We start from the raw sequence: 227,241 nt of genomic DNA, 5'->3' as shown, positions 1-227,241 counted from the left end.
AAAAATCAAGTCACAGGAGAAGTCAGATATACATAAAATTTTGGAAAGGTCAAATGATTTCAGAGATTTTTCTCTTAAATTATATGCTAAAACCAACCAAAACCAACCCAACCTACAGCTTTCCCGTATCCCTTTAGTGTTTGCACAAAGAATGTCTTCTTTGATCCCACACAACCCTTCCGTCTCGAGATATTTACAGTATTCACAGTCTGCTATAAAGGATCAGTAGATTTATCACCAAGTAAAACCTCATGTAATCAGGACAAGGTATCTTGCATTTATCTCAACTGAAAAATAACAAGGATAAACACAGGAAGGAGAAAGTAAAATCCTACTTTCAAATATGTAAAAGAATCCATTAAAGTGTGTAATTTTGAAATGTAAACCAGAACTTTTTAAAGACAAAAAAAACCAACCCAAAATACACTTTCTCATAGAAATAAAAACATTTGGCCTTGAATCTTCAAACTGTGATTCCTCCATCTGTCCCTCCCCACCTCCGTTTTTGACCAGACCATTCTTATTCACCACAGACAATAGCATCTATAGTAAATCCCTAAAAAGCAGTTCCTTTCTATAGTAAATCCCTAAAAAGCAGTTCCTTATCACAGAAGCCCTTAGAAACTTGACTTCCCTCCAGACACCAGAACCCTTTGCAGTCAGTCACAAACACACCCACCTCACTATCAGCAGCTTGGAATGATCCTGTTGTGTAAGGGGCCATGAGGAGGAGGGACCCTCTAATGCAGTCAGATCCCACCTTCTCCACCTGGATGTCAGCGAGCTGCAGTCACTCTGACACCCCAGTGTGCTCCCTGCTGTACCAAACACTGGTACTGCAGAAACAGGCTGAAGCCATCTCCTACAGACACAACAGCATTCAAGCACCTTTAACACTAAAGAATCCAACAGAGACAAAACAGGTCCTGGTGTGTTACATCCACCTCACTCAAGGTGCTTGGATTGTATCCCTAGTCTCTGCTGACTGGACTGTGCAGGGACCATGAGTGTAGCTACAACGTGATCCATTTTTACTGCTAAAAAGTTCTAGCTCCCAAGAAACTGCCCGAGTCTTTTCCTCCTTGGAGGGAAGAGTTGAAAAGTGCTTTTGTAGGGAATTTTTAGCACTCCCATTGAAACAAAGGTGATCTCCTTGTTCATTTCTCTATTTGCCATACTTCAAAGTTTCAATAGAATAAGATCTCTCAGAAAAAAAACCCCACAGATTTCAAGTTAAAAAGGAAATTATTGCATTTTGAAGATTGTGTGGATGTTGACATAACCTAGAATTTACAGCTAGGACAGAAATACACATAATAGGGCCTGCAAACTTGCTGATACCACCAAGAACTGGTAAATACTCGTCTCTTGTTAATTCTCTACAGTTGTCATCGATATATTTCAGTGCACAAATATTCCATGTAGTACCAGAGGTACAATTCTGGCTTACACAAGAACTCCCTGTTTCCATCAGAGAGAAGTGATGGTTACATAGGGACTGTGGTTCTTACTCTGCAATAAATCAGGCATTGGAAAGCTGTCAACAGGATTAAAAGCAAGCTGACAAGGTGCTGACAAAGAACAGGGAATGATCTCCTTCATGTAGAAAAACTAAGTTACTGCTTACAAAAGTTCATAGAAAGAGTCAGACACTGGTTTGCCATCCAAGCTAAAGGTTGCAAGGAAGTCTGGTATAGAAAAAAGACAACAAAGAGCAAGGCTGGACTGCCATAAGAGGAAGTTGGGAGATTCATGGCTCAGGTTTGTAAACGTAAACCCAAAATTGATGAGCTATGAAATATAACAATAATGTTCAAGAGTCATTACTAATAGCCCTGAATTGGCACTTCAGTCTGCAGACCAAACTCATTCAATGTCTGCACAGGTTTAGTACCAGTTTAGTACCAAAATATCTCTATAAAAAGCCTTCGACCAGTCTCAAAGGAAAGAAAAGCATCAGAAGGTAGAAAACTAGAAATATGTACAGATTCTTTTCATTTGTTTGTTTCATCAAGATTAAAAAAGCAGCTTTTGGAGCCAATGTTCCAGACTGGTGTAAGAATCTGCCCTGATGGTCCAGGCAGCACAAGGATGTGTGTCAAGGAGCAGCCCTGCATCTATTGCTCCCCAGGAGGAGCTCGAAGGCATCAAAGAGACAGGGAGCTCAGACTCCAGAGGGTGACACAGAAGGATCACCAGTGGATTCACACAGCAGCACTATGACCCTTGCCAGGATGATCTCTTTCAAACAAGACAAGTTTGAAATCAAGTGTTGGACCTTCTAGAAAGGAAAGAATGGAGTACACAGGTGGAACACAGACAACGTCTGATCTGGGGATGAAGCAACTGAACCCCATACTTGGTTTTGTTTGTAGAAGATCCCTCCGTGAAAATAAAAGTAACTTGTACGTAAGTAACTAGAACATTCTTCTGTTCTGCTGCTGAACAGCATGATAAAAAGAGGAGTCTTGAGCTGAATGGCCAATTCAGCCTTAAAAAAAGGTCTGAGGAAGATGGAGAAGAAGTGGACTAAACCTTAAAGACTGTCTGAGGAAGATGAGGCAGAAGAAAGAAGAGGGCTACTGATCAGAACTGAAATACAGCAAGCATATGGACTGAGGTGCCCTTGGCAAGGCCGAGCGCAGCTCTAGGGTCAGCTAGTGAAACAGAAGGCTATGTAGTTGCCTCTACAGAAAGACTTGGGATTTCGGTGCAAAGGGCAGCTATGAGGTTTGTGTTCTGCAGCACTCGCTTCAAGTACTTACTGAGCAGGGTGTTGAGAAACTGTGGCTGTCTCATTCACATACATAGTCATTGCAGCTGGCTGTATGTATAGCAGGTGGAAGGCAGCTTCTGCAACTGGCTAGTAAGGAAAAGAATGGTCTTTAACAATATAATCTGCCCCATCTGAGGAGGGCTCATGATTAACAGTACGTAAGTGATCATATATACCTCAAGGAACTGAGTTTTAAAAAAATATTACAGTACCAATGATTTTCTTTTTTGTTATCTACAACTATACAGCATTTTCAAGCAGTATGGAAATTTAATGAAATAATTATGATTTATTAATTTACATAAAAATACTTTTTACAGTTAAAGAATAAATCTTAAATGGTAAAAAAAATAAGATTAAGAAGCTCCAGCTATTGAGAGTCATGGGAGTTTGTCTGCTCTTCGATCACTTGTTTTACTATTTCTGCCAGTTTTAGTCGATCCACTTTGTCTGTGAATCCTCTGCCTGAAAGGAAGAAGAACAGGACATCAGCTGGTGCTGGGCACAAGGAGGAAAGCAATCGTGGATGAGTTACACATTGAGGTTCATACAAAAATCAGGAGAACATGAGTTATGATCTCTAGTTCCACTGAAAAAAATTGAGCACTTAAAAACCCGAATTCAACCCAGGCAAAACAGAATGAGGGAAAAGCACAACCAAGCCCTCATGAACCTGGCTGATGCCCCTGTTTCCTTTATATTCATCAGCATCTGCTCCTGGGGCCTACACCTTTGCCCCCCTGACTTTGTCAACACTCCCAAGGCAGCTGGCCTAGTTCAATTCCATTTCCTATCCAAAGCAAGCAGATGTGCTGACACAGATGAGGGCAGCAGCCTCCAGCAGAAAGAGGGTAATGAACAGCTGGAAGGAAACCAGCTGAAAACTGCTAACGCAGTTTCTGAAGTGATGATCCACTTACGCTGTTACGTTCCTGCTTGACTTGGTGCCTTTGAAAACTCTACCCTGAACCTCAGACACAAACGTTAAAGCAGAACTTTCTACCTCATTTCTAGAACACCTGAGCTGGCTGAAGGGCCGAAAGAGTGTCAAAACCTGCACCAGCCTGGCACAAATTCAAGGCATTTGGGGTTATTTCCATATAAAAAGGTGACTGCTTCCCCTATTTCACCTAGCATTAGCACCATTCTCCATGGAAGAGAAGCAGTTCCTCACCGTTCCAGCTGAAGCTCTGAAGAGTGTCTCGCAGTAACTTACACTCTCTATTATACTTCCATGCCTCCTGCATCACTTCATTCAGCTTCTCATCTTCATTCTCTCCTGTTCAGGAGACCAGAGATAAACAGGAGGTTTGTCATTCTGCCTGCAAACACTCCACGCAGTTATAACCCTCCTCCCCTCACACAAACTAAGGAATAGCTTGAAAGCAGACACTCCTCTTTGGAAGTTGTTTTAACAGCTCTGCATGTCACTTCTGACACTAACATTATGCATGCACCAAAATTACAGTCCATAGACAACACTTTCCCCTCCAGACTGATTAGGACAACAGGAGTTTTGTTTATCCTCCCTCACCACTGACACAAACTGATCTTGAAGCACAGTAAAATGTGTTAGGAATGTAACTTTTAAGATAAAAGTGGCAACCTTTACCAGCCTGTGGTAGAATGCACTGAGCAATCACATCTCTCAGCTTTTCCAGAGCCACGTTGGAATCGTTGCTTCCATTCTCAGGGTCATGGATATAAACACCATCCTTCGGCTTAGTGCTGCAAAAGAACAAGGAGGAAACAATTACAGTTTGAATGCAACTAAAGTCTGTTACTCACTGCATAACTGCACCAGTATAATGGTCTCTTTCACTGCCTGGAAAGCTGGGAATGGGAGCTAGATACAGTATCAATTATAATAATGTCCTTTATTATGATACCCTTTAAATATGAAGAAAAATAAATATCCCTTTAATTTAATTCAAATAAGGGTAATCCTAAATGCACTATCCTGTTTTTCGGATAGGGAACTAGAACAAAGAGAGAGACACAGATTACCTGACTTTTTCAGTAAATAAGTGTCAGGATCAGTAAAAAAATCTTGGAATTCTCTTACCTTACTCAACTTCTCATAAGGGATCTGTTTTGCTTCCTCTATAATACAATAACTCTATCCAACTCCTTCCTGCCCTCACTGGCATATCTTGGAAGACACATCACCCTGTGCAAGTAGTACCTGACTCCAACTACCCGCTTCAACATGAAGAGTGTGTCAACCACATCAGGAATTCAGGAGCATGGTTACAATTACCCCAGTAGTTTCCTTTTGCGCAGGATTGGGTTGTTGACGGAGTGAAGAGGTTTGAGACTGACTTTCAGGTCCTGGATCCTCATGTTTGCAAGCTGCTCTGCATGAGCCTGTTGTATCCCTGCTACCATTGCCTGCAATGAAGAGAGTTGCACTTGATGTTTTAATTAGCTTCTGTGTGAATGAAAGAATCCTATTGATTTCAGAGATGCACAATAACAATCAGGTTTGCATTATACAGATTTATAGCCCAAATGTCAAGTGGAACCATTTCCATTTTTTTACAAAGGTCTCAGGCTCTCCTTAAGGCAGAAAGGATGCTCCTTATCTGCATAACACCACATGAAAGGAAACACTCAAACCACCCCAAAGCTACCCAGCTTCCCTATGCAACATTCTTGACAAACTAAAATGTTGTTTAGACCTTGTCCATCATCATCTGGGCAGAGGGGAGGATGTTATCAAGTGCCTCAGTGGAGTTGAGCCAGGGATGGTCCAGCACACCTTCAATGGTCAGACGCTCCTCAGGTTTGACCTTCAGCAGCCTGGGAGATAAATCAGTCAGTCCATAAAGAGTCTTTGCTGCTTTACAATGTGCTGCTCTGTCTGGGGTCAAAGCACGGAGCCATCTCTAAGCATTAGAGGGGCTAAAACCAACTAAAACACTCAGCTGACCCAAAAGCAGGCTGACTTTCCACCCTTGCTGTGGTGATAGTTTAATGCTATAACAGCTCATTCAGTTACATTGAGCAACTCAGTATAAAAGAAAGGCACTGAGGGCCATTTCAGTAATACCCATGTACTGTTGAACTCTACATTCACATCCTCCCAGATGGGAAAACCACCTTCCAGTTGAACTGGAAATGATCCAGACGAAGACTCTCTGGAAATGCACATCTAGAGCTCATCCATGTAACAGGCTATGCTCATATCAATGACTCTGGGCACGGTGAAGTAAGGGAGAGCTTCCAAGTTAGAAACCTGTTTACTGAATTAGCAGCTTTTACCATGCAACTCCTTAGCTTTTCTCCCCCTGCAAAACCTCAAGTAATGGCCACTCTGACAGCATACAGCACCTCAGAATGAGAAGGAACTTTGAGATCTCTGAAAACACCTTGGAATTAAACTTTTCTAGAATAAAACCCTGGGCAGAGATTTTGCCAATAAACTGCTGCTCTCATGATGATCACAACTGCTTAATAAACCAGTGCCATCTCACACAGAGTGCTGACAAGTCATCCCACCAGTTTAAATTGGAGACAGAGCGACTCGATGAGCTCAGCAGCCAATATTTGAGATCAGCTTCCTGGCTGCAGAGCACAATTGTTTAATGTACCAAGAAAGTGGAAGTAACTTCCACCAAATGTCAGCAGGACCACAGGCTAGCTCAGAAAGTTCAGGAACCAGGCCAGTTTTGATACAAGACCCAAGACACATGCATTCCTTTCCTATAGGTCCTCGAAGTCCTAACCTATTACCAAGCACTCCAGCTTCTAAAGCTCAAGGTCAGAAATCAGCTCAACATGCTTGAAAGGAAGCAGCTGCTTGAATGCCAAATAGGACCTCCAGAAGCAAGACTCCATCTGAATAACAGTCTACATAAATATAATGTAAATTTATCCAGAATTATATGAAGTCTAAGCCTATTCCTGCACCATAAACACAGATTCAGACCCACTGGCTGGAAAAGACAAGCAGGAAAGGGAGTCCTGATAACATTAGTGAGAGAATTAAGTGAACTGAATCCAAACAACATCATTCTGTGAGCTGTGTTTCATGGCCATTTTAAAAGACAATGAAACCTATTGACTGTAGAGCTTCTGAGTGAGAATAAAGAGTTAACCTTGGTATAAATGTAAGTTTTTACTGCAATGTAATCTGCAGTTTATTTGGTCAAAGGCTGTTGACTCTCCTGCACTGGCAGAAACAGGTCCCAGCTCCCTTTCCAAGCAATGTCAAGTCCTTGGAGATCTTACACTATGGCAGAGGAGAAAGTGATAGTTTAAACTTATTTAACAGATTGATTTTTTCCCATTTATGTTGCTTTTATCCTTCCACTTCCTCTGCTGATCCAAGCAAAGGCAGAAAGTCCCCCCACATTTTAAAACACAAGTGAGGTTAAGACCTAATCAGTGCCACATTCTTGCTTTCAAACAGGATCATGGGATCAGTCTTTGAAACACTTGCAACCCAGAGATGTGCATTGCATGATAAACAGTGCCCAGTAGCATTTAGAGTTAAAATATCAATGCAAAACCTTATCTCACGGTCTGACACCTTGTGACAGAGCTTAACCTCCCTTTTCCATGCTTCTCTCCTAACTCCTTTCAGACTGTGCCTTACATGAACCGGGTTTTATGGGACAGATCTACCAGATCCTATTGCACCACCTAAATGCCCCCTGATTCTAACAGGAGTTTAAACATTACCATTGGAGATACGTGCCTAAGGAGTACTTGCAGATGTGGCACACAGCTGTCTATACTGCTCTGAATCAAGGCCATACACTCATTCCCTTAAAGACTAAACACACAGTGGCACTCTAGCAGCTTCAGAGACGAGAGACAGCAAAAACTGAACACAACAACTGGGGAGGAAAAAGAGAGGGAAAGAAAAATATTTACCAGGCTTCATTTATGCTGAATAGGACAGAAAGCTTTGGAGCTGTATGTGCTGCAGACAACCCCCCCGCCTTCGGAAAAACAAGCCTTTTGGGATACCTCAATTCCAAGTGATTTTCCAATTTCATATAAGAGCAATACAACATCTCCTCAACTGACTCACTTTCGCACAATGTCTTTCGCCATTTCTGAGATCTGGCTCCACTCTTCCTCTGGGAATTCAAAACTTCCTGTCATGATCTTTTTCCGCATGTCCTTTGGAATTGTCCGACTGTGGTGTTTGGAGTAAAACGGAGGGTATCCACACAGCATCACGTAAATAATGACACCCAGGGACCACAAGTCACAGCTCTGAAAGCAAGGAAATGATCACTTTGGGGCGCAGTTTGCAGCAAGCAGTGGTGTAGCTACGTTAAAAACTCTTATGTGATTCCCTAAGGAAACAGAAACACAGCTCAGCCTCCTCCTAAAGGTCCATGTGAGGACCTTTGTGGGTAAATATGGCAAATAGGTAAGCACAGGGCAACTCCATGCTGCCAAGCTAAACTACTTCCAGTACCCAAAAGTAGCTTGTTGACAGAACTGCTGTAACTCCACGCTGTGCATGGAAAATGCATGGAAACAGCCAGTGCATCAGTGGTGTGAGTAAGCTGCACATTTAGTACCTTTCTCAGGATCCTTCAATCCTACTCTCTCAATACCAGAGCATAAACCAGAATACAGTCATTTTGGAGAATGTGAGACTAAAAAAACAGATGAGCTAGCAGAGATGCCTGTAATGGAAAACACACATCCTGGAAGCCAGGACATGAAGAAGCCTCAGCAAGGCAGGAGCAGTATTTCACACTGTGCTCCCCCCTGTCCTCCAACTCCAGCCTGGAGCTCCCTCCTTTGCCCTTGCAATAGTGTTCCTGCTGGTGTGATACACACCAAGTTCATCCAGGCAATAGATCCAGCTAAATACCAGCACAGTGAAGAAGCTGAAAGCCACATCTATTCCTCATCTGGATCACATGTGGATGCTGATAACAAAAGAAACTCCAAGGAGTTACCCCCATACGGATGCTTTTCAGGAAGTTAAGCCAACCAAGTCTAATTCTCATCGTTTTTCCATTGACCAGAGATAACTTCTAATGAAATCAATGGAACTTATGGCATGTAAGTAAGAAACATGTCTAAACGCTTCATCAATAGGGTTCTCAGATTCTACGTCTCAAGATTCAACCCCTCCAGCCACGACACAGACACTCATATTCGATCCAACGCACGCACAGCTTGATAAAACCACTCAAGAATCAAAGATAATGTTTTTTTTCCCTCCAGTTTAAATCAGTGGGAGAGCAATCCTGATCATGAAGGTGGATCACAGGCATTTCCACCCAGTGCGGCTGTGGAAGGACAGTGTACCTGGAGCCTAGCACAGTCTATTTTGGGGAACCAGGGTTTGCCAGATGCTGCTTTTGCAGTGAGTCACACTTGGCATGGTAAGGATGAGGCCACTTCTTTCAGCAGCCTGTCCAGTTAGTGCCACCGTGGCTGAAAGCAGTTCGGAGCAACAGATCAGTGTCTGCCTGCAATCATCAACTGGTTTCTCCAGGGTGGAGAAGAAATGATCTTAACTATAAAGAAGGCAGATTCATGAACAGGAAACCCTAGACGATAGGTCTCCCTATAGAAGGCTACTAAAACACAATACTATATATCATACTACTCCCTCTAGCATGTGGTGGGTTAAACCACCATCCCTAAAGCTGGAAGCAGGATAGATACTTAGCTCTGCAATCAGAAACCAGCTAACTTCAATCAAAACTGACACTGCAATAACACTTCAGAGGTTCAAACACTGCTCAGCCAGAGGAGACAGGGATGATAAGAGGGAAGAAAATGTTTTGGAATGACAAAGAAGGAGCACAGCCTTTCAGGACACTTTCTGTCATAGCTCTGCCAAGATTCTGACAGCATTTGTTATTGCCCACGGCCACTGCTACAGACCACACAGCACACAAACTGGTCATTTTGCAGAAGAACCCTGATAGAGACACAGTACCACCATGACTGCCTGAACAAGATACCCCAAAGAGTGCTTTGCACACCCAGAAACTCTGCCTGGCAGCAGGGAAGAGGTTTCCCCGCAGCCAGCCTCTTGTGGAGGTGAAAGAACTTCCCACATGGTCACACTCCAGCAGAACCATTCTGCTCTCTCCCAAATCTTGTGAATATTTAGTGCTCCTTTAACAGTGCTTGTGCATTTCCCTTTAATTAAAGGATCATTAATTAAGCTGGGACCAAGTGTGCATTTCACTATTCACTCTATGAGGAGGAATGCAGAGCCAGAAGCGCTAAAGCCTGTCACTTCTAAACAGAGAAAGACAACTACCTGCACAGATCATTATCTTCTAATTTGCCCATTCAACTGAATGAAGCCTGGTCTGAACCCAACACACTGAAGGGAAGAAATACCACTGTCTGCCTGGTCACTCCTTTTAGGAAAGCCAAAGGAACCACACTTTTGAGAAATACAACCCTACAAATACTACTTTCTAACATGTGTACGCAAACCAGCAAGCAAGATGTCATCTCCCTACTGCTCCCTGCAGATCCTGCTTTTGACTCAATGCGAGGCTAGATGTATTCCTGAGGTAAGAACAAGTGTATTGCTCCTGGCCATAAGTGCAATTTCAGGGCAATGAGGTTTAATGCCTTAGGTGATAAACTGTGTCTACAGACTGCTCCTAGTGGGGTTGGGAAGACACTGTGCTGTAAAGACATTGACTTGTGGCCAGTTTCACAGCTTACCTTGTTGTAAGTGTAAGGTGTTGGAGAGGTGGGGATAATACCAGATTTTTCTTTCTGATGCCGTCTTTGTGCCTCCAATACCTGTTGCCATGAGAGAAAAAACAGACCAAAATCCAAAATCCATCTCATCTACAGGCACCACAAACAGCAGTGCCTATGCCAAAGATGCCCGATGCTTCTCCGTTTGGTGGACTTCTTCCAGCTACTGAAGACTCTGCCAAAATCAAACTGCTCTTCCTCAGAAAGACTGGAACTTTCCACGTGGGGAAAATCTCAGGTAAAATATTTTGCTGCTTTGGGTGAAAACTCCACTTTTCTGAATTAAAGCAACTGCTCACACCTTGTTTGCTTAAAACCTCTAACACCTCCCTACTTTGGGACTAGAACCTAAAGCTTGGTTGGAGGATAACCTTAGCTCTAGAGATGTCCCTTTTTGCCTCTCCCACAAACACATCACATCAAATTTGTCCCTTGCTGATCAAATCTGTGTTTCTACAGAAATCTCCCTTTAAACATGCTTGGGAAAAGTTTTCTGTGGGTTTGGTGGTTCACTTGTTCTACAAACCCTGCCTGTGGTGCACATGGCCCCTCACCAGCAGGCTCCAGCTGAGCAGGCCTTTCCAGGGCACTCAACTGTGGCCGCATGGTCTGATCCCTGCAATCTCTCTCCCCAGTCATTAAAGGCTGCTGACGTGCCCAGTATTGCAATTAAATATCTGCAGTCCCTCCATTTTCTTCAGGACCTCAACACAAAGCACAAAAGAGAGTGGGGAAAAAAGCACTACAAAACCCATCCTGCTATAATGATAGATTATGTCTCAATGCACACTGACAAAGGGGGCAAACCAAGGTGAACAGGTAACCCTCCGGCACTGCTCTCTTAAGCAACTGCCTTTACAGAACCTTTTTGTTTCACTGTAGTCTTTTTTAAGGTCATCTTGAACAAGTCTGAGCCGGAGGAAGGATTGCAAAGCAGGGACTTCTCCAAACCCACTGCCTTAATGCAGTTAAAGGCCAATTGCCCAAATCCTGGAGTAGCCTCATTGAAGGCAGTTGCGTCTGGGAAAGTCAGGAGGCACCAGCAACCAGTCAGTGCTAAGGACACAGTCTGGGAAATCTGCCTCATGATCTCCTGCTGCAATCAATGGAGCTCTGTGGCACTCCACCTTCAAAGTTGGCTACTATATAATTACTCAAGATGCCTGTGCCCAGAAGCCCTTAACAGGACAGCAAAGGCTTTTAAAATGACATGGTTATGGAGACACAAGCAATAAAGATCATGACTCCCCTTCAGCCCAGATCTGTAACTGTTTGTTACCTGAGGTGCTACATAATATGGAGTGAACTGTGGTGTCATCAAGTCACCTTGGTCTACTTTGGCAAATCCAAAGTCACACAATTTAACAGGAGCATCCTAAAACAAAGAGAAGAGGCTTCATTACAAAATCTCATTGTATCAGCTTTTCTAATACACATTTCTTCACTTTGTACTCGCCTTACCTTTGCCACATGTACTCCTCCTTTGTATTTATACCCTCACCGTTCCACAGAGCAGCCAGAAGATCATAAATTGATCTCTGAAACAATCATTTTTGTTTCTGGGTGCACTGGGCCTAAAGCAGTCCCCCTCTGATTTGGAAAGCACATTGTAGAGGTATCACTGCGTATGCGGGGTGGTTACGAGCAGAAGAATGAAAAGGGCAAGAGCTTGGGTACATCAAAGCATCCATAATGTATGTTAAAACATCCCTACAACACCAAATGTGGCAGAGTGGATCCTCTTATCATCAAAACAGGATTCTGTGTTGGGGTGGAGAACCCGAGCCATATTTAACAGCAGCAGCAGCAGCACAGGCTGTACTCCAAACAGATCAGAGTACGGAAAAGCACAAAGCCAAAAAAGCTCCTTAATTTTTGTCACCACAACATTGCATTGATGTCATGTTGCAACTATTCTGAAAACCACCATTTTACAGAATTCAGCAAGAAAAAAAGAACCCCAAGGCTTCATCTTACCAGAGAGTTATCCTTGAAGAGGAGATTCTCAGGCTTGAGGTCTCTATGTGCAATGTTTAGTGAGTGGCAATGCTGCAAAGCCAAAGCTATCTGAAAAAGGGCACAATAAATCAACCACAATTACAGAACTCCTCTTTTAGCCTGGACACTTATTTTAGCTTTAAAAAGGACACTGCAAACATAGCTTAGAGCCCAAATGTTGCTCACTCCACTTGGGTACAACTCAGAGTTAAGACAAGCCTGGCCATCCTGCACATCAGTGCAGTAGAGCCACGACTGGGAAATGAAACCCACCACTGAAAACAAACAGGAAATAAAAGCTAAGTTGTACTGAGCTTCCCAACCATCTCAATTTGACTAACTCTGGGTATTATTAACCCCCAGAAGTGACACAGATCATGACACAGATCCTTTTACATGCTATGCTAGACTTACAAGGTCACAACACTTGCTCTCACCCTCTCCAGCAATTATGTTCTGTTTGACAGTGAGCAGCAAGCTCTTGGTTCAACATTTCAGGGAGTATTTTATCACATTTGTTTCTGGCTTAAGAGTCAACGTTCAGGCAGTTTTAATCTTTAATTCCTGATGGTACTGCCTGGAATCTACTCATTTCATGGGACATTACACAGAAATGCATTACTTGATTCGTTCACTTGGCTTCTTACACTGCTGTGGTTTAGAAACCTGTAACCCAGCCATGAAAGCTCTACAGATTGTACATTTCAAAGTGCAATTCATTTAAAGACAAGGCATAAATACTTAAACAGCATTACTGAAAGTAAGGCAAAGCCACACAACCCTTATTTGAAAGTGTTCCTGTAGGACCTGACCCAAACACAGAGCTCTAAGTGAAGTGCTGACTCCTTAGGAGACTGTAAATTACCATTACATGAGAACTTCACTGTTCACTTAGAACCAAACACAAGCACCTTCCCAGAGAAAATGAGAAAGCTTTGAAACAAGATTTAACTATTACTTGGTACAAGGAATTAAACCCAGTTCAAGACAATGATGAACCACCATTAGATGAAAGAATACAACTTTAACATTGCTTTCAAACTTCACTTGTATAAACATTAAAGCAAAGAGTTACTTGAGCAGCTTGCATAACCCAAGTGCTCACACAGTCGGAATTCAGCTCAAAGTCTTGCCTTTTGGTACAGTTTGACAAGATTTTCCCAATATGTTCATCCTGGAGACTGCCTTCGTCAAACTCAAACAGCCCAAAGGACATGAAAACAAACTGTCAAGAGTAATTCTGCACTTCCACCTCATTTCTTTGTTGGATGACACCAAAAAGGGAACAGCACAATTAGCATTTCATTAGAAACCACTCAAAGCACAAGCCACAAAAGTAAGATTCAATACTTCAGCCTCAGTACCAAAGATTATCTCTCCAGCTTAGGGAGAAGCAAGCTATCAAGATATGGATATATTCATAAAGTCATGTCAATTTACAACAAACGCTGTAACATCTTGTATCACATTTTCTTTCCTTTACTCACTGCAGTGCTCACTCGTGTGGGAGTGAGACATTTCCTGGTTGCTATCTCCAGTGTAGCTTCTCACCTACAGTTCGTGTATCCTGTGTTTGGAATGCCAATGTAACCTCTGCTAGGAGCAAACAACAGCAACTCCATCCCTCAAATTCATGCTGTGGTGGCATTTTGATAGCAAGATCCTTCTGCCTTGTGGGTCCTTACACCAACTTGCTGGTCCTCTACTGTAGCTCCCTAGAAAGGCTACCACAACACACAGCCATCTTTCCCGCAACCCTCCCACTAATCCAAGCTTTCTGACTGCACATCACAAGACATCCAACAGCTTGGAAGTGAAAGGGAATGAGTTCACCCCAAAATGACACTGGGAATGCATCTCATGGAGGCCCTTCTGCTTCATCATCCTACCTACTACAGCAGGACATAAGCTAGTCACACGAGACACACTGCTAAGCAAGAAAGAGCCTGATGGACATCAAAACCTCTAACAATAAATCTCATGAAGGCTATAAAATACAACATTCAAGAGTGAATTGTGTAGAGAAATGGAGAGGGATAAACGACATCGGAACAAACAGCACAGAAAACATGCACTGCAGTGGTACATTCCTCTTGTTATCTTCCATGACACCAAATACAGAACCCAGCTTGAAAACCACTGGCCCAGGACACATGTGTGTTACTGTCTGCTGCCCAAGAGGTGAGAGAAACACCAGCTCTGTGTCATGGCCAAGAGCGATTCTCAAACTGAAGCTCAGGAGCCGCACAGGGTCTGTGAGAGCTGTTGGAGGCAACACCTTTAAAGCAACAGTGAGGAAACAGCAGGAAGGTTGTGCAAGAGAAGAGCTTTCTCAGGTGAAGGGTTCTGTAGACCAGGTCAGGAAAACCACTGCTAAAGACAGCAGAGACCCCAGGGTCCCAACCCAGAACAACCAGCCCACACCTTCAAATCCTTTGCTTCTATTCAAACTTTGGCATTGTCAGGTTATAACAAAGCAGGCAATGATCATTGGATCAGAACTGAGGATTATTTTAGCTTCCTTTTTCCCCACCACCCCTCCCCACCCAAAAATTGTTAAGTACTTTAGCCATTATCATTCATGGATTTGCTTATACATGGGGGTTGACTTGCCTGCTTTGTTACTTGGCTTGCTTGCTTCTCAGTAAAGTGCCGGTGCTGGCTGATTCTGTGAAATAGCTCTCCCCCTTCCATCATCTCCATTACAATTAGGAGCCGAGCCCTGTTCAAAAGCATTTCATTTTGTTATATTAAAAATAATCAAAAAAAAGAACAGAGTTGCTAAGCTAATAATGCATACTTCACATCTACTGATGCAGGCCGAAAGAGACACGTACGCTCGCTTCTCCTACAGTTGTTAAGGCCTATTCTGCTTCTGTAATTCTGCCTTTAAGCACATAAACTTCAGGATTTTCTAGCTCCCTGCATCATCTGACTCACTGATTGTCAGCCAGGAATCTACAGCTCCCTCTCCATGATGGGCTCCCACATCCAGCTGGAACAAACACCATGGACATGTCTACATGGATGCATTTAGACAGATGCATGCTCCAACCACACTTTCCACCAGCAAGCCAGTTTGGACCTGGAAGCCATTTAGACACAACTAAAGAATAATCCAGCAGGTAGAGTCTTGCATTAAACAGGCTGAACGGTTTCCAGGCTGGAGCTGGCTTAGAGCACAGCATATACCTGCCTGCACCCATCCTTGCAGACGTGCTGACCTGCCTCGCTGTCTGCCTGGGCGCTGGAGATGATCACGGCAACTTTGAAGCAGAATGCTGAGGAATTATCTTTAATGCTTTTGAGTCTGGATCCTCCACTGCACCTCCTGGTTTTAATTTACAGTTTTACTGCCATAATTAGGAAGAATAACGAATAGAAAGAGTGGCGATCAGGGCTGTTAGATCCTCAACAAACTAACCCCTTGCTTTTCTTGCCACACAGCAAAATCAGATACATCAGAGACCACGACAGATCTCAGCTCTTTAATCCTCCCAGCTCTGATATTTTCTTCTCAACTAACATCCAATTAGAAGACAGTACTTTTATCCCAAGTGATATTAAGGTATGAAAAATAAGCTTGCTTCATGTTTGGCTGTATTCACTTTAAGCAGAACTATGTATTGAGAGATTACAGGGCAGAACCTAGCATTTTAGAAACAAGTCTTTCTTCCATTATGTGTTTAATGAAGACTGGCACTCTTGAGTTTCCCAGTGGCTCACAGGCAACACCATCATGTAAAAGGATCTCACTTGCTCTAGGTAGCAACAGAAGTCACAGCTCTAATCCTGCTTTAACAGTGCTTTGAAAGCAGAAGGAGCTCAAAGGTTACAATCAATTCAGTTCAAGCTCCTAAAGCAATACCGAAGCAAGGCAGAAGCTAGAAGCTAATATACTGTCTCTGACAATGCACATGTCACAGACTGAACCAAACCCCTGAAAAATGAAGATGCATGCACAAGCAGCAGCGAACAATGCAAATTCATTTAAATCCTCAGAGGTCTGGGCACTGAAAGAGTGAAAAGCAAGTTTGCTTAGTCTGAAGAATAAATATATCTGGAAACCCCCACAAATGTTCATTTTGGTCACCAAAAAAAACCCCAAGCAGACTCCACTATACCTTGGCCTAAACATGGAAAGCAAGCTGTGGGGATGAATCACCCTACGTAACCTTACCTTGGGCTGGATTCATGTGGGAACTGCACACTGTTAGCATAAACTTCAATAATCTGAACAATATTGGGATGTGTTGCACACATCATGTGCAGACGTACCTTGAAGAGAAGGGAAGAAACGTTACTGTACACAGTGACATGCCCTTGACCAGTCCCTCTGCCCCCAGGACTGCAGCACACACGGGCCCATGTGCTGCTACCAGCGCTCGGCACCAGTCACACCCAGTTTAAAGCTATACACACAATAAGAAACGCCTACAAGGGTTTATAGGAATGGCCATTACGTTGCTTAGACCAAGGCACAAAGATCATACACTGCCAACCTATTTGTTACAGACCACAGGACAAACCCAGCAGAGCTCCAGAAAAAGCCCAGTCTTTGATTTCTTTGGGGTTTTTAAGCGAATTTCAAGCTAGAACTGGCTTTAAAGTAGCAACAGAGATGTGATTGAAACCAAAAATTCATTACTAAAACCTGAAATTCCATAATCTGGCTGCTTTTATGGCCCAATGACCCAGCAGCTGCAATACAAGAAGCCTCATCTCCTGTTCCAACATGCTGAAAGAGGAGCTTTCCCCACTTTAAAGCTACCTGGAACTGCTACATCAAGCTGAGGTTTGATGCTCTTTGGAAACAGAATATTTCTCCCTGTGAATTTTAAGTGAGAATTTGCTCAGTGAAAAGAAATGAAAGTTGCCTAAACCTTGAGGGCAATTAATGCTTCTTTCCTTTTCAGGACAACTTGAATGACTGTCACGCCAATGTCACGTCACATCATGTCAACTGACTGACAGTCTGGTACCTTGGCACGCCTCTTGCCAGCTACAGTAAGTCACAAAAAGCATCAATGAGCTTCTTTAGTTTCTCATACATGGATAAACCCACACCATTTAGAGCACACTATGAAGCATTCCTGGCAATTCTTAGTGACAGCCAGGAGTGAGATGTACAGAAACAGAATTCATTCTGAACTATTCAGATTACATGGAGCGCAGGGAGAACACCAGCTTTAAAATGCAGCTCTGTAAATGACACTGGTACCTATACAGCTAACACCTACATCAAACTCAGAGTTAGAAAACCCCCCTTCTTTCACCCACTACCTCATCCTACAGGAGCTGAGCTCAGCGAGGCCAGAGGAGCAAACCCAGGGAACCTTGCATAGCAAGATCTGCAAATCAGTGGGGTTTTTCCTCTCTTAAACCATGGCAACAATTCAGCAAAAGGGCAAGACTTGTGCTGTGTGAGAAGCAGACAGTATAAACAGGAACTATACCTCATTTCTAGCTTTTGGACGATCAAGAAGGATTTTCAGTGCAAAGCGTTCTTGAGAGGCTTTTTTCATGCAGACTCTGGTATTACAGCAATAAAATCATTCAGTCAGCAAGAACGTTAAAAAGACACTTCAAGCAATTGATGTGCAGTTACGAGTTTGCTCTCCACATGGGGATGAGCAGTAATGCCCGCAATCTGGAATAGACAGGGCACCTGTCACCACGTCCCAGCTTGAAAGCCTCAGTTTTCAGCCTCCCACAACAAATAGGTTACATAGAAACACCTCACACAAAGTTCTGTTTTCAGCAGTGCAGAAGGACTTCAGAGCAATGGGAACTGCAGACAAGCAGAACACACTCTGTACACCCAGCCTGAAGAGACACCCTGGATGGAAAAACCCCAAACCACACAGAGGCAGCCTGCACATCCCCAGTGGAGGGTGTAGGCTGCAGTAAATAGAGTGCTTCTGAATGGAAACCCTTGCTTTGGCAAGGCCACCAACTGTGTCACACACAGGTCTTCTCTCTCTTTCCCCCATTTAACATTAACAATTGAACTGCGTCAGAGGGAAGGGCCCACATATAACCAGGCAGCTAAAGGAAGAAAGCACAAAGGGATATTTTAGTAAAGATCAGAGGCAACACAAAATGGATGAGGAGAATGAACCAACTGCCTGGACAAGAAGACAAATGGTCACAAGACAATCGCCCTGTCAAGCACCCAGAAACAAGAGGTGCAGGCAGTTGTTTTCCAGCACAGATTCCTGCTCCCAAAAGTGCTTATCGAAAAGGGGATGTATGTTTTGCTTTATGGAAAGCATCCAGTTCCTGCAGGGTGAGAAATTCATGCTGGGCAAGCCTGGTTGGAGATGCAGAGCTCACGGCACTATCTGCTTTGGCCTCACATGAGGATCTGAATAAACAGCTGGTAAAAATAGCTAAGGGCACACAGTGCCAATGCCCCGAGTGATGATACCTTAGATGGGAGCAGCGACCTTTGCACCACACTGACATTAGTACCAAAGGGACAAAGGTGTTTGAGCAGAAGTTTCTGCTGTCTCCATTTCACCACTGACTCCTGCTCCCCCTCTGCTTCAGGAACACAGCAGAGAGATGGGATAATGCCAGAGAGAGGAAGAGAGATTTCACTTGAAACACACCCAGAAAAGACAATAGCACATCAGCTATGACCCATATGGGGTAGACACATTTATTTGTCTATAATGAGAGTCTTCCACATAACACACCTGCTGTTAGCACACTTACAATAGGTACTCACTTATTACTCACACAGCTAATGAAACAGGCTGAGATTACACACAAACCCGAGATGTATGGTCTTACCTAACAGGACCACTGATCCCAGCTCCCAGCTTCTGAGTCCAGTTAATGTTGTACTCCTCTAAAATGGAGGTTTCCTAGTCAAGAAGGAGCAGGGGGAGGGAAAAAGAGAGTAAAGAAAATAAATCAAACTAAATGAATTACTATGCCCCTTCAAAAGAACCCAGCTCACAGACCTCATCTGAAAGATCTGACTGCAGAGCGAGCCTGGTTTGGAGCTTTGCTTCACACCAGGAAAACTGAACATAAATACAAATGCTCATCTAAGAATATATCACAGTTTAAAGTTATTTCTGTGCAGCTGAGACTGCTCACTTAGCATTTGGAAAATGGATTATTAGGAACAGTAAAAGGGATCTTGTACCTTTAATACAGGAAGCATATCAAGAGCAATTCCCACTCCAGCTTTTAAATCCAGCTTCCTACCTATAAATGATCAATCACAATTGAACACAACGGCCCAATTTTAGCATTATTATGTATTTTCTTTGTCATAAGGTACAATGGAAAATTATCCTGCTGCTTTCTTTGGGTTCCAAACCCTTTGGAATCATTATCCTGTAAATTAAACCCTGCCTGACTAGTTTTAGCTTGTCTGATAATGAACCAGGCTCATGTTTGTAATCCTTTTGTCTAAATCCATACAAACCGGGTTTGGTTTCATTATGACAAGGGCTATCATGCTTAAACATGTCACCAGGCAGGATGTAAACGTAGCTTCAGTGTGGAACATTTTGATTAACGCTGCTGCCACGTGCTGTCACACAGATGGGGATCCACCAACAGAGCAGGGCTGATGCTGGAAACGTGGGCAAACTCAGCCACCAAACAAAACACACATAAGGAAACCTGATGAACTGCAAGAAACCGCCCAAGAAGCTGTGGCTGCCCCATCCCTGGCAGTGTTCAAGGCCAGGCTGGACACAGGGGCTTGAAGCAAGCTGCTCCAGTGGAAGGTGTCCCTGCCCTTGACACGGGGTTGGAACCAAATGAGCTTTACGGTCCCTTCCAACCCAAACCATTCTATATTCACTCATAGATGGTTTGCTTTGGAAGGGACCATAAAGATCAACTGCTTCCAACCCCCTGCCATGGGCAGGGACACCTTCCACTAACCTACAGAGGAGGAAACAGAACACTCCTGCTCTCGACTAATTGGGAATGGCAGTCCCTGACCTGGGATCATCCGCCTCCACTGCAATAGTTGTGGATTAACACTATTGCCAGGCTGGAGCCAGACCTCAAGCCACACAGCTTGGAAAACAAAGCAAGAGAGGAAAGCTGATATTTAAGGCGAGATTTGAAGGGATTAGAGACTGCAAAAGACAGATATGGAAGGAAAAATTGTCTGTTATTGCAGTCTGCAGTATCACACAACTCGTACGTGACTACTGTGAATGGCCTGAAGGGAAAAGTTTAAGTTAACGGGAGGTTTTATGATGGATTTTAAAGGAAAGGGGAAGAAAAGCACAGTGGATCACATGTGGTTTGTTGTTTTTAAGTAGAAACACACCGAATTTATCAATTCAACCAGTATAAATGCCACTTGTGAGAAGCTGATGGGGAAGAGCTGACTTCATTTCCCTGATGCCCAGATACAGAGAATTGAAGGCAGAGCTGGAATGAAACCACAACTGTAGAAGAGCTTTAACAAGAGGAGAAAGGGTTTCTCTGGACTGGGGAGTACATCCTCAGCACGTGCTTTCAAGGTAAGTTTTTAAGCCAAACCACTGACCTGGAGAAGCAAACGCCAAAGGACTCCAGAGCAACACTGTGATTGAGCGATAATTTCTCATTACTTTTATAGAGAGCTTTGAAGTGTGCTGCTCCTCTTCCAAAACCAAAGGCCCTGCCTGCCCCCAAACCTCCCCAGCCCTTTCAACTGCACAAGCTGGGCTAAAAGGAGATACTGTCTCTACACACAAGCCCAGTCTTGACTGTGTTTTCTGCTGCCTCATGCTGCTTCTGAGAGGGCATGGAGACTACTTGCTTCATCCCAGCTGAATAAGTGGAACAGAGAAGCTGGTTGGGAATTGGAAAGCCTGAGATCTATGGATCAAATGAAGTGAGAATAGGATCTGCTAGTTCTCAACTCCCAAAGGACAAGTGCAACCATTTTTAATAGCAATTTATTTCCCCTTTCATATTCTGCATCTTTACCATTGTTTTAAATAAAAAAGCCAACATTTGTGCTTTCTGCATTTTTATTTGGATTCCAATCTTCACTCCAAAGCAGTTTTACAACTCGAAAGCATAAAGGAACCATCTATTCATCAAGAAACACCATTCACCATTTCCTAATGATATGAAATACAGTATTCGAGACCTCTGATGCCCATCAAGGAACAGAATTCCTCGCATCGCCTAATTAAAAACAGCAGCTCCATAGCACCAACACTACCCAGCTGCAAATCAACACGAGTTCATAACACTCTGAGTGAGATACCTAAAACATGCAGATACAAAACTGCCTGTGAAAACACCACAAGCTGTTGCAACTGGTGACACTGAACATTTTGCCTCTTTATTTAGATTAATGTCCTGTGGATGCTGGCGGCACAGGGGATGGTATCCCGCACTGAACTCCACATCTGGAGAACACAAAGCCTTACAGCAGCACTGCAGCACAGCACTGAACTTGTGTTCAGACTGGCTGACAGGTCAGCTGGAACTAATCCGCCGCTGTTGGGAATGCAGGAGGCAGAACAGTGCCAGAGAGCACTTTCCAAAGGAAAATCTGCAGTGTTTCTTACAGGAAACTTTTTTCTGCCACTGTGAAAGGAACTTGAAACTTCTGATCCCTCCTCATATTAATTTCCAGTCAGCAAAGGGAATAATCTGATTCGAAATGTTTTGAATTACACAAGTTTCATGCAGAACACTCTCCAATAGCGCAATTCCCTTTCAGCAAGCTCAGGGTACCTAAACCAACAAGGTTGGAGCATCCTCCTGTGCAGAGTCAGCAGTCTGGGATGCTAACAGCCTGGAAAGGCAGGGCTTGGAGACTTCTCCCAGCCTGATCTGCTTTCCAACAGGGTTGGACACACGTCAGGAGCGCTCAGGGGAACGTGCAGGTGCTTCTCAGCCTCCACTGAATCCCAACAGGAAAAGGTCTGAAGTAAGGTGCTTCATGTGTATCCACTCCAGGCAATTACAAGTCCACAGACTGCTGCTTGGACAAGCTCCATGCATTCAACAAGTGAAATGCCAACAGCAGTGTCACTCCAGTTCCACTGCTCCAACACACAGCCTTGCAACTAACTCTGCATCCAACAGCGATCGCTATCTGGAATCACAGACCTTAAACATGCAGACGCAGGTGGAAATGAATCAAAGTGAACAATAACCAAGTATCTGAGGAGTAGGAAGATCAGCATAACTCACAAAAGTACTAAATTAGATCGAGATTCAGACAAACCCGAAGATTTGCCCAGAATCAAAACCTCAAATCTCAACCAAACCCTCCCTGCTCAGAGGGGCGGAAGGTCCGTACCCTTACACAACCACTTCACCTCATTTGGCTCGGTTTTAACCTCAAGAGCTCTGATGTAGCTCTTTACTTTCCCATGAAATACCACAGAAATACTTGAAAAACCTTGTTTTTGAAAGCCTTCAGGACAGCTGCTTCACCTGCACTGCGCCAAACTGGACAATGAGGCACAAGGAGACAGCAGATCATTTCAATAGGCTGGGATGGCTGAACACAGTGCTTGAACTTCCTTCTACTTTGGACTTTTTTAGTACAAAAGGAAAAATCCTCATATTTTAAATCAATCCAGGTTTCAAGAATAGAAGACACGTGCTGAGACATCTCCTGCACTGACTTTTATCCCAAGTGAGCTTTGCAAAGGCAAATCCCACCATGGCAGATAACAGGGCTAAGGAGTAGGAAGGTGGCAAATCCCAGCCTGCTTTGGGTTGAAGGGACCTTAAAGCTCCTCCAGCTCCAACCCCTGCCAGGGGCAGTGACCCCTTCCACTGGAGCAGCTTGCTCCAACCTGTGTCCAACCTGGCCTTGAACACTGCCAGGGATGGGGCATCCATCCAAATGCCAATCTATGGGGTCTTTTTACCTCCATCTTCCAGGAATTCATACATCCTATTAAAACAAGCATACATGAAGGCATCCAGGCAGTGACAGCGAATGCTTTGCACAAGATAAGGAGCCTGCAGAGTCTTTAAAGCACTGTTTTATTGTCACTTCATCCCAAAAGGGCTTCCCCAGCTGCTCCAGGGGCCCCGCTCAGCCGCGCGCTGATCCTCGCTGTGAACACAGAAGCCCCGGCTGCGCTCAGCTCCTCCACCCCCGCTCCAAGCACCAGCATCCCCCACACCAGGTCTGTTTTCACGGCAGCATCCCAACAGGAACTCGGAGACGCACGGAGGCGACAGCGCTGCCCCTGCACAGCCGCGGACCGCTGCGAGGCAGACACCGGGGACCCCGTTTCTGCTCCCCACAGCCTCAGCACCTCAACACCGACCCCGCAGCAGCCTCCGCCCGCAGCTCCCATCTCCTTGCCCGGTGTCTGACGCTGCGGGTGACCGCCCTGAGCGCAGCCAGGCCCCGGTAGAGCCGCAGCCCTACGAGAAGCGCGGAGCGGGACCGGTCAGGCCGGAGAAAAGCGGGGACCGGTGGAGGAGAGACCCCGAGCGCCGCTGCCTCCCGCCTACCTTGATCATCTTGTCCATGTCCTGATCCTCCGACATCCTCCCGCGCGGCTGCGGGCGGCTGCGGAGGCCGAGGGCCGGCGAGGCACAAGCACGGAGTCGGCGGCAGAGCCGGCCCGGGGGGCGCTGGGCCGCGTTAGGCAACGGGCAGCCCCGGAGGAGCCTTTGTGCCACCTCCGCAACGCCTCATCCCCGCCCGGGCAGGCCGGGGCGGGCCGGGACCTCGCGGGGAGGCGGAGGAGGGAGCCCGGAGCCGCTGCTCAGCCCGGGAGCCGCCGCCGCCGCGGAGCCGCCGCCGCCGCCCGGCAGCCAGGCATTGCCGGCACCCGGACACGGGCACTCCCGCCGGACGGCGCGCCCCGGCACAGCGCCGCCGACCCGGCCGCGCCCAGCACGGGAGCACGGCCCGCGGCCCCCGCCGCCTCCCCGTTCACACCGGGGACTTTTCGGAGCCTCCGCTACTGCGGTGTCGCGGCTTACAGGCGGCCAAGGGCACCCCTTAAACACACGACATCACCAACAAAGCCCCCCCAAGGGGCCTTCGAGGAGCGGGTGCTTTCTAATGACGTAATGACCAGAAGGGCGGACCATTGCCCTCTAAGGGGCGGGGCCTGGAGCTCGAGCTTCGCCCCGCCCCTTGCCGGGAGGGCGCGAAGTCTCGCGAGATCGCGTGAGGGAAGCCCAGCGGGGGTAATGGCTGGCCCCCACCGGCCCCCTCATAGTAACCAATACACCACAGAGGTGTTCCCCACCGCAGCTGCCTTTAACGTTACGCCAATATGGGGAAAGCAGTGCAAACAGTGAGCAAAAAGCTTTAAAATGGCTTGAGGGAGGAGGTACTTACAAGTTGTGAGAGCACTGGAGCTCCCACCCCACAAACTGCTCCGGTAAAAGCCAGGTTTACTTCACTAAGAGGTGTTTATTGGAATAACAATGAGAGCAGCAAGAACAAGGATTTAGCTCAGGTTCAGGCTCTGCTGGGTCCCACAGCTCTCAGTTCAGAACATAGATGAGTGCACAGGACAAGAGTAGAGCTGTGTAAGCCCATAAAGAGTTCCTATACAACCTACTGCAGACAAGCATTGAAATGAGTCCCGGAAAGAACATAAATCCTGATGCACCAAGAGTACCCCATGTAATGAATTAGGGCTCCAGTGGCTGTATTTGGTACTTTAAAAAGAGAAAGCCAAGTAGCATTTATAACAAAATCTCCTTCAGGCACCTTCTAAAGAGACAATTCTTAACGCAGAGTTAAAGGCTTTCCACCTATGCTTTGTGTGTGTTAAGAAGAGGTTTCCTTGTTCTGCATCCCATGGAGAAGCACAGATGCCCCCAAAACTCTCCTTCAGGAGTTCTTCTGTGGAATTTTGATTGTCACCTGGAAAGAGAACACATGCACATTATTAACCTGGAGGCAGCGTTCAGTTATATCCATCAGCCTGTGGGGATGAGATTTCCTAATACTGGGAACACTGGGATCAAGTCAACAGTGCCGTATTAAGCTCTCTAAGGTCACTGCCCAGATTCCTGCTCTCGGGTGATGAGTGCCCACTGTTCCTCTGCAGAAGCTTCTCCCCATCTCTTCCCATTCCCCACACAGTAAACTCATGGGGAGGTCCACACACATGCATTCTGTACAGTGGAAGCAGCTAAACAAGTGGTGCAGGCAGCTGGTAATGTTAGGTTACATCTCTAACATATTTAAGCTACATAGAAAATATGTATCATTTTATATTACATAGAAAATACGTATACATTAGAAAATCTATTAGGTTACCTCTAGAACCATGGTTTTCCTCTAGAATCACGGCATGGTTTGGGTTGGAAGGGACCTTACAGCTCACCCAGCTCCAACGCCTGCCATGGGCAGGGACCCCTTCCACTGGAGCAGCTTGCTCCAAGCCCCTGTGTCCAACCTGGCCTTGAGCACTGCCAGGGATGGAGCTCTCAGTTCCATGGAGCTGTGTCTGTGGTGACTTCCCAAGTGCAGCTCCAATTTTGTTCCAAGCACAAGGACAAACCGCAACTCTCAGACCAGCAGGCACAAAGCCACTTTGGAGCTATGGCTTTTCGGGGGGTCATTCCTTGGATACAGGGATACTCACGTTTTTCACCTCTACATAAGCCTCCAGGCCATATTCTCCCAGCTCTCGCCCATTCCCAGAGGCTTTGTAGCCACCAAAGGGGGCTTGGGCACCAAACACATCATAGCAGTTTACCCTGAAATGGAAACAAGATTTAAGCGCCTGCGGTTTCAGACCTGATTAATGGAAGAGCCTTCTGCAGCAAATGGGTGTTTGCAGGAGAATTTCCAGGCAGGATTTCCCTGTTTGTCCGTGCTCTCAGACAATGGAGTTACTCCATACCAACACCTTATTCCCATCAACCAGGAAACAACATCAAACCCATTCACCTCTTGCATTATCACAGCGCCCAGTGCCCAGGTTGCCACCCACACCTCCCTCAGAGCACAGGTACCAGCGACACCTCCTTTTTCCCTTCAGTACCATCACAAACCAAACAGACAGCAAGATACTGGCTCTCCAAAACCTCCTGCTGCAGCAGGAAACTGCTGTTGAAGAACTTACTCTGGCACTGCTGCATGGCCTCCGAACACACACCAACATCAACTGCAGCCATACAGATGTGCTCAGGGATCTAATCATTGCTGGCCCTCAGCCCTGCAGCTATTGCTCTCATTCCCCACTGCAGCACTGGATTTCTTCCCCTCCATTCCAATACATTAATTCCCAGTGGGAACATGGAAGCCTAACAGACCTATTTTTTACCAACAGCTGAAGTCCTGTCATTACATTCAGTGAAGTACCGGATCCAGAGACAGGCTATCAAAGAACAAGTGTATAGAGAAACGGCAGCACACAAGAAAGCTTGCAGCAGCCGAGGGAGAAGGAAGTGTGGATGCTCACCAAACTGTTCCAGCTCGCAGGCCGTGTGACACATAGTTTGCTTTGTCAAGATCCTTTGTGAAGACGGCTGCTGCTAGGCCGTACTTGGAGTCATTTGCTCTCTCGATCACTTCCTCAATGGTTTTGAATTTCAGAATCTGCATAACCGGCCCAAATATCTGCAAAATCCAAAGAGAGCTTGTGAAAATGTGTGTGCTTTGAGCACGGAGCAGGGCTGTGGTTGATGCTGGAGTTAACGTATGGATGTGGGAGTCATGGGCATCAAATTCAAAGTATCATTCCCTGTATTACAAAGAACCCTGGATGCAATCTGGAGGGAGTTTAATGTGGTCACTTTCTAAGCAGCATCGAGTTCTGTGGTTCACAAATGCCCAGGCCCAGGTTTTTGCATCAGAGGGGGCAAAATGAGCAAGAAGGGAGAAGCTGACAGACAGAATTGCAGTCTCACCTCCTCTCTGGCTATCGTCATGTTGTCCTGCACGTCACCAAAGACAGTTGGCTGGATGAAATAGCCTCTGTCTGCAGCGGCGTTGCCACCACACAGCAGTTTGGCTCCTTCCTGCTTCCCAGTATTAATGTACCCAAGGATCTTCTTAAACTGCTCTTCATCTACCTAGGAGCCACAGGACGGAGAGATCAGCTTCACTTTACTGGCAGCAAAAGACTTGACTACAGACTGCTGTGCATGTGACGGTGCTCCAGCAATTCCTCTGCTCCAGCAATTCCTCGTTTCAACAGCCTGCAGAGCCAGCTTCAAAGGAAGATGGTCATTTTTAAATGCCAGCTTCAAGTGGAGGGTTTGGAACCGTCAGAAGGGTTAATGGACTTCTCCCTCCTGCACAAGCAAGGAGATAAGGGCCACAATTCAAAGGAGATTTAATCAAGAGACCCTGGATCCCTTTCATTCCAATCTGCTGATACACAGTGACTCCGGGCTATTTCAGGAGATAACAGATGAGGACATTTCCTGCTCTTACCTGAGGCCCCTGTTCAGTTTTAAAGTCAAAGGGGTTTCCAACCACCCTGTTCTTGGCCTTCTCAACGCTCCTCTCCACAAACTCCTGATAAATATCCTCCTGGACATAGGTCCGGGATCCGGCACAGCAGCACTGCCCTTGGTTGAAGAAGAGGGCAAAATGGGCTTGATCCACGGCCCAGTCCACTAAGATTGGGGAGAGGGGAGAACACAAATCAGCAAACAAACCCAAGCAGAGTGTTGTGGACAATCACCATGCAGACTGATGGAGCCCTTTCAGCTGATGGGTGTTCCCCACGCTTTGGTAGGGCAGAAGTTACATACAGATTTAATTAGTGTGGGGGTCTATTGAAACAGCCCACACTAGAGAAAACCAATCTGATCTGAGGCAGAATACAGTTCTCATTTGACATTATGAGGTATTAAGGACAAGTTGGTTTAGATCTAACTTCCTTACTGCCATATAAAAGCACATGTGTTGGCTCCTCAAGACCAACAATAAGTCTGCATGCAGGAGATGAGTAAGAGTAGAAAAGAGTGGTACACACCAAGAGAAAAACACAAAACCAAATGGAGTAAGACTGAAGGAAGATACTGATCCAGTTCTCATTTGCTGAGAACTGAACTTCACAGCACTGGGGAAGACGTGGGAGTGAACTACACAAATACAGCAGGTACAGCAAGAGGCACTTCACTGGGTGACAACATCCAGGTGTGGTCAGAGTTGGAGACTCACACCCACAGGAGAGGTTTCCTCTCCTCCCCAGCTCTGCTTGCAGAAAGCCAATGCAAAAGGGGCAGCTCAAGCACTACACTGAAAGGTGCTTACTGTCTGCGTCAGACATGATTATGTTTGGACTCTTTCCTCCGAGCTCCAGTGTCACCCTCTTCAGGTTACTCTCTGCTGCAGCCTTCTGGACCAGGTGCCCAACCTGCGTGGTGAGGAGAGCAGGTATTAGGAATTAACTCCTACGTCTGCAGCACCGGGCAGGGCGACTGGTTTCAGGCCTCAGTCAGCACTTGAACAATAATCCCTTCGTTGTCAGGGCCCTCAGGGAACACCTGAAGCCTGCAGTTTCACCTCTTCTGAAGCAGCTCAAGGGAAGCAAGAGGAAGTACACTAAAGAAGGCACCTTAGAAGAGTCTTGTGTAAAATAAAACTAAATGTCACACCCTGAAGTCAGCTCTGTTTTCCTTTCAGAAGGCAAAGCACCTCCAGTATTTTACACAGAAAAGGTATTACAGCAATGAGACGCTCTCTGTATCCCAAGGGCTTGCAGGTTAAGGTGCTCCCTTACCTCTGTGGAGCCGGTGAAGGCCACTTTATCTACATCCATGTGGGAGGAGATGGCAGCCCCTGCAGTGGGCCCATAGCCAGGGATGATGTTCACCACTCCTGGTGGGAATCCAGCCTGCCGGTTCACCACAGGGGAGAGCAACGTTAGTCCTTTACAAACCAAGGATTTCCCCTTCCCTCCCCTGCCAGTAACATTTCAATAGGCCTTCCACAAAGAGCAGAGCCTTTTCCACCTCACTTTAGTGTTAATGTTCAGTTTGCAACCACCAGGACAACTCCGCTCCCCACCCCACACCCTAGGCATAGTTTGGAGCAATAGATGTCAACTTCCCAATCACCCTGAAGTTTGTTTTTGTAACCTAAACCTCAGAGTCCTTCCCTAATCAAGATATATGTCCTTTGCATACACATTTATAAGGACAAGAGGTTTTTTTTGCTAACCAAATGCTATGATACCCAAGACAATCCAGCCTTTCTTCAGACCAAACAGCCCCTCTCTGTTCCTGCCACACATGCTCTGCAGCTCACCAGCTTGGCTGTACCCCAGCAGCGATGGAAACCCAGCCTTTTGCTCACCTCTTTGATCAGATTAGCCACATAGAGAGCACTCAGAGGGGTTTGCTCTGCCACCTTCATCACCACCACATTCCCAGTGGCCAGGGCAGGCCCAAGTTTCCATGCTTGCATCAACAGCGGGAAGTTCCACTGAAAAACAAGGAGGAATTTGCTGCTCTGAGCTTGAGGGTTTCTAATTAATTAGTAAGTAACCAGCGAGCTCCATCCAAACCAGTGCAGTGCCTATGGGAGCAGCCTTTGACCCTTCCCTTGCTGCCCTCCAGTGCCTGCCTCCTTTTCAAGCACTGCCTTCTCCTTGTCCAGGGAAACTCTACTTTGAGGTGTCTCAGCACCACTGCAAACCCCATGTAAATTAATCTTTACTGTCAGTGCAGCCATCAAACCCTCTTTTGAGGCATTTGGAAAGCAAGCCTGTTTGCGGTGGCAGTGCATGCAGCCCGGCGAGGCGTTCACATGCAGCTCCTGCTCAGTGCAAACATGGAAACCAGGCGAATACAGCACGCAGCAATCAGAATGTGGCTGCTCCTAGAAAGAGATAACACTATCCACAGGTCACTGTGTAACGATGACTTGGTTGTTGACCAACCACCTCCTGACGCTGGCTGCTAGTTACCGCAGTCAGATCACGTACATCAAGCTGAATTTTGCAGCTATTTCCTCATCACACAGCATTTTAAACCTTAGTTTAAACTTAACCATGGTTCTGAGCCAGGTAACTCCTCTAAAAGGGTTTAAACTCTTTAAATCAGCAGATACAAAGCGAGTCTTACTCAGAGCTTATGAAATCAATAGATAGTTCTACGATGCCAGGACAAGCTAACAGCCCTCCCAGCTGGTGCAACCATAGCTTTACCACCGGAAGGAAACAGTGGTGAGCAACAGATAGTAACTTTAAGGCTTTTAAGACGACTCTTCATGATAACACCAAATCCTTGGAATGCTGCAGGAAGTAATGATGCGTTTTACTCACCGGGATTATCTGTCCACAAACTCCCACTGGCTCGTGTCTTGTGTAACAGAAGAAGTCTCCGTCTAAGGGGATGGTTTTGCCATGGAATTTATCTGACCAGCCTGCAAAGTATCTACCGACAGGAACATTTTGGTCAGTGAATTTAGAATTACAAGTGTTCCATCAGGAGAAGAGAGACTCCCTCCAGCAATTTGCTTCCTCCCTTCTTCACTTTGTAGAACAGTTACCAATACAACTATTTCCCAAACAGGGGATTTTAAGAAGGGATAATAAATAGAAACATTCCTCTCTCCTGCCTTAGCATAACATAAATCCTACCATCCTGTGCTGTAACACAGCCCACCTCCACTAGCACAAGTCCTGTATACAGCAAGAGACATACATGCAACAAAAATCCTCTGGGAAATCATAGGAATTACAGCTTCATTCTTAGCCAAAAATAGAGGAAAATGGGTGTCTTTTCTCCTGCTGTGGACCACATGGGACCAGCAGGCCAGTGCAGCCCTGCCATTGGAGGCATCTGGCCTCTGCACGTGCAGAGGTTCGGCTATCACAGGCCAGCTAAGCATGAGGAGTCACTGCAGGCTCCACACCTACCTGAGACATTTGATCACCATGTCCAGGTCCACCAGGTAGGAGATGGAGTACGGCTTGCCATTATCCAGAGTTTCCAGCGCCTACAAACCACAGTGAGATTAGCAGCAGGTGGGGACAGTCACACAAGGAGATTTCGATTCAACTCTCAGTTTGCACTTTGGATCTGCTCTGTGTTGGCTTTTTTTTGCTTCCAGCTTCCCAAAACTACTTCCCATCTCTCCCATCGCACCCAGTGGCACAAACCACCCGTCTCTGCCCCTCTCCTCCCTGCTCACAGCAGAGAGCTCAGCACTCACCGCCAGGTACGCCCGGTCCCTCTCGATCAGGTCAGCGAGACGGTTCAGCAGCTTCCCCCGGTGAGAAGCATCCATCCTCCTCCAGGGCGAGCCCAGCTGGAAAGCTGCCTTGGCTGCCTGAACGGCCTTGTCCACATCTGCCTGCAGAGGAGGGAAGGCAAGAGGGTGAGGAAGGAGCAGCCAGCCCCCACTCACTCTTTCAAAACACAGCTGAAAGCTCTCCTTGGTCTCCAGAAGAAAACAGCCCCTGGTACACACAGCTGCTCACACCAGCCTTGTTGAGGCAAGAACTTGCAGCCTTGACTTGCCTCACTGCAAGACACCTGCATCCCCTGGGCTGCTCACCCCATGAGCATCAACATGGGCACTCGTTGTTATTTCAGCTACGCACAGTGCAAATCCCATCAGGTTATCTCCACCATGTCATCTGCTGGGTTAATGTTTGCATCCCAGAACAAAGAAAAGCTCCAGAAGTGTGCTTCTCATGCTCATCACTCGGGTTTTGATTGCACCAGCACAGTCTAAAGGGGTTTTGTCCTTGATAAGACACCCCTAATCCATCATTTTGTCCTGTCAGGGCATTAACTGGTTCCTCGTTGGTTCTCTGTCCTGGCTTGCTGCAATGGTCTTGCCAGGACAAGCCAGTCTACCATGGACAAGCGAACAACAGTTTCCCTTCCCCACCCCTCCCGTGGGGAACACTAACAAGCTTCCAGGCTATAGAAAGAATCCAGAATTGCTGGGAAACACCAGCTCAGCTCTGCCACAGCCCCCATGGAGGGCCTTCCGTAAGGAATGATTACATGACTCTATTCACCACCACCTCTTGTTCTAATTTCCTTGGGATGGGGACAGTCTCAGCTCTCCGATGGAATCCTGACCTTTTATCTCCTCTGCTTCTGTGGCTCTGCCTCACGCTGCCAGCACAGCACCCACAGGACCACGGTGTTTGCCTTCATCCCTGCCTGTCCCACAAGCTCCAATCATGACTGTCCTCAGACCTCCCAACTCATCTATTCCTTTTGGCCAGTCCCAGCCTGGCACTGGTGAGAGGCAAAGCCAGAGGGTTTTGTTGAAAGCAACAGTTGAGGAAGAGCACGAGAACCTCTTGACAGGGGTACAGCTCAGACACTGCTGCAAACACAGCCCTGCATCGGTGTCTTCCCCTCTAATCCCCGTGTACCTGCTAACACTGAAGCCAACCCAATCCCAAGAGAACGTTACCTTATCCCCTTCTGCAACCTGGCAGATGACTTCCCCTGTTGCCGGGTTGATCGTCGGGAAGGTTTTCTTACTGACTGCATCGTGCCACTCGTTGTTGATGAAAATCTGCACGGAAACAAGCAAAGCCTCAGCACCAGAGCCGGGGGAAGCATCTGACAGCACCTCAGCTGCTTCGTTACAGGGGACTCGGCTTGTGCGGGCTCCAGAGCCGCACCAATACTCAGGAGATCCTTTAGCAGCAACAGACACACCCTCGAGTTCATAACAGCACTGCACCCCTCAGCAACCAGCACCTCAACGGGAAGCAGCTCCGGCCTCACGAGGTCCCTGCAAGCCGCGCAGGGGCAGACCCAGGTCCATGGGACAGGGTCAGCCCCGCGGTGCTCACCGAGACCTTCCCGAGCACCCGGCCAGGAGCCAACCACAGCCCGGCCATGGCGGCTGGGAGCGAAGGGGCGGCGGGGCCGGTGCCCCCTCGTGTAGCTCTGCCCTTAGGGAACGGGCGGCAGCGCTTTGCTTGGCCGGGACACGCTCCCCGCACCCGCTGCCGCGCCCAGCCGTGCGTTTCCCAGGAGCAGTCCCCGGAATTCCCGGTTTTGGGCCCAAACCCCCCCCCCCGGCCATGCACTGGGCTGTCCCCAGCCCGGACCCGCACCGCGCAGCCCCTCGGGCCTTGGACCCAGCTGGCCCCCGGCGCGGCCCTACCTTGTTGCAGGCGATGTCGGGGCGCGGGTTGGGCGCCGGGATGGGGGAAGCGGCGGCGGCCGAGAAGGGCGCCCGGAGCGCGGCCGGGCCGCGGCAGAGCCGGGAGACGCGCACCGCTGCCCGCAACATCCTGCGCTGCCCTGCGCTGCGCTGCGCTGCCCCGTGCGCCGGCGGTGGGGCCCGCTCCTCCGCGACCGCCCCGCTCCATAGGGACCGCCCCCGTTCCATAGGGACCGCCCGGCCCGGCTCGGGAGGGGCTTTTCATCCGGCACGGCCGGGCTGGGTTCTGTCCCCATCAGCGCGGCCCGGTGGCCTTTGCGTGGCTGTGTTCGGATAGAATGGGCTCGGTTCGTCCCGTTCAGATCAGCTGGGCATGGCTCAGTTCAGCCCCGTTCGAGTCGGGTCAGCCCGGCTCAGTTCACATCAGCACTGCTTGGTTTGGTGCTCCGGGGATGTCCAGCACAGGCTGCCCTGTCCCTGCTTAGCTCTGTGGGGAAGGTGTTGCAATGAACTGCTCAGAGACCCCTTGTTCCCTGGATGTGCCCCTACTGTGCACATGGGAGTCTAATAAAGAAACCTCTGTGTATAGGGGAAGTGGAACAAAACCAGCAGAGAGCAGAGCCCCCGACAACAGCACCATCACTGGGTGCATACAAATGAGAGGCTTTGTAAAACTGCTCCCAACAACAGCTAAAGGCCTTTTCTGCACAAGAAGCCTTGTGCAGCTTCAGTGTGTCCAAGTGCAGATGCACGTGAGGGAAAGAGAGACGTTCTCAAGGTATCATCACTGTCACCAAGGAAGGCAGAGACCAAATTCATGAAGCTTTTAACCTCCAAAATAACCCTGTGTCTGACAGCACCTCTGGCTCCCTTAGTGAAGGGTTGGTGGAGGGTAACTGGGGGTGGAGAGCTCTGATTTATTAAAGAGGCCAGAAAAAAGGTGGAATATGTCAATTCAGAAGTATCTTAATGCACTGCCTGGGAAGGCATAGATAGCAGTGGCATCTTGCTCAGGAGGGGAACACCAGCCCTGGTTTGCAGGGAGGAGCCACAAAGCCCAGAGAAGAACAAGTGCCCAAGGTTATCCAGCAGGGCTCGGATTAGGCTGCCTGTTTCAGCAAAAATAAATCCTCTTGTGTTAGATCTCTCATCCACCCATATCCCTGCAGCGTAACTGGTCCTGCTTTGTCACCCCACAGACTGGGTCCTGGGCAGCTCTTTAGGAGGTAGCCCTCCAGTGAAATACCTGTTCTAACATGGTCTCTCTCCTCTTACAGGCCTGCACGTGCTACACCACTTTCAGGTGCCAGAAAGAGCTGTTTTAGCCATTGGAGATGTGCCTGTGTGCACTGTCTGTGCCAGAGGGACCGGGTCAGGCTGCGTATCCACAGGGCACATCTCAGCAGCAAGCTCCATCAGCTGCCTGGGGCTGAGCTCCCTACGCCATCCTTCGTGTCTTCTGCTGATACCCGGATTCAACTGGTGACACTGTGTTAGCTTCACCTCTGTTAATGCTTTTGCTCCTCTTGAACAGGACTCTTCCCTTCCCTGGGGCTCAGCAGACAAACCCAGCAGCACTCAAAGGTGCAGTGGAGAAAACACCACAGCAGATCCAATGCTCAGCCCTGCGATAGCTGGCTGGAATTGAGCCTGCCTGAGATGAAAGGGTGGGAGGTGCCAAGGTCAGGTTCCTGCTTGGAAATTATCCCCGCTGTGGACAGGGCAGATCCAGGCTCAGATCCAGGCTCTCTCCCCCTTCTGAAGCAGCGCCAAGTGCCTGAAATTCTACAGAGGCAGAATTCCAGCCTGGAGCCTGGGAGAAACTGGAGTTCAGGTTACAAGGATTCCCTAGAGCCCATGGTCCTGGTGCTGGACAGCCAGGGCGGCTCCTCTGCAACACCCCTTGTGCCCCTGGGAGCTGGGATGTGCTGGGAACGCTGGGCAGATGGATGTGGCTGTGTGAAAGTGAGCAGTGAGGCTGTGCCCGTGCTGGGGAAACTGGAGAAGGATTCCAAGGAGTGTGCGCATCACTTTAATATTGAATTAATATTGAGCCCATCACTTTAATATTGAATTAATATTGAGCCCATCACTTTAATATTGAATTAATATTGAGCCCATCACTTTAAGATTGAATTAATAGCAGACTTTACATAAAGAGCCCAGGAAGTGGCACAATTGTTCTCACAGCTCTCCCCTTGCTGTTGGCCTCTGTGGAGCACTGAAAGCCCCCACTGATGCAGTCTGCATCTCATGGACCCCAGAGAAACCCAGACAGATCCTCTGCAGTCATCGCCTCATGGGGACCCCCCAGCTCCTCCCAGCTCCAGAGTCTCCCCTGAATCCAGAGTCCCTGAGGACCTGATTCAGTTCCCAGTATCCCCAAGGACTCTAACAGTGTCTGCAGGTCGCTGGAGCTGTGCTGAAGGAGTCGCCCTACTCCATTCTCTTTATTCCCACCACCAAGTCTTGCACCCCTAGCCTGGTCATTCCTGACCTGCAAGCCTCAGGATGCAAGGATGGATTTTGCTGCCTACCTCCTGAGCCTGGCAATGAAGATACAGACACGGGATAAGAGCAAACACCACTGCAATTCAGCAGCTCCCAGGCTGGTTCAGTCTCAGGTGGTGGCTCAGCCGTGGTGTGCAGGGTGCTCTGAACCACACAGGACATTCAGCCAGACGTGGAGCTCAGGCCTGAGCAAAGCACCGGGCTGGGGGCTGCACTGCTGAGATGCTCTGCTCCAGAGACCTGTGTGAGAGCAGGATCAAAGCTCATGCGGGGCACGTGTGGGGCAGCAGAATGTCCCAGCCCCTTCCAGATGCCCTGGGGAATGTGGTGCTGGGGAAATGGCCTCACCAGGGACCCCACAACAGACAGGACAAGTCATCCCTCACACTCATGGGCCTCAGACTCGTTCCCGGTGTGGAGGAGGCCCAGAAGGGACAGGGAGGTGTCCTTGTGCTGCTTTATTTGTGCCAGAGAAGGGACAAATATTAGGTGCATGTGCCTGCTCACCTGGCTATCCCGATCCATGGCCTGCAGGGTCATTGTCAGTCACTGCCTGGCTCCTGCCACTTTGTGCCTGGTGGAAGAGGATGAGACATCACATCTTCCTGCATCCCTCTGCCCTGGTGCTGGCCTTCAGTATCCAGCCCTGGCTCCCTCCCAGGCTCGATGCTGTGCCCAGTGCTTTGGCCAAACACATCTATGCTTGCTCTGAAAGAGAAACAGAGCTTTCCTGCTCCTCTCGAGAGGATCTCCTGGAAAACTGTGGGGAAGGGAGACCTCCAGGACCAAGAGGCAAAGTCTGCTGGCTCCTTGTGCAGGCTGGGGCAGGACCAGCTGAGATGCTGCCCTGTTCAGGGGAGTGAATGCGCTGGGGTGAACCTCTGCCCTGCGGTGCCAGCTGGCACGAGGAGAGCTCACCCTTCCCCTTGGCCCTTGCCCAGCTCACAGTCCCAGTCTCTTTGGCTGCTCAGCACTGAACTGTGTTATCTTTCTGCTGCAGGCAGCAAGACTCCTCCCCTGGCTTTCACAACAGGGGCAATGCCAAGGGAAAGAGCAATGGGACAGCCGGGGAGGTGGCAGGGCTTGGGGGGCTCTGTGACCCCCAGACAAGCCCAAGGTATGGAGCAGGGCGCATGGCAGTCCTGCTGCTTGGACACTTGGTGATTCCCTCCCAGCTCTGAAGAGTGTTTCTGAGGAGGATGAGATCTGCTCTGCTCAGCACTTCCAGACTCCCCAGAGCTGCTCCTTCCCCCTCCCTGTCCATCTTCTCAGTGGATCAGCTCCTAAGCACCCTCAAGTGCTGGGACTTGCTGGTTTCTTCCAGAGCACAAGGAAATGCTTCCAAAGGGCTGAACCAACAGATGGGATTCTTTCCTGGTAGCTAAAAGGTGGTTAAGGAATCCCCTAGAATGTGGTAGCGTCACTAGAGCACACCGAGTATAACCTGTATAAAGCCCAGGATGGGGAGGCTTGCTCTCATGACACACTCTGTGAGCCATTACTCATGACACAGTTCCCAACAAATCTATTTGCAACACCAGCCAACAGGGGCACGAGCTCCTGAGCCACAGTCACCAGCACTGGAAGCACAGAGAAACCAGAGCCTGGGCAGGGCACGCAGGGGTCCTGATACCCATCTATTGACCTGCCTTGCACTGGCAGAGGCAGAGAGATGATGCTGCTCCCCTCTCTGCCACTGCCCCCCCCACATGGGCAAGTACCTTTTCTAGCTGGTGTCTGCTTCCTCCCCACCACACCAGCAATGCCCCGTGTCCCTCCACTGGAGGGTTTAGGGCTGCAGCAGCAGCTGTTCTGCACAGGAGAGCCCAGGACAGTGGCAGGGCCAAAGTCTAAGCAGTGCCCCAGAGCCTGCACTGCTGATCACCCTCTGCTTATCGCCTGATGGGGTGATAAGTCCTGGGCAAGCGCCTGTTTGCTGATGGGGGTGTCTTCAGGAGCAGGTTCTATCTGCTCACCCTGGAAGGGAGCGCCAGCGCCTGAAGTGCTGTGTCACAGAACATGAACTCTGTTACTCCAGCATAGCAGCAACAGGAAGCCATTCCCCTCTAAGTCACTGGACTCTATGAATGCCACACATCTGATGTGACCAGGAAAGCAAGGGCGCTCAGAGGCATGCCACAGTCCCCTGCCCTTGTGCAGGTGATGCAAAGCAACTTTAGGAAGGAGGATGTCTCACCGTCAGTTCTAGAAGAGGATGCGGAGTCCTCCTGGGCTGTGAAATCAGCAAACCCCACTGGATGCCCATGGTCTTGTCCAGCTTGTAGTAAAGACTCTGGGCCAAACCCAAGACACTGGTGGTGGGAGTGACCAGGGGGACTCTGGGGACAGAAGCTGCCCCAGGGCATGACCAGGTACCATAGCTCCTGCTGAGGAGCGGCCCTTGCCTGGCCCAGGTGCTGTAAGGTCGTGTGCTGGGGAGGCTGTCAAACACACGGAATCCTTCTTTGATGGCAAAATCCCAAGCCAGGTCAGCCACGAACTCTACATCCTGTGGGCTGCTTCCACCTGGGGCTGGCTTCCCTGCGGAGGAGAGAAGAATCGGACACTTTTCCTTGGAAGAGCCCGTGTTTCGTAGTCACATCCCAAGCAGCACCAATGCCCTTGTCCGGGCCAGCCCATCAGGACCTGGGGAAACTCCTTGCGAAGGAATATGAAAGTAACATCTCAGTTTTCTCTGATAAAGACCCCCAGGCCAGGCCTGCTGTGTGCAGATAAAACAGCACTGAGAGCTCACAGCACCTCCCTGCCTCTGGGTCTCCGTGGTGCTCAGTTTGAAGGTCTGGGAGCTCCACCTGTGGGACACAGCCTTGAGCTCTGAACTCTGCTCAGTCCCCCCATGAAGGAGAGCACCCGGCAACCACTGTGTGAGGAGCACACAGGCATCCAGCAAGCAGCATCTGCCGGGGGATGCTCTGTGTGTGCTCCCTTTCGCCCTTCCTTCTGTTTGCGGGATGCAACGGCCACCCTGAGAGGTCAGAGCAGCCCTGCCTGTGTGCGTGCCCCATGCAGAGCTGGTGGGGTGGGCTCCTCACCTGCCCCCGGCTGCTTGCAGGGTCCCTGCAGCGCTGCAGCCAGCCGGAAAAAGGCAAAGGCCAGGTAGAAATCCCAGTTATCCGGTCGCTCCGCTCCCATGTGGCTCCAGTACATCTGGGAATACTCCTCCGCCGTGGGCACTCCCAGGTGCCCCAGGTCACACTTCCTCAAGCCTGGAAGGTGTGAAGAGGCAACAGTGAGTCAGCAGCCAGTGAGGAGCTCAGAGGTTTCCGGGGATGATGTGAAGCTGGAGGCACAGCCATGGAGCTGTGGAGACTCCCCCATCCAGCAGCTGCCCTGGCTGCAGACACACAGTGGGTTTCGCACCAGCCCAGGGAGGTGAAGTGCAGATGGGGCGGTTTTCTGACTGACAGATGCTCCCCTAATGCTGGAATCGTTTTGCTCTGGGGTTAACCTTATACTGTTAACAAGTGTGTAACTGGGGACAAACTCCTCCTGGGCTGCCCTGGCTCACAGCTCCCCAGCTCCACAGCTGAAGTGAGAGGGAAAATAACCCAAACTGAGCTTTAAATGCAGTTTTGCAAGCTGTGGAGCAAGGCCCTGACATCACCAGCACCAAAGGTCCCTGCTCAGGAGCTGGGTGATGGCACCAACCAGAACAGATGGGTGACAGACATGAAACAAACTGGGGATGGGGTGACCCATCTGCACATGCAGAAAGATGTTTCCACCCTGCAGGGTTCTTTAGGGAAGGGAAAAATGGGAGAGCAGGGAATATGGTGTAAGACCCGCAGCTCCCCCAAGCTGCAATGAGCCCAGCCATCAGCTGAGCTCTCTGGGCAGGAGTTAATCTGTTTCTGGACTCTAGTTCCTGTCTCTGTGTGTCAGATGTGGCTTTGCCCCTCTCTGTACCTCTCAGTGCACTGAAGTGAGGTGGCAGGAAGTAGGCCATACAGCTATTTGCCAAATCAGAGATGGGATCTCCTAGAGCTGCACGCTTCCAGCCAAGGACAGCGAGGACTTCTGGCCTGTCTGGATGAAAGACCAGCTTGTCCATCCTGTATCAGAGGGGAAAAAAGAGATCAGAAAGGTCTCAAGACAGGGAAGAAGATCCCAGTGCTCAGCACCAGTAGGTGATTCCAGTGCCCTTCACAAGCTGCTGAGTCCTTCAGGAGGCTGCACCAAGTGGAACACTGATTTCTGCAGGCACAGGTCAGGGAGGATGGAGATTACTCCCTGATTAATGATGAACTGAGCTGTGCTGGGAACAATGAAACCAAGCTCCTCAGAGCCTCAGAGCATCAGCAGATGTTACAGGACGGGCCAGCCAAAAAGTGAGGCAGGCAAATCACTGTCCAAGGGGATTTCCTGGTCGTTTCCAAGGCACACAATGACTCCAGGCCCTGCGCTGGAACGTGCCTGATGAGGTGTAGTAAAGCCTACTGAGCACAGCAGCCTACTGAGGAGGAAACAGAGAGGGCACCATCCTGCCAGGGTGCAGGAGTTGATCCACCAGTGTTAGAGCAGTGTTTACAGCGGCTGGGCAAAGAAACTCTGCAAGACCCATGAGGCAACAAGATTGCAGTGGCCCCCATCACCTGGGGGATGCTGAGCTTGACCCAGAGCCCAGCTTCTGGACTGCTCTGAAGCTGCTGTACCAGCCCCGCTCAGCACCTCTCTGGTGTTTACACACTGCTCTACACAATGTGTCCCTCTCTGGTGCCTGGGATGTGCTCCAGGGCAGTGCTGGCAGCCAAGCAGTACCTGAAATCCCCGTGCACAAGTGTTGTCTGCTGAGAGGCAGGCAAGTGCAGAGGCAGCCACTCGATGAGTCTCTCCATGGCTGGGATAACATGAGTTTCCATGGCTCGGTACTGCTTCGTCCAGGTCTCGACTTGCTGCTGAATGTAATTACCTGAAACAGAGGAATGAAGGCTCTGAGGGAAAGGGACCGGCACAAAGAGGCTTCAAAAGAGGTGCATAGAAGATGCATGAAGAAAACAGAAAACAGCCAAACAGATCCAGCACCCTGCTACAAGCTCCAAGGGTCCAAACTGATGTAGCTCTGCAGAGAGACCGGAGGAGCTGGGGAAGCTTGGTCAAAGGCAGCAGCAAACAAGTTACTCCTGCACCCACAGCCAGCCCTTGCTCATGGCAGGAAGCTCTGGGGACTGCTGGCAGGCAACACAGACCGGGAGGATCTAAAGCAGCTCTCCACATCCTCACACCGCTCCTGAGCATCCAGGCACCCTGCTGCCCATCTGCGCTCTCCCAGCTGCCCTCAAGCTCAGCTCAAGCCCTGTACCTGAGCTCATCCCTCAAAATGCTGATCTACAGGAGAAGAAAACAGTGACAGAGGACACACAGGCTTCTCTCACCGTGCTCCCTGAGCTCCTCCAGTTTGGCTGCTTTGAGGTCTACGCTGTGGATCTTGGACAGGACTTGGCTCATAGCAGCATAAAGAGCTCTCCGTTGGCCTGGCTGCAGCGCAGTGAAGGAGGTGTCGCTGTAGATACGGCCAGCACAGTGCTCCATCAGGTAGAAGGGTGTGCCAAGGGTGCTGGGGAGCAAGGGGAAGCAGCGGGGCTGAGGTTAATCCTGCTGCCTGCCAGCCCTCAGTCTCACCTGGGCTTAGGCTGCTGTGGGCTGCGGAGCCAGGCTGTCAGAGCGCACACAGGCACCACAGATGATGGACACACATTTAACCGCAGTGCAGAGGCTTTGCTGCTGCAGGCAGCAGGGATGTGAGCGTGGCTGTGCTGCCTGCAGGCTTGCTGCTGTCATGGATGGGGATCTTGGGGCAAGTCTGAGGGCTGGCAGTCAGAAAGATCACGTCCTTATTGGAACCCTGAGTGTACCGGGTCAGTGGGAAGCCCCAGCCACTGCTTTAGAGCTGCCTTTCAAAGACAGCACTTGCTTAACTGCTAAACAGGACACACCTCAACCAAGCCAAACAAAAGTGTTTCTGTCCTTTGAACTTCCAGAGGCTCCTCTAGCCCAAGACTGGACAAACACCAATGAGCCCAGTGCACTTGGTGAGGTCTGGCTCCTTCTCTCCTCACCTTTGCAGGAATCTGGCTGAGGTTTTCAAGCACAGAGTGGAAGGTAAGGGACAAGATTACCTTCTGTCCTCACAGAGGGCAAGTACGGAGGGAACAGGAACACCAGCTTCAGCAAGAGCCTTCAGTAACCTGCCAGGGCGAGCCAGAGAGCTGTGTCAGCACAGAAAGGCATTAGGGAGTCAGTACTAGAGCTGCAGTGTTGCCAGGCAGACACACGGTATTAGAGTCCTGTGCTCAGTTTTAAATACACTAAAGCAACATGGCTGGAGGTAGGCAAAAGAAGCACACCAAAACCTTCCTGTGGCCCTCAGACCTTATCCAACACACTCTGGAAAACCAAGGGGGGATCCCAGCTGCTCTTGCACAAGTGTCCTGCTGCTGAGATCACAGACTGGGATACAGAGTGGTGTGTCTGATGTGGAACAGGCTGGAATGGAGCACTGTCCCTAGGATGGGGTTGTCTGGGATCCACAGGAGTGGATTCGTTCCTGCTCAGCTGGAAGGAGGAGCAGACTCCTTCTCACCTGTATTCCCTTCTGACAGCAGAGCCTGAGGGATGTGGGCTGTCAGAGGGCTCCTTCTTCAGCACTAGCAAGTGATCTCCAAACCTGACAGAATAGGTGTGGGAGGAGTGTCCATGGCCAAACTGTCGTAACACCAACGGGCCTGCGGGGAGAGAGCAGGGGGTCAGCAGAGCCAGGAGCTTCTATAGGGTTTACATCCCTTCCTTGCAATCAGGACCCTGCACCTGAGTCCCAAATCCCTGGGGAGCATGGCAATAGCTCATAGATGGCTCACAGACCAGGAACACTCCCAGCATCAATTTGTTGTGCCGAACCCCTCCCAGATGAGGAAGTCCTAAAGTGTTATTTCCCATTTCTGGGATACACTGAGCGTCTGTACTGTTTGCTTGGAGGTTAGGAGCCTTCTGTTGTATGACAGAAAGAGCCAATGGCTCCAGAACAGGTGAGCTCTGAGGCTGAAGAGCAGGAAGCACTGTGATACCTGTGGTGTGGTCACCGAGGACATCCTCAAGGTACTGCTGCAGATTGTCTTTGGGGATATCCATGCTTGATCTGACTGCACGGGTATATGGAACAAACCCTTGCAAAGGGAAGCCCAGACACATTTCCAGCTCTTTGAATGCCATTCCTGGATCATCCACCTGAAAGCAGGAAGGAGAGAGTATGGGGTGATAGCAGCAGATCAAATTGCCTGGGAAAGAAAGAACTCTGCACACTTGCAATGTGATTGTCTGTGAGTTCCATAGCACCGATCCACTAAGGCACACAGGGATTCACAGGTCATTCCCTGCCAACATGGAGCACCATTGCTAATACTCACTGAGCCTCCCACCGTGGTCTCTGTTCTGGTGGCATACCTGTTATGGTGGCACGGGCACTGTGAGCTTGGCCTGGGCTAAGAGCTGGAATTCCCTGCGTGCAGTCCAGGGGAGCAGGGTCCACTCTTCCCATCAGTTCTGTGCTTCCCCCAGGGGTCCCCTCACTGCAGTAAACCCCTCCTGCTCACTGTCTCCAGAGGTGGAGGTTAACCAGCCAGTCCCAGCTGACAGATCCATGATGCCTCAGAGCTTCTAGACATCCATTAAACATGTCTCATTTTCTCCCATCTCAACCACACATTAGGGCTGTTTCTCTAATAGGGAACGGAGATCCATAAGGAAGTGACTTCTCCAAGGTTACACTGGCTGTAAGGTTTAGAGCTGTGAATGAAACAGTGCATCCTGCCAGGAATCTTCCCCTTTAACCCCACCACATCCTGCAGGAATAAGGAGAGGCTGACACAAAAGGCCTTGGGAACACGAATCTGCCACTGCCACTTGAAAATCCTGAGCCACTCAAGCCAAACACAGCTTCTGGACTTAAAAACCATCACCAAAGCCCACCCTGGTTGCTTTGCTTTGTACCTGCACCGTTTTGATGCCAAGCTGGGCTGCTGCTTTTAGGTTCTGGCTGTTGTTGTCAAGGAAGATGGATTCCTGGGGCTGAATGCCCAAGCGCTCCAAGCACAGCTTGTAGATCTGAGGGTCTGCCTTGCCCATCCCTTCCCGGTAGGATTCAACCATCTACAGCAACAACAAACGGATTATGCATGAGCCTGCTGTGACCACAGTCATCTGCAGGGCTGGAAATGGAGGATGGGAGGGTGGGAAAGAGACTGCCAGTCTGATTAGCATGCGAAATAAAGGACATGGAGGGCTGAAAGAGCTGGATAGGACAAGATTCAAGTGACAGCATGGGTGCCAAGGCTCTGGCTCTTCCAGGCCAAATCAGCTAAACAGGATGAGCCAGTTCTCAGATGGAAGAGATCCAGCAAGGACTGGATATCCCAGACTGTGCTGAACCAATTGCTCAATGCTGTCCAAGAAAGCCTTGGGTTGCACCACCTTCCAAATGATCTGGGAAAGTGATGTCCTGACCACTACACCTATCGACCACACAGCAGCAGAGATGTTGACCACAGTCACCTGCTCACACTGGGGCCAAAGTATCGAGTTAGTCTCTGAACGCTCACGCTGCCCTCCCAATCATAACCAGTTCAAGCAGTATTTCACCCTGGCACTGAGAGACACTCCAGGAATAGAAATGAATCTATTACATAGATATAAAAGCCAATGCTAATGGAAATCCACATTCAATTAATTTCTTCCCCCACTAATTACTATGCAGTGCTGTTGCCTGCTGTTACAGAAGAGCCACGCCGCATGAGTAATGACACCAGATAGGTGATGGTTAGTGAAGGGCTTTGAAACAGTCTGGGATGAAAAGAAGCACCACAGAGCATCCCAACAGAGCATCACTCTGCTATGACAACTTCACAGGCACCAGTGCCACCGCACAGAAAGCTGAGCGCATAATGATGTAATGGTGACAAGGTGACTCTTCTTTGCACATTTTATTGTCTTAAGGCTATAAAACAAACTTCACTCACGAATAAACTCCTGGAATTTGAAGGTTTGAGTTGGGGCACATAAAAAGAAGCCAATTTTCTGTCATGCAGATCTGAGTCCCCATAGATGCCTGTCAAAGCGAAGCCCCTCGAACCAGCCTGGAGGCTCACAGCTGATCTGCTTCATCTCTGCAGCAGGAAGCGTGCTGGGAGAGGGGTCTCTGCCTGCTCAGCAGCTCAGGCAGGTTGGTGTGTTGGAGATGTGGGATTCCCAGTTCTTTGGGATGAAACAGGCTTTAAAAGGACTAAATATGAAGCAGGCAGGGGCACTGGGGAATGACATTTATTGCTTGTGTAGTGTTCCAGCTCCTAAGCCCTTTATCAACCTATTATCTATATAAAGATAGATCTATATATATGTTATATCTATAACCTCTATCTCCCTATGCCTGTTACACAGATACTTGTGGTTGTGTGGGCATTCTGCAGTGAATTTTCACATGCACAAGTACCTGCCCCTCACTCAGACCCTCTCCAAGGCCCAGCCACTGCAATGAATTCTGCCAGGAAGCACCACCACAGGCAGTTACATTTACAGCTGCTAACACGTGCTGCTGGCTGCCTGTCATTTGGTACCTGCATGTAAAGAAGTCCAGTTGCTGCTTCCTAGAAACCTACAGGAACGCATTTTAGGATCCATCCAGACTTACCACATCAAAGTGCTTTTGTAGGGGCAGGAGGCTCTTCCCATTCAGCAGGCAGAAGTTGTCCATCAGAAGAGCTGTCTTAAGACCTTCTGCACGGATACACTGTACTGCTTCTGCCATTATGGGGAGCTGTTTTATCATCTCCTTTCTGATTAAGGCAGAGAGCAAAGAGTCCACTGGAACATGGACGTTTGCCTAAGAAACCAAACCCCAAGAATGGTAATTACCCATAGAGTGGTTTTAAGCAGGGAGGAAAAGCAGACTGCTTGGGTAGGTAGATTGCCCGATCATCTCATCTTGGTGTCCTGCTTCCTTTGGCAGCAGAAGGCAGGCACTGAAGCTCCCAGCTAAATTGCTTAGACCAAATAAAGCAGTGTTCTCACATTACTCATTCTGCAGGAGCAGCAGCAGACATCAAGGGCTGATTTTGGGAGAGAGAAACGCACCAGGGCTGTGTCTGCCACGAAACCAAGGCGGGTTAGAGAGAAATCCTGCAGGCAGGAAAGGAATTGGCGTTTTGGACTGAGCTGTTTTGGAAAGGCTTTATTCGAAAGAGGGTTCCTAAAGCTGTGTTGGAGGGGCTTCTACTGATCCTAAGGACCATGGTCTGTGTATGAAGTAACAGCAAAAGCCTTTCAGCTGGTTTCTGGCTCTGACTTCTCATCTCCACTGATTCTAGAGGTGTTGTGAAATGAAACCATTGTGAAACATGCAGGAAGAGGCTGGTGGAGGCAAAGGCAAATTCAGCTGAACATCCAGCCTGGGTACCAGAATGACGACAGCAAGGACAAGTATGCCCTGAGCAGACAGCAATGCTTCCTGGATGCTACATCCAGACCCTTCCAAAGGACTGCTTTTAAAAGCTGCTCTTCCCTCCCTTCTGGATCCCATTCCCCTGCAGTCAGGAAGCACAAAGAGAGGAGGGGGTTTTGGCTTACAGTCCCAAAGCACTGCCGGCCCAGTTCCTGCAGAAACTCCACAGTTGTCAGCTCTCCTCTCGTGTACTTCAGGGAGAGGCTGTTCTCCCCTCCAGAGAACACAGCTCGCTGTATGGTGCCGGCTGGAACACAGTCCTGGGCCTCCCAGTCTGCAGAGGAAGAAAGCCAGGAAAGAGCACGTTTGGCAACATCAGAACTGGGAAATCAGCTTGGAACCCCTTTGGGGTCTGATCCATCAACCAGCACCCATGAGAACTGACGTGGACCGCTGCAGTTTACCCAGACACAGACAGGAGGTTCGGACATTCTCCGAGCTGAAGCACCTCACCTCTATTTTCGGTGCGGTACCTTGGGGTGAAAACATGGAGCTGTTAAAGCATGCTGAGGGGCTGTAACATTGGGTGGTATCAGACAGCATCACTATAGAACAGGTTCAGCACCAGATGGGTTCAGGCGCTGACCTGGAGCTGTCAGCACTGCTACCGGTTGCTGTTTTGGTGCTTCTGGTGACACCAGAGGTACCATCATCATCATGGTGTACCATCATCATCATGGCAAGCTCTTGAGCATCTCACCAGAACCCCCAGCAACCCACAGGGTCACTGGGAATCTACTTTCCTTCCATGCCTGGAAGCAACAGGAGCAAATGGGAATACAGACCCGCGGCTGTCTTGTAAGGGGATGGGAGGAGCGCTCCGCCAGCGTGGAAGATCACGGCTCTGTAGTGGCACCATCTGGACTGGCTCTGATGGACTGATCCCTGCAGGTGCTGCCGCATCCCAGCACGCAGCAGGTACGGGGCGGCGCGGGTGATGCTCCATGGGTACATCCTGGGAACCACGCTGAGGGTGGTAGGAAAACTACAGCTGGCCTGTATGGAGCGAGGAGATGGGATATAGGACACAGAGCACTGAATTACAGGGGTGAGTGTTTATTCATGTGCATGAAGTGTCCCACCAAGAGTGGTTTTACACAGGGTCCTTGTGCCCTTCAAAGGCACAGCATGATTTATCACTAACACACATCATTAAAACACTACTGATTACAAATCACAGCAAACCTTTGCAAAGTGACTCTATCCTTGCTGCTTCTCTATTGATGCAGCAGTCCATGAACCCAGTGTTGCTCAAGTTAATTGTCTACGATGCCAGACAATGCTGGGTTTCAAAGATGTATTACAGAGGCTATAGGATGCTGCTGTTTTGATTACCAGGGCATCCTTCACCCTTCACAGACACCTCTATGCCATGAAGCAAAGTCCTTATTTCCATGGCTGGGATTTTAGTTTCTTTTCCTTCACCATGAACCACAGCACAGCCCTGAGCTGCAACATACCAACGTGGTGCGTGTGGGGGGCAAGGAAGGAAGAGGGGTTTTAACGTTTTAGTTAATTATGGGGGTGTTCTTTAGCCCAAGGGGATGCTGCCTGAGCCCTCCATCTTGGCTGCATTGCCATGGCAACGGGGTCCATGGCCCCTTGCCAGTAAGCCAACCGTAGCCCCCCGCTCTCGCGAGAGCTCACCTCCAAGTCTCGCGAGAAGCAGCGGGGCACCGCTCATAGCCCCCAGCTGCGCCCTCCTCCTCTTCCTGCTCCTTCCGCCGCTGTCGCCGTCTTACGTCTGATGTCACCGCGCCGGGGTCAGAGGGGAGCGGCGCGGGAGGCGGAAGCGGCGGAAGCGGCGGTGGCCCCGCGGAGCCCGGGCCCATGAGCGTGTCGCTGGTGGTGATCCGGCTGGAGCTGGCCGAGCACTCGCCGCTGCCCGCGGCCTTCGCCTACAGCGCGGCTGGTGAGTGGCTCCGGGCCGCCCCGGTGCCCCCCGCCGCGGCCCGGGGAGGAGGAAGCGGCGCCGCGGCCCGCAGGCGCCCGGGGAGGGGGTCGGGGGTCGGTCCCGGTGGGTCCCGGCCCCACCGCAGTGTCCCAAAGCCCGTTGTTTACTGCGCAGCTCCGGACATGGCGGCGGAGGGCAGCGGCGCGGCCCCGGCTGCTGTCCCGGCCTGTCTGCAGGGGAAAGGCCCCGGGGAGCGGGCGGCCATCCTGCACCAGCACCTCGGCCGCAGGGAGATGACCGACGTGATCATCGAGACCATCCAGCCGCGGGCAGGTACCGGCCTCGGGGCAGGGGGGGCGGTTCGGTTGGTGTTGCCCCTCGCTGGGGGGGGTGGAAGGGGAGGCGGTCTCGTGGGTGACCGGTGCCTGTCGGTGTGGGGGTGCTGCTGGGGGTGCAGGTCCTGAGGCACTCGTGTGGTTTGGGAAACAAGGAGAGGAGCTGGGGGATGTGAAGAGAGGGGCCGGGTACTGCTGGCAAATGCTCCTTGCTCCATAAAGGTTTATTTCTAAATGGAGCAGCTCTGGTGGGGGAGCCAGGCTGAGAGAGCTGGGCTGGGTCAGCCTGGAGAAGAGAAGGCTCCTGAAGGGGGGATCTTAGAGCAGCTCCAGTGCCTAAAGGGGCTGCAGGAAACCTGGAGAGGGGCTTGGGACAAGGGCCTGTAGGGACAGGCCAAGGGAATGGCTTGAACCTGCCCGAGGGGAGACTGAGCTGAGCTCTTAGGCAGAAGCTCTTCCCTGTGAGGGTGCTGAGGCACTGGCACAGGGTGCCCAGAGAAGCTGTGGCTGCCCCATCCCTGGCAGTGCTCAAGGCCAGGTTGGACACAGGGGCTTGGAGCAAGCTGCTCCAGTGGAAGGGGTCCCTGCCCGCGACAGGGGTTGGAGCTGGGGGAGCTTTAAGGCCCTTTCAACCCAAACCAGGCTGGGATTCTGTGCGTTTATTTTGGGCTGTGCCCCAGGCTGGTGGGTGTTTTGCTTGTCAGTGTTGCTGCTCCCTAGCAGTGAGTGCATTCAGTGCTGCAGATGTTTAAATTCCCTGACAGAGAGGAAATTTAAAGCTGGAAGCTCCAAGCCAAATGTCCAGGCTGCCATCGGAGGAGCTGCTTTCTCCAAGCCCTTGCTCAGCAAACCTGTCTTGCTTGTCCTGTGTTGACACAGGTGCCTGTTGGGGTTTGACTGGTGCAAAACTCGCTGTGCTTGATTCACAGCACTGGGTCCTGCCAGGGGCTTGTGCCGGGTGCGTGGCAGCTCTGGAGTTCCCTCTGGGACAGCAGAGATGAGCTGTGCCTCGTTCCGCTGCTTTCCAGCATTGGAATTTGCCTTCTCCGAGCTGTTGTGTACATGCAGGCTGTGCTTGGGGAGCAGGAGATGCTTCTGTGGCGCCATTAGTAATGTGGAAACCTTTGATTTGTATAAGATGAAACAAAGGCTGCTGTGGAAGGAAGAAAAGCTCCAGAGGCTGCATCTGCTGAGGACAGCAATAAACCTGATGAGCAAAGCAAAGAGCGTGAGGCTGCTCCTGACTCGCCTTCAAAACAGCTCCCAGACCAGATCTCCTTCTTCAGCGGGAACCCCTCGGTCGAAATTGTCCATGGCATCATGCACCTGTACAAAACAAAGTAAGGATGCTTGGACGATTGCAGCTCCAATGGGAATGCTGCTCCTGAGTAATGCCAGCACCCGGAAGGGCGGGTTGCTCACCCCGGGGCTGTGGCTCCTGAGCTGGAACAAACAGGAAGGTGACTCAAAGCAGGAGGGCAGAAGGGGTCTGATGGTGTTACAGCTGGAGGCTGGCCCCATCCACCAGCTGTGGGTGATGCTGCTCGCGGTGTAAGGGTGCAAGATGAATGTAGGTTCCTATAAAGTGATGTTTGGAAACAGCTTCTGAAGGGATCCCATGATTAAATTGTGGTCCCTGGGGCGCTGGCAGCAGGCCTGAGGAGCTGTCAGGGGCAGGAGGCTTCCTCCTGCATTTCAGGGATTATTACTCCATGCCATTCCCATATAATCACATGAGAAGTGCCATGTCAGTTCTTCCTGAGATGTAAAATGAGCATTTAAACTGGTAACAAATGTTGTTTATGTGTTCTAGGAATAGTTCTGAGCGTCTGTGGCTTCCCAAATTCAACAGTTTTTATAGGAAAACAGATGTCAGCTTATTCCTGACAAAACCATGGGCGTTTGGAGCTGCCCAGTTTAATCTGAGTAATAGGTCCATGTGGGTACACCAGACACTCACCACTCCCTTGCTTCTCTATATATACAAATAAGCAAAAGAGGGATAAGGCTGAGAACAGAGTTATCAGGGTCAGTTGTTGGGAATGTGTTCAGCTGTGCCTTTGCCCTCTCTGAAGGGAGCTGAGGCTGTGTCACTGTTGTCTCCTCAGCAAGATGACCTCTCTGAAGGAGGACGTGCGGCGCAGCGCCATGCTGTGCATCCTCACCGTCCCTGCCACCATGACCAGCCACGATCTCATGAAGTTTGTGGCCTCCTTCTACGAAGTGATCGAGCACATGAAAATCATCCGAGATTCCACTCCCAACCAGTACATGGTGCTGATAAAGTTTAGCTCGCAGGTAAGAGCTGGAAGTCCCTTTGCTGTAGGGACTGTTGTACATGGTTGCTCTTTAGGAGGGCTCTCTGGCTTTAACCTGCCAGAGGGGAGGCTGAGCTGAGCTCTTAGGCAGAAGCTCTTCCCTGTGAGGGTGCTGAGGCGCTGGCACAGGGTGCCCAGAGAAGCTGTGGCTGCCCCATCCCTGGCAGTGCTCAAGGCCAGGTTGGACACAGGGGCTTGGAGCAAGCTGCTCCAGTGGAAGGGGTCCCTGCCTATGGCAGGGGTTGGAGCTGGAGGAGCTTTAAGGTCCCTTCCAACCCAAACCATTCTATGTTTGCACTGTGCTGAGCAGACAGGACCCAGCCAGCTGGGCTTTGCTTGCAGTTTGGGGAAGTCTTGTTCTGCTTTTCCAAGGAGCTGGGTGGTCTCACAGCCACGGCCAGTACAGTGTGAAAAGGGCACTCACCCCACAGCTGAGCCTGGGGGGTGGATGGCTAAGCAGACAACAGTTTGCTGCTTACAGATCTTCTATGTAGCTTTAAGCATTTTCACCCCTCCCTGTTCCTCTGTGGACCCTCTCACCTGTACCTTCTCTTCTCCCACTTGAGAATGACTCATTTTGGCTTCCTGGAGGGGTTCTCCCCAGCTGTCAATTTTGTGTGAGGTCCTTGCCGTGGTGTTGTGCAGGTGCAATGCTTGTTTGTGGTTTGTGCTCTTTGCAGTCATTACCAAGGTGCATTTTGTGTATTGCTGCATCAGATGACCCTGGGCTAAAGAGCCTTGCACAAATCCATACGCTTGTACTCTGTTCACCCTGCAATTTGTGTTTCCTAGGACATTCCCTGAAGCCCTGTTCCCTGGGGACCCCTAAAAGGTGTCTCTGTAGGTGACAAAGGAAATCTCAGGGACCTTTATGCTCCTGGTTGCAGTGTCCAGGAACAGAGGAAGGTTCACTCAGCTCACTCGCCTCAATCTGGTGTGATGGTTTGTGAGAGAAAGGGTTTGGGGAGGTTTCTGTGTGTCAAACGCATCCATTTTCAGGTTTTATGTTGGTTCTGCCTGCTTGCAAGTGACTCTCAGGCTCCCAGCATACTTTAGTACATCCAGAGCATGCCTCCAGTGTGACCAGTGACATGGATTCGTGCCCACACTCGAATTGTTCCTTCCCCTGACACAAGTGTCCTGCAGCGTGGCCCTCTGAAAATTCCAGAGACCAAATCTGCTTTGCAAATGTGCTGAAACTGCTGATAAAGGGCAAAAGAGATGCTGAAGGGAAACCCGTTATCCCTGCTGAATGTTCAAGTATCAGAGTAGCTGTCACTGCTGTGAACTTCACTGCTTGTCTTCAGGTGGTAACGCTAAGCCCAATGCCAAAATGCAATGCCTGCTGGCAGGAGCTGGCTATGAAATCCCTCCCCTGGTGTTACAGGGCTTGGTGGCAGGGAGAGGAGAGGCTGCAGCAGACTGCTCTTCCTCAGTTGTATCAGCTGTGAGCTTTCTCTTTCTAACTGCCTTCCTTTGCTTTGTGCACAGGCTGATGCAGACAGCTTTTACATGGCATGCAATGGCCGGCAGTTCAACTCAATAGAGGAGGATGTTTGCCAGCTGGTGTATGTGGAAAGGGCTGAAGTCCTCAAATCAGAAGATGTAAGTTTGGTTGGGTTTGGTTTTCCTGCGCTGCAGAGAACTTTAACAGGATTATTTGGACTGGGCAGAGTGTTGCAAGAGTTGCTTCATTGCATCAGCCCAAGCCCTTTATCCCATCCCAGTGTGACTTGGGAGAGTGTTTGGTGACTTTGTGGCTTCATGCCTCATTGCTGCAGTGTCTTTAACCTAAAGCTGCCTTGGGGGTAGATCCAGTGAATCCAGAACACAGAATGGGCCTGGCTGCAAGTGCTGCAGCTGTATGGAGCCCGTGATGTGAAGAGGATCCTGGGAGTTGTAACCATTGTGTAGACTCAGGGGATACTTCTAGTGGTTTTGTACGTTGGTGCCAGCAGCAATGGGAGAGAAGTTTGATGTTTTCTTATGTGGGTGCTTCGCTTATGGTGGTTGGAAGGTGCTGAGCAATTTGTCTCCCTGCCTTCTTTTGAAGGGGGCCAGCCTGCCCGTGATGGACCTGACAGAGCTTCCAAAGTGCACAGTGTGCCTGGAGAGGATGGATGAGTCTGTGAACGGGGTCCTCACCACACTGTGTAACCACAGCTTCCACAGCCAGTGTCTGCAGCGGTGGGAGGACACCACGTAAGAGCCTTTGCTTTAGTTCCACATCTAAAGCTCCTTGTTTTGAGTGTAGTGGATGTGTGCTGACAAGACTGGTTCTGCTTATCAGAGTGTGGGGGTAGGAATTACTGCAAGTTCTAATGCTGGTTTTTTTCCCATTAAGGGACTCCCAGAGAGAAATCTTCCTGCCAAAAGTAATTGAACAATGTTTCCCATGGGCCTCGCTCCTGAGGCAGGCAGGGAGTTGTAGAGCAATGCTGATTGTTTTAAAATACCATAGGATAAAAACACAGGGGTAAACAGCATGGGAAGCACAGCCAGAATGCTTCGCTCAACCTTGGGTGTCTGTTCAGTCACTTGTTTCCTTGGTGTAGCTGAGGGTGTGCTGTAGATTTGCACATCTGGCTGCAGCTTAGGAGTCTTTTTGGGAGCCCTGCTGTCCTCCTGTCTTAGGTACTGGATGGGGATGAAGAGGAGTGGGGTAAGAGAAGGCAGGCAGGGGGACAGGACAGGAGAGTGAGGGGAAAGGAAGAAATGGCAAAATCACTGAGTAAATCAGGGAGGGAGCTGCTCTAGCCAGGCTGTATGATTCGAGGTGGGTATGGACTGAGTGATGGGAGAGGGCACAGGGAGACACCCCAGTGCGCTAGGCAGGGATGGGGCTCAGATTTGCATCTGTCTTTACAGTAGCTCTGCTTTTTGCTCTGCCAGCTCTTTCCTGTTCCTCCTCTTACATTCCTCCCCATCCCTGTACATGGGGATTTCCATGTGTCTGAGTGTCTGACTGCAGAGCTCTGACTGGTACCCGGGTGCTGCTCACAGTGGTGCATGTTTTGCATCCTCTGGACACTGTTCTATTGCACATCAGGCAGTTATAGATCCTGTAGCAGGCTGCTGCTGAGCTTCACTTTGTTCTGTATCACTAGTACCTGATTCCCTCTCATCAAGTGTGAGAAAAACATTTACCCCTCTGTATCATTTATAAGCCAAAGTAACAGAACCTCACGTAGGTTAATGCCATTCGTAGCTGTGTAAGTGTATGGGCTGCTTTGTTCCAAAATCAGCTTCAATTTGAAGCAGTGGAGCTCAGCCAGTGTAGGAGCAGGATCCAAAACAGCACTTAAATATCTAATGTACAGTTTAAGCAGAACTTACGCTCCCACTCTAGAAGGATGATAAAATCCCTGTCCACTTTGCTTCGGCGCCACGGAGGCTGGAAGTGCCTGAAGTTGTATAGGGAGCTGACTGCAATCCAGTTGTCTCCTCCCTTGGATATTTCTGTAGCTTATCCAGCAGCTAATGAAAAATGCATAAGAACAGTCCTGGCAAGAGGATGCTCAGCCTCAGTTACCCTGTTCCCTGGCTGAACTTCTAGGGCTTAGGGTCTGGACAGAAGCTGGTTGTGGGTCTCCTGTCTTTCTTTCAGCATTTTGGTATTGTTTCAAAAGAAATCGGAGTCCTTCCTACTGATTCTTTTGGGGTACACTTATGGGATGCTCTGCCTGGAAGGGCTGAGATGGGTTCAATTTGGGTTGAAATTGAAGCATCTCCTCATCGCCTTAGGGTTGTTTTGAGTACCAAGTTATGTTTGCAGAGAGGCAGTACCTCCCTTTGGTACTCTGCTGTCCTCAGCAGCGTGTAGTTACAGCCTCCTTCCACAACAACATGTACCTGCTGTGTGAAACCCTGCAGGTGGTGGAGAACTGAAGATATCAGTTGGCAGCAGCCTGGAGGAGCAGTGTTTAGAGATGTGTAACACATCTATACAAGTGCTTCTTGCAGTGTCAGTGGCTGAGCCAGGGATGTGTTTCTTGAGCTCGGCCGTGGCTCTTTTGCTTACTGGCAGCCCCACTGGTGCTCTTGGTTGCAGATGTTCTCTACAGTTGGACTGCAGCAAACCCAGATCAAGCTGAGACTGTGAAATGGCTTTGGAAGAACTGCTCTTTGTTCTTCTGTCACTCAGTGGCTTAAGAACAGCCTTGTGTGGAATGGAGGACAATGTGAGCGGGGTAAACGTGAACTAAGAGATGCACACGTATAGGGAGCATCCCACTTGCACAAGGCATTGACTTTCAGCTCTCTGGCTTTCTTTTTAATTACTGTAATATTAAAATGGAGCTGCTTGTGTCTCATCATGATGCTTATTGCCCTCTAGGTGTCCTGTCTGCAGATACTGCCAAACACCTGAGCCAGTGGAAGAGAACAAGTGTTTTGAGTGTGGAGTTCAAGAAGTAAGTAGGTGGGTGGATGGTGAGTGAGATCTAGACTAACTCTGACTGCACAGCTGCTCTAGTTGCTCTTGGGGTTGATTTTACCAGTTAGTGGTGCATCTGCTTTCCTTTTGAGTTGGAATCAGTACTGGAAGGAATCTCAGCTCCAGGTTTCCTGTTCTGACAAATCTTTCTTAGAAGGTGTTAGCATGTAAGCTGATCTGAGCGTGTGTGGTGAGTTTGATAGCAGGCTGCTAAGCTAACACTGAACTTGGGATCCCTTCTAGTCTGTGCTCCTCAGAGCTTGCTTTTGTGGTCCTGCTGAGGCACCTCATTCATTAGCCAAAGCCATTCTTCCATGCATCTTGTGATGTTAGATCAACATGTCCAGCGCCTGCAGCCTTGTAATTGCCTCGAATGAGCAGGTACCTCCTCCTCCTTAACCTTCCAGCTGAGCAAGGCTTTGAAGGAGGGGGGGAAGCAAACACTTTGCTTTCTAAGGAAGAGACTGGATGCACCCAGCATGAGGAGGCCATCAGTGCCTGACCACGCTTCCTCAGAGCCCTGACACCACCACTTGACAGCACTGTGTATACAGAGCTTTCTTCCTCTGTTGGCAGAACCTTTGGATCTGTTTAATCTGTGGGCACATCGGCTGCGGCCGGTACGTGAGCAGACACGCTTACAAGCACTTTGAGGAGACCCAGCACACCTACGCGATGCAGTTGACCAACCACAGGGTCTGGGACTATGCTGGAGGTAAGTGCTCTCTCCTCCCCCCTTGGAGGATGACCTTGTTTGTAAAGCAGCTTTTGGGACTCCTTAGGAGGAGTACTTGAGGCAGAGCTTGCTTGGAGAGTAAGGAGTTTGCATCTGTACTAATACCTGGTCTTTTGGGAACATCCATCTCCTCTCTAATAGCAGTTTTTGTGGGTCTGCAGCAGATGGAAGGGGGAGAATGTGATTCTCTAATGATCCGGGGCGGTCCTGGAGTCTCTGTGGAATGTGTTTGTTAATCCCTTTCCATCAATTTGCCCTGAGGAATGGGAATGGGCTGTTGTAATAAATATCCTGTAAGGTGTCTCTGCGAAGCCTGCTAAATAACAAATACATCTGATGTTGGCTTCCTGCCTTGCTAATGTGCTGTTGCAGCAGTCTGCATGGTTAATTGTGCTGCATAACTGGGGTCAACCTGGGTGTTCTTAAGCTAAAACTCCCTGTGGTTGGATTTTGTTTCTTCAGATAACTACGTCCATCGCCTGGTTGCAAGTAAAACTGATGGGAAGATAGTTCAGTATGAGTGTGAGGGAGATATGTGTCAGGAAGAGAAAATTGATGCCTTACAATTAGAGGTAAATATTTTTGCCTTGTTGGACTCTGCATTGTGCTGCTGGGTGGAAGCGTTTCAAATCCAGATACGACTACAGTTCAATTACATCAGCCTATGCAGCAGCCCTGCTCCCTGCGTGGAGGCAATCATCTTCAGGCACAAGCAGGATGTTTTTACTGCCTCTTTTTTTTTCCCCTTTGAAAAAAAGCCCAAGCTCTTGTTGGCTCTGCAGAGCCAATGCAGCTCGGTGGAAGCTGGCTGCAGCCTCGTCCTGTGTTCCCCACTAGACTGAAGATGAGCTGGATCCGCTGCTCCACTCGGGGCGCTGGAGGTTGAAACGGGTCCATACGTCCAGATTCACCCAGCAGAACCTTCCCAGTGTGTCTGTGACTTGGATTAAGAGCCAGGATGTGTGTGGAGCTGTCAGATTGAGTAGTTTAGCTTGTAAAATGAAGAATGGAAGAATTCCTAGCTGTGTGCTTTCTTTGGCTATCAAAGGAAGCTGACAGGCTCCGCTGATTCCAGCCCTGTTCTGCTCCCTTCTCTTGAGCAGATAATGATTTTGGGGGTGGATTTTTGTACCTGCTGACCAGCTTCTCCTCCCTAACCAGAAGGGTAAAGGAGAGAAACTCTGAATTACTGCTCCACTGAGCAGGTAATGCTGCAACATGATTTCAGCAGCATTAGACACAAGGGTATCTGAGGAGGAGCAGCCCACAGAGACCAGACTTCATAAGCCTATTGCTCAAATAAATACTTAAGTTGCCTTACCAGGAATTTTCTGAGTAACACTTAGATGCTGAACCAGGTAATTGTAACCCTTTCTATTCCTGAGAGGTTGGTGCTTAAAGTGTGGGAGACCTCTCTATTTAGCTACAGAGAACAAACTTGGCAGTGTATTTTAGCACCCAGATATTACTGAGTGTGCAAGGCTTTTTGCAAGTGTTGAATTCTATGGTGAATGCTTAATTTGGTGCTTATTAACCTGAACATAAGAAATGATCACGTTTGCCACCCTTCTCATAACTCATTTGGAGAACCAGAAGTGAAAAGAAGGGATGTAAGGCATATCCTTGTTGAGATGCCAAAATATCATTGGAATGGGCTGTACGTGTTGGAGAAGAATAGCTGTGATTTGTTACACACAGCTGAGGGTGTTTTCCCAGAGTTATTCTTAGTGAAGCCAGGTACATGCACCCTCTGCCTTGGGTTTCAGGCTGTGGATGGGGAGCTCAGCTTTTGGGATCTCAGACTCTCATGACAGGGTTGTTGATGCTTCATTTTCCTGCAGAGTGTAAAACCGGTAGAGATCTATTGTTACTGCAACAAGTTCTTGAGGTGATACTGGGTATGGTTGGGTGGAACTTGATCCTTGTTGTTGTGCTCCAAAGGCTTTGATTAAGTTAATTTGTATCTTGGAGTCCTTTGGGCTTCTCAATCAGCATAGGCACCCTTATGGGAAAGCTGACTCTTGTGTATGTATCTTCTGTGTTTGTAGTACTCCTATTTGCTAACGAGCCAGTTGGAATCACAACGGATCTATTGGGAAAACAAGATTGTCCGGATAGAAAAGGACACAGCCGAAGAGGTGAGCTCTGGGCATGTGTGAAACTGCCACAGCAGACCCCTGGCCACTGTTGTGCTCAATGGGAGATGGAGCTGCTCAGTCTCCTACAGCTCAAGAGCTGCGTGACGTGGCCTCGCACAGCCTGTTTCACTGCCAGCTGAGAAAATTGGCTCTGAGCTCTATCCCTTATCTCGATGCTCAGATCTAGCAATTTGCTGCTCAGTGGTGCAGAAGTAGGTAGATTGCCACCTCGATTGAAGGTTGATTTAAATGGGCTGCTGGGGAGACTGCAGCAGTGGTGAAAACAAGTCTGTGGTGCTGCAGGATCCCTGCTTGCCGATGCCATCCGTCTCACGCTGACGTGTGTCTCCAGGGAAGGTTAGTGTTAGGTTAACTAACCTCCAGTTAGAAGGTTAGTTAGACAGTATGACTTTAATTTGCTGGGCTGCAGAAAGTGGGAGCTGTCTTTCTGCTCCAAATGCATATTGATTTGCCCTTTAGTTTTGATCCCCTATCTCTCCTCAGCACCCTTTGGGAAAAGTTCAGAGTCTCCTCCTATAAAGCATCCTGTAAGCAGGACTGCTTCAAAATGCCATCAGCAAAAGTCCAGTGAGGATATTTGAATGCTTCTCACTCTATGTAGATCCCTTCAACTAGGTTTAAAGAGAGTCAGGGTTTAGGGTTGAGTCCTTGACTCACCTTTCTACATGACTTCTAATTAACCATTTAGTATCTGCAGATAGTGGCATCATAAACGTAGAAACTGTGAAGCTGAAGTAGTGGTCATTGACCGTGGCCTAAAGAGCAGTCCAGAAATCTTATGCAGGACCCCACAGAAGGAAAAAGGTGCAGCCAAAATCATCTTGCACATGGTGAGGAAACATGATCCACAAAGCAACTTCAAAGCAAAAGGACTATCAGATATGCCCAAATGTGATTTCATGTTTAAGGATCCTTACAGCTTTACTCATGGCACTTGCTCTGTGTAAGTCTTGTCTGGATCAGTGCCACCATGCAGTATATTCCATTATCAGTGCTCAGGCTACTTCCCCAAATCAACCATCAGCTGCATACACATCCAGGGATTAGGGCTGGAAGGGATAAAACCTGCTCTGTATTGACAGTAAAGGCACCACGTGTGCTGACACTGACGTTTGTCCAAATTGCTCCTCCAAAAAAGCATTTTGCCTTTAAATTCCTGCCTCCACCACAAGCTTTTGACCTTAATATAAGTGTTTCTGTCCATAAATATCCTGTAAGTCCTACATCAGAGGTTTCGCTGTGTTCTGTGTGGTGCAGAGAGAATGAGCTTGGTTTTCTTCAGCAGTAACAGCCTGGAGTTGTGAGGTAAAGGGGAAGAGGAAGCCAATGGACGCGTGTTTGTGTTTTGCATGAGTAAGATATTGGTGTCAGTAGGTCACTGCCTTATGACAGCGAGCTGCTGAGTCAGTGCGGAGCAAAGTAGCATGTTCATTTTCAGACTTTGGCCATGCTTCTTTGAGGTTTGGTTTAACCTGAGCAAAAGTGCAGCGTGACAAAACCTGAAGATGGGAATTTCAGTTTGCTGAGGATACAAAACCGTCTGAGGGCATGGCGAAATGAATGGGAATGGCAGCCAGGGAGAAGTTACGGATCCGAGGGAGCTTTGGTTTTGAATGGGGTGTCTGGCACAGATTTACAGCCTGAGTTGTTGCTCTGTGTGAGCAGCTCCCACGGCAACGTGGTTCCTTGTTGGGGTGCTGTGAAGTGTAATGGGGAGGGTCTGCGCTAAAATGAAGCCTTCTCTTGGCTCGAAGCTTTTTCTTCTCTGCATATAATAATTGGTCAAAGTTGAGACAGGGCTTCGGAAAGTTGAGTGTCCCAATGGAAGTGCTGAGGACTTTGATCTGTTTGAAATGCCCCTGTGTTTGTTTTTACAGATTAACAACATGAAGACCAAATTTAAAGAGACCATTGAGAAGTGTGACAGTCTGGAACAGAGGCTCAATGACTTGCTCAAAGAAAAGCAGTCTGTCGAAAGGAAGTGGGTACCGCTGCCAGGTTTAGTTCCATGCAGCCATTAAAACTCTGCACACTGACACTGAGCATGAAAAAACTCCTGCTATTCCTGGGCAGTTTTGGGCTATTTAAACTGGTAGACTGAGAACTCAGCTTATTTTAAGCCAAGCTCTCATTTCTGTAGGTGTTCACAAACTGAAAGTGCCTGTCGAGCGGAGCGCAGCGTTTGGGCTCTTGGCTCTTTTTACATGGTCTGCATATTTAGCATTCAGTAATCCCTCCCCTGCCTGCTCCGAAGGAGAAGCCAGGCTCCTTGGCAATTGGTGGGTTTATCCAAGGAGAAGAAAGGCAGCTCAGCAGAGGCAGCTCACCCAGCACAAGGGAAAATGTAGCTCTTAGGAATTGCCTCGATGAAGGATGTCAAGCTGTGTGCCAGCTCCATAGGTGGGACTGGGTGTTCCACTCCCCATCACCCACCAGGCCCTTAGTGCTGATGCCTGTCCAGCTACCCCAGCTGGAGCAGGGTGTCCAGGCTGGTGAGCTAGGGCTCCTTTCCTCCCCAGTGGAAAGGAGTCCATATATGATGCCAGCAGACTTTCAGGGCAAAAGGAATGAGTTGTTAGGAGCAGGGAAGCACTGTCTGAAACACAAGGCTATTGATACCCTTGTGGGAGCATCTCATTGCCCAGAGAGGCTGGGGCCATCCCTGGCAGTGCTCAAGGCCAGGTTGGACACTGGCTTGGAGAAAGCTGCTCTAGTGGAAGGTGTCCCTGTCCCTGGCAGGGGTTGGAGCTCGATGAGCTTTAAGGTCCCTTCAACCCAAACCAGTCCAGGATTCTGTTATTTTTTGCCAGGAAAACGAATTCCAGGTGGTGTTGGTGATGCTGGGGCTGTCCTGAGGGATTGGAAATCAAAAAGATGTGCTAGTGTTTGATCTCTGTGTGCTGTGCTGCTTTCCTGACTTGTGCTTCTCTTTGCAAGGTGTTCTCAGCTGAATAACAAAGTGGCCAAACTTTCCAACGAGCTGAAGGAGGAGCAGGAGCTGAACAAGTGCTTGCGAGCTAATCAAGCCTTGCTTCAGAACAAACTGAAGGAGGAGGAGAGGGTGTTGAAGGAAACCTGTGAACAGAAGGACCTGCAGATCTCTGAGATCAAGGAGCAGCTGCGGGATGTCATGTTCTACCTGGAGACACAGCAGCAAATCAACCACCTCCCAGCTGAGACCCGGCAGGAGATTCAGGAAGGACAGATCAACATCGCGATGGCATCTTCTGCCAGCTCCTCCACAGCGGGCACAGGCAAACCCTCCTCCAGGAGAGGCCGTGGCAGGAGGGGCAAATGAACACTGCAATGCTCTGCTCCTGTGCGGAAACTGGCCATGCTGCTGTAGGCCGGGCTCTCACCCCTTGGGACTCTGGCTGGGAATGCCCAGCTCACTAAAGCTCAGCTAGAAAATTGGTTTCAGAGCTGCTCATAAAACCTTCTGCTGGTCAGTGGAGGTGTCTGTGGTATTTAAAAGCATTTCACTGCACTATTTAGCTGTTTTTAGGCAGATCCTAATGCCCGTTTTGCCTTCCTACCTTTTCAGAAATCATGCATTCGACTTTCTTCTTGGAGAGTGGGCTGCTCTGGGGGGGATGTGTTACCTGCGCAGCACCGCATTCCCCATGGGGATGCTGTGGTCTAGGCTAGGCCCAGTGTGTGAGGCTTCTCCAGTTCTCCTGGATTAAAAGGATTCTTAGTTAAGAAGTGATTTCTATTTAATAAACAGTGTCAATTTGAGATGATGTCCATCTCCTTTGAGTATGTGCAGTCCTGACGCTGCAGAACTGCTCGTGCAGGGGTAGAGCTCTAGTCTGGAAATAAAAAGGAGTGAGGTATGGAAAACTAAACCTTCTTAGTGGTGTAAGGAACTGAATGAGTCCAAAGGGCTTCCAGGCTGGGTATTAAATGCTTTAAGGGACATTGCGACTCTTTTTATTTCAGAGATGGCCTTTGAAAGGCCCGTGCTCGCTGCCTTTGGGGCAGAAAGCATCAGGTTTGTATCCTGGGTGCTGGTTAATGTGGTTATTTTACAGGCACTTTGACAGACTGAATAAATCCTATGTGAAGATGCATTGACAGCTGCCCTGGTGTTCCCATCCTCCTGGAGCAGGCTGTGTGTTCACAAGCTCCAGTGCTGCTCTCCCAACATGAGGTGAGGAAGAGGAGTAATGCACCAGTTTAGAACCTCTTCCCTTGTCTGCACACAGACCTTGAAGGAGCTGCTACCACACGGCTGATGTGCCGGGGTCCGGATCCAGTTCCTATGATCACAGAGCACTGCCCATCCTGCTCTGAAACATGGCACTGGCCCAAAGCAACACCCGTGGTGTTTGCCCCAAAGGGATGCGCATCTCTAAGGGGATTCTAAGGACAAACCTGGGTTGGTTTTCTCTTATTGTTGCTTTTCACTTAGGGTATATCCCCGGCAAATCCTCTGGGAAGGGGCCAGGGGTGTCCTGTGTCCTTGCAGACCACAGCACCATCCTTTTTCATTGCTCACACTGCAGGAACAGCCATGATCTTAGTCCTTAACAGCAGCTCTGCCTTCCCAGCTCCAAACTGGAGCAGGGAACTGAACCAGCTGGTCCTTTATTACTAGAGGCCATTTGGTTTGGCCAACAGAAAGGAGGTGCAATAAATAGAACAACTTAGAAGGTTGCTGTGATCCACTTCCTGCCTTTATGGACCGGGAGCGTGCAACTTCCTCACTCCAGAGTACAGGGCACTGGTCAGTGCGCTCGCAGTATCCCCTGCTTGGGTTTGGAGATCTGCCCCATTCATCTTTGGTCTATTCTGACTTTGTAATAGGAATGCACTATTCTCTGGTATGTGGCTTGTATAACAGGGCCTCTGCCTGCTGTAAATGATTCCCAGGACCTAGGGATGGACAACACAGCTTGCACTCCCATAGAAACTGTTTCGTTTAAGATCTCTTTACACCGTCTAAGAGCCTTTGGCTAAAAGCTTGCTTTGGGTAGGACACAGATGCTGAACCCTGGAGTTCCACAAGCTGTGACTGAAGATGAAACCAGCATCACAGTACTGCTGTTTGCGTTCAGCTGGGAGCAGAGGGAGGAGCCTGCAGCAGGGAGAACAGAACATGCAACTTCAGACTAAGTTCTCTGCTTTAGAACTGGAAGGCAAAGCTCTTCGTCATGGTTGGGTTGGGGGAGTTCGGTTCTGCTGAGCTGCTGTGAGCAGATGAGGCAGGCAATGAATTGCCTCCTGAGAAGTGGGCAGCTCACGCAGGAGAACCCAGGCTTGCTGAGAGCTTTGGTGTTGAACTGAATCAGTCCTTGAGCTTCTCCAGGAAGCCAAGATGACCTCCAGTGTGCTCATCCAGTGCTGCTGGGGCAGGTTGAGATGTCCCTTGTGGTGGGACCAGCGGCAGCAGCGCTGACGTGGCCTGAGCCTGCTCGTGATGAAGGGAAAAGTCCTGGTAAAGGCTGATCCGTGACACTTCCAAAGCCATCATCTGGACACCCGAGTGCCTGGAAAAAGCAGTCAGGTTTTGACATCAAGCTGCAGGTCAGCTCTGTGGCTGATGACTCAGTAGCACCGCGGCAGAAGGTTGCGGCAGAGCACTGGATGGCTGAGATTGGCCAAGCTCCTGCTATGATTAAAACCCTTAAAATAGCTTGACTTTATTTTGGTTAAATCAGGAAAGCAGTGCACATTCCTCCCCCTGATGAACAGCAACGGCCTTTGAGTGCGTTGGGTGCTGGAGCAGCGTCAGAGAGCTCTGGGACACAGCCTGCCTTGGCACTTGCTGCATGGGCTACGTGGCAGTAATGGAGAGGAGATGCTCCAGCAGCATGAAAGGGGGCACCTGCTCTCCCCCAAGGGGCCTAGATCCTTCACTTCATGTTCCTGCTATTCCCTCTGTGCAAAGGGTCCCTGATTCGGAGGCTGGCAGCGAGGGAGCAGGACAGCAGTGACTCGTGATGGCACACACGTGCGCAGGACGGTGACAAACACCACCCGAGGCAGCAGCCCAGGAGCCTGTGAAGCAGCAGCTCTGCACCCACCTGCTCCAGAGGGACCACAGGGAAGGCTCCGGGATTCGAACCAACCATGGACAAACCCAGATGGAGCAGAGCGACGGCCAGAAGTCACACGAGGCTTGGCAGAGGCCCCCGAGCTTTGAGGATGCTGGAATGATTCACTCCAGCAGCTGCTCCCTGCAAGGGGAGGGGAGAGGTGGTTACATGGGGTCGGGTGGACAAAGGGATCCCCCTGCTTGGAAATGCAGTGCCAAACCCTCTGTTGATGGGCTCCAGGAGCCCTTTCTGGGCCAACGCAGCAGAACCATCCCCATGCAGCCTTGGTAGCACAGTTTGGGGATAGGTACCTGGTTGATGTTGCTCTGGTTCACACAGTTCTGGGACTCACTAATGTTTTGGTGGGCTAATTTGCCCTTTGGGGAGAACTTGGCCCTTAACATCAACTAATCCCCTCTATGACACTGGTTCTGCTCTTTGAGGTGCTGGGTGAGGTGGTATCTCTCTGGCTTTGTGCCCTAGAACAACTTTGCGGAGTGGATGGACACAGTCACCCCACAAGCAAACATCCCTGGGTATCCATCCATCCAAGCAGGTAGAACACCACATGGCCATGCTGCGTTCCCTGTGCCATGGCCCCTCCAAGGACCACACTGCCATCCCACCACCCATTCTCTGCTCCGTTTGCCCTTTCACCAGAGCCCAATTCCCTAAGGCCCAGTGGAAAATTCCTGCCTTGATCTGCACCAACCGACTTGTCTGTTCTCGTTTGAGCTCTGAGAAAATCCCATCAGGTTCTCCAAGGCTTCCCCCCCCTCCTTCCTTTTACATAAACGGGTGCTTTGATCTAATAATGGCATTTTAAAGGCAGACCCATCCAGCAGGACGGTCTGCGCTGTTCGCAGGGGAGCTCTGCAGCACAGGAGGATGTTGGTGCATCCATTCCCAGCCTGGACTCCTGGATACATCTCCCAAGGCTTCGAGCACTGGTTCACTTCATCCTCCCAGGGGCAGCAGCAAAGTAGCGGTAGGCTTGCTTGGAGCAGGAAGCAATTGGGGATGTTTGCTTTCATTCCCAGGCCCAGTTAAACCCCACACCTAACGCTTCCTGCTCTGCACCACCCCTGAGCAAACACTATTTATAGCAGCAAGCAGCGTTTATAGCTTTGCCCCTTCTTGACCTGGAAGCAATTGGTTCATCGAGAGAGACAACAAACCCCAAGACACTCGCATGGTTTCCTTCCACCTCCTTGCAGGGAGTCAAACTCCTTCCACCCCAAGCTGGTTAAACCCATCAGACACCCCAGAGGGAGCTGCGCTTCCTTCCCACCAGGAAATTGGTCCCTATTGAAGCTTCTTCAGGGCCAACAGCTCCTATAAAGCTTCTGCACCTGAGGGGTTGCTGCTTTGCTGGAGCTGGAACATGCTCTGGGGTAGGTGTGGGCTTTTCCTGATGCTGAGAAGCAGGGGGAAGCTTTGCTGCTCACTGGTGGGGCTCTGCAATGAGCAGAGGTGTCCGAGCTCAGCCGGGCACTGGGAGTTTGGTCTCTTGGCTATGTGATGATGTGGTTGTGGAGGTTATCTGGGCTTGAGGGCAGGAGGGAGGATGCACTCTTGTTTTGCTTGTGTTAAGTGTGCGCCTTGTTCCTCACCTGAGATCCCTGGGGCTGTGCTGGCCCCTGCTGCAGGGCCCTGTGTGCTCCTCCTTGTCTGAATGTGGCTCTTCAGTGGCTGCAGTGCTTGTGCTCCCCAAGGTCGAGCTGCGAAGCCTCTGTGGTTGTGCTGGGGGGTGTGGGGGCTCCCCTTAATGCTGGTGGAGACGACCAAAACCACAAACCCCCCTGGGCTGGCCCTTCAGGCTCCCTTCACCCATGTAAGGAAGTCTTTTCCTAAGGGTAGACTGCAACTTGTCTGGTTTTCTTGCCATTATCAGTGTTCTGTGTGGTGGTACCAGCCAGGACAATGTCAGTGTAGGATGTACCTTGGTTTGCTGGATGCAAAGATGATGTTCTCAACACGTTACATGCCTCTGTCTCCCTCCTGCCTCGTGTCTCTATATGTGATTCTGTGATATATATTAGTTGATGCATGATGCCCTCGGGTGAAGAACTGCATCCCATTGCCATATAAAGCCCACCTTGGTGGGCTCCTTCTCCCTGGGTGATGGGAGGCTCCCATTACAGGTATGAATGAGGCTGCAAGCCAGCTTCATGGTGTCCATGTCTGAGCTCTACAATACAACCACAGCAAATCTGTTTAGCACATAAACCGTGCCTGGATCCCCTAAACAATTCCTCTGTGCTGCTGGTAGGCTCAGTCCAAGCAGCATTAACGTAGGCTGGAGAAACTCCTCGTGCTGTTGGCCTGAATCCATGGTCTGTGCGGAGTCCCAGTTGGAAAACCTTCTGTGAGGGCTGGAGGAGCCGAGTGGGAGATGCAGCGCGGCGTGATGGGTGAGCTGCAGTTCTCCACAGGAGATGGGGATGCTGTGCTGACGCAGCAGGAGCAGCCGGTCTCTTCCAAGCACAGCCATGCTAAGAGCTTCCCTCTGCAAGTGCAGGAGTTCATGAGGAGCAAAGGGGACTTCTTCCAAGCAATTCTCCTTGGCAGCTTTCAAACGTGCTCTGGTTTCAATGAACTGAAGGAGAAATCCCAACTGGATCCTGCTTGTTCAGTGAAGGGGCACCAAGAAGTGAGCACAGCCCCGGGGAGCTCCTGGCCTTCACCCCTTGCTGACATCCCCCTGCAGCTTCATCGCAAGGAGCCAAACACCTTCTCCTCCTTCCAAGAAATCAATGGGGAGCCAATGTCCATGGGCAGCCGGGTGGGAATGCAGGCAGTGGGAATGCAGGCAGCACGCTGAATCCCCAGCTCTTCCTCTGCAGCCATGGGAGTCAAACTGCAGAAGCACTTAAGAGGACTGGATATTTCTGATCATATTTGCAGCTGTGCTACCGGTATCCAGGAGGAGAAATCCAAATGTTTCATCTTGGGAAGTGATTCTGAGCCTGGAAAGGAGCGCTCCCTCGGGATCAGCATCTGGGAATGCGCTCAGACCTGCCTGCTTTGGAGCCACGAGTTGTCCTATGGCTGTGAAGGGGTGGCACTTAGCTCCCTGGAAGACCCAGGCTCCTATGGAAAACTCACCCTGAGCCAGCCTGGATGCAGCGCTCTGAGCTGCACTAATGCCTCCAGCACATCAGCTCCATGCAGGTCTATGTCCCTTCCCTCTGATGCTCAGTCTGGTGGAGATGCTGGGGATGCGCTGATGTAGTAGGAAGCTCCCCTGCTTTTCCCATAGGACACCTCTGAGCAGCCCTTACCCCCACCATAGGCAGGATGGGTTGAGAGGGAGTATGGAATCCACAATAAAACCGTGGTCTTGTAACTAAGGAAGAAGACACCGCTCCTCTCACACGTGTGTTTGCTGGAAGCACTTGGCCCTGCTCACAGAGGCTGCCTGGGCTCCTCTGTGGAGGGGTGGCAATCCTTCCTCCATGGATGGAGCCTCCAGTGATGCTCCTGGCTGGGGCAGGCGGGTTCTTCCCAAAGCCCAACTCCCAGCCCCAGCTGTACCGTGTCAGAGGAGGGGCAGAGATCTGCGTCTCCCTTCCAATTTAACTGCTGATTTCAGCACTGATCCTTAGTGAACAAGGGGAAGAGAGCCAGAGGTAACAAATCCAACCTTATCCAAGTGTGGTCACGGGGTCATCATCTGCCAAAAACATAAACCAAGATCATAACCCTAAATGTGTCCTTTGAATGTACCTGTGCCTGTTCTGCAGGGGTTCCCTTCTAATCCCTAGGGATTAATACTGGAGTGCATTGAAACATCCGAGGTGAAGGGGCACGCTGGAAATTCCTTGTGGGCTGGTAATAATACCCGAAAGCTGCTCTGTGCAGCAGACCTGAGGCTGACTTGGTTTTTAATGGACATCTGTCTGTAGGGGGAAAAGATGCCATGGCAACTGGCTTCCTTGTTGGCATGCCTGCCTCAGCGAGGGGATGGGGAGAGGATGGGTATTGGTGGGTCTGTATGGCTGCCTGGGAAGCGTGGAGGTACCGCTCCATGAGGCAAAGGTTGTTTGTGCGCTGTGAGCACCAGATCTGGAGGGATTTAAGAGCTAAATCTTGGCATAACGACTGCTTTGTGTGGTGCTGCTGCTGCTGCTGCTGCTGAGGGCCAGGCTCCCCCCTCCCTGCTTTGGAAATGTGTGATCTAAAAGCATAAAGTGCTTGGCTGGATTGCCTGGCAGCTTGCTGGGCAGAGGTGGTGTCTCCTCTTCCAGCTCCATCCCCAAGCACTTGCTGCGGAGCTACAGCATCCTTGTACCGGCCTTGGAGCTTTGCTGTGTGAGGAAGGAAATGCCCTTGTTTAGTGGCTGGGGTCAATGGGGATTGAGAGCAAGGTTCGTGGCTGTGTTGGTTATAGGTAAAACAAGCCCTGGCACTTCTGCAGCTCCCCTCTGAGCTCTGTGGCTGCTGGCGTTTCCCTTCACCTCCTCTTGGTTGCAGGAGAAGCAGTTGGCTCAGCAGGCACATCCATCATGCATGCCCAGTCTGAACTGAGCTGGAGGGGGATGCTGGTGGGCTGCGAGGAGCTGGGATGGAATAGCTCTGAAAGCGCAAGTTGTGGATCACAAACTGGATCTGATGGGAGCTGGTGCCTGTCTGGAAGTGAGCTGTGAATTCAAGGGGCTGCCCACAATGAGGAGACACCACACAGAGCATGGGGTGGGAAGGGAAGGGAAAGGGAGGCAACAATTGTCCCATCTGGTGGGTTTGGAGCTTGGGCTTTGTTTTTGTTGTGGTGTATGTACCTGTTCCTGGTTTGGCCAGTAGTGCGTTCACCAGTTAGAACTGAAGGCAGCTTTGCTGATGAGCTAATACCATCCCTCCCTGGGAAGTGTTTCTTGTGTGTTAAGAGTACCCCATTTGCCTTCCTAATGTCCCTCCAAGAGTTTGGAGATCCTGCTGCCCATAGCACTGTTCACAGAGCTTTAGTCTATGAGAAGAGGGTTAAGGATAATGGGGCTGAACAACAAAAGTCTTCAGGGAAGGGAAAACACATGCTCAGAGCTGCTGTAACAGCTGATTTGGTTAAAATAGATGCTGCGTGCCTGAGTCAGTTGTCCCTCTGTAGGGACATGTGTGGTTTATCTTGCTGAGTGCTGTTGAGGATCACCCTGGGTAGCTCCAGGAAGAGAGCAAGCACCTAACAGACAGCAGGTTAGATCAAGGAAACATTGCATCATGCAGCACTTCCTGGTAAGTAATGGTATTATCAGACTCATCCATCTTCCCATGCAAATAGAGCCTGCACATAGAGTCACAGATCTGAATGGAAAGAGATGTCTCGGGGAAACAGAGCAGCTCTAACCTGGAACAAGGACAGAAAGAGCAAACCAGGATGTGATTCTCTGTTAGGAAGTGTTGCTTTTCTTTCTTCACCATGGAGCAGGCCACTTGGAATCCTGAATAGCTCTGAGTGCCACAGCTAGAGCACTGCATTGGCTGTTCTTTGTCACGACCTAATTTGCAACCAAATTAGTAGATATAATGGTAGGGAACAAGTGAGGGATTGAGAAAGCCATAAAATAGTGAATATGGAATATTGGGAATGATGGGCTATCAAAGCAGAGTGTATACAGGTAGAAGCAAAAGGAATTACGTGCTCTAACCGCACTGTAATCCCATTACATTGGAAATGTGGGTAGTCCACTGCAGAAGTGTGCTCAGAACACAAAGGTGAGGAGCAGTGCCTGCTGGTGAGCACAGAGGAATCCGTCTGGAAGCCAACCTGCAGGTTCCCCATTGGTCACCACTGCCGGAGCTACTTTAATTTGGTCACTTCTCTATGTACTTTTAATGTGTTTTTGACGAAGATGCTGGACAAACAGAGCAGGGAGGGTGCGATGGGAGCCAAACAGAGCTTAACAAAACAAAGAATACATTGAAGGAGAAAACAAGTCAAACGGCAACTGCGCTTGAGTCATTACTGCAGACGTGAACACCAGTCTTATTCATCCGCTGCTTTCCAAGCATGTAATAGCACCCCAAAATGCAGTTGAATGCGTTCATATCCTGCCTCAGAAGCCACCTCTGCCCATGGCACTTACTCCTCTGTCTTTGCCATCAGGACCCTGCAGCATGGCTGCTGCTTCAAAATGCTGCAGGCTCTTTAATAGTTCTTAACCTTTAGCCACATAAAGAGTGACTAATGGCTGTGCCCTGTGAACATTCTGAGCTGAAAAAGCATTGAAGTAATAGCCTTTTAAGAAAAACAAACCATGAAGCGAGCTGGATACGTTACACTCGGTCTTTTATCAGTCTTCCTTGTGCTTTTTCGTGGTCACTTGGGTTTAAAATGCAAACCCCACCAATGAAGCACACTTGTTGAGTAAGAAATCTCAGTTTCAAGGCATGTTTTGGCTCTTCAGGTTCCTTTCCTGCTGTACTTCTGGTGTGGTAGCACTTGGAGGCCCTCTGCTTGAGGGCTAGAAGACCAACAAAGTAATAGGGAAACCTTCTGAACAGTACCCTAAGGAGTTTGGTTAAATGCAGGTCATTTTTTATGCTAGTGGATTTTACATCTATATATATGTGTGTGTGTGTGTTTGTGTACTACCTCTGCGTTTGGTGTTTGTCTACATAAAAAGGGTCTTTTTTTGGCTTTTAGGTATATATTATCTGTGTGTGTATATATATGTATATAAAGGGTTTGTTTTGGCTTTTCTTAGCTATATATTGTCTGTATGTGTGTATATATGGGTATATAAGGGGTTTGTTTTGGCTTTTCTTAGGTATATAATGTCTCTGTGTTTGTATATATGGATATATAAGGGGGTTGTTTTGGCTTTTCTTAGGTATATATTGTCTGTGTGTGTATATGGGTATATAAAGGGTTTCTTTTGGCTTTTCTTAGCTATATATTGTCTGTATGTGTGTATATATGGGTATATAAGAGCTTTCTTTTGGCTTTTCTTAGCTATATATTGTCTCTGTGTGTGTATATATATATGTATAAAAGGTCTTTTTGGCTTCTCTTAGGTAATGTCACTTACCCCATCATCTGCAATGGTAAGTGACATTACCATTCTGCTTTTACAGTAAATGATGCTAAAATCCATGCCAGTGATAGCGTGAGTTGTCTTCAGCTCTGCAGGTGGTAGTGTCTCCTTCAGAATCCCTTGGACTGCAGAAATCCCTGAAATCCTCTCCTCTCTGCTCCATAGCTGTGGAATAGCAAAGTGAGCTCACTGAAGTGACTGGAAAAAGGCAGTGTCCTGAACACCTCTGGCTCTGTTTAGGGCAAGCCTTTTCAATGGGAAAAGGCTTGATGCTGAGCCCATTTGGGCCACAGCTGTCCTCTGGCTTGGGATGTGTTAACCACAACTCGGGCCCGTGAGGTGAAGCAGAACAGTTTGAGTCAAAAGTGTAGGGTGCAAACCCTGCTCATTTAAGCAAGCTGTTAAATATTTGTTATCTTTTCCCCATTGTGCATTGCCACCCACAGCAATCCCGACCGCACGGGAAAGCTGTTGCTTTACAAGCAAGGTGTATAAATAATGCTGCTCCTTTTTATTCCGTTTGAATCCTGTGGGATTTCTAGAGCATTTCTATGAATAGATTAAACTCTGAGCATTTGGAGTAACCATGGCTATAAATCAATTTAGCTCTTGGTTTTCAAGTTACATCTGCTTTTACTAATCCTGTATGTACATAAATGTGGGGGTTTTTAATAGGAGAGACCAGGCTTTATTTCTGTGTATTGAATGAGCTGGTGAAACCCGCTTCATGAAGTGGGTACCACGGGCGCAGCAGGGCTGCATAGCTGCTGGAGCTTGGATGTCTGCAAGAAGCCTGGAGCACCAGTGTGATGGGGAAGGGCTGAGAGACCTGGGGGGGTCAGTCTGGAGAAGAGAAGGCTCAGGGGGGGCCTGATCGCTGCCTCCAACTGCCTGACAGGAGGATGGAGCCAGGAGGGGCTGGGCTCTGCTCCCAAGGAACAGGGGATGGGACAAGAGGAAACAGCCTCAAGCTGCACCAGGGCAGGTTTAGATGGAGCTGAGGAACAATTCCTGCCCCAGAGGGTGCTCAGGCATTGGAACAGGCTGCCCAGGGCAGGGCTGCAGTCACCGTCCCTGCAAGTGCTTATACACGGTGGAGACGAGGCCTCAGTGCCATGGGTTAGTGGTGGCCTTGGTAGTGCTGGGGTACGAGTTGGACTTGATCTGACAGGGCTTTTCCAACCTGGTTGGTTCCCTGGTGGAGCGATGGGAGAACAGGGCTCAAACATTCAATGTTAATTTTGTAATTCCTTTGGGTTGCAGCGATTTAGGAGGGGGAAAACACCCCAAGGGTACAGGCGGGCTGTCAGCAGGGGGATGCGCTACCCCTCAGCCGGCCCCGAGCGCGATGGCTTCCAGCGCTCAGTGGCCGCAGTCGGGCTCTGTGGCTGCCGGCAGGAGCCGGTCTGCAGCTTGGCTACCGGCCGCGGGGGTGACCGGGGCGCTCCACGGCGCCTCTCGCAGCCTCGGCCATTTTTCCCCTCAGTTCGGTCTCTCCATGTCGGGTTCACCCTAACAACCGCTCCGGCTAGGGCGGGAGGGGAGGTAGCGCCAGGCCCAGAGGCCGCAGCACCGCCGGGTGCGAGGGGACGCTCCCCGCTGCGGGGTGTAAGCCCGGGGAGGGGCGGGGGATGACACCGGGTTCGGGGCTGCGGGGCTGGGGGCGGCTCCCCGGAGGCCTCACGGCCCGGCCCGGGGCTGCAGCGGGAGCTGCCGCCGTCCCGCGCCGCCGCCTCACGTGTCCCCCTCCGCTCCGCTGCCCTCCCCTCCCCGCCTCCCGCCTCCGCCCCTTCACCTTCCGCAGCACCGCCGCGGCGCCCTCCGACTTCCCGTAAAGAGTCCGCGGCTGCCGCCGCCCGCTCCGCCGCAACCGCCTCGGCTTCCCCCCTGCCCGCACCGCAGAGGTACCCGAGAGGCGGCGGAGGAGACCGCTGCCGCCCTCGGCCTCGCCGCGACCCTCACCCGCCGGCCCGGTCCGGCCTCCCCTCCCCAGCCCCCCCCCTTCCCCTCTTTCCGCGGATCCTTCCGCGCCGCGCTCCGCTCCCTCCGCCCCGCTCGCACTGTTTGGGAGCAACCGGCCGAGCCAGCGGCGCCCCGGCCCCGCCAGCGCAGCGAGGCCCCGCGGACCGGCCCTCGCCCAGCCCCGGCGCGCACCCCGGCTCTCGTCCCTCTCGTCATGTCCCTCAAGCAAGCGGCGGCGCCGCAGGCCGCCGGCAACAACCGCAAGCCCCCCGGCGGCGGCGGCGGCGGCCCCGGCCTCCCGTCAGCTGCGGGCGGCGGGAGGCAGAACATGGGCAGGTGGGTGCGCGGCAACAGCGGCTGCGGGACCGGCCCTGGCCCTGGCCTTGGCCTTGGCCCCGGCCCCGGCCCCGCTGCGGAGAGCCCGGCGCGGGTGCAGCTCCCCCCTCCCCCGCCGCCCCCCTCACCCCCCCGCTCCCGCACCGGCCTCCATGGGCGGCGGCGGCGGTGGCTGGGGGGGGGCGGGAGCGGGGCCTGCTGCACGGCGGGGGCCGCGGCCCGGCGCGGGGGGCTCCGCCCGGCGGGGCGGGAGCCGGCATGGCGGCGGGCGGGGCGCACGCAGGCCCGCCGAGCGGCCCGCCGGTTCCGCAGTGCCGCCGGGGCGAGGCCGCGAGGCCGGCCGGGGCCGGTTGCCCTTCAGGCGGCCGGGGACGGTTGGGAGGCCACGGCAGGACCTCCATTTTCCGTGCCGGGCTTAGCGGGTGAAGCCCCCCGCGGCCTGGCGGGGGCCTGCGGCGGGGGGCGCCGCTTCCCCCGGGCCAACGTGACCCGCCTGCTGAGGAGGAGGCGGCGGCGAGGATGGAGCGGGGGGGGGGTGGTGGTGGAGGATGGAGCGGGTGGCGGCGGGGCGAGGCGCCGGAGCCGGCGGCCGCACGTGTGCGGGGGGCCGGCGGCGGGAAGGGGCCGGCCGCGATGGCGGCGGCCGCTGGGCGGGGGGCCGCGGGGCCGGCCCCGGGGGGGGAATCAGTGAGTCCCGGCCGCGCCGAGCCCCATCCCCGCACTGGGGCGGCTTTTTATTGATCCCGATAGATGTATAAATGTGATTGATTTAAATCGCGATAAAACTCTCGCGGGAAGGGAGGCCGCGGCAGCGCCCGTTGGCCTCGCCGGTGGATGGCGGCTCCAAGCACGGCTTCGCTTTATTCACCACATGTGGGGGGGGGTGAGGACTATGAGGGGGGGTTCTGTCCCGTTCCTTCCCCCCCAACCCCCCCGCCCCATCGCCTCGCCTCTCGCCCTGCCCGCACAGACTGCGGAGGCCCCGCTGCCTCAGAGCGCCTTGGGAAGGGAGATCCCGCTCCTGCTCCGGGCTCTGCGGATTCACACATTGAAGGGAGAAAAGAGAAGGGAAAGAATAAACTTCCCAGCGTTCTGAGTATTCCCCGTGCTGCGGGGGTCAGGGCAAACAATCAGAGCGGGACGGTGGCGGTTCTGAAGGTCACAGGCACTCCGAGCACTTCCATCTCAAGTTTTATTCATCTTGCTCTTTAACTTGGCTTTTATTCTTCTACTCAGTTTTGTGCCGTGGCAATAAAACAGAATTTACGGTGGCCCCGTTGTTGGACATCATTGGAAATAAGGTTTTCCGTTGTTGTCCGTCCGTGGAACTGGGACCAGGAAAGCTTTGGTCGGGTTGCAAAGGACAAAATACATTTAAATAATACCAGTAACACCCCAGCAGCTCACTGCAGGGATTTACTAATCTTTACATATTGTTGTTTACATTGAACATGATCTTTACTGTGCTTCACTGAACAGTTATCCCTGCCAACACACAGTGGCACTGTAGAGGTTAACCTGAAGGGCAACAAAACCCACAGCTTTCTTTTTAGGTACAGTACAATAGTGAGCCCTTGGCCCTGCACAGGAGAGGATGTGGGCTTCAATTTTGACGTTTTTAAGGTGAAAGCCACTGGGTTTCTCTTCCCGGTGTTGCCTTTCTAGATTTGTTGTATAAATTCCACTCCAGAGCTCCTTAGGGAGTTCCAGTGGGGCTGCTCAGCAGCTGACGTGTTCCCTCTGAGGTGTTCATGCTCCCTTCTGTTTGTAGATCAATTTTCTCACTAATTTCTGAATGAAGGGTCTATAAAATCACAGCCCCCTGGGCTGCTGGAGCCCCCTGGAGCCCCTTCAGAAATCTGCTCCTGTTGCTGTCCTAAAGGAAAGTCTAGTCTGTTGAGGAGTGCAGATCCAAAGGTGGTTCATGCTGCAAATGTGTCCATGGACATGAAAAGCCAAGTGGTTCTTCTGCTTGAAGCATGCAATTGGTTTTTAGCTGGCCTGCCTTTTGGTTTCAAATTGAAGCATTGTATTATTGAATATAAACTTAAAACATCCCCAGTTCATGGCAGGCTTGCTTTCTAGCAGTTCATTTCCCTGCAGCACCAACATTCTCTTCTTGAGATGCAAAAAATGTTACTTTTCATGGCTAAGTTGCTTTTAAAGGCTTAGGTTTGGGTAGAAAACACATTAACAGTGAACTGTCCTAGACCTGATGTTCTGCTGTGTGTTTGGCACTGTAAGACTGAGGTGGGTGAAGCACCTGGGCCTTGTAGGGCTAATAGTGAGAGCAGGGTCAGCTTTGCTCACTGCATCTGCATCCATGGTTTTGTAATGATGGATACACATACTTCCTATTAGAAAAGGTGGAATCTTGTGTCAACAACTAAGATACTGCAGTATTTGTTTTCATGATACTAATTTTCTTTTACATAAGGGGTAAAACGACCAATGAAGGTCTCTTCAAAAGTGTTCAAGAAAAACAAGAAGCATTAATACCTCGTTTTATAAAGAGGCCCTAAGTGAAATACTCTGTTCAATAGCAAGTGCCTGTGCAATGTGGCAGATGGGAAATGAGGCTGTTGGGAGATGCCAATGGCACATAGAGCTGCAATTGGAGAAGTGTAGACCTCATACACAGACCTGCTCTGCTGTGTTACTCAGAACATTATCCAGTACCTACTTTTTGGGGTTTAGTTCCATTTTGCCCTTCCAGAAGCACAGGGAGGTGGAAGTGTGTCTTCCCCAGCATTCTTTCAGGCTTTTTTGTTCTCAGTTTTTCCCCCTTGTCACTTTGTCTTGAAGGCAAAGCACCTCAGAGGCCGGGTTTGGATGGTTATGTGTGTAGTTCACATTGTGGCAGAAGGTCTTTTTCCTTTTTAATTGGGTAATTCTCTTGCTGAACTGGACTTGGAAGTCTGTTAAAGGGTAGCCTCAGTTACTGTCCTTTTAGAAATGGTTCTGTCCATTAGAAAGTTAAAACTGAAACGATCCCATGTTGTGTAGCTGCTTTTGAGCCTCAGCACTTCTTGCCTACTCTTAGCTTCCTTTTCCCTTGACATCCTTTTTCACTAGCCTAACTAAAGGCTTAAGGGTAGGAAAGAAGTGTCCATTCTGCTCAGATAGAAGTTATTGGGAATATGGAGTGCCAAGGCACTCTGCTCTCATGGAAGGGACTGTTCTGGAGGTCTGATCAACACGGTTCATTCAGGTTTTCTAGTTTTTTCTGCCATCTCTGTGTGTGTGTGTGTTGGTTTTGATGCAGCAGTACTAAACTGCTGAGCAAAACGAATGGGTAACCTGCAGGTCTCTTCCTTTATTGTTGTTAATGCACTTTAGTCTGATATTATAGATGTGCTTTGGAGCAGGTTTTAATTTAACAACTGGTTCATGGTGGTGTATATGGAGAAGGTTCTTCAATGACTAAGTCCACCAGCAGGTTACAGATGAGCACTGGGTCAGACTTGAGTCAGGTTACTTACATATTCAGACGCTACAGAAGTTGTCATCTTGTAAGAAGACAGGAGTTGACATTAATAATGTCAGTATTGGGGAGAAACTACAGAAAACAGCGCTGCAGGACTTCTTCATTTGACTGCTTCGATTCATTTGGCTTGTGCAGACAAGTGCTGCACTTAAACCCTTGTGTTTCTGCTTTCTCCCTTAGAAGAAAGCTTTGCCAGCTCTGTATTTGTAAAGTCCTTTCAAGTGTCCTGTTTCAAAAGCCATAGTAATGTCCACCAGTGCTCTAGAAACATCTGTTCACTGCTGTTAAATTCAAGCCTTTGTAGCTGCACCTCTGCTCTAGACATCGCAGTGTGGTTGCATTTGTTTCTTAATCTCAAAGTGAAGATGCTGCTGGAGAGAAATCCCGAGACTTCCTTTCCCATCCTGGGAAGATCTGTGAACCTTGCATTAGTTTTCACTTAACTGGGAAAACAGAGATGTGTGACCTTGTTTTGCTTATACAAATGCTCCGTGTGGCATGTAAACATGAGGGATGCTGAGGAGCAGGATAGTAAATGCTCATAAAAATAGAAAAAGGATTGCAGGTTGCTCCTGGGGAAGAATGTTGATGGTGCAGGATTTGGGATTAAGTCCTGACAGAGGCTTTCACTCTAAAGGTGTAGCTGTTGGCTTGCAGTGAGTTGGCTGCTAAGTTTAATTGCTTGGTTGTTGCTTTGTTTGGTGCAGCATCTTTCTTACTTGGGGCTTTGCTGCCCCAAAGCAGAGGATTAACACGTTGAATTTGCCAGGCTGCTCTGCTTTCTCCCACCTCCTTTAACCACATTTCTGCAATACAAAACGTTGGGGTTTTGTTCTTATTTACCATACTTGGTGTATTCAAGATGTGGTTTTAGGTGGCAGCACCAAATTGCCACTGACCCTTCCAGTTTCTCCCACCGTTTCTTAGTGTTACCTCTGTTTTAAATTGTGGTCAACTTCTGCCAAAGACCATCTCCTTCCCACCTTGTAAAGGTCCCACTTTTTCCCCATATGATACATCAGAGGTGTGTCAAGGGGTGCTTTGAACTTGTGTCTTCACCTGTGGGAATACAAGCCTCAAGTCAATGGCCCTGATTTTAGCAGAAGAAACAGTTTTGATTGAACATAGCACTGGCAGGATTGGTGAATGCCTTTTCTCTTTTTATCTTGGTGAATGCCTTTCCTTTTGTTCTTAATGGTTTGTTCTTAACACCTGTAGCTGGAAAACAAGAGGTCAGGTTTGTAGAGACAAGAACAGCATGTAGTATTTCTTCAAGTGGCTTAACTCTTGGTCTGATGTAGAGGTTAAGACCTTTTGCCAATGTGGATGAGCACATTCTGATTGTTTCTTAAAGAAATGTGGGTAGGAACAGTGATTTTGGAGACACGGGGTAGGAGATGGAAAATCTGGAACGCTTAGGTTGATGCTTAAAGGGAATACTCCAAGCCTTCTGACCAGTCTAGCAACCCAGTTATTTAAGTTCTGAGAATACTGGTCACTAAAATTGGGAGGGCTTTTTATGTCAAAGACACCGAACTCTTTAACTTTTGGCCATTCCTATAGCTGATGTAGGAGTATCTTCCAAAATCTGTGAGAGCAACAGAGGGAGCTGGTGAAATGGCTTGACTTAAACCCCGTTCTTCCAAAGACCGTGTTGTTGGCACTTTGGCTTGTAAGAAAAGGAGAAACCAGACCTGGGCTGCCCTTCTCTCTTATTCGGGCGTTTCACATCTGGTGAAATGGCTCTCAGAAAGAAGATCATTTGTCTGAAAATGATGTTCCAGGCTCGTGCAGGGCTCACTGCAGCACCGTGCCATAGGCAGCCATTTGAGATATGGCAGCTGTAATAAATGGTGGGACTTGCCTGTCTCCAGAGCAAGCCTGAAGTTAGGAAGTTAAGGCTGATAGGTAATTAAATAAAGGCTATTTGCATTGGAGTTTTTTCTCTTTTGTGAGATGAGTGCTCTGCAAGTATCCTGAAATGTCAGCTAGGCACCCGAAATCTGCAGTTAGTGCCAATCAGCAAATGTCACCCCGGTGCCTGGTGCTCTATGAGACTATAGTGCTGTTTCAGAAGCTCCTTTTCTTAAGCAAATCAGGTGATGGTTTAGTGGGGATTCATTTTTACCACCTTATGGCCTTTCCTGATTCTCTGATGGACTTATTTCTGCACAACTTAGTGGCATATCTGTGTTCAAGGGGAGAAGTTCGTTTGATTTTTTGACTAAGCCCCGAGCCCTGTTTATAAGGGCACGTTGTTTTGAGAGCAAGGTTGCATTCAACCACTGAATTGTGTTTACAAAAGCCATTGGATGCAGTAGACATTCAGTTGGATTTAGGTTTCAGTGTTGTTTGGGTGTTATGAAATGTGAACATGACTCTTTGGTGACTTTCTTTAATTAAATGGTTCTTAATCTGTAAGATGGGTCTGTTTTTTATAGAAGACTTCATTTTGCCTCACATTATGGTGTGCATTTCTGAAGACATTGCAATAACAAATCACTATGAGAAATACTTGAAACTAGGACTTACTGGATTGGTACAAGGGGGTAACTTTGAAATAAGGCACATTGGTGAGGTTGAAGACTTGTAGCTCTTGTGGACTTGCTTGGCTGCAAGGATGCTGTTGGGACTCAGATGTCTGAGGTGGAGGGGACAATTACATCTGTTTGCAAGGAATTAAGGGCAAATAGGTTAATTTAAAAGCTTTTTGAAGTGTCCCGAGTGCTACACATTGATTTACATTAAAAGCTGTTAGTGTTTTTGAGGGGATGGGTAGACTCCATTAGCTTCCCTTGCTGGGTTGTAGTAGCTGCAAGCGAGCTCTGTAGGTAGGGCCTTACAATCAGGGCTCCTCTGTAGTGTGCATCAGGGCTCTATTGTCTTGGTGGCCCTTAATCAGATGGATCTTGACAATGTACTGAGCCTCTAGTCTTAAAGAGAGGACCCTGGGCTGTGTAGGGGTTGGGCCTGGAAGTGGATCTTGTTGCCAGTAAGTTTTGGAATTGGCTTTAGTTACAGGATTCAGCCAGCCAGGTTGGACACAGGGGCTTGGAGCAGCCTGCTCTGGTGGAAGGTGTCCCTGCCTGTGGTAGGGGGTTGGAACTGGATGAGCTTTAAGGTCCTTTCCAACCCAAACCATTCTATAATTCTATGATTCTGATTATGATATGATATATTTAGGTTTTTATAATGACCCAGGGTTAGTATTTTCTTCATTTTGTGCTTTAATTCATTGTCAGTAACCCTCTTGCCTACTAACCAGTGTCACTTGCTTGTAGGTCAGTGATTTGGAGGATAGATCAGTGGGCCCTATAGTTGCCAGGTTCTGCTTTAGGGGAGCTGTTTTTCTCTGATCCCTTTCTCCACGTTAAATTAAGATGAGGTTTTGCATTCTTAATTGTTAAGAAATTTACTGGTTTCAGCAGTTCTTTTAACCATATCCCATGTATGTATTTAATTTCAGAGGTCGCAGCAGTGGCAAAGGACCGCCTCAGCCTACTGTAAGTATATATTTTCCTCATTCTACCATTTCTAGATATCATATGGAATATATATATATAGACACACACATAAGGAAACAATTAATGTACAGTGAACCCAAGTATCAGTGTAAGAATAGCAGATATTGGGTTATCCTCTCCATTTTTTCCTTTGGATACTGTAATGAATATTTTGAACTGCTTTATGATTTTCTAAGGATGTAGCATCTTGCACTCTTTCAAGCCTCCTGGGAGGGTGAAGGGGGGAAGGCTCACTTCAACTTCTCATTGCACCAGTATAAATTATCTGCATTGTCCTGCAGTTATAGCAATATATAGCAATATATTAGCAATATACTGCAATATAACATTGAACTGAAGGCACTGCTTTTGAATTAGTTCCTCTCTGAAGATTGTAACATTGTCTTTTTCCTTAAATAGGTGACAGTAAGACAACATTTAGTCAAATAAAAATAACAGTTTTGTTTAGCTTTACTATAAAATAAGTAACCAGTAACCTAATGTGTAGCTGTAGTTGCTGTTAAGGCTGTATATTGTTGAAGTATAGGTGTGCCTTGACTTGTAGAACATAGCTTTATCAAAGCTGAAGATGTGGATCTTTGAACTGCACTAATCAAATGTTTGCTAGTTTGTTACTGGTTTTCAAGGATGACTAATTTCGGGGAATGGGGCAGAAGTAGGAAGGATTGAAAGGACTATAGTTTACTTACAGAAATGTTTATTGGATATATCACGACACCTCAGTAAAAAGAAAGAAGCTTTGAGGAAGGGTGGTGAAAAAAGTCATATGCAAACACTAATCATCACTTCCGTACCGAGTGCTGAGCATAGGAGTGTCCTTAAACATGTCTTTTCAGACTAGGAAGGTGCAGGAGGAGTAAGTGGATTAGGCAGTTGACAGTTTAAAAGATACGTTGCTGGTTAAAAAGCTCAAAACATGGTGGAGTCCTTGCATGTTTCAGCATCTCTTGTTTTACAAGCAGGAATTTGACAAGGACAGATACCAGATGTTGCCACAGAACGCAAACATCCTGACCACTTCATGTATGCCTGTGTGAGTGTGTCATCTGGCAACCCGGGTGATAGTTGTTGGTCAGCTCTCCTGGTGTAGGACCACACAACCTGGTTCTGCAGTGAATTACTTGTGACTAATTTTATGGTGGGTTTTGTAGCTCTGGTGTTCCACAACTTGATGACTTTAGCTCCTGTTTGCATGTGATCAGGTCAGGTAGATGGAAAGATGTACTTCAGCAGGCCCTGAAAGCACCTGTTTTTACTTCTACAGCAGTTGAAGTACCTTACCCTGTTGATGCCTCTTAAACCAGTGAGGGGTGTTAGCAGGGTTTTCACTTAGGAGCCTGTGCCTATGAGCTACTCAACCAGCAGGAGAATTCCCTTACTGAGTGACATTAGGGAAACTGTGCTGTTTATCTTGTTTGGAAGAGTGTTAGCTCTTTAATTGATCAGAGAAAGGGGTAAGAGTCATCTCAAAATCTCATTTGACCTAAGTTCTATGTATATTGATTTGAGTAAGATTTGGGACCAGTGTTGCTAGGGATTAGCACACACTGATGAAAACCTGCCTTATTTTGCTTTTTGAGTTGTTAAAAGTGTTTCTCCTATGTTCATGATTATATCTTTTTCTGTTTTACAGATTTCTTTTGATGGCATCTATGCAAACATGAGAATGGTTCACATACTGACATCAGTTGTTGTAAGTCTTCCTATTTAGAAGGGGGGTAAACAGTTGCCATAGAGACACAGAATTGTTAACTAGTCCACTAATTGTGATATAATGGAGTGAATATTAAAATCTAACAGTGGGTATCTTTTGCCAAGATTGATCTTTCAAGAAGCACAGTAATAGCTATTCTGTATTTGTGTCACGGAAAGGTTCAAATACAATTTGCAGAGTTCCAGCAGGTTTCTTAGGTGCACTGGTCATATTTTGGGGTTTTGTGCCTTAATAAAGGTTATGGCTAAATAAAATGAGTCTTTGTGCAAGGAATGGCAGCCCCAGATTTGAAGGGAAGTCCCAGCATGCCAAAATTAGCGAAGGCAGTCTGTCCTGCATCTGCTTGAGCCCAGGAGAAGCTTTCATCCTGGCTTGTACACACACATAGGCATAGATTTTGCTTTTGTACAAACCCCCATGTTTGTGTGCATTAACTGGTCAAGCGTCTGATGAGCACCAAATGTGCTTCTGTGAGTATCTTTAGATCCTTTCAGAACAGATGGTGCAGAACACCCAGCTGTTTGCATCTGCAGAACACAGTGGCATGTTTAGAAATGGGCAAGTGTTGAATAGATGGTTTGACTAAAAACTGAGCTGTAGTTTTGCACATTGTACTTAACATAGAAAATACATCTTTGAGAGGACCACTCAAATGCCATTTGTCAAGCTGGTAGAAAGCTGTGTTTCCATTTTTCTTGCATTCTAGGGATCCAAATGTGAAGTACAGGTGAAAAATGGTGGTATATATGAAGGAGTTTTTAAAACCTACAGTCCTAAGGTAAGTTCATCTTGACTCTTCCCTATTTTAAAAGAGCCTAATGTTTGATTAAAATACTAATATTTATTGTTATTTTGCCTATTCATGTCTGGGTTTATAGAAAAACTGTTGTTAAGTGTTTGTTTTCTGCCAGTACATGAAGCTACAGAGGAGCTTACTGTGCATTAAATTAGTGTATTCTTTTTCTGTCTCTTAACAGTGTGATTTAGTGCTTGATGCTGCTCATCGGAAAACAGCAGAGTCCAGTTTGGGGCCAAAACGTGAAGACATACTTGAGAGTATCTTGTTCAAGTCTTCAGATTTTGTGATGGTGCATTTTAAGGATATGGATACCAATTATGCAAGAAGAGGTATACTTGGGTTTAAAGTTGTCTCTATCTTAAAATGATCAGTCAGGATTTCTTAAAGTAGATGCTCTAGAATCCAAAAACTGAAGTTCACATTTAGACTGAGTGTGAAACATGCAAATATCCCATTAAAGTTGATGGATGCTCAGCACCTCCTGGGATTGGAACTTAGTAAGAATATTTCAAGTGGGTTGCAGAACCTTTGGGAGGGCATTTTGAGAGGCTGGTTTTGGTGTCTGGAAAGCAAATCCCTACTGGTGTTAGAAAACATTTTACAGATTTGGTGGGAGGTTGGGGTTTTTTTGCTAAATGTCTTTCTAAATTAATCTGTTTTATGTTCTATGAGACTCCATGAATACACATATTCTTTATAAAAATACTGCTGTTCAGACTTGATGTATATAAAGTCTATATTTAGTTAAGTAACTTTTTGTCTCTAAACATGCATTCATATGAATAATCTAAAAATACTACTGCAAATGGAGCTAAATATTCTTAGAAAATCCACTCTTTGTGGTTTTAATTCCTGCTTTACAACACGCAGATCTGTAGGTAAAGCCCTACAAACTACAGAAGAGACCAGTGAGGAAGCAGGCAAGTGGTCTTGAGATCTTGAAGATCTGTCTTGAAAATGTCAGAATGAAGCAGTTTCACAGGCAGTCTTCACACTTACTCTTCCAATGCTTGACCACAACACCCTAATGACTTTGCAGGAACCTAAAAGGCTTATAAACCTAGTTCCTTTGCACATTTTGGGAGAGGGGGTTTTACGCTTATATTCCCAGTTTGCTGGGCTAAAGACATAGCAAATGCATAGCTTGCTGTGCCATGGGGTTAAATTGCCTGTGTGTGCATTTTTGGGCTGATCAGCAACTGTCCCTGGGAGCTGAGTGGTTATTGTAACACACGTGCTTTATTCCCCTGTAGCAGTGACGTAGAGATGCGTAGGGACTGATGGACATTTAATGAGCTCTTTCTCTTTTCACCTTGTGTTTGTACATGCACGTGTTTTTTGCCTGATTTAAAGCTGAAGAATGAGAGGCTTGTTGTTTCAAGGAATTTGCTTTTCCCAGAAGAAGATGCATAATGTCAGAGTAAATGTAGCATTGAAATGCAGATAAGGCCCAGGTTCTGGATGGGACTTTGAATTTAAATGACACGAGAGTTGTTTTATAACGGGTCTGCTAAGAACATCACTTTAATGTAAATGCAAACCGGGCTCTCCGTTACCCAATATTTATAGATTTGAAGCAGATGGAATGAAGAATATACTGCTACTTCCAGGAATAATTACTCAATGCAAGTTTTCTAGAAGAAAACGTTTGCTTCAGATTGAACAGTCACTCAGTTCCCTTTATTAGGTGGAATGGCTTTGAATCTAAATCTCATAAGTAAGTAGCTGTATAGCTACAGCTGAAATAAAGCTGTAGGGACTTGGAGCAAGATAAACTGGAAGGCTGGAAAACTCATAACTGGTAGTGGGTAAATGAATCTGCTTTCCATTTTGTCTCAAAAGTGTATTGTCTTGAAATGACACTTGAAAGCGCACGTCAGTCCCTGATCACACCTGCAAATTAGAGCAATGAAAGGCTTTCTGCTTGTTGGGAAATTAAATAAGCAAGGATTCAACAGAATGCAAGTGCATGAATGTGCGTGCAAGGACTGTTTGCCTTGTGTTCTTATAAACCCAGCTCTTCATGGTAAGCCTGTGTGGTTCACAGTAAAAACTGAGGCTGAACTCCTAGGTGAGGAGGTGGTGCTCCTGACACTGTCTGGTGTCCAGAGGAGTTTGACAGTCTTGCACTTATTCAGGAACAAATGCTTCTAAATTGCCTAGCCCTCAATGGCTTTGGCTTTCACAGACAAGTTAATAGACAATTTGGACAAAGATGGTTGGAAAGGCAGCTTGCTGTCACTTCTTTAAGCATGTAGGCAAACAAAAGGGCACTTCACAAGCATTCTGTTGCCGTAAGAGAGGCTTACCTAGAGAGTAGGGCTTGTTGGGGTCCCTGTAGGTAGTTTCTTCTACCTCTTAGGAGACTACTGAGCCTTTGAGGAGGTCTTGAAGTAAACTTAATATCTGCATAAGGTCCTGATTTGGAAGTTTTAGTGCATCCTGGTTCAGGACAAGTATCTGGATTTCTGTGGAGTTTTATTCTGGCTTTTGCTTCTCTGCAGAGCTGGAGGAGTGTGGACAAATCGTGTTCCTGACTGGGTCTTGGTCTTCTGACTTGCCCTCTGACTTGAATAGCAGAGATGTTAACTCCATTGTGAGACCACTGCAGACAGTAGAGACTGGAAGAGTACTGAGAAAGAGCAGTCGGTGTGAAGAAAGGGAAGGGATGGATTCTTCTTCCAGAGTAGAAAACACAGTTGTGTCTGAAGGAACCATCTGAAATAGTCTGCCAGGGACCTTTAATTGCTATCATGCTCGTGCAGCTTTGGAGTGCTGAGCTGATAATTCATCCTGCAGCTACACCAGTGGTGCGAAGGCAGGGGAGGTAACGTCAGTATAGGCTCGGGGTGGGTGAAGACACCCTGTTTGGGAGCAGCAGTCTTAGATTTGCTTGTGCCAAGCATGACATTGCACCTTTAGGCACACCAGTGGAGAAAGTGTGGTGCCTGCCCAGATTGTAGAAACTGGAAGGCTTGGGATAAAAAATAGGTCTGTGTAGATAGGGGTGTTCCAAGTGTTTTATGTTTAAATCTGTCCCTACTTCCTGGGCCCTTATTTGCAACTCTGCCAGCCTGCACAGACCTTCCTGCTCATGTAGAGTCCTGCTAGGCTTCGGAATGAATGGAAATGAGCCACCTGAGGGTCTCTCGCTGTGGAATTAGGCCTTTCTGCAGTACAGGCAAGCTGATAAATGAAACATGCGTTGGGAAACTCAGGTGAAATTGCATTAGATTCTTCACCCCCCTTTCAGACTACTCTGTCTGCATTTAAATAGGGACAGGCTCTGTCTTCTGCATGTGGCAGTGGAAATCGACTGCTAAAAACCCTCTGATGTGGAAGCTGTACATTGGCATGTAACATCTTCCTGCTTCACCTTCTGAAGCCAAGGTGAAAGCGCCTGCATCTCTTGTTGTAGATTACTTGGGCTGGGTGATTGAAATAGGAGGTTCTGTTTCTGCCTGTGTTCAACAGAATAAGGTTGTAGCAGTGTTTCCTCTAGCCCTAACCAGTGATCAGTCAGCAGTGCTGGTCTGCATACGATTTGGATTTGAGTAAGGCTTCAGAGTTGCCTTCTGGGCTTCTCTTTAAAGACAAGGCAATTCAGCATCATAACTACTGTTAAAGTAAAAGGCTTCTACAATGTTTTTATTGGGGTTTTGGCACCATCACTGCACTCTGAGAAAAATATTACAAATCCAGTGAAAAAAGGCAGAAGAGAATTGGCTATTTAAGTTTTTCCTTGAATTAGCATTGAAAGTGGCATCTTTCCAGGGAAAGCGTTGCAAGGGGAATAGCAGTAGGCATATTATGAACAAAGGAAGGAAATGTTGGCTCTGCAGAGCTGGTGGTAACTGGTTTTAATATTTCAAATCAGTACTGAGTAGTTACAAACCAGATGAGAGTTTACAGTTGAAACCTTGAAGATGAAAGCTCAGTTTACTTTGGACCCTAAACTTGGTCAGCGCTTGCAGTGTGCAGCACGAGCACCTTTGACACGTGAGGCCTATTGCCTAAATAGCATTTGAACTGCAGAGTTGCACTTAATTACATAGTTGTGCTCTTCACCATTAGTAGCTCAGAATATGTTTGTGCAAACATGCATGTTAAACACTGAAACTGATTAAACCCAGACTCTTAATTGCTCTGTTCTGGCCATTTTAACTCATTCAATACTTGAAGACTTTGCCCAAGCAGAGTTTTTATCTCAATGTTTCTGTTTAATTTGCCTTAATGTGAATTTCTCTTGCACAGAATTGGCCTTGGGTTTTTTTTGCCCTGGTCAGCAGGCTTTAAAACAAGAAGTGAGGTCTTTGATATCACATTCCTTTGCTTAGGAGATGAAACATTAAGCAGGTACAGAGGCAGGGGGGGCTGACTGAGTATTATAGCTTGAGCTCTTTGGCCAGTTTTCATTTGCTCTTTAACTTGGGTTTTACCATATAGAAAAGGACTTGATTAAAACTTTGGCTATGTCAAGGTGTCATGTGAATTGCTCATTCAACAGCTCAGAGATAGGAGGCACCAGATAAAGGAGAGGCTGAGCCTGTGCAGTCAGTATCTTGTCTGTTATTACTCCACCAGTCAGCACTTGTAGCAGCAACTCATGGTTTAGCTTCTACTTTGCCACTGACCTTAAGAGCAGGATTTTTATCTTGGAAACCATTATTTGTGGAATTCATTTTTTCCATATGTTCTGAATTTTGTTGCTCATGGATTTTGGTAAAGCCTTGTTTGACTTCCATTATTTTTCATCTTGGTGTCCCATGTCCCTGCCTGGCTGTTTGTTCCAGGAAAACAGTGATGTGTGCCTTGAGGTACTGTTCTGCCTCACTTAAACTTTGTCTGGATGCTCCTGAGACCATATTGTCTGACTAGAAGTCTGCCTTTGTAGCTTGTATTCCTCCTACCTCTGGATTTCCTTCGAGTTGTAGAGGTTAAACTGCTGTTGCAGTCTTTTTTGTGGCTTTCATTCCAAAGTGAGAGAGAAATGAAGAACAGTGGAGCTTCTGTGCCCCATGGTACACTGGATTCTACTGGGAAACGGCACTCATTCTACACGTCTTACCCAGATCGGTAGCATTCGTTAGATAGTGGAGTTTTTGTTTTGAGTTGGGTTGGTTTTTTCCCCACAGTATCACTATGATTTTTAACAGCACTCTGCTTAATGTTTATGTGGCTTTTAAAATAAGAAAATTAGTGGGTTGAGTGGATGTGTCTTATTAAGCTGTATTTATTCACTGTATCCAGAATGGCGCAGTTTTGTGTGGAGTTTGAAGTAATTTAACAGAAGCTAAGGAAACACCCTGCTGAAATACAGATTATCTCCATCAGGTGCTCTTACCAGTCCTTCAAACTCATATTTATATCATTTCATTGAAGAGCTCCCTGTGCTCTCACTGAAGTAATGTAGAAGCAAATATCAGTTCCCTGAGTGACATAAGCAGCCTCCAACCTGCATTTGATGTAAAGTGTCCAACCTGAGCAGATCAAACACGAAACACTGGATTAATGGCATTGGGCACAGCAGCAGTTTGGTCTGTCTGGACTGTGGCGGTGTTAGCTATGGGGTATTGATAAGGTAGATGCAGAGTTTCCAAATACATGTGCCTTACCTTCCTGTTAATTATGCTCTTTAGTTACTCCTTAACTGTGGAATGAGGTAGCACTGTGTTACTGTGTAGTTTTAGAGGACATTTAAACATGATATAGAGTATTTTAAAAGCTGGTTGTGTGAAGGTAACCAAGAGATGTTTCCTTTTGACTTGGTATATCTTGGAATTCTGTAGGCTATTTGGAAGAGGGTGGTTTGTGAAGGAAAGTGGGACTGTTAGTAGATGGGAACATTTTACTGTGGAAATGATCTTTGCAGGGTGGGAGATGTATAATTGGTTTAAACATGTCTGTGAGGGACTGAAATAGCTGAGCATTGCCTGAATTCAGCAATATAATGTGAAAGAAAAAACCCCATCTGTATTTATATCTGACGTCTTCCAATTTTTTCTCTCTCCACATCTGTTTAGTTCCTTCAGAAACAGGTAACTTTCTTGGCAGTCACTCTGTGTCTCTGCATTTTGCCTTTCGTACTGCTTTTCTTACCATAATACATAACTGAAACGCACTGTTTTTGCTCGCAGATTTATGGCACTGTAAAACATGCATGTGTAACTTCCTAGAATCATTTAGAGTATCCTGCAGTTAGTTGGTGATTTCTCACCCTTGACTTTTACCTGTTGTGAGCAGTTGAAAACGCAGGGATTGTGGTTGTGCAGCAGCACAAAGGTAGCAGTATGATGATACAGTGACTGTTTCAGAGCAGTTAACAAGTGACCCCAGAACGTGCCTGCTAGAGGCATCACGTTTAGTGATGAGCTAAAATACAGTCTCAGTTAAAAGTGTTGACCTCCAGCTGTGTTGGTGCTGTCCCAGGTCACATCACACAAGGTGAGGGATGCAGGTTTATGGAATTCCATGTGAGCCCTAATAGGGTTGTGCCTTCTCGGATGTCCTTCCTCCATTTGCCTTTCTTTTCCTGTTTTACTGATTCTTTTATATTTGAAATGAATGTTTAGCTAATAACCTCCTTACTTCTCATACATCTTCTATAACATTTTGTTCCATCTGAGCTTATTAACAATGCTTAATCCCTTACCCATAGTTGGTCTTTGTGTTGAGCAAGCATTTTATGAGGCAGTGCTGAATGTCATTAGGGGGTCTGAGCACAGTTCACGTTTATGACAGGTCATACCAATATATGTGCAGAACCTCACTGTGAAATTGGGTAAAACAGGAATAAGGAGCTATGCCAGCAGTCTCCTGTGCTGATTTAAAAACTGGAACATCAGTGGCCGGCTTCATATGTTGTGAATTCTTTTCATGATGGCTTTAAAGTTCATTTTCCCTAGTAAGATCTTTATATCTTGCCAAAAGTTAATTTAAGCCACATTCTTCTATAACTGGCACTGCCTGGTGATTTGATCTCATCCTTGCTAAAGGTCTGAAATGTTTACTCCTTATTGTAGCAGTAGAATGATAATAGGAAATTGTAGATTGCAGGCTTACTTATTTTAGGCTTATTTAGTTATTTATAAGCTTATTACAAGCCTATTTTGTTTTCTGAAGTTCCTTCTCTTGAAGCGTGGCAGCTCTGAGATCTGGTTGCTTACAAATACAAAGCTTGGCTTCCTTGATGAATGGCTCTGTACGTGTTTTACAGCACTTCAACATTCTAGTGTTATTCCCTCCTAAGTCTGGTTTGAATGAAACGTGAACAAGTGAAAATCAAAGCTCATGATCTTTATTTTTTTAATATATTTTTAGTATCTTTTATAAACAGGGGCAGACCCTTTCTGCCTATTTATTTTCATACGTTATTCACAACCACTGTGAGGGTGCTGAGGCGCTGGCACACGATGCCCAGAGAAGCTGTGGTTGCTCCATCCCAAGCAGTGTTCAATGCCAGGTTGGACACGGGCTTGGAGCAACCTGCTCTAGTGGAAGGTGTGCATGCCTGTGGGTTGGAATTGAATAGGCTTTAAGGTTTCTTCCAACCCAAACCAGTCTGGGATTCTGTGAACAAGAGGTAGAGAATTTCTGAATCATGCTCTGGGATTTGGGTAAGCTGCTGCTTGAGAAAGCTCTTGCAGGCAGGAAGGCATCTCTGTTCACCTCACAGTGAATGGTGCACCAAGCTGATGGATAATTGAGTTACACTGCAAAGGGAATAGAAGTGTGTGCATGCATGCTGATGAGCTGAGGAGTTGTAGAAATAGAAGAAACTCAGATGTTTGAAGAGAAACTTGTAATTTACCCATTTAAGGGAAAGGGACTGGGTTGCACTCATGCTTTTTTGACATTTGCATAGTATGTTAGTGTGCAGTTTGGGCTGTTTGGAAAGTGCTTTCTACAAGGCTTGGGTTTTCTGGAGGAATGGGGATCCTCAGGTCATCTTTTTTGTTCTTTTTTTCCCCCAAAATCATACATGTTGTTCGTGTACTGCATTTTGAAATAACTGAAAGTAATTACTGCTATTTTTTGATATGTTAGAATTTAGTCTGTACTTTCATAGCTATTCTGAGCATTAAGTGCCTTTCTAACGTAGTCCTATTGAATACCGCAACTACAAGAGAAAGTGAATGATACTTAATGTGCTTGTGATTCAGCTGTATTTGGTTGTTCCTCAGATAAACTAATGTGTATGTTTCCTGTACATAACCAAATTAATTTCACCCCCATCCCTCCCCACTCCATTGTAGATGCTTTTACTGATTCAGCCATCAGTGCTAAAGTCAATGGTGAGCACAAGGAAAAGGATCTTGAACCATGGGATGGAGGAGAGAACACCGCTACGGAGGAGCTTGAGGCATTAGAGACAGATGTTGTAAGTAATGCTTTTTATCATGTATGGCAGTCTGTAGATCAGCTAGTTCCCTGGACATGCCTTGCAACAATTCCTTAATCTTAATCTAGTAATGAACTTTGGACGGAAATTGCTGCCTCCATTGTATGGGTTGATGTTCAGTCTTTGCTGGCAGCTGCCACAGTAGATTTTTACCATTTCAATAAGAATAGCTGGATTTCAAATGCCAGTTTTGGCAAATATTGACAAATGGCAGCAGCTGTGGTAAGGGACGTGTTTGACTCATGGGCTGGCTGAAAGAGGAGCTTTGATTAAGGACTCCAAATTCAGCAGTACACTGAAGTGATTTACGTTTAATCAGAGCATTCCTGTCTGACTATCGCTGCATTTGGAAATTATGGCGAAATTGTGCTTAGCTAACTGTCTCTGAGCTAAGATTAAGGAAATGGGTGGAAGTATGACCCGTGACTTAATAAGCACAGATACAATCTCAGTAGATTATGAATTGTTAGATGAAGAGTATGGTCTCAGATGACATTTCCTTATACACCATAGCAGTCAGCTCTTACTCAGCCATTCACTCTTCTTAGTAAGGTATTCAGACTGCAATATATTAAAGAAAGAGGATGGTATTTCTGATTAGAGGAGAATCTACTCACATTACTGTTGCGCTTATTAACTTTGGGTAGAACAGTTATCCTGTCAATTTTAGTGTACATATTGTACATCTGAGATTTATTAGAATACTTAAGGCTGTCAGTGCTTTTATAAAACATTCACAACGTTTACCATTGTGCTTTGAGTGCTGTAATAGCAATTTTACTAAAGTGGGGAAGTTGTGCAGATCAACAGGGGCGTTCTGCCTGTGGGGTGTGTGGCGTACATAATTGCATTAGTAGTGCCTTTGAAAAGCTGGAGTGTTTGCCACAGCAAAGGACACTTCTAATGTTCAGAAGAGTCGGTTTGCACTTGTGGAAAAGGCATTCATCTATGTATTCCCTGCTAGCCAGTAATCTTCTGGTACCAGAGTGAGCATGATGCTTAAAACCCATCATAAAAAGAACCCAAAACCACACAACAAACAAGAAAAACCTGGCTTTTGAAGGTAAAATGTGTGCATCTGGTGAGCAAATGTCTCTGAAATAGATTGTGGCTTTAGTAACTTTGCTATCTGGACAGTGAATTTATAGGCCCAAGGAAAAGGGCAAAAAGGTTTCATTTCTGCCATCAGCCCTCAAGTTTGAGGGAATGTATTTCCAGTGTCATTTTGAAAAACAAACATCATTTTCTTCTAGTCTAATGGATGGGATCCCAATGACATGTTTCGTTACAATGAAGAAAATTATGGTGTAGTATCAACTTATGACAGCAGTTTATCTTCTTATACGTAAGTTCCAAAATATTTTGTTATTAGATTTGTATTTCATGTTCTCCCTGCTTCAACAAACTGTGTATTCTGAAGAGAATTTTGCATACCCTCTAAAGCTGTGGAATCGAGTAACTGAAAATGCAATGAATGAATAGTGCTTAAGAAACCTCGCCAGCCTTTTGTGAACAGTTAGATGCAGTAATCATTATATGTTCCCTTAAATGGGCACAATTCTTTCCCATTGCAACATTTTCTGAAGTTAGGCATGCAATAATACTTGTTTCTCACAAAACCCTTTATGAATAAGGTGGAAAATACTGAATTGTGAAACTGTATTTGCATGGATGCTGTATCTATAGTCTGTGTTTAACCTAACAGAGCAGTTTCACTCAACGCTGATTTTATTGAGCCAGTTGATCTGGATGATGTTGGAATGCTGCTGATGACTGGGGGGGGTCGTGTGCTGTGACTTGTTTATCAGACTCGTCCAGATCTAAAGTAAAGTTTTACTTACAGTATAATAACAGCTTGAATATAGAAGTAGTATAAAGCCTGCTCTGGCTACTTTGGCTGCGTGGACCTGTTCCCAATAGTCTGCAGCTATAATGTTAACTGCAACTGCAAAACAAATCAATTGCAGATGTTCAGCAGCCATTGTGAAATGTCTTTAATGTTTTCCCAATCTTTTAACCCCCAAAGTGTAAACTTATTTTCGAATGGCAAGGAATTGCAGGGTATATTTTGATTTTTATTAGTCTGCAGGTCTCTGGTTCACCAGTTTTATCGCTACTATTTTGTTAAAATAGACCTGTGACATGGTGATCATCAAAGTGCTTTAATTGGCTTACATTTGAATCCTGGAGAAGCTGGTCTTTCATATACTTCACTGCTCTAAGTACTTTTTGTACTTTTGAACTTTAGTCTTCCATCTTTTTACTTTATGGATATTAATGGAAAGAGATTAAAACCACGAAGGTGGCTTTAAATTAATGCCATTATCAAGCAACTTGCTCTGCATCTCAGGCTGCTAAACTGGGAAGCTCTTTTCCTGGTTCTCCCAAGTATGTGATGAGCAGCAGCATAGCTAAATGAGTATATGTGCAACTGAAGGACTGTGAAGGATTTATTGTTTGTTTTCCCTTCCTAGAGCTAAGCAGGTATAGTTTGTCAAACTGCATGAAGGTGCAAGTATGTGTTCTAGCAAGTGTACTGCATTAGTATGTTCATCACCTGCTGTACATGCTTCTCTCATCACTGGGGTTCAGAACAACTTTTCCCCATTGGAAAACATAAATCCGTATGTTCCATCAGGAGTTCTTTTGTTTGGTTAGGTTGACATCACTGCTACCGTACATCCCTTCATTTTTTCAGTCACTTTAAATAAATGAGGATGTATTGGGTGTTCTTAAGCATAAGCTTAATACAGGGCAAGCGAGGCCTGTGACTTCAGGTTTGTCTGCTTTATGTTCTTGCATAGCTTGTTTGAGCCAAAGCTTTACGCTGAAGGGTAAGGGGTTTATTTCATATCCTTGAAGTTCCCATTGATAAGGCCAGAAATGACTGGGCAGAAGCATATGAGGAAAAACGTGTGATGCAGTAGCTGAGTGCTGGCTTGGATTTGGCAAAGCCACTTGTTTTCCTGGTTGAGCCACCAACACTTGAGTAATGTTGCATATGTTAGTACATACTTGGCTTGTGTCTCCACCTACTTTCTTTGTTCTTTTTTTGTATTATTCCAGGTATGTGCAGCAGTGATTCTGTAATGCCTAGCATAGCATGGTCCAAGCCTCAGCTGTATTCTTTATGTAGTTTATTCTAAAGTAAGGTTGGACAAAATGACTTCTAGAACTCAATATTAGAACTGGAGACAAAGTACAAAGTTCCTTTGTAAAACCTCATTCTTAAACACAAATTAGAAGAGGTAAAACCCAAAACCATGGGTCGACAGAAGGAGTTGCAGGGTGTGATGTCCATTGCTAGTTATCCTTCAGTATTTCATTGCTTCTGTGTTTAATACTTGGTGGCTTTCCTAAGGAGCCTACGTATGCTTTTTGCAACACGCTATTACCTAATAGAGATACGTGGAATGAAGGGGTATGATGTCCTAGGACATGGCAAGTGAGTCATGGTTTTCTGGTCCTGTGCTCTAATGTGTTGCATTCATCTTTTTTGCAGTTCCTCCTAACAGGAAAAGCTGCAGTTCTATGGCTGGAATTATCAAAGGATTAGGAATGTAACTTTAATTTCAGTAGGACTGGGGACTCTTGTGTCCACTGGGGATGTGTAAATAGCTAAAGAAATTCAAATGTGGTCTTTTAGAGCAGCTTCCTATCTAAACAACGGCCTGGGGCTTTTTGTTACTAATGTACTCAACCATGTGAAAATTTGGAGCTTTTGCATAGCTTTAAGGACTGGGGATTTTGCAAGTCCTATGGAAGAGCTCTGCACCCTGACCTCAGCTCTCCAGGCAGGTACATAGCACTGAATTTGCACCAAGTATCAAATCAGTCCAGGAATATCAACATAAAGACAGCAAGTCTGCTGGCTTAAAAGAATTTGCTTTCCTCTTGACTTGGTTAGAATTAACACAGTGTCATTTTTGTAGCTCCTTTGCGCTTTTGGATGCGTTTCAGAGGTTTTTTTCGTTGTCTTTTAGGGTGCCATTAGAAAGAGATAATTCAGAAGAGTTTTTAAAACGGGAAGCCAGAGCAACTCAATTAGCAGAGGAAATCGAATCAAGTGCCCAGTACAAAGCTCGGGTTGCCTTGGAAAACGATGAAAGAACAGAAGAAGAAAAATACACTGCTGTTCAGAGAAATGCTAACGAACGAGAAGGCCACGGTGTGAACACTAGGTACTTGCATACACTGTCGATAGTAGTTTGAGTTAAGTGATGTACATGTTTTGGTACAATTTGCTCATTGAAACTGCTTTTTCAGCAGGGCTGATGAGTTTAGGAACCTTGTGTAAACAATCCTGTGCTGGTTTTGGCACTCAACGCTAACTTGCGCACCTCTGCCTGGCCCTGTATTATCTCTGTGGTGAATTCAGACCGAATTACAGGAAAAGGCAGTGGTTATGGTATGTCATGGGGAATTTCAGGCATTAGGACTAAAGCGTTCAGTGTCTGTGAGCTCATAGAAAGTGGACTCTGTGGTCTGTGTCAAAAGCCAATTCAGGAGGTGAATGTTAGGTCAACATCTGATAGTATTTAGAATTTTCCTTTAGCTTGATTTGAGGAGGATAGAAAATGCAGCAGAGCCCTTGGTCAGGTGCTTTTCATTGTTCTGTCTTAACACTGATAGAAATTTGCTGTTTTTACAGAGAAAATAAATACATTCCACCTGGACAGAGGAACAGAGATGTCCTGTCCTGGGGAAGTGGAAGACAAAACTCACCAAGGATGGGCCAGTCTGGATCAGGCCCACCAATTTCAAGGTCTGGATCCCATTCTTCAGAATTCAGTCCTAACTCTGGAGCAGATCAAAGAGTAGTTAACGGAGGCAAGTATCTGAAGTCTAAACAAATGTGCTGTATAAAATTGCAGTCAATTACCTAATTATGTTGCAACTGCATCTGGTGTGGTCTTAGGATGTGTATTTCATAAGCTAGATTGATTAGCACTCATCATTTAACACAGAGGTTGTGATTTTGATTTGGGTTTAATTTGTAATGGAACACGAATTTGGCTGCACTGTACGAAGCTTTTCAGAGCAGAAATGTCACTTGTTTTCCCTCTCAATCCCCTTTGTCTTAGATGATGGTGCATTATCAGGTTTTAAAGGTTAAAACCTGCTTTGTGTAGTACTGCTGCTGAGCTCAACGTGGAGGAGTAGCAATGCTGACACCAAGTGAAAGGGAGGTGGCAGCCGACAAGGCATCTTCCTTTCTGGTGCATGGATCAGTTCTCTTTCCCATGAAAAAGGATAAAGCAAGAGAAGTGTTAGGGGAAGAGGAATCAAAGCCTTCTCTCCAAATAGCTATTTGAGTATTTGCTGCTGTACACATGGGTAATATTTATAAACAGACATCGCTAGGCACTGTATAGCAGGAATTGGTGTTCCATAAACCAGACACCATATATCCGAGATGGATTTCAGCAGTAGCCTATCCTAAAGGCATTATTTTTCTAAGTTAAAACTATTACAAGAGATGGCTGTGAATAAATGATAAACGTAGAGTACTCAAGTGCCTCTATCTGGAGAGGAAGTCTGAGAACCATCTAAAGGTAAGTGAGACTTCCTTTTTAAATACAGTCAGCTGGATAAAGGATGAACAACTGAGTCTTGCCCAAACAGTGCGAACCTTGACATTTGTTCATAGTAGTTGTGGTTTCTGTCATACTGTTAGTCTGCTGAATGAACATCATGTACCTAAAATATTCAGAATGGCTTGTGAATTAAATCTCTTTGATTTGGAAACAATGAGCCCTATATCCTAGATTAAAATATGACATTAATACTTCAGATAACTACTAAAAGCATTAATGGCAGGATTCAGACACTGAACACCGCTGCTTTTTGTAAAGATACAGTTCTCTAGAATTGATACTGCTCATCATTTGGTTTGAAAGTAGCAGTTTGTAGAGTCAATACTATATGTGAACCGCTGTTTGAGAACCTCTAGCAGCTATTTAAGGACCTTGTCAAGAGTGATGCGTACTGTAGAACATATATATAATAGGCTAACAGATCAAACTTTACTGTCTATTCCTTAGTAGTATTTGTAGATCCTAATTAACCCTTTGGGGAGTTTGTGACATTCAGATGTGAAATTTGACCTGAAGTGGAGGAAATAACCTTGCAGAGACCGATTTTCTCGGTTGCTGAGCTAAACTGAGCTATCCCCAAAGGGTTAAACATGAAAAATCATTTTGTCATATTTTACTTTTTTTTTCTGTTGACCTTTTTCCCCATAATTTTTCTTTAGTTTTTATACTTTCCTTCATATCATTTGTTCTGTCAGGTGTTCCCTGGCCATCGCCTTGCCCATCTCCTTCCTCTCGCCCACCTTCTCGCTACCAGTCAGGTCCCAACTCTCTTCCACCTCGGGCAGCCACCCCTACACGGCCGCCCTCCAGGCCCCCCTCGCGGCCCTCCAGGCCCCCGTCTCACCCCTCTGCTCATGGTTCTCCAGCTCCTGTCTCTACTATGCCTAAACGCATGTCTTCAGAAGGTACAATACCACGATTTGTTCATGTTTTTGTTTGTCTTTGTTTAACTCCTTTGTGAGTTTAATTACAAAATTGTTTTTCCTCTTCATTACTTAACCTATAATTTGTGTTTAACTTTAGTTTTATCAGACTATTTCTATTAACCTTTTTATTTGAAGAGCTTTACAAAAACAACATAAAGCTGTGACATTTCCCAAGTTGGTATGAAATCAACTCAGCTTTGTAAACGCTGCTCAGTGTCTTAACTTAACCAACAGCAACACTCAGGACCTGATAACTTGGAAGGGCCTTCTTAGGAATATAAATTTATATGACGTATCAAATATTTTAATACAGTTGTTCCACAAAAAGCAGTTCCAAATTTAACTAAATCGTTGAATTTCCTTTTGTTAAAAAACTATGTTTGGAGAAGTGCACTGTGGAATGGGATAGGATAAGCTGCTTTATAGGTGAATCTGTAGAAGACTTCAGATCTGTTTGCATTAGCAGGCAGGAATATGCAGGGAAAGGCTAACCCATGAGTCTCTGTAGCTGTATGCAGAAGTATCTGAGCTAAATTTGTCCTCTGAGGGTACAGGAAGGGAGCACATTCTAAAATGTTTATTCAGTTTTCTTTACGTGCACTTAAAAAGTAGCCTGCACAACACGGGCTAGGGCATTGCTGGACAAAGTGTGTATTCTTTAAAAGACTTGCCTGTAGATAAATTGGATTGAAGTGTGCTTTCGAGTTATGGTTAAAATAGAGGCTGTCATTTAAAGATTTATGTAACCAGAAGAGGTACTTGATACTTTAGAACTTCACCTAAAACCAGAAAGCCATTATCTGAACTTTTCACTGTTATTGACCTACATTAAAAGTGAACTGTAATCGGCCACGTTGTCTTCTGTTCATACACCCTTTTTTCCTTCTGAAGTATCAACATTTCAGTCTCATCTTGTAAAGAGAAATGTATTTTAGGCTGTAGGAACCGTATTGCTGCTTAGACTTGAGCATAACTGTTCTGTGGCAGTGGTGTAAGCTGTTCAGAATTACTGTATTCACTTCTGACTTTAGCTTCTGGCGTTACAACATGCATGACTTGAACCTTGGGATAACAGTAACTTGTTCGGTTGCAGTTTTGCTGACTTGTAAATGAATTGCGACGTGCTGCAGGCAATTCAGCCTCAATGCAGAATGCTCTGCTGAAATTCCCCAAGAGCATTGGTCAGCCAGTGATGACTGCACTGTAAATACATGGTTGGTATCACTGACCACCTGACAAAAGCAATGGATATTTGTTCTTTTCTGGAAAACCTTTGATAGCCTGGAGCTGTGCTTATCCAGAGGGAACTGGGCCACTCACCTTTTTGGCTTGCGTGGCAGTAAGCAATATCGGATGCTTGGGTTCAAATCTTTTACATCCAGGACTTGCATACCTGTTCTGATTCTGATAAAGCTTCTAAATATCAATGAACTTGAGCTGTCAGAGCAAGGCGATGAGTGTGTTGGTAGTCTGGCTGGACCAATGACTTGGCCTCTTTACTCTCATGGATCCCTGGTTCTAGTTGATGTCAGTGTAAATTGCTTGACTATAATACTGAGAGTTATTAGATTAAATCCAGTTTTAAAAGCGGTATGTTTGGGTACTCGTAGTGGTGGACATTAAGTACTTATTGTGTGGGGTTGTCTTCTTTTCCTCAGGGCCTCCACGGATGTCTCCTAAGGCACAACGGCACCCTCGAGGTCACAGAGTCTCTACTGGTAGGGGTACAATTTCAAGTGGCTTAGAATTTGTATCTCATAATGCACCAGGGGAAGCATCTACTACTGCAGTGGCACGAGGCAGCCCTTCAGGTGGGACGTGGTCATCAGTTGTCAGTGGGGGTAGGTAAAGCTTGGCTTATTGCAGATGGCTTGCCAGGGGCACTCTAGAGTGTGAATGCTAAGCTGCGTTTCTAGGCAATTCAGGCTCTGAATAAACACTGGTCTGTTAACTTAGCCTGTTCAGATGATGTGGGACAAGGATGTTCCCGGGTAGCTTAGTAAACTAGTTGGTGAGTTGGTCCTTCGGGTGCAGTATTGACCTAATGGCAGAGAGGTTAAGTCAGATGCTGTATGAAAGGAAGGAAAAATGTGGGAATTGGTTGTTGAAAAAAGCAGTTTTCATGGAAGTTATTGAAGGAGACGGGAAAAGTTTTTTGTGTTCTGCTGCATCACTGAATTTGGTTAATGGCAGTGTAACTGAGTTGTGGTTTACAAATGGAGGAGGCATTTGGAAAGAGGAAGGCTGGTGTTAGAAGAGATGATTAAATGATATTCAAGTTAAGTTGGATGTATTTTTCCTTCAAAACCTGGTCAGGTTTTAAGTGGCCATTTTGTGTTTGTCTCAGTGCTGTAGCAGCAGATAATAGCCAGTGTCTCTTCTTTTTTTGTTCCATTAACATGTTTCTTAAATACTTCATGACACAGGCCCTAGTCTCAAGCTTTTGTAGTTGAGGCCGTGTTCTAGTGAGTTGTCAGCAGCTGGGCACTCTCTTTGAATTGAAGGGCAAGTGAGCAGCAGATTGAAGTCTGGTACATGTTAGCAGTGCTAGAGTTCTAGAGGAGGGCAGTGGGAATGCATGTTTCAGCAAGAAGGGAGGAATTAGACCCCCTCAGACCTGTTGCCTTGTGGAAAAGATTTGACCTCTTCTGTTACGGCATTATGTCTGATTCATCTTCCCTCCCCATTTTAGATGTTATTAACGCGCAAGTAGGATTGTTAAAACACCTTAACCCGTCTTTCTCCTCGCACACTTGATGTTAATATGTGATGTAAAGCACGTAACTAGCCACGGTGGGAAGAGCAGGAGGTACAAGTTACCATTCAAAGAATATACAGCTTCCCTTGCTGCTTTAACATGGAGGCAAAACCATACATCAAACCATCTTCTTTCAATAGGATATTGTTTTCCTTCCAGCTGGCAAACCTCCAAAAGAGGACGCTGTAAAATGGATGTGGTTTTTTTCAGCCCTTTAAAAAATGTTTTACAGCTGTTTGTGTGGAGACCTGGCCACCTCTTCTGTGTTAATGTGAGCTGTTGTAGTTGTACTACTTGGGGGCTGGGGAGAATATTGCAGTTTCATGGTGGCACTACAGGGCAGTGATATGTATTAGGTGACAGTCTGCAGAATAATTGTACCATTTGTCTGCAATGCTACATTGTAAGGAACTAGGAGGTGTACCTGAAAGGTAAACAGGTTTTCCATTACTATATAATGCCCCGCTAAGTATTTTAAAGCATGTCGTTAGTGATTTATAAATAAGCAAACTGCTGAGCAGATGAGGAAACTTAATCCTATAACTGTTTTTTCCCTGTTTGTTTCTAGTTCCAAGATTATCCCCTAAAACACACAGGCCTAGGTCTCCAAGGCAAAGCAGCACCCCCATGGGACCAGCTCTGCCTTCTCCTCAGCCTGGAACTATTCCCACTGAATCTGTTGCCATGCCTGTTCCAGCTGCCTCTCCTACACCTGCCAGCCCTGCATCCAACAGAGCAGTTACCCCTTCCAGTGAAGGTAAGTTACCCTTGCTGCTTGCAAATGCTCCTGTTCCTTAATCCCTGACAAAGAATGTGCCTCTGCAAGAGCAGAGCTGCTTCCTAAATGATAGGAAAACTTCTGATGCATTCGATTTCACTGTGTAGCAAGTTCCACTTTTGTCATGATGCTAGCTCTAAACTAAGGTTGGAGAAAAGCTTTTTGGTAAGTCTATATGCTTGATTTCTGAGTTGAATCGAGGATTGTATTTTTTCTTCAAACTGAGTTCCTGGCTGTTTAAAGAAACATGGGATGCTGGTTTCAAGGAGTATTCTGAGCGTAGCAAAAGGAAGGGGAATAATCCAAACACTCAAGAACACAATCAAGATGTCTGAGAACTCTAATCATTCTAGCACTGTCTAATGGACTAGTGAAAATAGTCCACTCTCAGTTTATAGTTCATTTCCCAGCCTAGTTAAGGCTCTGTGTATGATGTGAGGGATGTGTTCGACAGGGACTTCTGCAGCTTAAAGGCAGTAGAGTGGGAAGGAGGGAAGATAACCCTCCAGACCCCAATGTTTTCTTTTGTAAGCTAAAATGGTTAAATCTCAGTTCTGTTTCTGTCTTGGTGTCTCTCTTTGGTTAGTTTGAGTTGTGTGTAAGTTAATAACTTTGGTAATTTCTTTCCTAGCTAAAGATACTAGGCTTCAAGACCAGAGGCAAAATTCAGCAACTGGAAACAAGGAGAATATAAAGCCAAGTGAGACTTCTCCTAGTTTTCCTAAACCTGAAAACAAAGGTTTGTATCTAGCTTTCAACTATACTTGTGTAATACAGGAATTCCACGCACTAAACCTGCTGTACTGACTGCTTTAGTTAGCATTTTGAGGAAGACTTGGAGGCAGTCTGGGGTGTTCTACAGCGAAAACTTGGTTGTGCAGGTGTGAAGTGTCAGGTCTGCAATTTTACATATTCTTGACTCATCAACACAGAGTATAGAGATGCTCATGTGGATGGTGGGCTTTCTTTTCTCGTGGTTGTTCTTTTTCCTGCTCAGAAAGCTGGTTTTTAGCTGTCTGGACTAAATGAGTGTTTCTGCTTAGAGCTGTACTCCTGAGCATCATGGTCAGCATAGGTTTTGTAGCTGTGCCTCTTCCTACTATGCCTTAAATTTTTCCCTTTCTGCAGCAGTTCTCCAAAACATCTTTTCATGCTGAAATTAGAATCATAAAATCATTTAGGTTGAAAAAGACTTTTAAGATCAAGTCCAGCTGTAAACCTGACCTTGATCAGCGTTTCGCCTTTACTTGCAATGATCTGAAACTCTGGTCTGTTAATGTTCTGAGGGTTTTGCTGCATGCTGCTTTGTGTTCAGCTGAGTTCTGCAGTCCCTGCACCTCAGGGCTTCTGTCTTGGTGCAACGTATTAGAACTACAGATATGCCAGTTATGTAATGCTGTGGTTTCAGCAGTGTATTTTTGTGTGCTCAGACACGTAGTTCATGGAATTACAGCAAATTACAGATGAAATGATAACCCTATTTCATTTTTAGATGTGAAACATTTTTGCAAACTCAATAATGTGTACGTGTTGTGCATCAGTCTTGTATTAGAAATGCCTGGACAATGTTGATCTTATATTTGGCAGGTGTATCTCCAATTGTTTCAGAACATAGAAAACAGATTGATGATTTAAAGAAATTTAAGAATGACTTTAGGGTAAGTCTCTCTGTGTGTTAACTTAATGATGTTAACTCGTGTGCATCCAGACTGTTTTAATGAACTGAATAAACTGCATGTGGTAACAGGAGAACAGGTCTTCACCACTTGAGCTTCATTTATGAAAATAGAAGAATTCATGCTAGATACTATAAAATCAATGCTGACTCTTGCTAGTAGAATTGACTAATACACGTGAATGTGTGTATCGACTGTCGACTGTACACTGAAAAGAGTACTTGAAGCCTGTTTGATTATTAGGTGCAAATAATTACCACATTTAAACTCTGTGTGGAAGAGCTGTTTGAAAATTAAGTGAGGGGATTTGCTGAGGCAATTTGAAGATGGTTAAACTGGTTTATTAAATCAGGTTGGCTTTTCAAGTGTTACTGTTAAATCACATGGGGATGAGTCCAGACGGTTGTCTTAAGCTTTCCTGTCACTCCCTAATCAACATATAGGTCATTTGAGTAGCTGAATAGCTTCTTTCACAGTGTAGGCTTAACACATCATCCTGCTTCATAGATTTCTTTTCTAGTAGAGATGGAAATGTATGCTTTAAAAGGTCATTTCCAGATGATTGAGGCCTGTGGGACTGTGGTTTACTCTGTGTATGTGATAGCATTAGGTTTGTCTTTCCCTAGTTCTGCATATCAATTTACTGAGTATATTCCTTGGGGTTCTTTCTTTTCAGTTACAGTCGAGTTCCTCTTCAGATGCAATGGATCAGCTGCTAAACAAAACCCGAGAAGGTGAAAAATCAAGAGATGTAGTTAAAGAAAAGACAGAATCAACCCCTAAAGAATCTATCATAGAAACTGGCAGTAATACTAACTCTAATGGTGGCAGTAGCAAACCTAATAGTCCAAGTATTTCTCCTTCAATAAGTAATAGTTCTGAGCAAAAGCGAGGGCCTGAGGTAACTTCACAAGGTGTACAGACATCTGGGCCTGGAAGTAAACAAGATAAAGAGGATAAAGAGGAGAAGAAAGATACTTCTGAGTGAGTAATTACGCCTTTTAGAATAAGCACATCTGTTATTAGCATTTAGCCATTTGTGGATAAAGCTGTGGTGAATGTGTAATATCTTACTGTTTATATACTGATACCGGTACTCTCTGTTACACAGAGAGGATAACAGGTAAAGTGACTACTAAAAGTCATCTGATGAGTCAGTGGCAGAGCTGCATGTAGAACCCTTTTGATGCCTAATTTGTATCTAAATGCTTATTTAAATGTTTTCCTGGCTCATGTGAGCTATAGTATCAACAGCAGGAAAGCTTTCTTATGGATGAGTATAGTAAGAGTGCTGTCACCAAGGGTGGCTTTTTGCATGCCATGTGTTGCTTGAGTTCTCAGAAATCCGACTCTCAGATGGAAATGATGTTTTTTAATCTAAATTTTTAACCATTAAGGATTTTTACAGATATGCTTATAACAGAATAATGCTGAATGTCATTTTTTTGTTATGTTTAGGCAAGTTAGAAAATCAACCCTTAATCCTAATGCAAAAGAGTTCAACCCTCGATCTTTTGCTCAAGTAAGTTACTTGATACTGTTTAATGTTGCTTCTGAGTAGATCTAAGTAAAACTTGTCCTTGGAGGATAATCAAACTAATCTTATGCCTTGTTGAACTCTGTTTGTAGCCGAAACCTTCTACTACACCAACCTCCCCTCGTCCACAAGCTCAACCTAGCCCTTCCATGGTGGGTCATCAGCAGCCAACCCCAGTGTACACTCAGCCCGTTTGTTTTGCACCAAATATGATGTACCCGGTTCCAGTGAGTCCAGGCGTGCAGGTAAAATGCAAACTTACACTTCTGAGATGGGTGTCAGCAAGTTGAGGACACTTAGGAGATCTAAGTTAAAACAGGGAGATGGTACAGCTTATAATACTCTTGTAAATATAGGCACAGTTGCATTGTTGTTAAGTTTTAGCTAGACTCCCTCCCCTTTCTCAGGGCTCTCTTAAATTTTAAGCAGCTGTTTCTTCCAGCTGTGTCCCACTAGTTTCTGGTTATTGTAGGGATTACTAAAATAGCGAATCTAGCTGTTATAAAGCTTACTGATTTAGTACGTTGAAGCACCAGTAGTAGCATGACTTAACTGGTTGTTGCAAACCATATGACCTTAGCTGTTTGTACATGCAGATTAATCACAGTGAGCCAAGAAAATACCTTATATAAACCATGTAACATAACAGAGTAAAATGCATCAAAGCTGAGTGGGGCCCCCACTCTGACACACATTCACTTTTTAAAGGAATATCACAGCTTTGCCTCCTTGTGTTTCAGCCTTTGTATCCAATTCCCATGACGCCCATGCCAGTGAACCAAGCCAAGACATATAGAGCAGGTAAAGGTGAGAATAATACTGCCTGTTTGGTTCTTAGTCTGCATGCAGCATGAATACATTACAGATGTTTGTGTGTTTTTTAATCTGTGTTAATTTGGTTTCAATTGCTATTTCAAATGCTATTTTTAATAAAGAGAAGTGGAAAATGTAGATAAACTAATTCAGCCAAAACATGCTAAGGTTGAGTAATGGGGAGTTGCTTGGTTTGGAATCTGATTTATCAAACAGGAAAGTGTCTCTTATTTGTAATGTTAGGGTAAGCTGATCATTTTCTGTATTTCGTAAGCATTATGGGTTTATTTAAAGGGAACCTTTCTGCGCCAATTTTCTCCACTGATTTACATCAGAGCCCTCAGTAGTGCTTTAGTAGAGGGGGTTGTCGTGGTCAACAAGCAAAATCACTGTTTTTTCAGAAAGAGTTCATACTTCAGAGTATAGAGAGAAATTCAGAGTATTCAGAGTAAGAGAGAAATGCTTCAGAAAGAGTATGTGATGCTGCTCTTCTTGAAAGAGCTTACTGCTGGTTCCAGTTTGTTCCTTTGCATTCCTTCTGCAACACTAACTGAACAGCTGGACTAACAATACCATGGTTTTAAGAAGTGACACCTGTGGCTGTGGAGGGGAGAACATGTGTGGTGAGATGCACTCTCTTCTGGGCAGTGCAGTGAAGGAGCAGAAAAATGCTGGTCTTGTTTTGATAGTCGTGTTTCACATAATGCTCTGATTCTACACAGTGCATGCTTTCTTGCAGTTTTATACAGTGGGTTGTGATGATAGGTTCCAGTGCTGCAGCTCCAGTCACTGGAGGAGGAAATTGTTTAAAAGAGCAGTTCTGCTGTGTAGAAATAAACAAGTAGCCTTTATGAATGGAGGGAAGACAAAACCCCACAATGTAATTCTGTTTTAAACCACACTAACTTCACTGTGGTCTGACCCAGGAAATCTTCTGGTTCGAGACACTGATTGTTTTAATCAGAGATATGTTGCTGGGTACCCACTTGCTGCATGAGGCTGCTCTCCTGTTCTGAATTCCTTTCTCAAGTTCCATTAGTTTTGGATATCCATCCTGTGTGCAGCACAGTCCTGACGGAGCTGCATGGGTTGAAGGTCAGGGCTTTTACGCTGTTCCAGTTGCATCCTGTATTTACTCTTCTCTGTTGTTGATTTTCAGTGTAAATACAATCATCACTGAGTGAATTTACTGACATCTTTAACATTTCCCTCCTTGCCTCTCTCTAAGGGCTCTGTCTACATTGCGCACTGCAGTGGAGTTCACAGGTGCTTAGGTTAGCATAGTTATTAGTTGCAGTCTCGCTGCAGCAAGCTGGAGCTCACCTTGAACTCTCATGCCCTATTGCTTAGTAGACTGAATTAGTTTGTGCTCAGTGCCTGGCTGCTGTGGTTTGATGGATTGTCTTACCAGGATAGCTCGGGTGGTCCCACACTACAGTGCTCTGCTCTCTTAATCTTTCTTTCCTCTAATTATTCCTACTCCTTTTCTTCTTATAGGTTGATTTGTCCCCTTCAGTGTTGACTGTGACCTAAAAGTTGCTTTCTGCTATCCTGAGGGATAGCACAGAGCTTAAAAGATGTGAATAGCTCAGATTGTGGCTGTGTGGAGACCTTTATTCTGCTCCCCTCAGCCATAAGCACAAGCAATTTTAACAGACTCAGATTTCCCATTGATGGAACAGTTGCTGAGTAGTTCCCATAGAGGGTGAATTAAGCATTTTGAAGGGGACAGGATCAAATTTAAATAATGTGGGTATGCTGCTATAACCTTTCTCTTCTGTACTTATTCTTGACGGTCCTTCTCTCCCTCCACCTTTGTTCCTTCCTTCACAAAAAGAGCAGGCCTGGGTTTGTGCCTGTGTACATGGCTCAAAGGCAGTGATGAAAATCAGATGTTTGTTGGAGGAACTCCTTTTCATGCTGTTCCTTTTTCATAGAGCTCTAATATGTGGTTAAAGCTGAGGCGAGGGTGTTCCACTTGGTCACAGTGACATTGTAATGTAAAACCTTTCAGGAAGATGGTCATTCTTTATCCTTTGTTTCTAATGTGAGGCACTGTTTGCTTTGTAGTACCAAATATGCCACAGCAACGGCAAGACCAACATCATCAGAGCACCATGATGCATCCTGCCTCAGCAGCAGGCCCTCCAATTGTAGCTACACCACCTGCTTATTCAACACAATATGTTGCATATAGTCCCCAACAGTTTCCTAATCAGCCTCTTGTGCAGCATGTGCCACACTACCAATCTCAGGTAAGAGTCCTTCCACTCTACATGATAAGTCAAACCAGAAGTAATTAAATGGCTCAGTCCTAAGTTGTCTTCTGTCATAAGAAGTCACTTAGAACAGTTCCTATGTTCTGATGGTGTCATGGTGTGCTTCAAAGCCTGTAACAGACTGTAAGGTCAGTTTAGAAGTTGGCATTTATTACTGATCCTACCTTTTTAGCTCTTTGAAGAGTTCTTTCCAGTTCAAGGCCAGGACAGCTCCTAGTTAGGTGTTCTAAAAACAAACTGGTGTACTGCTCTTACTTCAAAAGCTTTGAAATAGACATGATTGGATAAATGCAGAATTACATGCGTAACTTTAATACATAATTTGAGTAGCAAAAGTCAGATATGCCATTGGGTTTTGGTACTTTCTAGCCCACTGCAGAAAATACCCTTTAATTTTTAGGAACTGCTGGCATAATGGTGCTAGTATGAAATCTGTAGTTTGCTCTGTATTTTAGTAAGGCTAAGCTATTGCTATTACTGTTTGCAAGTGCATAATTGTTTAGATGACAGTAGTTTCTTTGTAATAGCCCTCCAATTAACTGTTTTCTTCTTTCTCTTGTCTGCAGCATCCTCATGTTTATAGCCCTGTAATACAGGGCAACGCTAGAATGATGGCACCACCAACACACGCACAGCCTGGTTTAGTATCTTCTTCTGCAACACAGTATGGTGCGCATGAACAGACGCATGCTATGTATGGTAGGAAACGTTTTGTGTTATATGTAACTTTTTAAGTTCTTAACGTTGTGCAGGGTTGTATTTAATCTCAAGCTTCACACATGGGTATCATTCAGTTTACACCAGTAGATGTGGTTTATATTTCATAAGATGATGAGCAGAGAGCATTGAAAACTGAGCCACCCGGTTAAAATGAAAACTCAAGTATGCTGATTTCAGTAGGATGCCAGTGACCAAGATGAAATTTCAACCTGGGAGCTGCTAAAGAATATCTGCCGAAAGAAGTTTGTTCAAGTTCCCTTGATGCTCTTGCCACAACATCCCTTGATTGTTTCTTGATTATAATTAGGACTTGTTTTATTGCAAGGCTATGACCTCAGTTTTAAAACTTGACTTTAGTTCTGACAACTAGTGAAATGCTGTCCTTATGCTACTAGCATTATTAACAGTATGAACACTGCTGTTTAAGCAAAATAAAACATGTGTTGCTTACCTTTCTTTTTTTGGTAAGTCAAGGATATATGAAACAGCTCATGTATTGCTCTGACTTTGACAGTTACTCTCCAGCATTATCAGATGGGCGTATTTCACATACAGTGAAGTGCTGAAAATGTGGGTTACCTTGTTACAGAGTAAAATGTGAAAGAACTTCTAAAGCATTATAAATGTATGATAAATCAATGCCCAGTTTGGAGGGAAAAAACCTCACTGCAAAACATGCTATTGAAAGAGGTAGAATCAAGGTTGCTAGAAGGCTTGGAAATTGTCATAAAATGTCAAAACAGCAGATGGTCTCTTGAAAACATGGCATTTCAATACTTGTTATAGCATCTGAAGAAGCCTTTTATTGGGTCACGTATATTATTGACTTAGATTCTAATAAAAGATTTTCTGTACCTTTAGACATCTTTGTATGTGTTCCAGTGCTTAGTTTTACACTGCTGCTTAATGGAAGTCCATGATGTGTCATGAAAACTTACAAAGGCTGAGAATCTGAAGTTTAGTGTGGAATTACTTCTGATTTTAAAAAGCCTGTGTCTTGCCCATCTGAAAACATCCTGTCAGATCTCGGCAGTGGAATGGTAATAGAGCTGAGAAGCAAAACTGAGAGAGAGAAACCTTTTCTGACACTTGGAGGAAGAACATTTCAGCTCATTTGTGCTGAAGCTGAAATGGAAGTTACTTGGTAGAGATTAAGTCTTTCACAGGTCCTTGCTAATTGTGTAACTTTGATCTTTTCTACTCTTGTGCTTGAGGTGTCCATGTAAACAGATCTTCTTTTTCATTAGATTAAATAGAGTGAATGATCAAAGGCTTTCAGACCATTATTGGTGAAAACTCTCCTCTCAAATCCTAATGAAAATAAAAACCAAACATGAGATAATCTGAGATATGGTTCAGAATGGTTGCATGTGACTTCCTAGCAATTTCTCGTTGTGCACCATCCTTTTCTTCTGTAGCCAGTGGGTTCTCCAGCATTGAAGTACAAGCCCAGTACCCTTGGTTGACTTTGATCTGTAGATGTCTGTATAGTTTTATCACTGATACTCTAATTTACAACTGTTAGATCTCATTTCTGTGTTGGTTTTGCAGCTTGTCTGTTGTAGGTATGTGACTACCTACCAGTGCAAACAACTAAGTTGGGTCAAACTCGAATTCTTTGGTATTTTCTGCCATGTAATTAAATACTACATTTCCAAGAGCACCTAATTTAACAGAAGTTGCATGTCCTCCTGTGTTCTTTCAAGTAGCTACTTGCTGACTCTTACAAATGTTCTCCAACCTTCCCCGTAAATGATCAAGTGCTTGAAATTCTTGTTATTGAAACCATTCAACACAGCTGGATCATGAGCTCCATATGAGACACTTTTAAGAGTATATTCTTGCCATGTGCAGATGTGTTTATTGCCTGGTGAACATGAATTGGCTCAAATGTGCCCTTAACCTTCAGGTTTACAGTTAGCTACACATGAGCTGACTTCTGATGTAGTGCAGCACTGTCTCAGTTCAGCCTTTTGCAAGTCTTCCATGTGCTGAGTACTTGAAGACCTTGCCTGTATGGATTGTGTTTCCTTCAAATGTGTCCATCTGTAACAGATGCACTTCAGCTTCCATTTATCAATATGTGAACTCTTGGGGAAAGCATAGAAATGCTTGAGGTGATAAATATAAGCTGCTTGTGGAGTACACTGCTAAAGAACAACGTGCTGGAATCATTCACATCTGATTGAGTGACTGTAAGAACGTATCCATAACTTATGTTCTGTATTTTGGGAATCTTAAGTTTACCCACAGTATGTTTAACCTCAGAATACCAATGCACTTTGATTCTGGTCCTCTTCTAACCGTAATCTGAGAGCATAACAACTTCCTGAGGAGCAACAACCACTGCTTTTGATTTCTGGAGCACTTGCTCAAACAAGTTCTCAGATTTCCTTCTGGCTCTTTAAAATTGGTGTTTGATTTTAAAAATATATATTGTTTATGGTTAAATTCATTTTTGCCCCCACTGATACCAGGATTCTGTGGGCTGTAACTGCCCCTTTGTCCTTCAAGGTGCTAGTGCTTTCTTTGAGATGACTCTTGGAATGTGCCCTTTTTTTTCTGCATATGTGGTAGAAGAGGTCTGCAAGGACAACATTACTGAGACCTGGGGGTTGGGGGGGCACTGCTTATGGAGTATTCTTAAAGGTGTGCAATGTTTTCTGGTGAGACCTGAAAGTCCATCTCCACTCATGGTTTGGGACAAGTTGCAAGTCTGTGGCAAGCAGTTACAGCCTGCCAGCGAAGAGAAATGCCTGTTGATCCATTGAGTGAACTGCCCTCACTGCCAGAGTTTGGGTTTTGTTTTCCTTCCTGTCCTGGCGAGAGATAGCTGAATCCAAAACACATGCTGTGACCTACACTTGTTGATAAGCACTCTTCCACTTTAAAGAAAAAGTATTTTTTTGTCTAATGCTGTTTAATGGGATATTTCTGCACTTCTGGGATTTCCTTGCCAGTCGTTACAGTGTCCTGCTTCTGTTTGACAACCCGCTGTTGACAAGAGCTCAAGAGAAGCAGAGGAGCGTGGTCACCAGTAGACCCACCTAAACCTATGATGGAGCAGTGTATAAACCATTGGGTTTTTTCCCCTCAAAACACAATTGGGAAGGACAATATTCAAGCAACTATCTTCCCATCTACCAGCCAGGTGCTAAACATGTCTAATTACACACTTCAGTTTGTAACTTTTGGAGACGTGAGCCACTTAGATGTCTTTACCAAGGAGAGCTTGAAATGCAGGCACTGCTGAAGCAGAGCAGTACACACACCTTTAACAGCCATACTCACATACCTGGCCATGGAGTTGTTCTCACCCTACCTAACTGCATGTTGGTTTCAGAATGTATTGTCTGTCTCAGAAGTGTTGGCTCTGTGTGATCTCCCTGCTACCAATGTCCTTGGGCTGGAGTCTGCTGGCCATGGTTTGCAGTTTGACTCCTTGGTCCGTGTTACACAAACACCCAAACTTGTCTTGTGCTGTTAGGAACAAAATGTGGGTATCTCAGCAGAGGGTGGATATGTGCATTCCTGTGACAATGACTTTGTGTTAGTTTACCATGTAGCTGAATTGCCTGTGTTTTCAGATAACTGGAGTCCTCTGAAAAGCTTAACTTTTGTGTTTAAAACCAAACTTGGGTAAAACCAGACCTTGGTTTTATACAGATGCATTTCCTGTTTTTTGTGCTCTCATTCCTGTCCCCATTCTCCCTTCCCCTTTCCCCTTCTGCATATGTTTTACTGGTCTGGTGTTGTCTCTAACCTTTATCTGGTTTCTGTCTCAGCAGTAGAGTAAATTCTATTACCCTGATAGTACAATGGTGGATATAATATAAACCTCAGAGGATTCTCCAGGGACTAAGAGTGAACCAGTCACCAAAGGTGTCTTGGAACTGTTAAGAATGACAGTGATCTAGCTGAAAAAGCAGGGGGCCAATTTCTGTTTTAGTGTGATGACATTTTAACCTTCTTATTACAGTGGACTGTAATAGATCATTAATTGACATAAAGTTGATTTTTGTGTGATGTAAGAACTGAAGACCTCATTGTCACAGTTAAGGAAGGCTTGCTTGAGACTTGTGTTGTTTCATCTCCACTCCTTTGTAAAACTAAATATCCACTTCTAATAGCACCTAAGTAAATAAAAATAAATGCATGGTTCTACAAGCTTAAGAAAGAAAACCTTAAAGCATTGACACTGACCTTTCCAGAAGACGGGAAGTATGCACGTGGCAAGAGGCTAATTTACCTTTCTATTTCCCAAATTCAGCATGTCCCAAAATACCATACAGCAAGGAGACAGGCCCTTCTTTCTACTTTGCCAGTGAGTTGGGTTTTTTGTACTAATTTTGATTGTACAGAAAAAGCACTTTCTAAAGAACAGATGTTAAAGGAATGGGACGTGTTGAGGGAACAAGTTTCCTTGCACCAAACCAGTGTGTGGAAAACTCAGGAAGGTTCCTTTCAATGGACAGGGGCGTGAAGCAGATTGATATAAGCACAGGAGGCTGATTTGTTGGCTTTTAAAATCAGGTTTGCATGTTGAATAATCTCTGACTTTACTACCCAGTCTTTTCATCCGCAGCCCAAAGTGAGCACTGCATGTGCATGGCCTTTCCTTAAAACGTGACTGAACTGCCTCACTCCCTTTCATGGCTCAAATGGGGTTTTTAAAACTTCACAAGTTATTTATCTTCCTAAAAGGAGGGGTATCTTGTGCCTCATCTATTTAAAAAGCTGTGGCTCAAGTTCAGAGCCCCAGGGAGGAAATAACTTGAGTTGCAGCTGAGGTGAAGGAAGGTTTCTGTAGAGTTGCTTTGGAAGGAGAGCTGTGAGCAACGTACTTTGTCTTTATTATAACAAGAGTGAGTAGATGAGGGCTTCTTGCATCGGATGCTTCCTCCTTGGCCAATGAACAGTATCTGTTACCTGGCTCCAGCACTCCTATGTGGTGTTTACTGCGTCAGTGTGAGCATGGGGAGAGGGGCTGATGTTCCCCATGCTCATGGTACACAACAGCTAACACGGCCTTCAGTTATGTACGTATACTGGGAAAGGCAGATTAACTAATACCTGCTGCCTTGTATGTTAGTGTTCATCATGGCACTTTGAGGAAGCTGGGTTTTGGGGGTGTTGTTGCAGGATGAGCTGTTGCTGTCACCCAAAACATGGGAAAGGAGGACTTGCAGTTTCAGGGTATTTTTGTGCTTGCTCCTGTCCTGCAGTGAGACTTGTTGCTGTGTGTGTCTGCAAGTCCATGGAGACACATGCACTCTCCTGGGGTTTTTTGAGTTAGCTCATGCAAGAGGGATGTGAGAAATACCACTTGTTCTCCAAAAATCTCTTCTGGAACAGACTCCCTGTGGTTCTTACACAGCCCTGGTTCTGCGTGAACTGGTGTTGAAGGATGCTGACCTGTCCTGTTTTCATGCCTCTTGGTTTGGTGCACTGAAATAACTTTACTAAGCTCGTTCCTTTCATGAGTAATCTTTTAAGTGAAGTCCACTCTACCTGTGTAAAATGACTTCTTGAAATGTTGTGTTATGAAAGAAACATTTGCTATTTCTTTGCTTCCTACCATTCAGGTCTTTTAAATGTAGTTATCCTCACCATCTTACTGGGTCTGGCAATAGTTTTGAAGTTTGTTCACTGGTCAGTTCTTGAAAATAGGCTTTTCAGTGCATCTTTGGACGATGACCAACGATGACCACCATTGGCACCATTGAAATTCCTACCAGGGCAAGCACAAACTTACAGGATATGGGTTTTTTTTTGCATCTGCCCTTGTAGCTGGGAGTTCTGCTTGATTTCTGCTGCTCTGACCTCTTTTGATTTCAGCTCCTTCTGTGGGTTTGATGGCTGACTGCTCCTTGTTTGCCTCTCGAAGAAATGGGTTGCACTTTTGTAGAGTTGAATCCAGTAATTCAATCCATCTGGTATTTCTGCTCACTTCATTACCCAATCACTTCCCTTCACTGTCTATCCCTGCCAGGTTGGTGGAGTTGAATAGTTCATGGTAGGAAACAGCTTGGTCAAAAAGATGAAGTGAAGCAGATTATTAGCCCAGGAAGTATTTTAGGGGGAGAGGGAGTTTAAGGCAGAAAGGGTGAGTAAAACTGTGTTTGTGCTGGAGTGAGCAGGGGCTACTTGCAGCAAGGAGATACACAGAGCTGTTTTGTACTTTCCTAGAGCTTTCTCAGCACTTTCTTGGATACTAGATGGCCATCTGGAAAATGTCCAAAGCACTAAGAATTGGGAGAAAATGTTGGATAATTGGTGATGTATTGTGTTTTTCTTCACTCACCTCCTGTCTTACCTTGTTTGCTCTCTGATACGTGTAGTGAGCTCGTGTGATGAACAGGCGAAAATCCTTGACATGAGTCACAGTGAAAGTGCTTTAGTTACAGCTAAGCAGGTGAATTTCTCATGGCTGTTCTGCAGGGCTTTCACAGGCTTGCTAGTCTCATAGGGTTCGTTGGGTTGTCATGAACTATTAATTGCACTAGCTCAACGTGGAAACCCTTTTACATCCCTGGAGTTGAAGTTTGCACCCTGCTTCTGAGCTAACAAAGATCTGTGCATGTATTTCAGACTTGCTGCCACTCGCCCTGAACCCTTCTTCATTTGAATGCAGTCTCAGTACAGGATTTAGATAAGTGTCCAAATAACATTTTTTGAAAGGCACTTTTAATATTACTATTAAAACATGATTTGCAGCAGCATCTGAAGTAGTTTTAACCAAACTTGTAGAGTTTATTGGAGTAATTTGTTAAGGGGAAAATGGGGGAGAGGAGAAGCTAAGCAAATAAAAATCCCTCAGTGTAAAATATCTGGTATTTCCAGTGTGAAGCTATAGATAAAAGATGTTAAAAAAGGTTATGGAAGAGCTGCTTTCTGACAAAGCCTTCATCCTCCCCCTGCTTCTGCATCTGTTCTTTAGGGTACTATTCCTAGGTTTAAGTGGTTTCTTAAGAGGGAAATTCTTCTTTGTGAAGTTTTATTGTATAATGTATCTGTTTCAGAGTAACTCAGTTTATTATTCTCAGCTATGAAGAGATGAAAGATGAATTGCATGAATGGTTGACGAGAGCACCACATTATTTCAGTGGCTCTTAACAAGGAATGTGGCAGGATGTGGGGAGCCTTGAATGTCTTACAACTTGGAATTAATTTTCATATACATTTTAAAGCATCTTGAATGGAGTCGAAGTTAATTTGTAGTAAGGCGTGCCAGCGCTGTGGCTGAGGCAGTGGGATGAGAGCTGAGGAAGTCTGCTGGTAGCAGTGCCCTTTGGCAAGCAAGTCAATCCCTCTCTGCATTTATTTCTATTACTTTGGCAGAGGTAATAACTTCTGGCCTTCTGCAGAGTGTGGATAATAACGAGGTTGAGAAATTTGACTGCTCTGGGAAGCCAAAGACTTCATGCTGTAAAAATGATCTGTGTGTCCATTGATGATCTTCACACAGTCATTGCAAGGAGCAGCGTTCAAAAGCCAGGCTGAAGCGTGGTGGGATGCTGCTGCAAAATAAGTTTTAGTAGTGATATGTATATATAAAAAAGGCCTTTTCTTGCATTTGAAAGCTTAACAAAGTGCTGTGGAAGAAAATATTGGTGGTTTTGACAATATGCACAGAAAACACTGAGATGTTTTCAAAACACTTCTCAGAGGTGCTCGTGGTGTATGAGTATGTACACTTGTGCTTAAGTACACTTACATGCTCATGCATATGTATGTTACCATCACCTCCAGACTGTAGGAGTTTAGGGATACAAATATCTACAAAGTTCATCTGCATTAATAGCCTGAAACTGCAGTGCACATTACTGTTGGACCATTTGCTCAGTGAAGACTTAATGGAGCTTTCAAGACAGCAGGGCGGGATTAAGTGAAATGTGGTAGGCAGTTATTTCCTAAAGGAGAGACTTTTATAATGGGAGAGAAATCTCAGTTAGGCAAAAAGATGCTGTCTGGATGTATTCTGGCAAGTTTGATTGTTAGGAGTAGCATTTGTATTCTTAATAGCAAGCCAAACTGGAGGAAAACATGTATTTGCACAGGGTAGTATTGTGTCAGGGCTGGTTAATGGGGCACAGTATAGGGTTGCTGTCTTTTTGAGACTTGCTTTTGCTGAACAGTATTGTGCTTTCAGATGCAGCTACATTTTGGTCCATTTTCTCCACCCATCTTGTCTTTCATCCTTTCTATGCACTCAGGCAGTTGTGTGTATTCATGAACTTGGAGGCCAGCACAGTGACACTCTTCAGAAGCTGCAGCAACCAGTTCCTTGTGAAAGGGAGATAAACCACACCTCACTAGCTGTGAATACACCAGGCAGATGGCTGCAGCATAACTCAAGGTTTCTCCCTATGCCCTGCTTGTCAGGTTTATTTACTAGGGGAAGGAAACACCACTAGAAAACCCATTGCGGCTGAAGGTATGGAACAGGCAGGCACTTCATTGTTCTCATCTAATAGACACCCTATTAAATAAGCTGTAACCCAATAGTAAGCAGTGATCAAATTCAGTCACAACTGCAAACAGAAACAAAGAAGAGTAGCAGGAGCAGGTTGATAGTTTGCTTGGACTGTTTTGTCAGTAAAACCAGCCTCTGTCTTGGCAAGCTGTAACATAGGAGAGGGTAGTGTGCATTGTCATGTGCAAAGTGTAGTTGCAAACTGCACCGGTTGTTACAGAAGATCTAAAAGCAATGAGGGGAATAGGCAAAGCATCTTCACTTCCTTAGGGCCTTGCTTTCTGGCTGCATGTTTTGTGTTTAAAGGAAGGTTTGCTATCAGTATGGCTTTTCATACTTAGATTCCCTCAAGAAGAAAACCTCTAAAGTACCCTAATGTGGCCCGTTTTGAAGCAGAACAGAGCAGGGCTCTCCAAGGAAGAACTTGTTGATGTTAGTTTGTTGTTGGAGACTGGTGTGGCTGTAGCAACAGATGTGGGTTTACTGGTGTGAACGTTCTGTGGTGTTATTCCTTTTTTAGATTTTTTTGTACTTTATTTGCTACTGTTTCAAGGAATTAAGGATTTCATGGAATGTGGAGATCCAGACCAGGCTCTGTAATTGGCCTTGAGGGGAAAAGCAAGATACGGTACTGTAGTACAAGATACTGGCTTCAGCAAAACTTTGTGATGCTCAAGCAGCCTCAGTTTTCTCAGCTGTTCTTTATATACTGTGTGTCCCTATAGCTATTTTACATGCAGTGCATATACTTTACACTGACTGTACTGTGAGCAAGTTCCAGAAGAGTAGCATGGTGAGGTTAGCCAGGTATAAGGCCAAAGAATTTTTTGGATGGTGGAAATAAAAATGGCTTGTAAGATCTTTGAAAAGTCTGCTTCAGGAAAAACTAAATTGTATGAAAACGATGAATTTGATACTTTAAACAAAACCAAAATGCTGCTTTGTTCTGTGTAGTATCTGTTACATTGTCAAACTAGGGAAGATGCACTGTCTAATTATGGTTATTTATAGACTTTCCTGCAAAACCAAACTACACAAAAGGTAAGAACTCAGCTATTTGCAAGATAAATACTTTTTATAGAAGGGGGAGGGAATATATTTACAGTATTTATAGTTTGAGCTGTAGTGCAACCTTCAAGTGCAGATGGTAGCTTGATGAGATGCATGTTGTGTATCTGTTGCTAAATGTTTTTCTCTTTCATCCTAGTTTCCACTGGCTCACTTGCTCAGCAGTATGCCCACCCTAATGCTACCCTGCATCCTCATCCTCCGCATCCTCAGCCTTCTGCCACACCAACTGGCCAGCAGCAAAGCCAACATGCTGGAAGCCACCCTGCTCCTAGCCCCGTGCAGGTAATTGAGGGAGTGAGTGTTTTTGCATTGTGTTTAACATGCTCTGCTGGAAGGTATTGCATTTGATGCTTGGCACTGATACATTGATTTATTTGAGAGGAAAAATGGTAGGAAACAAACTGCATGTGACAGATCTCATGGGGGACTTGTCTAGATTCCCCTCTATTTTCTGAAGGATGGAAGTAGAGCTGTATAATGTAATCTGTTTCTGATTGCAGTGGCAAGGTGATAGTCTTACAATGTAGTTTCTTAGGTAAGCTAGCAGGGAAACTCATGGAAGTCCTTTTCCCTTAGTAAGGACTAATATTGTGGAGTCCAAGCGTCCATTTCTCCCTGTTCACAGGTGTTGACGTATAGCTTGTTTCTGTGTTAACGATTAAGGAGGGATCAGAGTTCTGTCAGAGCTTTAATATGAGTGGAGTTAAAACTGGAAACGGCAGATCAATGCTAAGAATTGTTTGCTTGTATTTTGTCAAAGACAGGCAGCGGAAAACAAAACACTCCTTGTGATGGTGCTGCATGCCTGAGTTACCTACTGGTAGTAACTTTGGGCTGCTGAGTGCAAATCTGAAGTACACCCAGCTCCATGGTTGCAGGTTCTCCTTGGTTTTACCTGGCAGTGTAGGTTCTGTTTCCCAGACTTGTGCTTACATGGTTTCCTAGCGCAATGAGAAAGTGAGCCTGGTGGATTTGAGATGAGTTTCCTCATGTCCATAGATGTGGTGACCCTTTTGCCACTTTTGAGGGCGGTTTTGCAGACCTTTCTTACTGTAGTTTACAGAACAGATGTGTCTCGCTTCTGGAGCATCAGCTAAACCATCTCCTGTCTTTCTTTGCAGCATCATCAGCACCAGGCTGCTCAGGCACTCCACCTGGCAAACCCACAGCAGCAGTCGGCAATTTACCACGCAGGTCTAGCTCCAACCCCACCTTCCATGACGCCAGGCTCCAATACGCAGTCTCCACAAAATAGTTTTCCTACAGCACAACAAACAGTCTTCACCATTCATCCCTCCCATGTTCAACCTGCATATACCAATCCGCCACACATGGCCCATGTCCCCCAGGTAAACACAGTTTAACAACCTTCAAGACTAAATGTCTTAATGCCACAAAAGTTAGGACAGTCGGGCCTGCTGAAGTGATTTCCATTCTGTCACCTCTCAGCACAGACTACCTGTTGTGTTATTTAGGTTTTCTGTCTGTACATTGCCTTTTATTTAGAATTTTACAAGAGATTTGGACCTCAGCTTCCAACACCCAGTGCATCTACAACTGTAGTTTAATGAAGACATCTTAAGCTGGCACTGCTACTGAAAGAAATTGAGCTCTCTTCCCAGTTCTCGGCTCCCATCCCTGCCCTGACCCGCCCCACCATTCTGCTCACAGAACTGTTTGGCCATGCAGCAAAACCAGACTGGGGACATGATTCACCTGAAGTGTGCCTCCCCTGCCCCCATTTTAGGCTATTCCTCAGTCAGATCAGTTCACTACTCAGGTTCACTGCATGAGCACAGGAAGAGCTGGCATACAGAAAGGTTGGAGGTGAGAGCTTGAGTGGAGGAAGGCTGAATTGCTGCTTTTGGTAGCAGTTCTAGGCTCTGCATTGTAGTCAAACTTACACAAGTACATCCAGTAAAGGATGTAACACAGGATTTCTAGGGAATAGCAAGGCACTGCAATGGGAGATAGGTGAGATTCAGTTCAGATGACTGCAAGACAATCCTTGCTGAAAGAGAAAATAGTGTGTGCCTGTGTGTGTGTGTGTGTGTGTGTGTGTATGTACATCTGTGTGTGGTTCTAAACGACCTGCTTAAGCAGAAGATCCCTGATACTTGTTGGGCAACCTAGCGAGAGTCCTTGCTTCAGGATCAGAAACCCACTTCTCTTTAATGGCTCTCTTGTGGTCAACTCACTTAAAAAACCCCTGGATTTTGGGAAGGGAAGCACATGATTGATTAATAAAGAGCTCTGCGTAAAGCAGCCTTACAAAGATTTTCTTTGTATCTAAATCTCATGGATTTAGTGTGCTTTGTCAAGGAATGACAGTTAATTGGGAATTTGCCTGCACAGTTTCTTCTTCAGACCAAGTACTTGGTGTGTGGCTTATGCCTTCTCATACAGGTTAACAATAGTTTGGGATATTATGACTAACTGTAATTAGGGAGGTTAGTCTAATAGGTGTCCCGTCCCTTGCAGAGTTCTGACCAAGTCTTTGCTTTGGTCCTTTCATTAAGCCAAGGAACTACTAGTTATTTAGGAATTGTTTCACTGATGTTGAGTTTTGAGCTTTTTTATTCTGTAGGGCTTTTAATATCTCTGCTTCTTTACTCTGGGAGGAAAAGGAGAGGATGTCCACACTTGAATACTCTTGCCCTGTCCTCCCAGGCTCTGGTTTCTGCCAGGAACAAGATTCTTGCTCTGCTCTGGTGTGATGACACTGGTGTGAATGCCTAGATTGTAGGAGCTTCTCGGGGTGCCCTGCATGCAACCCTTGGGAACAGTATTTGCTGCAAGCTCCTGGGTTAGTGGCATGTTCAGTGCTGTGCCTTGCAACATGAAACATGTTGGTTTCAAGGTCAGCTTAGAGGTACACATCACGGCCAGGCCCGTGCCTGCGCTACGGATGCGACCATTGCCTTCCTTTCTGTGTGCCAAGCACTTGATAAGCAAACCTTGCTGAAGCGACTCAGATGCAACTTTTAGTCTGTTCAGTCAGGATTTTTAGCAATGCCTGCTAAAAGGAATGCCTGCCTTCCCCTGGGTTTTTGACTTTACGCAGTCTCTTCTGCTGTAGTTTTTGTAGGATGAAAACTACGATCTATCCTCCATGAGATTGACCCCAAACTAACTGACTCCATCAAACAAAGTGGCCTTCTCTGACATCTCTAGTGAAGGAACAACTACAGTTGTGTTAAGAAATTTTAGATGCATGTAATTACTCCATGGTGGGGAAACTAATCACTGGATTTAATAGTTCCTTAGCAACCTCATTTCCAACTTCTGAACACCACTCTGAACTACCATGTAGTAGGAATCTCAAGTTAGGCTAACACAGGGGATCGGTTGAATGTCCCTTTAAGTGAACAGATGAGTCTGGAGCTGTTAGATATCTCACTTGAAACAGTACTTTAAAATTCATTAGAGTCCTGTCAGCTGCCAATTTGCAAAGCATTTTGAGCCACAGCAGAACATTTTCCTCCAATGTGTGTATCGAATGCAGCTGCTATATGAATAGCTGCTTTATAACGATGGCTGCTATAATAGCATGTTTGTCAAAGTAAAAATGGTGCTGATCCTGAAAGGTATTTCTGTTTCACAGCCTTACCTTCTAAGCCTTTTCTAGAGCAAGAGTGAGATTTGAATTGCAGTTCCTGCCTTTAAAGGCTTCTTGAGTGCTACTAGTCCAGCGCAAGTCCGATAAAGAGTTTGAGGAATGTCTGTGATGAGTCAAGTAACCCTTTTTGTCTTGAAGAAATAAAATTGTAGCCACTACCCTGCTATCTGTCTTTACTGGCATGTGAAACTTGGGAGACTGCGATTCCTGCCCCGTGGTGCTCTGTTGATGGGATATGGTAGAAGGACAAAGCAAACCTTAGATAATAAATGCTTCCCCTGCCCACCCCCAAGAGAAAACCCCCCGAGAGCTCTAAGAGTTCCTTAATGTTTTGTGCTTTTAAGAAACTAGTGTTTACTAGCTTTTTAAACCAAAAACTTGATGACCTCTAGAGTCCTAGTCTGAGCTAAAGAAGCCAGCTGACAAGTTACTGAACTTGTTTGCCAGGAGATGATCAGCCATCCTAAAGAGTAATCTCCTTTTTCCTCTGAGACTTAACTCTGATTGCTTTAGATTACACAAGGACTTTTAACTGTGATGAGCTTAACTGGAAACAGAACAAAGCTGCCCTAACAGTATAAAGGGATTAAATCATCTTAGAACGACTGCTTCGATGAACGATAACGTGGGCACAGGTCACTGGAGAGAGTGGTTTCCAGGGCAGGGAGCCACCAAAGAATGGAGTTGTGCAATGAGGAAGGGATGCCAGGCTCCCAGCGCGTGTGAAGTTCCTGTCTGTACCCGTCGCATTCTCTGCGTAGGAAGTGCTTTGATCCAGGTTACTAACAGAAACGTTTTGAAGATTTGCTGCTGAGGTTTTGTTTGTTTGGGTGTGTTTTGGTTTTGACCCCACTGTTTAATGCTGGCACTTTCTCCCAGCGCTCACTGTCCAAATGGCTAAAATTAAGAATGTGACTCGGAGCCAGCAGTAAAGATTTAAGCCCTTTTTTTGTTGTTGTTTTGTTATTATTTTTTGTGTTAAGATCTCTGACTTAATCCCTGTCGCTAATCTAGTTAAAATGGAATAAATCTCCAGATTTACTGCTACAGCTGGAGAAAAACTTGACAGTCATGTGGCCAGGAGTGATGCCTCCTTGTGACCATTATACTAAAGAGCTCTTTGTTTCAGGCTCATGTACAGTCAGGAATGGTTCCTTCTCACCCAACTGCCCATGCTCCAATGATGCTAATGACGACACAGCCACCTGGTGGTCCCCAAGCCGCCATCGCTCAAAGTGCACTACAGCCCATTCCAGTCTCGACAACAACACATTTCCCCTATATGACGCACCCTTCAGGTGAGGAGTGTGTGCTGGGGAGACCTGCACCGTAACTGAGCCAGGTCGTAGTAGTGAAAAGAACTGTTAGAAACCAGATGTGGGGAAAAAGTAACAACAAATAAAAACCAACCTTAAAGATGTCCTGGTAGAGTGCTGAAGGCAGACTGCTGCTGCGTTTGCATTTGTGCATTGCCAACCCAAATGTGAGCCTAGGTAAAGCATTACGAGATGCAGCTAATGGAGCAAAGACTTCTCTGCTCCAGCTAGAGAGAAGCTAACTCTGCAGACGCTGTGGGATGAGTTCTTCCAGGTTTTGCCAGGGTTTGGCCGTGGGGGATGGACTGTCTGTGTAGCCTGTTTATGATGCTCTGAGCTTTTATTAAATGCAAAGGGATCGGCCGTGAGGATGCGAGTGAAAACGTTGCTTGGGGGTAGAACTGTTAGACTGAATAAAGTGACAGTGGAAGTCTAACCTTTAATTCAGAGTAACGTTCTGCAGCTTTACTTTCTGGGGGAAGAGGAGGTGCTGAATGACTTCTTTCTGCTTTAAATTTAACCTTACCTTTAGGTTTCTTTCTTACTCATTTCCAAACAGCCTCTAAACTGTCGTAGCGAAGTAGTTACCTTGCTCTTGTTTCTTGGGGGATGTGTGAGCAGAACGAAGCTGCTGTCTGCGGGGTTAGGTAGGGAAGCGAAACCATCCGAAGGACATCTTGCTATGTAGGGTTTTTGTTTGGTTCTCTAATGTAAGACAAAAAGGAGAGCAAAACCAGAAAGGAAGCAAAGGAAAAGAGACAAAGTTGAGCTCAGTCATTGTCCTGTGACCAACTTAATAGCAAACTGTTGTGTGGCTTGCCAATTTATTATTTACATTTGAACTTTTTTTTTACAGTACAAGCCCACCACCAACAGCAGTTGTAAGGCTCATCTGGAATAACTGAAAGGCTGGATACCTTTTGTAGGCCAAATACCCTCCTTCTACTGCTTCTGCCAACTGGAAGCACAGAAAACCTAGAATTTCATTTTATTTTGTTTAAAAAAAAACAAACCAAACCATCACAAAAAAAACAAAACACAAAAAGGAAATTGATTTCTTGTAACATCCACTAGGAATGCTAACAGTTCATCTTGCAGTGGGAGAGATTCGGACTGAGTAGAGGCATGTAGGAACTTGTGGGCTATTCCATAATTCCATGCACTGTATCTTTTGAGTCCTGCAAGTGCCCCAACTCTGCTTGCTGAAAACTGGAAGTTATTTATTTTTAATGACCCTTCAAAGTTACGAACTCATCAGCTAGCGAAAGAAGTAACAAGAGTGATTCTTGCTGCTATTCTCACTAAAAATCAAGACTCGGAGATCCCTTTTACTTCTCACTAAACTTGAAACAGGTTCAGTAAAAAAAAAAAAAAGAGAAAAAGAGACAAAAAACAAAACAAAACAAAACAAACCAACCCACCACCACCACCAAACCCCAGCATTCTAATCGTCAAACTGATGAGTTATTATTTATAAATCACGTTTGATGAGAGGATCACTATCGTGAGACAGTGATGTAACTTTTAAGTTAAGAAAAAAACTTTTACTTTGTAGATAATATAAAATAAAAACTTAAAAAAAAAATTAAAAAATAAAAAAAGTTTTAAAAACTGACCTCAGTGTTTGTGTGTTGTGTGGTGTTAGCACTGCTTTATCTTAACGTCTCCTGCAGCTTTCCAGCCCAAAAGGAGCGAGTGGTTTATGTAAAACCATAGAACAGTTAAGGTTGAAAAGGACCTTAAGATCATCCAGTTCCAACCCCCCTGCCATGGGCAGGGACACCTCACACTAAACCATCTCACCCAAGGCTTCATCCAACCTGGCCTTGAACACTGCCAGGGATGGAGCATTCACAACCTCCATGGGCAACCCATTCCAGTGCCTCACCACCCTAACAGGAAAGAATTTCCTCCTTATATCCAATCTAAACTTCCCCTGTTTAAGTTTTAACCCATTACCCCTTGTCCTATCACTACAGTCCCTAATGAAGAGTCCCTCCCCAGCATCCCTATAGCCCCCCTTCAGATACTGGAAGGCTGCTATGAGGTCTCCACGCAGCCTTCTCTTCTCCAGGCTGAACAGCCCCAACTTTCTCAGCCTATCTTCATACAGGAGGTGCTCCAGTCCCTGATCATCCTCGTGGCCTCCTCTGGACTTGGGTAGCATCAGGTAAGCTTGGCTGGGTGTTTCTGTTGTGTATGTCCCCCACCATGGCACCGTATCCCTTGTATTTGACTTGCAGGGTGATGGCAGGAACAAGGGGAGGGGTTTGAGGTTCTGTGCTAGTTTCTTGTACTGGGATGGAGTCCCTAAATCCTCAGCCCTGCACTGAAGATGTGCAAGCTGGGCCTTGGGGCTTAGGATGATAAAGATACGCAGGCCAGAGTTACTGCTGGAGAAGGGAAAAAAGAAATCGGGGTAAGCATTCCATAGCAAAATGGCTGGGAAAGGAGGGGGAAAGGGTTGGAGAAGGGAGCTGATTGCCACCTCCTTCAGTAATGAACAGGGTAATTACAGCTGCCTGTAAAGTGTGGTCTTTCTCACTGTTGTGCGCAGTTCCATCCTATGTTGGCGAGCCCAAAGAGAATGGAATCCCAGCCTGGTTTGGTTTGAAGGGACCTTAAAACTCGTCCAGCTCCACCCCCTGCCACGGGCAGGGACCCCTTCCACTGGAGCAGCTTGCTCCAAGCCCCTGTGTCCAACCTGGCCTTGAGCACTGCCAGGGATGGGGCAGCCACAGCTTCTCTGGGCACCCTGTGCCAGCGCCTCAGCACCCTCACAGGGAAGAGCTTCTGCCTAAGAGCTCAGCTCAGTCTCCCCTCGGGCAGGTTCAAGCCATTCCCTTGGCCTGTCCCTACAGGCCCTTGCCCAAAGCCCCTCTCCAGGTTTCCTGCAGCTCCTCTAGGCACTGGGAGGTGGTACTGGTTAAACTGGTTGATGACAGAGCTGCGCTTCGGAGGCAGGATAAACGAACTGCCCGAACTGCCATGGACAGCAGTTAACAGCACGTTGTGGCTTGGTGAAAAACATGCAGGGGAATACTATAGACACTGCTGCATCCTTGCTCCTTCCATGGCAGCAGCGCGGTGAGGTGGAATGAATTAATGCTCAGGTGGGCAGCAGGGGGCATGAGACCTTCACAGGCTTGAATGAAGCTCCTGGGAAGGAGCACAGGCTCCTAACACAGGCTGCCTCTTGCCTTTCCTAGCTAAGGGAGAGTTCTTCAGCATCCAGCATCTGTTAAAATACAGCACCCAGGCACCTCGAGACACTCAGGCTAAAAAGTGAGAAACAACGTTCTAAAAACAGTTTATTAAGAGCAGATTTCCTCATATTATGGTAAAATCGCACGACTCAAGAAATAAGTTACTTGTACAGTACATACAGAGACAATAGATAGAAAACCCTGCTATGCAAGAAGAACTTTCAAATCAATGCACTTGTCACCCACCAAACTTAGCTTTAATCATCCTGCTGCAGGCTGCGATGGAGAGCGCGCCGTGGCCTCCCCGCCTCTGCTGGCTGCTGGTGGAGGCTGGGGCTGTTCCGAGCTTCAAGATTTGGAAGAGTTAGTCAAGATTTCAAGGTTCTTCTATGCTTGTTAGAGTCAAACTGCACCGGTTGGATGGCAGCAGTGATGGGGGTCCGGAGAGTGAGCAATGGGAAGCTTTGGCCTCACCCTGGACCTCTTCTTAGAAGCTTTGCCCCAGAATAGTTGGAATGTAAAGGTGACTGGGGAGGCAATGGTGGTGGCAGTGCTGGATGACCTGCTCCTGTGCTGGTCCTTGGGGATGGGATGAGGGAGGGAGGGAGAGATCAAATAATGCTTTATCTCAGAAACTTCTTTAGAACCTGGCACTCATTAGGACCCACAAAAGCCACTGGTTGCGATGTGGCTGGTACACTGATCTGCTGGCAAACTGCAAGTGGGCCCAAGGTTAAGATGGAGATGAAGGGATGTTGTGGCTGGACCCAAGTCGTGCTATGCGCTAAGCCAGGTCCCTTCTGTCATGGAACGAAGGCACTGCCCGATTCGCATCTTTATCACCAAACACAACTGTCCTGAGCGCTGGCTGGAGCGGGGGGTCCCCTCCTCACACCCTTCGGGATGCTGTGTGAGTGGCCATGGGGTGAGGGCTCAGCCAAAGGCACCCAGAGTCGCTGCCGGCTGGGTCATGGCTTTGTTATGCTGGATCCACACTCGTGTTGTACGTGCCCATCGCAGGGCCAAGGCACTAGCTGGTGGTTGCATCCGGCTTTCGTCCAGCTCCTTGTCCTCCATGGGAGAGCAGGAAGCGGCCGTACCTGCAGCACACCCATGCAGGGGCTCTTACCTTGGCTTCCTCTCTCTAATTCGATGCTGATACTTCGTAAGTGCCAATAAAGGCCCTGTGGGCCAGGGAACTCAACCTGCCGAGCCCATGGCTGTTCCCAAGGCCCTAGAAAGACATAAAAATGCCTTCAAGTTGCTTCCATTCCGTGGAATGGAATGGCTTAATGCTCTGCGCACTGCTCATGAAGAGGCTGGATTAACGTAGCTGGCAGGAGCAGAGGTAGGGCTGCACGGCAGACTCGATCCTGGGTCACAGGCCAGATGCTTTCCAGGAGAACTGGGATTTCAAACTCCTCCAGGAGCTGGGGAAATAGTCCCAAAATCCCCTTGGGTCACAGTGCGGCTGAGATCTGACTGCAGGAGGCCTGAACTGTGCCAGAGCAGAGGTCTATGGTGGGGAGGTGGTGGCTGGACGGCCTTTGGGTGCCTCACTGGGCAGCTTTGAGGTGGAAATTAAATCACCAGAGCACCTTTCCCATTGCTCACTGGTGCGGAGAACAGGCATGCACAGCCCTGGATGTGACTGCTGGGGTGATACGGAACCCAGGCACCCAACGTGTGTTCTGCTCATCAAGCACAGCAATTGCCATTGGAACCACAGAGAACACTCTCACAATTAAACTGCAGGTTGCAAATACCTCATGCAAGTGCACGTTGCGTTGTTGGCACCGGAACAATAAGCCCCGGCGTGCCAAAACAACCCATCCCAGCAGCAGCAGCATCTGATTCCTCTTGGCAAGGGCTGTGCCGGCTGTGAATAGCATCCCCTTTGCCCAGCCCGTTCTTCCTTGCAGATGCTCTGAGCAGAGGGTGACTGGGGTGAGAGCACCTCGTCTATTGGGGAAAGACCCCCTTTGAATGCAGCTGCCTGAAGGGCAGCTCTTCAACCGCAGCCATCTGCAAGTGTTATCCCAGTGCGTGCTCCGGGATCCATGCCCCAAGCACGGCAAGGAGCTGACACCTTCCTCTCCATCCCTGGAGATGCAGGACCACGGCGGGGTCTTTATGCATGGTGCAGGGTGCTGACTTCCCTGGCACAACCCAGCCCTGGCTCTGTGCTCCTGCAGCCTTTGTGCCGGCGTGGGGAGGGGAACGGGATGCGGATACGGATGAGGAGCTCCAGCTGAGGACAGGGCCGGCTTTGTTCCTCGGGCAGCTCTCCGGGTTTGGCAGCGCTGGAGGTGCAATTGGCTCCTCGTGCTCTGGTTTCAGCTGAGAGCGGGTGACGGCTGCGCTGGTCCGCACCAGGATGCGGGGTTCATCGCCTTGCACCCATTCTCGAGTTGGTTTAAACAGAGAAAGGCTTCTCCTGCTCCAAATGCACCAAGACAACCAGGAAGGAGCAGGGGCAGGAGATGGGGAAGCACAAAGTGCCAGTCCCACAGTTGATGATGCCCTGTTCCTACCAGCCCTCAGCCTCTATTGCTACTGATAGACCCAGACTGACTCTGCCCCATCCCTCCTCCTGCCTGCACCAGCTCTGCCCTTCCCAGCCCAGACCCTGCCCTTCAGCTCCCGGCCTTGAGCAGAGCTCGGCTCCTTGGGCTTTGCCTCCCAACCAGGCTTAACAGCAAAGCCCTGCCTAGAGGCCGGGGCTCTGTAGAGCTCCCTAAACTCAGCCCCGAGAAGCTTTTCCTTCTTGTTTCCTTGCTCTCCAATGAATCCCAACCTGGGGATGCTCCTGCAGGATCCTGCTTCCGTGGCAAAGCCAAGGAAAGTAAAAATAAAGAAGCTTTCCTGTGAGGCCATTTGAAGGCGATTTTTGCATCCAAAATCCCAGGGAAACCTGGAAGTTGAAACATCCCCTCCCGTGTGTCGCAACAGCTCCAGCCCTTCCTCATTCTTAATATAACAGCAGCTTCCAAGCAGCGGTTCCTCTCTCAGCATGGCACCGGCAGGTAAAGCCTGGAAGAGCAGTGGAGGCCGGGACATGGCCACGCTCGTGGCTCTGGTGATGCTCTCCTGTGCTGGTGCCTTCACCAGGGATAGGGCACATGGAGCCGCGGGGATTCCCATTGGAGTCACGGCAGCGCCTGTGTCTTGCTTGGTGTGCAACCTGTGCAAGCAAACAGAGCTCTTCTATCAGGGGCTGCTGGGGAGATGCTCTTCCTCCAGGCAGGGAAGTGTGCACCATAGGGACCCCCCCTCGCCTGCAAGAGACGGTTGCATAGCTTTAAATACCACCAAATCTCGGCTGTGCAGTGATTTAAGGGGGAAATAAAAGGCAAATGAGAGCAGGGTGAGTGCTGCAGAGCACAGAATGTTTTGGGGGAAAACTCACTTTAGATTTGTGCCTAAAATGGTTCCATCGTGGGGATAAAATGCCTCAAACACTGGGATAAAACATCTCCATCATCGGGATACACCTCTATCACTGGGATAAAACACCTCCATCACTGGGACAGACACCTCTATCACTGGGATAAAACACCTCCATCACCAGGATACAGCTCCATCACTGGGATAGATACCTCTATCGCTGGGATAAAACACCTCCATCACTGGGACAGACACCTCTATCACTGGGATAAAACACCTCCATCACTGGGATAGATACCTCTATCGCTGGGATAAAAACACCTCCATCACTGGGAGGAGCGGTCTGCTGTCAGTCTCTGCACTAGCTCTCCCCTAGTGACATTCTTAACGATGGAGCAGTTAGTGTTCACGTCTCAATCAGCAAGGCCGTCGGTGTAAGTGTTCCTCTGGCTGGTGCAGGGAGTCGCTGCAGCTGCTCTGGGTTAGGCAGAAGGGTGAGAAGAGCCAGGTTTTTGCCTTATCTATACCCAAAGCCCTAACTCTGATTGTGACCATCACCTTCACCCGAGGTAGGAGCTCAGCTCCAGCACGATGGGCTGTGCTGGGGGCTTTGGCAGCAGCAAGTGCTGGGGCAGGAGGATGGGGCTCGTCTTCGCCGGAGCAGCAACTGGTGATGAATTACAATCCAATCCTCTCATTTCCCTCTTTCTCCTTTGCCTTAAACCAATTCAATGGGTGCAACTCAAGCCCCCGGGTGGGACGCTGAGCCCGACGGCGCGCTGCCCGGCACGCGGGGACTCAGGCACGAGAGGCGTGTGTAAACAGTGACAAAGAAAGCTTTGATTATAACAACAGGAAATACAACTAAGAGGCCCTTCAACAGGCCGAAGAGAGGGAGCACACCCGGACTGGAGTGAAAATTACCCCCTTTCCTTGCGAAAATACAACGCTCATCCCTAACCAGAAGGAAGAAACGGGGCACATTCGGGGCATGTTCTGTCCCTCCATGGGATACCCAGCAGGCCTCTGGGATTGCTCCACCCGAAAGCGCATCCTGGTGCGCGGCAGCCCCGGTCAGAGCGCTGTGTACTGGTTGTCAACAGCACGGACGTGGCCCCGGCCCGGTGCCTCCACCTCGTAGTCCGAATCGCGGGGCCGGGGCGCCGGGGCTGCCCTGCTGGGGCGCAGGCTCTGCACCAGCTCCGACGGCGGCGGCACCACGTGGAAGATCTGCTCCGATGGGGGCTCGTCGGGGCCATGAGGACAGGAGGAGGTGGCGGGGCTGAGGCTGAAGGCAGGGCTCCAGCTGGGAATGGGCAGCGGGAGAGGGACCGTGGTGCTGGAGCCGGGAGCTGCGGTGAAGGGCAGAGATGGGTGGTGAATGGGATGCTCCTGCCCTGTTGCTCCCGGGTAGCGGGTGTGGTGCTGGATGCATCCTGTGCCCACCCCCATCTGCAGTGGTTTGGGGCAGCTTCTCCTTTCTCAAAAGAGGAAGGTGGGAGCTCGGGAGTCACCTTTTGTGCTGCTGCCTCCCCAATGCTTCCGCTTCCCCTCATCCCATGTGCGGCTGCCCAGCCCCAGGGGACCAGCATCCGCCCCAGGGTCCCTCCCGCTGGGACATTCCTGCACTCCATAGAACCATGGAATGGTTTGGGTTGAAGGAACCTTAAGATCATCCAGTCCCAACCCCTGCCATTGGCAGGGACACCTTCCACCAGAGCAGGTTGCTCCAAGCCCCATCCAACCTGGCCTTGGACACTGCCAGGGATGGGACATTTACCACTTCTTTGGACAACGTGTTCCAGCACCTCAGCACCCTCACAGTAAAGAACTTCTTCCTTATATCTAACCTGAACCTCCCCTGTTCCAGTTTGAACCCATCACCCTTTGTCCTATTGCTACAGTCCCTGACGAAGAGCCCCTCTCCGGCACCCCATGGAACGTCCCCATCCTTCCGTCCCCATGTACCTTGGGGCTGGGGCAGGACGACGACATAGCTGGACAGCCGGACGTCGCAGGCTGTCCCGCACTCCAGCGGGATGGGGTAGCGATGGAAGTGCTGCAGCATCTCCACGATGGAGGAGAAGCGGAGGTGTTGGACGCGGCACTGGCCCCGCTCTGTCAGTGCCAGCCGCAGGTGCTGTGGGGAGAAACACGGACCTGTGACCCTTCCAGCAGCTCCATTGCAGGAGGAGATGATGGGGGACACAGGGATATTTGGGGTGGAGGGGGACAAACAGCCTTAACATGATGTGCTGCATCCCCAGTGCCTGTACCACTGCATGGATTTTCCCCCACAGGGATGGGTATGGGTTCACCAGCCTGCTGCAAGCATCAGGGCAAGGACCACACATTAAGAGCATCTCCATAGGGTGGGATGATGGGACATGGACCATGCTGTGGGGGGCACGCTCCCTGAGGGGCTCCTGTGAGATTCCCGCCCCCATCCCACCCCGTCTCCCGCCCGTACCTTGGCTCTGCCCTGGAAGTTGAAGGTGAGCACGTACTCGCCGCGCCGCGTCTCGCTCTGCCGCACCAGGAAGACGCCGTGGCCCTCCAGCCCCCCCACCTGCACCAGGTGAGCCGCCTTCACGCGGGAGATGGGCCCATGGAACCAGGGGCAGGAGGAGAGGAACTGCTCCATCTTCGGCCCCGCCGCCTCCCCTGGCATCGCCCCTGCTAGGGCATAGGGATGAGTACCCCTGGGAAGTGGGGCCCCCTGCCCGTCCCCCCCATCCACCTCCCCTCTGCACATGGGGATGCTCCATCAGCCCGGTGGGATGCAGAGACTCCCCCCCCAGCAAGGGATGCCCCATCCCCAGGGTGTCCCCACTGCTCACCTTGGCTCTGGGTGTCCGTGCTGGTGGTGGGGCTGGCGGCTGCAGGGTTGGGGTGCCAGCACGCCAGCAGCTCGGGGTCACTCGCATCAGACCTGCCGGGATGGGAGAAGCCAGGCTGAGCGCTGGGGGGCATGGAAGGGTCATCCCTATCCCCAGGCTTGGGGGCATCCATCGGGAGCTTACCCCCTGCGAGCACATTCCCGGATCTCGGCCGTCCAGGAGCTGAGCTGCTGCTCGTCCCCTGCCTCAAACAGGATGTCAGTGGCGTTGGTGACCTGGGGGCATCAGAGAGGGACATGAGAGGGGGCTTCAGAAAGAGAGGTACATGAGAGGATGCTGGAGAGGGGCTCTTCATCAGGGACTGTAGCAGTAGGACAAGGGGTGATGGGTTCAGACTGAAACAGGGGAGGTTCAGGTTGGATCTAAGGCAGAAGAAGCTCTTCCCTGTGAGGGTGCTGAGGTGCTGAGGCACAGGGTGCCCAGAGAAGCTGTGGCTGCCCCATCCCTGGCAATGCTCAAGGCCAGGTTGGACACAGGGGCTTGGAGCAAGCTGCTCCAGTGGAAGGGGTCCCTGCCTGTGGCAGGGGTTGGAGCTGGAGGAGCTTTAAGGTCCCTTCCAACACAAACCATTCCATGGTTCTATATTCAAATCCCTCCCACCCATGCTGGGCACCAACCCCGAGCCCAGTGGGTGCTGAGCACCCCCATGCACTCTTCCCCAGTCCAAGGCTGGGAAGAGGAACTGAAACTTGGCACGGGAGCTTCCAGCAGCCACATGAGCTCCGGAGGGTGGGAAAAGCCTCGGGATCGGGTCTGCGCCCCTCATCTGGTCCTTACCTTGAGGACGAAGGTGTGCAGGTTATCGGGCATCTCGAGGCGCGTGCACCTCCGCACCTCCTGCACGGCGGAGCAGGCAGCGTGCAGCTTCGGCTTGGAGCCCTATGGAGGGCAACACGATGGATGAGCTGAGCCCCAGCACCTGGAACCACCCCAAACATCCCGCTGCACTGCGGGGACAGGGCTGAGCCTGCCAGGAGCCACCCGGGGCACAGCAGACAGCAAGGAAGTACCCGGCTCTGCTGGGAAATACCCCACCAGCAAGGAAATACCCCTTGCGGCATGGAAATACCCCACATGGCACTGCTGGGACCCCCTGCACAGAGCAGGACCCGTCCTGGTACCTGCAGCAAATGGACGGGATGGAGGAGAGGACGGAGAAGGGGGTTCGAGCATGGCAGCATGGTTCAGGGAGACTGAATGCACCCACGATGTGGACAGTGGGATGCAGGCAGGGAGCCCCTGCAGATGGGCGCAGGGGTCAGCAGCTGCTGACACAGGCACATGACAAAGTGCTGAGCAAGGACTTCCACAGAGGTTAATAATACCCATCCCGGCAGCTTTCGGTTCCCCTCCTGCCCAGCACGCTCCATGTGCCAGCAAGTGAGGCTGCAGCACGTGGCACCCACCGGCCACCGCTGGGATCAGGGTGTATCCGGGGTGCCAGGGACCATCCTGAGTGCCAAAGGCCCTGGGAGACCCCTGCATCCCAACTCTTCCATGCTCATCCCTGTGGCCAGACCCAAGCCACATTTAAAGGGGCTGTGAATGGACAAAAGGACGGGGGGTACCATGCTCATCCAGCCTGGAGAAGAGAAGGATCCTTAAGGGGAGATCTTAGAGCAGCTCCAGTGCCTAAAGGGGCTGCAGGAAACCTGGAGAGGGGCTTGGGACAAGGGCCTGTAGGGACAGGCCAAGGGGAATGGCTTGAACCTGCCCGAGGGGAGACTGAGCTGAGCTCTTAGGCAGAAGCTCTTCCCTGTGAGGGTGCTGAGGCGCTGGCACAGGGTGCCCAGAGAAGCTGTGGCTGCCCCATCCCTGGCAGTGCTCAAGGCCAGGTTGGACACAGGGGCTTGGAGCAAGCTGCTCCAATGGAAGGTGTCCCTGGATGAACTGGATGAGCTTTCAGGTCCCTTCCAACCCACACCAGCTGGGGTTGCTATGAGGATGCCCGCCAGCATTTGCCAACCAAAGTGCCTGAATCCTGCTCCAAACTTATGATACTCCCAGCAAACCCACCCCATCGCATCCACAACCACCTGCACGACACCAAGGGGGGGGTCCCCAGCAGGGACTCAGCACTCGGACACCCAATCAAACCGTATTGAGTTGCTTTCTTTTCCTCCGTCCCCCATCCCTCCTCCCTCCCTCCACGCTCTCAACTGAGCACTCGGTGTACTTTGGGGCCGGAAACACAGCACGAGAAGGATCAGCCCTTATCAGCACTGAAAAGAAAGTTCTTAGAAGTCGCTCATGCACCGGGGTTTGGTGCTGCTGCGGTAGCACCAATACTTAATCCCAAAGGACTTCCATTTCCCTGCAATCCGTGGATAACAACCATGCCCTGTGCAAACTCCAAAAGGAGGTTGCCCATCCTGACTGCTTCCCCACCCCCGGGGTTGTGACACCCAGCACGTCCCTAGGCTTGCAGGGTTGTATTGGCACGCATCCCGACCGCGGCGCTGGGATCGGCTTCCTGCTTTCCTCGGAAGAAGGGGAATTTCCAGGAACAGGGAGTTCGGCGAAGCCCCCCCTGCGTCCCTCCCCGGGGATGGTGCGGATGGGGAGCGTGAAGGGGAGAAGGAAATGATGCAGCAGAGAGATAATGGCACCCAAAAAAAGCAGTCTGGCTTCGGAGAAGTGCCTACCACAGGCACGGTGTGCCTGCTGCCCCCCCCTCTCCTGCACCACAAGATGCCCGGCTCTGGTACCCAGAAAGGGATTTCTTGGTAAGCAAAACTGCACACTCAACACACTGCGTGCTCACCCAGCACCCACGGGCTGCTGCTCAGCAAGAAAGGTGCCACAGCAGCACCACGGGGCTGGGTGCTCCTTGCTGTCAGCTTGGGATGCTCAGGAGGGGATGCTCTTGATGTTGCCCCAGCTCAGCCCCCCCATCACCATGAGCATCACAGCATGGTTTGGATTGGGTTACGATCATCCAGTTCCAAACCCTGCCATGGGCAGGGACACTTTACACTAAACCAGGCTGCTCTGAGCCCCGTCCAACCTGGCCTTTAACACTGACAGGGATGGAGCATTCGAAGCTTCCTTGAGCAGCCTATTCCAGCCCGTCACCACCCTCACAGTAAGGAATTCCTCCCTTATATCTAACCTAAATTTCCCCCTGGTTAAGTTTAAACCCATTCCTCCCTATCACTACAAAAAAAAAACTCAGCACAAGGTTGAGCACCCCTAAAATCACCCAGGACCATGATACCCCATGAAGCAGCACCCCAGAACACAACCACACCGTACCAACGCTGCACAGTCCTGGTCCTGACTCCTGGGCCATCCTGGGATGTGACACCGGTGATCTCCAGCTCACAGGGCACCAGATCCTGCTGCCCCCTGTTCTCTGCAGGGCTGACAGCAGCCAGGCACTGCTGGGGACATTGAGCCACCGATGGGGATGGAGGAGCTCTGGGCACCTCCTTAACCACAGTGCTGAGAGTGGGTCTGCTGCCCCCAGGATCCGCATCTTTGCTCTTAGCAGGGAATTATTCCAGAGTTTAGAATCAGGAAGCCCCATCCCGGCCAGCGCCATCCCCAGTGCCAGGGGACACGGGGAAAAATGGAAGATGGATGAAACCCCCTCCTGCTCCCTACCCTGAGCACCCTACTGGGGAAGGGCACCCCACTGCACCCCTGCCACGGGGAGCACCGGCAGGGCATGGGGAGAAGCAGCGCAGTGCAGCACAGGGCATGCTGGCACAGCCCCATGCAGCGGGAACCGTGCCCGGGTTAACGCGGGGTTTGCCGGCACCTGATGACTGTAGGAAGGATCCCGCGCCGGGAGCGCGAGCTGAAGGTCAGGCCAAGGTCACAGCTGCACCGGGGCGTTGCAGGCGCAGAGGAGCCGCTGCGTTTCCGCTCGAGCAGCTCTCACCGCAGCTCCTGCCCCACCGTGCTCCCCAGTACCTGCGCTGACACCAGACCCGTGGGCACCGGGCTCCTTCCGTCATCCTCTGCAGCCTCTTCCCGCTCCCCAGTGTGGGAAACCTGCTGGGCATCCCGGCTCCCTCGCACCTCTCCAAGGACACGTCGGATCGATGCGTTCTGGGGAAGCAGAGCTCCTTCCAGCCCGCTCACATGTGCTGGGAAAGCTCCTGCCGTGATGCTCCGAGCCGCTGCAGCGAGGAGCACGGCCTGGATGCTGCCCACGGGACACAGCAGATGCGGGGCAGTCTCCGCTGGGTGCAGAGGAAGGCAGGCAGCTTTCCAAGAATGAGAGTGAAATCACACTGCCACAGTGCCCACATCCGGGAGGGCCGCAGCCCAGGTCTGAGAGCAGCACCTCCGGGTCTGACCGGCACCAGCAGGATGCTGGCACCCACCACTCAGCCGACTGCTGCCAGGTCCCCAGGTGCTGCCACCACCCATAATGCACAGGAGGGAGCTGGAGCCATCCGCCCTTCCCAAGGGATTTGGACAGTGCCCAGTTTCCTGCTGGCACAGGGATGAGAGTGGTGGCACAGCAATGACAGCGGTGGCAGGGTGATTGTGCAGAGGTGATGGTGCAGATGATGACGGTGGTAGTGCAGAGGTGATGGTGCTGGCATGGTGATGGATGATGGGAACAACCTATGGCAATAACAGTGGTGGCACAGTGATGATGACAGTGGTGGTGATGGGAATGGCAAGTGATGATGGTGGCGGCACTGCAATGATGGCAGTGGCATGGTGATGAATGACGACAGCAGTGGCACAGTGATGACGGCAGTGGCACCACGACGATGATACTGGCATGGCAATGACGGCAGCGACATGGCCCTGTGCAGAGCAGAGAGCACATCCTTCGAGAGCAGCGGGCGCTGGCGCTGGCCCCTCCACGTGCGGGGATTTCCCTGCGCTGCTCTTTCACTTCCACTCTGAGTCACACCATGGGACGTGCCACAGGCCCTTGGGCAAGGACCCGGACGGATACAGGCGAGCTCCGTCGCTCCTTGGAAATCCCAGAGCCCACCAAGCACCCCGTACACAAGGGATAAACCTCAGCTGGAGCTGCAGTGTGCCTGGTGCATGGACAGATGGAGGATGGGTGGATGGATGGATGGATGGATGGATGGATGGATGGATGGATGGATGGCCACCAAGATCCACAGCACTGCAAGCACCAGATTGTGCTGGTGCCAAACCACATCCTGCACCCACAGGCCCCAGGGAGTTTTGTGAAGTTTCCCAGGAGACGGCCTTGTCCCAGGGGAATGCCAGGTGATCTGGAGGGGAAACACATCCATTGCTCCGGTGCAGGGCAGCAGTGGGGTCCTGCTGGGGCACCAAGGGTTGTGCTGGAGGGTACAAGGTGTTTGCTGCACCGGTGATCATCCCTGTGGGGTTCCACAGTGGTAATCCCAGTGCTCATCCTCGGGAATTTTGCAGGGCACATAATCCTGGTGTTTGGCCTTGGGGGTTTTCCCCACGGTTAAACCCAATGCTCACCCTTGAGGACTTTGCACCATAGATGATCCCAGCACGTGTCCTTGGGTTGGGTGTTTGCACCATGGCTAATCCCAGTGTTCATCCTCAGGGATTTCCACCACTGCTCATCCCCGTGTTCAGCCTCGCAGCATTTATCCTCCAGTAATCCCAGGACTCCATGGGGTCCGTCATTCTAGTGCTGGGGACATGGCCTGGGATCCCACTGATTCAGGCCATTAACCTACACAGCCCCAGCCTCTCATGTGCCTCCTGCACCCCAAATCCACTGCAGGGCCCCAAGAGCTCAGCTCAGCCCCTTAAAGCTCTTGGGGAGGACCCCAGGGTGGCACATTCCCACCCCACCGCCTGCATGAACATGTTCACTCTGAAGCCTGCTGACAGCAGCAGTGAGCACCATCAGGGGGCTGTGCTCTGGGCTTGTGGAACTGGAGGTAGGAGGTTTTCTGCCTCTGTCAAGCACAGAAACACAAGAGGTGATCCCAGACCCCAGCCATTACCCCCAGCGCATCCCAACCCACCAACACCAGAGGCACAAAAGAGTTCCCAAGACACCGCATCCCCGAGCATCCCCAGAGCCCACGGCAGGGACAGAGCCATCCCCGAGGGGACCAGGCTCAGCGGTGACAAGAGGCACCGTTGTGCCAGCCTGAAGCGCTGGCTCGGGGGTGGCCAGGGCACAAAGCGCCTTCTGTTCCCATCCTGAGCGGCTGCCGAGCAGGAAAACACAGCCCAGACCCCATCAATCCTGACGGAAATAAACCTGGGACATGGCAAAACACACCCCAAGAGCCACTGGGTAAATCCTTATCCATGGGGAGGGATTTGGGGGTTCCATATAGAAACCCCCACCCCATCCTCGGGGCTCATGGCCCTGCTTTGTGCATTGATAAACATCCACTGAGAGACACAGACGTCCATGTGAGTGAGTCAACATTCCCTCTCCAAAACCTTACAAACCACCCCAAAACCAGAGAGCCCAGCGGCTCTCACTCGCAGCAGGGTTTGGGAAGACGAGGGCTATAAACAGGGTCTGTAAACAGGCAGCATTTGCCAGCCCCTTTCATTTGTGTCTTATTTTAAGCCAAACTCGCTTCCAGCGTGGGCTGCTTTAATAATTTCCTGGAATAAACAACAAGCATGGAAAGTCAACAAGGTGCCTGCATACGAGCAGAGCCGGCTGCAGCCGGGGACAGAGTCACCCCAAAACCCAGCCCCAGAGGGCTGGGGAACAGGGGTATCCAGCACGGACCCCACAGCATCCCCAGGATGTGCCAGGATTTTGCATCACCCCAAGGTTTTACATTACCCAAGGGTTTTGTATCACCCAGAGGGACATTTCCCTGCATACCCCCAGCATCTCATGCGCCTCCTGCATCCCAAATACACTGCAGGGGCTCACTGGGTGGCACATCCCCACCTCACCGGCTGTATGAATCGGTTCACTCTGAAACCTACTGACAGCAGCAGCGAGCACCATCACGGGATGACCCTTTGCTCTGCCCAAATGAATGAAATAGATCTTGCCCAAAATGCTTCATTTTTAACATCATCTCAAGCAAGACTGAGCATCATGATATCCATCATGCATCGGTTGGAGCCGGGACCAGTGGCGAGGAGCAGGGAACCCTTCCGGACCCTGCGCAGCCTCTCACCGGTATTTACCTTTGAGAGAAGCAGTGCTCAGCCTTGAAACACCCAGCAACAACCACATCCTGGGCCGTAAAAAGAACGAGAAAAAAGGTAAAAAGAGACAACCACCCAAAAAAACACCACTGGGTACCTAACACTGGGTGCCAGGGCTGAGGGGGACCCAGCACCCACCAGCACCCTGCATCCCCAGCTGCGGGAGGCTTGGGTACAGACCCTGAGCACTTTCCCAGTCCCCTTCCTTGTGATTCTCTCAATATCTCCATGTTTTGCTCCCGCAGGACAAGGGATAATGGTTTTAAATGAAAAGAAGGTAGATTTAGATGAGATACAAGGCAGGAATTTTTTACAATGGGGATGATGAGGCACTGGAATAGGTTGCCCAGAGAAGTGGTGGACATCCCATCCCCTGTAAACACTCAAGGTTAGGTTACACAGGGCCTGATCTAATTGAAGATGCCCCTGCTCATGGTAGGGGGTTGGAGCTGGATGAGCTTTAAGGTCCTTTCCAACCCAAACCATTCTGTGATTCAGTGATGCCTATGGTGCTCTCCTAGCTGAGCAGCTCTGCAGCATCCCTGTGAGACAGCCCTGACCATAAGCATCCATGTGCTGGCAGGCAGCAAAGCATCACTGCCATAAGCATGGGGGTCACAGCAGCGGGATGAACACCCCACCAACAACAGCAGGGTGGATTTTAAAGGATGGGGTTAAAGTGAAAGGAAACTCCCTGAGCCCCTCTCCTGCAAGCCCCAACAACCCCAGCACTGGGGGATGCAGCAGGTTGGGGCTGCTCCATCCTGCACCCATCCCCTCACAACCCAACCAAGCCCCATCCCAGCCACACAGTTTCCAAAATAAGAAACTCTGCTCTTCAGCAATTAGCACCAGGGCTGTGGTTAAGCTGCTAAAAGTGTTTTTTCCGTGCATGACCAAGGATGGAAAAAGTTGTGGTTAATAAATGACAAATAACCTTTTGTCTCATCGCGCTCCCACCCTGCGATACCCAAAATGTAAAAAGGGGGGGGGGGGGGAATATAGAGCAAGTCACTACCAAAATCTCACCAAAGCAGCTGAAAGGATGCCCCAGCCCTTTGCCTTTGAAGAACAGCGAGCAGCACAGCACCGAAAGCAAAGCTGGGGATGTGCTGCTCGCTCTGCTCCACAGTGAAAGTCTGCGGTGGGTTTCGGTGTGGCTCCAGGCACCTTTGGGTGATGTTCTGCCTTTCCCAAGGGAATCAGAGTACAACCAAATCCCTCCAGCTCTTACCCCATAGCAGGTTTCCTGGTTTCAGCCCTGGGGATGCCAGGAGAAGGATGCAGTCCCTTGGGGATGCAACCCAAGGGGATGCCAGGAGAGGGATGTAGCTCTCTGGCCACCCACTGTCCAGCCGCCAAGGGATGATGCAACAGGGCTGCTCTTGGATAGAGGAACAAGGCAGCAAATCCCAGCCTGGGATCAACATTTTCATGACAACAAAGAGAGAAAATAAGATGCCGTGCAGCCAGCTCGCCCCTGGGCAAACCATGGGGACAAGGGTAGGAGCACACGTGGTCCAGTCTGCTCCAGCTCACAGGATGAAGGACACCAAATGGGATCCAGATTGACACAAACATGCTCTTCTCTGGGCCAGGGCAATGATGGGACACTGAGATGCTTCCCATCACTACAAACCCTTTCTCATGGGGTACCTGTTGCGTGCAGGCAGTGGGTGCCCTGCTCGTGGTGGCCTTGGGAAGAAAAGACCATTTTGCATTGGTTGTTTTTGTGGGAATAGAGGAATGAAGGAACTGATGGTGCTGCAGCAGCAACCAGGGCATTTGTGCACCAAACTGGGCACGTCCAGTTTGTAAGCACAACTGTAGGTCACTAGTAAGAGGACACATGTTTTGGATTGGAAGCAAGGTCTTGTGCTGCAAAAGACAGGGATTGCTCAAATCCCTGCCTCGGATAGGGATGCAAACACAGCTGCTGCTGGGGTCCAGGCTTCCCATAATGTGGCCTCTCCATCCCTGAAGACATCTCCCCCTCCACCATTGCCTCTCCATACATCCTCACTGAATGAACTCCAATTGCTCCTGGAGGTACAAAGCAGCTCGAGGCAGAGCTGCAATGGGGATGGGGACCTCAGCGCCAGGATGTCCCTCACCCTGTGCCTGCTCCCGGGCACTGCGAATGGGAGCCGAGTGGTGCAGGACCTGCTTGCTCAGGAGGCGGCAGTTCTCAGAAACCAGCTTCAGGTGAAAGGAAGAGGAAAAAGAGAGCAGAGAAATGAAGAGAGGAAAAAAATAAAAGGGGAAGTCAAAGCAGTCTCACGCTGCGCAGAGATAAAAATACTGCTCCTGCGGCCGCGGCTGCAGACGAGCCGTGACACAGGCTCCGCGGGCTCTCTCCGGAAGGAGTCTTCCCGGCCTGTCTCGGCGTGCCATCCATTTACGGGATGCGCTGGATTTCATTAAAATGCTATAAAGAAAGCAGCACAAATGCAAATCCCATTTCCCTTCCCCTTTCCTGTGAAAACATCTGGTCAACAGAAACGGCTCGGGAGGCTTCCGCTGCAAATCACCATTTTCATGGAGCCCAGGGCTTGGCCATGTAAAAGGCACTTGGGGCTCAGCTGATGAGCAGGGCAGCCCCGAACCCCTGCAGGGGCCGTTTTGCCAGTTTTGGCTTACATTTGTGAAGGTGGAGAGGCCTCAGAGCTACCCAAGCCTACATGAGATATGGTAGAGCAGAAAGTCCTTAGTGCCTCCATGGAAAGCAGGTGAGCGTTGCCCTCCTACAGACACCAGAGAATCCACACATAGGACCATACCCAGGGTTTCACTGGTTTTCCTGTGCACATCTATATGTACACCCGTATGTACAAGCACTACAGATACCCCGGTGTCCAGATGCCCTGAGCCCAGTGGTGCCCGGCAGCCAGGCTGAGATGTGCTCCCAGGAGAGCTCCACATCCAGGCATCTCCAACCCCTCCTTTGCAACATCATTTTTCCAGTGCTTGAGGGAGGAAGGAACGGTGCCAAAACCAACCCAGCAGCACGGGAATGCAAGCATGGGAATGTGAGCTGCTCCCTCTGCCCAAAACCCCATCCCATCCAGCTGAAGCTCCAGTGACATGACAGGGAACGGGATGCCCACACGGGTGGCACCGGCTCGGCTCACTGACACTCACCCCTTCACCCAGCACAGCGCTGGCCACCCAAGCAGTAAATGAGATTAGGGCCCTTCTAAGCACCCTGGTCCCTTTGATGCCAGGCATGTTATGGCATTAGGCTCAGAGGCCCCATTGAAGTGCAGCAGGGAGAAAGTAGAGGGAGGGAATAAGATAAAAGCTGCCAAAATGAGGGAGCAGAGGCCAAGCCATGGCCACTTCCCGCAGGCACCCTGCCCTTCCCAGGCCATTGCAAGGTGCTAAGTATTTGGGGGCTTGGCTTGATGCTGTAAAGCCATGAGGTTGAGCCAAATCTCCATTTACATTGTACTATTTAAAGGGTCTGGAGGTCTGCGGATGGGCAGTGGAAGGTGTCGCTGCCCGTGGCAGGGGGGTGGAACTGGACAAGCTTTAAGGTCCCTTCCAGCCCAAACCACTCTGATTCTACCACCAACAGCATCATCAAATCAGGAGCAGATCCACAACACGAGCAGTGGCAAAGCCCTGTGAGTATCGTGGGGCAGAGCATGGAGGGCAGGGGGCTCCCTGCATCCTTCCCTAGTGTTTATTTGCAAGGAAAAAGGAAGCAAAAGTAGATCACCACAGAGCTGCTCTGCTCCTGCTCCTCTCTGTGCCTCTTGATGGGTTTGGGAAGTGGGGACACACCAGCACCGTGGAAAAGGGTCTGGATTGAGCGTGCTGTAAAGGAGAGAGGATCTGGCCCTGGCCCAGTTAATTAGAGAGGAAGGACCCACCCTGAGAGTACTTGCACAGGAAGCAATTTACTGCGGAGACTCGTGAAATCCAGCGAGGAACATCCCCCCTTCCGCAGGCCTGGCTGGGAAACAGGGTCCCCGGCCTCACGGGGATGGGATCTCACCAGGAAACCTCTGCGGGATGGAGATTGGGAGCGCACTGCAAGGAATAACGCTGCAGAGCGCTGGGTGAGCTTGCAAATGGCTTGTTTTAAATGCCTCCTGCCCATGGGCCAGAGGAGCCGGGAGGAAGAATGTGCTGTGTGCTGGGCTTGCTTCCCAAGCGAAGGGGATGGGGGGAAATAGAGAAACGGGGGGGGTGAAGGGAAAAAGGAAGGCAAAAAGCGGGGTTTGTAAGCACCGGGTTCTGTGGGCAGGCAGCACACAGTGGGATGCTTGTCCTCTGGGTGGTGCGGGGCATAAGTGGGTGCCCAGGAAGGCCCTGCCTGCTGAGGACCCTGTGAAGGGGAGCATCCCCTTGCTTGGCTTTAGTTTTGGCTCTTGCAAAGCCCCAAGGGCAGGTCTGGCAAAGCCACTGAGGATGTGGAGGAGCAAAGCTGGCAGCAGTGCATGAAATAACATCAGGTACCTCCTCCCCACTGGCCAGGCTGGTCCCTGCGGCATGGTCCGACATGCCCAGTGCCACCGTGGTGAGCCGGGGTATGGACCACACCAGCATCCAGTGATGCTGCCCAGGAGCATCCTCAAAGCACCCCAAAGTGATGCTGTTCAGAGCCAGACCTCCCCATGCCCGGGAATGGGGACGCACACTCCTATGGGAACAAACAATGCAACCTAACAACATGATGGAGCAAAACCAGCTCTTACTTTCAGACTGTGCAATTTTGGTGGTTTTTCCTTATTTTTTTTTTCTTTCTAATATTTAATATTGGAGCCATATGACAGAAACAGCAGGAATTCAACCGGCTGCTCCCTGGCCCCACTGCCACAGCGAGCAGCAAACACAGCCCAGAGGCAGGGACAAGGCTCCAGCCCCAGCCGAGGTTTCCTCCTTCCGAAGCACAAGTTTAGTCATCAAAACAAAAGGGGAGAAGAGGGAAAACGCAGCCCATGCTGCCTGCGTGGGACCTGCCATGGGGAGGAACTGCCTTTTTAAAGATTAAACTCCGCGGCTCCCCCCGCATCGCTCCCTGTTCACTCACATCCTGCATCATCTCCGCTCCAGCCGGCCTCTAAGCACCACGGGAGCTCCCTGGCGCAGCCAAGAGCTGAATTTTGAGCTACAGAAGTACTTACGAACCTAAAATCAACTTCCCTTACAGGTCCCATGGGGAGCAGAGGAAGACTTTTCCCCTTCCTTTCCCAGCTTGCCCAGGCGAGTCAATGCCCTGGCTGCTGAAGCCACAGCAAACCAGAGGCAGGGTGAATTTGGGGTGTGCCAAACCCCTGTTGGGATGGGTCCATGGGGCTGCGGATGAGCGGGATGGAGGCCACCAGGCTCCATCCTCATCTCACAAGGCAGATGCTCTGCTTCTAGCTGGAAACCCCAGGTTTGGGTGGGAGAAACACAACTGCATCTTGACTGACAGCGATAACCAGCGCACAAATCGCCCTCAGCACACGGTCACACAATGTCCATCCCCCAAACACAGGTTCTCCTTCTCAGAGGTCTTAAATAAACTGAGTCCAGCCTTGTGAAGCTGCAGAAGAGGGAGAGCAGCAGCAGAGCAAACCCATCTGGGTCCTGGGCTTGTGCCCAGACACTGCTCATGGTGACAAACCCTTGTGATCAGGGATGCGGCACGGCCCTGCTCCTCTCACCGGACATACTGGTATCCTGGCATCATCCCCAACCTGCAGCACTATCCCCAATCCGCAGCATCATCCCCAACCCGCAGCATCATCCCCAACCCGCAGCATCATCCCCAACCCGCAGCATCATCCCCAACCCGCAGCATCATCCCCAACCCGCAGCATCATCCCCAGCCCGCAGCATCATCCCCAACCCGCAGCATCATCCCCAACCCGCAGCATCATCCCCAACCCGCAGCACCACCCCCAACCCGCAGCATCATCCCCAGCCCGCAGCATCACCCAGCTGACAGTGGCAGGAGCCAGCAGGTCCTTACCTTGGGTGGGTCGAAGAGCTCCAGCACGTACTCCTCGCCATCAGACGTCCCTGCTCGCCGCAGCACCAGGCGGCAGCGCTGCCAGCGCGTCCCGCTGTCCAAGGAGCTCTCATCCAGCAGCCCGTACTTGAGGATCCCCTCCTTGCGCACCTCGGGGGGCTGCTCCCGCGACAGCCCCCACGGCAGGATGCGCTTCCCCAGTCCCGGCTTCAGCGCTGCCTCCGCCGCCTCCCCATCCCCATCCGCAGGGAGAGCATCCGAGGACCGGCGTCGGAAGAGGCTGCGCCAGCTCCTGCGCAGCTGGCTGAGCGAGAAAGGCCTCCGTGCCGGCCCCAACAGCTCCTCCGAGCTCCAGGACTTGCGGAGCCCTGACGGGGTGGCTTCGGGAGCTCGGCTGGGCTGCTCAGAGCCCGGATCCACCTCGGCTTTGGTGGCCACCGTGCCCAAGGAGGCATCCGTGTGGCGCCGGTGCGTCTCCCGGTAATCCCGCGCGGGGCCGGCGGGCAGGATGCGGAGCTGGTTCATGGCGAATCCCTCCTTCACCTCATGGCAGAAGTACTGCTGGAAGAGGTCGGTGAACTGCACCGAGAAGTTCTCTGCGGCCAGGAGGTCATGGTGCGGGTGCTCGGTGGCGAAGCGCAGGTAGTGCCGCGCCAGCTCCTTGGCCGTGCTGATGGCGTGCAGCTCGCAGAACTCATGCCAGCCCCGGGGATGCGCTGGCGTGCCGGCCGGCAGAGCGTGCCCATTCATTGCCGTGGCTCCAGCGAGGCGGATGCGCTGCAAGACAGAGCACACCAGCGGGGTCAGGGGAGCCCCAATGCGCTGATGCCTCCCTCCTGTCCCAGCAAACCCTGGCCAGTGTGGCCATACACCAGTCTAAACACGTACCACAGGGCAAACAGCATGGGGAGCACCATGGTAGGCTTGGTCCCCATCAAAGCCACTTCATTCACCAGGGTAGAGCATGGGATATGCTGCAGCCAGTCTGGGGACAGCCAGCTTCCCAGTGAGTGACACAGTGGAACCACTATGGCTCAGCGCCCAGCCATGCCGGACAGGACTTGGAGCACCCAGCCCTGCCACAGCACCTTCCATAGAATCATAAATCACAGAATGGTTTGGGTTGGAAAGGTCCTAAAGATTATCTGTCCTAACCCCCTGCCATGGGCAGGGACACCTTACACTAGACCACGTTACTCTGTCCAGCCTGGCCTTGAACACTGCCAGGGATGGAGCTTTCACCACTTCTCTGGGCACCCTGTGCCAGCGCCTCAGCACCCTCACAGTAAAGAACTTCTTCCTTATATCCAGCCTGAAGCTCCCCTGTTCCAGTTTGAACCCATCATCCTTGTCCTATTGCTGCAGTCCCTGATGAAGAGCCCCTCTCCAGCATCCCCACCTGGCAGGGCCGTGCCTCAGTTTCCCCACCTGCGAGGTGGGGTGCAGGCAGGTCCCGGAGCTGGGTGTCTATGGGGCTTCCTGCCAACACAGCTGCCTGCAGCGGGGACGCCCGCCCGGGCCACATCCGCTCGGCTCCTGCCAAGGCTTCGCAGCGCTGATGGGTTTCCCTCCAGGGACCTATTTCAACACAGCTGATAAAACCGGAGTGGGGGCGGGAGGGGAGGGAACGCAGGAAAAGCTGCAGGAATCCAGGGACAGAGCTAACAGATCCCTGCGGCTGGGGGGGGATACGGCCACGCCGCCGGCACTGCCAGCCATGAGCATGTGTCCCCGGGGGGGATGCTCGGCTGCCCATGGACCATCAGGCTCCGGCAAACCACGCCATATCTGTGCCCGGAGCAGATTTTGGTGCGAGGCCAATCTGACAGCACCCATGGTGGCCTTGGTGTGCGCGGCTGAGCCCGGCAGTGGCGCTCCCCATGGGCTGCTCGCTGCTGAACCTCGTGCTCAGCACCGCACTTATCGGGGCCATGCACTCTGCTCAGGCAGGAAACATCGGCCAACCCAGCCGGATCCGGCTACAGCAGCATGGGCACCACCACCACCTCCCCGAAACTGCAGGCACCCGGCAGCACCGGGCTGCTGGGAGGGGAGGAAAAGTGATTGCATTGGTCATGGGGAGGGAGAATCGAGGAGAAAACCCAAGGGTCGGGTGGAAGCGAGCGTGGCGATGGGGAGCGTGCGGCAATGGGGGAGCTTGTTTGCAGGCAGGGAGGTGATAATGCCGGGAAGCCAACCTCTATCTCTGCCCACCCGCCGCCCTTCCTAGTACGTACCGTGAGGTTTCTCAGCGAGGGGAGATGTTATCTGCCCCCCGCCAGCCCCGGCTTCCCAGAAGAGCCACCCGAGGCTCGGGGCCGGCGCTGGGCATGCGCCTGGCCGTGGCCTGGCCGAACACCCCGGCGGGGCCCCGTCTATCAGCGCCGCCAGCCTGCCCTGACTCAGCACCCTCCCGCTTCCTCCCGGCACCCGGGAATCGCCACCACAGCCGCCGGCACGGCCGGCACGCTCCGTGGGATGCTCCCTCAACGCGCTGAAGGAAGCGGGGCACCCGCATGGATGGCTCCTCAGACATGGGGGGAGATTCCCAAAGCAGGGAATTTGCTTTCCAAGGTTTGGGGCTTGCGCCACACCGGCTTTGGGGATGGTTTCCAGCATGGGAATAGCTGGGCTTCGCCCGAGCCGCGCGGTGGAAGCAGCCAAAGGCCGTCTCCGGTAGCAACATGCTTTTCCAACTGGATCGACAACGGGAACTACATCCCCAGCGCTTCCTCCTGCCAGCACAAACTGCAACACTGTCCTCCCTGCTCTTACCCAGCGCACTTCCCATGTGGAAACAGCTCTCCTGGATGAATCCATGCTTGAGCTACTGCAGCAGCATCCCATTCCTCCACCTGGCTCCATGGGACATGCCACAGGGATGTGAGTGCCTGCTGATGGGTGGGTTTCTCCCTGCTCCAGCCCACAATGCCTGAATTCTGCACCCAGTGGCTTTAAAGCAGAATACACATCCACATCCCTTATACCTGATACGCTCCTGCAAGAGGCTCCCGGCCATCCTGCAGGCCAGCTCCGAGCCAAGGGGCTTGTCACAACAGCCGATAGCTTTAATTTGCACTGAATGGGGAATCCAGCCCACCCTCAACGCACAGGGGATGGTTGGATGGAAGGCTGACATCCTTCCGAGCAGTGGAGGAGCCGTGCATCACCCAGCCCGCCCCATCTCAGGGCTGTTTTGGGGTGTTGGGCCCGGAGCTCCAGGAAGAGCGGGACAGGACAGACCGGCCACGGGCTGACTTTGATGCGGGTTGGGATGGCAAGCCCCGGCTTGTGCAGGATCCAGCCCGGCAGCAGAGCCGCCCCTGGAGATTGCATTGAACTCTTGCTCAACCTTGTGAGTGTCGCTGCGGCAGGGTCGGATCCGGCAATGGGTTATTTGTTCCTTTGCGATGCTGGGAGCCAGCCCCCATTGCTGGAAGGATGAGGGGTTCAGAGCCAGCAATGCCATGGAGGAACTGCAGGATCCACCCACCACCTTCCCATGCAGGGGGCCATGGCTGAATGGGAAGAGCACCCTCCAGCACCCAGCACTGCAAACCCAGCCTCAAAGGGAGATGTTATGGAGCAGAGTCCACGGCGCTGAGCAAACTCAGCTCCTGCTTGTGCACAGGCAGCCCTGGAGCATGTGCAGCCACAATCCGAAAATGAAAGCAGCCCCAGCCCTAGAGCCGTGGGTCTCCATGCCAGCAGCACAAGTAGGAACTGTGATTGATGTGCCGGCTCTCCCAGAAACTACTGTTCCCAATCCGGAGGAGAAACAGCCGATGGCGTTTTCAGCCCCTTTTTAGAAGCATGAGGCTATTCAGCACTCACCCCCAGCACTATTCTGAGGAGGGAGCAAAGCAAGGGGCTGGGAGACGCCCTCGCCAGCCCCATAGCTCCCTGCTTGCCGAGTGGCAGGAATACAGAGTTCCCACAATCCCAAGAGCAGGAACATTGTTCCTTCCCAGGATGTCCTCCATGAAAAGAGCTATTCTGAGCCGGCAGCAGCCTTTCTTGGCACAGCCCCGCACCCTGCTCGCGAGGCAGCTATAAAAGGCTGAGTTACAATGAACAGCACTTTTCAATGGGAGAGCATCCGGTGCTGGGGACTCACTCAGGGGGATGCAGGTCCCTGGGGGGGGTTCAGAGGGATGCAGGTCCCCAGGGGATCCAGCCTGACACGGATTGGCTCACAAGGGCTGGGTGGTGCAGAGCATCCCCCAGGAGGGTGCTGGTGGAGCCCTTCTCTGCATCCCAATCCCCTAGGGACCAGGGTGGCAGATGCTGGATGTAAAGCTGGGATGAGTGCACAAAGGGACCATTTGGGGGTGGAGATGCAGCCCCTCAACAAGGCAGGAGGGGCTGCTGCAGGGGGAGAGGTGGGAAAGGGTCTGGCTGCAGCCTCCTGATGTAGGGTGAGGGTGGGGACAGAGGGGACCACCCCATCTTCACCCTCCTCCAAGCTGGATCACAACATGACGCAGAGCAGCATGGCCATGGAAAGCCCCATGAAGTTTTATCACTGCCCTTCAGTCAAGCTGCTTCTTCCTTCCAGCAGCCCATGCACAAAGGGCATGGGGACTCCAAAGGAGGCAAGGAGGGTGACAGGGCCCTCCAAAACAGCACCTCCATATTTACAGCATCCCTATAAAGCAGCCAAGGCCAGCAGGATCCACAGCAGGAGCTGCCCAGCACTGTCCTGCTCTAGTCTCTAGGAGCAGCTCCCCGTGCTGGTGTGGATTCTCTAGGGTCTTATAGAGGGTGATGGCGCAGCACCATCACTCCCTGCAACCCAGTGGCCGTTTCCACACAACCTGGAGGACCCCAGAGTGTCTCAGGACCTTCCTCCCCTCTCTTCTATGGCTGAAGCAAGCCCACAAATCAAAGAGGAGCAGAGGAGCAGGTTAGAGAGACTCCTCCATCACATAGCCACAGGGGCTGTGTTTTCTGAGGAAATCAGGTTAAAAGCCAGGAGGAGGTGGGAGGGGGGGAGCCTGATTTGCTCTCCTGCCCCCCCTTTCTTGCAGGACATGCACACCCCTCTCATTGGACACAACTTGCTCTGCTGAAGGCCAAGGCTGGACTTAATTTACATCTCGGTGGGCTGAGCAGCACCACAGACCTCTGGGGACACAGATGGTTCAGATCCAGAGGGATTCCACCCATTTGGCTTCCCCTGATCACTCCACTGGGCAGACTGGATGGACACAGTCCATCCCAAACCCATCTTAGGTCAAATGCAAGCTCCACACTCGCTTGACCTACAGGAGCTCACCAGGATGAGCTGTTGTGGCCAGCCCTGATCCCTAGAGAGCCTCTGCCTGCCCCTGTTCACCTGAGTACCCATCACCGTGGCGTCTGGCACCCGGCGGCCTGGTTTATACCATCACACTCCCCTACACCTGCTGCCTGTGGGGTAAAGCCCAGCCATGGGGTGACCTCTTTGTATAGGGTTGGTTTTGCTGCATTAAATGAACCTCTGCGGTGCAGGCGTGGGAGAACCCGGGTGCAGGGAGCAGCTGATAGGGGTCCCCTGGGGAGCAGCTCAGCCCACCCCCCCCCAACCCCGCTCTCCCTCCCCACCACAGCAGCATCCCCAGGGCTGGATTGAGCCCTTCCTCCTCGCCAAGCCGCGGCAGGACCACAAACCCCGCCAGCGCTGAGCTCTTGCACTTTCGCTTTGTCTCACCCGCTGCGATTTATCCCCATGCCTTTGTGGTGCCCGCCAGTCCCCGGCAGCCCCAGGGGGTTTGCTCTGGGTGAATAGGATGTACGACCCCTCAATAGCCACCAGCATTTGCACCCCAGTCTCTCCAGTGCAATACATGGTGCTGGCAGACCCGCTGCCCTGTGGGCTCTGGCAAAAGCAAAGCAGATCTTTCCAGAGGCAATAAATACATAAAGGCAAAGGAGAAAATAAAAGCAGTGTCAGGGGTGGGAAGAACACTCCGGGACAAGGCTCTCCTGCACCAAAAGCAAGTTAAAAAGAAATCCAAGGCATTGATCTAGTCCCAAACAAGTCAAAGTGAAACCTGGCAGCGATGTCATTGGTCTTTAAGCTCCAATCCCTGCCAGCAAACAGGGACACGCAAGAGGCGGCAGTGCCAGGTCCCTGGCCGGCCACCTCTTCCTCCAGCTGCTTTTCCTACCTAAGCACAACCCGAAGAGTCCCTGGGCCACCAGCCCACAACTCCAGCACATCTTGAATCAATTTGCAACAACAATATCGGACTCGTCCCCGTTTCCTTGACAGTAAATCCCAGCCCAGGCAGCAATGACCCTGTTATTGCTGCTGTGGGAGCCAGCGGGTCCGGGCTCTCTGCGGGGTGACCCCACCAGGGCTTGGCATGAACAGGACTGGGCACACTGGCAAGTGCAAGGGGGGCCGTGGGGATGTTGTCCGCCGGTGCATCGGCCTCATGCTCTGAGCCCCCATGCCTGCCAAGCCAGGCAGTGCCTGTGAGCCAACAAAGTCTGCAGGAAGCAGAAAGCCAAAGAAGCCACTTGGCAGGCTCCGGTTGGCACCTCCGCTTGGTGCTGGCAGCAGGCATGGGGGCAAAGGAGAAAGGGGCAGTGGGGTGAGCAGGCAGGGCATGGCCCCCACGGGCAGGGCAGCACCCCACATGGGTGGCTGGGGCTAGTGGGCACCACCCCACATGGTCCTATGTCCTGCAAAAGGGGCCATGTCCATGGTGGGGGCTGCAAAGGGCAGGTGGAGGAGAGGGACGAGGCTGAATCAGCAAGGGACCTGGGGAGGAGAGTGATCCCAGAAGATGGGGTCTTGTGGGGTAAAGGGGTGCCAAGAAGATGGGGATCCCCAGAACTGGGAACAGGGGCCTTGGGATCGGGAGTACCTACGAGGGAGAAGGGTACTGGGAGGACAAGGGTCCCCAAGGGTAGAAGGAGGGGACCAGAGGAAGGGGACCCCAAACAAACGGGGAGCGGAGGGGCTGAAGGGGGCAGACCCGAGGGGTCGGGGCTGGCAGAGAAGAGGGAGGTCCGCACCCGGCGCAGCTCCGGACCAGCTCCCCAATCCCGGCCGCCGCCACCGCTTTCACTTTGCAGCGGCCGCTGCCCGGGGCCGCCCGTTCCGGTACGGCACGGCACGGCACGGCACGGCACGGTACGGTACGGTACGGTACAGCCCAGCCCAGCCCCGCTGCGCGCCCGCGGTTACCTGCAGGAGAAGGCGTCCGGCTGCCGGTCACCCATGGTGGAGCGCGGCGGAGCGCCCGGGGCCGGCACCGGGCGGACGGGACGGGACGGCTCAGGCAGGAAACCGGGGCAGGCGGCTCCGCATTTCCGCCGAGCGGAGCCGCGGGGCGCGGACCCCGGCCCCGGGCGCGTTATGTAAAGCGGAGCGGAGCGGCCGAGGGCGGGGGCTGTGCGGGGCGGAGCGGAGGGGCCGCGTTGTCCGCCCGGGTCCCGCCGGCAGCTCCGCGGGTGCGCACCGCTCCGCCCCTCCCAGCCGGTGCCTTTAACTTATCGCATCCGCGCCCGCGGAGGCAGCGGCATAAACAGCCCGGCTGCGCTCGTGGCGGTTGCTTTGGGTTTGGTTCGTTGGATTTGGGTTTTTTTTTTAAGTTTTTATTACTTTTTATTACTTTTTTTTTTTCCCCTCTGTGGCTTTGGGGGTGTCCGGTCATCACAGTCCCGTCCGCCCGGCCCCAGCCTGATCCCGGGGGTCGTTTGGGTGCCTGGGAGGGATGTGCAGGAAAACACCCCCTTTCCTGTTCCTGCCCGGCCGTGTCCTCCCACGGCTCCACAGGCTGGGTCCCAAGGGACCTCTGCGGTGGCAGCAGTGGGCGAGACGTTGCCTCAAACCCCATTTCTCATCGTTTTCCTCTGCCTTTCAGCTGAGGAAATCATCTTGCAGTGAAAGGCACCGCAGGGCTCTGCCTACACCCCGTGGGAGCGGGTCAGGCCACAGCGCCTGTGGCTGTCCTGCACTGTGGGCAAGGGACAGAGCAGTCTCAGTGTCCCTCCGGCCCCAAGCAGGGCTGGGGACTGGGGGGGGGGGGGGAGCTGAGGGGGGTGTACACAAACCAGGCCTGGCCATCCCGCTGCTGTCATCCCATCCCATGGGAGCAGAGCTGCAGCCGCTCATCCTGTGAGCCATGGGAAATGAGAGGGTAATAAACTTGCACCGCACCTTTTCCCAGGAAAGGGCTGGTTTCTGCTCTGTGCCATCATATCTGGCCCACTGACATCTCCCACCCATGTCACCGGGTGTCCCAAGAGATCCTCCGGGTCCTCATCCTCAGCAGCACTGGGGATGGAGGGCTCTCCTCGCCTTCAGACCCCATGGAAAGTATCCTGAGCAGCCCTGCCCAGGGCTGGCACTCACCCAGCACACACCAAGCTGGAAAACCCTAGGGAAGTGGCAGCTGGGATTTTACAGCCACCACAGATCGATCTGTGGGTGTTGGGAGGGTGGAAGCTGCATGATTTCGCCCTTGGAGAGCGGGCTGAGGCACTCTGAGCTGTGTGTGAATGGGCACCTGTGTGCCACCACCAATGGGCTTTGATGCTTTAAAATGCACTCCAGTTGCTCATCCTATCCATCCATTCCCAATCCATCCCCTTCCAATGAGAAGACTGAAAGAGGGCCTGCTGCTGTTCCCTGGGACTGGACATGCCCAGACCATGGCCCTGGGCTCCTGCTGGGGTGAACACAACCCCACTGCCCTCCTCCAGCTGCACAAACCCCTTGGGCCGGATTTGAGCTTCCCTGCAGGGCTATAACCTCACACTCTCCTTGGGCATCCAGGCTACTCTGCACCCAACCAGCCCCCCCCAACCCACACAGGGAAGTAGCTGAGAGTGGCTGAAATGATAAAATCTTACCTTAAAAGCTGGTTTTGAATTCCTCCTGCTGTCCCTTTATGCATAATTGCACCTCCTGGCTCTTTTCCTGAGCACGGATGAGCGGTCGGCAGAGCCCGGTGCCTGCCCTCCTTCCCATGGGCGGCCGTCCCAGCCCGCAGCTATTGCACACTCGATGAGCTTCATCTATTTCAAAAGCGCCCTCTCAGCGTCCTCAGTCCCCGTGGCCTGAGATTTCTCTTCTGTTTTGCTTCCTGTATGGATTTTCTACAGTCCCCAACTGCTAATTCACTGCCACCGGCTTCTGCTTTTGCTGTTTGTTTATGCAGAGCTGCGCAGATGCCTTTGTACACACACACACACACACACACACACGCTGCTGCTTCCCTTCCGCTCGGCACCGGGCTCCGCTTTTAACCACTGCTGCTTGCTTCTCCTCTAAAAGCTTCAACCAGCTTCCAAGTGTCCTTCCCACTTCCCCCTTCAGCTCCAGCCCTCCGGCCTGCTTCGGTCTCAGGGTGCATGGAGTGGTTTGGAAGAAGCACATCTGCATTTCTCAGGGTGGGATGTGATTGGATGCAGGTGACATCTGCCATCACTCAGTGAGATGTCCCCCCACCATGTCTGGGGGTGACATTTGGAGGTGCTTGTCTGTGGGAATCTGTGCTGTTTGTGAACGGGCATCTGTGTGACACCACCAATGGGCTCCATCTTCCCTGATGGTTTAAAATACACCCCAGTCATTTACCCCATCCATTCCCAATCCATCTCCTTCCAACGAGGGAAAGACTGAAACAGAACCCGCTGCCACCCCCCCAGTGCTGTGCCCCTGGATTGGCCATGCCCAGACCAATGCCCCCAAAATCTCAGCCTGGCTTTCTTGCACCCATTCAGAGCGCTGGGCGGTAGTAGGTTGGGTGGTGATGGATCGGGTCCTGATGAGCAGGGTGCTGATGGAGGGGGTGCTTCCTGGCTGGCTGCTCCCCGCAGCCCCGTCGAGCCTGGAGCTGCCGCCGCCGCTGGGCTCCATCCGCCCTCTCCCGGGCACCGGCAGCACTGCAGCCGCCCCGGTGGAGTTAAGGGTGTGGGGGGGTCCTCGGCCCCCGGGCTGCCAGGCTGGAGATCCCCGTGGGTGACTCCCTTTGAGGTCCCTGAGGACCATTCATTGGTGCTCATGATGGAGACCCGCACCTCTTCTCCATCCCCGGCTGGGGACCAGGCACGGAACAACCCCTGGGTACCCCCTCCCCAGTACCCCCAGATTCCCAGGAAACCACTGCTGAGCCAGCAGCCGCTGTGACTCAGAGCTCCCACTCACCTCATCCAGCACCCGCTGCTGCATAACTGCACCAGTCATGGCACAACAGGAACCAGAGGCCAAGGGCAGCCCACATCCAAAGTGGCAGCCCCTCACCTCCTTTCAGACCCTTTTCTTCTCCTTTTATCACCATTGTTGCTCAAGCTCAGCCTTGGGATTCATTGCCCCATCTTTCCCATCAAGACTTGGGGTAGGAAACTGAGGCACAGGCTTTGGGCTCCCTGTTGGGGGCACGCTGGAGGAACAACAGAGGGAAAATATGATGGAGCCGCTCAGAAAGGGAAGTGCTGGAGCCTGTGCAGTGACACGAGACCATCCCAAAAGGAAACCCAAAGGGAAGCAAAAACTCACAGAGGAATTTTGCTGGTGGTATTTAATGAATGGGGGTGACTTTTCAAAGGGCTTCCTGGGAAGTGGATGCAGTGGAAGAACAACCTCTGCTAACACGGCCAGTGGGGCTGCAGGAAGCAGCCAGGGTTTCAGAGTCCCAGAGCCAGGAATGTGGATCCCTTTAATCAGTTACCCCAGCAGGTCTAATAGCGATACTGCTTCTCCTATCGTCCTTCCACCTCCTAATCTTGCCATGTGAAAAGGCACCTCTCTGCAAGGGAGGGAGATAAGTGCTGCAGAGAGAGCTGAGACTTCCCACCCGCGGCCTTGAACAGAGCCTGCTCCACTCAGGAAGATAAAGCCCAGATGGTTTAAATCCCTCTTTATAGTATGAAAGAGAAAGGTGGTGGGGAAAGTCCTCAGTGATCTGAAAACCACTGCCGTGAGCAGAAGATTGCAAAGCCCTGAGCAGCTGTGTAGGGCAATGAGGAGGGGAGGTGAGGACCACAACCTGCAGCAGTGGTGGTTGTGGCAGAGGTTACCGATGTCAGGATTTCTTAGTTGGGGCCCTGCAAAATGAGCAGCAGCACCTTGTTTGCTAAAACATAACACACAACCAAGCAGGGCAACAAAGAGACTGGGGGAAAGGGACAATGATAAGGAGAGCAAATCCTTGCTGCTTGTATTTATTGGGATATGGTGTGGACAGTGATGCTGCTGAGGTAGTCCTCAAGCTGGTGATGCTTTCAGCAAGAAAGGACAACCAAGAGCAGAAGTCAGCCTGAAGGCTACTCCCAGCCAAAAGCTTTATGATTGCCCTGGGATTTGGGTACCAGTCTCAGTGGTCAGCATCATCCAGTCATTGCCAGAGAGGGCAAGTGCTGGCCACCAGGCCAAAAGTACATCAGCAGCTCTAGTGCCATGTGGCATCCATGGTCAGGAAGGAGCAAGTGGGATGTGATGTCTGCCCACGTAGCTGCACAACACTTGGCAGTTCCAGCTTGTCACTGGGTGCTTCTTGGCTCCTTGGGCCTGTTGTCACCTTTCCCCTGATGCCCACCCAGCTCCTCCTTTCCCTTTGCACTAAGGCAGAGACCCCCTCCCTGTCTGCTTTGGCCCAGCCTCTCCCAAGGACATGGCTGAAAGCTCAGGCGAGCAGCTGGTCCCTTGCAGCATCTCCTACCTGTGCAGGACCAGCCTCTGCCCTGTTGCCTTCATCTCCAGTCTTCTTATCCATCAACCTCTTCCTGTTCCCTGCCGGATGTTTCTGGGCACCACTTCTGGGACTCTGCCCTAAAAACCTGACTCAAAAATTCAGTGTTTTGCAGCCACTTTCAGCACTAAGCTTCCAGGTTTCCCACCCATGAGTACATCCATGTGTACATCCATGCGTACTCTAAGCCTACACTCATGCGTGCACTCACGCGTACATCCATGCTCACATCCGTCCACAGATCCATGTCTGTATTCATGCCTACCTGCACACATACACCCATGGACACGCATACCCCCTCATCCCCACATCCGTGCTCCCATCTCCCCCAGGCACTGCCCGGAGCTCAGCCCCGCTGCCTAGAGCTGTAGCACGGAGCCAGGACCCCAAAGCACCGCCGGGACCGAGCTCTGGAGCGGTTTCTCCTCCGGCAGAAGGGCCCCCCCTCTGTCACCCTCGGGGCCGCCCCGAGCCGCGGTGAGGGGCGGTGGCGGCTGCGGCGGAGGCGGGAGGAAGCAGCGCTCCGCCCGCGGGGCCGGGCCGAGCCGAGCCGAGGTGGCGGGGAACGGGGACAAAGGTGGCCGTGCGGGACCGGGAGCGGGGCCGGGAGCCGGGGGTGCCCCGCAGCGGAGCGGGGCTGAGCGGGCGGCAGGAGGGCGGGGGGGGGGTCCTGCTCTCCCAAACATCCTCAAGACTTTGGGGACCCCAAAAAGATCCCCAAGATACCGGGGAGAAAGGGTCCCCACTGCCCCCCCGCACTGGGAGCCCCGAGAGGCCCCGTGTCATCTCTTTGATCCCTGCTACGTGACTTAATGGGAAAACAACAATCCTGGCGCCCATCTGTCTTGTGCAGGCTGGGGGACGGTGAAACCAGCCGAAGCCATCAGCCGGAGCGGGAACACCAGGGTGCCGGACCCCACAGCCTCCTTACACCATCCCATCCCGGATCCAGCGCTCCCACAGCCACCCTCACATCAGCGATGCTGGCGGATGCCGGAGACCGGAGCTAGAGGCTGAGTCCAGGTAGGCAAAACGCCCGGCACAGCGAGACCACGGCTGAGCGGGGGACACGGGGAGGGTGGCCTTGCCCGGGTGACCGGGTTCATGGCCACGGCTCTCGGGAGCCGCAGCCGGATCTGCGGCACAGGCCATAATTCCTCCCTGTGTGAAGCGGGGAGGAGCGAAGCAGCATGGGACAAACACGGTGCCGGCGGTCAGGTCACCTGCACCGGGTGACGTGGGGCACTGTAAGCCCTGCCTGGGGCTCCTCCATGGGAAAACACTCAGCTGGGGATAAATCCCCTCTCCATGGAGCCCTGAGCCACCCACTGGACACAGCACCTTAGCTAGAAGCAGAGTTACCCCGGCTATCACGGGGCTGTTTATTCACCAGCTCCATTTCCTGGGCACGGAGGCTGCTGCTGCCAAGAGCAAGCCGCTGGGTTATTACAGTGCAATTAAAGCACACTCATCCTCAGCATCCATCCTCTATCCCTGCAGGACACGGAGCCATGAAGCTGAATGAGCGGAGCTTGGCCTTCTATGCTACCTGTGACTCCCCGGCTGACAACGCCGGCTTCCTCTACAAGCGCGGCGAGCGGCACACAGCGTACCACCGCCGCTGGTTCGTGCTGAAGGGCAACATGCTCTTCTACTTCGAGGAGCGGGAGAGCCGGGAGCCGGTGGGTGTCATCGTGCTGGAGGGCTGCACCGTGGAGCTCTGCGATTCGGCCGAGGAATTCACCTTCGCCATCCGCTTCGGTGGCACCAAGTCCCGCACCTACGTGCTGGCAGCTGAGAGCCAGGCTGCCATGGAGTCGTGGGTGAAGTCGCTCTCACGAGCCAGCTTTGACTACATGCGCCTGGTGGTGCGGGAGCTGGAGAAGCAGCTGGAGGAGATGCGCTATGGGATGGCCCGTGGGTGTGCTGGGGGATGCCGGGGGTCTCCCAGCCCCTGGAAGCCAAAGCCCTCGGAGCTGGAGCGGTCCCTGGAGCGGCCGCTGACTCTGCCCGCTGTCTTGCCAAAGGAGAATGGCTGTGCTGTGTGGAACAACGCATCGGGAGTGAACCGGCCACCCGAAGCTTCAGGTTGTGGTGAGGATGCTGGTGATGGGAACCCGCAGCCGCCGCCACTGCCACCACGCAGGCGGGCATCGAGCACCGAGGTGGGCGGTGCAGTGGTGGAGAGCCCGTCCTCCTTCTGCCGGCTCCACGAGTGGTACGGCCGGGAGGTGGCCCAGCTGCGGCGGGACTGGCTGGAGAGGCAGCGTGGTCCCCAGCCCTGAGTGATGGCCAAGGCCTGGGGACCCACCAGGACCCGTAATAAGATGATCATTGTTGGTGCTGCATCGGTCCCATCATCACCCTGGGATGTGCAGCCCTGTCTCCGGTGGTGATGGACACTGCTGATGGTGCCACCAAGGGCTCAGCGGTGAGGGACACCAGTGCTGCTCTGTGATGGTGAAATACCGGCCCAGCACTGCTGGCAACTGGGCTCAGTGTGCTGCCAGCCAGGCATGAAGCCCGTGGGCTTTGGGAGCTGATAGGCTTTCGGGCATCTTGTGCCAAGGCAGCAGATGCTTCCTCCGTGGATGCACCTCTCCAGCCTTGCGCAGCAAGCAGGCAAGCTACAAACCACTTCCTGGCTGATGCCTGCTGGGATTCCAGCACCGCACTGAATCTGGTGGGACCTCCTGGTGCTCTTGCAGTGGCATCATGCACTGACAATGCTTTTGGAGAAGGATTTGGATGGGACCTCACTGGCCTGAGCCCCTTTGTGGGTATTCCACAGCCGGGGACCCTGCTGAGCTCAGCCTTCCCCTCCCTGTGCTGAGCTCAGCCGGATCCCTCTGCTCCAGCAGGATGTGGTCTGAAAATGAAAATATCAGCGAGCGCAGCCCTTCCTTAATGGCAGCAGCTTCCCAGGGAGCTGGTGACACCCAGCCCGGGGTGCTCCACACAGGACAATCGCTGCTTGCAGCCTTGGGTGAACCCCTGGTGAGGGCAGACCCAAGGGAATGCTGCAGCTGCAGGCACTCCTGTGCTGGATGGGTATTTCAGAGCAGGGCATCACCCCTGCGCTGGCTTCCTAAGGGGAAGCATCACTCATGGTGGTAATGGGAACGTGTGTGTCAGCATGGAGCATGTTGAATGATTCATGTGCCAAGCCGGAGTGAAGCCAGGGTCTCGTGCTAGTGGTGCTCTTTTCTTCTTCCAGTGCTTTGGATTGACACTGAGGCCGCTGGCTTGGAGGTGACCTGGGTTTGAGCTGGGTGGCTCTGGCTCCCTTTGCCCCACTGGGACAAGCACACGATTTTGCTACAATAAAAGTTGTTAAGGAAATTCCTGCCTGTCCCAGGTTCTTGTTTGAGCCTTTAATCCCCTTCCTTCCATGGGGCTGGGCAGCGACAGTGTCACCCAAGTGGGACACAGCCAATGCCAGGGTCTTGCAGTGCCCTGGAGCCTGACATGCTGTCAGGGGTGGGATGGATGGGGTGAGATGGATGGGCTAGGATGGTGCCGCCCTGGGGACATCAGGATACCCAGTGCCAGGGTGGTCCCATGGCAGGGACAGCATAGTTCTGCTTCTCTGTGATGGCTTGAACAGCCAGACACAGGTGACCAACATGGGGGTTTGGGCATTAGAAAATGACTGGGAGCACAATGCTCCTATAGTTTCACCTGTGGAAGTGGTATTCTGTGCCCAAGTATGAGTTGCTGGTGCATTACAGGTTCAATGGGGTGTTACAACCATCCCATCAAACCCAGGGTTACAGGCAGCACTGTGTGATGCCACTCAGGTTTGGGTGCTCCTGTTCAGGTTGCCCTGTGCACTTGGTGGGACATCCCAAGCCATCTGCCAAGGGGTCTTAGCCAGGGACAAATTACCTGTCCCCTTGCTGGTGACACTGTTGATGCCAAATGGAAGTGGCCAACATGACCCCATGTCCCTGCCCACAACACCCACCTGCATGAACATCTCCAGCTTCTTGCCAACATCACTGAGGTCCATGTCTCTTGGAGAAGCTGAGGCACGAAGCCAGGCAGGTCACTTGCTTGCTGAGAGCACTGTAGAACCCTGAGCCCTGCTCCTGGCCACCCCACTTGGTGTTTTGGCTTTTGGAGTGGTGCTGCTGAGGGCAGTGGTGCGCAGCCGTACCCGCAGCATCCAGATGGTTAATGTGGCCCCATCAGTTGGCTGTGGAGGGAGGTTCTGGTTTCCATGGCAGCCGGCCCAGCTTCTCCAGACGTTCAGATATTCATTAGAAATAAATCCATCCCAACATGTTATCTGACAAACAAGCTTAAACAGATATGCAACATATGGATTCATTAATCCGTCAAAAGCAAACACCCCTGCCTCGTGTCAGGAGCTGCAAACATGCCCGGTGATGGGTGGCTCTGAAGAAGAGCTGTGCCAGGGTGCCATGCCATTGAGCCAAACCTCACGCCAAAGGATGCTAAGTTACCCAAGGGGCAGGAGCAAACCTGCACTAGGGATGAACACAGGACTTTCACAGGGCAGGATCCCTGCTCATTGCAGGGGGTTGAACTAGGTGACCTTTGAATGTCCAACCCATACTATTCCATGATCTCACCTTGAGCCATTTCACACCCTCTTTTCTTCCCTCAATCACCAGGAGATGTTTATGGTGGTGAGAGCTCTTGCCACAAACCCAAAGCAAGGCTGTGATTTCCTACATCAAACCAGGCACCAAGCTCCCATCCCATTTGCCTCCAGACAAAGCACACTCCCAGGCCAGGGTCGTATCCAACTTCTGTATTTAGTGGCTCTTTACAGAACTTGTTCCTTCCAAAACTGTTAAACAAAGTTCATCGAGCTCATAGAAACTTTTGAAGTACAGTACATGAGCCTAACAAAAACGTGACCGGTGCGTCCCGCCAGCTTTAATACAACAGGATTGCCGTGTCCGAGACCATCCTAAGTGCTTCCTTGAATCCCATTCCACTAAAGCTCCCGCTAGCACACGGCGGAAAAGAGCAATGATCATGCCTTGACCTTCTGCAGAGTGGTGGCAGGGAAAAGAGTGGCCATGGGCGAGCTGGGGCTCGCTGGAGCAGGGTAGGTGGGCAAGGAGAGCTGTGCCTCCATGGAGCCACTTTTAGCATCGCTCACCGACCACCACCATGTATAAAAATACCTTCTCTTCTGATAAAAATGTATAAATCGGTCAATGCATAGCCTCAGAGCCTGCAGGGAGCCCTCCCGATGGCAGTGGCCACGCTGGGTGATGGCTGATGCCATGCGGGCAGGGGACAGGGCAGAGCAGCCCAGCATGGGCCACCCCATGGTGTTTAAAGGCATTTTGAAAGCAGAGCCCAGCTGGTGGTGGTGGGGTTGGGACGTGGCACCGGGTCAGCCCTGGAAAGCCAAAGCTCAATGGTGCTTTGCCCAGTTCAGGTCTGAGCTTCCCCAGTTCAGGCAAGAGCCTGGTGTGACAACCTGGGCCTCATCCTGCTTCACAGGCAGCCACTGCCTGGGAATACCAGTGCAGTGAGGGGATGCTCCTCCTGCTCGGGTGCTCTCCCTAAGTAAAAGTGCTTCAGCCACCAGAGCTGGCTGTGATGCTGGGAGCAGCCCCGAGCAGGGCTTGACCCCCTGTGAGCAGGCAGCTCATTGTTGGGTGCTCATCCCCAAGCACTGGTGCCCCAAAGGCAAAGCTCAAAGGCTCCATCTCTTCTCCTTTCCCAAATGAACGATGGCAGAGCATGGGGAACTAGGATCGAATGGATGCCCATTCCCAGCGAGCTGGAGCCACCCCTGAGCATCACACCCAGGTACCTCTTCCCGTCTCGCTCCCACAATAACAAGCACAGGTTGCTCTCGTTGCTTTTGCATTGGTTTTCCTCTTCCTTTGGGAGCTGGCAGGAGCTGCACCGTGCCCTATTGGGGCTGCCACTGGTTACCAGCTGGAGGAAGCAGGAGGGACAGCGTTGGGACCATGCTACATCTTGTTCCAGGAGGCTAGTGCAGACATCTCTACAACATATACAACCGCACGGGACATTCTGTGTTACAAAGGTTTCCAAGAACATAAACCACCAGAACTAAATACATACTCGATGGCATCAGGGGGGTCGCTTTAGAGTCTTCAGGGACTATGTCGCAGTCTCTGGCTGGGGCAGAAGCGATGCGGTGTCTTACAGACAGAGGTGGAAACTGCTCAGCAAACATTCAGTCCATTTGGTCAGTCTCATAGTGCTTCTCGATGGCTTTGCTCAGTCTTTTCCTGTGGGATTTTCCTTTGTTTTTAATCTCATCCAGTGGCAAACTACAAGACTTCAGTGTACATTTAATGACACGACTGCTACATCATCTTCATTTTATAGCTATCTTTAATATCAAAGCAGCTTAGGCTGTTAATAAATTCCAAAGTATCCTTTTATTAAAATATCTAAAAGAGGTCTATAAATATTTTTTGTTTTCTTTTTTTTTTTTGCTTTTTGCTTTTCTAAAATCGGTCCCAGTTTTTCACATTTAAAACAAAGCTGGGGGAGATGTGGCTTTGCCATGGGGGCCACCCCCTTTTTCCATGGCTGCTCCATGGTGCCGGCTGCCTGTCGCCTCTCGGTGCGTGCTGCATTTAACAAAATATATGTATATATATGTGGGTGTCTATATATATATATCCAGGGTGTTGGAGGGCTCAGAACTCCCACTCGAGGGCCTCCTCGCGGTTGGCAGCCCGCTCCAGGCGGTGGATGATGTTGTTGAGGTTGGCCATCTTCTCATGGCGCCGCTGGACGCTGGTGCTGAGCCGGGGGCCGGGCGCTGGCGGCAGCGCCGGTGACACTGGTCCAGCAGACGATGGCCCCGGTGAGGCTGAGCCAGTGAGGCCGGGCGAGGATGCTGCTGAGGGCGATGTTGGGGAGACCTCCAAGCTGCAACGGGATGACCCTGATGAGGACTGGGAGCTGTCGGGATGCGGCGGTGGCGGCGGTGGGGGGCCTGTGGTGGCGGCACCGGCACGGCCCCCCCGCCGCGGGAGGCTGCCAGCACTGGGGGCAGCAGCATGGGGGTCTGCCCCCCGATCCTCCTGCGGGGGTCCGGTGCCCTCGGCTGCCCCGGCCGGGCTGTGTGAGTCCCGCCGGCGGCCCCAGCCGCCTGCCTCCCCCTGCTCCTCCTTCACCTTCACAGCGGCACAGGGGTGCTCGCCCCCCCCAAACACAGGTTTACGGTCCTCTGTGTCCGAATCGGGGCTATGGGGGGCCTGGCGCACTGGGATGGGTGTCCCACTGCTCTGCTCTGGATCCGTGTCGTTGTCCGGTGCGCCCTCCACCAGCATCTCCCGCCGCATCCGTGACCTGCCGGGATACAGCCATGGAGGGTCAGTGACCACCACCCATCATCCCATCCAACAGGCACCGCATGTCTTGGAAAAGCATCTCCAGCCATAAAAATGCAGTAACACCACTTGGGATGGAAAGCCCCACTTTGCTGGCCTTCAAAACACTTATCTTTGGGAAAAACACTCTGCTTGAACACAGGGAATGTGTTTTGCAACACCTTGGGGCCGTTTCCAGCCAAACTGAGACAGTTTTTGTTGTTTAATACTTACCATTTTTCAAAGGTTTCTTCAGAGCAGTTGTGTTACAGGCTTTTCTGGAACCATTTAAGTGGAAAGGTTGTGGGCTTGAAAACACCATTAGTCAATGTATGTTTTCACACTGTTTTCTATAGGGGAAGGAGCAAAACATCATCTGGGCTGCTGACTCAGAGCTGGCAGCACTTGGAGTGCGCCTGGAGAGGACCCGGGAGCCATGTATGAACCTGGAACACTGCCTAAGGATGAAGCCTATGCTGTTCCCTCGCTGTGGGGGTGAATCCTGTGCTCCAGGAGCCTCCATAAGGCTTTCCTGCACCCACAGCAGAGCTCCTGCTCAGTGGCAAGTGGTATCCCACACCAGTGAGAAAGTGGATATGAGCATGGTAATTGCTTTAGATGCTCAACACGACTTGGTCAAGCTGGTCAACACCTCTTGGCTACCCATCAACCAGGGTGCATGCAGCATTTCAGCTGCAATCCAGCACCACGCGTGGGTCTGCACGCTCCCATCTACGCAAGAGGGACTGGGAGGACTGGAAGAGCAACAACGACACCCCCTTTGTGGCTCAGCACCATCAGATATCCACAGCCCAGGAGCGCCCATACCTGTAGTTGTGGAACCAGTTGATGACGGTGTTGGTCTTGAGGTTGAGCTGGAAGGAGAGCAGCTCGATGGTCTGCTGCGAGGGGTAGGGCTCCAGCTGGTAGGCTTTCTTCAAGGCTTCCTTCTCCTCCGGGGCCAGCACCACTCGTGGCTTCTTGATCTGGAGGATGCTGAGGTCCTGCGGCTGCAGGCTGGGGCTGGCGCACTCGGAGCGGGCGCTGGGGGACTCGCTGTCCGAGCCGGCGCTCATCAGCCCATACCGACGCTTCAGGTAGGCTGCAGGAGAGGAGACCCAGCTGCATGCCCGGGGAGCCCCCCTGCTTGCCCAGCACCCCAGTCCCATTGGGGCTGCACCACCCTGGCCCTCACCTTTCTTCTCCAGCTTCTTCATGTCGCGCAGCTTCTCCACGTTGAGGGGGTCGTTGAGCCAGAGCTGCATGCGGACGAAGGGCTCCCTCCCCTTCAGGCTCAGCTTGTGCCATGGCTTGGGCCTGGAGAGGAGATCGGACACCGAGCCCTGTGTCAGGCCCAGGATGCTCTCCCCAAACAGCCGCTGGCCTGGCAGAGGAGAAGCAGAGGTGGTTAGAGTGGGGCAGAGCAGCGTGGTGGGTGCTACAGTCCCCCCATGGAGCGGGTGCCCCCTGCTTCCCAGCCAGCATCCTCCCCAGCATGCCAGGATCCCACTGAGCACCCACAGAGGACAAGGAAGGGTCTGTGGCTACAGGAATTGGGGTGATGCATCCATGCAGCCTCACCAGCAGCTCCCGAAAACCCGGGCGGAGAGAGGATCCGCACCTAAATTGTTGTCCGTCAAGACCTCCTTGACCTTCTTGGTGATGGAGTAGGTATCCAGCTCCGGGGACATGGCGACGATCTCCTGGATGCCCACAGGTCCCTGGCTGTTGGGGTACGTCTTCCCACCCAGCGCAGGCGTGGACCGGCTCTCGGGCTGCTGGTTTTCTTTGCTGCTCTCCAAGGCCAGGGTGAGGGGCTCCTGGCAGCCCTTTTCGTGCTCAGCAGGGCTGGGGGGCGGCGAGGGGGACGGCTGGGGCTCCACCGGGCTGGCTGTGTGACACCGGGGCAGAGGGGTCAGCGGGGATGGTGGGATGGGAGAGGGCAGGGACCCTGCGGGAGCAGGAAGGATGTTCTGGGGATGCTGGCAAAGTCTCACCAGCAGCTATGGCAAAGCACGAGGTGCCAGTGGAATAATTAAGGAGAGAAAACACCACCGATGTATAAAATAAACCCCAGTTTTACTTCATATCTATATCTATATCATCTATATCTATATCTATCTATAGATAGATACAGGTATCTGTGCCAGGCACAAAGCCAAAGATTTCTGTTGTGATTTTCCTTTTTATTATTAACCTAGATAATTTCAACCCCCCCTTCTGACCAAATAACTTTTGAGGATCTGTATAACAGCCCATAATTGTCTAAGTGACTAATTAAGGGGGTTTAAAATGAGTTGGATGCATTAGAGGAGAGGGGGATGAAAGGGGATTGCCAGGACTGGGGTGTAGGTGATGAGGAAGCTCTTCCCAGTGCTGGAGTGGGAGGAGGATGAACTTGCCCTGTGCTGGGATGCAGAAGCATTGGAAGCACTGATGGCACTTGGGGACCGCAGGGACCACGGTGGCACTTACCCTGGGAAGGTGTTGGCTGCTGGCTGATGCCTTGGCCCAGCTGGTCCGTCAGCCAGAGCTGCATGCGGATGAAGGGCTCCCGACCCTTCTGCGTCAGCTTGCTCCATGGCTTGGGCCGTGACAGCATGTCGCTCACGCTGCCCTGGGACAGCCCCAGCACCTAGGCACCATGCATGTGTCACCCACCAGCACCGCGCTGCTGCCTGCCCTTGGTCCCCATGCTGACGGAGGCTGCCACCCACTGCTGTGCTCATGGCCCCATGGCGTGTCCAAACCCCTTGGCCTCAGCCATAGGTCCTGGGACCATGGTGGGCCCTCCTAGGATACCCAGTGGGATGGGAGGATGGGCCCTGCAGGGTTCTGCACAGGGGACAAGGTGTTTCTGGTAGGAAGCACCATCAGCCAGTTGGTGGTGACCACTGGGAGACTATTTGGGGTTGGGTCACTGTGAGGACTTGGCAACCTCCAAGAAGAAACCCTCTGGGGAGAGTGGGAACCCTCAGAGGAGCTGGCAGAGCCCAGGGCTTCTGGTCATGAAGCAGAGGGGACAACAGACCCCCTTTCTCCAGGCTGGTACCTTCTCTCCGAAGATCCTTTGGCAGATGCCGTTCTTGGCCAGCTTCTCCTTGACCTGCCGGGTCAGCTCCAGCGTGTCCACCTCCCTGTACATGTACATCTCGTACTGCTCCGGGGTCAGCGGCGGCACCGTGGGCTTCAGGGTCCGTGGCACATAGGTGGGGTAGTAAGAGAGGCGACCACCAGCAGCCGGCTCCGTGCTGGCTCCCTCTGCCTTCACCTCGGTGAGCCGATGTGGTTCATCATCTGCTGGCGGCAGCTCCTCCTCATTGGTGCCCCCTTCAGCGGGCTCACCCCGCGGCCAGCCCCGGCCATTGGCCATGCTGGAGTAGCTTGAGGAGGAGGAGGAGAGCGAAGGCGAGACGGAGGTGTAAGGTCGGCTGAGCAGGCTCCGCTCCGATGCCCAGTGCTGGTCAAAGTAGGAGCCGGCATCACCAATCTCCGACTTCACCTTCCGGATGATGCTCTGGACAAAGGCGGCGGGGGAGAGCACAGCCAGGGGTGTCTGGGGGGGGCCAGGGCTGGCCCCATTTCCCTCCTCTTGCTTGACATAGGTGGGGACAATGTTCTGGCTGACAGTGGCCAGCGTGGAGCGCTCGGTGGGTGGTGTGTCCCCGGGGCGCCCACTGCCCCCCGATTCCATCTCCAGCAGCGCCTGCTGCTGCGCCTGCATCTCCCGCCGTGCCTGCTCCAGGATGCTCTTGATGGCATCTTCCGAGCTGCTGCCGCCGCCTGCCCCGTTGGCCACTGCTTGTGATGCCGAGGGTGTTTTGGGTTCCCCTGGAAAGAAAAGGGGTGAGGGGAGCCCTGAGGAGCCGCAAACATCGTTTTACCACGTGGCCATAATACAAAGCAGGAGAAAAGGGATTTGGAGTGCTCTCTATGGCATGGGTGCAGATCAGAAGGACCAGCAGCACCCACAAAGCAAAAGCTGCGACACAAAGCTTAAAGCTTCCTTTTTGACAACTGCAAAATAAATCCCATTACCAAAGATTGCAATAGACAAACATGTTTGTTTTCCCTGTCTGTTTTTCCACCATTCCTGTCTAATTCAATTCTCCGGGATTCTGCTTTCTCAGCAGACTACCTGTTCTAATGTATTTCGTTCCTTGTAATTGACTGTGAGCGCAGCTGCTTTAATGATTCCTTGTGCCAGATGGATCTTGCATCCTCATTTAATCATCTGGTTTGGGGCACAGGGGAGGAAAAGGGTAGATCCAAAGTTTCCAAAAGCCCAGATGCAAGCGCTGCTGCATGGGGAGTAATCTTCCACCCTATTAACCAGCGTTTCTTCCCACCATACCCCAAATCTCTATGGATGCCAGCGGGGAAAATGCCACCCAAAAGCCCATTTTGGCCATGCCAATGCTGCTCCATGCTGGGTGCCCAGGGCCACCCTGTTCAGGAATGCCATGAGTGCCGGGCTTGGCATGATCTGGACAAAGTTTCCTAGGGGATGCAGAGACTCCTGTGGTGGACACTGTTGGATTTGTGGGTGTTTCATGGGCTCCTCCATGGAACCTGCAGCCACGAGTACCCCTCTGGGTGCTGCTCCCATGGGTGCAAAGTGGGGGCTTGGCCACCCCAAGGGCCACCCAACGCACTGGCACCTACCTCCCTTCTGTGACTCGATCTCCTTCTTGGCCTGCTCCAGGATGCTTTTGATGGCATCGTCAGAGCCGGTCTCCGGCGTCCTGATCCGCGGCGTGATGCTACCTGATCAAAGAGGCAGGATAACAGCTTTGTCACCAGCGCTGGTTTACAAGCTCTGCTTGTATGTCAAGAAGTATTTGCTGCTCCTCATGTTCAGTTATTTTTAGGGATGCTGGTTTTAAGACAAATGTCACTCCTGATTAATCACCTGCTGGAGCACGGGAAGACCTGGTAGCCCCAGCTCCCAGCCACCTTGATCTCTCCATCCAAGGGCATGAAGGGTGCTGAGCAGAGACATGGGCACGGGACCATGTCCCACATCCCTGGCACTGCTTGTGCGGGTGAAAGGTTAATGTTTGATTGGATCCAGGGGTAAATCAGAGCCCTCTGGATTGAAACACCAGCATGGACATGGACCTGCAGTGCTCAGTGCCACTGAGGAGACACGAGTGACCAGCCGCCACTGCTGCCACTGTCCCTGGAGCCAGATGTCACCGTTTCATGGCAGTGCCGACACTGCACCGAGGTCCCATAGCATTAACACTTCATTATTCTAACAAAATATTCCCAAACATGTTGATTCATCACCACGGAACAGCCCAATGAATAATTTAATGGCACTTGTCAGAATAAATGAGTAAAGCCCGTCCGGAAATACAACTTCCATAAGGATGGGTTGTTGTTAACTGCTACCATTTGCCAGGGCTCCATCCCACTGGCAGCTGCTTTCATCCCACTCCAAAGCAAATGGGAGACCACTGGGACAATCCCTGAGTGCCACTGGTGACCCTGTGTGTGTGTCCACCCGTCTTGTCATGCCAGGCTGCTGGGTATCCTTGCATGGCATGATGCTGCTGGGGTGAACCGGGATGCATCTGTATGGGATCCCATGGTACCACATGCAGCCTCCCAGTGCAGGACCCCACTGGCCAGGGCCACCCCAACCACTCACCTCTCTGGCGCACCTGGATAGTCCTCAGGGCCAGCACATTCTGCTCGTCGGAGAGGAACTGCTTCATCTTGATGAATGGCTCCTTGCCCTTCACCGTCAGCTTGTGCCAGGGCTTGGGCCGGGCCAGGATCTCGCTGACGGAGCCCTGCGATAACCCCAGCACGTAATGCCCGAACACCCGCTGCCCGATGTTGTGCTTCAGCAGCTGCTCCTTCACCTGGAAGGCGATTTCGGCCGTGTCCAACTGCTCCTCCTCAGCATTGCTGCTGGTGCTGCTCTCGGTTGGCTCTCCCGGCGGGCTGGTGGCCGGCGCGGTGCCACCGGGGTGCGCGGTGCTGCTTTTGGCACTGAAGATGCCGGAGGGGAAAGGTGGCCCCGCACCAGTGTTCTCGCCCTTATAGGAGGGTGGTGGGAGCTGGGGGGCCTTGGGGTCCCCTGAAAGTCGCTCTCCCCCCGGGAAGGGGGACAAGGAGAATGTCCGTGGTCCATCGGGGGCCAAGCCAGGGCCGGGCAGAGGTGGGATGGGAGTGGGGGATGCGGCTTCTTCCGCCGGGGCGTGCTGCGGGGATGGGTACGGCTGCTCCATGCCCAGCGAGTCCTTCCCTGACTCATCTTCGGAATGATCCTCTTCTAGAGATGAATGAGAGAGAGGGAAACAGCCCTGCAGCGGAGCATCTCCTGCCTCAGTTTCCCCAGGTGGCATCCAAACCCTCCCCTGCTGTTGGCTCCGCAGCCAGGGCAGCATCCTGCCTTTCCACCCTCATTCCCAAGGATGCTCCCAGCTGCTGCGGGATGCAGGGACCCTACCAGTGCTGGCCATCAGACTGGGCTTCTCTAGCAGGTACTTCTGGGAGGGGTAGAATGCCTCCTTCCCCAGCAGCAGGGCCTCCTCTGCCTTCGATATGCTCTGCAAGGAGCCAAGCCGAGATGGGAAAGGGCGGCGGAGGCACCGGCGGCAGGGCTGGCATGGGCGCCATAGCCCGGTGAGCGTGCCGGCGCGCGCCGCGGCACTTGCCTGGGGAAGGCTGCAGCTGGCGGAGGCCACCTTCATCGCCTTAAGGATGCTGGGAGGGAGACAAGGGGGTGACTCAGCAGGAATGGCTTCTTGCTGCTGTCAAGCTGTCAGGGATGCTTGCAGAGCGCCATGGATGCCCGCGGCACCCGGCCAGGCAGGGGACAAGCAGGTAGGGTGCTGGGCAAGCCATACCTCAGCTCTGTTTTGATCTCCTCGTAGTCCGCCTGTGCCTGCAGCTTCTCCTCCAGCTTCTGCAGAGCAGAGGGGGGGATTCCTCACACCGGCTCCCATGCACACCCGGCAGGGCCAGACCCACGTACCCCCTCCTTGTGAAGCCCCAAGCCCCCGAGGACGCACCTCAATGGCTTCATTCTTGGCAGCCAGCTGCCCCTCCAGCTCGGCGATCTGGTTGGCAGAGGACTCCTCCAGCTCCTGCAGCGAGCTCTGGAGGTGCTGCACGTCCTTCAGGAGCCGCAGGATCTCCCGGTCCTTGGCAGCCAGCGCTGCCTCCAGCCTCGACCCTGAGCACATGGAATAGTTCACTTTGTCCTGCCGGGAGAGGGGACACCGTCAGCTCCCGGTCACCCAAGGTGGGGACAAGGGCTGCCCTCCCCATTAGACACATCCCCATGGGCAGCGGGCGAGCGCAGCACTCAGTGCTGTGGGTGATGCAGCCCTGGAGAGGGACAGACCCTTTCTAAGCCATTAAAGCCCCCCAGGTACATCTGCTCAGTGCCATGGGGTGCTTGTCCCCCCTTTCCCATAGGAGGCTGGGACTGCAGGTAGGACATGGCCAACGCTACACCCCACAGTGGAAAAATGCCTTGGTCACAGGCACTTTGGGCTTGCTCCCGAATACAGTGGGTATTCCTGAGCATGAAAGGATGCTCCTGAATGCAATAGGTGGCTCCGTAGTGCAGTGGGATGCTCCTGAATGTGCTAGGGCGCTCCTAGCTATGACAGGGTGCTTCCAGGAGTGATGGGATGCTACTGGCTATGACAGATGCTCCCAGACACGATTGGTGCTGCCAGCCATGATGGTGAGGTGCTGCTATCCCTGAGGGATGCTGACAGCTCTGCTGGGGTGCTGCTGTGCCCGAGGGGTGCTCCTGGTTGATTTGGGGGTGCTGCTGTGCCCAAGGGGTGCTCCTGGCTGGTTTTGGGGTGCTGCTGTGCCCGAGGGGTGCCCTCACCCCGGCAGTGCCTGGCGGGGAGCAGCAGGCCAGGCGCAGGGAGCTGTTCACAGCCGCCAGCTGCTCCCGCAAGCTCTCCACTTCCCTCTGCGCCGCCTCCGCTCGCTGCAGGAGAGCACAAAGAGCATCAGGACACGCACCCAAGCTCGTCCCACCCCGCACAGGGCACAGCGGGGCTCCAGGACACGCGTCCCTCCCAAGCATCCTGCTCCCACCACCGTCACCATAAGATCTCTGTGTATTTCCTCTCCCCACATCCTGATCCCCATCCCTGGATGCTGGCCACAGACCATGTCCAGGACACTGTCTTTTTCCAACCAAAAGGCCTTATTTACATGCAAACTGCTCTTTAAGCCTCTTCCATTACCCATGCGCATTTATTTGGACCTACAATTTCAGAATGAAGACAAACTGATGAATAGGAATGGGTAGGACCGGACACCAGCACCAGGGTGCTGTGGGTGTGCTCTAAAACACCCAGGAGAGGCTGGAGGTGACAGACATCAGCTCCAGCAGCCAGAGTGGAACCTGGCAGAAGCCCGAACACACCAGTGACCCTCAACATAGGGCACAGGGGGTCCCACTGGGCTGGGCTGGAGGAGCCACCAGGCAAAGGAAACCAGAGCCTTTGTAGGGCTTCCCAGTCCCAGAGCCTGGGAATCCCTTCTGTTTCCCAGGACAGACAGCAAGGCCACGTGGATGCTTGGGGTGCTATGGTGGGTGCATGCTCTGAGGGGCAAAGCCCATCAGCCCCAGTGTGATGGAAGGGGAGCAGGGTACGTGCCCTGTGTTGGCTGGAAAGTCAGCTCCTGGCTCACCTGGTTGGCTTTCTCCAGGTTTGTCATGATCATGGCTACTTCGTCTGCCCTGTGATGAGAAAGCAAGAGGTGTCAGCCAGCAAGGAGGAACAATCATAGCCCTCCATGGCCGGCTGGGGCTCCTCCAGGTGCCCCAGCATCTTAGATATAGGGAGTCCCCGTGACTTGGGATGCTGGAAGTATCTCAGCTCCTCAAGTCACTTGGCAGCACCATGGGGCTGTCCTGGTGCTGCTGCAGGCAGCTTGGCTCAGCCTCTGGCACACCAACAGCCTCCCCACACAACCAGATACTGCCAGTGACTCACTTGGATGCAGCTTCCTCGTCGTATTTACACCGCAGCTCCAGCAGTTCCGTCTGGGTGGCCTTCAGCGCTGGGAGGAGGAAGAGGAGGGTGAGCCATGGGGTTGGGGCTTGGCCCCCCATGGCCAGCAGCCCCGGCCCCGGCCCCCCTACCTGCGTGGAGCACTTTGATCTTCTCCTCTGCCTCCCCGAGCCGAGCGGCCAAAGTGACCTGTGCTTCCTGCAGCCCCCTATGAGACACGAGCATCAGTGAGCTGCTGATGCCGCAGCCCCCAAGGTACAGAGACCCCCTCGCTGCATCCCCTCCTCTACCCCATCGCTCCGTGGCACCAAGGAAATACCCACCAGAGGATGCCAGGACGCGTTCAAGCCATGTTACCCCCTGATGTTAAGAGTCGCATTGCCCCAGATGTAAAGGAATTCGCTTTGGGCTGAAAATGGTCCCTGCTCCCCATGGCTGAACCCCTTCCGATGGCAGCCCACCCCGCCTGTAATTAATTGGAGGAGGGGGAAGCAATCAGGGAAAAGTTATTCTGCATTATTTATAGCCCGCACTTGCCAGGAACTTATTCGCAGAGATCTGCAATTTAGGGTTTAAAGATTCCTCATTTGTTTCCCGGTGCAGCGTGTTCAGGAATAACAATGAAGGCCCTGAGAAAACCGGGAGCCTCCAAATTAAAAGGCCATTTAATGAAGTTCATCCAACGACCTGGACTTAACCCCTTTGTCTGAGCAAAGCCACGTGCCAGGGAGATGGTGTAAAGGGCTGGCTCGAGGGATCTGCCCTGGCTCTGCCCATGCCTGCCAGTGCCCAAACCCCACATGGGATGGATGGACAGATGGATGCTCAGAGTGCCCACGAATGTGTACCAGGTTTCTATACAGGTTTCTGTCTGCAAAGGAAGGTGCAAAGGGAAGGAGAAGAGGGAAGGACGGACAGACGTCCCCATGCAGGAGCAGGAACCACGTATCCCCGCAGCACCCCAAGATGACCCCATCCCCGGTACTCACGTACTTTTGCTGTTCTGCCTCATTGCTCTGCAGCAGGGTCTCTGTGCACGATGCTTTGCCCTCGATCCCAGGCTGTGGGGACTCGGCCACTGCCGGCGATGTCCCCTCCCTGCGCTCTGCGGGGGGACATGTTTCATACAGCTGCACAGGGGACAGCAGCAGCGGCCACCAGGGACCATGGCACAGGTCCTGGCCCTGAGACCCAACCCATGCCCCAAGGATGCTCAGAGGCCACAGGGTACCCATTTGGGACTGCTGCCATCCTCATCTGAAGGAACGGCCTTGATAGGGGGTACCTTTGGTGCTGATGAGCTCCGGGTGCTTCTTCCAGGGTCGGCTGAGGTCCTTCAGGTGAGAAGGTTCAGGCTCGAGGCGCTGGAGCTGCTGCAGCCGGTCCTCAAGGCTCCGCGCAGCCTCCAACACAGGAGCGGGATCTGCGGGACACGGGATGCGGTGGTGAGCAGAAGGGATGCCCACCACAAGCCCTCTCCCACCTCCCTGTGGACCCGATGCCCACCCTCCTCACCACCCCAATTGCACTCATAACCAAAGCGGGTGTCCTCCTCACCCTGAGGAACCCCTCAGGGTACCAAGTGCCACAGGCACACCCCTCAGTCCTGCGCTTTCCATCGCCATCCCCAGTGGACTGGCAAGGCTATGAGGGAGCATCACCTCCGTGAGCGAGCCGGTGGTACCCACAGCACCAGTGGCCCCAGTGCCACCAGTGCTGGCCCGTTTGGGCACAGACAATGGCGGTTTGTGCCGAGGTAAGCAGGTGCATTCAGAGCCGTCCGTCTTCCCTCTGTCAGCATTACACCATCATTAGCTAGTGTCTGCTCAGCAGGGTGTGCCATTATGTCTCCCAGGGCTGATGTAATTATACATTGACATAATTAACCCAGCAAGCCCATTAAGCAGGCCAGCTAAAAATTCATCTATAATTATTTGTTGTGTGCATGCTAATGAGTCCATCTGCACTGCCATTGTACAACATGAACAAATTAATTTACAAGTCTGGATTTTTTAATAAGTTCAAGAAAATGCCTCCTATTGAGCCAGGTTAATATAGGTTTGGTGGGGTGGGTTTTTTTCTCCTTCTTAGAAGAGGAAAGAAAATGGATTTGAATTCTCCAGGGTCAAAAAGTTAGACAAACAGGGAAGTGGGACGGAGCCGGGCGCGCTACTGTACATCAGGGATGCATGGCAGGCATCCAAGGGTGAAAAATAATAATGGTGATGGAAAAGAAATCAAACAACTGCTTGGAATGGGACACAGAACAGCCCTTCTACTGCCCTCCCCTCCAACAGCATCATGACCATGGGGTGCAGGGTCCTACTGCAACACCCACCACGTGGCTACCCTGCAGGACCAGTGAGTATCAGAGCCCATGTGCTAATGCTAAAAGCCCCTGGAGCATCCTTCTCCATAGGGAATGTTCTCCCTTCTTTCTGCTGGATGTCACAGAGGCTCCATGGATGGGCTGGGATAAAAGGTTTGTGCCCGGATCCTGGCCATGGGGATGCATCCAGAGCGGGTACTGAGCCAGGACACTGCTGGCTTTGGCACTGAAACAAGGACTCAGGTCCAGCTGGGACCTTCCCGGGCTGCTCCTGGCATCCTTTGGCTCAGTATCCTACAGGTTGGTTCCCCATCCTAGGACGCAGGAGTGAACCATCAGAGGGTCATGGTGATGCAGCACAGCCCCAAACCAGACCGGATGCTCTCACAGCCATTAATAACATCCATAAGTACATGAGATAAGATAACGATATGGTTGATTAAACCCAGCGCTCCAGGGCGCCAGCTCACAGGGGTCAGGGGTCCCCCTGCACTCCCCCACCCCTGGGGCATTGACAGGATGCTCCATGGCAGCCTCTGAGGTCTCCACAGGGATAAACACCAGAGCAGGCCCTGTCCAATCCGCACCAGCAGCTCTTCTCACCTCCGTGATGAGAAAGAAGGTGGGAGGGACTGGCCTAGGTGATAAAGCCTCCAGGGATTTTCCTCGGGTCAGCATTTTCACTATGGTGAGCAGCAGCCCCACTGCTGAAATACAACCAGGGCAATCCCCCAGTGCGCTGTTTCCCATTTGGAGCCAAAATCCCAGGATGAAGTGGTTGGGAGCAGAGCTTTTAGAAGGGAAAATAGCAAGCAGCGCTTCAGCTCCACTTCCTATACCAGCTGGGGCAGCACTCATGCAAAACACCCGGATGGATTAATTCCATCATGCTATTACCACGCTGCCCATCCCGTGGGAAAGTTCTGTCCTTGTCTATGGGGCCACCACTGAGGAGCTACTGGGACCAGGCACCAAGCTCATGCCATGCCTGCACCCTGCTCATGCTGCTGGTGGGCAAACCAGCTCTCCAACCTTCCTATTGCAGGGCTGGAGAGAGAATATACCCCAAACCAAGCACATCATCTGCTCACACGGAGGTACATGGTTGCCATCACTCTCTGAGCCACAGGAGGGCTCAGAACACTGCCTATGACACAGGGGATAGTCCCTTCCTCCGTGGGTCATGGCCCTGAGCTGTGATGGGTGACACAAGAGAGGCTTATGCCAAAACAGGACCTTGGAGTTCCCCATGCTCCAGCACTGCATCCACCTGCAGCAGCTCCCACACATTCAGGAGCTGCATCATTGCCCACCCGACAGCACAGCCAGCGAAGCAGAATCTGCTTATCTATCACTCGCCCACTGTATATATACATATCTGTGTATTTATATACATGTAACTATATATATTGTGCTTCATTATAAGTGCTGCCACTAGCTGGCGTTATTGGCTGTCCTTTAGTGGCACCAGCACTGCTGCAGCAGGGACAGGGCGGTGGGCAGGGGACCTTCCTGGTGTCTCCAGCCCTGGCACCAGGGCCAGGGCCTTTCCCTGTGCTGGAGGGGGGTCTAAGCCACCAGCAGAACCCCCCCGGACACCCCCACAGCAGGCACTGGAGCTGCTCAAGGCACTGTGTGATGGTGGGATGGGGCAGGAGGCGCCCTGGGTGCTCATCACCTTCTCCTGAGCATGCACAGCTCCAGGGAGCACCCGTGTCCCTGTGCCAGGGCCTGGCTGCTTGATCCAGCTTTCAGGGGAGGTCTCTGTGCTGTGGGGCTGAAGGGTGACATTTGGTCCATGACGATACCCAGCCCCAAGAGGAGCAGAACGCACCCATGGTGCACCCCTGTGCATGCACAGCGCATCCGTGGTACCTCCACAGCACATCCCCAGTGCCATCACCTCTGCCCCGGGGCAGCACCTCGTGCGCCACCCCATCCCAACCTGCTCAAACACATCCACTGGTGCCCTACGCATCCCTCCACGAGGCAAAGCCAGCCTTAAATCAAATCATCCCCAACAACAATGACATTAATTATGCTTTTAACACATTTTACTGCTTCCCCCCCTTCCCTTCACGCCACATCTGTGTGAACAATATCCAAAAGATTTACGGTTTTCTCCCGTAATTACAGACACACAGCCAGCTCACTTATCAAAATACTTGCTGAGCAATCAGGCTCCGTTACAGTCTCTGCCAGAGATTTGTGTTGACAGCAGCCATTCAAAGCAAAAAATGTCGAATCAGGACTTATGTGGCGCTTGTAAAGTATTCCACAAAGAGTTCGCCTGTCGAGAGACACACGGACATGTAACAGACGGGGACAGAAGGATTTGGGGAGCAGAAGGGAAGAGGGGAGCAAAAGATGGATGGAGAGAGAGGAGGAAGAGGGGGGCAGAGACCAGAAGGGAGCAGTTCTGAGGTGCGAATGTGTGTGCATCCATGTGCATGCGTGTGCAAGCAGGAGGGGCATGGTGTGTGAGCGCGGGGAGGTGGGGAGGGAAGATAACTGGGTTCTGGAAACGGAGCTGACATTTGGTTCTTGTAGCACAGGAGAAAATTTAATGAGGACAAAAATATGTCTCCCTAATTCCCCTAAGAAATCATTAAAACATTTTGTTATTCCTAAATGTCTGGAAAATGAATTAGTGGCCCTGCAGGAGCCCTTTTGAGCATCTTCAGCCGTTTGCAGCTCTCCATCCTCACCATGCTGAGGGATGCTCCATGCCCTGAGCAGCTAAACCCTGGCTCAGAGCACAGCAGAGCCCATGGCGTGGAGTGGGGAGCAATATGCCAACACAAGCCTCAGGGCTGCCCTGTGCCTCAGTTTCCCCCTCCCAAGGCTTTGAGCACGGTGGTGATACAGGGGAAGCCATCCCCGAGGCACAGCCGGTGCCGGGAGCCGTGCTGCGAGCCGGCGCTCGGCCGTTTCGGTTAACTTACCGTCAAAAAGACAACTGGGGATAGCCGCAGTGTTATTACAAGGGCTGAGCAAATGTATTCCTTTCCTAATGTCAAGATGCATTTGGCTCAGGGGCTGAAACACAGCGATGGCAAAAGCTGTTTCCACTCCTCTCTTCGGCTGGTATCTCCAGAGCACCATGCGCGAGCCGAGGTCGGTGACACCAGCCGCAGCGGGACGGGGACGGCCGGTCCTCGCTGGCTCCTCTCGGCACGCAACGCGCTAGGCAGCCAGGTCACCACCGTGTTGCTTACCTGGAGCTTCGATTAAGTGCTTGTAAACGCTCAGGAAAGCCGTCTCAGCCTCCTTGCTTCTCTTACTAAGTGCAATCACCTGCAGGGAGACGGGAAACGGGGGTCAGAGATGGGCTCGGAGGAGGGAACTGGCTCTGATGGACTGGTGCGACCCATGATGGGCACATGGGTCCCACCAAGCATCCACCCCATGCCCTGCACGGCCGCTCACTGCCTTTGGCTAAACTCCTTGCACCACGGCCACGTCACATTGCCCTAAATCATTGATGTGCTCTGAGTAAATGAAAATTATAATTTAATGTTGGTGCTTCAATAAGAAATAAAGCAGCTCGCCTGCTGTTGGGTTCACCACACAGCCCTCCCCAGCCACACTCTCAGTGTGATGCTGGGCCAGGAGTGATGCTCGCACCAGCACTGGGACATCTCATGTCCCTATCCCCCTTTGGCTGCGGGTGATGCTCGCGCCGGGTGGGTAGTGGGGAGCCGGTGTTCTGCATCGCTAATAACAGAGCAACATCTCAATCTGCTGCACGCTCCATCCAACATTTATGAGCATGAATCATTTACACACCTTAATTTTTCAAGGCGTGACAACACCTCGGGGTGGGAGCTGCTGCCCCCCAGGCTCTGGCACACTCCGTTGTGGAATGGGGCACCGGTGGGACACACAGACCTCTGTGTCCCTGCTGCCTCAGGTGCAGGAGCTGGGGATGGAGGTGACCCATTCCCAGCTGGAAAATGCAGGCTAAGACAATGACAGGCTAAGGAAATAGAGGCTGTTCAGCCTGCAGAAAGAAGGCTGTGTAGAGACCTTACAGCAGCCTTACTGTATCTGAAGGGGGGCTACAAGAGTGCTAGAGAGTGACTCTTCATCAGGGACTGTAGCAATAGGACAAAGGGTGATGGGTTCAAACTTAAACAGGGGAGATTTAGGGTAGATATAAGAAAGAAATTATTTACTGTGAGGGTGCTGAGGCGCTGGCACAGGGTGCCCAGAGAAGCTGTGGCTGCCCCATCCCTGGCAGTGCTCAAGGCCAGGTTGGACACAGGGCTTTGGAGCAAGCTGCTCTAGTGGAAGGTGTCCCTGCCCGTGACAGGGGTTGGAACTGGATGAGCTTTAAGGTCCCTTCCAACCCAAACCAGTCTATGACTCCATGCCCAGTTTGATCCAAACTGGGCACCCACACCATCCAGTGATGGAGGGTGAGTTGCCCACCAGCATTCGGTGCTGGCAGATGCACTATGGATGAGTCAATCAAAATACATTTAAGCCACCAATGGACTAATCATCAAACAAAGCCCAAACTTCACGCCTCCTGCACCGGAGCATCTTTTCCCTCCAGCCAGAGCTCGCCATTGCTTGTCATTCAAACCCAAAGCAAACCACTCATTTGTAATCCAACAGCCACCTGAGCAAACCGCCTTCTCCTTCCAAGCTCGCAGGCACTGGAGCACAAAGATCATTTTTCTATTGTTAAAATTGTATAAGCTGGGCTTTTTATAGCGTCTCGTACACAAACCTACTTTCTCAGCACCACGTTTCCAGCACAGGAGGAATTTGGGGGCTTTTCTTCAGTGTTCTGCAAAAAAAAGCCCTTGGCTTCAGGGTGCTTTAAAATAATAATAATGAAGTGGGGAATAGGGGGGGCAGAAAGCAGCCAGAGAGAGGCCCTGCCTGTGCATTGCAGCAGGACAGCATTGTGCCTGCTGAACACACCAGCAGCACGTGGTGGTGGGGTGGCACATGGAGCTTTGCCAGGGTGTCCGTAAGGATGCAGGGACACAGCGGTGCTGGGGTGCTCCACGGCATCAGTGCTGTGTGATCATCCCCGCTTCCCGCATCCTTGGGACGTTGAATGGGAGAGGAGGAGGACCTCCTGGCACTTGCAAGGGGTTGAGCAGCCACTCAGCCCATCTTCCCCCACATGAACTATACCATCAACATCCTAACTGGAGCCCCAGGACCCATAGTTTGCTGGTGGGGAGGCTTTTGGGGCCATTCCATCAGGCAAGGCATCTGGGGCCCAATAAATGTCAAGGTAATGTTTTAAATATGGATAGAAATAAATAGATATTTAAATTTTTCAGCGACCTTTTCCGGATGGGGATAATTCACCAACATGCCAGGGAAGATTCCAAGTCTTACACAGGGACACCTCACCCTGAAACCACTGCTGTTTCTCACGTAGAGCTGAACAAACACGCAGAAAAAGCCCACATCAGCCCTAAAATCAGGGGTTTGTAATAAAACCCCTCAAATCCTTCCTTCCTTGGGGACCAAACCCTATCCAAGAGGGCAATATCACCAGCATCCTGCTGAAAAGAGGAGAAAATGGCTAAAACCAGGACAGCTGAACATCGCCACAAGCACGGTGGGGTCAGGACGGCATCATCCCTACTCCCATCATCGCCACGATGCCCATCAGCAATGGCAAAACCACCACAACCACTCTCTCCCTCTGCCTGCGAAGCCCCCAGCGAGCTCTGCCTCCGCATTATGTATCCATGTGCTATTAATTCCTATTTTCTCCCCCCTTCCACCTCCCTCCGCAGCATTCCCGGGCTCAAGGTGAGGCACGGCAGCGGCGCGGGATCGCCGCCGTGTGATAAATTACATTTACGCACTGGGTCCTTTTCATGGCTGGTGACTTTCCAGCAAAGCAATTATCACTGTGGAATGCGTAATAGCCTAATTAATTACTATTGTCAGGCTGGCCTCTGTGCCATGATTATACCTTCCGAAGCCAACTTTTTAAACATTTGGAAGCAGCAATGTTCCTATAATTGAGTGACAAAGTGGTAAAACTCCCCCGGCGCAGGCGGTTCTCCTCCCGGCACGGCGGTGAGCACCCACCGTCTGAGCAGCTCCTCTCCAAAGGCGCGGGATTTGCATTGCACCGGCGGTGAGTTTATTCTTATATCCATGAGATCAAGTGCAGGATAAGTAGTGGGTTATTTCCATCTAAATACTGGTGGCAGTAAACCACAAATGAGCTCTTTTTTCAGTGGAGAGGAACAGCTGTCGGGGGAGAAAGCGGCAGCAGAGACCCCAAATGCTGAAGAAAACTGATGAAAAAATTCATTCAAGGCTTTTTGCTATTTTTCCTTGCTTTTTTCTTTTTCCCTTTTTTTTTATTTTTTTTTTTTGCTGATGTGTAAAGAAGTTGGGGAGAAACGGGAGGGATGCGGAGGGGCGAGGGGGGAGAGCCAGTCCCAGGGGAAAGATCTGGGTTCTCTGCTTCCCACCTCATCCTTTGCTGCCCTCCCAATATCCCGCATCTGACTGACCCCTTAAACCCATCACGTGTGCACATCACAAATACAGAGACCCACTGCATGTGGACGAGCTTGTCGCAGCCATGCACAGATCCATTGCACACCACAAACCCCTTGCAGGTACCCACAAACCCGTCACACACATGTGAACCTACCATACAAACCCATCATACACACATTGTGCACCCACACAAACCCATGGTGAACACACACAAGTGCCCATTGAACACGTGCACACACCCAGTGCACATGGACACGGACTGATCACACACACACACGGACCCATCACGCACCCACAAACCCATTACACAAGCCCATCACGCACTCACATAGACCCATCACATACCCACACATACCTGCATCGCACACCCAGAGACCTCTTGCACACACACCCAAACCCATTGCGCACCCACAAACTCATTGTGCACCCAAGAACTCCTTGCACTCCCATAACACCCATCACACATGCACAAACCCATCACACACACCCCTGTTGCACAGCCATAGACACATCACACACCCAAGCCCATCACACACAGACTCATTGCACATATACATAGACACGTTGCACACCCATAGACCCATTGCACACCTACACAGACCTGTTGCATTCCCAGAGAACCTTTGCAAACCTACACAGACTCATTGCATACCCATAGATCCATTGCACACACACAGACCAATTGCATACCCATAGACCCACTGCATACCCATAGACCCATTGCACACACACAGACCCATTGCACACAACAGTCCTATCACACATCCCTCTCACATCTACCCTGCCTCCTGCCTCACCCCCATGCCCATCCCTCCAAAGGCAGAAGCAGCTCACAACGTTCTCACAAGGCCAAAAAGCAATTCGTGTCAAAAAAGATCAATAATATAAAAATAAAGCCTGAGAATTCTAGTTAAAGGGAACACCACAGAAATATGTTGTTCACGTTCCTGATTCACAGATTAAAAAAAAAAAAGGGGGGGGAAAGAATCAATAGAAGTTCTTCAGATGATGTTATTTCTAATGAGAAATATACCGAGACTGCTGCAAATAACTGCTTAACGGAGGAAAAAAATGCATAAATAATTTACTTTATAAAGCAAAGGATCCCGAATGCAGGAAAATCACTGCTGGGTCTTAATTTTGTTGTAATACTCCCTGACAAGTCCAATGATGCTTTGGCAAAGTTCTTGAGGCAGATGATGCTCAGCTCATTAGGTTAGTTTTCCCCCACCTTTTCCTGCAGCATCCCAGCCTGGCTGGCTCCAGGAGGAGGTACCGGAGCTCTCCTATTCCCATGCACTGCAGGATTCCTTGGGCTGAGCCCTCAGCTCAGCGCTGGCCCTGCCAGCCTGCTGCCGGGCAGGAGCATCCTCCTGCCTCCTCCCAACACCATCCCCAGGTGAGCTGCAGCCTCCAGTCACACAGCAAGAAAGGAAAATATTTCAAGCTTATTTTACCATCCCCATCATCACAATTTAGTACCTTTTTTCACTGCTTTAGTTGAGGTTTTTTTCTTCAATTTTTTTTCCCTTTATTTTTCCTTCATTTATTTTTTTCTGTGCATTTGCTGACAGTTGGCAACTCCAAACCATCTGCTACCGACGCACACACTGAAACGAAAGGCTTCAGCATCGAACCCATCACGGCTCAAAGGAACAGGCTCTTCTCTGACCATCAGCATGAGAAGGTGCCACCCAAATGGGCTCACTCCCAGATTTTCTGCAAGCCCACAACATCCTTTTCCTGCAAGAATACACAGAATTCCCTATGTGGCTGGTGGCAGCAATCCAGGAGATGGGCAGGGATGAGCAGGGCTCAGCATCGCTGGCACAGACGAAGCAGGGTGATGATGGGCTCCCAACTGGTCCCTGGGTTCAGGATGGAGCCGGGATGCGGGCGCACCCGGAGCATCGCAAAGTTTCACCTCCCATTTAGCAGAACAAAACTTTTAATTTAGATGTTTTCATCTATCTATCAGAGTAAAAGGAAAAAAAAAAGTTTAAAATAATGACTGTAATAAATGAAGGTAATTAATTGTAGTTTGTTCCTTTACTGTCTAGTCAGCTTAATTTTACCTTTTCATCTAATAATGAGAAAATAATTTTTGTGCTCTGAGGGTTAATGATATGTAACTGCAAGAGCTGCTAATTGCATGTTGCAAACTATTCATCAAAATCCCCATCTGCGCTACTTGATTATGTTTGCTAAATTATTGCTTTGAATTATCTTTCATAAAGCAACTTTTGTAATTAGCAGGGCTTTCGCTTTGCTCTTTTCTCCGTCGCAAGGATATTCAAACTTTGTCCGTCTCAAGCTGTTGCCATTAAACTGCCGTCACGGGCGGCTTTTGGGGAGAGAAAGAAACTGCCCTTTCGCTAATCAGAGTGGGGAATAAAAGCTGGGTTTATTCCCTGCAGTCACAATTTATCCTCCTGGCCCTGCTTCTCCTTCCTTGAGGAGAAAAATATATATGGGAAGGATGCAGGAGCCTAAATGTATATGAGATGCATTGGGGAATGGCAGAGAGAAATGGCCTCAACAGCCCATATGCCCCCACCTGGGTTAATATTTCAAGATGCTATTTTTCCCCTTCCCATTTACAAGCAGGAGCGGAGGGGGAGTGCTCGCCATCCGTCACCAGGCTTCCACGGGCTCCTTCCCGTGATGCAGGTGATGTAGAGCTCTGCTCTCCCTGTTAATATTCATGGGGAGCGGTGGGAAGCGAGGTTTGTGGGGAAAAATGTACTGGAGTGTGTTAAAAATGTGAGGAAGGGGGAAGGAAGAGGGGAAAGAGGGAAAAAATGGCATAAAAGGGGGGGAAGAGAGGGAGAAGAGAGTGAAACGGGGAAGGAGGGAGAGGGGGGGAAAGGGGAAAAAAGAGGGAAAACAAAGGGAAAAAGAAAGGAGAAGGGAGGGAAGAGGAGGAAAAGGGGCAAAAAGCGGGAGGAGAAGGGGGGAAAGAAAGGGGAAAAGAGGGAAAGGAAGGGAAAAATATTTTCAAAGAGAAAAAGAGAAAGGAAAAAGGAAGAAAAAAATTTAAAAAAAGAGAGAAAAAAGAGGGTAAAAATAAAGAAGGAAAAAAAAGAGGGGAAAAAATGGGGAAAGAAGGGTGGAAAAAAAAGCCCCAGGCCCCAGCAAGCCTCATCCCAGGAGAAGCAGCATCGCTCTGGTGTCCATCCCACACTGAAGCAGCACAGAAACCCAATGTCAGGGGCGCAGAATCCACCTTTTGGGATAAAATCCCCCAAAACCTCCCATGAAAAAGATACCCCGGGGTGGTGGGAAGGTGGCAGAGCCTGGGAAGCGGCTGCTGTCAGATGGGAATTGCATCCTGCTCTCCTTTACACCCCCATAAATCCAGAGCCACTTGGGTGGAGGGGCTGGGGCTTCCCAAAGGACATAGCTCAATCCTCGCAGCGGATCTAATGAGGACTATTGGAAAAAATGCAGTATTTAAAAGACTGGAAATGTATTCCTATTGTTATCACTCTCTTTTATGTGTTTATGCATGGTGCATCGGAATGAATCAATACTGGATTGCCCTATAAATAAATGAGCGTATCAGTAAACCCAGTAATAAAATGAAGTGATGAAAAATATGGAAATCAGTCGCATTTGTGTAAATCCACTTATTGTTTACTTTAATATTTTCTTATGCAGTTCCGTGGCTCCAAAGAGACAGATTTAAACCCAGGTAATGCTCAGCAGATGACAGATCCTAATGTGTCGCTGCTGGCAAGCTCCGAGTACCGGCAGCTCTCCAGGGGTTTCCATCGAAGCACATTAGAGGAGCAAAGAAAGCAGCCCCCAAAGAGAGAGCATTAAAAAGACAGGGAGAAGAAGACGCATCCTGAAGTGCAATGCATCTCACCAGCATCGGGGACCAAAGAAAGCCAAGGTACCCGCACAGCTGCCATGGATGTGATAGGGGTACAGGGCTGATCAGGATGGAGGAATAGGTGCCTCCTGCAGCAAGGTGGTGGGTTGGGACCATGTTGTCTCACCCCAATGCTCAGCTGCTCCTCAGGTCACCCATTGCAACCTCATCTGGTGCATCCTGACCATGCTGTGGTACCTCCTGGTCATATCATGGCATTTCCTGGCCACACTGCAGCACCTCCCAGTCACACCACAGCACCTTCAGGTCACGTTGTAGCACCTCCTGGCCACACCATGGCACCTCCTGATCGCATCACGGCATCTCCAAGCCACACCACAGCATCTCCTGGCCACATCATGGCACTTCCCAGTCACCTCCTGGCAGTGACGACTCCATCCCCTGCCTGGGACCTCTCAAGGCAGCACCTCCATCCCTTCAGGGGGGATCAAGGAGCTCAGCAGCATCAGGACCTGCCAATAACCATGCCAATAACCGTGCCCATGCGTGGCACAAGAACCACCCGTTACCATCCAGGGACACAAAGCAGACAGATTTTATGGGCTGCAGAAACCCCTCAAGGGTTGGGGACAGTGACCCTGTGCCTTGGCCACACAAACCCAAGTCCAGTCTGACACTCCCAGCACTCTCCCCTTCCCATTTCAATCCCCCCCAAGAACCATCAGTGTGGGAACAGGCTGGGACCACGGGTGGGATGATGGGGAGAGAGGGCAGGTCCTGCCTATCTCTCCTTTGAGCATCCCCTCACAGGCTGCCAGTTTTCCTCCCACCCAGGCAGGCAGAAACCACCCCTCCCCACACAGCCTCCGAGGAGCTATTTTAGAGTTGCTCTTTTTATTTTTCTCATCTTTTTTTTCCCCTATTTCTTCAAAAACAACACATCTCCCCCCATCTGGGCTGCGAGCTGGGTGCCAGCATCGCGGCGCCGAGTGCTCAACGCTTGCTTTTTATAAACGCCTCCAACCCCAACGTTTCCCCCTGCATTGCCACGATGCATCCAGGAGGATGCTGCATGCTGGTGGATGCTGCATCCCCTCACCCCATCCACAGCCGCTATGAGACGCAGCAAGAGCCATAAATCCCCATACCCCAAATTTAGGGGCTGAGATTTGTCTTTGTGGCTAATCAGCTTCCATTCTTGTTAGCCTCTTACATCTATGGCTCCCAAAAACCTAGTTGCCAGGGAGGGAAATCACCACCCTGCTGAGTTAATTCTCCAACAGCAAATCTCCTGTACCTCAGGTACATTCCTCCTAAATTCCTGGCTGACTTAAATTAAATGTTTATGAGACCGTGTGCTTTCCCCCACCACGCTGCCAGCACCAAAGCAACAGAATTAAGCTCCTTCTGGAACAAAACCAAACCAAAAGCATAGGGGGAAAAAAGAGGGGAAATGGTAAAATAAAGATGGTTTGGGAAGGCTGGGGTTTAAGACTGCAGGAATCTAATTCCCCGGGTCTGGTTTTGCTCTGTGTGGCGCGTTGGCCCTATCGACGAGGGGGTTTATATGAATAATGGAAGGAACTCTGTATTCCCTGCGAAAGAAAAGGCAAGCCGAGAGGGGTGTTGAGATTATCAGGAGCTTGCTAATCAATATTCCCAGCCCCAGCCTCCTCCTTGCTTCTCCAAAAGGAGCAGTGCCATAAGCTCATCAGTAACTGTAAAAAAAACATCGCACTCCGAGTGTCAAAATAGTCAAGCACAGCATATTGTATTGCCAGATTTCCCTCCCGGTCCACCCCGGTGCCAGATTACATCCATCAGCGGGGAGGGAAGCCGTCCAACGCTGACTTACTTACGCTTAAGTGTTCATAAATAAGGATTTTAAGATAGAGATGGCTTTTTAATTTTGGTGGAATGTGATAGGAAAAATAAAGAATTGATAAAAATGATGGTGTTGATGCGATGGGACACGACCTCTCCGGTGCTTCCCGGTAAATCCTGCAGCCTGGACGTGCTGGGGGATGCCCCGGTTCCTATCTGGTTTGTATCACGGTGAAAACAGCCGGAAAGAATTGATGCTGGCACCATAAACCATGGCAAAGCCTTTGTCTGATGGGGAGATACGGCACGAGAACGTGTCCCCGCCAGGAAAACCTCATTAGACAGACTCTAATTACTGCCTGGGAAGTGGGAAGAGACAGAAACCATCAGACCTGAGGTGGGGGGAGGCTATTAATTGCTTTTGGATAAATTGGGAATGAGCTGCTGGTGGCAGAGGTCAGGAAGTGTCTGTGTGGGGCTCAAGATACGGCCACTGGCGACGCACATCCCATCCCCAACTTGCCTGCCCCACGCATCCCTGTCCAGTTCCCAAAATAGGCAGTTTTGGGGCAAACTGGGTTTGCAATGGAGGAAGCCACCACCACCAGGAGCAGCAGCAGATGCAGGACTGGTAGTTTGCTCCATTCTCACGTCCCACCAAAACCTCAAGACCATGACCCCCTCTCTCAGTATGGAGCCAGCCTTGCGCCCCAGATTTAAGCCATGACCGCCTGAATCATAGAGGACCAGCTCCTTCCTCCCCGGCATCACCAAAACCCCACCCGGTGGGACATAGGGCAGGAGGAGACACTGTGTAGGGCAGCCACCACCATGCTAGATGGACTGTGGGGCAGGTGGGATGACCCCAGCCATCCATCACCCCCTAATGCCTCATGTAGATCCGTGATGCTAAGGATGTATGGAGCCAATTACCAGGGGTCAGTGGTGGTGTAAAGTTCCGAGGAGGAAGCTCCTGGTCTCAGATGAATTTGTGTAGATTGCAAGTTTACTGCCTTTTATTGGACAATATAAATATTTCACTGTTATATAAAAAAATATTGGCGAGAAAGCAGCTAAACCCGGGTCCTGTGTGTATACAGAGAAGCAGGGAGTGAAAAACGACCATCAGCATCTTTTTAATGGCCTCCAGTGCAGTACAGGAGCACGGGTGAAAGGGGTTTGATGACTGCAGTGGCACAGTGAGACCCACATCCCGGACACAGTGGGGCTATGCTGGGAATGGGAGTGATGCCGGTGGTACAGTCAGTGGTTGTGTCCTGATCCAGTCATGATGGAGAGCAACACGTGGGACACAGAAGTAACCTTGGAGGCTGAGCACCATTCCCAAGAAGCCCTAAGCTCAGAGCTGAGCCTGCGCCCACCCCAGAAGATGCCCAGGAACGGCCTCACCATTCCCAAATGCATTTTCCTAGCAGTTTCCCCCAGTTTGTCCTTCTGGGATCATATCCCTCCTCATCTGCAGACCCCTGTGCCAGCACAGGACATCCTTATTTCACACCCACCAATACATCAACCCTTTCCCTGTGACAATAAAGCAGGAGAAAAGCAAAAATAAAAGCCTATAGGAATCGATTCCTCTTTCTCTCTCTCTCTCCCTATATTTTATTAAAAACTTTAGCATCAATATTAATGTTTAAACCCTCACCAAGCTGAGTTTAATTACCTGTAAACTGCATCCACAGCTACATGGACTCTGTTCCTCGCTGCAGTAAATACAGCTGAGGAGGAGCAGTGCCAACAGCCCCGAGGATCACCTTCCCATCCCTGCAGGAGTGACTGCATCCAGCCCCCCATCCCACAGCAGCATTGCCAGCCACATGGGGAGACGATGCTGGGTGATGGAGCAAGAGCCACGACCAAGTGTGGGATAGAGCTGAAAGAGGAAGGGGGAGGTGAGAAAAGGGAAAAGATGGGATCCTGGGAAGAAAATTATATGTAAATATAAAATATCCGGGGCTTTTGAGCCCAAAAGGAATCTGCTTTCAGTCACTACGTGAATCATAACATTTGGGATGGGGGAAGGATGGACAAGTATTTGAATGGAGTCCATTAGTGGCTGAGGACCATGAATAACTCACAGGCAGCAGGAACGGCTCCTGGGGGTCCAGGAGCCAACAGAGAAACCAAGCAGGGCTGGGACCAAATCCCATTTAAACCCACCCAGCAGCAGCCTCCTCCCTTTGCCAGAAAGGGAGAAACACAAGCCTGTTGTGTTTTCCTGCTTGCACAATTGTGCCCGCATCCTCCAACCACCAGCACAGGTAGATACACAGCAAGCAAAAGGAAGCAGGGATCTGTCTCACTGCTGCCACCCCAGGGCCCGTTCCTGGTCCACAGTCCTGCAGCACAGATGCTGAGCCACCAGGTCTCAGCATCTAAAATGGAATCAGGGTTTACAGCCCCTTATCAAAAGAGCTGAAATGGGATCTCGCAGAGGGCAGAGATTTGAGACGTGCATCAGATTTCTATTCCCTGGGAGACAGGAAAATGCTGGTTCTCAGAAATCCCATATATCAAAGGATGCTATCTCATGTGCTGGATTGGTGGCTGCTCCACCACCCCACTGTCTTGCCATCCTGCTCCTTACTGGAACCCAAAAAGGGGCTGATGAAGGGGACCAGCCTGTTCCTGCCCTCCTGGACCTTGTATCCCTGCATCCCACAGCCTCTGCTCCTCCCAACTGGCTTCTTTAAGGTCCCTTCCTTATTACAGCGGCTTCCCAAGGCCAGGGCTGGGACGGCGACGGGAGCATTCGAGGGCTCCACTTCCAGAATAATATTCATTACCATATCCATTCAGTGTTTATCTCACAGATGTACGGATCTGTTACAATGGAGGAAAAAGAGAACTCGGAATTTGCTCTCAAAAGATATTCAAATTAGTTAATCAAGAGCCCTTTTATCACGTGTCTCGTGTACCAGCAGCGACTATCCATCGAGATAAATGATCAGCTGCTAATAACTGATTACATTGCAGCAAGTGTTTTCTTATCCCTATTACCACCATGTTTAAAGACATTTTATAAATTTCTAATTATTGCAAATTGTTTCTCCTTTTGAAAACATCTTCCCATAGTCATCAGCTGTCAATTGCCCCTGAAAATCTCTCTCTCAAGCAAGCTCATAGCACGATGCTTGGGAAGAAGAGAGAAAACCCTTCCAGGCTCCCAGCCTGTGGGATGCAGCCTGGCCACCTCCATCCTGGGGCAGTGGGGGACCAGGATGCTCCTCCAGCCCTTTACAAGCAGAGCAGACTTGAAAGGAAAAGAAAAGCCATAAATTGAATCAATCCCGGATGATGATGCTGCCTTTACCTGCTGCAGGATGCCAATGTACCACATGGTGGAAGCCAATGTACCACATGGTAGAACGGGCCATTGCTCTGGGTGGATTCACTCTCCAGCGAACCACAAAGAAATAAATAAGCCAGCAGTATATAACACATCCCCTGACAAGTGCAAGGCACCGGCTCCTACAGGCACTGGCATCCGAGGGCAGATCTGGGCTTGGGAGAGCCCTAAATAAGATCCCACTTGCTTCCTGTGTATTTTACAGATGAAAGCTGAAATAGTTGAGAGGGTTTGAAGGCAGCCAGGCCTTTAAATCCAGCAGCCAGCCTCGGGCCGCCGCTCCAGCTGATTTCTGGGCTCCATTCATTATGGCAATCAATCAGCTCAAAAAAACCCAACCGCAAAAACAACAATAAACCACCCTCTAAACTCCCTCAGACACTTTAATGGCAAACGTATCTCCTTCCATCTTCCACGGGGCTGGAGCCACAATCCATGTGCCCTAGGCCAGGCTGCAGCCAGGACAGTCTGTACCGTGCTGGGGACCACAATGGCATGGGCAGAGCATCCATGTGTTCCTGGAAGGGATCCAGGATGCAATAAGCCCTCCGGCATGATGCCAGTTTGCCATCACTGGTGCCAGCACTTGGGTGATGGTGGCTCCGCTGGTGCCCAGGGATGGGGATGACCAGGACAGGAGCCCATCACAGCTGTGTCCCATGGCACAGCCAGACCCTGGAGATATGTACCGGGGTTGGCCAAGTGCTTCCATGAAGCCAAAGCTGCACAGGATGGGAGGAGGAGGAGGGAGGAGGAAGGCTGCCTGGGATAACGGCCCTGCACAGGACCAGGGTGTCCGGCCAAGCACGTTCATGGGGCAGAGCAGAGCCCGTGGCTGCCAGGAAAGGGAGGAGCAGCCGGCAGGACGCGGAGCTTGGCACGGAGCACCCAAGGTCCTTCCCGGCTCCAGGGGGGCTCAGACCAGGGGAGGAGACGCCGCAGGCACCAGCCATGCCATTATACGCTTTATTGATGCTGTTCTGAAGAAAGCTAATCAATATATTAGATTTCCCAAAGAAAGAAAACACCAGCTGCCAGCAGCACATAACTCCTCCAACGCCGTGCATTTTTCCATCAAGCCCCCGAGCCACACGTGTCTGCGCAAGATGAGGTCTCCTTCCAGACAAGCCCTCCTTCTCCCCCAGCAGCCAGGTCAGGGCCAGGGCCACGGCCACCACTTTGCCACACGTCCCCCTCCGTGGGGTGAAATACAGATGGGAAATTCCCCTAATGTGGGGGGCTTGTATCAGCATCACTGTGGGGTGTGGAGAGGCAGCGCCCAGCAAGGAATGGGGAGCCCTAGGGACTGCCCTAATCCCAATGTCTCTGCATCACCGCATGGACCCACAGTCCTAGGTGCTCATTTAGGCTTCAAAGAGGGTTCCTAAAAAGCTTTTACCACCAGGAATATCCATCTCAGAAACTGCCTTTTTCCAGCCACATTTCCCTGGCAGAGCCATTCCCACAGTACCAACCAGCCCAAACACATCTGCTTAGCCATGCACCAGCGAGAAACTGGAAAGCATCAAACCAATGGATGCACTTAGCAATAACGGGATCCCAGCACACAGAATCCCAGCAAACCAAACCATGGTGTTCAGTGCATCATGCTTTCCACTGCCCACACCCCGTCACCATTCCAGAGTATCCATTCCTTAAACCGTTAAAGCTGATGCTGTGACAGCTCCAAAGCCATTAAAAAAGGACAGAATAAATCCACGTTGGACCCAGCACTCGGCACCAGCAGGAAAGCGGGCTGACGTCACAGGGAATTGATTAGTGTTTTAATAGAATTAGATCACTGGGAGGGTTGCAGACCTGTTTCAGAAACCCAAATGTTACGCAGATTTGCATTTGAAACCCTAAACCAGGGCGCATTTAACCAAGGCAGAGTAAATGTCCCACATTTCCCCTGGATTATCTAAACCATATCAGATATAATCCAATGATCTGTAAAGTGATTATACCCAACTGAATATAAGAGATCTCTTCTGGTAACGCAATATTTCATCCAGCTGCAGACATTAGGAGCAGGCAAACAAAGGAGGAGATTTAATAAGTGGAAATAAAACTATAGGCAGAGATAGTTTTAATTTCTCTTTTTTTTTGTATTGCATCTAATTGCAATCAACAACAGACATCTGACACAGTGACAGCATCAGCAAAATTGCTGCTGAGAGCACAGAATCTTTGTCTAAAAATAATCAGACATTCAGCGCACCACTGTTTGTTATAATGGTAATCGATGCTGGAGGCTTTGAATTCCATCAATTTATAGATCTGCTCTGTTCTGCCTGGTGATTGTGTTCTGCACACATCCACTCCCGCTCGGCACAGGCAGCGCCGGGGCACTGTGTGATTAAGATAAGCTCAGATTCCTTTCATACATTCCTTATCAGCTCTAATTCTCCACCAGGCAGAGATGTTCACAGCAGTTAAAGATTAGTTCAGCTTCTCAGACGCCAAATTTGAGGGTATTGATCAATAAATCAAATCACGGCAATCAATCGCCCGATCCGAAGAGTCTAGCCGATGCATTATTACTGGCGCCTTCCAAGCTGAGGCTTTTTCATGGGTTTCATCAAAACGCAGCTTCCCTGGCTCCCCGCCAGCTCCCGGGCTGCCTAATAGACTCCGCAGCAGAGGAGCACCAGCCCAGCAGAAGAGCAATAAATCTCTCATCAAACAGCCGATAGAGAAACAAGATGAACATCTGTTTTGCTGCAATGAAACTCCTGTGTTCTTCAGAAGCTGCAAACCAGGTCTGACAGACCACCCCAAAGGCAGCTTTGCCTTCAACAAAGCAGCAAAGCAGAATATTTGCCCGTTATTTCAATCAGGTAATTTAAGAAGACTTTGCATTCTCCTCTCTGCAGCTGCCGGAGCTTTACAGACAGAATTCCTGCTCAGTCGATAATAAAAGCCATCCTGGGACCCTGTACTATGAAGGCAATTTTATGATACCCATTATGTGGCAATGTAACTTCATTAAAAGCTGTTTATTCCCTCTAAGCATTTTAAGCACTTTCCCTCACCCATAAAGAAGAGCCTCTCGGTGCACTGGAAAGGTTATTTGTGCCCAGAGCTGCTTTTGGGTATTTCTTGCTGGGAATGAGGGTCGTGTCGGCTGCAGGATCCCTGGCAAAGGGGCTTCTCCACACGGCTGAGAGGCAGCTGTATATTACTTTTATTATCCACTCAAGATGAGCTCTGTTTAGGTGACATTTATTATGCCAGCTCCTTTTAGAAATTAATATGGACAAGTGCCCCCAAAACCCTCCTCCACTGTGAAGATGAGCTCCCCTGCATGCCCATTTGCTCTTCCATTTGGAACAATTTTGGGTGTCTCAGCCCTGCGAGCTTAATCTTCCAACCCAACATTATAATTCAGCATCCAGAGATAGAGCCACAATCACAGCAAAGCGAGAGCCAGACCCCAGCATCCCTGTGGCATGAAAGACTCGCCTTCCTCCAAAAGAGAGGCAAACTGAAATCCTTCAAATCAACCAAGCAACCCCTACATCTCAAATTTAATGCTCCTTATTCCTCCTGGTACAAAACCCCACCCCATTCACCCAAGCATTCAGTTAACAGGTTCATAAGCATGGCCATTGGACGAGGATGGGCTGGGGACACTTCTCCCAAATGCTGCCAGAACAAATCCCACATGGGGCTAAAGAGTTAACCCATGGCTGGAAGGATGTTTGTCTCCAGATGGGATCAGTAGGCCCTTCATCTCTCCAGGTTGATAGCGCGGGAAGGTCTTTGAGACGTCAAGCTGGCCATCAGCAAATGGCTGTTTGTGCTCTGCTGATCCTGAGGAATCCATGAAACCACCCAGCAGCCACCTCCCTATCTAATGATGCATCCTCAAATAGGCACTGGCCTGGGAGAAACTATCCATAAAGCAGGGCAAGCTGGCCCGAATTTGTAAATTCTACCCAAAATAAAGTGAATTAAATAAGAGAAAAGATAGGGAATGAGAGAGAGAGAAGTGGAGCCTCATGGAAAGCATGTGAATCCCAAAGTTTTTGCTCTTGGCAAATTTTCTCCTCCAGCCAGCAAGTTTTTTCTCACTGCATGGGGCTGTGATGCCTTCAGGGAACGGAGTGAAAGGTCCATTTACCTCTGGACCACGACGCATTGCTCTCACATCCTCCTGAGTTAATATTCCCCAAACCTCTCCAAGAACGCACCAAAAAGATGAAGATTCTTTAGGAATTAATAACCAGGACAATTACTGGCATCAAGGAAAAGAATTTCCCCTCTTATTACCTTCCAAATAACTGCTCCTTTCTCCAAATAAACGGGCAGAGACTGGTGTGGCTTGCGGGAAGAGACTGGGGCAGGGCATGCTCCTGTGCTCATCACCAGGCACCAAACTCCACAGCAACAGCTCGATATTCTCCCATCAAACATACACAGAATGCTGCTAATGGCTTGGTATTTCTTTAAACAGAGTCGCCAAGGAAAAATGGAATTACTAGAATACATTTTAATTGATTTACAACAGCACTTAGTAACAGTGATAAAAGAAAAACTTGTTTTATTGGACCTCCTGCTAATTAGCTCAACTGACTCCAGGTTAGAAAAGTGCATCCTTTGCAACCTGGCACAACCCCGGTCAGCACCTGACACCAAACAGCTTTTATGCACAGAAAACCCTCTCTAATAATGAGAGAAAAACCACTACCAAGTGGTTCTTGCCAAGAGGCACTGGAGGAAAGAGGACTGCTCCGAGGATGGAGCCACCAAATGGGATAAACCAGCCTCTCCAGCGGATTCGAGCATCCCCTTCCCATCCATAAACACGCCTTTATTGCAACTTTAATATATCCTTCCCTTAACGACTTTTAAGGGGAGCTGATAAAGTCAAAAGAAGCTCACAAGCAACCAGCAAATGTTTAATATTCAATAAATGTGTCAATTTTACATACGGAGGTAAATGGGGCTTTATTGAAGAATTGGTAAACTTCCTTGGAGGAAAGTAAGTGCGTTTTAGCCTTCAAGGGGTCCCTGATGAATAGAAATGGAATGTGATTTGTGATAAAACTCAGCTGCTCTATAAAAGACGTTAAATAAATGTTGCTGTTTCACTAGGGATATACAGAATTGATTGCATTATAGACTGATTTGAAGATGCACGCTCCCCGCGAGCTATCCGCTTGCTCCTGCGCGCCACGCAGCTTGCTCCCATTGCCTCTATGTGGCCCTCTTAATACCTGTGTGGAATTTTCTGGAAACACTTTAAAATCGCCCTTCCCCATGGTTTTGCCCACTATGGCATCCCAAGCATCATCTGCAGCAGCGCAGGGCTGGATCCATCCCATCCTCAAGGAAACACTGGACCCTCCAGTGCCAGGCAAGTGCTACCATGGATCTGACCGGGGCATCTTGATTCTTCCCAAAACTCAATATTCCCTTATTAGCTGCATTACTGTCTCCGCCTCTGGAGACATTCTAAACCTGCTTGGACACGTTCCTATGTAACCTGCTCTAGGTGGCCCTTGATTGGGAGGGGGTTTGGACTAGGTGATCTCCAAAGGCCCCTTCCACCTCCAACCATTCTGTGATAGGCAGAATTTGGAATTACCATTTAATGGCAAAATAAAGGGGGGAAAAGCACCAATTAAAACCATTTTCAACACCACAACACCAAGCCAAGCCCCCACCTGCCCCGGAGCATCCTCCACTGGTGCCGTGGGATCTGACCCATCAGAGCAACACGTGACACCCGGGAAGGGCAAGGCAAACAATCCAATCTCCACCAGACAAATGAGAGGCCAACGGTACCACCGCGGCGAGCGCAAACTGTGATATAATTGTGCTGCTGCTACATCATCTTTAATCAATAACATGATTGCGCGCACAGCCCAAGCCCCAGCCTCCGCCAAGAAACAGCATGTTGTTAAAAAGCCCAATAGCTTTTTCCCTGCTAATAGGTGGCTCATTCCCTCAACCCTGCTGAGTTTTTAAATAAACCTAAATTCCAATAATTGTTTAATGTTTATTTTTGTTTAGCTCTGGTTCACCTACCCTGCCTCGCCATGTCAGACAGGGATATTTTGCTCCGGTGGCTGGGGAAAATCAACCTAAAACTAGGAAACCATTGGTTATGCCTTCTCATGGAGTGCACCATAACTGCAGCTTCGGGCGGATTCTATTCCTCCTAAACTCGTATTTGCTCCAGTTTTCCAGGGATCACCTTGCCCCAGGACCCTTTGGAAGGGCTCCCAGCACTTTCCCATAAGCATGGGATTTATGGTTTTTTCCCCTGCCCAACAAAAGCCTGGATTTAAGCCCAAAAGAGATGCTCTTGCTTTCCGTGTAGGTTCATTGCTCTAAAACCCATCAGTGCCGCTGCCTTCCCATCTCCGCCCCCGAGCAGGGTTGAAGGTGGTTCTGGAAAAGTACAGGAAAGCTACAACCAATTCCTTTAGGAGATCCATCACGTCAGATTAGCAACTTAGTTTCTTATTAGCTATTTTCCATCCTATCATATTAATATTTGTTTTCACTATACAATGCAGGAGTCTTATCATATTAGCAACTTTCACATCACATTAGTGAAAACAAATACTAATACAATACAATACTAATATGACATGATCTGATGGGAAATTGCTAATACAATAAGACTCTTCTACCATATTAGTACAGAAACACTGTGTGTCCCAGTTACAGCTCTCTTTGAACTTGGTAAATACCCAGCATTCCCAAACCCAACCAGGTTCTTTGTGTCCCAAGGTGCACACATGGGATAGTGGGACCCCTCTTTGTCCCCATAGAGCAGATGTCTTAAATTATAGTGAAAATTCCTTATTCAGAAGTATATTAGTGAAATTTAGGGCCTCTCCACCACACAACCAGATCACTGGGACCATACCCCTAGTTGTGGTGACGGATGAAGAGCAAAGCCAGCCACCATGACCCAGGGATGGCTACCATGCCCTGAAAACTTCTACAAGCAATAATAATTGCAAAGAGAAATCCAATCAAGCCAAAGAGCCCATCACATAGTCTGGGCATTGGTAGCTGCCTCTCACCAAGCCCCCGATGTTCCTCAAGTCCCCAGCACAAACCTGAGGCTCTGAGGACTATACCAAGGAGCAGAAGACTCCACAGTCATTTTGCAGCAGCATCATCTGAGATGCTAATGGGGGACATCCCCACACAGAAATGCCATGAGGAGGAAGAGAAAATCCAGAGCTTATGCTAGGAAGAAAGGCTGGACCATGGGAATCATTCACCGGTCAGTATCACAGGCCCCAAGGCAGGGATGCTGCCCTGGACCTCACAGAGTTGAAGCTCAGCACAAGCCCAGGGATGAGATATGATGCTTGGAAAAAGCAAGCATCTTAACAGTAGAGGGGTTTTCTCTCCCCAGCTCCTTGGCAAAGCCACCTCCAGGAGCCACTTCCCAGCTTGGCATCAGCACGCACCCAGGGATGCTCCCTGCTGTCCCAGCCAACTGTGGCACCAACCAGCAGAGCAGAGCTCCAGCACGGGGAGAGGCATGCAGCGTGTCTCCTGCGAGCAATGCCCGGCTTCGGCACGCTCAGCAATTTTCTATTCTCTCAGCAATTTTCTGTTCTACTGAATTAGTAGTTTGTATTGAATTAGTATTCATTTTCCCTAATATGATATATAAGCATAATCATGTTAGTGACTTTGATATCGCATTAGGCTCTACTGCCGGCATGCATCCCGGCCCCAGCAGCGCCGGGTGGGGAGCACCACAGCCAAGGAGGAGCCTGCAGTGGGAATACTCCAAATGTAAGGCTGGATCCTGCTCTCACCAAGCTCCTCCAGAGCTCCCCCAGCCCCACGGTGCTGAGGTCCTCACCGAGGGCAGGATTCCCCATCTCAGGGTGGTGAAATGCAAACCAAGCTAAAGGGTGCTGCATCCTGAACAAGGATCTCATTCATCTAATAATAATGATTCCCAAAGGCAGCTGCCCAATGAGGAAGCATCTCCGGCAGCACCGGGAATTAAAAGCCAAGGAGACAATGGGATGCGGCCAGGTAAATCAGGGTTACAGCGGAGCTGGGGGAAGCTCACTCTGCTGCAGCTGAGAGCTGGCACAATCCCATGGTAAAACCCCAGCCAGCGCTGCGCCTGCCTCAGTTTCTCCATCAGGATGAGAAAGGGCTCTGCCGGGCCTGGTTCTTAATTAGCTGATGAAGGTGAAACAAGCACAAGCAGGGAGAGGAAAACGGGAAGGAACAAGGGAAGTCCCTGTGCCACAGAGCACAGAGGGATCAGGGAGAGAGGGAAGGGCACAGGGCTGGCACAGGGCCACTGGTAGGCACAAACTGGTGGCTCCAGAGCCGATTCCACTGCAGGGGGACAGGAATGGGCTTTATGTGAGGATTAGCAGCTCCGGCGCTGCATCACCAGCACACATCTCCCCACCGCTGGTACAGAGCAACCGGGTAACGGTTCGCAATCTGCCGCATCCCTAATTAGCTCTTTTATGGACTCAAATAAATCGTCTTCACGTTAACATGGAAGCGTGTTTCTTTTAATCCACTGCCCGTGAGGCTCTGACAGCAGCCTGCCTGTGCCTCCAACTGAGATTCCATCGCCCATCAGGGCCGGGAAGGACCAAAGCATCACCAGTGCCAGAGCAGAGCTGCACATCGAGCACCAATCAAGAGCAGAATGGTCACTGTGTGAGATCAGCACATTTTATATAGATATTTCACTATATATTTTAATGTATATTTAAATATATATATCATTAATATATATTAAATATGTTTTTGTATGCTTTATATATGTATTTCTCATACATATGTCTGAAAAAAATTCCCCTACGTGCTGATGTCCATGTGGACATCACAAGGATGCAACACCCGGCACTGAGCTCCCAACCCAGAGCCCAGATGTTACCCCAGGAAGAGATCTCCTTGCCATGCACGGATGCATACACACACGTGCAAACACAGACACACATCCTAAACCCCCAAGAAAATCCTGAGTCCTCACTGTCAGCGCTGTATATCACTTTGAGATATATACCATATTAGCAAAAAGAACTGAATTATATTGCATTCATGATGCAATTAAACACTTCACTAGGAATCAATGTAAAACTGATGAGGCCTGAAAGTAGTGCATATGGCTTAGAACATTATAAAACATTACCTTCACTCAAATCCTTTTCAGTAGCAATTTAAATCTTCTTACAGTTACTGCTGCCAATGGTAAACCATCCACTGATTCATAACAGGGCATGGGGAGGAATGGGTTTTTGTAAAAATTTATTCAACTACTAAATTACCCATGAAACCGGAATAGCTGACAGAAGTCATCTGAATTATTATTAGCTCTGCAAGTATTCTGCATTAGCCAATTTAAAACCACGGCTCACAGGAAGAAACCAGTTAGTACAGGCAGGGTGTTAAATGACTGCCATAGTTCTTCATTTTACTGCTGCTTACGTTTAAAGGTCAAGAGATAAAAATTACACATGACTGCAAACACAGAAAGGGTGTTTATCTTTTTTTTTCTATCCCTCTGAATCAGGTCAACCAGAAACTTTAGAAACATTTGGAGATGGGGTTGTGCAAACTACGATGCCTCTGAAGTACCCCGGGACTGAGGAAGGGGGTGCGGAAGCTGCATTGATGGGGACTGTTCTTCCTTATCATCATCATCCCGGTAGCTTTTTGCACCAGAAAAATGGGAGAAGGAAGGGATGAGATGGTCCTGTCCTCCAGATCATGGGCATGACCCAGCTGATCCACGGCTGCAGGGATGATGCACAGGGATCACCACATAGTCACGGAATGTCCCATCACTGGGGACCAGTGGCAGCTCTCCAACCCTTCTCCATCGCTTCCACCCCACAGCCAGCACTGGGACCTGCTTGCAGGATGAGGGATTCAGTCCTGCTGAAATCACCACTGGGCTCCTCATCCATGGGCTGATTCCTCAGAAAGCAAAACTGCCTGGGATCTGGGCACCGACTGCTCTTGCAACATCAGTCAACAGGGCAGGGAGATCCTGGTGTCCCCAAAACAAGGGCAGGGAGCACCCAGGGACAGTACCTTCTCCCATTTATAAAGCAGCATCAAGGTGAGAGCAGTGCCCTGAGATGCCAAACATGCTGCATCCCTTGTTTAACTCCTATATGGATTAAAGCGTGTGCAGGGCAGGGAGAGGAATGGGCTCAGTCCCTGGCATGGGCACCCCTGGGGTCCCTGGCTCCCCATTTAGAGGGCAAAGAAGATGTCTATCCCCTCCCAGACAAAGCCAGTGATTTGCAAAGTGATGCTAAGATCCTCCTTGGCTATACTGACATCCCACAGGCTGCTTTACCCATTTTCCATGGATGAAGAGGGCAGGACAGGGCAGGTTTCCAGGCAGAAGCCCCCAGTGCTGGCAGGGAGTGCAGGTGGTGTCTCTTTAACTGACCATAACACTGCATCATCCTTTCTCTTCCTATTTTCAGTTTTATTAGCAAAGCAGCACAATGTTTATACTAGTGGGTATTACATTTGCCAGAACAATTACGGTATGACAAATGGCACATCAATGTAATCCATCAACTCGGCCCAGACAGGAATCCTTTATCCCGGGCTGCCATTAATTCCCAGCCAGGTCTCTGGGGTCCCATGCGTCAGTAACCATGACAACCCGGGGGACGCCGGGCGGCGATGGCATCTCATGGGGAAGAGACGGGCACCCCGGTGAGGCGTTGGGATTTCACCTTTGGCGCCGGAATGTCAGCCTTGGGATTGAACATGGGGTGTGAGACCCCCCTGTGCAGCATATGGACCATGCAGGAGCCCAAAGTCAGCACAGGGACACTGCAAGAAGCCGTAGGGCATGGTGGCACAGCCCAGACCATGGCAGACAGTATTCTCCAGTGTCTAGTATGATGGCTGTGCTTGTGCCCCCTTTTTCCATACAGGACAATTGTTTAAGGTGGATTGCCCCGGCCCATTTTCATGACAGGTTTTGGAGCATCTCTTAAAAAGCTTACACTGGGTTGACTGAAGGAATACAACGATACTGAGGGTAACGGATACCCGAGGCCAAGCCTCAGCCCTGCAGGAAGCCAGGCACTGCAGCACAGGGCTCCCTGCCTGATGGCACATTAAATGTGCCATTGGGATGAATACAATGGAGCTCTGTTGATACGAGAGGAGATATGGCTGTACCAACCCTTAGCCAAAACCACCAGTTCCCTCACTGATGCCTGGGCAGGCAGAGCCCAATGCCAGGCTTCCCAAACCCCACAATGGAGCACCCAAATGCTCCCTTCCCACACATGGGCTCACAGCTTGGCTGCTTCCTTACAAACAACAAAGACAAATTCCACCAGGCAAGAATTCCCAAGCACATCACCCAGGTAAGGAAAGGAGCCAACTGCTGCTACTCAGAAGCCAAAACCAAGAGGGAAAAACCAAACCCTCCCAATGGCCACACTCTCCAAAGCACCGAGGGGTTTCTCCTCCTCTGCCAAATCAATCTGGCCTCGACCCAAAGATGCATGCAGACAGCCTCAACTACCTCCCCTGTTTTATTAAGCCATTACCAGAATCATCTTATCCCCATTTATAATGTTCGATACATGGTCTGAAGTCTTCTCTAATCCAGTAATTAGATGTGATGCTCAGATGGATGAAATAGAGATGGTATCTTACACAATTACACTATATTTTCCAAGGATCTGCCCGGATTTCACCCACCCCCAAGTGGTCGGCTGTTACCTGCATCCCACCCCTAGAAAAGGCTTGGCTTCTCTGTGGAAAGCAGATAGGTTTGTGGGGTGATGCCACCATCCCAAACCCACTGCACCTCCATTGAGGTCCCCCATATCCCAGCACAGACATAAGCATAGTACAAATACCCAGGAACATCCCCACTCAGCACAGACCCATTTCTCTTCCCATCCATCCCCTGCCAGAGCTGATCCAGAAGGAAAACTAAGGTTTTTCCCATCTTTCTGTTAGTAACAGCACCATCCACTGCAGCTGCCACAATAAAACCCTTTTCTCTCCAGCCTCTCCCATGTGCGAGGCCAAAGAGATGGCTTCATCCCCTTGGATCCTGTAAATCATCTCAAAGCCATCCTCACAATTTATAGGTAGGACATTAAATATTATAGCCACTGACGGCATCAAATTACACTTGAAAAATTGAGTTCTGCTGGAAAATGAATTTAAAAACCAAATTAAATTAAAACCTAACTAAATTAAAATTAGGTTTCTAAACTAAAATGACTTTTTAATATTTTCAGGAGGAAGGGAGAAAAAAATCCCCTTCTGTCAACTAATAAAATTTGCCAGTGTCTTTTATAGCTGACAAGTCCTGTCTGAGAGCAATTCTGGTTATGCTGCTTAATAAATAACTGGAATAGAAAAGGTGGCGGAGGATGGGCGCATCAGCTGCGCAATCTCAGCTCCTTCAAAGGGGGGTGGGAAAGGACAGAAGGACCCCCAAAGCAATTAAAAACTAATCATAATTAACACAATCTTTAGCAAACAGCTGGATGTGGCAAATCCAGCTGCAACCTCTCTGCTGTAGTGATGCTGATGCAACCCCAGCGTGCCGGTGGGATGGCTGGAGACCATCATAGCCTATAGATGATGCATCATCCCACAGGGATGCTTAGCCAGGGGTGCTGGAGGAAGGTTTGCTGATGCAGGACCCAAGGAACTGGGAAAAGATACATCTCAATGCCTTCATTCATAGCATATCTAGACCTTTTCTCCAGGTCTGTTCCCTGCCAGATGCACAGGGACCCATCACACCCTACAAACGTTGCTTGGTCTCCTGCAGATGGGGACCATGGACCACAGCATCCCAGATGTGCGCCGTAACATCAGCAACGAAGCATCACAAGACACCACCTGCTCGGTTTGTCTCATGCTCAAGGCTCCAAGCCATCAGCTGAAGCTTCCTAAAGTCTCTCCCCAGTCATTAATGGTGGTAATTAATTCATCCCACTTTTTAAATGGCGCTCGATGTATGAGCCTGCCTGCTCGCATCTTGATCTCGTGTTGTCAGGGATGTGATAGAAGAGATACATAAACAGCCTGGGTGACCATACGCCTATTGATTATTAGTGCAGGGAGATTTAACACGAGCACCGTAATAGGACATATCCAAACGAGCTTTAGGAGAGGAGAGAGATCAAGCAAGCAGCAAGCAGGTCTGCACAGCCTCGTCCGATAATTCCCAGTATCTAGGGGGAGTTTGGAGGTATTTGGCCCTGCGAAAGCATCTGGAGGAGTTATCCTGCGTGGATGCTCCATCCCTAGTGTTCAAGGCCAGGTTGGACGGAGCTTGGAGCAGCCTGGTCTAACGGAAGGTGTCCTTGTCTGTGATAGGGGGCTGGAACTAAATGATCTTAAGGTCCTTTCCAACACAAACCATTCTGATTCTATGCTGCCAGATCCCAAACCTGCACCGTCCTCATAGCTGGAGCCAGGGAGCAGCTGCTCAACCAGCAACAGCAGCACCGCAGCCCTTTTGAAACGCTCTTTTTCATCTCTCAATGATGTTTGCTGCTCCGTTAAATTGGCAGTTCCCTCTGTGGGGAATATTTCTGCCCCCTCCCTGCAATCACAGGTGACACAGACTCCTCTCGTGACGTGAAGAGAAGACCCTTTATTGGGATACAGCTCGAGTTCTACAGCCCCTGCCCCGCAAAGTGCCACACTGCAATTTTCAGTTCCCTTATTTCTGTATAGAGTATTAATCACAAGATTATGACATTATTCCTATTTCCTTACACAACCTTATCTCATGTTAGTCTTATGATCACATTATTGCAAACACAGCATCTTATAATCATGGTATTGCTCACACAGTGTCTACACGTTCCACTTTTGCTCCGAGCCAGTTCCTTGTCTCTCCTCCTGGTTCCTTTCCTCTTCTTTATTTTTATCTCTCCCAAGGCCTGCATCCAGCCATCTGTATGAAGTCCCAGCCGCTGCTCGTGCTGGAGACTAAGCTGCATCCATCCTCCACACCCCCCCTTCCCGCTTCCCGACTCGCTGCTGCTTCACGAGATGCCAGACTCGGGGGCTAGCCTGCTAGACGCCAACCCAACGGCCCTCTTTCAACAACATTAATTATCTCGAGCTTGCCATAACACAAAATAAGCTTGATCCCACCGGCTGCCAATAGTGGAGAAGCTCGCCGAGGAAAAGGCTTTTATCTTCCCATCTCAGAGAAGAGCCTCGTGTTTGATCAGCAGGGCTGTTTTTCCCCCCCCTTCCCTCTTTGTACATTGTGAACTTTAGAGACTGATTAATTCCTCCGATCGCGGTAAACTGCTGTGTACACCCGAGCGTTGACTTGATTTTCTTCCCATTAAGAAAACAGCTACCTTCATATGAAATTAAAAGAGCTTAGCCCGTCTTTGCTCCATGAGCAAGCTGGGAAGAGCCTCAAATGTGGAAGAGCGGGGACGGAGGAGGGGAAAGAAGCGAGTTGAAAAGATGTCTTTATTTTAAATTAAAGTTCAGGATTAAAGGCATCAGGCTTGCAGGAGTTATTGTGAAAGCCTTTCTGAAAGTCCCAAGTGCATAGTCCGTAATCTTCTTTTAAATGGCTAAATTTAGACCAAGAAGCCCTCCAGCCCTCCCACCTCCAGCCCTCCACGTCTGGCACTCAGCACCAGGAGCTGGGGGGGGGGGTTTAATACCATCACTCTTTCACAAATACCAAACGAGATTTACACTGGTTTTGTAAGCCCTGGGTCCACAAAGCCTGGCTTTCCTGGGCTCACTATCAATAGGATAACAAACAAGTGCCTGTCCCTGCTGCCCATCAACACGAAGGATGAAAGTCAGGAGAAACAGATTGGAACCATTGGGTTCAAAAGTTAATTTCTCTGGGTAGGGAGAGGAGGCAGAGGCAGGCACCATCCTCGATATCGACAGGGCCAGATCAAAGATCCCATTCATTGTAATTTATTCCCTGCTTTTTCATTTCATCAAATCATCTTAACCCTTACCTCTTATCACAAATCAATGCTCTGCCTGGCAGAAACTCTGAGCCAGCCACACAAAACACACTTTCCGTTTTACTCTCTACCTTGCAGCTTAAACTCTGTAATTGTGCCTAACAAATAAAGGATTTGACTGAGTTCGCAGCTATTTCAGATAATAAATGCTTCCAGATTTATGGCAGTTATTCATGCAAGGGCTACATTACATGTAAATCAATACCATAAAGAACAATTTGCTAAAAATATAAATACCATGTTTAGGCTTTGAGGACATTAGCAAAGAGGGATGCTTGGTGGCTGTGTATAAAATAACTGCACCTGTTTGAGTGCCCAGGCTGGGATCAGAATAGTGCTCCATGCTGGTCTACCCTAAAAGAAGAAATACCAGCAATGCCTGCTCTTCCAAACCAGCTCCTGAAGCCCAAGGATCTGGGGGGACTCTGCTCTGCATCCACATGGATGCTTGGCAGCAGGAATCACAAATCATTGCAAATAAATACAAACAATTTGCAACTAAATGCAAAATCATTTGCAAATCTATGTAAAAGCTGCTGCAAAAACACCTGCAAGGAGACACCAGTCTTATGGAGAGACCTGGTCATCCATCTCCCATTGGAAACAGCAGTGCCATAAGGTGGGCACCGGTGGCTTTTCCACATTGAGACATACACCCATAGCTATATAATATGGCCATCATTGGTGGTCGCTTCATTTGGCTGATTCCAGGGCAAGGAGCAGACATCTGGGGTTTATTTTTGTGGTGGTTTTAGGTATTCCTACTCCAGGCAGTTCTGGACATCCCCATCCCACGGCCGGCAGCAATGGGGGATGTGCCACACACAGCCAGGATGGGCGCAGGGAGAAGGACCCGTTCCCATTGGAATGAGGGCTGCTGAAGAGAGACATCTCTCCCTGTAACTACATAACTCAGAATAAAAAGCCAAGAGCTCGAACACAGCGCAATTAATGCAGGAAGCATCGATTTCTGCACGGCACCAAGCTGGCTCATTAATTCCAGGTGCTCCTACAACCAATTCCAGCACCGGCCTCCCTGCAACAGGAGACAAACGGGAGAATATCAAAGGCTGAAATTCCTTCACGCGCTGACCTTTTACCGCCACGGAGCTTCCAAACCCCACGTTTTGGTTACTGGTGTTGCAAAGCCACACGAGCCACCATCCTGGGTACCTGATTTCAAGGGCAACGCTGCCAGCACTGCGGTGATGCTCAGATGCAAGGGATGACTTTTCGGATGTGAGGGACAAGTATCTCCATGCTTCTCAGCTCACCCCCTGCCACCACATCCTCACAAACCCCCTTAATCCTTCAGTCCGTCCAGTAACACCCTCTTCCCCCAGCATGGATGCAGGCAGTGGGGTATGGGGGATGCCTTGAGCTTTTTGGGAAGCCACTGGAGGTCACTTAACCTCCTGCAAGCCAGCAGAGGCCAACATCGCTGCCCCAGTATTACCAATCCAGGACAGCATCTCCCCACACTGGGAATCTCAAACAGCAGGGATGCTCCTGGATGCAGGAACATGGGTCAGGCAGCCAAAAAACATCCCTGAGGGTTATATACGGCAGCAGGATCCATGCAACTGGAGGAGCAGATGAGGTTGGAACCCATCTGGGAGCTGCACTTATGGGGACAGGGGACCAGTCAGCCTGGACCCTGCAGCACCCAAAGCATCCTGCACTTGCAATGCATGGGACCACATCCCTACACATGGGTTGGATGCAGCAGACAGCAGGGAACGCAGCAGATCCTCCCTGCTGTAACAAATGCCAAATCTGGTTTGCACTTGATAGAGCCTGACAAGAGCAACAATCACAGATTAGTAAGAAAACTTCTTGCTTTTCAACAAAGGTTAATAAATAGTGACAGCATTAAGTCTCTTCTGATTAACTATGCTGAAAGATATTATTGCCATTTGTAACATGGAATCATTATTGGATTAAGCACAGTGTATAAAAATGAAATGTGAGGTTTAATCTCAAATGCAGGCTCTCTGTGCTCTGATGCAGAGCTGGAAACTCGCAGAAGCTTCCTTGTATTAAATTCCATAACTCCAGCTGAGGAGAGATAGCATCTGAACCGCCTTGCCTTTCTAGGGTTTTTGGGATTCTTTTCTCTCCTAGACTGTAACAAAACCACCACGACTCGACTTGAGAAGCATCTAAAAATGAACCACATGTTCTGGCTAAAATTAAGCCCCAAATCCCCTGTCATTTCCCAATACAGCATCTCCCAGGGCGGATTTTGCTGCGCTTCAAGCCTCTGGCATGAAGCGGGCAGGGGTGAGGGCAAGGAGCAGGAATTGTTGCTCTAATTAAGGAGGCACTAAATTAAGCACTTCTGCCCATGTGTGACCACCTCCTTGCTTGCTCACCCCATGGCTCTGGGCAGAGGCACCCTGGGGGGCAATGCCCAAAGCAAGAACAGGGGACAAAGCCAGTGCTGGGTCACCAGCACTGGGCATCACATTGCAGGTCAGCACAGCCCATGGAAGGACCCCTACAGTGACACTGAATGGTGACAGGATGGACCCAGACCTGGTGATGGGGTGGGACGGGCAGGGAGGGGACTGTTCCCAGTGCCACAACCCCAGGATGAGCTGCCTGCAGTGTACAGTCACTCTTCAGGAGAGGGGAGATGGTCCCCTGGTGTTGTACTTCCAAAGGGACATCCTGCTGCTGGTGCCAGGCTGTGATTGCTGAACCAGCGCTCGGAAGGGAAAGATGTAATATGGCATGAGATATGGCATGGGACCTGTGATGGATCAGTTGAGGGACCTACAGTGATCATCTAATCCATGATATTCAAAGGGAAAAGACTAAGAAAACAGTTAAGAGTGAGAAGATGGAACCCAGTGCCCAGGCTGGCACCGCTCATGTCCATAAAGCAGAGAGGGAAGAGGAAATCTTCATGTAAACCCCAGGATTTGCTGTAACCAAATGATTTCCATACATCACTTAGATTCTCTTCAGCTGCTCATGGGGTATTTGTGCTCAGCCCACTGCTCCAAATAGAAGGAAGGTGCTGCTGTTTTTAATTAGCCACACTTGAGCCAAAGCCAGGCATAGTGCAGCCTAATGCCAACAGAATTATGCCAGGGAGGAATTTTAGCCATTACTCCTCAAAATTGCCTCGGAAAAAGCTCATGACTGAGCAGAATTTTGTCATTCTGGGGTTATGTTTGGGATCCCTCCCACCAGGACCCAAAATATCTCCAGGCTTGGCTGGGAGAAAAATGGGGGGAGAGAATGCAAAGCTGCATCCCCTCCGCAGGAAAAGGATGGGATGGGAAGTGGGGGCCATTGCCATTGTCCCTCAGATTCCACCACTGCGCCAGCATCTCCTGGAGCCATCCTGGATGCAGCCACAGGGCAGAACCTGGGGTGCAGATGATAGCATGAAACCAGAGTGCCCAAAGGGGCTGCCTGCTCTCCCTCTCCATTAAAAAAGGGCGACAGTAGGAGTGTTTTCACAGAAAACGTCACTTTTATGAAAAACAAGACGCCTTTTTCTCCAGAAAAGGCATTTCTGAAGAAGTTCTTGCTTGAAATATTGGGAAAAACAAATCCAAACATCTCCCAGAAGGGAAGATTTCTGGTTTATTTCAGGAGGATCCTCTCATGTTTATCCTTCATCCTGTTGGCTTTACCATATTCCACTGCCCAGCACTGGGGCCGGTTTCTAACATGACAGAACAGCTTAACTATTCCAGTCTTATAGTTTTCCTTACTTTTAGTTTTAAACCCATTAAGAGCAGCTACTACTTAGCACCAATTGAAACCCCTTATCTCCTTCTCTGGATGAAAGGGGGGGTTCTGCTTGTTGTAATGAAACCAGTTTGCACCTAGATCAAAGCCTCCGCTGTCTGCATCGCTGGGGAAGTGTTTGACACTCGTGTCAAAGTGTCAAACTATTTCATTACCACGCGAAGCGGAGACACTTTGACTAGAGGAGATAAGATGTTTCCATCAATCAGCATCCAGAAACAGCCTCCCCACGATGATTAGGAAAAATCAAATAATAAGGTGGTTTCAGCCACAGCATTCGAACCGCGGCTGTGTAATGAAGCAGTGTAGTAATAAATAATGGCACGAAAGCAAAGCCCAACAGCAACACAGGAGCGTCCCACGATGCTCCTTCTGGGCTCACAGGCCAAAGGGGAACTCCACCTGATGAATGGGAAACAGAGGGAAAACAAAGAACCGCTGCCTGAAGGGAGAGGGAGTACTGCTGCTGGCTCATCCCACCACCAGCCTCTGTGCCCTGGGGCTGCAGTATGGGCCTTGTAGGTGGGAAAAGATGAGTCAAGACTGAGAAACACCAGAAAGCCCCAAAACAATCTTGATGCCCATGGAAAATCAAATACATAGGTGGGAAAGCTCACACCTTTGCTACCTTTCAGCCCATGTGTGATGCAGAAGGGACAGATGAACCAGAGGAACGTTACAACACCCTCAGATAAATCACTAACCCAATGAGCTGGGTGCCTAATGGGCTTGGTGCCAGGAAGCAGCACCATGTCTCAGCACAGCATCATCCCACCATCAGCACCACCAAGCTATGCCAAAACCAATAAGCACCCCACAAACGGGCTATGGGATCTTCTTGACAGTGCGACGAGTATGTTTGTTAGAGGGAAAATAGAGCTGGAAGCAGCAGCCAGCCGTGGTGGAGATTAGAGAAAAGCCTGCTTAGACCTGGCCGCGCTGGAGGAGCCGTACGGGAACACTTCATCCCTATGTAAATACTGCCATTGGAATGCCAGCAGAGCCAGAGCTCCGGGAGCAGTGAGAAGTTATCAGCTGAGCAAATCCTGCTTGTTTCAATCTACATTGCCTTCAGGCACGTTCACCTCTCTGATTTTCCCCAAACACCCTCTCTGGAGGAAGAAGAACCATTCCTCGAGCTCACCCTCCCACAGCATCCACATGGATTTACAGAAGCAGGAGAAGAGCAGCCGCAGCCTGCACTGAGGATGCTTCCCAGGTTAATTCAGGTCGGAGTTGAGCTCCTGGCTGGAGCGAGCTCTTTGGGGCATGGATGCAGATCCTCTCCAATAACCCTTTTGCAAAGTCCTCTTGCAAAATTGGTTTTTAGCAAAGCCACTTATCACCTTAACCATCTATCGATCCCCTGACTCCTGGCCAAAGCTCCCAGGATCCAACACAGCACAGGCAGGGAAAGCAGAGAAACATGACTGCAAATGAGGGCACTGAAGCACGCGGCTGAGATCACCCCGGAGAAAGCAAAGACCCCCGACTGCAAGCAAAGGTGATGGTTGGATGCTCACCAGGGACTTCAGTGCTCTCATCTTGGGGCAAATGCTACCAGTCAGAAAACTGCTGTATTTTTGCCACCTCCAGCAATGGGAAGATGCTGGTGAGCCGGCTCCATCCCACCAGACCCAAACCCTGCTCTCTGATGTAGCTCCATCACCACACTGGGACTTGTGCGTCACCCCAGCGCGATGCTGGGACTCCCATCTCCCTCATGGCAACTGCAAAAAGACTGCATAAATCACCACCCTCCCCGTGCATCTCTTGCCAGGGAAACCTCCATGTTATGGATGAGCCACCTAAATCCAAGCTCCACAGTCAGGACTTGGGCTGCGAGCAGGAGCTCACAGCCCCGCGTGCTTCCCAGCAGTATCGATCTCACAGCAGTAACAGCCAGTATAATTTTGCTTAGCTTCAAGTACCTGGTGATCATGAATTCTTTGGCCACAAGGTTATAAAGCATTCTCTAAAACATGAGGAAAAGATTAGGCCTGCTTATAGTTAATATACTGTACTCTGTCTATCAAGCTGGCTGTTTGCTATTGAGAGCCTACTATTAGACACTTATTTAAAAGGCCTTTCAAAGCTTCCCAAGAAAGTGCAGTTATGCATTTCTTTTTCTGGCAAGAACTACTATAGATAAACATCAATTCACTCCTGCAGATCACAGTCGCAGTAAATAAATTTTTCAGGAAGCTAAGTTCCATACAAAGCCTCCTCAAAGCTCCCATTTCACACAACATCAATGTTTGGCCTCTGAGAAATAAAAAGCTCTGAGGTTGCTTTATCCAGAGCTAAATTATCAATTGGAGCTGCTTGAGAAAAAAACAAAAATAGGGCATTTCAACGAGAAGCCAGTGTGGGAGGTAAACAGCGCAGTTGCTAGATGGTGATGCTGGTTAGAGACAGAACGGGAAAGACAAGAATTTGGCTGATGATTGATTTGATGGCATCTGCAGCCCCAACGCACCACGAGGGTGAGAAGGGAGCGACCAGCTTAGGGCAAGCTCAGCAGCCAGCGCCTGTGCTTGTTTCTTTTATAGCTGTTTCAAGCAGCAGCCTGGGATTATCCATTACAACTCGTGCCACCAAAAGCACCTCACATCGGTTATAACCATCTAAGCTGCAGCTCCTCTGGTCGCTGCTCACAGAGGCGGGATGCAGGGGGAGATGCTCAGCACTGGGTTGACCCCACCGTGTGCCGTATTTTGCCGACTCAGCAGGAAGGAATGACAACCCATCAGGGCCCAGAAGTGCTTTTCAAGCAGCTCGCTGGGATTCAGCCATGGCATAGGAAGGGAAGGCAGGAAAATCATCTCTGCTCACCTCTACCTAAGGATGCCCTTCTAATTCTGAGCAGCATCCCATGGGGTGCTGCCCGCTGCCTGCCCAATAACACGGTCCTCAGGGGGCACATCCAAACCCTGAGCTCCAGGACTCACTGGCGCTGTTGGAGCCAGGACCATGCTAACATACAGGATGCTCCATCTGCTCTTTAAATAAAGAGATGCTGGGCTCTGTTACTGTTTAATTATTAGCCAAAAAAAAAAGACAGAAACACTGAAACCCTTCCAGGCTCAGGTTATGCGTGGTAGGAAGGAGGAATTCTTCAATAAGAGCAAGGGGTGAGTAAGGAGAAAAGGACTGCTGCCAAAAGGCAACCTGCGTGTCCCACATAGGAAGACCTGATGGACCCAAATACACTGTGGTGTCCAAATTGCTGAGGCTTCATATCCAGCTAAACGGCTTAAAAATCGAGGAGGAAAAAGGACAGGATTATGTGTCGGTCTCAGTAACTCCAAATCAGCTCAGCTTTCAAGGAATACGCAGGGTTGCACCCACCAGCCTTGGGACTGTCACAAGAACAAACCCCATGGAGCCAAAATGAACTCTGAGCTGCAAAGGAGCAACTGCCATGCAGACCTTTAAATCACAAATGAAGTGGCAAAGCACCATTTCCAGCCCCACCAATGCGCTTTGCTCACTCTGCACACAGGGCCCATCTCCCACCGCAGTTTTGGGTCAATCCTGTCTGGAGCAATGACACTAAAACCCAGGGGCCCATCAGTAATTCATTTACTCCATTGCTAAACACAAGGGCAGTTTGTAACAGAGAGTTAATGAGTTACCAGAGGAGCTGGTGCCTCTGTCAAGCACAAGTACTGGGCAGCTCCCCAATGTCCAGTGGACACTATAGACCCATCACCTCCATTGATGCTTCCTAAGCACCCATTATTAACCAAAACACAGGTCAGCTGCCCCTCTCCTCTTTGCAGTTATTTTCCCCTCTCCTCAGAAAATAACCAGCAGATGCTTAACAGAGAAGCACATTTTCCATCACCAAAATAAACTTCATTTTGAAGTCACGAACTTGTGACACCCATTGCTCTCCTGAAAATAAACCTGCCAGGGATGATATAATATGCATATTTAACCTTCTGCTGTTGCTAATGTTTTTAGCAGAACCTGATGTATCGCCCATGCCCACTGACAGGCGCGAGAGCCCAGAAGCTATTGCTGTGGCTATTAGCAAACACTCATTACCTGCAGTGTTATTTCCAGGCTATAGAAAATGAGCCCTTGGGCTTATGGTACTGTAATAACACCAGGCACTGCAAAGCCCCAGAGGAGACCTTGAAGCGTGGCTGGTTGTGGCCAGAGGTCAGCAAACACAGGGGATGTGAGTGCCCACATGGGGCTGGAGTAGGCTACAGCACCCAGCAGGACCAGGGAGCACACCCCTGTGCTCACATCCCATCACCAGCATCCCAAAGGCTTCAGCCCACTCTTCCTGGTGCTCAAATCACTCCCTCACCAAACCAACATGAAGCTATGTATATAAATTCATAAATACACCCAGTTCTAAATAAAAGGCAACTCTTTCAAGGAACAAAAACGGACAAGGAAACCTGCCAGCAGCAAGCCCCCACACAGCCACGAGCTTAATTGATCTGTGGCAAGAGGGAAACTGTTTATTTAGGTTAAGGAGACTGCCAGAAGGCACAAGTTTGCAAAGTAAAATCCCAGAGCATCCAGGGCAAAACCATGCAAATTACCAGCGCCACCGAGTCCTTATTTATATCTATATCTGCCAGCAACAGACCGTCCCCAGCCACCGACCGCAGAGCCATACATACTCCAGTGATGCTCTCCCCGAAGTTACATTAACAGGACTTTTACCTTTTCTGCTGTTAAAAAATAGGGCTTCATTTTCAGGGAGTCCTCCTAGAGTGGTTAATACTTGCTGCAGGACAGTGGATTCCATTGAGGAAAAAATAAATGGGTTTTAGGCATGTCTTTACAAAAACAAACGTGCATGGTTATCAAGGTTCAATGCAACGTGTCAAGTTTGGGATGCTTGTTGTAATCATATAATGTATATATGAGTAATAATATAACAAATAAATAAGCATCTGCCCGGGTCCAACCCCATATTCAGCTTGTAATGGGAATCCAGCTCTGTTAGTATTACTAAAATATTACATTAATATAATATGAAATTAAGGTTATTCCCTCTGAAACCTTACTCACACATAGGAATTTGGCCAGGATCTCTCTGCCTCCCACTGGGGTTTGTTCCCTGCTCTCCCAGCACCCACAAGCTCATCCTGAAGCTGCTTTTGGTAGCCCTTGGGGAGGCAAACTCCCAAAGAGATGCTTGGGAAGGAGTGAGCCAAACACCCCCAGGATGCTCCTATACCTCAGATTCAGTGATCGATAAGTAAACGGTTTTCCATCGATAACAGCGGATCGCTAAATCAAAGCTTCCGCGTGCCCTCTGAGCTCTCCACCGGCATCACGGATTTCCTACCGAATCACTGCACGAATCCAATACATGGGGATAATCCCAGCGATTGCGTTTGGGGGGAGCCAGGGCAAAGGGAGGCGGGGGCCAGGGGCCGGGCTCCAGCCCCGGCGAGGATTTGCGTATCAGTAAAAACAAACAACGCTGTAAATAACGAGCCCCTCGCCCTGTCTCCACCAACGCTCCCCTTATTGAGTGAGTCAGATGTTCGGCTGATTAAAAATTGATCCATTTCAAAATCTAATCAACAGAATAGGATTCTTTCATATGTTATCAAGGCAGCTGCTGACAACAAAAACCAAACCTGTTATTAACCCATGAACCCCGATGACCTGAACCTGGCTGGGCTCCGCAACTCTAAATTATTCAGTAGTCCAACAGCAATACCCGTAAGCCTGATGAATTTACACCCCGACCGGAGCCGGTGGGGGTTAAAGCCAATATCACAGACCCAGGGGTCCCTGGGGACGCGGTTCACGGCACGCTGCCACTCTGTGTCATGCCTGGGAATACATTACCAGCATCTGCTCGCCTTCGCCTTGCAAATGTCTAGGCTTTTTTAGGTGCGTTTCTTGTGTTTTAAATGACTTTATGGATTCAGCACAGCACAGCAGGGAGCAGCCCCATACCAGTGGTGCAGCAGAGCCCAGGCAGCCCTGTGTCACTGCCATTAAGCAATATACATAGAGAAAATGGCTTGCAACCCTGCTTTAGCCATAGCCATCGCCCGGCATTGACCGCTCCTGCCCACCACTGTTGAACAGTTTCCATCCAAGCTGCCTGGTCACAGGTAGCACCAGCCTGGTTGATCCATCCAGCTTAAGAGGCTGGAACCAGAATGGGGGAAAATTGGCATCACAGAAAGCAAGCTGGAAGGTAACGACAGCTCTTCTCTTACACTGTAATGTATTTATGGGTTTAATGACTCTCTGACCTCTCCTTTAAGCCCAAATAACCCCAGGGGAGCCCCCTCAGACTGGCTGCAATCGATCCCGGCTGGCCTGCCGTCTCCCAGCTACCGGCACCTGCCAGGGATGCTCCATGCATTGGGTGGGAAGTAAAACCCCTCCTGCTTCCCCCCAAACCCACTGGGTGCCAGCACCATGCAGGGGCTTTTCAGTTATTTTATAGCAAGCCCATCACCATCCTTAACCTCAAAGAGCAGCACATGGCTAAAAACACCAGATGTTGAGGGGGTTTCCTTACATGAAGTCAAAAAGCACTTCAAAAGCAACCCAGGTTAATCACCCACTTTACTCCTGGACTGGGGCTCTATAAGCACCCCTGCTATGGGGTACCTGGATTAAACCCCCAGCAGGCTGCAGCCCTGCATCCTTCCTCATGCATGGTTCTGCTCACCCAGCTCCAAGATACTATGGATTCCCCACATCAAGACTTCCGGATGCACTTCAGCATCCTTATGGGATGCAGCGAGACCTCCACACACACTTCAGCATCCTTATGGGATGCTGCCCAGTGGGTTACCAGAGTGATTCAGACCTGGAGAACACAGCAGGGTTTTGCCTCTTGCTAAATCAGATCTGCTGTGTAATTTCATTATATTACAAGGTAGATATTAGGGAACAAGTCTTAGAAGTGAAACTGAGCACAGGATCTAGCCCCATCCTGATCCAGCCTTGTGACCTACAGGGATGCACACAGGGACCACTGGTTTGTCTCACCATCACCATTGCTCCAGGGGCAACAGCGGCTGCCTCAGCGCTACCAGGACAGGCCAGGCTGACCCAGCACCAACCATCGAGCCCTCCACTCTCTCCTCACTATCTAATAATCACACTTGTGCAAAGCTGTTGCCGTACAGAAGGAAAAGAGAAAACATCCTTGGAGAGCCTAACAATCAGACAATTTTTAAGATCATGGAGCATTAAACCATTCCCAATAGGGTTTACTAATCAAACAGCCAAATCCTTCATAACCAACCAATCCCTACAGAGCAATTAAATCCTTCCCCTTTAAAACACTTGGCACGCCGTCTGGGGAGAAAAAGGAAAATTTGCAAAATTCATTTGATAAATTAACCAGGGAAAAGAAGGAAGTGAATCAAGCTTTGTTCTTTTCATTTTTTTTAATTATGGAATTCACAATGCCTGAATAATGTTTAATAAGAACGATGGAAATTCCTAACAGTATTACAACACAACACAAAAGAATTAACCTGGTTACCGTGAAAAATTGCATATTTAATTAAGAACAGAGAGTTCAAAACTATCCAGAGATTTCAAAAGTACTGTTGCCTAAGGGGCTAAATTACACGCTCGCAGTGCTGCTAACAGGGCTGGAGCGCGCAATCATTACCCAAGTGTCCCCATTAAGTGACAATGGGCAGATGACATCAAATTCATTTCAAAAGCAACAGGAATTGAAGCATTCGCTTGGGTAGTGGAAGGCAAAGCGACTATCCTGCTGGTATAAACCAGACCCCTTGTTGATAAAGGCAATAATTAAAGAATAATGTTAATTAGCTGCTTTTATTTGAAGGAAAAGTGCAGTAGCAGGAGACGCTGCCTCTGCGACGTGCGCCAAGCGGAGGATGGAGCAGGCAAAACTGATGGTCCTGGATGGCTGCTGCCATCCTGGATGCTGGGTCCCACCAGCTCCGGGTACCTGCCAGCCCAAACTCTGCCAGGGCTGGGGTTGGGGGAGTTGGAGGTACTGGAAGAATGGGAACTGGCACAGCATGACCAGGACATCCTCCTCTGGCTCCAGTACAGTGAGTATGGCATCAGCAAACGCTCCCAGGAGGAGAGACACTGTAGAGGAACCTTCACCAGCAACTTGGGCACTGAATTCAGGCCCCAAGGGTGTTGCGCAGTAAAGCATAATGATCACACCAGGGAGAGTGGTGAGCCTCTGTCTTTAGAGTTCAGCGCCTTCCTCTTGGAGGGCACCATCCTCCCCATCACTCCATCCCAGGCACTATGCACTGCATGTGGACATCACAGCAGGCTTTTGGCAACACCGCTCCCCAAACTGTGCCCCTCCAGAGCAGAACCCTCTGCTCCCTCAGCCAAGGGACCAGGGGGACAGGAGGGGTAATGATTACCCAGCTCCCAGGGATGAAGCAATGTTTGCAGAGCGCTCCGAGTGCCACAGCCAAAGGCAGCTCTCCCCATGCCCTTTATTAATCAGCGTGATTAATAAAGAATAGATGTCCTCTGAAGCCAGGCTAAGCAATAACACACCGGCCCTGGCGCCAGCGAGCTGCTGTGCTTACACCACACATTACAGGACCCGCTGCCAGCACCAGGTAATACTTTATTATGTTATCCCGACGGAAGAAAACAAAGGATGCCTGAGGTCCTGACTCTGGTGTAAAACCACAGCAGCGTTACCAAAGGCAACGGCAGCGTGCTCCGAGCGGCTGACGCACGGCGCGGCTCCCACCAGAGGGATATTTACCCGGGGTTCAACTGGGTTATTTACTTCTTTAGAAACCCATGTTGCAGGAGAAACCAACCAGCACGCACCCACCAAGCAATTAATACTAGAGCGGCCCCGTGTTCGCAGAGAGTCGCTTAAACTGCGGCTAAATCGATCCTCTGGGGTCCTCTTGCAGCTTTGGGGGAATCATTAAGTGCTACTTCTAAGTAGTCAAAAAAATAATTACACAGCAAGGCCGTACTAAGAGAAAGGAGGGGGGGAAAGCAGCACCGAAACCATTTTGGAAGGAGGTGTTCGGCTGCCTGAAATAGGGAAGCTTCAGCTTAAAAGGAAAGCCATCAATTGTGGGAATACAGCAAAGCTCGTCAGCAGGCGCGGGAACAATAAATCATGTTAAATACGCAGATGGAATTGAAGGAGCCCATCATCCTATGGGGTTCCTGCCTGCAAGCCCAGGGTGAGCAGTTATTGCCCACCTCAGACCTGGATCTGACCTGGGAAGGGGTGGATGCTGCTATGCCCAGGATCATTAACAAGCACTGCGGTAAATAACGAGCACTTGAGCTTTCCAGGCTATCTAAAGCCTTTTGGTTGGATTCTGCTGATGATGACCCCCCTGCGGCTTCAAGAGCTGTTCTTCATTGTGCTGATACAGCCCGGACCTCTTTGCAGGGGTGCCCCCTGAGATCCTCTGCATGGGCACCCAAAATGGCACACGCAACTCTTCCAAGGGCCTTTTGCTGCAGGAGACGATGGACAACACACAGCCATGCACTCAGGCAACAGGCACAAACACTGCGAGGCTGCCAGACCCCTATTTGGAGGTGATTTGCCCCAAGATGCTCCATCCCTTGTACCCCAGCAGCAGGGAAACTGAGGCACAAAGCCACTGCCCTAGGCAGCAAGCAGGTGCTGGGACAGACCCCACACCAACAGAGCATCATGGTTGTTTCACTGCATCCTGAATCCCAGAGGCTTCTCAGCCTGCAGTGGGGAAGGGGACACAATCCTATTACTCTACAGTGGGTTGGGAATATGGATCATGAGCTTCAGTCCTCTCACAGCAACTGTGCTCAGTCCCATCCTCCCTGAGATGATGGGATGAGGCACCCACACACCCCACTCCCCCTGATTAGGGGGATCCCCATCAGATGGCAATCCCCCTATCAGAGACTCCATCACCAAAGCCAAGCCAAGGCAGTGATCTCAAGCAAGCCAGACCCAGCACCGGGCTGAATCCTGCTTCCCAAGTCTTGCTGTCCTGGCAAGGGACACCAAAAGCTGCATGAAAAGGTAAGTCAAGAGAGCTCAGTCTCATAGATCCTAATGCAACACACACGAGAAAGTGTTACGAGGGGGGGAAACTTTTTAATAAAGTCTGCAAGTATATATTCCTCCTTTATCAACCTCAAGATTTATTGACCCAAGAAGCCATATTGACTGAATAAATCTTGATAATGACCCCAGCAGAAGTCAATACCTGCTTATTATCTCCCAAGTTGGGGAATTACATCTTCCGGTAATAGGAGCAGGATGGTACAAAATGTTCTGAGAAACTTCACACAGGCTCTTTTTTCTTTTTTGGAGGGATGGATGCCTCTAATGTGCCTTTTCCAACCCGAGAGGGAACGTGCTACCCATTAATACAGCAAGTGAGCGGCTGTGTGGTTTCTATCTCAAGGTCTGGCAAGGGGGAAGCACACATCACTGCTGTACCCTAGTCTAACTTCATCCCAAGGCAGGCTGCTGAGGATGCTGCAGCTCAACATCACCCTCCTGCCCTGCAAACAATGGTCCTGCATTTGCAATTTGCCATGTTGAGTCAGCAGCTCTTGGGATAATTCCCTGGAATTCAAGATGTGGGAATTCCAATGGCCGGGAATGTACAGCACCATGATTATACCAGCACCCAAGGGAGGAGGGGAGCAGCATCACTGCATCCCATGGGACACACAGCCACCCCTGGGAGCCAAAACACTCTCCTTTTCTCCAACCAGCAAAACCAGAAGGGGACAACTGAGGAGCAGACGGGTCGCTCCAGCCCCCCAGTCCATATTCTGCATTTAAAGTTGGTGCAGCTCTTGCCAACAGTTAACTTTCCCTTCAGCAGAGAAGACAGCAGCCATGGGACCAGTGCACACAACAATTTTGCCTGCATTTTGAGTTGAAGTCTCTACAGACAGCAAGAAAAATTAACTGAAAGGAGCAGCTCCTGTGCCAACATATGGAGGGAGATGAATAGCGCGCTCGGCACGCCCCGCTGAGGTTATCTAGTTAAGCAAGTGCCTCCTAAAGGACTGGGGCTGGGAGTGTGCTGCTTGCTTAATCTGGTCATAAATAATAATTCAGATCACCAAACGTTTTAGCATTCAGTTCCACCTGCAGCACAAAGGCCCTGCTGAGCCCAGCCAAACTCATGGCCACAAGCAGCAGGAGGTGATGCGGAACCCAGGGACCGCAGTGACACAGCTACCTCATTGCCACCAAGCTATGCAGGACATCGATACAAGAGGCTGGGCTGGCCTGAGTTAGGGGCAGCAGGCAGCTGCCTCCACCCCACAAACCCCATTGCACAATCTCCCCTATTTCATGAGGCACAGCAACCGCAAGCACTGTGCTTGCTGTCCCCATTCCCACCTCCAAGCTGATACCCACCAGGGCTGATACCCTTCCCTCCAGTCCCATAAAATCAAATCACATCCCCATCCCTGTCCCCTATTTGCCTCTTGATCCCAATCCCTTTTTCTTCCCCCCTCCCCTCCAAGGCCACAGAGACAACCCACTAAACTGGATCAGGAGGCCAGCATGTACATCTCTAATGGGCTGCAGCACACACACAATTAATTAATGGATTTATTAATTAGGGAAGAAGTCACTCTTCGGGCTGGAATTGGGGTCACCAGTTTCTAAAGCGAGAGCTGCGGAGCTAAAGATAAACTCTCATTTTCTGCAGCTCTCATCTTGTCTGGCAGCATCTCAATTATTCAGACACAGGGAAAAATAATAGGGGGAAAAACATACATTTGACCTCAGAAACCTCATGGAATGACTTTCTGATGGTGCACAACCCAAAGCCAACAGCAGGCAGGAGCAGGAACAGGGCCCATCCCCATCCTGTTCCTTCTTGATATTAGAAATATCAAGTAATTGCTTCTAATGAAGGGTTTGGGGAGGAACAGTGGGATGTGGGATGGATGCTGCACCACAACCAGTCTCAAGTAGGGAACTGCAGTGGAAGTGTGGAGAAAGGTGACACCACAATGCGGTCAATGATGGTGACATCCAGAGACATGAGTTCCCCAGTGGCCAAGGTTCCAACAAGCCATTCTGGAGCATCAGCTGCGCTTTGGTGGTCAGTTCAGGTGAACCTCCTTGGTGGTATATGGAAAGGACAAGCATCTGTAGCTGCCATAGCCCTAGATCTCTAAAGAAACAGGGCTCCTGAGTGAAGAAATATCACCAGCATCCCTGCCAAGAGACAGGCTACATAGCACAGCCGCAATAGAAGACAGCAGAGAATCCACATAAAGAGCACCATCAGGTCATTGGGCACCTCTCAAGAGGAGCACACAACCATCAGACAACAGACATCTGGAGAGAACCGGGTGTCCTTAGTCATTGCTCCTAAATCCATGTTCATTGTGAAAATGGGATGATTCCACAGCTCCCACCGCAATGCACAAGGAGCAGCCAGAGCCTCTGGGAAGCACAAACCATCACAGCCCCACAACACTCCTCAGCCAGCCCTGGACATGGGCACAAACCCCAAGCTTTCCACTTGGAAAGATGAAATTCTCAAGATAGGGGCACCCAGAGCACCCTCTGTCATCTCTCTCCTCCCCTTGGGCACAGTGACCATGAGCATCACCCCATCCTCTGCTTTGCAGAGGTGGGAATGAACAGTTGGGTGCTGGAGGAAACTGGAAGGTGCCACTGGTCTCTCCAGACCATCCCTAAACCCCACAAAATCCAGGGATTCGCAGAGGCAAAGCTCCCCCATGGACAGCCCCAAAAGCACCCTTGCCTCCCCCTGAGGTTATCCTGCCCACCACAAGCAAGCAGTTCAGCCTGTTAGTCCAAGCTCCAGGAATGAAGCTTCAGCCAAGAGGACTGATAGCTTATTTACTGCTGTCATCTATATAAAGAGGAATTTTGACACATTGTTAAATGATGCACATTTAGATAAGTCAAGCTGTCATATCATTTAATGGATGTCTAAACTCCCTCTGTAGCTGATATGTAAAATTTATGCACTTCAGAATATCATAAGGTTATAATATTTTAATCACATCCGCAGTTGTGGGGTTGGGTTGGGTGGGTTTCAACCCCCCCATTCCCTAAACTTTGAACAGCAAAAAACATTCCATCAACCACACTGCATTCCAAGGCTCCTGATGAAGTTTCTGCCCAACTCCGCTCCGGAATGCCGAGAGCATTTGCATTACAGGAAATCAAACCGAGAGCGTTTTATCTGACGAACCAAACGCTGGAGCCATATAGCCAGAGCTCATCTGCATAATGAGATGTGAAGACATTGATAAAAGATGGCTATAATCAGTCCCTCTCCCCTCACTCCCTCTTGTATTTATTATCCCAAATCAGCAGCTCACAACTCTTCCCATTTTTTGCCGGTTTGGGTTAGATTAAAGTGGCATCCGGAGCGTGTAATCCATACAGTGCCAACCGGAACGTAATAAACCAAGAGCAAATTAAAACACAAAAACCCCATAAAGGACCGAATCCTGCTATGACTATTATACACAAGAAAGCTGTAAAAAAATACTGCATTAGTAATGTACACAATAAAACAATCTCATAACCCAATGAAATATGTCTGGCATTATCTTTGATGGAATTTTATCTCTTCTCATTTCCAAGACTATTTGCTGTAAAAAGCCTCGACGCCGTTTCGATCAAAGTGCTGCCGAGTAGCACATTATCTACATGTTTTACATATGCCCACCATTCATCAGGGTTGCTCAAAACTCTGCCATTCCTAAGCAGCCCCAGGCCAGCAGAGCTGCTCAGGCACATGCATTAAAGAGGAAAAGGGAGGAAAAAAAAACACGGAAAAGCTCTTGGAAGGATAATAAATGGATTGCTTCTCTTCCTTTTATTTATGTTTTCCTTTCTAATAGGGGGCATTAGGCCAAGCTGGCACAAGGTCACCTTTCCCACCATGATCCCAGCTGGACAGAAGTCAATCCCTATGGCTCCATCTCCAGCACCCAACCATGGCCATCCAGTCAAGCAAAGCACCCACCGCCCTTGCCCACCTCTCCCTCCAGCAAAGTTCCCCCCGCAACAGACCCACAGAAAAGTAGCTGCCAATATTTGCCTTTGAATAAAGGTCTGCACACCCAGGAAAAGTCATCAGCGTGATTTAGCTGGGAATGCTTTTGTATCCCAAGCGCTTAGACCCGTAATCCCTTCCCGACCACAATGAGCAGTCATGGCAAGCCGACCGGCCGTGGTACCTGCAGTACTTTTAAGGGTCGCGTATCACAGACATAGCACGCAATCTGCTTAAAAGCCAAAATGCATTAAATGCTGGAACTGTGGCTATAGTACCAGAGCCCCGTAAATGGCATTTCAATCTGTTTCCTCCCCTACGAAGCACACTACGTTTTAAACTCCGTAATATCCGACAGGGATAAACCCATTTAACATCCATGTAAACGAGCGTTTCGGCTTTTGTAGTGGATCCAGGTTGGGTTTCATCCCATTATGTTGGGAGAGCTATTGTGTTAATTATCCGTCTCAACGCTACACCGGTGCCTATTTCACATCACAAACTGCCAGCATCCCCCGGCAAACCTTCCCTCGCACACCTTAACAAAGGACTTACCGGTAATTTCACACACCGAGGGCACCACGGCGGGATACGGCAGCCGAGACCTGCCCGGAGCCACAAAGGATCTCTCTCCCGCCACATCCATCGCCAGTCCCGGGCACCGCAGGACCCGGCCAACAGCCGGCTCGTCCCGATCGCCTTTCCCTGACGTTCAGGGCTGACCGAGCCCCGGCACCACGGACCCGGGGCCCTGAACAATGGGAGCGCGGCGGGGCTCCGGGCAGCCCCGCTCCGCCATGCCCCGGCTACCGCGCATCCATCCTCTCACCGGGGAGCCCCTGCCCCGCCGCGCCCGCCCCACACACGAGCGGGGGACGCCGCTGCAGACCCGCTCCCGGCGGGGGGGAGAGGCCGGACCGCACCGGGGACACTTCGGAGCCCGCGGGCACCTGCGGCTGCGCTCGGCGGGCGGGGACCGCGAGAAACTTGGCGGAGCGGCGCGGGGGGCCGCGCTCCCCGCAACTTCATCCCGCGCAACTTCCTCCTCTCCCTCCCTCCCTCCCTCCCGCCGGGGCGGAGCGGCGGCCGCGCTGTCACCTCGGGGGCGGCGGGGCGGGGGCCGGGGCGGCGCGGCTCCATCGCCGCTAGCGCTGCTCCATGCTCCCGGGCGGCGCCGAACAAAGAGCGGCGGCGGCGGGGATCAATTTCTGATACCTATCGATGGGGAAGGGCGGGCGGAGGGAGGGCGGGAGCGATAGGGGGGATAAGGGGAGGGATGGGGGCGGCCGCCCGGATGCCGCCCCCCCCTCCCGCCCCGCTCCATCCATCCTCCGCCCGCCGCCACCAACCTGGAGCCGGCGGACATCAAACCGCGTCCGGTATCGAAACATCGATCCCACGTCGGCGGCCATCTTGCGGGAGCCCGGCGGCGCGGACGGGCGCGGAGAGGAGCGGAGCGCACCGCACCGGACCGCACCGCCCGCCTCCACCGCCGGGGGCGGCCCCGCCGCAGCCTCGCCCCGCCCGCAGCCCCCCTCGGGTCCATGGGACCCCCCCCCCCGCCATGGCCGGGAAGGGGATCGATGGGTGGCTTGGGTTTTGCCGGTGCTCGAAGAGCATCCCGCACCGCGGGGAGGTGGGAATCAGCATCCAGAAGCCGCCCGTTAAAGTTTAGCTGGTTTTGGTTTCTGACCTGACACAGCCACAGCACCTTTGACCCTGGTGGGAACTGCAACAGCAAACACGAACGCAGCAAAGCCCGGCCGGGAAAACCCCCAAATTCAGAGTGATTTAGGAGTACCTATTTAAGCCACTTAATGCAATTGAGCTCTGAAGAACTCAGCCAACTTCAACAGAGCAATAGGGCTCAGACACCAGCATTCGGGCAGGAACAAAACCTGTCCAATAAACACCCCCTTTGCTTTCCCACTCAAAGTTTACGGTTTCTGCCCCAAGTTTCCCCGTATCCCGTTGTACCAGGCACATCAACATCCAAAGACAGGGCTTGGAGCACTAAACCCCAGGCAGAACCGTGCTGTGATTGCCAGCCGTCCCTGTTGAGTGCAGAAGGGCTGAGCTGCCCCTTTGGGCACGTTTTGCAGGTGGGTATTTGCAGACCAAGCAAACGCAGCAGTTCAATGCTCCTGCTAAGGAGCAGGGCACACCTCGAGCCGTCATGCAGACACATGCATATCCCTATGCCTGGAAGAGCTTGGGGCTCCTGGCAGGCTGTGACACAAACCCACATCCCAGCTCCCCTACCTGAGATCCAGTGTGGAGGAGCTGGGGTCCCAACCACCCCGCAATGGGGGATGAAGCATTGCCCTAGGCTCATAAACCTGGGTGCTGCTTTGCCTCTGAAACTGCAGAGAGGAGGAGGGCATCCTGCAGCACCCATCCCACACCATCACACTGGTCCCACTGTCTCTTACCTGTCACCATTTGCTGCTTTGGAGCTCCTGGTGCTCAGAGGAAGGTGGTCAGGATCCCAACAGCCTCTGCTCCTTGTGTGCATGGACTCCAGCAAACCCAGGGCAAGTGCTCCTGCAGCTCTCTCTCATTCAGTCCTTCACCATCCCAGCCCCAAAGCTCTCAGCTTTGCTCTTGCAGCAGATCTTGTACTGCAGATGCAGGGATGAAGCAGCCCAGGTATCATCCTGCTACTGTTATCCACATGGCGCAGGACTCCTGGGATTCCACCAAAAGCACAATTTGTGTCCAGA

General features: G+C 49.9%; 8 protein-coding genes across 38 annotated transcripts; 3 read left to right on the top strand and 5 right to left on the bottom strand.

Annotated features, from left to right (window-relative positions):
- Positions 1-3,045: 3,045 nt before the first annotated feature.
- Positions 3,046-24,266, bottom strand: MAPKAPK5 (MAPK activated protein kinase 5). 6 transcript variants are annotated; one of them, XM_061374731.1, is made up of 14 exons: positions 23,954-24,266; positions 19,286-19,359; positions 17,944-18,019; positions 16,668-16,765; positions 15,097-15,209; positions 12,467-12,552; positions 11,769-11,864; positions 10,451-10,531; positions 7,818-8,005; positions 5,458-5,578; positions 5,037-5,167; positions 4,383-4,504; positions 3,951-4,055; positions 3,046-3,241 (listed from the first exon to the last, which is right to left on the bottom strand). In XM_061374731.1, the coding sequence occupies exons 1-14, from the start codon at positions 23,987-23,989 to the stop codon at positions 3,147-3,149; spliced, it is 1,422 nt and encodes a 473-aa protein (XP_061230715.1). In that variant the 5' UTR covers positions 23,990-24,266; the 3' UTR covers positions 3,046-3,146. The 6 variants fall into 6 exon arrangements, with proteins under 6 accessions (XP_061230715.1, XP_061230716.1, XP_061230717.1 ...); XM_061374732.1 differs by having other exon boundaries at positions 4,389-4,504; positions 23,954-24,263; XM_061374733.1 differs by lacking the exons at positions 17,944-18,019; positions 19,286-19,359 and having other exon boundaries at positions 23,954-24,004.
- Positions 24,267-24,849: 583 nt separating this feature from the next.
- On the bottom strand, positions 24,850-33,814 carry ALDH2 (aldehyde dehydrogenase 2 family member). The gene is given in 14 exon segments (XM_061374775.1): positions 24,850-25,328; positions 26,056-26,170; positions 26,878-27,035; positions 27,326-27,490; positions 27,855-28,039; positions 28,683-28,785; positions 29,152-29,265; positions 29,727-29,855; positions 30,697-30,808; positions 31,294-31,373; positions 31,590-31,730; positions 32,814-32,918; positions 33,519-33,757; positions 33,760-33,814. Coding segments are annotated over 14 exon segments (1,734 nt in total). The 3' UTR covers positions 24,850-25,295.
- Positions 33,815-35,534: 1,720 nt separating this feature from the next.
- On the bottom strand, positions 35,535-48,260 carry ACAD10 (acyl-CoA dehydrogenase family member 10). Of its 2 annotated transcripts, XM_061374741.1 has the most exons (15): positions 48,184-48,260; positions 47,322-47,532; positions 46,662-46,810; positions 45,727-45,918; positions 44,034-44,192; positions 43,112-43,271; positions 42,631-42,772; positions 42,167-42,235; positions 41,423-41,604; positions 40,809-40,959; positions 39,957-40,102; positions 39,083-39,256; positions 38,227-38,570; positions 36,537-36,603; positions 35,535-36,269 (listed from the first exon to the last, which is right to left on the bottom strand). In XM_061374741.1, the coding sequence occupies exons 2-14, from the start codon at positions 47,488-47,490 to the stop codon at positions 36,541-36,543; spliced, it is 2,100 nt and encodes a 699-aa protein (XP_061230725.1). In that variant the 5' UTR covers positions 47,491-47,532; positions 48,184-48,260; the 3' UTR covers positions 35,535-36,269; positions 36,537-36,540. The 2 variants fall into 2 exon arrangements, with proteins under 2 accessions (XP_061230725.1, XP_061230724.1); XM_061374740.1 differs by lacking the exon at positions 36,537-36,603.
- Positions 48,261-48,285: 25 nt separating this feature from the next.
- BRAP (BRCA1 associated protein) lies at positions 48,286-62,151 on the top strand. Its single transcript, XM_061374742.1, has 13 exons — positions 48,286-48,324; positions 48,364-48,448; positions 48,605-48,763; positions 49,904-50,105; positions 50,874-51,063; positions 52,575-52,688; positions 53,137-53,285; positions 55,420-55,495; positions 56,095-56,233; positions 56,717-56,826; positions 58,303-58,392; positions 60,291-60,394; positions 61,351-62,151. The coding sequence occupies exons 2-13, from the start codon at positions 48,367-48,369 to the stop codon at positions 61,709-61,711; spliced, it is 1,776 nt and encodes a 591-aa protein (XP_061230726.1). The 5' UTR covers positions 48,286-48,324; positions 48,364-48,366; the 3' UTR covers positions 61,712-62,151.
- An 11,156-nt stretch (positions 62,152-73,307) lies between these two features.
- ATXN2 (ataxin 2) lies at positions 73,308-124,313 on the top strand. Of its 11 annotated transcripts, none has more exons than XM_061374688.1 (25): positions 73,308-73,783; positions 80,737-80,773; positions 82,428-82,487; positions 83,215-83,286; positions 83,486-83,636; positions 91,563-91,687; positions 92,962-93,053; positions 95,692-95,889; positions 96,360-96,538; positions 98,001-98,210; positions 99,890-100,072; positions 101,558-101,746; positions 102,399-102,506; positions 103,355-103,425; positions 104,120-104,427; positions 104,902-104,965; positions 105,073-105,225; positions 105,721-105,781; positions 107,864-108,048; positions 108,639-108,771; positions 113,063-113,116; positions 118,476-118,621; positions 119,461-119,688; positions 123,088-123,256; positions 124,131-124,313. In XM_061374688.1, exons 1-25 carry the CDS (start codon positions 73,662-73,664, stop codon positions 124,157-124,159), a joined length of 3,327 nt encoding a protein of 1,108 aa, XP_061230672.1. In that variant the 5' UTR covers positions 73,308-73,661; the 3' UTR covers positions 124,160-124,313. The 11 variants fall into 11 exon arrangements, with proteins under 11 accessions (XP_061230672.1, XP_061230670.1, XP_061230677.1 ...); XM_061374686.1 differs by having other exon boundaries at positions 105,721-105,787; XM_061374693.1 differs by lacking the exon at positions 124,131-124,313 and having other exon boundaries at positions 99,890-99,949; positions 105,721-105,787; positions 123,088-124,007.
- A 6,372-nt stretch (positions 124,314-130,685) lies between these two features.
- On the bottom strand, positions 130,686-146,645 carry SH2B3 (SH2B adaptor protein 3). The gene is made up of 7 exons (XM_061374762.1): positions 145,855-146,645; positions 133,545-133,646; positions 132,891-132,982; positions 132,708-132,799; positions 132,338-132,543; positions 131,836-132,007; positions 130,686-131,219 (listed from the first exon to the last, which is right to left on the bottom strand). The coding sequence occupies exons 1-7, from the start codon at positions 146,602-146,604 to the stop codon at positions 130,942-130,944; spliced, it is 1,692 nt and encodes a 563-aa protein (XP_061230746.1). The 5' UTR covers positions 146,605-146,645; the 3' UTR covers positions 130,686-130,941.
- An 11,695-nt stretch (positions 146,646-158,340) lies between these two features.
- Positions 158,341-160,886, top strand: PHETA1 (PH domain containing endocytic trafficking adaptor 1). Its single transcript, XM_061374697.1, has 2 exons — positions 158,341-158,567; positions 159,045-160,886. The coding sequence occupies exon 2, from the start codon at positions 159,056-159,058 to the stop codon at positions 159,827-159,829; it is 774 nt and encodes a 257-aa protein (XP_061230681.1). The 5' UTR covers positions 158,341-158,567; positions 159,045-159,055; the 3' UTR covers positions 159,830-160,886.
- A 1,423-nt stretch (positions 160,887-162,309) lies between these two features.
- Positions 162,310-226,018, bottom strand: CUX2 (cut like homeobox 2). Of its 15 annotated transcripts, XM_061374754.1 has the most exons (21): positions 225,074-225,562; positions 187,855-187,964; positions 179,443-179,521; positions 179,170-179,263; positions 175,181-175,318; positions 174,889-175,000; positions 174,027-174,103; positions 173,878-173,944; positions 173,573-173,621; positions 172,755-172,859; positions 171,919-172,110; positions 171,754-171,812; positions 171,354-171,610; positions 170,547-171,176; positions 169,556-169,657; positions 167,943-168,721; positions 167,366-167,525; positions 166,512-166,841; positions 166,086-166,274; positions 165,719-165,992; positions 162,310-164,870 (listed from the first exon to the last, which is right to left on the bottom strand). In XM_061374754.1, exons 4-21 carry the CDS (start codon positions 179,249-179,251, stop codon positions 164,213-164,215), a joined length of 4,260 nt encoding a protein of 1,419 aa, XP_061230738.1. In that variant the 5' UTR covers positions 179,252-179,263; positions 179,443-179,521; positions 187,855-187,964; positions 225,074-225,562; the 3' UTR covers positions 162,310-164,212. The 15 variants fall into 15 exon arrangements, with proteins under 15 accessions (XP_061230738.1, XP_061230739.1, XP_061230731.1 ...); XM_061374755.1 differs by lacking the exons at positions 187,855-187,964; positions 225,074-225,562 and adding an exon at positions 225,868-225,885; XM_061374747.1 differs by having other exon boundaries at positions 179,170-179,521.
- Between the last annotated feature and the right edge of the window lie 1,223 nt (positions 226,019-227,241).

This window comes from Neopsephotus bourkii, unplaced genomic scaffold (genome assembly GCF_033783945.1).
Source record: "Neopsephotus bourkii isolate Nb327-2 ecotype Australia unplaced genomic scaffold, CSIRO-AGI_Nbou_v1 NB_1652, whole genome shotgun sequence".
Classification (NCBI taxonomy): domain Eukaryota; kingdom Metazoa; phylum Chordata; class Aves; order Psittaciformes; family Psittacidae; genus Neopsephotus; species Neopsephotus bourkii.
The sequence above is the reverse complement of the archived record's forward strand: the minus strand, read 5'-3'. Positions and strand labels throughout refer to the sequence as shown.

What these genes read in the sequence shown, in the direction of transcription:
- MAPKAPK5 (XM_061374731.1), bottom strand. Translation starts at nt 23,989, where the DNA reads ATGTCGGAGGATCAGGACATGGACAAGATGATCAAG. An exon ending in GTCCAAAAGCTAGAAATGAG is followed by an intron (nt 16,766 to 17,943) that starts GTATAGTTCCTG and finishes CTTCTCTTCAAG; the next exon opens with GTACGTCTGCACATGATGTG. An exon ending in CATATTATGTAGCACCTCAG is followed by an intron (nt 10,532 to 11,768) that starts GTAACAAACAGT and finishes TCATGGCAACAG; the next exon opens with GTATTGGAGGCACAAAGACG.
- ACAD10 (XM_061374740.1), bottom strand. Translation starts at nt 47,490, where the DNA reads ATGTACCCATGGAGCATCACCCGCGCCGCCCCGTACCTGCTGCGTGCT. An exon ending in TACAAAAGCACTTTGATGTG is followed by an intron (nt 44,193 to 45,726) that starts GTAAGTCTGGAT and finishes TTGTTGCTGTAG; the next exon opens with ATGGTTGAATCCTACCGGGA. An exon ending in TCACTTCAGTGCACTGAGAG is followed by an intron (nt 39,257 to 39,956) that starts GTACAGAGAGGG and finishes CACACCTTCCAG; the next exon opens with GCTTGAGGAAGTGTGACCTG.
- BRAP (XM_061374742.1), top strand. Translation starts at nt 48,367, where the DNA reads ATGAGCGTGTCGCTGGTGGTGATCCGGCTGGAGCTGGCCGAGCACTCG. An exon ending in GACCATCCAGCCGCGGGCAG is followed by an intron (nt 48,764 to 49,903) that starts GTACCGGCCTCG and finishes GATTTGTATAAG; the next exon opens with ATGAAACAAAGGCTGCTGTG. An exon ending in GGTCTGGGACTATGCTGGAG is followed by an intron (nt 56,234 to 56,716) that starts GTAAGTGCTCTC and finishes TTGTTTCTTCAG; the next exon opens with ATAACTACGTCCATCGCCTG.
- ATXN2 (XM_061374685.1), top strand. Translation starts at nt 73,662, where the DNA reads ATGTCCCTCAAGCAAGCGGCGGCGCCGCAGGCCGCCGGCAACAACCGC. An exon ending in ACATACTGACATCAGTTGTT is followed by an intron (nt 82,488 to 83,214) that starts GTAAGTCTTCCT and finishes CTTGCATTCTAG; the next exon opens with GGATCCAAATGTGAAGTACA. An exon ending in TACCAATTATGCAAGAAGAG is followed by an intron (nt 83,637 to 91,562) that starts GTATACTTGGGT and finishes ACTCCATTGTAG; the next exon opens with ATGCTTTTACTGATTCAGCC.
- SH2B3 (XM_061374762.1), bottom strand. Translation starts at nt 146,604, where the DNA reads ATGAATGGGCACGCTCTGCCGGCCGGCACGCCAGCGCATCCCCGGGGC. An exon ending in AGCTCTTCGACCCACCCAAG is followed by an intron (nt 133,647 to 145,854) that starts GTAAGGACCTGC and finishes TGCCCTCCATAG; the next exon opens with GGCTCCAAGCCGAAGCTGCA. An exon ending in CGTCCTGCCCCAGCCCCAAG is followed by an intron (nt 131,220 to 131,835) that starts GTACATGGGGAC and finishes CCTTCACCGCAG; the next exon opens with CTCCCGGCTCCAGCACCACG.
- PHETA1 (XM_061374697.1), top strand. Translation starts at nt 159,056, where the DNA reads ATGAAGCTGAATGAGCGGAGCTTGGCCTTCTATGCTACCTGTGACTCC.
- CUX2 (XM_061374746.1), bottom strand. Translation starts at nt 225,160, where the DNA reads ATGTGGCGGGAGAGAGATCCTTTGTGGCTCCGGGCAGGTCTCGGCTGC. An exon ending in CTCGGTGTGTGAAATTACCG is followed by an intron (nt 179,522 to 225,073) that starts GTAAGTCCTTTG and finishes GTCTCCCTGCAG; the next exon opens with GTGATTGCACTTAGTAAGAG. An exon ending in CAGTCTGATGGCCAGCACTG is followed by an intron (nt 171,177 to 171,353) that starts GTAGGGTCCCTG and finishes ATTCATCTCTAG; the next exon opens with AAGAGGATCATTCCGAAGAT.